The 255572-nt window shown below is 44.7% G+C and overlaps 3 protein-coding genes across 10 annotated transcripts; 2 read left to right on the top strand and 1 right to left on the bottom strand.

Moving 5' to 3' along the window:
• The first annotated feature begins 13277 nt into the window (after positions 1–13277).
• DDO (D-aspartate oxidase) lies at positions 13278–34416 on the top strand. Of its 3 annotated transcripts, XM_090037866.1 has the most exons (5): positions 13278–13339; positions 21241–21415; positions 24339–24447; positions 26367–26543; positions 32523–34416. In XM_090037866.1, exons 2-5 carry the CDS (start codon positions 21244–21246, stop codon positions 33088–33090), a joined length of 1026 nt encoding a protein of 341 aa, XP_089893992.1. In that variant the 5' UTR covers positions 13278–13339; positions 21241–21243; the 3' UTR covers positions 33091–34416. The 3 variants fall into 3 exon arrangements, with proteins under 3 accessions (XP_089893992.1, XP_089894003.1, XP_089894012.1); XM_090037877.1 differs by lacking the exon at positions 21241–21415 and having other exon boundaries at positions 13290–13339; XM_090037886.1 differs by lacking the exons at positions 21241–21415; positions 24339–24447 and having other exon boundaries at positions 13290–13339.
• Positions 13280–235419, top strand: METTL24 (methyltransferase like 24). Of its 6 annotated transcripts, XM_090037822.1 has the most exons (7): positions 57840–58399; positions 98399–98497; positions 103494–103633; positions 113400–113628; positions 150432–150560; positions 157797–157848; positions 221527–222190. In XM_090037822.1, the coding sequence occupies exons 1-7, from the start codon at positions 58145–58147 to the stop codon at positions 221541–221543; spliced, it is 921 nt and encodes a 306-aa protein (XP_089893948.1). In that variant the 5' UTR covers positions 57840–58144; the 3' UTR covers positions 221544–222190. The 6 variants fall into 6 exon arrangements, with proteins under 6 accessions (XP_089893978.1, XP_089893948.1, XP_089893959.1 ...); XM_090037833.1 differs by lacking the exons at positions 157797–157848; positions 221527–222190 and adding an exon at positions 235267–235419 and having other exon boundaries at positions 57841–58399; XM_090037844.1 differs by lacking the exon at positions 157797–157848 and having other exon boundaries at positions 57841–58399.
• On the bottom strand, positions 158795–238020 carry CDC40 (cell division cycle 40). Its single transcript, XM_090037790.1, has 16 exons — positions 237642–238020; positions 236738–237309; positions 212915–213001; positions 203420–203549; positions 187483–187566; positions 185552–185691; positions 184071–184167; positions 181451–181590; positions 178041–178115; positions 177139–177184; positions 173283–173384; positions 170441–170556; positions 170031–170164; positions 163385–163461; positions 161146–161290; positions 158795–159827 (listed from the first exon to the last, which is right to left on the bottom strand). Exons 2-16 carry the CDS (start codon positions 236912–236914, stop codon positions 159650–159652), a joined length of 1728 nt encoding a protein of 575 aa, XP_089893916.1. The 5' UTR covers positions 236915–237309; positions 237642–238020; the 3' UTR covers positions 158795–159649.
• Between the last annotated feature and the right edge of the window lie 17552 nt (positions 238021–255572).

Here is a 255572-nt window from a genome sequence, read left to right as displayed (position 1 = left end):
CCCTCTTCACTCACATGCCACACCTTGGTGTTACCATCTTTTAGAAAAAGGGAGGTTTCTCCAAAGTTTCCCAAGTCAAATCTCCTCTCGTGAACACAGGTATTTGTGTTCATTGCCTTAAGAGCCAATTACATGGCTCCATCTGTCCTTACACTATGCCCATGCCTTGCAGGTGTCACTGTACCAGCATTTCCTTGTTGGGGTTCAGCCTTCTCAGCCCCCACCCATTTCCTCTACCTGGGCCTTTTAGCCCAGGCCCACTGTATTGGACCTGGTGTTTAGGCACCAACCCTTATTTTGATCACCTTGGTCTGAGCCCCTAGCCCTGTCTCCACCAGGCTCTGGTGATGCATAAAGCGGTTCGTTTCTCTGGAGGCCACCAAAATCACAGACACACACTCATTAGATAGCACAAAAGGTGTATTTGCAAATAGGGTCAGAGCAGAGTAAAAAACTCAGATTACTCCGAACCAACAAAGGACTTTTGCAGGCAGTATTTATCTTCTCCCTCCTGGGCACGTGTGCAGAAACAGGAACTCTTACAGCTCACTTCCGTTTCATACAAGCATACATGTGGTTACATCACTACATACATCGCATGTATATTATAATTAACTACTTAAGTATGCAGGGTGGAGAGGTAAATATGCATCAGCTAATTAAGCATGCTCAGAAACTACAGCAAGTCCCCAAGAGTTCAAACCCCGCCCCCTTTCAAGGACACAGTCAGTTGAATTCCAGCTTCTGTAATCTGTATGAGAAAGGCTAGGGAGAAGCTGGGGGAGAGTCTGCAATTTAGCATAAGAAAAGCTGTGGCAAGGCTGGGAAAGGAAAAAAAGTCCTTGGCAGTGTTTCTTTCTTATCGGGTGCAAGATGCAAGCTGTGCATTTCTAACAATATTCCATTTCTAACAATATTCCCCCCTCAAGATGCTTTCTGCTCCCCATTTTCATTTAGGCAGATCAAGATAATTACGAGGAATTTTTCTGAGTACCATGACTTTTGCTACAGTCTGCGCTTTGAGGGGGACTGCTGCATCTTGCATCCTTCAACTGTGGTGGTTATCAATCTAGTGACAGTACTCTCCTAATGCCACTTGGGAAAGATCCCAGCTGCGGTTCTCATCCCATTCTTGACGAGTACTCTTAACATCCGCCTTATCACTTACCTACCATTTTGGGGCCAAAGGAAAAGCCCTCCAAGGCCACTGTTCTCCGGCCTCTCAGAGTCCCCCACAGGCCCAGCAGTTGGTGAGATTGAAGGTACCTGCAATTCTTTCCATCATGTCAACATACAAATTTGTCCCTGGGGGAGCAATTGGGGGAAGCGGAAATATAGGCTGGTGGCTAGGGCTGCTCAATCCTGCTTCTCTTACTACATAGATAACAACAAAGCATTTTAAGATTCCCACCATATTCTCCCTTTCTTGAGATCAAATACAGCCTAAACTTTTTCTTTTTACTTTCTTGTCTAATTTTCTGAACTTTGATTAAGCCGTCTCAGGCGCACTTGGAGATCACCAGTAGGTTCACAGCTCCACTTGCTGGCTTCTTGTTCTGAGGACGACTCAGCTTCCGGAGTGAGTTCGTCCTGGGAGTTGGTGTCCTCTGACGCTCGTGGATGTCATTTCACATGGGTATGGTGTATCCAACGGTCATGGCCAGCAATCTTTACAGCGGTGTGGGTTGTTAGAAGTACCTGGAAAGGGCCACTCCACCTCTCAGTCAAAGGTTCCTTTTTCCACCGCTGCACCAAGACCCAGTCTCCCGGGCAGAAGTCATGTACCGGTATGTCTAAAGGCAGACGCTGAAAGGAGGCTGCATACCTGTGAAGAGAAGACAAGACAGACTGCAAAGCAATAACGTACATATGAAGCTCGCTATTACCCAATTCAAAAGTTACATTTTCTTGCATCCCAGGGGGTAAGACTCGAGGGGGCTTGCCAAACATAATTTCATATGGGGTTAATTTAATGCCCCGTCAGGGAGTGTTTCGAATGCAAGTAAGAGCTAGCGGCAATGCCTGAGGCCACTTAAGGTGTGCTTCAATACAGATTTTGGTGAGTAGAGTCTTTAAGGTCCTATTCATGCGTTCCACTTGTCCTGAACTCTGTGGTCTCCATGGTGTGTGTAGTTTCCAAGTGATCTTGAGAGCTTGTGCGACTTCTTGAACTACCTTTCCCACAAAGTGTTGTCCTTGATCCAACTCGATGGATTCAGGCAGAGAATACCGGGGAATGATCTCCTGCAACAAATACTTCACTACTGTAGCCGCAGTGGCAGTCCTGGTGGGCCAGGCCTCGACCCAACCAGAGAGATGGTCTACCATGACAAGTAAGAACCCATGATGTCCGGACCGTGGGAGCTCGGCAAAACCAATCTGCCATGCTTGTCCAGGGTATGCTGCCCAGGGTCTACCTCCCATTGGCACAGGGGGTTTCCTTCGAGGGTTTACTTTCTGGCATGTGATGCACCTGGTAGCAATACGCTGAGCTTCTACATATAGCCCTGGGGCTACTGCTTGGCGGATCACTAGATCACCCATAGCCAAGCCTCCCATATGGGTTCTTGCATGGAGCTGTTGCAGCACTTCCCGAAGCAATGGCCTGGGTATCATGACCTTTCCTCCCGGTACTATCCACCACCCCTGGGAGTTCTTTTCTGCACAAGCCTTCTGTGCAAATTTATCTTCTTCAGGGGAATACTGCGGGACTAAATCCCGGACGTATGGCCATATGGCATGGGACAAGGCCTGCCTGGATACTTCCTCCGCTTCTCCACCAATAAATGCGGCTTCCTTTGCTGCCACATCAGCCTTTGCATTTCCAAGCTTATGCTTTTCCTCAGCAGCCTTCCCATGGGCCCGCACGTGAATGACTGCTACCTCTTTAGGCTGGTGGAGTGCCTCTAGTAGCTTGATAATCTGAGGGCCGTTAGCAATTTTATTCCCAGAAGCCATAATGAAACCCCTTTCTTTCCACAATAGTCCGTGCGCATGGACCGTAGAAAAAGCATAGTGAGAATCAGTATATACATTAACCAGCTGGCCTGTCCCCAGCTGTAATGCTCGGGTGAGTGCATTGAGTTCCACGGCCTGTGCCGACCATGAGCTCGGCAATGACTCCCTCCATACTACCTTATCCAAGGTTACCACTGCACATCCTGTTCGTCTTTTTCCATTGATGACAGAGCTGGAGCCGTCTACGAAGTATTCAGCATCTGGGTCTTCAATTGGGTCCTCAGCAAGATCAGGCCACACCTGTGTGGTTTGATTCAGGACCTCAAGGCAGTCATGCGTCGGTTTCCCTGGCTCCGGCAGCAAGGTTGCAGGGTTCAAGGCTGTAGTATGTTTGAAAGTAAATCCTGGATTAGAGAGCAAAAATATTTCATACCGTGATTGTCTGGAGGGGTTGAGAAACTTTCCTCCCTCAGTCCCTAGAATCTCGGGAACTCCATGTGGGGTGTGTATTTCCATATCCGCACCCATGACTATCTTCTGGGCTTCTTCGACAACCACTGCTGTGGCTGCCACAGCCCGAAGACAGGCTGGCCACCCGAGTGCAACTGGATCTAGAACCTTTGAGTAATATCCCACGGGTCTCCAGGTTGGGCCTGATGGCTGTGTCAGCACCCCTGATGCGACCCCTCAATTCTCATGAACATACAGTCGATATGGCTTTTTACTATTTGGGATGGCCAGGGCAGGGGGCTGGGTTAATGCTGCCTTAAGCAGATCAAAGGCATGCTGCATTTCTTTATTCCATTTCCATTCAGTGAGACTCTCCTTAGTCAGTGAGTCATACAGTGGTCTAGCCTTTCCACCATAATCTGGTATCCATAGTCGACAGAACCCAGTTAGCCCTAGGAATGCCCGCAGCTCCTTGGGTGACTTAGGTGAGGTTAGACCTTGGATTGCCTGTATGCGATCTGCACTCAGGGCTCTGACTCCTTTTGAGAGCTTATATCCCAAAAATGTGACTTCAGGCTGACATATTTGGGCTTTCTCTCTAGAGACTTTATATCCTTTTTCCCCTAGGGTGTTTAGCAGTGACCTGGTGACTTCCTCGCAGAGTTGCAAATTTGGGCTTGCAACTAGCAGGTCATCCACATACTGGAAGAGAGTCACTGCGGGGTGTGATCCCTTCCACTCCTCCAAGTCCTTCTGAAGGGCAAGTCCGAAAATATGGGGGGCTGCTATGAATCCTTGTGGAAGAACTGTCCACATGAGTTGGGCTTTATGGAAAGTATCTGGATCCTCCCATTCAAAAGCAAACAAATTTTTTACTCTCTCGGTGAAGGGGAATGGAGAAGAAAGCATCTTTCAAATCTAGCACTGAAAATATTTCAGCTTCCCCCAGTACTTGTGTCAAAATCGTGTGTGGGTTCGGGACTACAGGATGGTCTGAAAGGACCTTCTTATTTACTGCTCGCAGGTCTTGGACCAGTCTGTATGAGACCCCATCTGCCTTCGGCACTCCAAGAATGGGGGTATTATATGGTGAGGACCCTTCCACTAGCCATCCGCACTTCCTGTATTTCTCTATTAATGGATTGAGTCCAGCTCTGGCCGCTCGGCTGAGTGGATACTGCTTTACCCGAACGGGCCCCTCCCCATCCTTGAGTATGATCCTTACCGGGGAGACCGACTTAGCTCGTGCAGGGTTTCCATCAGCCCATACCGAAGGGTCTACTCCAGTCATGTGATCTTCAGAACTTACTACAGGGCGTCGGTCCTCCAGGAGAGCCATCTGATAGTTCGAGCTCTGCTTGACAGGTAACTGAACCACCATCTGGTCGTCTCTGAAAAATATCTCAGCTTGCAGTTTTGTAAGTAGGTCCCGCCCAAGTAGTGCAACCGGGCAACTTGGAGAATATACAAAGGAGTGCTCAAGCAAATGATCCCCCACTTTGGTGAGGAGTGGCTTACAAACGGGGAGTCAGGATTGCGTTCCCTCAATCCCTTCTACAAGAACATGCTGTTCACTAGCTCTTGCATAGGTGGGGTTTTCTGGAATCATTGAAAATGTAGCCCCAGTATCCACCAAGGCTTCAAAGTTTTTGCCACCAACCCTAATGGTTACTATGGGATCTTCTTGGGCTCCAACCCGAAGGGTAGTGGTCTTAGATCCCCGTCCCCTTCATTCTGTGTCCTCACCCTTTTCCTCTGCCCACATGAGGTGACCTCTTGGTTCACCCTCTTTCTTCTCCTTTAACTTTGGGCATTCCCTCTTCCAGTGTCCTTTCTCCCTGCAGTAAGCACAAATGTCTGCTCCCACTCTTTCTCCTTTCCCTTTCTGTATCCCAGCCTTTCCAGGGTTACCTCCAGTTATAGCAGCTGCCAGCGCTTCCATCTGTCGCTGAGCCTTTTTATCCTCCTTGCGCTCCTGCATTTGCTCACAATTCCCATATACCTTATATGCAATTTCCACCAGCTCTGAAATCGGTTTCCCAGCACCTCCCTCAGTTTTCTATAACTTCTTACGAATATCAGCAGCAGATTGACCAATAAACATAAGATTTACCATGCGTTGATTATCTGGGGCTTCTGGATCTAGGTCCGAAAAACCTGCGGAACGCCTCATACAGCCTCCCGAGGAAAGCTGAGGGATCCTCTTCTCTTCCCTGTCTCACTTCATACAATTTAGACAGATTAGTAACCCGAGGCACTGCCTTCCCCATTGCTTCCACTATAATCCCCAGATACCGTGCACTCAGCTCTCTTCCTTCTGCAGTATGATTATCCCATCTCGGTTCCTCAACAGGGCAGGTATCACGCAAGGTACGACCAGCAGCTCCCTCCGCTTCTACCCTGGCTGCTGCAATGTGCTCTGCCATCCCCAACACTAATCTCCTTTCCTCCGGGGTCAGGAGGGTTTGGACCATCATCTGGACATCAGCCCAAGTGGGTCGATGGGTTTGCCCAATAGATCGAAACAGGTCCCTCATCTTTTCAGGGTCTTCACAAAAAGAGGGGCTCTGATTCTTTCAGTTAAATAAATCTGAAGTACTAAATGGGGTGTAGGCAAAAGTTGCATTGTCCCCCTCTCCGATAACCTCTTGCATCGGGCAATTCAGCACCGGCTGTGATTCTACAGTCTTGCGCAAATAATAGCCCTGATTCCCCGATTCAGATGGGGCACTTGGCTGAGGCTCACGCTCTGAATCATTAGGTATGCTTTGATATGCCGGTGATGGTTTCCCTGAGGGAGGGAGCGGTGGTGCAGAGGGACTGGATCCCGAGGAGGTGTCTGATTCATCCTCGCTACCTGACAGGGTGACCGGAGAGCGGGTCCGATACTCAGCCAATTCAGAATTCCCCCCCTCATTAGACTCAGGGAGTACGGGTGGTCCTCCTCAAGTCTTTCCTTTAACAACCATCACATGAGACTTTACTAAGCATTTCTTAATCCAAGGTGGCTGATTTTGAACCACCCACAACCAACAATCGATATAAGGAAATTGATTCCAATATCCGTTCTGCATAACTATTTCATGGATAGCTATCACTTCTTTTACTACAAAGGATCTTTTCGGGGTCCAGTGGACCCCAAATGTTGGCCACTCGAGTTGACAAAACTGAATTAAATCACCCTTTTTCATCTTCACTCCATAATCTGCCTGCTTTGCAAATTTACTGAAGTTTTGTAATATATAACTTAAAGGCGTATCCGAGTTTTCTACACGGGAGCGACCCGCACCCATATTAATGCCCACAAAAGTGCGCCCAACGCACACCAAATACCAAGAGATCCTAGTTACAGACGGTTAGCAACAAAAACCAGGCCGAAAATCCCCTGGTAAATTGAACACGTTTTTGTTCCCGGATCCAGACCAAATTGGGCAAGGGAATTCATATACTCACTCAGATACCCCAGAGATCTTGATCAGAATGCCGGAATGTGTGTCTGGCGTCCTCAGAAACCAAAAATTTTGCACAGGAGCCTTTAATCTCTCGGGTACCCCGACTCACGTCTCAAACCCCCTGGGCGAGTCCAAAAAGGCGGCTTGGTGCGCACTCCCCGTGGTGGCAGAGACGATCTTGTCACTGGGCCCCGAGGTGATCCAGAGACGTCCCATCTGGGGTGCCAGATTGATTCATAAAGCGGTTCGTTTCTCTGGAGGCCACAAAAATCACAGACACACTCATTAGATGGCACAAAAGGTATATTTGCAAATAGGGTCAGAGCAGAGTCAAAAACTCAGATTACTCCGAACCAACAAAGGAATTTTGCAGGCAGTATTTATCTTCTCCCTCCTGGGCATGTGTGCAGAAACAGGAACTCTTACAGCTCTCTTCCGTTTCATACAAGCATACATGTGGTTACATCACTACATACATCGCATGTATAGTATAATTAACTACTTAAGTATGCAGGGTGGAGAGGTAAATATGCATCAGCTAATTAAGCATGCTCAGAAACTACAGCAGGTCACCAAGAGTTCAAACCCCCCCCTTTTCAAGGACACAGTCAGTTGAATTCCAGCTTCTGTAATCTGTATGAGAAAGGCTAGGGAAAAGCTGGGGGAGAGTCTGCAATTTAGCATAAGAAAAGCTGTGGCAAGGCTGGGAAAGGAAAAAAAGTCCTTGGCAGTGTTTCTTATCGGGTGCAAGATGCAAGCTGTGCATTTCTAACAATATTCCATTTCTAACACTGGGATCTATGGCCTATACCCTGCCCTGCTCTGGGTCCTGGGCTTGCTGCTCGCTCACTCTACCTTAAGCCTGCCCCCAGCCAGGCTCAGGGTGACAGATCACATGCCCTTAGGGCACTAATGGGAGCTACAAAAACCTCCCCTCACAGTCACACCCAAACCACCTGGTGTAAACTGTAACAAAACAGAATCTGCTCTAGGTATAGCCAACAGCAACAGCAGCTAGCCATCTTACAGCCAGACTTCTCCATACTCAGGTTTGTGTTCCTCTATAAGGCACGAGTATTGCACTCACAAATGATTTGCTAGGTATCACCTACGATTCACATTGCTAGTTTTGCATTCACAAATGATTTGCTAGGCATCACCTACCATAGTCTTAAATCAAGCACAATGGCAACATTGTGGTAACCCACAATAAACCCACAGGCTGTCAGGTTTACGAGCAGCTCTAAACTAGTCAGCCTGGCATTCCCCCAGCAGTTTCTCTGGTCTCAAACTCTTGATCTAGCAGACTGCAGTGCTAGCTCAGGCTCTATGCCTCAGGCCCAGCCCCCTTCTGGTCAGGTGACTCCTGAACCAGCTGCAGGGGTTCCTCCTCATGACCTAATGCCTGGTTGCCAGACGCTGCCCTGTGGGCTTATTGTGCACTGCCAGGCCTGCAGTAAGTAGCCATGACCTTAGGTCTCCAATGGCCTATTCCTTTCAGTGAGCAAGCTGTAGGCAGAAAGCACTTGACTAACCACAGGTGCAACCCTTTACCCTGATGGGCCTCTTGCCTGACTTGGGCAGCAGGGTTTTTGCCACTGCCTGGCCTCTCTCACTTCAGTTTCTCTTCTAAAAGTAATAAAAGCCACCAGCTCTCTAACGCAAAAATTATCCAGAAGTGTTCCCACAAGCTAGGTCCGTTGCCTCTGTTTCCCATTTCCACCTGTGTATCCTGGCTGTACACCCCAGGAGGAGACAAGAATAAGGTGCATTTGGTCACTGAAGTAATAGCCACTACTACTGACCTTGAGAGGGAGATTCTCTAAGTATAGGTCAACTGAACATAGCCATTGTGCTTGATTTAAGGTTATCAGAGATGATACCTAGCAAATCATCTGTGAATGTAAGACTATATTGGCATGCACAGTACTAAATATAAAAACAACAAACATAATGCTCTCTGAAATCTCAAGTGTTTGAGTTATTATTTTGAACAGGAGTGTGGATGATTGCTTTTTTCTAGTTCCATGTTTCCAGCATTTCTGAAAATAATTAGTATTTACGGTACATGCGTTCCACCTCTTTTGAAAGCCTTAGTGCTGAAATGACAATCCTCTGTTCATCAGGTTCTTGTACTACAGGGGATAGACCAAAGAGGTACTGCACTGTGCTCTTCATTTCAGAAAATGACAGAGATAAGAAAAATAATGGCAGTATTACTAGTTGAAGACGTACTCTGACAATTTGTCAGAAATGAATGGGCAAAAGCTCATACTGGACAGTCATAAATGCTGTTTGCATCTAAACAGATCCTTTCTCCATCACATTAATATATAATCCCCATAATTATTAAGCATCTCAGCAAGATATAATATTTTTAATACTATCCAATAAACTATGTTAAAAGCCAATCAAGGCTGCTAAATAAAGTACTCAGAAGTCGGGAAATGCAACAATTAAGGTCATTCATGTCAGCTAAACTTGGCCCTGTTCTATGTATGCATTATGATTTGGTCTTTAATGGCATGGTAAGTGATTGCTTGTTCAATATTTCACAATAAATGTGTGGCAACAATTGTTATCATTAATAACATTATTAATTTTCCTACAGTGGATTCCATCATCATTTATCTGAGCACTTGACAACTGTTAATTAATCTTTACAACACCACTCTGAGGTGAGGCAGTATTACTATACTCATTCTACAGCTGAAATCCTTAGGGGGAGAGAGATAAAGGCCTAACTAGTCAAGTGTCCACTATTTTTGGATGCCTAGCTTCAAATACCTGGAAATAGTTGTCCAACGTACTTTGCTTTTTTATAATACCTTATACGTTCAAAGCACAATTCCAACTTTTTACCTTTTCAGGTGCTCGACACTTTCTACAAATCAAGCCACTGCCATCTTAGTTTGATTGAAAATGAAATGAAGGACAAACAATAAGGATGGGTTTCCATTTCCTTTTCTATGTCTATAAGGTAGTTTTCTGGCTGTCTCCCTGACTCCGTCTGAATGCACACATTTGCAGATCTGCAGCACAACAGAAGGTGAATTGCTACCTGCACATAAGTGCCCAAAATGCCACTTAGATGGCTAGAAAGTTGTCATTTATAAGCACAAGGGGAAATAGATTTCAACCCTAAGTGATGGACATTGAAAATGTTGTCTTAAGTGACTTCACTAGTATCACTAAGAAAATCTGTGGAAAAAGTAAGGATAAAGTCCAGTTCCTCAGGGCGACTGTCAACTGCCTCAATACTGAGCACTTTGTTTCTGTAACAGCCCAGGAATTTAAGATACTTGCATAGGATGTGAGAAAGTGACAGATGTAGACCTTGAATTGAGAGATTCCTCATTGTAGGCATCATAATTACTGTGCTATTGAGTCAGCATCTTGACTACTCCTGTCTGGCCCAATTAATTTCTGAGACAAAGTGGAAGGCAAGCTTATTTGGGTAGATGTGTGATATCTTTTATTAGACCAACTGAGTAGCTGGAAAAAAGTTCTTTGCAAGGTTTTGCACACAAGCACCCTTCTTCAGGCACAGGGAGTCGCTGCTGTTCTGAGATCTCCAAGGAATGAAAGAAGCTAAAAGTGTGACAGGATGTCAGTGAGAATAAAAAATCCCCATGAATTACACACCATTAGTTATGACATACCCTTCCCTGGAACCTTCACAGAAAATCCTCAAACAATTGTAATCTATACGAAGAAGACCTAATTCTTAAAGAGATCTTTCCAGAACCTAGCCTTTAAACAAGCACCAAACCTTGCTAACCTCATCACCAGAAGCAAACTTCCTATGGCCCAAGCCACAGCAAATGGATTCAGACCATGCCAAGACAAGAAATGCAAACCTCCACCACATCTGCACCACTCCCACAATAACCACTCCAAATGCCCTGATGGAAAATACGTAGGACAAACCAAACAACAACTGCACAACAGAATGAATGCACACCGAAAATCTATCAAAGACAAGAATATCCAATTAACTCTGGGTGCACACTTCTCACAGGACAATCACTCCCTCTGTCTCTCAGTTCTAGTCCTCAAAGGGAACTTACAAAACACCTTTTGTAGACAAGCCTATGAACTTCATAAATCTACCAGATACAAAAAATCATGGACTCAATATAGACATGGGTATATGACACGTTCCAACCTGCCTGACATCTGATTCACCAGGTACCTGCCTGACCTACCCATTTACACTCCCTTACCCTGCTTTTCTGCCCTTTGTCTGTCTAATTTCTAACAATTTACTTTTCCACAGACTGCCTCTTTTCTACCTTGGAGAACTCAACTACAGTACTCTCCCTTACTTACCTTTGGCACTATTTCCCCTTTATTTCTCCCCTTCCCTTCTCTGCCCTTTGTTTTCCTAATTGCCACCTATTTACAGTCTCACTGACACCCTGTCACACTTTTAGCTTCTATCATTCCTTGTAGATCTCAGAACAGCAGAGACTCCCTATGCCTGAAGAAGGGTGCTTGCAAAACCTTGCAAAAAACTACTCAGTTGTCTAATGAAAGATATTAGACCAACTACTCAGTTTGTCTAAAAAAGGATATCACATCAACCCGAAGAAGCTTGCCTGCCTATGTCCTTACACTAACAAGGCTACAACCAAAAATCCTGAGAGAAAGTAGAACATCTTCCACAAAAGATAATGAGAGCTCTACCGCAGAATACCAAATGAATGCTCTGACTACTGACCTGGGATGTGCTATGACCCAGGTTCAAGTCCCTGGTCTGAATCAGGAAAAACAGGAACTACAAGCTTTGCGTCTTACATTACAGGGGAGTGCTTGAATCCAGTGGTTCTCAACTTTTTACACTTGAGGCACCCCTTGTTTGACTCAAGGTATCCCTCCCATAACTTTTGTGAATTGATCAGAACCCCATTTCAAAAGCTAACTTACGTATTACCTCAAGGGATTGGATCCAGGGGGGTGCAGTGGTGTGAATGCTCTCCCCCCTTTCACTTGACTGTGCTCTAGGAAGAACGGGTGGGGATTTTTTAAGCTCCTTAAGCAAGTACAAATCCCTTCTCCCTTCCCTTCATGCTCAGTGGCACCTCTGCTCCCCTTCTCTCCCAACATTCCCTCACCCACCACTGCCACTGTCTCCAACTGCCCTGGGGACAGAGGTAGAAGGAGGCTCCAGAGCTGCTTCTACCTTCCCTAATTGTACACAGGTTCCTCCTTCCTGTCTAGACCCCTTGGCTGTTCCCTGTCTGCCCAGGAGCAGGCACAAGGGAAAGGAGCCCGCCTGCTGACACTGCTGTCTCCTGCTGAGCCTGGCTTCATGCACACTCCGGATGGAACAGGGAAGGAGCAGCTCTGAATTCCTCCCTGCTGGACCCCAGGTCAGCTTAGGACAGTGGCAGCAGCAATGGGTGGGAGAGAGGAGGAGGGAGCGTGTAAATTAGTCTGGAGGGGAAGTGGGGGGGAACATTTTTATCTGCTTGAGGGACTTTTAAAAGTCCCCCACTGCTGCTTCTATGGCACAGTCTACCCATCCTGGTGTGGGGGATGGGGTAGGAATGAGGGGTGCAGGCAACTCTGCAGCACAGGTTGCTGCTCCTGTACCCCCTTTCTAAAATCCTGGATCTGCTTATGCTTACCTCCTTGCAAAGGGACTGGGCAGTGGGGGACAGCCTGAATCTGCACTTGTCTTCTCCCGCTGCTTATCTCCTCGCAGCACCCCTCAAAAGATCTCAAATCATCCCCAGCACCCTAATTGAGAATCACTGCCCTAATCACTTGGATGTTCTGGACTATAGGATGGCAAAGTCTTCAACCAGAAATACCATCCAATACCTGAGAAACCTTCCTGCACTCAAGTTTCATTAGAACTGGTGTGGTCTGGTAGGATGCTTGCATTTTCTGATGAAAAGCATGTCACTAATAAATTCCTAACTAGTTCTAGTAATGAGTTAACTTCAACTTAAAGATTTCTTCAGGATCTATGTACTAGGCACTGAGTTTAAAGGTTTAAAGGGCTTGTGGCTACCTTGCCTAAGTTAATGATTAATCTAAATTAATCTAATTTAATGATTAATATTATAGCTCGGATATTATAGCAGCCATGATGGCACTCAATCAGGTTGTAATGAGTTATTTGTATCTAAGGAAAAGGACGGCAAATTTGAAGTGAGATACTGTGGAGTGTCTCATTTAAAAAAAAACGACACTGTCCCCTTGGTGCTAACAAACAGGATGGCTGGCTCCCCTTCAATGGGGGGCCAACTCTGAGGACAGCTTTTGATTGGACAGAAACAACTCCCTTATCTGTGGAGCACAGCAGCAAATCTTACTAGAGCCATGGCCAATGAGGACTGGGTTTGATGTGTGTTGTCATAACTGCTCCACCCATTTAGCTGTTTTTCTTTGGGTTCTATTGACAGTTGTTAGCAGTCACTGGGAGAGCAGCATTTGCCAGACAGAATCTGGATTCTTGTTCTAATAAGGTATTTCCCTCTCTCTCCCCTTAGTCCAACCCTTTTCTAAGTTGTAGCATAAAATCTGTTTCACCCTGTAAAAGACTTGTTAGATCACAGAGCCCATTCCCTTGTAAGCACAAGATATAATCCCCCCTTGCAGAAAATGTATAAGATTAAAAACTAACACTCTGCTAGGATTTTCTTGCAAGCTATACATTTCTCAGAGCAATTGGCTAACATGCTGGGGTTGCGGGGGGTTAGATCTTGATTAGAAGCTGACATGCTGTAAGATGAGTTGAGCTGTCTGTCATTGTTGTTTATGCTGTCTACCATTAGTCACCGTGTTTAATGTGGCATGTGAAATCCTTGTGATGTGGGAATGAGCGCGTGTGAATAAGCCTCTTCAGTGTTTATTCCACCCTGTGAAAAGAGCATGTTCTTGGCAATGTCTGAGTCTGGGCTAATGGAAAGTTCAGACCTTTGTTTTCTTGGAGAAGGAGAAAGACCTTGTTTGACTTCCTGGCATGACTGTGAGATACTTAATACTGACAGCTAGTACTGACAGCACTGCCATTAGCTGTATTGCATTGATAGGTAGTCCTGAGAGAAGAAGGGGTATCTGGGGACAGGTGTTTAAGGCAGTACACCTGGAGAGGCTGGGTCTGTCTGTCTGACATAAAAACGTGTCTAGTATATACCTTTACTGGGGCTGTTTATCAGTGTATGTGCACTCTCCTCTAAAGCCCTAGCAAAAAAAAAACAGGCAAAAGGAGAGTTAAGGAAGGTCCTAGGCAGAAGCTCTATAGGAGGGAAGATGGACAACCCAGTGACTGGAGCACTAACTTGGAAAGTGCATTCAGTTCCTTGCTCTGCCACAGGTTTCCTAGGTGACATTAGTGAAGTCACTTAGGGCAAGAGCCAGAGAGACACTTTAGGTGGCTCCAGCATAGGTGCAGAAATGCCTCATCAGATTAGTCACCTGGCCCAGAAAACAAGCAAGATTCAAACAAGCAAGACTGGGTGCCCAGCCCCCTGTACTTCCAAAGGGAAGCACTAGGCACCTCAAAAGGCAATTCAGAGATGTTGAATGTTGCTAGTGGCAGCCAGGGAGAATAGCAAGCGTGGGTGTATATCTGAACGCCCCCCCCAGCACCCTGGTTTAGGTGCCTGACTCAGGGCTGCACATGAGGCATCTCCATCTGCTCAGCTTCAGTGGATGGGTGGCAGGGATTCCCTTTTTAGCCTATGCTGTAGCCTTGTGGTTAGAGCATGCTCAAGAAAAGTAGCAGATGTAGGTGTAGTACCCCTCAGGTTGAAGGGCACCAAGAGCTCAGCTCAAAATGTGGCTCAAAATGCATTGAGCTCCTGAATGGCGGGGGTGGGGGGGGAGGCTTTCTGGGCTATGTTTTTAGACACAGGAAGTTAGAATCTGTTTTAGGTGCCCAAAGTGCCTCGCTGGATCTTGCTCTTATGGCCAGATTTTAAAAGTATTTAGGGCCCTAGTGAGATGGTTAGAAGCATTTGAGTACCTCTAAAATCTGAACCCACATCTCTCTCTATCTCACTATCTGCAAAATAAATGGGTAATAAGGTACTTTTCATGTTGTCTGCAGGTTTTCTGAGGATAAACATAAAGATTGTGAAGTGCTGAAATATTTAATGGGGGACATATAAGTACCTAAGATCACAGACCCAGTAAAGGCTGGGGGCAGGGAGGAGAAAGAGAAAAATTAGCTTTTGTAATAATACGTTCTTCTTTTAGTAAAATTTCATGTTCAGTATTAGTGGAAGGTGAATCTTTGATCATTTCTTTGTGATTTGTCAGAAATTCACCTCTTCTGAAATGGTATAAATAAGAGAAAAGGAAAATGTTCAAGTCAAACCTGCTCCAAACCCTTGTTTGATACTCCCAGGGACTGAATTGTACTTTGCCAGCTTCTGTACCTCTGCAAACCCCGGCCAGCTCCTTAGTTAGTGCAATGGGAGGGGAATTGAAAATATTTGTAAATCATTTGCCTTCACTAAGGAAGGTGGAAAGAATGAGCACAACAAATATACAAAAAAAAAAAAAAATGAGAAGGAGTTCATTTCAAAATGGAAATGGAAGGCCTAGAGGGTATCCTTGTGTTTATACCAAAAGTGGGAGAGTCCCAGGGAAGGCTGAAGCCTCAATAATATGAACAACACAAACACTGATTTTGGCACCCCGTATTGACAAAACCATGAGTCTGACCCCAAACTATCAGAGGTTTGTTTTAAATTGTGAGATTTAAAAAACAATGCATTAGGGGGCTTTTTATTTACCTTCAGGTTAGCAGTCCTTCAGGTTACATTTTTCAAACTTTCTTTTTGTGCAACTCTGAGGGCTAAACACATCCCTTTTCTAAATATGTGACAGGGAAAAGCATAGGACAGAAGAGACCAGCCTGTAGGAACACATCCAGGAAAGGTCTGTCACAGCAAAGGGTAGGGTAAGTAGGGTGAAAGATGGGGTCAGGAATAAAAAGGGAGCAGAATGGATGAGTGCTCCATGCAGCCAATTGCTCAGGGGCCACCATCCCTTCTTGTCTCCCAGGCACTGCTCCTTGAGGCAGGAAAAGCCTTTTCACATGAGCCCCATGTACAAGGGAAAGTCACCTCGAGGGTTTTGGCTTAATGAAAGATGTTTTTTTCTTGGAACTGAAAGATGTTCAGTGTCTTGGAACCACATTCATGAACAAGGTTGAACAGTTAATCTCTACCTGAGCCGTGAACGTCACATGCCTCCCAAGGCTGGAAGGTGCATGGTGACTGCCAGCAGGCACTGCTGGCAGTGTTGGCAGCAACACATCTCAGAGGATGCACCCCCTACGCATTGTCTGAGCACAAGATAGGTATCTCAAAAAATATATCTATATCAGGTTACCAAACCATTAAAAGCCAGTCCAGGTCAAATCTTGTGTGAGCATAAAGTAGAATATGTGTGTGTAGATGTGTAGTGTTTATGTACATACAGCCACATGAATCATTTCACCCACCCCCAGAACATGGCAGCAGTCCAGGCTGGAGACCCATCAATGTTTAACAGCACACAGCTGTGCTAAACAGCTGCATAAGGAAAGAATGAAAAGCAATGTAGCCATTTGAAATGATGTAATATTGGTAAGTTATCCAGTGATCTGAAATGGCAGATCCACCTATACTTGCAGAGACTGCTATGGGATCTTACATGACTCCAAGAGATAAAGACCTCCTCAATACTGCCAGCCTTTAAGGTTCAAAAATCATGTGTCATATCCCAAGATATTGTAAGGACTTTTAAAAGTTTGGTTCTTTTAGTATGCCTTGTACTTTCCAAGCCTTCAGGGTGCAGCACTCCCTTCATGTTTACAAACTTTTCTCCCTGGCTCTGAGGACCTAAACGTTCTTCAGAAATAAGAAAGCTGTGATTTTCCTTCAGTCCCTTTGGCTGCCTATACACATGCTCCAATATGTTCTAATTAGACCACTGCAGTGGTAAGCCCCTGTGAGTTTAAAAATGGCCACGGGGCACTTTAACTAAACCTCATTCAATGAGGTTTAGATAAAGCATCCTGCAGCCATTTTTAAATGTGTGGGGGATTAATATATGTGACACTGTGGCATTTTAATTAGAGTGGCTGCTCAGAAACTGCTCTAATTATAATGCGCCCTCCCACACCTCCGAGCATATGTATAGGTAACCTTTTTTCCACTAAGGTCATGGTTCCCAACCTTTTTAGACTCAAGGCACAAAATGTAGGTTCTTGGTTTCGCTGGATTTTTGACTACAGAAAAAGAATAGAGCAAGTCTTATGTTGCAAAGAACTCAAAAACACTACAACAGGTCGGAATACTTTTAACATTATGGATTCCTATTTGAAATCCCTGGGTTTGTTTTGTGAATCATTATGGTACACCTAACAGTGTAGGAACACAGCTAACATTGTGCACTGCAGCACTCCTTAAAGGATTTCAAGGCATCCTAGGGTGCCACAGCACCATGACCGAGAATCTCTTATTTGAGGCAAGACAACTACTAAATATCATGGGACTCGTGATAAAGTTTAATGACTTGGCAACACTACTACTGCCCCATGGCTTGCCTGACAGATGCATATTAATTGATCAGACTGGACTTCATATGCTCCCTCCAAATGAGGTCAGGGAACAGGAAACCAGCCTTACAACAAAGACCATGTTCCTTTTGAATGCACGAGCTTGAGGCTGATCAGCCGGGCTTTGTTCCTGTTGTTTAGGTTTTGCCCCATTCTGTCTGTCAACAGTAAAAGCAGCTAAATTGACTGTTCCACTGGCTACTTATTTCACCTCTAAATCCTGATTTCTGCAATGCCAGCAGGTCTCAACAGGTGAGAAGCATCACTCTAACTGACACAGAACAGTTACTTGCCTACCACATCAGCTAAAAATAATCTGCCCCTGCTGTGCTAAACATGTCTTTTGCTCAGTAGGTCCCTAGCCCCCTGCATGGGCAGTGTGTGCTGTAGAATACAGACTTGTCTTGCATATTCAAGTATGTATGCTTCTTTCTGGCTCTGATTGTGTGCCCTTTTTTCATCCTGCAGAGCAAGAGCCTTACTCCCTGAAGTCAATAAATTGTACCGGCTTGACCTTGTATTAGGCTTGATTTGGTGAACAGAGTCTTAATGCTTTCATACACTGCAATGGTGAGAGAGAACTGCTTGTCACATTCAAGCAGTTTGCCTTCAGAGGTTAATTCAGTGGTGCACATGGCCCCAGGGTGTGTGCGTGAGGAATGTAGACACCGCAGCAGGGCAGGTAGTGTTTGCTGCCTTCTCTGCAGGACTCCTGCAAATGGACATGACTCAGTGGGTTGCTGCAGCAGGCTTTTGCCAAGCTGGTGTCAATTTAGGTTAAACCAGCTCCTTTGCAATAAGGATTGACTGAGGATGATTTGTGATGAAACTAGAGCCTTTGCTGAGCTGTCTCTTTCATCTTTCTGCCCCTGCTACAGAGGTCAGTAAGAAAATTCATTCTCTGCCATGGCCAATTGCACCAATAAAATGTCAGACAGGACTGTAGAGGGGGAATCAAGAACAATTCCTTGGCTGGTGGATAATGGGTCTATACCAAGAATGTGTTGAGGGCTACTGAAGAAGAGGGATCCAGCAGAGCCACCCATTTTGTGAAGGTCCCAGATGCTTTTTGAGGCTGCTGACAACAAAAGGTGTCCCCTCAGGCTGGTAGAGATTTTTGCATGAAAACATTAATTAAAGAAGACTTTTACAAAAATCAAACCTGTTTGTAAAAAGGCAACTGTATTAACATCTTAATGATATTTTTGCCAACATTTTTATTGAATGTATTTTTGAAATAGTTATTTAAATGTTTCTGTTACCAAAACATGCTGAAAGCTGGGATTGTGGCCAAGGAATAATTTCAGAAAATGATTTTGACAAAAAATTCTATGAAAAACATTTTGGAACATACAACAGAAATTGGAAGCCAGGTCCATTTTGAACCCTGCAAAATGAGGCAACTGTGAAATTCTGCAAATTGTAAGGGAGAAATTGCTTTTCTGTTTTTTTTTCTTCAACCATCTCTAGTTCCTACTAATCCAGAAACCTGGCAGTTTGAGGTGAAGGTGGCACTGAGCCACTGAGTTTAGGTCTAGATCAGAATTTTCCAATTTTGAGGTTTGAAGTAATGATTTAAAAGTGGATTCTGGCTTGATCAGTAGCATAACTAGGGGTGGGTGACTGGGACTTCAGCTGTGGGGCCTACTTAGAGGGAGTGCAACAGTGGTAATCACTGTCGCTGCCAGCCTCTCCACCACCGCTACAGCAGTTGTCTTGGCCCCTACCACTACTCTGCTGCACAGATCCTGGTAGTGATGCTTCATTGCTACTCCTCTGAGTTACTTCTTTAAAAGTATTGTTCACCACCTGCCCCCCTCCCCCATCTCTGGGTACTCCTACCTGGCTGGTTCATAAAGTAGAAGAGAAAAAATATTAAAAATGAAAAAGGAGTTTAGCAACAAAGGTTGCAGCTGTGCCCAGCTGCTGTACAAGACAGCTGCAATGGAGGGAAGGAGTTTCTTGCATGCCTGCAAAGCAGCCAGGCGGATTTAGCCTAAAAAACCCAGCAGTGATCCTACATAAATAGTATATAACAAAAAAAGGGGTGGGAGGGGAACAAGAGAGCTGCCTGAGCTGTTATTAGCTGTGATGAACTAAACAAGCGGGATCACCCAAAGTTTATATTACTTGCATTGCCTCAACAAAGGAAATAAACAATGCCTAAAATCTAATTTAACATGAAGAAGTAAGAATTCTTTATATGCTCATAGCTCAATGCTGCAAATGCTGTTTTCCAAAAGGGAAGAGCAAGATCAAGGGACTACAGTTGGATTTTTGCCATTGAATATATGATCAAAACTATCATCTGGCTTTAGAGGGAACTTCTAGAAGGGGGTGGCAAATTTTAGACTGCTGGGATCATGGAAAGAGCTAAAACCTGGTAATTATCAGCCAAACACAGCTAGATACAAGGTGGCCAGGTGCAGGCATCAGATGCTTTAACAGAACAAGAAAGAAAAAAAAATCTGCTTCTCTTGTAAATATTAGCTAAAAACGATTAAATGTAGACTCTTCGAAGAAGCCAAGCATTTTAAAAATCAAGTCAGAGCAAGGGAAGTTCATGCACTCAACTTCTCAAGGGGCACTTGTTTTTCTTGGCTGTCTGAACTTCCCTTGATTCATTTGTGCAAAGTCCAGGAGGTGTGGTTTTTACTGAAGCTGATAGGAGCTGTGGGTGCTCAGAACACCCAGGTACAGAGGAGGAGCTGTTGTTCACCCTCAGCCTAGTTTAGAAAACTGTCCTGCCTACCCTGGCTATGAGCTAGAGCCATTATCATCACTCTAAACCTAGGGCCACAAATGTGTCCCTAAATATGCCAAAGCATAAAAGGATTTTGCCTCTAGAGGTGCCCCATATGAGGCGTAATTGAGACACCAAAAGCGCTCCACGAGAAATCATTTGACAAAAGGAGCTATTCTCTACCCTGCAACAGTGTTCATCACCTTTAATGGTGACATCTATATTTTCTGGGACAAAAATCAGCAGGCAGTCTCATTTTGTGATATTGAGGAGGACAAGCTTTTCACAAGGGATGAACTAAAATAAATGCTAAACAAAGCCATTTTCCATGTTACACCTGAACCCCTACTCTGTGTAACTGGTTTGTTTGTAGTGTGGTTTGCTTTCATTATTCAATCCTTTGCTTCCTTTAATTTCTATAGATGTTAGTGCTTTAAAATATTCAGATTCCATTTTTACTGTTTCATCTCGTCACAAAGAACAAAATTTTCAAGAGCCCCCGTGGAATGGCTTGGTACTAAACAGCCACTGAAAGTCCCTTTACAAACCAACTCTATCAGGTGTCTTGGCAAACCCCACCCAATATCACTAAAGATGGAGCACAGCTGCTGTACCTAAAGATCTTCTCCTCGCCACTTTCCAAGTGGAAGACAAGTTATGGTTTGCTTTTGAGTCTGAAATATTTCTCAAAATGAGTTATGTTTAACTCTGACGCTGGTGCCAATCTTGTCATTCTTGGTTCTTGGCACAAAGGCAACTTTCTAAGAAAATGGATCTCATGGTTTGTGAGATCAGTTTTTTGTGCAACTCTATTTCAGAAGCTTATCGTAGTGGTATTAATTACATGATGTCTCTTTTCTCAGAAAATATGGGTGTAATCTTATGCACACGGGGTAGCCACAGTCCTGTGGGACTATTCACCTGGAAAAGGTTCTTAAAATCCAGCCTTTTTGTATCTTGTTTACAGGATATAGCTGAAATTCATAGCAAAGCATTTAAAAACATTCATGTTGGCTGTGGAGTCTTAGGTAACCTGTGGAATCTATTTTTTCCCCTCCCTTTCCTTACAGTCAATGTCTAAGCCAAGGATTGCTGTTATTGGTGCTGGCTTGATTGGCCTCTCCACAGCAGTATGCATTTCAGAAACTATCCCCATGTGTTCTGTGACTATAATTTCGGACGAGTTTACTCCCAACACAACAAGTGATGTAGCTGCTGGGATGCTTATTCCACATACATATCCAGGTGAATTAAACTTCTGCTCGGCATGTAGTTGCAAAGTTCAGGTTTAAGCTTTGCTCTTCATAGCTATGAGATAGTTCATCTTCAATATCAATCTGCTTGCTTCTGATTAGTTTAGAATATATGTCTTCAGTCCCTACTTTCTGAAGAGTCATGGTGGGGGAAACCCAGTGTTTTAGGTTTCATAGTTTCGTAGTTTGTAAGGTCGGAAGGGACCTGAGCAGATCGTCAAGGCTGACCCCCTGCCATGGCAGGAAAGAGTACTGGAGTCAAATGACCCCGGCAAGGTGGTCATCCAGCCTCCTCTTAAAGACCCCCAGGGTAGGAGCCAGCACCACTTCCCTTGAAAGTTGGTTCCAGATCCTAGCCGCCCTGACAGTGAAATAGCGCCTCCTGATGTCTAGCCTGAATCTACCCTCTGCCAGCTTGTGACCATTATTCCTAGTCATTCCTGGTAGTGCTCGGGGGAACAGGGACTCCCCCAATGCCTGCTGGTCCCTCCTGACTAGTTTGTAAACAACCACTAGATCCCCCCTCAGCCTTCTCTTGTGGAGGCTGAACAGGTTCAGGTCCCGTAGCCTGTCCTTGTAGGGCTTGCTCTGCTGCCCCCTGAGCATGTGAGTGGCCCTCCTCTGGACCCTCTCCATGCTGTCCACATCCCTCTTGAAGTGCGGCGCCCAGAACTGGATGCAGTACTCCAGCTGTGGCCTGACCAGTGTCGCATAGAGGGGGAGGATCACCTCCTTGGACCTACCTGAGATGCATCTGTGGATGCACGACAAGGTGCGGTTGGCCTTCCTGACTGCATCCCCACACTGCTGGCCCATGTTCATCCTGGCATCAGTGATGACTCCAAGATCCTTTTTTGCCTCTGCACTGATGAGAAGGGAGTTCCCCAGGCTGTAGGTATGGTGCCGGTTGTTCTTCCCCAGGTGCATCACCTTGCACTTGTTAGTGTTGAATCCCATCCTGTTCATATCCGCCCACCCCTGTAAACTGTCCAGGTCTGATTGCAGCCTATTCCTCCCGTCTAGCATGCCCACATCCCCCCACATCTTAGTGTCATCAGCAAATTTGAACAGGGTGCTTTTTACCCCCTCATCCAAGTCACTGATGAAGATGTTGAACAGTGTGGGCCCGAGGACCGAGCCCTGGGGGACCCCACTGCCCACATCCCTCCAAGTCAAAAATGACCCATCCACCACAACTCTCTGGGTGCGGCCCTCCAGCCAGTTGGTGACCCATTTGACTGTGTAGGCACCACAGTCGACACCACAGTCCCCCAGTTTCTTAATGAGAATGGGGTGAGAGACAGTGTCAAAGGCCTTCCAAAAGTCCAGGAAGACTATGCTACCCCTGCATCTAAGGAGTTGGTGAACTGGTCATAGAAGGCCACCAAGTTGGTCTGACAGGACCTGCCTCTAGTGAACCCGTGTTGATTGTCCCTAAACTTAATTTCCCCTGTGGGCCCCTCGTGGACATGTGCCAGAATAATTTTCTCAAAAAGCTTGCCCAGGATTGAGGTAAAACTAACTGGCCTATAGTTTCCTAGGTCCTCCTTCTTCGCCTTTTTGAAGATGGGAACCATGCTGGCCCTCTTCCAGTCCTCTGGCACCACACCGGAGCACCACGAGCGCTCATAAAGCCATGCCAGGGGTCCCGCAATGACCTCTGCTAATTCCCTCAGCACTCTGGGGTGGAGATCGTCAGGACCAGCTGATTTAAATATGTCCAGTCTCTCCAGAAGTTCCCTGACTAGATCCTCACTGACCCTTGGCCTAGGTGCGCCTCCCCTGGGGCCTGAGGGGGTCCTGGTGGGGGCGCTGATCCGGTCCCTGCTTAGGAAAATAGAGGCAAAGAAGTCATTAAATAGGTTAGATTTGTTGTCTGGTGTGTCGTCTAGGTTAGTGCTAGTGAATAGGCTGTTCTGGTGTGCGCACTGTTTAAACCCTAAAGATGTTTGGGGGTAGTCTCAATTCTTGAAGGCTTTTCTTTATTTCCAATGAAAACACCTCTGTTTACATGCCTGTTTCAATAATTATTGTTGTGTAGTGTTTGCTGAGAGGATGGGCATGATTACAAATAATAGAATTATTGCACTTCCAGCAAATTAGCTAACCATCTCTGTGATCTATTGGGTTAACAGTTTACAGACAAACAGCTACTTTGTGACTTTTAGCTATAGTCTGCCCCAGTGGGAACACAAAAAGCCTTATATATCTCAACGGAAAAGAGAAAAGACCCTCAAAATTAAATGTTTCTGCAGTGGCCTCTACCTGACTGTTTGCAATTCCTTGTACATTTAATAATAATGATAATATATTATACAAGCAGAACAGCAGTACATTCATCTGTACACTTAACTAGAGAAGTAATGGTAGAGGATATGTCTTATGAAAAAGGTGCTTGAGTTCATGTTGTCCTAGGAAAGGACTTTTTGCATTTCTTTACTTTAACACTCTGGTATTAAATTACACAGGCCTGAGACTGTAAGGATTTCAGTGGGCTGGTGTCTGTGCCTGGGGATCAGGCCTTAATGTTGCATTAATATATACTTTTCATTAATACATAGCTCAACACTGTAGTCTGTGATGAGAACAACAGCAGTCTGGTGGTAAATATTAAAGGCCCAGTATTGCAGGTGCTGAGTTCTTCCTTTGAAGACCAGCACAGTCTGTAAGAGTTGAGGACACCCAGCACTGTACACAAGGCACAGAAAACTTAGGATATTATGAGTACCTAGTACCAGTTTAAATGCAGATGCATTTTATGTTTATAGTGCACACTTTTATGTGGTGGTCTGCCAAGTTTAACCATATAGAATTGTTATTCCTATTTCTTGTGACTCTTCTCTGATACTTATTTGGGAGTCTTTTCCTGATCTACATTTTCCTTCTGTGTAACTTGTGTTTTATTTCATAACTAGGTACACCAATTTATCAGCAGAAGCAGTGGTTCAAGGAGACCTTTGATTATCTCTTTGCAATCAATAATTCTTCTGAGGCTCTCAGTGCTGGCATTAGTTTGGTATCTGGGTAAGAAAAGAACTGTCAAGAAGTTTTTCACATCAGTATACCACAGACTGGGATAAGCAGGGCATCTATTCATATTGTGGTAAAGGGACTTTCCTTATTTGGAACTTTTCTTGTAACGATATTCAAAATAAGCTACACCTTTAGGAAGCATTCAGTCAGACAAAGTGTCTTTTGAAGCAGAAACCATGCAAAGGCACAAACAGACAAATCAGGGCTCTCTTCCCCTTAACATAACTTGTAGCCTGCATTTTCTGGACAATCATCCTTTAGTTGCTCAAAATATAGGTGGCCTGACTAGCAATCGGATATGTAATTTTTCATGAACCTCCAGCTCTTATAACTAAATATAAAACACAGTGCATGCTTGCTACCCAATATGTGGAGAAAGATTTGACTATTCTGGGAACTGAGGTAACATAGTGGGCACCTGAAAAAAAGTGTGGTCAGGGTTAGATGTGGGACACTGCAAGAGGTATTTATAGTCTATAGAAAGAGAGCAGGAATTAATGATTTATTATGAGAGGAGCAGTTAGTACTTCCCTAACAGCTGGAAATATGTTGAACCGAGAGAATGTGTCCATAATAGAAGTTTGGCTTTTGAAGGCCATGGGAGAAAAGATTTTAGTTTAAACTGGAAAAAGGGAAGCAAACCTTGTCTTATATATCTGGAGTTGGGTCCTGATGTTGGAGTTGTGATTTGGATCTGGATTCAGATCAACATGTTCACACTGGGACCTGAACTCGTTTCTAGATTTAACTTGAATACTTCATCCAGTGGTGCTCAACTTTTTGTCCTGGCACACAGGCTAGATTAGGCCTGTTTGGCCTTAGCTGGACCCTGCATGCTAGGATAAGGCTTCAGGTCCTGTAGCACTCCTGCCCAGTCCTGCAAGCTGGCATCAGCCCTGCAGTCCCACACCGATCCTCCACATGCTGAGATGGGGCCCTGGGGCCTGGTGCCACCCCTGTTCAGCCATGATGGAAGAATCAGGGTCCTGGAACCCCATGCAACATCCAACAGGCTTTGTATGCTGGCACAGATCACTAGGGCTCCACACTGGCCCTATTCCCACATGCTGAGATTGGGGCCCTGGAGCTTTGCATCTCCTCTGTCCAGCTCATGTACCAAGATTGGGGTCCTAGGGCCCTGCACTGCTTCTGCCCAGCCCTGCATGCCAGAATCAGGCGACCTGAGGCCCCATGCTGCATCTGCCTGGCCCTATGTGCCAGAATTGGGGCTCAGGGTCTCCATGCCCCACTCTCCAGCCCAACATGCCAGGATTGGGCTACATATGCCAGAACTAGCACATGGGGCTATCATCCATGGGGCTCCCCATAGACCTGTGTGGAGCCCCATAGGCCGGATGATGGTGCTCAGAACCAGATCTGGTCTGTGAGCTGGGGGTGAGTACTCCTAGCTTAAGCATTTGCACAGAATTTCAGCTGTCAGATGAAAGGTTCCTGGACTGCAGGAAGAAGAAAGTGTTAATGATTCATGTAGGCCCTCTCCAGTAGAGTTTCTGTTATAGGTAAAAATGGTGACAAAAAAGAGGATACGGAACACATTATCCTGCTGTTTTCCCCTGTCCCTCTACCCATCATATTAAATCCTCTGTTACCACATTATTTTCTTTTGCCCCCATTGTTTGGTGATTATAAGCTGGTTGCTCTCAGAGGCCTCACCGAGTTTTATCTGTCCTGGTCCTTCACTCTGAGTTCTACAGTAACACTGCTAAACATTTCTGCAAGTTAAGTATTATCTATGAATTCTTCCACTTCATTACTGTTGACACTTGAGGGGCCGTATTAATCAGTGGAATCTGATTCCTAGATTAATATTTTAAAGCTGAGATCAGTGTGAATTGTGACACACTAGAGCATGTGCCTTAATCTCACCATTTCTCCTCCATGTCCTTTAGCTGGCAAATCTTTAAAACTAACTCCAATGCAGAGTTACCCTTCTGGTCTGACATTGTGTTGGGATTTCGGGCAATGACAGAAATGGAACTGAAGAAATTTCCACAGTATCGATTTGGCCAGGCCTTTACTACCCTGAAATGTGACTGCCCATCCTATCTGCTCTGGCTGGAGAAGAGGTGGGTGCTTCTGGGGAAGGGAGTGAAGAGTGGTATTTTCTGACAACCACAGATTGGGAAACCATGTTCTAATAAGGAAGTTGGAAACTAGAGAAGGTTCAGGTGCAAGCAACAAAGATGATATAGAAGTTGGAAAGAAAGCTATATGAGGAAAGGCTGGAGGAATTATGGATGCTTAGTCTGGAAGAAAGAAGGTTAAGATAGGGTTGTGATAACAATTTTCATGTATTTGAAAAACTGCCATAATACTGGTGGAGAAGTATTGTTCTCCCTTGCACGCTGTTTCAAATGAAAAAGTCTCATATTTCAGAATTGGCTGGCCTAATTCCTCTCCAATCTGGACAAAACCCTCTCCTACTCCACGCACCTCACAAAGCTACCTGGAATTAGGGGTAAAATACTCTCCCATAGCAAACCTTTCAGAAATATTCACATGTGAAAAGTGTTTGACTTATCAGAAAAACGTGTGCTTTAAAATATATGTTTATGCAGAAAGAGAAAGTTGGAAGTTTTAGTAAAACTAGGGACCCCCATTCATTTCCACTCACCATTCATTTCAAATAATTTTGGGAGAGTCAAAAAGCCAATCCTATAATATTCTGAGCCCTGGTATGTATACAATTCAATTAAATAGACCAGGGGTTTTCAACCTGTTTTAGCAAGTGTACCCCTTCTGGTGGCAGCAGCTGGATGCGGGGTGTAGCAGGGATGGGTATGACGTCTTTCCAGTGGTGGCCTGGAATGACCCAGTTTGGTCCAAGGGAAGCCAGTGGTAGGCTGCAGCCACAGCAAGGTGCAGGTGAGGCCCATGCTGCCAAACCCTCCTGGCTCCAGGCTGATCCAACAGCTACATGGGCCAGATGCTGGCCATGATGCCAACCCCAGTTTATTATGGCCAGCTCTGACAGAGGCCTCTCACACCTGCCTGTTCATGTTGTTTCTGATTTACAGATACAAAACTAGCTGTTGCAAGGGGACTGGGCCTGTTGCAGTGATACCTGAGGTAGCACCACAGACCCCACAGGGGATGGTGGAGGACCAAAGCAGCCCTGCCCCTCGCATCAAAACGCAGAGTGATGTGTCGCGGGGAAGGCCGCCTATGCCGCCTCAGCTCACTTCAGCACCTGGCCCTTGCGGCTCTCAGGCCCCGCTGCTTTTTTTTTTTTTTACTCCCTGCAGCTCGCTCGCTTGCCCTGGCTGCCATTGATCCTTTCTGGCAGCTGCCAGGCCTGAGCTCAACCGAGCCTCTGCGAAGGGGCTGCCAGGAACAGCGGTGGGGACCGGGAGAGGGGGGAGGGAGCTGCTCTCTCTTGCACGGTCCTGGCCCTAGGCAGAACCACCCACAGGCCAGTGCCTGCCCCCTCTTTCCCCAAAGGGAGCCCATGGTGCTGCCCTCCACCACCCTGCGCTGCCCATCAGTAGCCTGCAGAGCCGCAAGTATGACCGGCTGTGGGAAAGTGGTGCAGCAGTGGTGGCGGCACAGGATGGTGGGTGGCAGTGGCAGCAGTGGTTGCCGTGTGCAAGCCCCCTTCCCTGACCAGCTGGTTGGGCAGTGCACGTGCAGCCCACAGAGGGGTGCTGCTGCCCTCAGGCCCCCCTGGCCCTGCTCCTGGAAGCAGGCACAGAGAGTGAGCTGAGGCACGGGGTGGGGTGGGGAGGCACTGCAGTGTGCTGCATGGGGCCCATGGCACCCAGTATGCCCCTTCCTCTCCCCCGGGTAAGAAGCAAAGTATGGGAATGCACCGGGTGTGCGCTCTGTCCCCACCTGCCTGCTCACCTGAGTGTACCCCCTACAGCCCTTCTGAGTACCCTTAGGGGTACACATACTCCTGGCTGACAATGCCTGAAATAGACTTAAAAAAAGCAAATGCATGTTGCCATTTCACAGGCATAGTAATTGGATGCAAGGCAATTTGATGTTAGGTGGTAAAATGAATATCTGCATCTTGGAGCAAATCTCCGCATAATCTGATTGCTTGATTATGATCAAGCCTATTGTATAATGTATCATAATATAGCTTGTTTTAGCAGCAAGCAAAGTGGGGGTATGTTTGTGCCACTAGTACCACCTGACTTCTGCACTCTCTCATAAGAACACATGCCTTGTCATGTTTCATTGTCCAATACTGATACTGAAAACTGTCCTGTGCACAACTGAATTGCTGACTCCATTTAGTTGCTGTCAGGCATTCTTTGCTCCAAAGACTTTTGTAGCTTCTTATTCCTTTTTATGCTCTTTTCATTTCTCAAAGGATGAAGCCTACTAATGTGATCTGCATATTTTCCCTTCTGTGAGGATCAGGAAAAAGAGCATTTTAAACATATAACTAGTTCTGCAAACCCAAGTGATTTGAGAGGTCTTCACAGAACCTTGCTTGGACTGCACAAATGATCGTGTATCAGACTGTCTTTTAGGCTGGCTCCAATATTACAGTTCAAGAACTTTCTCCCACTGCCTTGCTTGAATTCTGTAGAATGTTTAATGGTGTTTGAAATCTCACTCTATCTTTGCCAAATATAAAAGCCTCGTGTGGCATCCCACTACAGAAAAAGTCAACCTGTACCTACAACATATGTTGCGTGACATTTCCCTAGCTCTCAGGGTTCTCTCTGCTTCACCCACCTGCCAGACTCTCAGTTTAAAGTTAAGCAAGATGCACTGATATTGCCAATTGACAATATGCAAATTATTCTGCCAGATTCTCATGTCACAAACAGCTCTGCTGGAGCCTGCTGCCTTTGCATTTGGATACATAGCTGTACCTGCTGTCTGAATGGAAGGCTGAAGTGTAACAGGATAACTGAATCTACTGCATAGCAAATTGATATGGGACCTCTCCCATGAATCATATTACTGTCAGGTGCTGAAACAACGCTAATGATACAGAATAATTTTTCTGAATCACAGTGACAGAGGGCTGCTGTTAACTTTTATCCCAGGTCTGACAGGGGTGGAGCATTTCTCTGAGAACAGGGAATTAGAGGAATCCTGCAGAGATAAAGAATACTTTTAAGGCAAGTTCAAGATGAAGGATAGGTTGAGATTTAAATTAACAATGAAGGCAAACCCCGGGACAGAGGCAAGTATTGGCTGAAAAAGTGGTATATATGGCTAACCTCTAGCAGAACAGAGCTGGAGGTTATGCATTAAGTTATATCACCCCAACCTTTATTAGAGAGCCACTTTCAGAGTCACTGGGTGCATCTACACATACACTTTACTATGGAGTTGACAAATTAGCTCTGCAGCAAAGCATCACCATCTACATGTGTGTCAGTATTAGAGCACAGTAAACTAATTAATTCTGCTGTAGGATCATGTGGTCGGGGACAGCATGATCCTATGCCAGAGTAATTTACTCTGCCAAAATGTACATGTAGAAGGTGACAGGGGCTGGCTGGGGCACAAACATGCTGATGTGCAGGGGCTGCCTGCTGCTTCCATACTCTCATGCCCTAGCCAGCCCTGACTGCCACCTGGAGCCTGGGGATGACTTCCTGAGCCCACTGTCAGCCCAGAGCTGCTCCACCCTGGCTCAAAGTGCTGCAGTCCTGGACACGTGTATATATGCTGTGCCCGGGAGCAGCTGACTCCCGCACAAACTGCACTGAAGTTTATCGTGTTGCATTAATTGCATGTGTAGATGCACCCACTGTGAATTTATACTTAACCACATCTACAAATAAGGCCTGATTCTTCTCTCTCATGCAGTGTATATTGTCTTTATGCCCTTGTAAATGTTATATTTCATACCAGCCCCCAGTTTAGCCTAATTTTCAACTGAGGGTCCTAAGTTTCATAGTTTGTAGGGTCGGAAGGGACCTGAGCAGATCATCTAATCCGACCCCCTGCCATAGCAGGAAAGAATACTGGGGTCAAATGACCCCAGCAAGATGTTCATCTAACCTCCTCTTAAACACCCCCAGGGTAGGAGCCTGCACCACTTCTCTTGGAAGTTGGTTCCAGACCCTAGCTGCCCTGACCGTGAAGTAGTGCCTCCTGATATCTAACCTAAACCTACCCTCTGCCAGCTTGTGACCATTATTCCTGGTCACTCCTGGCGGTGCTCAGGGAAACAGTGACTTCCCCAATGCCTGCTGATCCCCCGACTAGTTTATAACAGGCCACAAGATCCCCCCTCAGTCTTCTCTTTTGGAGGCTGAACAGGTTCAGGTCCCGCAGCCTGTCCTCATAGGGCCTGCCCTGTTGTCCCTACATACGACATACGAGTGGCCCTTCTCTGGACCCTCTCCATGCCGTCGGCATCCCTCTTGAAGTGCGGCGCCCAGAATTGGACGCAATACTCCAGCTGTGGCCTGACCAGTGCCGCATAGAGGGGGAGGATCACCTCTTTGGACGTGCTGGAGATGCATCTGTGGATGCATGACAAGGTGCGGTTGGCTTTCCTGACTGCCTCTCCACACTGCCGGCCCATGTTCATCTTGGAGTCAATGATGACCCCCAGATCCTTTTCTGCCTCCGTGCTGATAAGAGGGGAGTTCCCCAACCTGTAGGTATGGTGTCGGTTATTCCTCCCGAGGTGCATCACCTTGCACTTGTCTGTGTTGAAACCCATCCTATTCTCATCCGCCCACCCTTGTAACCTGTCTAGGTCTGATTGTAGCCTGTTGCATCCTTCCAGTGTGCCCACGTCCCCCCACATCTTAGTGTCATCAGCAAATTTGAACAGGGTGCATTTTACCCCCTCATCCAAATTGCTGATCAAGATGTTGAACAGTGCGGGCCCGAGGACCGAGCCCTGCGGAACCCCACTGCCCATGTCCTTCCAGGTTGAGAAGGACCCATCCACTACCAGCCTCTGGGTGCGGGCCACCAGCCAGTTGGCTACCCATTTGACTGTGTGGGTGTCTACACCACAGCCCCCCAGTTTCTTAATGAGAATGGGGTGAGGGACTGTGTCAAAAGCCTTCTGGAAGTCCAGGAAGATTATATCCACTGCTACCCCTGCATCTAATGATCTGGTGATCTGATCGTAAAAGGCCACCAGGTTGGTCTGACAGGACCTGCCACTGATGAACCCATGTTGGTTGCCCCTAAGCATGCAGTCTCCTGCTGGCCCCTCCTGGATGTGTGCCAGCATAATTTTCTCAAACAGCTTGCCTAGGATCGAGGTGAGACTAACCGGCCTATAGTTTCCCGGGTCCTCCTTCCTACCTTTTTTGAAGATGGGGACCACGTTGGCCCTCTTCCAGTCCTCCGGTACCTCACAAGAGCACCATGAGTGCTCATAAAGTTGTGCCAGGGGACTTGCAATGACCTTGGCCAGTTCCTTTAGAACTCTAGGGTGGAGATCATCCGGGCCGGCTGACTTGCATACGTCCAACCCCTCCAGAAGCTCCCTAACTAAATCCTCGCTAACCCTAAGTTTGAGAGGAATGCAGTATAAGGGAGTCTCTATAGAAAAAAGAAAGATCTTTCAGAAAAAAAAAAGAAACAAGGATCTTCTGATTTTAGTGTTTTGAAAATGTACATTCTGATAGAGGAAGAGTGGAGCAACAGGCAAGATTTCTTGGTATACATGCTCAGTAACTGGTCAGACTTATTCATAGCGAGCTAAATTCCAGCTCACTTTCACACACCTAAACTGCACTTAACGCAGCAGCAACGTAACAGTAGCTTTTGGAACTATATCAGTACAAATGGACAAAAGCACCATTACCTTAAATCTGAACAAAACATGTTAAGTTAGACTAGTTTAATCCAGCTGATACTGATATTGGAGCAGACAGACAGAACAGTTGCATCAATTCAGTGTGATATAGTAAATCAGTATAATTTTAAGCTGGTTCATCTATCTTTACCTTAATTCATATGAGTCATAAATAGAACCCCAGTGTATCTATCTTCACTTTTGTTCAGCTTGCATTTTTGTTTCACTAATCAAAGGATATATTGATGGTAAATTGTCATGCTTTACCTCCAGTGTTTTTTTTTTATTATTTGTTTGTTTTTTGTAGGTTGAAAGGAAATGGGGGTGAGGTGCACGCTAAACGAATAGCGAACCTGTGGGACCTGCAGAACAACTATGACATTGTTGTCAATTGTACAGGCATTGGATCCAGAGAGCTTATTGGTGACTTAAAAATATACCCTGTCAGAGGTCAAGTTCTCAAGGTTCATGCACCTTGGCTAAATCACTTCATCCGGAATGGAGATGGATTAAGCTATATCTACCCAGGAATACACAATGTAACGTTGGGTGGGACAAGGGAGAAGGACAGCTGGAATCTGTCCCCAGATCCTAACATTAGCAAAGACATATTTGACAAATGTTGTGCTCTTGAACCCTCACTTCAAAAAGCACAGGACATAAAGGTGAGGGTCGGTCTGCGGCCATCCAGGTTAGCTGTGAGGCTCCAGAAAGAGATACTGGTCCAAGGTGAGAAAAAATTGCCTGTGGTCCACAACTATGGACATGGTTCAGGTGGTTTTTCAGTGCACTGGGGCACTGCCAAAGAGGCTGCCCGACTGGTGGGAGAATGCATTGCTACTCTGCAGGACCCTCTTCCAAAGGCCAAGCTGTAAACTAAATGGCCTCCTTTTTCAGTTAGCAGCAGGATAATAATGGCTGCATCTACATGTCACCCTATGGTGACATTGTTACTGTGCTGTGCTTTAGTACTTCCTTTTGGTTTTTATTTTAGTAATAGATTTATTGGGCAACACCATCCAAAATGAAGTACTAAAGCATGGCACAGTGTTGCACTATGTAATTCCTAAGGAAGTACTAAAGCACGGCGCAGTAACTGCCCAGACTGCGCTGTATGCGTGGCTCTTGGTTATTTTTAGCTGCTACTTTGCCATAGTAGCATGCTATAATGGGGGACTGTGCCACTACTGTGAAGCAGCTACCAGTTACACGTAGACCTACATGATGGATACATCGCCGTAATGTGTCACTACTGTGACGTAGTGTGACATGTAGGTACTCCCATTAAATCTATTACTAAAATCTTCAGAATGTTATTCTGAAGCAAATGTAAGGGTGCATGTGCCACATTTTTGCCCATGGCTGAGTTCCAGTTGGCCAGAGGAGACCAGAGGGAAGCCAGAGAATTTCTCTGGAATAATCTTATTCAAAATTAGAGCAACTTCAGGTTTGCTTTAATGTATGTTGCTTTTGAAAGGTCAGTAATGGACTATCCATCAGTGAAATGAGTTCTGCTCTACTTTGTCCCTTTCAGGCCTAACATACCTCCAGCAAACCCTTTCTCCTTCCAGACTTTCCCTCTTCGAGGAGTAGGAGGGTAGCTGGCACAAGAACCATTCTGTTGCTTGGCTCTGCAAGGATAACAAAAGACATAGACTCTTAGTAGAGAATCTGGCACTGTCTCTTTCCTTTAGCTAAGAACATAATTCCAGAGTTAATTCAGTATAAAATTAGCTATCTGAGGGACAGAATTAACATGTTAACACAGATAAAGCAAAAAAGATCCCGAACAAATTTAAAAAACAATACTATATAGATGATTTGTTATGATTGCTTGAAAGATTTCTTCTCTAAGAAGTGTGTAGACTGTAGATCTTCTCCTGAGGTTGATTAATGCAGGGTAATGCTTCACAAGCCACATGCCTGATAACAATGCACCTACATAGCACTGCAGTTGGATTCAGACATTTGGTTATGCAGTGAGTACCAAAAATCTCTGCAGAAAAAGCTTTCACCAGAAAATCCTACTCCTGCAATTACTTTAATCTAGTCCATCTAGTTTCAGTAGTTCCCAACATTTTATGTAACTCTTTGTTTATTTCCAGTAATGGTTTTCATATTGCAAGCTACAGTATGACTCAATGCATTAGCAGATTTTAACTTTTGATACTGGAAATAAAACATAACTCAGTGGGTCTGGACTGCATTTGCAAATGGCTGTTCTTTCATTTGTGTAATGAGTGTATTATGCCTACCTGAGAATGTTAACATTCATTAGAAATGCCAGGCTGAGCAGCCTCTGCCCAGACAGTGATATCCCTTTTTTACAATAGGACAGAACAACATTCAGTTCTTGAGCTACACTAAATTCCTCAGTTCTGACCTGGAGGAACTATCTTTGGAGTAAGCCTCAGGGCTGCTTATTCTTGATTACATGAATCCAAGAGCCAGTCTTTCGGCTATGGAGCCCTGGTACATGTTAGTGTCCTGGCCACTTTCTCTTTTCCTGAACAATCTTATGCAGTGTACTAAAGAGACCACTGTGATAAATATATTCTGTTAAGGAGTTCCATGACCATTATGATATTAAAGCCGTATATGCCAGCTCTATAGCTGTTTGGCTTCTCTGGAGCAGTGGAAGCAATTGGAACAGAACTGTGGATCCATTCTAGCATGTCTAAAATTTTATATAGCCAGGCTCAGTGACCAAGTCCTATGGTCCCATATTTTTCATTTGGTATTCTCATTGCTATGAAGATTTACTGTAATTTATGTCGAAGGAGGCTGTAGGTAAGTAAATATCCTTTATATAGTGCAAGCCAAAGCTATTCCAGCTGGAATTCATGTGCATGTGTGCATGCATATGCACACACACCCACTCCTTAACAGAAATTAGCTTCTTCCAGAGAGCTGATGCTACAATACAATAAAAATTAGGGTTTTTTCTAAGTTGTTTTTAGTGGTTGTGTCTACACGAGCATTTGATCTAGAAGCAGTTTACTCACGTGTAAAATACTCACAGGTAAATGCCCCCAGGCAGGTGTCTACACGTTCAGAGACTCAGGAGCAAATTTGCTGCTCATGACAGCAATCTGCTCCCACCCCTGCTGGCCCTACAACAGCCCCTGCAGCAACCTGGGTGGAGCTCTAGACCCACCCTAGGTGCTAGCCCAGGGGCTGGCATGGGGCCAGGAGACAGCTGTCTCCTGGAAAAGATAAGAATCTCCCAGTCCCCACTCCCCAGTCATGGTATGGCAGCCAGAGGCTGGGAGCTCCCTGCTGCTATGGCAGGGGGACATAGGCTCCTGATAGCATGTAGTTACCATAGGGCAGGGAGCATTCTCCTGTCCCCTGCTGCTTGGCTGACCAAGAGCACATTTGCTCATGATAAGAGCAAATTTACTCATAATAAGAGCAGTTTACTGTACAGTAAGCATGTGCAAGTGTAGATTTGCATGCTTACTGCACAGTGAACTGCACTACTGGTCAGTAAAGCATCTTGTGTAGACATACCCAATGTAGTCTAATTCCCTCCTGCAATTCCCCCAACTTTCACTATATTTACTTTATTACAGTGCAGAATTGTGCAGTGTGTTAACTTACGGTTTTATTTGCATCACTGAGATTCTGGTGGCTGCATAATCTTACACTACAATGCAGAGCATTCTAAGAAAACCATTTCTAGGGAAATTGATAATATTGTCTACAGTTCTGTGGGGCTTGTCTTTTGTCTTTGTGCAAACATCTTGATTTTACCCGAGTCCTTCAGGCTTTGCTGCCACGTGTGCCATCTTCAGGTTTTTCCTTGTTACCTGCAGCCCTGGCATGTCTGTCCCTTACAGAGTTGGGTTGTTCTTCTTGTTTTTGAACATGAACTTGTACATGGCTTACTTAGCCTTCAGCCACTTCTTGCTACTTTTTCACAGGGTTTGTCAATCTGGTTCCCTCCTCACCTTGGGCTAATGTGAACACTCCAGCAGGACCACAAGGATCTTAAATGAAACAAACATTATGATAAAATGTATAAAAATTATGGTTATTCAAGATAAAAACTATAAAGACAAACAGCTAGAACTGAACATGAGATTATTATGGAAGTGCTGCTTAACATGTAATTACTGAACTGAGTTGAATTTTGCATGGAAAACATGGATTCAGCCATTTGTTATTTATAAAGTTTACAGTGTATTATCCCCAAAACACTTGCTCTTTAATTACAGAATACATTTTCTGAGATTTTACAAGTAAGTCTGTTATTTAGTTTATGACTTAAAAATACTTTAAAAGTGACTCATCAGAAATTTAGCATCCCGTATCAATCATTTTTGTCCCACTTTATCTCCATAACAAGCCAAAACATACAATTCGCTAAGCTAGATTTGATTTTTCTTTTTGGATTAAAAGTCTTTTTTTGCTGTTATTTCTCATAACTGGAAGTATCTCATTTAGTAAGTGCTGTGAAGTAATGCTGTTCTACAGAGGATTCCACAAAAAATGCATCATTTAAAAATAGCTTCCAAATCCTATCACTCTCACTGAGACCAAAGCTATAATTAAGCTTATAAAGTATGCTTTTCTACAGTTTTCAAAAAGAGTTAAAGTCAAAGTGGTCCTTGAAAGCAAAAGGATGAGGCAATTCAAGTAAGGCAATAATGAAGGGAAAAAAAATACAAAAAACCCCCAATAAAACCAACTTGATACTTTTTAAAAAGCAGTTTAATAATCTGGAACAAGAAACACTATTTTGCATTAATCATAATAACTAGATGCTTATTGCCTGGTGTTACTACAAAGCACTGTTATAACCCTAATTGTGCAGTTCTATGCATTTGGATTTCTTTTCAATTAATCTTAATTCTGAAAGTCTTGAGTTTGTGGCTCAGTCCATACTTAATCAGAGATGTTTTGCCTCCTTTTAATGGTCAGATCATACAGAGATTTAGGAATTTCCTATGGCCTCTGCATTATCAGGCATGAGTGTTGTAGCCAAAGCAGTAGAAACTCATGCTTTTAGAATCAGTTTCAGGTTTTATTCTTACTGCCAAGGATTCACCCACATACCGTATGTCTTGTTACATATGTTTTTGAGATAGTTACAATATTTCTGTAAAGTTTTCACCATTAAATTATTGCTATGTGCTCTCAGCCTTACAAATCTCCATTTCCAATAGTTTCGTCCGATAACCTAAGGAAGGTGCAATCCCCTAACTGCATAGTAGAGAAAAAGAAATTCATATTGTTTACTTCAGTAGCCCAACCTTAACTGCTATTGTGTGGTTTTCAATCACCAGTCATGTGAAGATCTTCAAGATCCTATCCTAAGATCCTTTCCAGATAGTCTCTAAGGTAAAGGTTTTTACTTGTTCTGTTTTGTTAGCTACGTAGTTATTGTATAAGTATGAAGGATAAGTATATGCCTGCAGGTACCTGTAGCAATCTGCAGACTTTACTTTGGGCATTTATACATGTGCTTTGAGAGGCGTGTGTGGGGGGTGGGCACTTCAATTAGAGAGCCACACTGATTAAAAGTGCCCGAGCGCCATGCTGAAAAATTTTTGGCAGGGCACTTTGAAATAAAGCTTATTCAATAAACTTTAGGTCAAAACACCTTGCCACCATTTTTCAGCTCAGGGATGCTGATACACGTGATGCTGGAGGCTACTGGAGCTCATTAATTTCTATGCTCCAGCAGACTCAATTAATTGAGCATGGAGCATGGAGCTGAAGGGGGAACAAGCTCCTCAGCCTGTTGTCCATCCCCTCCCCCCCATCAGCTCTGCGCTCACAGAGCTTGGTGGGGAACCAGCTCCCCAGCCCCAACTCTGCAATTGTAATTGGGATTGTAGAACGGGGGCTGGGAGCTCCCTGCATGGGAGCAGTTCCCCACCCAGCCTGGACCTGGCTGAGATTTGCCCCTGACTGGGACAGTTCCCAGCCATACCCAGGCTGAGCAGGGAAGCATGTGAAGCCTGGAGGTAGCTGGGGACTGTCCTGTTTCAGGCAGTCCCCAGCCAGCTCTGGGCTGCACATGCAGATTTCCCTATGCAGCCTGTTGCTGGCGGGTACTGTTGTGGTAAAGAGCAGGTTCTAGCCCCTTGCCTTAGAGAGAGCTGCAGCGGTGGGGCAGGTCCCAGCTGCCTGCCCCAATATGTTGCTAGCTGCTAGCTGCCCCACTGGCAGATCAGGGCAGGGGGCTGAAACCTGTCCTTCCCCTGCAGCTCTTTCCAAGCCTGGTGCCCCTTATGTGGGAGCCAGGCCAAGAACTCCCTGCTGCCGAGGCAGGGGGACATTGTCCCCACTCCAGCAGTAGACAGCCCTCTGGGGCCAGAAGACAGCTGTCTCCTGGCCTGGTGCTCCCTGCCAGCCTCTGGCTAGCACCTGAGGGGAGCCTGGAGTTCCCCTTGGTGGCCACAGAGGCATCTTGTAGGGTTTCAGGGAACTGGAAGCAAATCTGCTCCCTAATCTCTGCAAGTGTAGACACCTACCCCCAAACACTTACTAATCTAGCCTGGAGTAAATGTACATGTAGACATGCCCGACGTGACCAAGGAGCTGGCTACTAGCCATAGAAATGCACTCTCCCAGGTGACCTGGCTACTAAGTAAGGGATCCCTAACAAAGGTTTGAAGCTGACCAAGGAAGACAACTTGCTGAGAGGAACTGAAGTTACAAAATTACAAGGTTTGGTCCGTGTGGCTTTTCAGACAAACTAGAGCAAAGAGAGAAGCCTATGCCAGAATAGTTAAATAGAGAAGAGAGGACCTGGAGTTCTGGAAAGATGCTCAATAAATCCCAAAAGAAAACTTAGGAGTGGGAAGGATACTGAGCAGGGGCACATCATCCAATAGTGTCTTATTTTACAGTGATCTGATGTTTCTTTCATTACTATGAGTTTACTATATGTCTACTTGCCTCGAATATCAGGTGCCCCTAAAGGACTAAACTATAAAATGAAAAGGACAAATTTTGGGGAGGCTAAATTTAAACTATTGTGGCATTTGGGTGGAATTCAGCACTGGCTTTAAAACCTAAAGCAGCTGAAAAATACTTCTATTCTGATGAAGCACAAATGAATGCTCACATCACCAGTAGATGTGCCTAGTTTCAGTCTGTTGCATGGGGTGCTATTTTCCTGAGATCTGTGTTCACTTCTATCCATTCTTCAGTAAGAATGGCTTCCTGCCTCCATTTACTGGAAGCGGCCTTTTTGATCATGCCTGTATCTGTTACAGAATAGGGTTCACTTGAACATCTTGTCTTCTCTCTGCCTAAAGTATCACACTTCCCCCTCATGATTTTTTCTTGCCTGTCGAAAAACCTTGTGAATGCTAATTCAGCCTCAACACAGACCTGGCATTCTGAGGCAATTTATCATTGTCGCTGTAGACAGGAGGAGTTAAATGGACCATCCTTGAACGGTTCCATCTTATTTGTAGCTTCTTACATATAAGAAATATAAATTCTTGACAGATGGTGCCCAATCTGTCATGCTCATAATGACCTTCAAAAGGAACAATTATGGAATAAAAAAGGAGCAATTACAGTTGAGACATTTTTATCAATCCTTATAATTACTGGTAGCAGATGGACTACGTTTGATTTTATACCTTGGCACAAAGTGATCATTTATTAAAATGGTGGGGGTTTTTATATTAAAACCAAAGCAATAAAGACGCATTGACTCACTGTAGTTTCCTGCCTACAATTCAAAGTAAGTTTGTCAAATTCCTGATAAGCAAGTAGAAATTAATATATGACACTCCAATATTATTTTTTTTCAGTTGAATGCTATTTAGTATGGAAAATTCTTCCATCTGAGCAATTATGTGTAGCATAAATGTACTAATCAAAGAGAACATTGTACCCCAATTTTTGTTGATGATCTAACATAAGATCATAATTTTTACAGAGAGATCTCAAAACATTTTCATCAACACTGAGAAATTTTCTTTTGCACTGACACATTTCTCGTTTTCCACCAGAGGGAGCTGTTGTACCAATTAGTTACTGAAAGCCACTGCGCTCTGAAAAGTGTACTTGGAGCTGAGGGGTGAGCATAGCTGGAAATGTGGCTACAGGGCTCCCACACATACTAAAAGCATAGGCCAAGGGCTTGGATCCTGTAGTTGAACTTAAGATACAACAATATTCAGCTATTATTGTACAACTTACAGAAACATGTTTGCAACCTGTATTGCACGTCCTGATAAACAGGAGTTGCAAAAGGAAAAATTACAAAAGTGCTCCCCAAAAGGCATTATGGGAAAAACCCTATTCATCTAATTGAACTGCCAGATTGTCGTAGTTCCTGGAGGTGTGAATCTCATACAGAATTCACAACTCAGGTAAAACACCTGAGTCCTGTAGAGTTGTAGGGTTTAAGACATAAGACTTTGATGCTTGTACATGTGATAGGGGTTTTGTCCTTCAGGGTTGCATTCTGTGCCTCCTAAATTGAAATGGTGGGTTTTATTTTTCTGTTGCTGTATGCATATCATTGTCCTGGTGGCCACAGGCACCTGCTGTAGGCAGAAGTGGTAAGGGGCTCGATCCTTTTCCCCCCCGCTTTCAGTGAAGCCCGCCCACCTCTTCCATAGCTGGGGGGCAAGCTGCCAGTGGGCCAGGTAATGCCTGAGCTGCAGGGAGTCCCAGTCCTTCTCTCCATGATAGTACACCCTCTGGGGCCACCCAGGTGGGCTGCTAGTGGGCTGGGTGCTGCCCCATCTCAGAGGCACCTGATTCAACTCTTCCCCAAGCTCTCCTGGGCTTCCAGCATCCTATGCACCATCTCCGCCACCTTCTCTTGCCACCAGCACACACAGCCACCCTCCTGCTACTTCCCCATCCTGCTCCATGGGCAAACCAGCCTGTGCCCTGGTGGCTGCAGGTGCCTGCTGAAGGCAGAAGCAGCTTGAGGCCTGATCCTTTTTTCCCCAAGAGAAGACTGCCCACCTCTCAAGCCACAGATGAGCTGAACAATTAACAGCTGCAACATTGCAAGTTGCAACATTGCAAACGAAATTACATTGGGATGTGGTTTAGCTTGTGACAAGGCAAGCTCATTTAAAACCCCAAAAACTCATATGTGTAAAGTGTGATGCCATTAAGCTACACAAAGGGAAATTTTTGTCACATGTACCTGGTGACATTGTCACATGTACAAGTGCCCTTTGAGGCATTTCCTATGGGCTAGGTTAGGCAGCTCCCTATCTAGCATACTGGCATTTTCAGATCCCTTCCTTAGGCACCTGTGGCAGGGTGACCTCTAGGGGTGCTGTGACCTCCCCTAGCGCCCCCTGGCTACCGTGTCAAGCTGGTGTCAATGCACTCTCACCAATCTTGTCTGCCACGTCTTTGATGTTTTAAATGTTTAGGGGAGACTGCCTTTTCTATCTGCTTTGACATGGTGTAACTTAGCCAATGATCTGTCCAGTTGCCCCAGTGCACTCTAGCCTTAGGGACTACCCTTAAGCCCTACCGTCGCCTGCACTGGGGCCTACTCAATGTGCTTGCCCCCTCCTGGGGTGTCTCGGTGCGTTCATGCAATCGGGGCTCAGGTGGCCTTGGCCTTACTTGGCCCCCAGACCCCCTTCTTGGGTCTTACACCCCACTGGGACCTGTGTCTTGCGCTCCCACGCTTTTGCCCCCAACCGGGGCCTGTGCCTCACATTCTTGCCCCCAGCCGGGGCCTTGCTCGTGACTCCCGTAATCAGGGCTCAGGTGGCCTCGGCCTTACCTGGCCCTAGACCCCTTTCCTGAGTCTTACAGCCCACTGGGCTTCTCCCAATTGGGCTCAGGCAGCCTCAGCCTTACCTGGCTCCAGACCCCCTTCTCTGGGTCTTGTGCCCCAGTGGGCCCTTCACCTGCACCCACACTGGGCTCCTCCCGATACTGCCCCACTGGAGCCAGGGTCAGGACACCCCAAAACACAGTGCCACTCTCCAGCACTAAACTGCTGTGCCTTCTCTAGCACCAGATTGCTGTGCCCTCCCTGGCACCAGGAACCCCCACACTACTGGGGAGCTCCCATGAGGCCTCCTCCACCCCTTATAGCTTCACCCGGTCCTCCAGTCTAACAAAAACAAAAACCCTCAGCCAATCAGCCCCAACGCAAACTCTAGCCTCCTAGCTTAAAACGTAAACCCTAAGCCTTCTGGCTTATCATTATTTTCCTTCCCTGCTAGGGCTCCTCTGCCTGGTATTCTCACCCATGAACTGCTCCGGTCATTAGGCCTCCCACCTCTGCCTACTCAAGACAGAGACAGAGGGGAACTACCCCCTTGGCCTCAGCCTAGGCTGTTTATAAAGGCCAGGCCCTGCCCCCTTCCGGTCAGCTGAACTCTGGGGTTGTCCCGGCAACCCACACCTGTGCTGCCCTGGTGAGTGGCAGCTGCCCATATTCCTGTTAGCAGTAGCAGGCACCCTAATGCCCTGCTACAGCACCTAATTACAGTATCAAGGTCCCACATTACTTTGCATTGCTCTGTAGACATAGATAACTCTGGAGCACAAAAGGTGTTGGAATCTACAAGGATTTGTGTCCCTAAATCACTTAGATGCTTCTAAAAATCCCTCCCTGAATTCTACAAGGATGTGGATAAGGCATGTTGCTATAGCTGCAGTGGTGTGAGCTTGAACCTCACTCTGGCCTTGTTGCCAAAGATCACTCCCAGCCAGCCCAGGGGACCAGGTAGGCTAGCCGCATAATTTTCTTGTGTGCCATTGGCTATAGAAATGTGCATCTTAATTAATGGACAGCTAGGCTGATCTGGATCTTTGAATTTGAACTCTAGGACAAAAGCTACTTTTTTTCTCATGTCCTGCTTCCATCTGGGCATTTTTGGAATTCCAATAATAATCACAGGGTGGATTTCCATAGGGATTTGCAGTATGGTAGTTGCCTCAAACAGAAGGATAAAGAGCTTTTTTCTGGTATTTAATTGGCTTTTCAAGTGCAAGGCAATAAATAGTCTGTGAACAGATGTTTTCACTCTTTTTTTTTATTCTCTTGCATCTCTTACATAATTATACACTAAAGTGCTCTATTCTTGTTTCTAAACCAATCTTACTGCAGTGCATATTATAAGAAGGAAAAGACACAGCACTTAAGTACAAAAAGCAAGAAAATTCCTCACTCTTTAAATGTTTTTGGCATCCGTGCATCCATTTTTCTTATCACCCATGTTACCCTTGAGAGGTGAATAAGAAGGTATATAGCGGACTCTGCTTCTTCCAGCAAACACTTTGCACTGAAAAGTTCTTCCAGAAGCTCCTCACCCATCAGCCCTCCAGCCTCTTATGTCTGCAGTGGCACCTTCCAGTCCAGCCTGAGGAAGGGGTGGTGCTGTCGGGGTTGTGAAGCAGGTGTGAAATGATGGTTCTAGGAATCCCTGCTTCCTCTTTCTCCATAGGAGGAAAGGGCGAGAGAGTGCATGTGGAGCCAAGAACCACCCACTCTCTCTTTCCCTGCCTATGCAAGAAGGATGGTAGAAGCCTGGTAATGGCTATTCTCCTTCCCTCCACAAAATGTGTTGATGTAGAATCAAAGAATCATGGAAAATTAATGTTGGAAGGGATCTCAGGAGGTCATCTGGTCTAATCCCTTGCTCAAAACAGGACCATCCCTAATTATCTCATCCCAGCCAAGGCTTTGTCTAGTCAGGTTTTCAACACCTCCAAGGATCGGTTGGAGGTAGGCTGTGCAGAAAAATAGGGGTCTTTGTATGCTTCACAGATTCACAGAAGTTTCGGGCTGGAAGGAACCTTGTGAGATCATCCTTGGACCCCTGTATGGGCATATGCCTGGATCCCATAACTCTGCCTGTAATTATGTTTGCTTCCCACAAAATAGTGGTGTCAGAATTTTTTCAGAGATTATAAAAGCAAGAGAATGTGATTTTTGGGGAGTCTATATTTGATTGGGTTGCAATATCTAATTAAATGGCCTTTTTGTCACAAGTACATGGAATTATACTTTGGTTGGTATTTCAGAAATATAGAATAAATTTTTTTTATCCAGAGCATTGTAGGGAAGACTATTATGAGATGTAGATATGTATTTTTAAATTTGTCCATGTCCTGTTACAGGCTTGAAATCAACTGTAGACACCACTTCTCCACCAAACCCTTCACTGTGATTGCCACTTGGTCAGATATCAAGAATAGCACCATTTGCTTCCACCTCTTATTTTATTCCATTCACTTTGATGAGGCATAAAGAGAAGACACATGCCAGCATATCATACCATACAGCAAGGCAGACTTTAGAAGTACGCTGAACATCAGTTACTGCCCTTTACTTGTTTTTTTTAATCTACTGCCTTGGAATGCCTTATTGCTCTTCTCATTAGCACTCTGTATTCTTCTGATTCCAGATCTCTTCTCTTGGACTGATTTTTTTCCACAAGCATGTCCTGAAGAAAGTGTCTTTTTATGAGTGAATAGTTACATCTGTTAGATTACTCCAGAGCTATTACCATCTGTTGTATAAATACACTGCCATGAGTACTGCACAATGTAAAACCCATTAAATATTTATTTTTTTAAATCTTATGTAACTTAGAAAAAGTAATTTCCACTCAGGCAGTTGATTCTGTGAAGAGCTTAGTGCTTTGACCTTTTTATAGCCTTATAAATTAATAAGCTGTTCAGTTCATTTTTAAATTTAAGATATTTGGTTTTAGTCATAGGCTAGGAAGAGAGATTTCATTTGTCCTTGGACAAGTTTGCCTGCCTTTGTTCCAGAACAGAAATATCCTGGGATCAGTATGTACACCTTTCTAATCAAGGTTTAGTAAGCGGCTGAGTCCACTACCACTTTTCTGCCATTGATTCAGCAATGCAATCCCAGGATAACTCTTCAGATGCATATTACAATCTCCCAGAATAAACTGTTAGCACTTCTTGTTCCATGAACCTTTTTAGGATTTATCCCAGGGTAATACATATGGAAGTCTGAACAGCTGCACTTTGCTCCAGGATAAAATAGTTTAACTCAGGACAAATGCAACTTCTGTTTGTAGTGTTTGTAGTTCAACACTGCTTGTGAGATTGACTCCATCTATTTTTTCCATTAACAGTGGTAGATGTAAGAAAATTGCAACTAGCCTAAGGCTAAGTATACAAAGTTAATATTTAAAATTTACCAAAAGTTGGAGTTTGTATTAGAAACTCCAGAAAACTCTTAACATAGTTGGATTGCCAACTGGTGCCACAATTAAGACATAAAGGAAATATGCTGGCAACACTGTAGTTAACTGAGAAATAGCACCATGTAATTGCAAGTATGTGCATTACATATGAAACATCATAGCTTATTTTTTATATTGTAAACTGGAATCTTATTTAGAAAAAAGAAGCAACATCCACCCACAGCTAGACTTTTTTTCCCCAGCATTATCAATATTCTTGTTAGGTGAACATAGTGCTACCTGTTTGAATAATGATATGTTTGAAAGGAAAGCATAAAACCATTTCTGTTTATTGCTGGGAGTGAAATTTGGCTGCTGGCAGCAATAGTAGTTGTTGAGACCGCAATAATCAAAGTACAATGAGTAAATATAATAGCTGAGGGACAGAGAGAAGCTGCAGAGAACCTAGTACTGAAGAACTTTATTGTTTTATTTCTTATTATAATGGCAGTTAACATTTGTGTACCTTTGTGTGTGTGTGCACACAGCTCAGAGGTAAATCTTCGTCTCTGATTCCATCTTCAGATCATTAATTATAAAAAAAAATTTCTGTTCCATGAATTTCAGAACATACAATCTATCTTGTGATACTTGAATGTGCTCTTGATGTTCTATATTTAGAGGAGAATAAGAGCTCCTCTTTATTTCTCTCATATGCAGCTACTGAGCACTGGGATCAATCTTTTGTCAAGCTACTGCAATATCCTACTAAAGCAAAAAGTGCTAATAGAGACTGCCTGAAAAAAAAATCTCTTTCAATCATTATCTTCAAACCTACAAGTAGAGAATTCAGAAGTGGTTTTAATGATCAGTTCAGTTAAGCTTTAGCCTTGTCATATTTCTCAACAGCGGTGTATGAAAAATGGACTGATGCAGCCAATTTAATTCTAGAATCTGAAAGATAATGGAAATTTATTTTCTCTTTGGGTTTTAAATGGGATGTAAATCATAGTATAGAGTAATGATTGTGCTTCATTCACTGACCCAGTGGCCCTGTTCATACCTTAATAGGGCCTGACATTTCACACATAGATAAATGCACAATTACTATACTGACAGAGGTTTTCACCTTATTTTGATTTCTAACTTTTTTGAATTGCTCTGTTCTGCTGCGGTCTAGTATACTATACACAGAGGTTGGAATCTGGATAGACCTGCTTTTTCCAGTCCAAGCTCTGCTACTGACTTTCAATATAACTTAGAGCAAGAAAATAAGACTAGTACCTTTAACCTTGTGGCTAGGGACTGACATTACACATAAATTGGTTTAAATGATCAGAAACTGGTTTAAACCTGTAACAGAACAGATGTTCAGTGCACATAAACCGGTCTGAGATAAACCTGGTTGAATGTAATATTAGACTTAACTGCTTTGCCTCAAACTGGTTTATGCAATGTCTGTCCCAGACCCCTTGCTGGTTTAAGATAAACCAGACACCCACAGCTTCCCAGCATGCTCTCTAGACTGGGCAGGGCTCTCTGCTCCACAGCAGGGCTGGCCTCTTGCTGCTGCTCCCTGGCTGCAACTCCTCCCCTCACCCGCACCACTCCATGCTAAGCAAGAATTCCCCCCTCCCCTCTGCCTTGCTGTGGAGGTGTCTGTGTATTAGCTAGCAGGCCACAAGGTGCTGAATCAACTGGCAGATTCAACAGGTAGAATCAACAAGTTGCTGGTAATGTCCTTCTGGTGTTTCTTAATTGGGTGATAAACACTGTTATCAATTACTTGCTGGGCCACTCAAAGTGTCCTGCTGTGGAAGGGAAGGGAGGGCTGATCAGTGCCGCTCCCCCCCAGCTTCTAGCCTGAGTCACTGCAGGCATGTGCCTGCATTTCTGGGATATCTGTCCGGTTACAAATCTGATTTAGCCTAGCCAGGTTAGACTAACCTGCAAAGATTGAATCAATTCAGACTCAGGTTTTTTGAATGTCTGTCTCTAGCCTATGTGCCTATAGTAAGGCACCTCATCTGCTGCAGGAGTTTCTCTAGCCCACATCACAGAAATGCATGTATACTTTAATATATGCTTTTCCTTTCTCTCAGCATATTTTAATATGTATACAGCTGCACAGTCTTGGGAATCTAGTGTCCTTTAGTTTCTTCAGTGCGGTTATTACTTGTGGCAGACCAGGAAGAATTAATTGCAGATTTCCTGTCTCCTGGGTTCAGGTATCAGCTGGTTCTGGTCCTTTGTGTTCCTGCAAAAGAAATATAGAAACATTGCAGTTTTCCGCTGCCTTTCTCCTTTACCTGAAGGGAAAAACCATGTTTATAATGAGGTACTAGGTGCCAATAGAATGACTTGAAGGACCTCACCACTCAGACTTATAACACATAGATAGATACAATCTATTACTTCAGGGACCATATTCTCATTTCACTTGCATTCATTCAACTCTTTGGATATCAATGGCAGGGGGGAGGGAGGAGAGGCTATTTAAATTATATGAGATTTTGCCACATGAATTCCAGCTGGAATCCTAAGGAATAGGAATAAGACTAGGCCCAAAGCTAAGGCAATCATCACCAAGTCACTGTAGAGCTATAAATGTTTTCTACCACCTGCCTTAGGGCTATAGCAAAATGACATTATGATTAGATAAAATGCCTGTTGACCTCAAAGTTCTTATATTTCCTCACAACTCAAGTTAAAATGACAGGTACAGCTGGCCTGCTTGGCTTGAGGCACAGTATGCTTCACTTTATCTAACCATTTCGAAACTGGAATTTTGTAACTGTAGTAGCCTTTTTAGCTCTAAATTTGGGAAAGTTTTGACACAGTACCACTCTGTTTTCATGCATATGTACTAACATTGTTCCAGTTTTCATGGCATTTCCCTAGGATGTGGGAGGAGGTAAAAAAAAAGAAAAAAGCTTCATTTGTTGTGTTATACCATCTACTTCTGCAAAATGACTCATTCTAAGGCTGGTGGGCTTGGTAAATAGAGTAGAACAGGGTATATTTATGTATCAGAGTCATGTAATCACTTGGTCAGAACAACATTTTGTTGTACAAAGTCAAACCCTACAACAGGATTCAGTCATGTTTTTGTGACTGTGCTGCTGCAGAGAAATGTGAGCAAACATTTTAACTTGCTATAGGCCAACCCATTTTTGATCTGATACAAGGCCAAGGGCTGCAATTCAGGGTGGGGACTCAGCTATGTTGACAGAGTACTAGATAGAACAACAGAAAAGGCCTTTATGTCCTTAAGAAAGTAACTGTGGTGGGAAGCTCATAGGTAAGGATTCACCTTTGCTCTGCTTTTACTTGGGCAGTCTCCCTAAAGGCACACAGCCCAAAGCTTTGCCTGTTTTTATGTTGGTCTTGTGCGTGAATTTTTATCTTCTCAGAGTCAGTGATTAGTTCAGGGGCAGGCAACCCCAGCATGAGTGCCAGATCATGGCACTCGAAGGCATTTTGCTTGGCACACACACCTCAGGGCAGACAGCAGGGAAGGAACCCAAGCTGTGCTAATACAACAAGGATCAGGCTCCTCACAGCTCCCCTGACATCTGCTCCAGCATGCCAAAATCTTACAAGTCAAGGTTATGGGTGTTTTTGGCACTCAGACCAAAAACACTGCCAATCCCTGGTCTAGTTGGTTTCACCTACCCATGGATGCTATATCTCTGAGAGAGCCCTCTGCCTTTCTCCTTGTTTGAAAGTATCCCAGTGGCAAACAAAAGATACCCACATAGGCAAACTAGGCACATACCTAGGGCCCTGAGTTGCAGGGGGCCTGGTCCTTCCCTCCGCTGCGATGGCTCAATGGCCTTGTCCACCTCCCTTCCCTTTCCTTCCCCTCCCCTCTACTGGCCTTGTTCCTATGGTGGCTGCTTCCTAGCATCCCATGGGCTGTGACTGGCCTGCAGGCCAAATCTTGGTTACCTCTTCTTTATGCAGATTAGCTCGTCCAGACTATTCTTTGAATTAGGATGAGACGTGCATTTTTTAAAACATCTTTTATTGGGCAAGCTGTATACTTGGGAGGGCTGTTGGACAAGTTTTGAGCACAAAGTGCCCTTCCTCAGGTCTAAGAAGAAGCAGACACAGGTTGACTAGACTACTGTATTTTCTTCTATACCACAAGCCCCCAAATAAGACACACATGCCATTTTTTGGAAGGCAAGATGAAGAAAAAAAGACTTTTCCAGAGTTATGGCTATATAGATCAGGGACAGAGCTCATTCACCTTGCATTTCCTGTTTAATGACAAGCTGAAACCCTAGCTGGTGCTGAAGACTGATCTTCAGGGGTGGATCCATGATTTTAAAAAGAGCTAAAATGTCTGCAAAACTGTGAAATAGGAGAAAAGAGACCAGGAGCAGCTAACAGACAGTAAAATTGCCAAAAGAAAGTTTAGCTTGATTAGTGAAACTTTAGCACCACTAAAAAAGAGAAACAATTCTTAACACCCATGGAACAAAGAACAATGAACCATTATGTTAATTGATTCCCTCAGCTGCCTAAATAGAAATGCCATGGCTGCTGCTGGACAGTGGGTTTTATAGCAGGAAGCAAAGTGGGGTGATTCTATTCTGGGTAGAAAAATTCAAGACATGCACCACTATTTTGGGGGGCTGATTTTTGGAAAATGTGTATGTGGTATGCCAGAAAATATGGTATCAGAGAAAAGACACCATGACATGCAAACAGCTTGCTTGGAGGAATGGAGGAGGGCTGTGAACTAATTGTGAAGAGGTGTTATCAGGAACTGGTTGTAGTTGTTAAAGCTTGGCATGTTCATAATAGAAAAGCTAACTAGCTGGATGAGAGATTCCGTTATCCAGCACAGTACTGTATTCATTTTATAAGTAACATGGAAACACTGGAAGTGTTAACTCCTCTTAATACTAATTTTTTTCACAATTAGAGGATGAGTGGATTTAGAACTTTGCTTGTTATAACCAGGGGTAGTTCACATGCAGTTTTTATTGAAGGAAGATTTGCAGGGTTTTAAATTATTTAAAAGAATCTTCTAGGAAACTTAAATATGAGGACCAAACTCTAGCATTTATTTACATGAGCACAGGACTTATTATTGTCAATGGAAGCTTCATACACATATTCAAAAGCAACATTCAGCTTACAGTTAGTGATATGGTCCCAGATTCTCAGTTACATCTATCTTGTTCTGGGTGCAACAGAGAAGGAAGGCCTTATTCTCCCTAGCCTGAGCAGGGGTTAGAAAAGTCCTAACTCTTTTTTCCTTACCTTCTGGCAATGGTCTCCATTACCAGAATAATGAGGGTACATCACGCTTCAGTCCTTCTTCCACTTTTGGCAAATTGCCTTGGAATGTTTTAGGCTCTCGTTTCTTTTTAATCATTGCTGTTCACATTCAGGTTTTCTTACAATTGACTCCTTGAGGAGGCAATTAATACAACAATTTCCTTGTTAAAGTGAAGAGGAGACACAGAGGAGGAGTGTGCTTTAGGGCTGTTTATGAATTCTCACTGGATTCCACATTAGTCTGGGTGGGAATTCTCCTTGCTCCTGCTTGGTATTTCTGTCCTTATTCTGTAACTCTCTTTCAATCTCTCTATACTTCCAGGGTTTTATCTTTAAAGATGCAGAGATGTCTATATCCAATAGAAGTAGGAACAAATATTTTTTAATGTGTGAGAAATGTAATAATTTTATTTAGATATTAGAAAAAAATATTAAATATAGCAAGGTAGCTTCTGACATTTATCTTTCTTGCCTCAGACTTAATATAATTTAAGACTGACGTTAACTAAAACTCAAAGGAAGGAAATGACCTGATATGTATCATTATTGTAGTACAAGGTCAGTGTTTAATATTTATTGCCAAATAATGACAAAAATAATTGCTGGATTCAAGTACTTTAGCTTCCTATTTAACTTGTACACTGATAATAAGCTAACAAATAAATGTGCACTGATAAGGTCAGAACTGACATTGCTATAAATATTATTCACTCAGTCAAGCCTCCCTACTTTTTCTGGAGTCTGTTTTTTTAAAGTCCTAGGAAAACTTCCAGTTCCTGAGGTTTAGACATCACAAGATTACCCCGCAACCTCCCCTCCCCCATAGATTTGGGAGGTTTGCATGCCTTCTGATTCTTGAAACTTAGCACTCATGTTTTTAGTATTTTTCCCCACAACCATGAGGGCTACAAACTTTTTATTTAAATGAAACTATAGATTCTCACATTTGAGTACCTGATTGTTGCCATAGGAATGGGATTTTAAAATATATTAAATATTGCAAAGCTCATGATAAGACAATGAGTCCACAACATCATAAGCCTTGTCACTTATACTTTGTACTCTCAGTCTAATGCATATTTTTAACCTAAGTCTTCCATGCAGGTGCTTTATTTATATTTCCAAAACAAGTCAAAGGAGCACAGCTGTCTGCAAGTATCTCTGTCTTTGTGAATGTGATCATTATTTTCAAGAGTTTCATCAGATACAGGTAGCTAGTGATTTACTATATGGATCTCTTAAAAAAAGAGGAAAAGGTTGGCCATTGTAAACTGGCAGAGCAAACCAGCAAATGCTCTTCCTGAAAGTTTTATTCTTGACACTTTAGAAGCCATAGTTCTACCCATTTAAAATTTTTCCCTGCAATAAACCAGACTGCCCTTCCTTTTCTTCCCCCTGATTTTCATTCATCCAACTATTTTAACCCTCTCCTGCTTATAACAAGAAATGATCTTTCTGCCTCCTGCAGGCTCCCCTTCCCACAGCAGTGCTCTTCAAACAGCCTTTTGGAAGCAACCAGCTCTAGCTCTGCCTTTTGCTGCGAAGAGATGAGAGACGACCAACGAGGCCAAAGCTGGAAGCAGTTGTTGCTGCTGCTGCTTCTGAAGAAAAGGCAGTAGGGAGTGCAAAATAGCAGGGAGCAAAGCAGTTCTGTTTCAAAAAAACTACCTCCCACTGCTGCATAGGCCAGAACTGTTGGCAGCTCTGGAACAGTCATATGAGCAAGAAGAAAACAAAATAGTTTATCATAACCTAAGCTAGGAAGTTTCTACTTTACAATGCAGAATTCCAGTGTTCAAAAGCATCCCCAATGCTCACCAAAGAGCTATAATTACCATATTCTATATTCCCTTTAAGTTCCTGGGGGGGCTTCAGTTCCCAGCCCTGCCTCATTTCCCTTGTTCACCTGTACACAGTGTTCATTGTGCAAGCAGTGAACTCCTTGCTTGCTTGAAAACAGAAAAGGCCTCTCCTATGAGTATTCTCTTTCAGCAGCATTAGATTGAGAAGCCAGAACAATGCTCAGTCCCTCCTTTCCCCTTTGTACCAGTTAAAATATTGATGTCTTTGTTTCATGAGTAGGGAAGACTAAGGCTCTCTGAACTGAAAGCATATATGTTTTCTCCACAGTGGTTTTCAACTTTTATCACACCAGGAAGACCCCAGGATGTTCTTTACATCTAGCTAGGACCATTTTCCATGAAGCAACATAGGAAAGTCAGCAGCCTGGCCTTTTCAACAATGATCTGGTGTTCCCGGGTTGAAAATCCCCTTTTATAAGGAATCCATAGCCCAGGCACAGGTGTATACAAAAACCTAGTGTGGACGATGTGTGAGCTCCATCTGGCGTGAGGCGCAACAGATGATTGCATATAACTGTTATTCATTATGTTGAGTACAGTAGTGCATAAAGACCAATAAAAAATGCATCCTCTTCACTCTGCCCCTGATGCTTGGCCCTGCACAAATGCAGGTTTGTTAATGGAAAGAAAAGTGAAGCAATGTCAGTGAATGGGTAAGAAGGTAGGAACTGAGGTGAAGGAATAGTGGAGGAGGATTGGAGCAAACAGCCATTCAGCACGGGGCAAATAGAGTCCAGCCTACAATAGTTTCTGGATGTCAGGGGGTCCAGGTCTTGATAGCTTCTGCAGCTGCTCCTGTTGGCTGGAGGATCTGGCTGGCTCCCCTCTGCAATTTCTCTCAAGGCCACTTAAAGGCATCACATGCTTCTAGTGCCCCAGAGCATGGGGTATCTCTTATACATAATGCTGGGAAAAAGAAGCAGATGGAAGCAGAGTGATTTAACTGACACATCTAGACATTTTTTTCCACTGAATTTACTCTCTGACACAGACTTGATAAAAATGTACATATTTTTCATGTTTTCTTTGCCCTTCTTTGACATGATTCTATTCTTTTTCTTCTAGATTGGTTTTGCCTTTGCTTCAAAAGGGGTTTTGTTATTTGACCAGTAAGTGTATTGTTCAGATAAGTCTGGTTATAATGAGCATACTTCAGCATCCCTGGGTAGCGTTCTTTCATTTCAATAGTTAACACCTATGGCTGGTTGCCAGACACAGCTGAAGTGACTGATACAAGATCACCCCCCTTTGATTTCCATTCCTCTGTCTTAAAAATCAATTATGACACAATATTTATTAAAACTTTCCTTCTACCTCAAGACAATCCTGATTTTGTACAAGACTCCAACAAAATAATCATAGTCTTCTTTCTGGGATTTTGCTTTTATTTCAAATGTGACATTAAAGGGAAAAAACTAAGTACAACTGTTGGCTGTTGATGAAAAGACTTAATGATGACATACACGGAGGGAAGGAGAAACTTTCAAGCTGTTCATACACATTGTGATACATACAGTCCGGAGCGTAGGGGCATTCAGCACTCTGATACATACCACACAAGGAACACAAAATTATTGCATCTTGAGCAAAGCACATTTTGGGTGCTGTGCCCCTGGTAGGAGCATAGGAGGCAGAACAGAGCCAGGCATTGCAAACTGCTAACTCTGCTTCTTCAGGGAGACCCTCCAGGGTGTTGGGGTGCTGGTCCCCTTCAGAAAAAGATCACAAAAACATACTGCAGCAGTCCAGATGGTGGGTGTGTGAACAACAGGGAATTTTGCTCAGATCCTGGTAGTGCTGGAGTAACGTTGTAGCTGTGATGGTCCAGGAATTATATAAGAGGCAAGGCTTGCTGTGGGTGATATCTCTTATTGGACTAATAGCATGGCTGGGATAGATAAATGGGCAGAGGCAGATTCAGGGGAGGTACACTGGTACACTTGCATCCATCCCCCTTTAATTCCTGGTCCGGTCCATCCAATGGTTAAAGTCAGTTGCCTAGCAGTGGCAGCAACATTTCTGTTCCAGCGGCAGTGGGAGGGTCCATTGACTTCATAGATCATTATAATTTGAGGCCAGTTAATCTCACCTCTATCCTCAGGAAAACTTTTGAAAAAATTAAGGACCACATTTGTGGGAGCCCAGCAGGAAAAATAATGCTGAAGTGCAACCAGCACAGATTCATAGCAGGTAGGCCCTGCCTGCCTAACTTTGTTTCTTTTTATGATCAGATCACCAAATGCTTAGACGAAGGAATCCAGGTAGATGTAATTTACTTGGATTTCAAAAGGGCCTTCGATACAGTGTCTCATTCCATTCCTATAAATAAACTAAGTGGCTGTGTCATACATGATTACACAGTCAGGTGGGTGGCAAATTGGCTTCCCGCACCCAGAGAGTGGTGTTGGATGGGTCAGTATCGACCTGGAGAGATGTGGGCAGTGGAGTCCCTCAAGGTTTGGTCCTTGAACGAGGGCTGTTCAATATCTTCATCAGTGACTTGAATGAGGGGGTGTGGAGAGTACTTTGTCCAAATTTGCAGACAACACCAAATTATGGGGCAAAGTAAACACACTAGGGAATGGATTCAGGCAGATTTCGGCAAGTTGGAAAAGTGGGCAGAAAATAATAGGATGCAGTTTAACAAAGAGAAGTGTAAAGTGCTGCACTTAGGGAGAAAGAATAAACAACACATTGCAGGCTGGGGGATGACTTTCTAAGCAGCACAGCAGCAGAAAGGGATCTCAGAGTCATAGCTGACTCCAAGATGAACACGAGTCATTAAAGTGACAAAGTGATAGGTAAAGTTAACTGCTCTCTGTCATGCATTAGCAGCTGCATCACAAGCAGATCAAAAGACATAATACTTCCCCTCTATGCTGCATTGGTGAGGGTGCAGCTGGAGTACTGCATCCAGTTTTGGGTGCTGCATGTCACGAGGGCTGTGGATAACCTTGAGAGGATCCAGAGGAGGGTCACTCATATGGCTAAGGGCCTGAGAGAGATTGAGGGACCTGGCCGTCCTCAGCCTCCACAAGAGAAGCCTGAGAGGTGATCTTGTGGCCGTCTATAAATTCATCCCGGGGGAAAGGGGGAGGCAGCAAGGAATAGGAGATGCTCTGTTTATCAGAGTGTCCCTTGGGTAACTAGAAACAATGGCCACAAACTGACAGAGAGCAGATTTAGATTAGACATTAGGAAGAACTTTTTTAACGGTAAGGGGGACCAGAATCTGGAATGGGCATCCAAAGGAAGTGGTTCACTCCCCTACCTTGGAGGTCTTTAAGAAAAGACTGGACAAGCACCTGGCTGGGGTCATCTGATCCCAGCACTCTTTCCTGCCCAGGGTAGGGGGTTAGACTCTATGGTCTACTGAGGTCCCTTCCAACCCTAAAAATCTATGAAATCTATTAAATTTGCTTGGTTCCTTCTAAACTCTTCATTCCACAGGTGTCAACCATCCTCTTTCCTTTAATGGGTCTTGAATAGTTCCACTACTCCAGCTGTACCTACTTCTGCAATGCTGGTGTCTGTTCACTGCTCCTAGTCACTTAGCTCCCATTTCACAGACCTGCAGATTATTTTTTAACTCGAGCTGAAAACAGCAACATAGATGTAGAAATATTAACTCAGGTGAACTTTAGCTTAAGTATGGAAATAACTTTCAATGACGCATTGGAGGCACTATTAAGATGTGCAAGAAGGCTTGATTTTATCTTCTGACTCAGAAAATGAGACATGAAGGGAGCATCTACATATGAAATTAATGCAGTGCAATAAACTGGCACATATCATGCTGAAGTTTATTACTTCTGGGTGCTACATTTACATGCGCGTCCAGGACTGCAGCGCGTTGAGCTAGGTTGGAGCAGCCCTGACTGGCAGGAGGCCTGGAGGGTCAGCCTGCCAGCCCAGGGCTGCTCTGTCCTGGCTTAATGTGTTGCAGAAGGGGCTGGCTAAGGTACAAGGGTGCTCTGGTGTGGGGCTAACCAGCAGGCAGCACCCCCACTGAAGTACCTTTTTGCCCCAGCCAGCCCTGTCAGTGTCTCCATGAGCACTAAATAATGCTGGCACAGGATACAACTTGTGTTTACAAGTACTAACCTACTGCTGAAATAATTAGTTTCCTGCAGCCTAATGGGGCTACAGTGCACATGTAGATGCTGAGACTTTACTGTGGAGCTAATTAGGCAGCTTTGTAGTAAACATTTCCTGTAGATGCCCCCACGTTTAACTAGAATAACTCCAGGACTCGTGAAACAACATCTTTGGATTATTTTTGCCTAGTTTGTTGTGTTTTTATATATAATACATGATAGAGCAAATTAATGAGCATTCCAATAAACAGTTTTTTTGCTTCAATCTTCAATTGAATACTATAGCTCTAGGCCCCTACTTATTAGTGAAGCTTCTAGTTTCTTATTAACTGGAGAAAAATGTGTTGTGTTATATGTCATGATACACCACATCACCTGCACCCCCTTTTCAAAATCCTAGATCCTATGTGGATAGGCCAACAGTTTTCAGCCATTTTAGACTGGAGGCACCCCTCATTAGACTTGAGGCACCCCTGGGAAAATGCCAGCTCTTAGTTTTCACTTGTTTTTTGACCGTGGAAAAATAGTAAAATATTTTTTCTGTTGTAAAGAACCGAGAAAGCCCAAAACAAGTCAGTATCTAACACTATCGTTTTCCTACTTGAACTCTCTATTGATCTTGTGAATCACGGTTGTGCACCGAACAGCACTAACACTGCGTAGCACCCTGGTGGGGAGCACTCGAAGGGACCTCGAGCCATCCAGGTTAAGAACCGCTGGGACAGACATGCTTTGGAAGGCCTCGCGATTCCAAAGCCATGTGATGCACTGGGAAGCTTGCCTATGCCTACCCCAACCCTGCGGTTGGTTCAGTAGAGAGATATCAGACAGGTGTATTTGGTGTGCATTAGGAATGTAGGCCAATGCCCACCATAACATGCACACTGGGGACAACTGAAGAAGAAAACAGAGACAGGAGTGAAGGTCAAAAGTTTAAAATGAGTGCACGGAGGCACTGAGCTGAGCAAACCAGACAGTGCCCACTGGCCCATGAATGAGTCTGAGGAGCTGTAGACACTGCCCAGAGATGTGAACAAACCCAGGACTGGAAAATGGCCCCACAGTCCCCGGGGGTCCTCCCAGCCAGAGCCCCCTTCCTGGGCAGAGACACTGCGAGCACTGCAAGGGCCAGGGGGCTTAGCAGGCGGTCCCAGGACCGCGAGAGGCGCGTCTAAACAGAAAGGTGCGGGGAGGGTGCAAGCAAAGCCGCAGCAGGTGGCGAAGGACAGGGCTGCAGCCCCGCACACACGCGCACCTCCCGGCGGTATCTGCACTGCAACGGCCTGGACATGCCACTCCGGAGGGTGGCCCGAAGGCGCCGGGGACAGCTGGAAGCCCCTTGGCGCCTTGCAGGGCAGATCCCGGATCCGCGGGGTGGAGTTGGGGCCAGTCCTGCTGAAGCCGGGGTGGGGGGGCAGTCGGCTCCTGCCTCCCGGGGTGCTCGGGGGAGCCCCCCGCCTTCCCGCTCCTCCTTGTGCCCGGAGAGGCTGCGGCCTGGGCGCGGCGTGCGGGGGCGGAGCCGCCGGCTCCCTCCGGCCGCCCGACATGGCCACGGAGAAGCCGCTGCGGAAAGGCGCCGCCGTCACCCGCCTCTGCCTGCTCTCGGCCGCGCTGTGTCTCGGCCTGCAGCTCGCCCTGCGGCCCTCGGGGCGCCCTGAGGCGCAGCCGCCGGCCCCCGGCCCAGCCCCGCCGGCCCTGGGCGCCGCTCGCGGCAGCGGCAGCAGGAGGCAGGTGACCTACGTGCGCAGCGGGCGGCGCCGCTGCTGCTCCCGGACGCCCGCTGCTGGCGGCCGCGCCAAGGTAGGAGCCGGGGCCCCGGGCAGCGCCTGGGCAGCCCCGCTCTGCCCGCCCCTGCCCCCTGCACGGGGTGCAGGCGGGGTGCCCTGGCCACACACCCAAGGGTCATACACCTCTCTCCGCTGCCCGACACAGGTAGGGTGGCCATCATAGAGGACAGCCCGGGTGTTCTCTTCATACGAAACCAGACGCTATTATGAACTCTATTTAAAAAAAAAAATAGAGGGGGGTTCATCGCTAGAGGACATAGTAGCAGAAAACCCGACTGTCCTCTATGATGGCCACTCTAGCCACAGGGCCCTTCTAGTGGATCTGGCTCCCTGGTCCCACCTGGCTCTGGGGTTGCGGTGACTGGTGGCACTGCCTGGTGCCGCCTGGGTGGGCCCAGCGGGCTCTGGGGACCCTGGCTGGCTCTAGGGCTCGGCCTGGACCCGCAGCACTTGCTTTTGGCTCCTTGGAGCCAGCTGGTTCTGGATCTCTGGTCCTGGCTGGCTCTGGGGTCACATGATGCTGGGCTGCGTGGACCCGGCTAATGGCAGCCTGTATGAGAGATACCTACTGCAACCCCACCCTGCCGTGGTGGTGTAGGGGGCGCTCTGCGTGTGGAGGCAAAGTCATGGCCCCAAAGGTGGTCACTGCCAAGGCTCAGCTGCTTTTCTGTGTTGTAGCAACAACCAACTTCTTCTCCTGCCCTTTAGGGGGAGCTTGGAAGTGGGGGGTGGTTAGAAATGGGCTTGTGGGGGGGAGGTTGCACTGAATGGCTAATCCGCAGGGGGTCAGGTGGGAAGGTCCTGAACACCCCTAGGTCCTACAAGCCTGTCTGCCTCCCTGCCTCCCTTTTTCTGCTATGTGTCAGGGTGTTTTTAAGCCTCTGTTGGGAGTTTGCTACAGTCAGAGCTGGGGACTTAGACTGCAGGGTGCCAATGCTCCTGCTGGGACCAAAGCTCGGAGGTTGCTGACTAGGGGTTCTTGCCCTTCCGCTCAGGATCAGACCAAGTGCCTTATTTTGGGGTCAGGAAGGAATTTGACCCCATGGTCAGATTGGTAAGGATGGGGGGGTGGAGGGGTGAAGGGTTGTCTTCCTCTGTAGCTGGGGGTGTTCTTCTACCCAGGACCTCTTGAGCGTATATTGACAACATTTTGTAGAAGCAGGATGCAAGCTGCCATGGTTCTCCTGCTTTACCTGTGGCAGGTTACGGTGTTAGGTCTATGTTATGTTAGGGTTGACATTAGTTTTAGGTAGAGTTTTGATTACAGTTTGTATGGGAATGTTTGGATAGGGCTGATCCTGCCTGAGATGGGGGCCAGGGGGGTTGGACTAGATGACCTCTGGAGGTCCCTTCTGGCCCTACTTCTCTGTGGCTATGACCCTTCCCCCTCATTCTGCCAGACACCAGCGTTTTCACCTGTTAAAAAAAAAAGTTGGATAAACAAAGCAGAGCACTAGCCCTTGAAGTTTCAAGGGGAAGAATAAAGTCACATAAAGGGTTATCTTTGCCTGAGAATGGCTTTTCCTTCTTCAGAAAACCCATCTCTTTATTTTTGTCTGGCTAGAAAAAAAATGCTTCTTCGGAAGTGCTCTGGTTGCATCTAAGTTGTGTCATTTTTTGCAGTCTCTTGTCTGATCCAGTCTTTCTTTTACTTTGCCTGGTTTCGTAGGCAGCTCTGAGGGTAGAGTGGAAACCACAGGATTTTTCCTTGAAGGATTAGGGAAGAGGCTGGAGAAGCTGGCTAATTTCCTTTTACCTTATTCCCACAATAGACGGGACAGAGGACATTAACAATAGCACATTTTACCACAGTTTAGTGGCTGTGTTGGGAGGTTGGCAGTGTCGCTTTGCAGTATCACTATCTAGTGTTATTTTAGTGTTGGTTCTTGTGATTTTTCTAGTTAGCATTGTGATGATACTTGATGTTCATCTTTAAAGCCCCCATGCCTGGAATCATATAGATTTCAATAGACATTTTGGCTGGAAGGGACCCTGGAGGATAGAGTCCAGCCCCATGCCCCAGGGGCAGGAAGTGAGCAGGGATCATAGGATCATAGCAAGATAAGCATCCAAATGCGTCTTGAAGGCGTTCAAAGTGGGTGCTTGAACCTCCTCCAGCAACAGTCTATTCCAAACCTTGGGGGCTCAGACAGTTAAGTTCTTTCTTATGTCCAGCCTGAATCAGTCGCGGCGGATTTTGTGACTGTTCAATCTTGTCATCCCTTGGGGCACTCTGGTGAACAGACATTCCCCCAGATCCTGATGAACACCCCAGTAAACTTATAGGTGGCCATCAGCTCACTCTGAACCTGCGTTTTTCCAGGCTAAAGAGTCCCATGGCTCTCAGCCTCTCATCATAAGGCCTATTTTCCTGACCTCTGATCATGTGCGTGGCCCTCCTCTGCACCCTCTCAAGCTTCTCCACATCCTTTTTGAATTGTGGAGCCCAAAACTGGACACACTACTCCAGCTGCGGCCTCACCAAGCTCGAGTACAGCAGGAGAATGACATCCTGGGATTTGCTTGAGTAGCATCTATGGATGCAAGCCAGCGTTTTGCTCGCTTTACTAGCTGCAGCATCACATTGGCTCATGTTCATCTTGTGGTCAATCATGACCCCCAAGTCTCTTTCATCTGTGGTCCTAACTAGGTAGCACTGCCGAGCCTATAAGGATGCTGCAGGTTTTTCCTCCCAAGGTGGAGAACCTTGCATTTGTCAGTGTTGAACACCATCAGGTTCTCATCCGCCCATTTCATGAGTCTGTCAAGATCTGCATGGATCACACTCTTGTCCTCAGGTGTGGATGCTATACCCCAGAGTTTGGTGTGATTGGCAAACTTGGCCAGTCTGCTTCTGACAGCAATGTCAACATCACTGATGAAGATGTTAAATAGTATAAGCCCAAGGACAGAGCCGTGAGGGACGCCACTGGTCACAGTGCCCCAAGACGATTGGCTCCCATCAACCACCACCCTCTGGGTCCTACCTCAGAGCCAGTTCTCTGGCCAGCAGATCGTGGTGTGGTTGAGGCTGCAATTAGCCAGTTTAGTCAAGTGGTGATCATGGGATACCAGATTGAAGGCTTTTTTAAAATCAGGATATACAACGTCGATCTCTTCCCCCTTGTCCAGGTGATACATCACCTGGTCATAAAAGGAAATGAGAATGGTCAAGCAAGACTTACCTGTAACAAACCCATGCTGGGTATCCCTCAGGATATCGCCTTCAACTCCTGATATGATTAGGAGATACTGGATGCATCTACTCATTCATTAGTGTACCATAGTTACTGCACATTAAGTTTAGTACTTGGATAACCAAGTACTAAATCAATGTGCAGTAACTCATGTAGCCTAATACTACTGCACAGTAGTGTATTAGCATGGGTTTTGCATTGCACAGTATTGCACAGTGTTAATAGGCTACTGCGCAGTTACCATCTCATGTAGAATGCACCCACTCTCAATGTTCATTTAAAAACAAAACACTCCCTCATAGACTCCTGCCCCAACCCCAAAACTACTTTCATGGTTGCAGATTACAAAAATGGACCTCAGAGCACCTCAAAATGCAAAAATCAGTAGGCAAGCTTAAAAGAACCCCAGGTTTATTGTTTTTCGGTCACTCTTATGATTCTTAAGTCAATCTTCTGCTTTTTAAATACCTGTTCTTAGGACCAGCACCATTAATTGGGCAGTGGTGCTGAGGTGCAAGGATGCAGCCTCCCTCAATGTGAACTGTTGCATGATATTTTGGGATATCTTGCTGGTGGCTTTAGTCTTTTGAAAGTGAAATGTCTCCAACTCAAGGGCTGTCTCTGAACTTTTCCAGCTGAGCTGGTGCAGCAGAACTGGTTAAAGCAGAAATGGTTCAGTGTGTCCAATCCACATGCATATTGTAAAATGTCTATGTGCATCAACACACATGATCTTCTAAACCAGGGCTGTCCAGTCTCTGGGTGGCCAGGGGCTGCATGCTCTGTGGGCTCCCCAGGACCTCCACCATGCAGCCAGTGCAAGCCTCCCCTGGCTGCCACCACACAAGACCAGGGTTTGATTTTACACTTTAACTGTGTTGGTGGGGGAGTGGGGGCTGCAAAAAAAATCGGGCTGCCCATCACAATGCTCTAACAAAATTGGAACCCCGCGGTTATGATTTTCAAATCTTACAGGAGGAATCTCATCTCTTGTGTAGGGGGGAGGGGAGGGCTCAGCCTCTCCACCTCACCTATAATTCGAACTCTGTATGAGATACTCTTCCCACCCCCTTGCCCCTGCTATATGAGTTTCTGCTGCTGCCACTGAGCTGCCAAAGCAACCCTCTGCTGTATGAGCAGTGGGCTCACCCTGTCCTTTCCCACTGCTGCCCTGCCCCAGAGACCTCAGCCCTGTACCACCAGGAGTAATGGGAGGGGGACGATAACCCCTAGTGGGCTGGATGCATCCCATGGGCAACCAGTTGAACAGCCCTGTTCTAAACCATTCATGTACCCTGCTGTCTGGGTGCCTAACTGATATTTTCTGGCATGTGTCCCAGAGGCAGTGGTTCTGGGAAACTGAAAAGGTAACCTGGTGCACTGCGGTACAACAGTGAAAGGACAGTTTGGTGCCATTATGTTAGTGGTATTTGGCCATACTGCTTCTGAGCCACTGAAATGATCCCATATGGTAGAATGCTGAACAACCACACTCCAGTCGACTGCACGTTGTTTTTGCAGGGCAATTTCTTTCCTTCATTTCTGCTTTCTATTAAGCAGTGGTCACCAAACTTTGCTGATCGTGCACCCTTATCAGTAAAAAAAATTTTTGAGCACGCACCCCCAGTATATGTATATTTATTTATTTATAAATTATATACATGTACTACTTAGTGTTACACTGTACAAAGTTTGGAGACCACTGTACTACTGTACCGCCGCGTTGTGGAACTCCCACTCTTCCCTTGGGATACCTCGCGTACCGTACGTGACATGTGACCGTCTGACATATGGACTGAGTGAGGGCACCAGTGTCAATCCGTATATTAAATATTAGTAAAGCTTAATTTCTTTCTTATTTTTTTAGAAGTTCTAATATTTTTTTCCTGCATCTCAATGGATCGTCTTGCGTGCACCCCACTTTGGAGACCACTGCAGAGTTCTTATGCCTTTCTGGTATTTGTGAGACTTTGAAAAAATACCTTTTAAAATTCCTTTATATGTTAACATATTTTTAAACTGAAATCTGTATTGACAGACACAACTTTTATCTACTTTAAAAGGCAACAGTGAGTTGCTGCTTTGGTGAGTTGCTTCTGTTTTGCTGTGACTGTTAACTCTGCCTGCTCATTTAATCCTGGATGAAACTGGGTTAAAGTTGCAATGCTTTTGGCACACTTTATTGCCACTCAGCCATACAACTGAGTGCACAGATGCAACAGTTACATTATACCTGTATCAATCAAGCACAGGGGTCTATTACAATTGGTATGTTTTTCTGACATACTACTATACTTTTGATCCCACTAGCTGAAAAATATACTGTACATGGGTCACAATACTATAGTAACATTTATACAACGTGTATTTTTAAGTATGGTCATAAGCAGCAGCCTTTCCTTGGTTTTTTTTGCTTGATAATGGTACAATCCTGCTGTGAACAAAAAGGGAATTTATCTGGCATTTTACTTAGAAACAAAACATCATCAGCAGCAACAAAAATAGCAACCCTACCCTCTTCCAGGGGAAACAGGAGGGGCCAAAATCCATCCATAAATAGCCCCTGTCTTGCAATTGCAGATAATCGATTGTATGATTGAACACTTTTTTGATGAGTTGCACAGCAAGAAACCTGGGGAGAGTGACTGCAAGGTAGCTTGAAGGTTTATACCACACAAGATTATAAATATCTGTACGTTCTTCAGTGTGTAGGATGAAGATGTGGAAAATACCAACCAAAAGAAAAAGGTTGCCCTTTAATAAGTTGACTTCCACATGCTAGATCTAGGAAAGTTCAGAGCTACCAAAGCAACTGTTCCTGGAATTTGCCAAAGAGCCAGATGTTGCTGCTCTTATGGGAAAATTGTATTCCGCAACTTCATATTCATCATAGTCCGTGGTGGTCATGCAAGGAACAGGAGGAATGGCATGATGTTCTGTATGATAAACGGAAATCCGCAAGCTTTTCACTGCATTTTTCCACGTCGAGACTATTGTAGTGTTTAAAATGAAGTGCCAAAATTCAGTATTTGTAAACACTTTTGAATGCCAGTCATGTGGTGCAGATAAGAAACCTAAACAAACACAGGGTTTTTTTTTTTACACATCTGCCCTCACTTTATAATGGGCATTGGAAAAAACATACACCCACACATTACTCATGCTTGTTGCTAGAGCTTTGAGCTATATACTAGTAAATTAAAAATTGTCCTTGCAATTCAAATGAGATTTTTGTTGCACTTGGGAGGGAAGCAGCAGTTGCTTTTTATCACAGAATAATGGGTTTATGTTAGGCTTTCTTGTTTCTGATGTGAGGAAATATGTTTTACAAGAATCTGGCTAGTAGGACTCAACATTTTGGAGTCCTTTGGCATCTATTCATATTTTTTTCCACTTGCTTTATATGATGTGATGTAGTTTTGGTAAAAACACATCTTTTTGCTGGAATGCTAGAACCATTTAAGACTGTGATATGTATTCATCTTATTTTTCTACCAGCAATCTGAATTGTTTCAGAAACGTGATTGACCAAAACCTGAAGGCAAGACTGCTGAAAAGCAACCAGAGTTAAAACAGATAATTTTTTGGACCAGGATAAATGGGCTTAATTCAGTGTGCTGGTAGAAGGGTGGGGAACTCCTAAGTTGTTATACAAATTGCAGCTATGATTTTTGTCTCTATGAGTACATGTTAAGCAGTGTAATCTCAAGCCTTTGTTGGTTTCTGTTGGGATTAAGCTGTGTTTTACATATCATGTCTCCTGACATACTAGCTTGATATGATGATAGAGGACATCAGACTATATAGCTTTGTATCTAGAAGTGAAAGTATGTGCCATTGGACTAGAACAGGGGTAGACAAAATACAGCCTGTGGGCTGTATCCAGCCCACGGCTGCCCCTGCCCCTATGGTGCTCTTAATGGGCTGAGCTGCACCTGCTTCCACCAGGATGGTCCAGCCTTTGCCACATTCCCACCTGCCAGCCCGGGCCCCAACCAGTGCACACAGCTTCTAGTGTTGCTTTGCTCCCCTTGCCTGCAGTGGGAGCCACTTGGCTGAAGTCCCCTCTACCCGCACCCCTCTGAAGTGACACAGCAGTGGCAGAAGCAGAAGAAGAGCCACCCTGGAGGCAAGGGGAGCAGAACAGTCCTGATGGCTCATGCCCCAGCCAGTGCATGTAGCTTCCAGTGGGGCTGTTCCCAGTGCAGCCAGCTGGGTGCTGTTCTGCCTCCCTCTCCTCCAGTGGCAGCTCCTCTCCTGCTCCTGCATCTGCAGTGTTGCTCTGGATTGAGAGGAAGCTTCAGCCAGTGGTTCCCACTGGAGGTGAGGGGAACAGAGCAGCATCCAGCCAACTGCAGCCACACCAGGAACAACCCTGCTGGAAGCTGTGTAGTGGCTGGGGCTGGGGCCAGGCCAGTGGGTGTGGGAGGAGCGCAGCACAGAGTGGGTTGCCTCTAGTGGGACTCGGCTCTATGCCGAGCACCGTGGGGGGCAGTGATGGACTGTACTGCCTGGATGAGCTCTTCCTCATGTGCCTCCCACTTCCCTCTCTCTCTCTCCCTCCCCTCACCCCTGGCAGGCTCCTGGGACCTAGCGCCCAGGCAGCCTCTGCCCCCACATACACATCTCCACACTCCTATACACACATTCTCCAATCCCCACACAAGGCAGGGCATGCAAGGAGCAGATTGGATTTGTCCACCTGTCCTGCTCCCAAGCACTGCTCACTGCCTGCCCAAAGCCCCATAGGGAGTTTTAGTGAGTTGGAGGGGAGGGGAGGGGAGGTTGGTGGGGGTGCTCAGCTGGCCTGCGACAGGTCCTCAAAACTCCCTATGTGGCTCTTGGTCCCAAGTAATTGCCCACCCCTGGACTACAAGCAAATAGTAACATTAGTTTCAACATGAGGTGTAAATAACTTTCTGTTTATAATTGGGTTTATTCTAAGGAAGCAGTTATCCCTTACTGCTAAAGATAACCTTTGCACTTTCTGTACTACTCCTTGCATGAAGTATTTTTATATGGTAAAAAATATTGAGTTTGGGGAAAGGAAATGGAACAACAGTAGAAAACCTGGATTAGATGCTATATTTTGGGGAAAGGAAATGGAACAACAGTAGAAAACCTGGATTAGATGCTATATTTTGGCTAGGATTAAAAGCCTGTAGATGAAGTTCTGAAATATACAGCATGCTTACTACAATTAATACAAAGGCACACATTTTGTGAAATAATTTTTTTAAATGTGTTTCCATTAAGTCGTGCCTTTTTAAGAAGTCAAAGCTGTTTTTTTCCTTCTGTCTACTGGATTATTTAATTTTACAGATGGAGCTGTAAAACATTAATTTCTATGCAGGAATAGAGGGGACAGAAACCTGTCTAGATTAAAAAAAGAAAAAAGAAAAGATTCTCTGCTTGTTTGTTTAAAACGATGGAATAATTTCTTTAAATTATGTAGGAGAAACTTATTCATAGGCTAACAGTTCAGCAATTAAAAGTGAAAATATGACAGGCTAAATTTAAAATGACATTCGTTATTCTTTACAGTAGTGCAAGAATGGTATTGTTTGTACTTGTTTTGCTCTATTAGAAAATTATGTTTAAATAATTTTCTCAGCCTTTGGACTTTATTTTTAGAATTGTAATAAATGTATTTAGAATCTATACGAAAGGTGGCTGGAGTTAGGAACCTTTTCTGCTAAAGGCATACATTTTGTGTTACATCAACCATGAAAAACTGTATGAGTAAATGGTTTCTAAATTGCTTTTAGTTTTTAAATGTCTGTTATTAGTTTTACATGTTATTAGGTTGTTCCATCTCCTGCTGAAGCAAGTTAAAAAATTGTCATAGAAATCTGAATCCTCTCGAAGCTAAAGGATCCTCTTGTAACTTTTGATGTCTAAAAGGTAGTTGGAAGAAACTCTGCATACCACTCATGTATCTAGTTATAAACTATTGTGTCCATCACATGCAATTCCCAAATCTCAAAAGCTTTAGCATTGCTATGTATGACCTGGAAGAAAATCAGTCTTATGTCAATATAAAAAGATATGGCCTTATCCTAAATTGATCTGATACCACAATACTGAATGTGGTATAAAAGGCTAAATAACACATGCATTATACACAACTGCCTAAGACAGGATTTGAAGAATTTCCATTATGGATGCAAGTCAGGATAGGATGCTGTTGCAAACCAGCATCAAGGATGTTATTCAGGGATGTATTAGCAGGGCTGTTGCATGTAAGATGAGAGTTAATTATTCTGCTCCACTTGGCAAAGGTCTGGTCTTAGCTGGAGCACCACATCCAGTTTTTGGGCACCATGCTTTAAAAAAAGATTCAAACAAACCAAAGAGAATCCAGAAGAGAGCAACAAGAATGAAAAGATGTTTGAAAAATATGACCAATGAGGAAAGGTTGAAATAACTGAGTTTTAGCTTAGAAAAAAGAAGTCAAAGAGAGGGCACGATAACAGACTTCAACTATATAAAGGTTGTTTATAAGGAATATAATGATCGGTTGTCTTTGCGGGGGGGAGGGGAGGGGGCGTGCTATAGCTTGTACTTGGTGGACTCTGACCTATAACCCAGAATGGCATATCAAAAGGCCTGTTTCTACTACCCATACTTAAAACCAAGCACAGGAAGAAGACAAGTAATCCATAGATTGATTCATAGGAAGGCTTTGCTTGAGCAACTGGAAGTATAACGTGAACAGCTTTGGTACACTAAAATATAAGCAGGGAGGTACAGACCAGACTGGCTTAGGGCAACCCTCAGGATGGAGCCTAAATGCAGTATTAGTGCAGGTATGCCCAGGTGTTCATGACTTCAGTCTAACAACTCACTTAAGAGAGACTATTCCAACCTAGTTGTGTGAAATTGGTTTAGTATTGCTTCACAGAGAAGAGCATCACTTGGTTTCCTTCAGCACCCAAGAACTAATTTGCCCCAAACTTGTTCAGCTTGTGAGATCTACACAAGGATTACAGCACAACATAGTATGGCCTCAGGCCATTGGCATCTGGAGTAACTACAAGAGCCTGGGTCAAATATTGTCAGACTAAAAGAGCAGACTGAGAGTGATTATTATGTTTGGAAGAAATGAAGGAACTTTTATTGACAGTTGTTTTCAACAGCAAACAATCAAAGCAGAGTAGTGCCAGCCAAATCTTGTTACCGAACTGAGGCAGCTGTGGCAGTAAAAGATAAAGCAGCTCAGGAATTCTTTTCAGAGTAGCTATGCAGGAAAAGTACTGGCTTCTCATTATATTTTAACTGCAAATGAAATTTGTTTAGTAGACTATAAAGTAGTGAATGTAACATTGTTTCTGACAAAAATATCACTTGCTAGTTTGCAAAGTAAATGATCACACAGAGTACCCTTGATTCTTGTATAATTTTTATTAGCTAAAAAAGATTCTTCCTTCATAAATTTTTGAGAAGCACCTAGGGAATCTTATCTTTCAGAAAGTCATTACAGCTTTATGTGATTTGATTATTTCCAACAATGTAGTATATAGGTTCCTTCCAAAATGTACTCAGAGCTTCTCTTCATTATATACAGGTCCAGGAATAAACTCTACTAGGTAGCCACTGGAAAAAAAAAAGCTATATGGGAGGTTAACTGTCATGCTTCAGGGCCTAAACTTACCATTGAGTAACAGAGTAGGTAGCAACTTCCTCAATGGATCCCATAATTGTTCATTATGGCGATTGAAGCATCTGATCTTGAATATTGTTGAAGGCAGGATTCTGGACTAGATGGACCACTGGTACAATCCAAAAACTAATTCCTATGGATCTGTGGGATAGTAAAATACAACCCCGCCCCCCGACAAACAAAACTCCCCTTGTGGCCCAATCCTCAATGCTTTGCCAGTGCCTATGCATAGTCCTTCAGGCACCTACAGACCCTACTCTATGCGGCCTCCAGCTTTCTGTCACACACCGGGTTGAACTTGGGCTCTAGCCCCTCACTGGGGCTGCTGCTCTGCCCCCTCACTGGGCTCCTGGGCCTTATGCCCTTGGGCCTCAGGTCCCTGTAGGTGGACCTTGGTCACATCTCAGGCTCTGCTCAATGGGCCTGGACCCTGCCTTAGGCCCCACTCAGTGGACTTGGCTCAGTGCTTTTGTCAGGGTGTGCTCCCTTAGCCTTTCCCCTCCATGGGGTACCCACAAAGCAGTGAGGGCTGAGGCTTCCTGGCATCCCATTCTCACCTTTTACTGGGGAGGGACAGGTGTAGCATTTCCCAGAGACTGTCCTGTAATAAGCAACCCCACCACACCATCCTCCCCAGCAGGGTGTAGTTTCAGGTCATGCCCCAGGACCAGGAACCTTCTCTATCCCCATAGTTTCTACCTTGACCTTCAGGTATTCTGGGAGCTGCAGGCTGAGAGATGTTGCTTTTTTGGCTTCCCAATTGTAACTGCCAGCGTAGCTCCTAGGTCCTGGTCTTATAGTGAGGCTGCCCAGCCCTCCTTCAATCTAGTGGTCCCCTTCTGGTCAGGTGATTGCCTAACTGGGCCTAACTGCATTTGCCACCTGTTCAAGCCCCTTAAAGTGGCAGGCAGTAAAGGTAGCAGACTTCAATTTTTATTTTTTAATAATATCGATGGCTAAAATTGACATTTATGTTTAAGCATTTATTTAGGTTTGTATCAATGTAAGCTGTCAGGATTATGCAATATTAGGGGTGTGAGGGAGGTGCCTGCACAGGTGACTGGTAGGGGGGGCACGTGCCCACCCTTAGATTGGCCCCTGACTGGGCACCGCTCAAGATGGGGCAGCTTTTGTGCCACGCAGGCTGGTGGCATGTTGGAGGGAGGGGGCACTAAGCGGTGGCACAGAAGTATAGAAGTGGATATGGGGCTTTTGGCTTGTCCCCGGGCCTGCCCACAAATTGTGCCCTCCCAGACTCAGGAGGCACCTGTCACCCCTGGGTACATGCGTGAAGCACACACACATGCATGTTTCTTCCAGCCCAGCGCACAGCAGGCACAAGGGAAGTTGCTGTGCTGATGGGCTGTTATCCCACTGCCTGGTGCCTGTCCACAGCACCGCTGTGCTGAGCGCCTACTTCCCTTTGTCCCGCAGTGATTACTGGTTCCTTGGCAAAGAAACCTCTGGCTGCTGCAGCGGCCTCTTCTGCCTGAAGCCAGTGGCTGTCTCTGCCTGCCGGCTCCCACCCGAGTTTGCAGGAGAGGGCCCAACCCGCTGGCATCGTGCAGGCACCGATCTGCGGAGATGGGGGCGGGGGTGGGGACACACACACCGACACAGATGCACAGTGCCCAGTCTGCCCTCCTGCCTCCGGCTTCTGTTCAGCAGGACTCCGCCTGGGCACTGTGGCAGCAGCCTGCCCTTAAGTACCCTTTGTATTCATTTTGATTATTTTAACAATTGTTAAAATATTTTTTCATTTGTGTGCGAGTGTGAGGTGAAATTGACATTTATTAATATTTACCGATAAAAATTGAATGCTGCTAAGCCCACATATAGATAGGACAGTCTCTGTGACTCGTTAGCAGAGATCCAGGGGAAAAATGCAGATTTTTTCTAAAGGAGAGAACAACTCCATGCTTCTGCCCCCACTGCTGTGAGGTGGGCAGGGGGCACCTCACCATGGCAGCATGGCTGCTGTGGGGCTCCCAGTGGAGGCAGCACCGAGTTTCTCTGCCTCCCACACCAGGTCCCACCTGGTGAGTTGTGGAAGGGCACCAGGGCAGGGAGTCCCGAGCCCCGCAGTGGGCAGCCCACATCCTCCCTCCCCCATGGGCTCTGCTTCAGTTGTGCCACCTGTGGAGGGGGGTGTGCAAAACTGGGCTCTGTGCTCTGCTCTGGCTGCAGCAGCCACCACCTCCTGCATGTGGCAGCTGAGGCTCAGATGCTGCTTGAGGGGGGCAGTAGGCTGTGTGCCCTGACCCTGATCCCATAGCCCTGGCAGCTGGGGGCCCCCTCTGGCAGGCCTGCGTGGGGGTAGGGAGCTGCAGGTCAGGAGTGAGGGGCACCAGGAGGACTGGAGAGATGGGGACTGTGTGTTGGGACTGGGGCATTGGCAGGGCTGGGAGTGAGGGGCGCTGGCAGGGTCAGGGGGCTGCAGGTTGGGAATGAATGGCACTATCAGGGCTGGGGGGCTGTGGCTTGGAAGTGAGGGGCAACAGCATGAGCAGGGGCAGGGCACCAGTACCATCAGGGCTGCTGAACACCACAAAGCAGTGGAGAGGACGGCCACAGCTGGACCTGCATCCTGGTGAGAGAAGGGGGCAAGGGAGCTCTGATTTTCTATTATAAAAAACTCAAATGCCAAAATATACACGCATTTATAATTTATTTCAACATAATGGTTGAAGCACTGCTAGGCTTCCAAAGTTGTAAATATATCAAGAAAACAGTGTGTTCAACAGATACATAGTGTTTCATTTTAATCACAGAAAAATGTGGACTTTGAGGTTTTAATCAGAGAATTTGGGAGAATTTGGGATTCTTAAACAGAAAATCAGGAACCTGGCTCACTACTATTTTTTCAATCCACCTACTGTAGTCTCTTCCATATATTTTATTTTACATGCTAATTTGGGAATTCCATTCATATTGGATAGCCATTCAGTTTTTCACACTAGCAGTCAGTGAGAACAAATCATTTCATCATAGCTGTGTGCATATGACATTTCTGTACATTACAAAACTTCTTCCAGAATCTCTTCAACAGGTTGCAATTTAAACATGGGGAGAAGTTTAATGAAAAAATTTAAAAGCGCCAAAAATATTTGATTTATAACTGTTCCAGAGTGTTATGGCATGTCCTAAAGTCATGGTTCGACATTATTTATGTTAGCCTTTCTGCACGGAATAGCGACAGGATGATATACAGGCTTTTTTTTTGAGTAAGAGAATTTATTAGAATAATAGTATCCCTGTGTGCAAATGATCTGAAAGCCCTGGTAAGAGATGAATAAAAGCTGTAATTTTGAATTCCCTCTTATGGAAATAACTCAGTCCTACTTGCTGTACAATGGGTAAGTGAGGGTGGGCTCTAGGGGCGTGGCTCCAATGCCAGAAGATGGAGAGAGGAGCAGGGATTCTTATACCCAGTAGAGTAGGCAAGTCCCATGCATCAGCGTGTGGATTCTTTAAATAGTTTATTTCTGCACTTAGTTCCCATAAAGGAGCACCTGTACTATGTTCTGCTTACTCCCTGCTAGATTTTACAAATACCATTATAAAAATAGACCACTCCTATAGTATCTCACTCATTTGATAATTAGCATACAAAATAACTCAGCAGTTGTTAATATGCATATGGATTTACAGTCTCTGACCAAGAGAACACATGCCCTTGCAGGCTGCTTTGAAGGCTGATAGAATAAGATTGTTCTGCATCAAAGGCCAGTGGGTTCCAGATCCCAGAATAAGGAGCTCTCTGTTGCCCTGTCTCACTCATGTGAATGGGGGTGACCTCCCCTGTGGCAGGAAGGCCTGGGAAGACAGATGGTACTTTATGTAATTAGGACTTTAGTCCATGTGCCTTTTAGGTCAAAACCATTCTACCTTATTCTTCAAACCTGTACCAGTTTCTGTTTGCTGATATATTTAATATGTAGCTACCCTTAGTGAGTCTGGAAGTGACAAAGACTTGGTTGGTCCTTAAGGTTGGGTTCTGTATGGAGGACCTGTAGATTCAATGGAGTGAAACCCATGGCTTCTGTAGGGAGGTGGAAGGAAAAACTTTAGCTGCCTCTTAGGAGAGTGCAGGAGAATCTCTGCAAGGAGTCGGCCGTGACACGGAGTATTGCTGTGGAAGCACCTGTTTTATTCTCTTGTTGGTTTTGGAAACATCATTGATTACCTTTTGACGGGGAGTTCAGTAGAGTTCAACAGAGGATAATTACAGTGACTTACCTTAGAAAGAAATAAATGGGTTGGATTAAGTTGAAAAACTACTACAAAATAATAGAAAAGGATAAAACTGTTATGGAGATACCTACTGTTTAGAAAAGTCTCTGACACTAGAATCAATAGAAATAAAACTAACACTAACAAGTATATACAACAGTGACTTCACCTGATAACCTGGCAGAGTGAACTGCTTAACTAGGAATTTTGACTCAGTGTTTTTCAGGGTATGAAATATCAGGGGAAAGGGGGCAGTTGCTTCCCACTTAAAAGCCTAAAAATAGAGTATCACTTTGACATCTCTTCTGCCCCCAGTTGAAATTGATAGATCTATGGGATACATTACTGTGATCCACAATATGGTGTAACAGATTGTGAATAAAGTGACAGCAAAAAATAAATGTTGCTAATTTGAGTGTGCTGTATCATTTAGCCTTGTTCTCATTTTCCCTCTCTTTCTCTCTCACTTTCTAAGAAGGTAACTTAGTTTCATCTTTAATAGGGCTGAGTAATGTTATCCTCCTCCTTTTCCCTCAGTCTTTAAAAAAATTACCCTAAGTAAGAAAACAATTCAGCTTTAATTGAATGCTGCCAGTGTTTATGTTTTTCTTTTTAATTAGATATGATTAATGCCTTGATCATTCATTACAAAGTGCATGAGAATTTGGGAACCACAAAGAATGCAGTATAAAATTCATGTACATTTAAAATGCTATATACTTTATCACATTTCTAATGAATAATAAAGCTACTTTAAACAAAGAGGATGGTGTACTGGCAAATTCGGCACCAGCTTCAGGCAGATTTTGATATTTATCCCAAATAGTCTTGAAAAATGTCTTGTTTAAAAATTGCAGTAAACTGAGTTTGAGTTTCTTCTTTACTAACGGAGGATAAGTATGAAGAAATCTCATATTTATAGGGGTTTTCTCCAACTTATACCTACAGGTACTTTTGAGCTTACTGTTGTGTTTACTCCCCAACACAATTCATTTTTACTTTGAGAAATCAAGCTTTTTTGCTTCAGGCAAGGAGCAGTAATTCTATGGCTTTATTAAAAAAAAGGAAAGAAAAAAGAAAAAAAACAAAGAAGGTAGAGGTGTATCAATACATTGGTCCAATATCAGATATGCACCAATATAAAGAAAATTGACTGTATTGGAAATCAGCCTGATGTGGCCGATAATTTGGAAGATAAATGCCCATGTATGTGCACAGCCACAGTAGCTCTGGGAGTGGGACTATGAGGGGACTACAGCAAATTTTGGGGTGGCTGAGCCCCCCCATAGCCCCTCTCCCAGAGCTGCCACTACTGCATGCCCTGAGCACAGCCTGGCCCAGGGCCTGGCATAGCCCTGGCCCCAGCCTGCATGAGCTGAATTAGGGGTCTGAGAGACAGAATCTCATGGGTTCTGATTTTGAGTTTCTCTCTGATTTATCACAGTTTTTTTATACTGTGTTTATTACTGTGGTATCTTATTGCCTGCATAAATCATTCAACCTACTGTGTTCCCCATCTGGAAAAGGTATTTACTTACCCATGTCATGCTGGCAATATGGAGATTAATTAATGAGGGACAAATCCTGATTCTTTCTCTATGGCTAGGGATTCTTTCAGACATTCAAAAATCCCGAGCCTGATTTGATTCAATCTTTGCAGTTTAGCCTAACCTGAAGAGATTGAACTGATTTGCAAGTGGATAGTCATTCACTTTTGAATCAGGAAATGCAGGTACATGCCTGCAGTGGCTCAGGCTAGAAGTCGGTGGGGGGTGTGTGCTAGAACAAGCCCTCCCTTCCCTTCCAGAATGCTGACTTGAGGGGGGGGCTGGTGTACCTGGAGGGGGAGGGGAAAGCAGCCCTCTCCAGGCTCCCCCTGCCTTCCTCCCCCCTTCTCCTGCTTGCTACTCAATGGGAGGAGAGTGTTGCCAGCCCCCAGCTAGTACTCTGAGGCAAGGGTGGTTTGGATTGGTTGTGTGGACTGTGTGCATCTGTTGATGATACTGAGCTTTTCAATCTCCCCCTCCCTGCTTCTTCATACTGTCTGCAGCAAACTAACAGCACTCACAGGTCTCACAGGTCTCATTCATTGCAAGCCAGGTCATTTCTCACACCTCTCTCTGCTCCCTGTTGAACACTGACAGGTTGTGGGCTTTGAAGCAAACCAGCAGAGAACTTGTCAGAGCACAAAGCTTATCAGCACATCAAGCCCTACCAAAGAAAACAGACACATCTCTCTCATTAGTTTCAAGCTCTTCTTATCTGCAGGGTACATTTGCATTTGCAGGCCACTGGCTTCTAGCCCTAAGCACTATTTTGTCTGCCGTTGTTCCAGTAAAATCGGAGACATGTAGACACCTCTCAGCATTACCTAGCATGGGGGGAGGGGGTATGGCCAGATGCTGGCTGGGGTCTGTGCTGCTAGGGTCCCTGCTGCGGGCGGGGGGCAGGCGGGGTCCCTGCTTGAGCAGCAAGGGGGGGTGGGGCAGGGGGAAGCCTGTCAGATGCTGCAGTCTCTCATCTCCTTCTCAGCCAGCTGGAGCTATGGTTAGGGAGAAGCGGGGCAGGGCCAGCCCTGCTCTCTGGAACAGACAGCCCAGCCCAGGGCTGAAAAGCATGTTGGGATGCTGGGGGACTTTGATTTAATTTAAACCAGGAAAGGGTCTGGGAAGTTCCATAAACTGGTTTGACCCAAATCAGTTAGGCCTGATACTACATTCAACCAGGTTTATCTTAAACCAGTTGTAGCCATTTTGAAACTGGTTTAAACCTGTAACAGAACACAAGTTCTTGGCACATAAACCAGTTTCTGGTCACTTAACTGGTGTATGTGCAACTTCTGTCCCTAGCCTATATGTTTAGAAGACCCTTAATAGAGCAGTGCCAATGTCACCATTGCCTACTCTTGAGATTTTATTAGGAGTGTTGCTATATTTGCTGTTTTTATTTAAAGTCAAATATACTAAATTTATTTGATTACATAAAAATCTCAGTTTTAATTTTTTAAAATAAGTTCTGGAGATACACTTGAAATACACCCAGAAACATAATTACAAGCTTAACAAACAGAAGGCAAATTGGAAGTCTCCCGAATTTATTAAAGATAGCAAAACAAAGCACATGAACAAAACACACCCAGTGCTTATGATTTCTTCTCAGTTGGCTAGATACTCAGAGACAGCATGACCAAGTAAACTAAAATAACTGCCTGAAAGGCAGATTTCATGGGTTATAATTGCAAGGGGAATATGAAATACATGGCTTTTGAATGCTTGCAGTTGGCAACACTGCAGTGCAGTTTCATTTTGTATGTGTGGGGGAGAGGAGTGGGCTGCATAGAGGGCCTCCATTTTCTGCAAGCCATGAGCATGACTAAATGAGAGCTCCTTCCATATTTCTGGTAGACTAATGGGTCCATTGTTCACATGTCCCTCCCACCACCTTGATCGGGTATGCATGCAGTAGCGGCGTTGGTTACTGCACCTTTTTTGAGTTGATGGGGAAGGAAGGAGTTCTCTCTGGACTCAGGGTTTTCCATGGCACCTCATTCATTTAGTCAGGGTGTTTTGTGAGGGGAAAGTGCTTGCCACATATGATTTGCACTTTGCTTTTACGACAGTACCAGACATGTAAAATGATTACTTTAAGATTTATTTCCAAGTATCTTTAACCTCTTGCAAATTGAAAGCCTGATCCAATGCCTGTTGAAGTCAGTATTCCACTGACTTATTGAGCTTTGAATTAGGTTCTGTATTTCTAATTCACTAGTAGAGTCCTTGTTTTTATGCAAAATAAATTCAGTTAATGATATGAATAGCACAAAGACATCATCTCCTTGCAGAAAATTTCCATTGTTCTTCCATCCAGTGTTGGAAAGATAGATTGGTATGATATGTGTTTCCTATGTATGCTCAACCAAATAACTTTATTAACAAAAAAAATGTTCACTAATTGATGACAGTGGTCTTGTCTCCACTGGGGACAGCCAGACTTCACCAATAGTAGCAGCTGGTAACTATTTCATTGTCGACCTTAAATTATAGAAGACAACAAGCAGGAGTTTGAATTGGTTGAGCTGATTGAATTTTACTCCTGTTCTGAGCACTTTCAAAGATCTTAGCCATGACATTTTATTTCTTCAATTTCTAACTCTTCTGAAATATTAATTATAGTTTGTTTTTTCAATTTCTTTTGGCAAAGACTTCTCCCTACATTTTTAACACCCTTTTAGCATCCTGGAGAATCTCAGCATTCATAACTGCAATAGTTTTATTTTTGAGCTTTTTAGATTTTGCAAAGTACATAAGTGGAATTGTATAAATAATGCATTAGCTGCACTGCTTTTCAAATATCAAAAACAACAAAATAAAAAATGGCAAACTGTACACAGAGCACATGCTTTCAGGGTCAGAGGCATGAATCCAAATCCTAGGTTTTTTGGTTAATAATGTTTATTTGTTTAAGGCCTTCTTGGAACCTCTTAAGGCTCCCTTGCATTACATTTGTTGTTTGAAATAAAGATTTGATCTAGTTTTGAAATATTTTATTGGAAGTACCTTTAACATATTCTTTGTGTAAGATGCTTGTCTAGAAGGGGAAAAAAACAAATACTGAGAGAAGTCTTTAGAGCAATGATTTTCAACTAGGGTCCTGTGGCTCCCTGGGGTGGCTTGACATCCTTTCAAAGGTGACACTGGGTGCTACACAGTCTTAGTACTGGTAGGTGTACAAACCTGATTTACAAGATAAAACCAGAGATTTCACTTAGGAATCCATAGTGTTAAAACATTTTGACCTTTTGTGACCTTTCTGAGTTCTTTGCAACAAAAGAACAGTGCTCTATTATTTTTGCATGGTCAGGAAATGAGTGAAAACTAAGACTTGGCATTTTCTGAGGGTGCTTCAAGTCTCATGAGGGTGCCTTGAGTCTAAAAACGTTGAGATCCAGTGGTTTAGAGGAACTGGACTTCAACATGATTGTTATAACAGCTTAGTGTATTTGATACCTGTAGTGGCTAGCTTCAGTGATTATGGATGAAAATCTGATCCTGTTAAGTTAATGGGAGTTTTGCCATTAACTTCAGCAGGACCAGAATTTAATAGGAAATCAGGGTTGGAAGGGACCTCAGGAGGTTTCCTGCTCAAAGCAGGACCATCTCCAAAGAGATCATCTCAGCCAAAGCTTTGTCTAGCTGGGTCTTAAAAACCTCCAAGGATGGAGCTTCCACCATCTCTCTGGTTAACCTGTTCCAGTGTTTTACTACCCTCCTAGTGAGAAAATTCTTCCTAATATCTAACCTAAACTTCCCTTGCTCTAACTTGAGACCATTGCTCCTTGTTCTGTCATCTGCCACCACTGAGAATGGTCTAGCTCCATCCTCTTTGGAACTACCCTGCAGGTAGTTGAAGGCTTGTCGCAGAGCACTCAGGTGCCCTGCACCTGAGAGCAGAAAACAGCTCGGGAGAAACCCCTAGTGGCAAGAAGAGGGAGGCCCAGCTGCCAGTTAGCAGGGTAGCTGGAGTAACGGGTTCTGGTTGCCAGGACAACCGCTGGGGAGCCAGCTGACAGGAAGGGACAGGGCCTCCCCAGGCAGGAGGCCCGGAGGGCAGTTCCCCTCTGGCGGCCAACGGAGGAGGAGCTCGGCCAGTGCAGACAGAGGGGAGAACCCTGACTGCGTGAGCAGCCCCTGGTTGCTGCTGGGGGTTGAAGCGTTTTCCCAGTAGGGATTGAATGTTGTTTGGCCAGACGGTCTAGCTTTTTATGTTATAGCCCAGGGGCTTTGTGTTTTTGTGTTCATTTGGGGTGTATTGATCCCAGCCCCAGAGCAAGGGGACAGTGAGAGGCCCTAGAGCAAGGGGGGCAGTGAGGAGCCCAGGGAGAGAGAAGTGAAGTAGGGGGTACTCACCAGTCCCCCTCCTGTAGGGCAGGGCCCCCCCAAATCCCGGGCAGGGCCCCCCTGGCCTGAGAAGCCAGCGTTCCCCGACGGCAGGCCCACTGCGCATGCGCATAGTTTAAAAGGGCCCGCCAAACAGGGGAGAAAAAAAAAAAAACATAGGTAGGCTCTGGAGTGGTGAGAGACGCGCGGGTGAAGCTCGCTGCGCCCCCACTCCCCCGAAGCCCCCTAGACACCCCCTCAGAAGCCGCCTAGCCCCCTGCCGACCCACAGCACAGCCGGAGGTGAGCGGGCTCGTGGTGGGAAGGGGTTAACTCCTCACTTGCTGGGAGGAGGCCGCTGTCTGGTGCTGGGCCGGGTCAAGCCCCCGCCCAGGCCCCTACTTGGCCCAGCTCCCCAGGGAGCCCCGCAACCGGAGCCGCGCGAACAGGCTGCGTAAACAGGCGCTCGAGTTAGCGCAGAGTTCGCGCAGGGGAGTGCGTGGGAAGGCACGAGACCCTGCCTGCGACCCCCCCAGCCATAGCCAGCCCCAGCCGTAGCCAGCCCACCAGAGGCATGACACGGATGGGCACGCGCCGCACCCCTCGGGTCCCCTCGGGCTCTACGGCCCCTCCACTGGGCACCTCAGAGACGGCCACCCAGACGGAGCCCATGGTTCCGGGCTCCACGCAGACGGAGCCCCTGGCTCTTGGCTGCGGGGGCTGCCTGTCCCTTTTTCAGGCTCTGGGGCCCGGGAGCATGGCCACCTCCCCTTGCGGGGTCTGCTCCCTACTGGGGTCTCTGGCGCGCCAGCTGGAGGAGCTCCAGGCCACAGTCCAGAGACTGCGTGCCATCAGGGACTGTGAGCAGGAGATAGACTCCTACTGCCAGGCCCTTCTCCCCCGGGAGCCACAGGGGAGAGCTCCATCTCCCTCCGCGACTAAGGAGGACTCTGGGACCTCCCGCTCTGCCCAGTCACGGGCATGGACCAAGGTGGTCAAGGGCCTCAAGGCCCACTGCACCAAGGCCCCTGCCCCGCCGGAGCTTAGCAACAGGTTCGCACCTCTTGCAGCCCCAGCAGAGCCCATGCAGTTGCCAGCTCCCGCAGGCAACCCAGGCTTGACCGCAGCTACTGGCCCCGCTCTCCCCAAGACAAAGCGTAAGGTGTTTGTTGTGGGAGACTCCATCCTGCGGGGCACTGAGGGGGCAATTTGCTGCCCCAACCCCTTAGCCTGGGAAGTCTGCTGCTTCCCGGGGGCCCGCATCCGAGACATTGCGGAGAGGATCCCGCAGCTCCTCCGGCCCACAGACCACTACCCCATGCTCCTTATTCATGTGGGCACCAATGACACGGCTTGGAGCACCCCCAGCCAGGTCATGAGGCGCTACAGGGAGTTGGGAGTGGGGCTTAGGGGTCTGGGAGCTCAGGTGGTGTTTTCGTCGATCCTCCCAGTCTCAGCCCATAGCCTGAGGAGGGAGAGGAGGATTCACGAGGTGAACCAAAGACTGTGGCGCTGGTGTTATCGGGAAGGCTTTGGCTTCCATGACCACAGCCCGCTCTTTGGAGAGAGAGGCAGCGAGCTGCTGGGAAGAGATGGCCTCCACCTCTCTCCCCTGGGGAGGAGGCTCTTCTCAGCCAGGCTGGCTGACCTGCTCCACCGGGCTTTAAACTAAGCCCGCTGGGGGATGGAGGGACTACTGCCCCTGCTGGCCCGCTGAACGGCCCTTGCAAAGCCAGCGGACCAAGGCACTTAAAGGGGCACTTAAGGGAGCCCACCCCTGCCCCAGCCCTGGCACAATCTGTGGGCAAGGCAAGAGCCCCCAAGGGCACACTTGCCTGCCTGTACACTAATGCCAGGAGCCTGGGCAACAAGCAGGACGAGCTCGTCCTCCTGCTCAGTGCAAAGAAATATGATGTCATTGGGTAACGGAGACCTGGTGGACTCCACCCATGACTGGACCACGGGTATAGAGGGCTATACCCTCCTTATACTGGAGGGATCGTGTTGACAAAAGGGGAGGGGGTGTAGCTCTCTATGTGAAGGAAAGCTACATGTCCCTGCAAGCTGATGTTGGCGACCGGCATGAACAGCTAGAGACCCTCTGGGTAAAAATTCGTGGGGAATTCGGCACAGGGGACACAACGGTGGGAATCTACTACAGACCTCCCACTCAAAGTCCCGAGCTTGACCAGGAGTTCGCCCGGGAACTGACTGAGGCCGCTTGCTCCAGGACCTTGGTTGTCATGGGTGACTTCAATTACCCGGACATCTCGTGGGAAGATCGCTCAGCTAAATCTGAGCGGGCGCAAAGCTTTCTCTCGTGCGTGGATGACCTCTACCTGACTCAAGAAGTCTATGGGCCAACGAGAGGCAAAGTGCTGCTTGACCTGGTACTGGCTACGGGGGACAACCTAATCGGCGACCTAGTGATTGATGGGAAGTTGGGTGACAGCGACCATGAGCTGATCACCTTCACCATCCGCTGTAAAGCTGGCAAGTCAGTCAGCAACACAGAAGTCCTTGACTTCAGAAAAGCCGACTTTGATAAGTTCAAGAGGCTAGTCGGTCAGGCCCTCAGGGACCATGACCCCAGGGAGATGGGAGTTCAAGAAGAGTGGTTGCTTCTCAAGGAAGCGATCCTCAGTGCACAAGCTAAATCTATTCCAACACGGAGGAAAGGCAGCAAGAAGGCACAGCAGCCCCCCTGGCTCTCCAGAGACCTAGCGGACCTACTGTGGCTAAAAAGGAAAGCCTACAAAGGATGGAGGACGGAATTCACCTCCAAGGAGGATTACTCTGCGCCGGTCCGGTCCTGCAGGGACCAAACCAGGAAAGCCAAGGCTGCAACTGAACTCCAACTAGCTTCAGGCATCAAGGACAACAAAAAGTCCTTTTTCAGATATGTGGGGAGCCGGAGGAAAAGCAAGGGCAATGTTGGACCCCTGCTAAACCAGATGGGGCAGCTGACAACTGACGCCCAGGAAAAAGCCAACCTATTAAATAGGTACTTTGCGTCAGTCTTTCATCAGTCACACGGGATGCCCATGCCTGCTATGGGACAGGGAGATCCGGGTGATGGGGATCCCCTACCCTCCATCAGTGCTGACCTCATGAAGGAACACCTTGAGAAGCTGGATACCTTCAAGTCAGCCGGCCCTGACAATCTGCACCCCAGGGTAGTCAAGGAGCTGGTGAGCGTCATAGCCCAGCCCCTGGCACGGATCTTTGAAAACTCCTGGCACTCTGGTGTAGTGCCCGAAGACTGGAAGAAGGCCAATGTGGTGCCGATCTTCAAGAAAGGGAGGAGAGTGTATCCGGCTAACTACAGGGCCATTAGCCTGACTTCTATCCTGGGGAAGATCTTAGAAAAGTTTATTAAGGAGGCCATCCTTGAGGGACTGGCCCAGGCTAACATTGTAAGGGACAGCCAGCACGGGTTTGTTGCGGGTAGGTCTTGTTTGACCAATCTCATTTCCTTCTATGACCAGGTGACCTATCACCTGGACAAGGGAGAAGAGATTGATGTCATATATCTTGACTTCAAAAAAGCTTTTGATCCCATGATCACCTCTTGGCCAAACTGCCCAGTTGTGGCCTTGGCTCCACCACGATCCACTGGCTGGGAAATTGGCTTTGTGTTCGGACCCCGAGGGTTGTGATTGATGGCAGTCACTCATCATGGTGCCCTGTGACCAGTGGGGTCCCTCAAGGCTCTGTCCTGGGACCCATACTGTTCAACATCTTCATTAACGATGTGGACATTGGAGTCAGGAGTGGACTGGCCAAGTTCGCCGATGACACCAAACTTTGGGGCAAAGCATCCACGCCAGAAGATAGGCGGGTGATCCAGGCTGACCTGGACAAGCTCAGCAAATAGGCGGACGAGAACCTCATGGTGTTTAACACCGATAAATGCAAGGTTCTCCACCTTGGGAGGAAAAACCTGCAGCACCCTTATAGGCTCGGCAGTGCTACGTTGGTTAGCACTACAGAAGAAAGAGACTTGGGGGTCATCATTGACCACAAGATGAACATGAGCCTGCAATGCGATGCTGTGGCTAGTAAAGCAACCAAAATGCTGGCATGCATCCATAGATGCTTCTCGAGCAAATCCCGGGACGTCATTCTCCCCTTGTACTCGGCCTTGGTGAGGCCGCAGCTGGAGTACTGCGTCCAGTTTTGGGCTCCAGAATTCAAAAAGGATGTGGAGAAGCTTGAGAGAGTCCAGAGGAGAGCCACGCGCATGATCAGAGGTCAGGAAAACAGAGCTTATGATGACAGGCTGAGAGCCATGGGACTCTTTAGCTTGGAAAAGCGCAGGCTCAGGGGTGATCTGATGGCCACCTATAAGTTTATCAGGGGTGAACACCAGGATCTGGGGGAACGTCTGTTCACCAGAGCGCCCCAAGGGATGACGAGGTCAAACGGTCACAAACTCCAGCAAGACCATTTCAGGCTGGACATAAGGAAGAATTTCTTTACTGTCCGAGCCCCCAAGGTCTGGAACAGTCTGCCAGCGGAGGTGGTTCAAGCACCTACATTGAACACCTTCAGGAGTAAATTGGATGCTTATCTTGCTGGGATCCTATGACCCCAGCTGACTTCCTGCCCTTTGGGCAGGGGGCTGGACTCGATGATCTCCCGAGGTCCCTTCCAGCCCTAATGTCTATGAAATCTATGAAATCTATGAGAGGGCCGTGAGAAGCGAGACACCCTGGAGCAAGTGGGGGGCAGCGGGATGCCCCAGATCAAGTGGGGGGCAGTGAGATGCCCCGGAGCAAGGGGGGGGCAGTGGGAAGCCCCTGAGAGAAGGCAAGGACAGGGCCAAATCATAGCAGGGCCCAGGTCAAAAACCACGTCAGTACCATCTGTGACGCCTGGGCTGCGGTGTATGGGAGGAAAAAGGAGCCACAGATAGTGCCCCTGGCATTGGGGTGCATAAAGTGGGCAGCCTCCCGCTAATTACATGAATCAATTAAGATCAAGGCATGGCAGGTGAGTAAGCAGGCAGTTGGCCCATAACAGGAGGGTGGAGTCACCAACAGAAAGGCTCCAGTAGCGATACTCCTGTCACAAGGCTGCTATTAAATTTCCCCTCAGTCTTTTCTTCTGTAGACTAAGCCCAGTTTCCTCAGCCTGTCCCCCAGCTACCTCATCATTTTTGTTGCCCTCTGCTGGACTCTGTCCAATTTGTCCACATCCTTTCTGTAGTGGGGGGGTTCAAAACTGAACACAGTATTCCAGATGTGGCCTCACCAGTGCTGAATTGCAGGGGAATAATCACTTCCCTTGACCTACTGGCAGCATATCTACCAATGCAACCCAGTATGCCATTAGCCTTCTTGGCAACAAGGGCATGCTGTTGGCTTGTATTCAGCTCATTGTCCACTGAACCCCCAGGTCCTTTTCTGCAGAGCTGCTGCCCAGCCAGTCAGCCCCCAGCCTACATGGGATTCTACTGTCTTAAGTGCAGGACTTTGCACTTGTTCTTGTTGAGCCTCATGACATTCCTTTTGGCCCAACCCTCCAATTTGTCTAAAACATTGAATCTTAGCCCTACCCTTCAGTGTATCTACTACTCCCCCCAGCTTGGTGTCATCCGCACTCTATGCCATCTTCCAGGCCATTGATGAAGGCATTGAACAAAACTGGCTCCAGGATGGACCCCTGAAGCACTCCACTTGACATCGAGCCATTGATTACTATTCTCTGAGCCCAATGCTCCAGCCAGTTTTCTATCCACCTTACAATCCATTCATCCTGCCCATACTTCCTTAGTTTGCCTGTGAGAATGTTGTGGAAGACCATATCAAAAGCCTTGCTAAAATCAAGATACACCACATCCACCAGTCTCCCTGCATCCACAGAGCCAGTCATCTCATCATAGAATGCAATCAGTTTGGTCAGGCATGATGTTGGTGAATCTATGCTGACTGTTCTTAATCATCTTTTTCTCCTCCAAGTGCTTAGAAATGAATTTCTTGAGGATCTGTTCCGTGATTTTTCCAGGGTCTGAGGTGAGGCTGACTGCTGTGTAGTTTCCTGGATCCTCCATTTTCCCTTTTTTAAACATGGGCACTATGCTTTCCCCTTTCCTATCATCCAGGACCTGTCTTGATCTCCGTGAGTTTTCAAAGATGATGGCCAGTGGCTTTGCAATCACATCAGCCAACTCCCTCAGCATCCTCAGATGTATCCCATCTGGCCCCATGGACTTGTGCACATGCAGCTTTTCTAATTCTAACTAACCTGTTCTTTCACCACTGAGGGCTGCTTACCTCCTCCCCAAACTGTGCTGTGTATTGCAGTAGTCTGGGAGCTGACCTTGCCTGTGAAGACTGAGGCAAAAAAGGAATTGAGTACTCGAGCCTTTTCTGCATCCTGTGTCACACGGTTACCCTCCCCATTCAGTAAGGGACCCACACTTTCCCCAATCCTTCTGTTGCTAATGACATTCATGTAGAAACCCTTCTTGTTACTTATGTTGTTAGCTGCAACTTCAGTCCTGACTTCATCCCTGCATGCCTGCCTGAGCAATGTTGTTATTCTCCTCCCTAATTATTTGTCCAAGTTTCCACTTCTTATAAGCTTCCTTTTTGTGATTTAGGTTTACTGAAGAGTTTCCTGCTAAGTCAAGCTGGTCTTCTGCCATACTTGCTAGTCTTCTTGTACATCAGGATGATTTGTTCCTGCACTCCCAGTAAGGCTTCTTTAAAGTGCATCCAGGTCTTCTGGGGTCCTCTCCCCCTCAGACTGGCTTTCCAGGGGATCAGGCCCATGAGATCCGTGAGCAAGTCAGAGCCTGCTTTTCTGAAATCCAGGGTCCTTATGCTGCTCTCCATTCTTCCTTTCCTGAGGATCCTGAACTCTTATCATCTCATGGACACTGCAAGAGGACCAAGTGCTGTTTAACTTCTGTCAAGGAAGCCCCTATGGGTGATTCTCAGAAGTATATTAATAGGCTCTGAAAGCCATCACATCTTGTCTTCTCCAGGCAGAAAGGCTTTCTGCAAGGCAGAATGTTGCAAATTTTGCATGGGGAATGAGGGGTAATAGGAGGAAGCTAGAAGAATCCTAAAAATCCTCTCAGATAAGTCAACACATGCTTTAAGTTGCATGTTCTTATAAACCACCTCTATCTATTCAAATTCTCTGTATGTAACTCGTAAAAAAAAAAAAAAAGCTCTTATTTAAATTACTCATAATGTAAGGAGAACTTTCATGACTGCACCTCTTTTTGCTTGCTGGATTTAATAAGACGAATAGACATGTCACATAAGAGAACTGGCCGGTGAATACATTACACCATTAGTTCAGCTTGGCACAAGGCTTTTGTTCTTCAGTCTAATGTTTTATGATAATACACTAAGTTTTTCTAGCACTTTAGTCCTTCTGTGGGAGGGATTCCATATGTGGTCTGTTGACTGTATTGCGTGAAACTGATACCTATAGAGAATGAAGCATTTATTCAGGATTTTGATACAAAGGAGGCAGTGTGTGCATGCATAATACTGTTAAAGAAGGCTTTTAAAATGCTGTCTTTCATAACAATACTTTAAAAGCTAAATATGAGAAAGAAGGAATGTGTTATATTAGATAAAATGTGTGTTCAATTATGGGCTTTCTCCAGATCCAAGAGTAGCAGGGTTGGCCCCAGATATGTTATCCTGGGTCAGATAATGTACAGTGCCTGGTGTGTGTCTTTCCCCCACCCCAGTGTACCTGACAAGTACATTGACCCAGTTGTGTAATGGTGCATACTGGTAAAAAAAAAAATCGTTTGCAAAAAAAAGCTAGAAAGCAAACCATGCAGCCACAAAGATATATGATACTTGTAAAACCAGTCACATCAGAAAAGACTACTTTTTAAATGATGAATTCAAAGCATATAAAATCACCTGCAAAATCAGTGATGTTCACATTTGAAACCTTTGCTTAAATTAAAGCTCATAGAAACTATAGATGTTTTGGCTCTTCCAAATTAGTCAAGTACGATACTAAGTGTTTTTTTGTTTGGTTTTTTTGGTTTGTTTTTTTTTAATGAAACCCTCTCCAGTGGATGTGATATGTATTACTGATTTCAGTTGATGTAGGTTCATGAATCAACATATCTTACACTAGGAATAGTCTGTCAAGGCTGAAATAGGTTTCCCTTGTAGGGACATTGCCATTTGTGGATAGCAGATTTGTATTGCTGAGTCTATGAGTTACCATCCTGTATATTGGATATTAAGAATTATTAGTCCCTACTGAAGAATATCCTTCATCTTTTGTGTCACTTTCCTTCTATACAATTAAGTTAAATGTTAGCTGAGGCTCCCAGTCAGGATGAATGAGTTCATAAGGACAATTTGTATGTGTATGTATACAATATACATAGTATTATTAGGTTTCCACTGATCAAACCAGTAGAACTTCATCCAAATGTTGAGTATGATTAGTGATGATAAGCAAGGCAGGAAGGGCAAAACTAGAAATATTCTGAACAAATCAAAAGATGAGGTTGGTGAAATAATTTGTTTCCATGGCTTACAAATATTTATAGATATTGAGGGAATTTAACATATGTACACACTGCATTTGTCTTGGCTCCTAGCTCAAATGTGAAAAATTCTTATTACATAGCTTAATTAGAAGATATATTTTTCCTCAATTTATAAGTGCATGCATAAATTGACAAGTATTTCGTCTTCTTCTTAGACATTTTGACAGTGCAATAAGTTTTTGTTTATAAGCACTGTAGATATATGAAGCATTACTTCAAGAAGCTGCCAAAAAATAAAAAGTTTTAAAGTGGGGGTGGGGGAGAAGGAAGCACTTACTATGTTAAGAAACATGGGATAACAGAAAAATTTCTGAATAACTGCCTTTTAAAAATTCAGATTTCAAAATATAACTGAAGTATTTCTAATAATATGTGGCCAGGAAATGGATCACAGTTATGACTCTTCACACTAAAATCATATTTAAAGTCAAACCTTTATTCTGTTAGGTTCAACTGAGGAAATTGCTAAAAAGAAAACGAGGCTGAAGGTACATACATGCAGTTATACTTGATGGGATACTGCTTGTGTGATTCGTAGTCTGCTTTCTTTTTCCAGCACAGGAAAAGCTAATTCTGTGGTGAGTTTGACTGCCAGGATTTGAATGAACTCATCATAATCTGGATAGTTGGTCTATAAATAATCATTGTTGTAGACTTTACATTTGTGTTTTTAAGCATGTGCTCAAAAAACCACAAACCTCTTGAGTCTGTGATATTGCACCTGTCCTTTAGCCTGACCTTTGTATCTGATGATTTAATCTTTATATTATGATCTCAAAATATTAGAAGGATGAATGATACCGTATGTAGGCTGCAGCTTATTAAAGGATTACCAGAGAATTATCACAGATAGTCACTGAGGGAGAAAATCTAGAAGTAAGTGATCTCAGGGGGAAAATCACCATAGCTTACTGTTTAGTACCAAGGCAAAGTCAGCTTAGGTGTGAAAGGTCTGCAAAAAAAGTTAGATCTTCAGCTGAGTCTTCATTTTGTTCCAGGCAGCTAAGAACAGTGCTTTAAAGTTGTTCTGCCTTCTGAAATGATACAGTGCTCCTTGATTCATATTGTAGTGAATCTTGCTTTGAAAACATCCTCAGGACAACATTTCTCTTTCTACACATTACAATTTTTGGGCTGCAGGGGTCAGTGTTAAGAGACCATAGTCAAATATACTCAAAGAATGATTTTTATAATGGTTATTCAGGTAGTTGTCTTGAGTGTATAAGACTACCGTAGAAGTAAGGCAGTTTAACTTTCCACATGCTAGGATGGCACTCTGTGCATGTGGCTGCTTGTTGGGAAAGGAAGTAGTAGATAATATCGATACTGTAGAAATATGGTGCCTCAGTGTATGCTTTTCCTTGGAAGGGAGCATGGTCTTGTGGTTAAAAAGATGGACTGGGCTTAAGGAGATTTGGATTCTGTCCTGGGCTCTACACACTTCCTAGGTCACTTTGGGCAAATCTCTGCATTTCATTTCTGTTGGGGGTAATGTGGTGTCTTTTAAAAGCTACCAAACTGTAGCACACCATACCGTATTAGGTACAGATGATAATAATAACAACAGCAAGTCTTGTCTTCAGTGGACATGCCCAGTAATTCCAGTGCGTGTTGGGGGTATCGTTGGAACCAGAGGGAAGGAATCTTCTCCCCCAGCTCCTGGAACTGCTCTAGACCTGCTATGCCAGCTGTAGGGGTGGGGTTTTTTTTGTCACCAGTACCCCTCCAGCCAATGTTGTTGGAGGAACCACTTAAGGGGTCCATAAAGTGGAGAGTGTTCTGGCCCCACCTCCCTGCTGCACAGTGATGTTCAGCCTTTGTGGAGTACAGCTTGAAAAGGCATCTCCTTCTCAAAACTAAGCAAATACTCTTCAGCTGCAGTGATATAAAATAAAAATGTCTGAACAATCAGCAAGAAGATAAGAAATAAGTATGTATAAAAGAGTGGAAAGGGTTATAGAGATATCTGTCAATATCCATGTTTACATATCACCTAATGTGGAAGGGATGTATTCTAGGCAATGTGGGAATTAGGAGAAAACTGATATTGTAACCCTAATAATCATAGTTAAAAATACATAGCTGACCATCTGAGAAGGTGCTGAACAAAAGTGGGGAGAAAATATAGTATAAGGCCACAGGCAGAAGTGATAGTTTTTGCCTGAGCTGGCCTCTGAAAGTACCCTGCATCTGTGACCAACCAGAAGTGCACAGCTGCAAAACATTTTAAAAGGACCCAATCCCACAACAATCTCAACTCTGATTGCATAATGGGTTAGATCAGGGGTAGGCAAAATGTGGCTCATGGGCCAGATTTGGCCCATGAAGGGGCTTTGCCTGGTCTGTGGCAGATCCCACCTGACCCAGGTGCTGCCCAGCCGTGGCTCATCCTGACACCCCCTGGTCAAGCAGTGGGGGTGACAATACAGTGGGGCTGGGGTGGCTCTGTGGCCACAGCTCCGTGGCTGGACTGCCTTTCTAGGCAGCCCAGGTGGCTCCTCCCGGCTGCTGCTGCTGGTGGCAATACCAGTTGGGGACCCATGCGCGCAGCCCTGACCCAGCATGTCCCATGCCTGCTCCAGACTGACTTGCCCAGACTGAGCAGCAGCAGGAACAGTGGCTGCTGGGTAGAAACTGATACTGCTGCTGGGGTCTATGGTCTCTCCCTCCTTCCTCCAACTTCAACTTCCTGCCCTGACTCTGGGGGTGGGGTTACAGCCTATAGGGTAGAGAGAGCTTTTGGCTGGAGGATTGAGGGGTGACCTGGGGATCCCTGTGGTATGGCGACACCAGTGCAGTAGGGGGAGGGTTATGCAGTGCAGCTCAGGGGTGGTGGTGTGGGACAGCATGCAGCTGGTGGTCTCTAACCATGCAGAAATTGTATAGTCCTGGTTTAGTGGTTAAAGCACTTGCCCAGGAAGTGGGAGCCCTGAATGCATTGTCCTCCTCAGCCTGTGGGGGTTCAAACCCACATCTCTCACTTCACCCAGAAGAATGTCGTAACTACCAGCTATGGACTAGTCTGGGTGGGAGCATCCTTTGCCTCTTCTGTTGAAACTGGGCCACTGGGAAGCCAAGAACATGAGCGTTATGGGACTGGAAGGAAAGCAAGCACAAGGGAGCCTGCTTCCATAACTCACTGATGAGTCTGTCCTCTGGAAGGGGCAATCCTAGTAGATTCTAGTTCATGGTGCAAGAGAAGGGGTGGCAGTTCAGACACCCTCATGCTCAGTGTTTCCTTTTGGCTAACACTGGGCACCTTCCTTCCCAGCAGCTGGCACTATGAATCATTCTTGTGAGGTGCCTAACGGTCCCCATTAACACTAGGAATCCTAACTGCCTAATACCTGTCTGTTTGGATTAATTACCCTCTTAGAGCAAGGCACCTGTTTTCTTAGGGATACTGATGCCTAAAATGGAGGAACTTACAAGGTCAGTCTGGATCTGATTGTTAGATTCTAACCTCTTTAGGACACAGACTGGATGTATTGTTTGTACAGTAGTTAACACAGTGAAATGCTAATTTTGCCAGGATCCTCTGGAAGCTACTGTAACATAGCTATTAAAAATGTCCAGCATGGTTCATTAGGGATTGTTGTTCATTCTGGACCTCTCACACACATTTACAAGTGAATTGGAAGACAGACTTTGGCTCACTATGAAGTTAACAGCCAGTAGTAAAATTGAAACCTAGAACTGAAGCTTTTAACCTGAATTAGTATTTATTGTGTATTACTCAAGAGCTCAGATCTGATCCCTTATTTGACAGCAATGTTTGGGCAGTACTCTGAAATAAAAAGGGCTATGGGAAAGCAAAATATCTTCTTTGCTTATTACAAGTGATATGAAATATTTGAATTTTGAAAGATTGCGTACTTTTACCTACCAAGGTGTTCATATAGCTTCCTGATGTTAGCAGTTTGAACACTATGGGCGCTTGTATACATGATGGGGTTTAATCCTCATTAAATTAAATAGGTTTATTAAAATTAAAATGATTGGCTTTAAATTGATGCATCAGTGTTTACAGGTGACAGCCTTTAAATCAAATTAAGCTCAGTGCATCTTTCACAGTAAGTTATAGCAGGGGGAGCCACATAATTCACCCCACTGATCTCTTTGGTACTCAGTTACATCAGGGGGCAATGGTGAACCAATAATCCCCTTGCTTCCAAAATGCACCTCCCTCCAAAGCTGTAGCTGGCCACAGGGATTCCCACACCAAGCTGTGTTTGTCTCCTCCCCCACCCCCAACCTGCGTGGACTCCCATGCCAATTCGCCCATGAAAGAAAACAGGTCACATCTGGAAGGAACTGTATGCATTTTTTTCCCACAACATGATGATAAAAAGATAAAAAGCCAGTATAAAACAGTTAAAAAAATAAAAAGCTTTTAAAAAAATAAAAAGCTTTTACCTTAAAAAGAAAAAACCCCCCAGTATGAAACGTAGTAAAAAATGCAGTATAAAAATATAAAATTTTCTTTTTCTTCTGTATAAATATTTTAAATAACGACAAATATTTTTCTAGTCTTTATACTCTCTGTTCTATATACTATTCTATCTATATTTATTCTGTCCATATTCTAGCTATATTCTATCTTTATACTCTAGTCTATATCCTATTCTATCTCTATTCTAATCTATTTTTATTTTATTACATTTATGTTTCTAGTCTATAATCTATTTTATAATCTATCTTCTAATGTCTTTATTCTTCATTATATCCTTCTATCTCTACTCTTCTAAGAGTCCTGCAAGGGAAGAAAGAAGATGTCTTTTGGCCCATACTCCCAAAACGCCGTTCTTGGCTTCCACTCTACAGGCTACAAAAGCTTCCATGGGAGATTTCTGTCATTACCTAAATAGACATGGGAAGTTGCGTAGCCCGGGGACTGGGTCTGACAGGCAGCATCCTCTGTGTGAGGGGTTTCTGGAAGGCAAAAATAAGAAAGGCAAAAGTTACCCCAAAATATTAAAATATTAAAGTATCAGCAGGTGCTAAGGCACGCCCCCCAATTACTAACTTACCATTAGCTGCTGCTGCAGCACCTCTGCTGATGCGGCATCTGCTGGTCCAGGGTGAGGGGCGTGCGGGGGTGGACCATGAAAATAATTGGTGGCGTTGTGTGAACCACCAGCAACATGGGGTGGCCCATTTCACTGGAACTACAGTGGGGAAAGTTCAGGCTTTGTCCCTCTGTTTTTCATTTTGTAAATGGACTACATTTCCCAGCAGCCCCTGCCTGCGTGGCTTGGACCAGTTTCCATGGAGATCCCAGGAGATCCCAGCAGCAGCTGTGCTGTGATAGCACAGCTCTGGGGTTCCCATGGATACTGGTCCAGATGCGCATGGTTATGTGCGCAGCTATATGCAATTTTGGTATTGCTATAGCCCCCCCCGCTTTAGCGCTGGCCGGACTGGCATCCTGTGGTGAGGACAATGTGGTCTGTCATTGGGGCAGAGCCATGATCTGCACCCTGCCATGCCACCACTGCAGGATGCCAGGCCATCTGCAGCTGGCTGTAGTCCCTGCCGCTGGCAGCTCCAGCACAGTCACCCACCCACCCCTGCATGGTACCTGGCAGCTGTCCCGTAAGGTAATCTGCCTGTGGGAGGTGTGGGGGAAGGGGGTGGTGGCATCTTTTCTGACGTGAAGGGAAATTTTGGCTCCCATTAACCAGACTTGCTATGGCATGCACTTATTATGTATAGTGTTCTGCATTTTTGGTTTTTACCAAGTTTTTACCCATAAATTACCTTCTTCTTTTTTTAAGTTATTCAGTTTTAACTGATTTACACCTCTTTTTCACATGTCCCCCATGCCTCCTGGGATCTGTTCAGTGGCAGAAGCTCCCTACCCTTCCCTGTGTCCCCTGGATGAGGTGCGGCTCTGTCCTGCACCCCACCTAGTCCTGCCCCTGGCTGGGTCACAGGGGCTCCATTCCCTCCAGCCCGGTGGTGCAGCAGAGGCTGGCCCCACCTCGGCCCCCCTGCTCTGGGCCTTCTGGGTGGTGTGGGGCCGGGGCCAGGGCCGATGCGGAGAGGCAGCTGGGGCCAGTGCCAGGCCAGTTCTCCCCCCACCCTTCTCCCCAACAGACTTTCCTGCCTGGGGGAGGGGTGTGCCTGGGGGGGAGGACGTGTTCACGCATGTGCATGCGTGCTCAGCGCCCCCCAATCTATTATTTTCCTTGATTTAAACAGATTTTTTTTCTCGTCTTCCCTTTATCCCAATTTCACCTTGGTTTTTATGTTTAGAAGGTAAACCCTGAAAAATTCCAGAAATTGACTTTTGAAAATAAAAACTGAAAATGCAGAACACTAATTCCGTACTAGCTCTGAGTACAATCATAGCTATGGGTGCTTCTGCTGGAGTTTTAGCAGGTAGCCCCTCCACCAACCTGCAGAGTCCTGCAAGGTCATACCAAACCCCCTACCCACAATGGGGCCATGGAGCAGTTTAACCTTTCACAGGACATGGTCCAACCTGCTAGGCTAGAGATGTCAACTCATGCTGGGTGTCAGGCAGTGAGTTGTGTGTGGTTCCCCACTCCCTCCGACTGGGCTTTGGCTTCAGCCCCATGGCTGGCAGCCTGAAAACAACAATCCCCTTCCCCCACCCGGGCAGCTTCTCATCCCCACATCCCTCATGCCCTGCCGCAGTTCCCAGCAGCCAGCTATTCATAATTCATGTAACTGCAGGAAGCTGCAGGTGCCCACAGGGAGACCCATCCCCTCCCCCTCCATCACCCGCTGTCACCACTTATGGGGAAAAAAAACACACAACATCCGGAAGGAACTTTGTAAATAAAAGGTTGTAATTTATAAATGCAATAAATGTAGCCCGGGTACATCCAGGGGGTGTGCTCTGTCCTCTGATGACAGCGGTGGTGGTCAGGCAGGGTGCTGAGGAAGGGGTCAGCTACTAGAGCAGCTTCCTCCCCTCTCTATAGAGCTAGGCTGAAACCAAGTACTTAACTATGTACAATTTATTACAAGAATATATACAGACACTTCATATAAAACAGAATATTTACAAGGCTTAACATATAATACTATATAATATTCCACAATTCATATATAATACCAAATATGAACCAAATAACTTACAACCTATACAACATAATTAACACATAGGGATATTAACCTATATAACCCAAGTAAATTACAATAACATTTCTTTAAACCTTCACAAATAACAATACCAATATACACATTGAGGCATTAACACACATAAACCATATAACCCCCACTTAAAGAATACCCCTAGCTATATAACTCTTAACACAACGACAACCTCAAAATAGAGAGTCCACTTAGCACTTCCCCAAGGGGCTTACCTGAAGCCCCTCCCCTTTAGGGCCCTGAGATGTTGACACGCCCCTCCTGCAATAGAGGGTGGGGGCGGCAGACCTTCTTCCCCTGTGTCAGCCTCCCCTGTGGGGCCTGCTTCCCCAGTAACTCATGCTTCCTCTCTGGAGAAGTCAAGGCTTGTCCCCAGTGGCCAATCCTGCAAGAGCCTCTTCCCAGCAGTGCCTTTGGATCTCCTTAACGGCCCAGCACCCTGCACTGGGCACCCAGGGCTCTCTCTGTCTTGTGTGAGCTGAGCCCTTGCAGGGTCCAACTTCCTGGTCTCATACCAGAGCTCTTTTAGTTAAAGGTGGAGCTGCACTGCAGGGCTCTAGTCACCCGCCCTAGGGCCGGGGCTAACCTGAACAGCTGCCAGCTGCTTCCAAGGTGGTTCTCAATATGCCGATCCGCATTCCAGGTGAGGCCCAAGCAGCTGCAAGCTCCTCCCAAGGCTAGCTGTCTGCGTGCTGATCTGTACATCGTGCAGGGCCCGAGCAGCCTCAAGCTGCTCCCAGGGCCAGCTCTCTATGTGCTGATAGGCACACCAACTGCCCAGCCGCTTGCTGGGTTTGCAGGCTCAAGCTGCCTCAAGCAGCTCCTACAGCCTGATCCCCATGCACTGCTGAAACTCGAGCAGGATCCCAAGGATGGCCGTCTCCAGAGCTCCTCTCTCCTCGCTGTCCCTCGTCGTCTCCCTTCAGTGTGCTGAGCATGCTCCCCTTTTATACTCTTCAGGGACTCCACCCCTAAAGTTTTCCAGACCTGGCTGGTGCAGTTCCGATTTAGGTCCAGCTGCTCCTTGCCTCCTCCCTTTGGAAAAGGGCAGGGCATTGCATCCCTTGTGCTGGCTCCGAATTGGTGGGCAGGCTCCACAAATCCAACAGCAGACCCTCGAGCCTGGGAATCAAACCAAGCCCTGAAAAGGTAAGCCTACCAAAAAAAAAATACAGAAAATACAGCCATATTAAAAAAACAACAACCCAGAAAACCCCAACAAATATAAATTAACAGAACGAAAAACCCAAGAACTGCAGTGCATCTTCGGTGTTTTAGTGTTCTGCAGGGGAAGAAAGAAGACAGGTTTTGCCCATGCTCCCAAAACCATCTTCTTGGCCTTCCCGTACAGGCTACAAAATCCCCAGTGGGAGATTTCAGTACCTATTTAAACACTGTACAAGCATCGTAGCTTGGGGGGACAAGGCTGGGATTTGTCCTTCCATCTGTCCTGGATACATCAGGATGTGTTTTACTTCAAATCACAAAGGAGACATTTAAATTGCCAAAAAACCCCATATGTGAAAAGTGTAATACAGTTAAATCACAAAAAGGGCAATTTTTGTTATGTGTACAAGCATCCCATACTTCTAAATCATAGTATCAATGGTATATGCCAATGGTATATGCCACAACTTGATGTTTTGCCCTGTGTGTTGTGTAGGGCAGGACAGATGACTTTAGGTCTAATAGCAGAAACTGAAAGGAAGCCAAAAAACAGGTTTTTTTGGGGGTGGGGGGGGTGGGAAGTAAAGCTACTTTTCGGATATTACTGAGAATTAAAGTGTTCAAAAATGTTCTTTTAGCGTCATGTTACAGTAAAAAAAAAACGGCAACAGAACAGTGACCCTTATACAGATCCCTTGGCTCAAATTCACCCACAGAGTATGTTTAGTTAGGCAGTAAAAATCTGAGCTCATAATATGAATTCAAGGCAAACTCCATTTGTTCTTAGGATCCTCTTTAATTGTTTTTGTTTCTCTTCTCTCTGTCACCCATATCACTGTAATACTTTTCTGCCTAAGGAAAACTAGCTGTAACTTTCTCCACATCATTGTTGCTGTGCTAGTCAGATTGGTAGGTGGCCCTTTGACTGAGATAAGCATACTACCTCCACATTTTAAGCTCAGTCTGTATTCTGTGTAGTCCATTTAGTGTTTTTTCCTTTATTGTTTCAAGAGCTACTTACTGAAATTAGGCTCTGCAGGAATCCAAGACAATTATTTTTTGTTTGGTTGGCATCAAAACAGTATCACAAAAAGGCTCTGATCATCTTCCTGGAATTTATTTATTCACAAATGATTAAGGGAAGCTAAACTCCACCTCCCTTAGTGTAGGAGAAATTGACAGTCACAATTGAGAAATCTTTTCACTGGGGCTCAATCTTGAGGAATTCATCTTAATTTTAATTTAACATGTACACAGATCTATTCAGGACTTGTCTGATGAAAAGAGCTGCGGGTGTAACATTTCTAAAATGACAAAAGCTGGCTGTGTTGGGGAAGGTATTGTGGATAGGAGTTCAGAAACCTCTTGCTATGCAAGCACATATCTGAGAGAGGTTTCTGTCCTACTTTGTGGGAAGTGTTGTTTGAAAAGCTGACAGGATCGCTGAGGTTTTGAGCTGATGGGCCTCACACAGAGAATGAAAAGCATCCACTGAATCTAATTTCCTGTGGAGATGAAAATGAGGAGTTACAATGTGGTGGCCACAACGCTGCCGTTTTTCAGGAAAACAAAGAATTCTGACGAATCTTGTTAGGCTAAAAGATTAAAAGGACTTTTCTCTGAAAAGGCAAATGTCTTATTGAATTAGCCAGACTTAAAAAAAGATACTGGTTACAGAGGTTTACTTTTGACATTTTTTATTTGCTGCATAAATTCCCAGCATTAGCAGATGTTCAAGCAGAGCTGTGATGTATATATTAAATCATATTTAATTCTCTAATGAGATGCAAGATTCTAGACATTCATAACCTGGTTTCCTTCATGCAGGTAACAAACTTGTAAGCATCTAGGTTATTCAGGAATAGCTTTTCCAGAATATTAGCTATTGCGCACACTGTTACTCTGGAATAAAAATACTTTTTTGCCTAAATGAGTTTTATCCATTTTGAATTGATTAAGTTAGATTTGAAAAGATGCTTTGTATTAAAAAAATATATAAATCACTGCAACAGGAGTTATTCTTGGAGTAGTAGTTCCATATTAAATGTATACTCAACTGTAGGCTGAAATAACTTTCCTGTGTAGACAAGCCTTTTGAAAAATGTTTCCTAAAATCAGCTCTTTGTAACTAATTACGCTTACTCATTTTCTACTTGAACTGAGAGGTGAAGGCCATTTTTCATTTAAGTGATTTTTCTACATTGCAGAGCACACGATGGCGCATAGACCTTCAGCCTTGGGCAAGTCCTACTCCTTCCCTGACATATGAAGCCTTAAGGTTCCTGAAGTATATTAGCACTTCTCAGGTTGGTTCTCCCTTCTCTAGCCAGTTTGAAAATCATTTCAATTTCCATTCCAATTCCCCTCCAAAGAAGTTAAAAGGTTCCTTAACAAGAGTCATGATGACTGAACTTCCTCCAAGCTACCTTTGCTGGGTTTTTTTGTGTGGTTTACATGTTTTGTTGAAGTGGTTCAACTTAAAAATGATGATTTACTTAAAAATATGACCCATACAGAGCCTAAGACAGACAATTCTCTCCTTTAAACATTAGTTTGCAGAGTCCATCATTTTTTTCATCTCTGCTACTCCTCAGAAGTGTAGCACATCTGAAATCCCAAAAATGGTTTTGTCCCTGTATCTAGCACTCTCTCCTTCAGATCGACACAATGACAGTTCCTAAAATTGTGTTACACTGAGGAACCTCTGCCTGGTAGTTTGGTAGCCAGGCACATTTAATGCATTCTAGGTTCCCAGTGAGTTTAGGACAGGTGGCAAAACTCTATGTGTAAAAAAAAAAAAAAAAAAAAAAAATGTCCCCAGTAGTGTCAATTGAGATCTGAAGCAAGAACTATTATAATCACTCATAAAAGTGCGTGTGTGTGTGTGTGTGTGTGGTGGGGGGGCCACAGGAGGAAGGTGCACATACATGTGTAATTTGTAGGATATGAAAACCTCCAGATCCATTTGAAATCAGTAAGTGCTGCAAGATGTCTCTTCCAGGACATCTTGATAAAAAAGTAACTTCTGTAGGGTCATGTATAAATCTATACTTCACCTAAAAAAGAATGGGAAATACCAGTGGATGCTCACAGTTTAGAGTGGGGTGGGTATTTTATTGTCCATGTCTTCCAGCAAGCAGTCTTTGCTCATAGTATCTTGCAATTTCCCCATTTCATTTTGCATCTGACAATAACATAAAGCACCAGCAGATGGATGCTTGGGTCACTGAAACATCATTTCTATAGCAAAGAAATCTTTTTGTGTAGATATGTACCATTTGTGGTTTGGTAACTGGTATGGTAACATAAATGCTCATCTCTCTGCAAAAGGTAAAGATTTCTTAGGGTGAATTTTAATTGGACCAACTGCAGAGGTGGGATAGAGTTAGACAAGCTTTTGAATGCAAGGCATTCTTCATCTGCAGACACTTAGGTTCTCTAGCTGTTTATTTAGAAATACTGAATTATTCATACGGTAACATCTCTGCCACAAACACTTTCTAGAAATGAACTGCACTGAGGGAATAGGAGTGAAGAAGATTCATGTGAAGACAATAAGCAATGAACCCAAATTACTTACACTTTTGTCAAGGTAAAAAGCTTAGGCAGAAGCAGGCTTACAGCACAGAAAATGGGCCTTATTTCACTGATTTAATAGACTGTGTCAGAGTCTGCTAAACTCCACTAGTTGGGTCAAAACCTACAAGGACATCAATTAGTAGAGCGTTTATAGTTTTTGACACACCAATCAAGAGGTTTAGATCCTAGAGTGATTGACTCTTGGGCCAGGCATAAGTGAAATCAAGAAATGAGAGACATCCTCATTGCTGACCTAAGAGATGCTACTGAATTAATAACTGACAGTGATACCACCATGAAGGGTGTGAATGTTACAAGAAGAGTAATCACATTTACAGACTGGGGAATCAGATAGGGCTCATTTTTCCTTTGTGCTGAGTAAGTTTCAACTAAACAATCTGATTGTGCAGAACTCCCTGTTCTGTTACAGTAAGGACCTGTGTTCCTTTTATAGGGAGAAGATACTGTGTTTCCTGTACTCAGCCAGGTTTGGATCTGGGAAATCATTTTCAATATTCAGAGTAGATAACCATGAGAAACATCACATGCTTTATATATATTGTTATATGTAAGCCTAATATGGTGATACTGAGAACTCTAATCAAAACTGAAGCCCCTTGCTTTCAGAGAATCTGTAGTCAATGAACTTCTAACCTTATTAGACAAGACAGGGAGTCCTCCCCATGCTGTCTAGCAGGCATGATGAGGTGAAGTGATTTGCCCAGGTTCATTCTACAGTTTGTTGGCTGAACTGGAAAAAGAACCCAAATCTCCTGCCTAACAGTCTGGCATCTGCTCCTCTGGTCCAGGCTGCCAAGAGCTGTTAAAAACTTCCCAAATTCTGGGCATTGGTACTGGCTTAAGAATTTTGTGAATCAATCCATTGATGCCATTTCAAAGTCTATTTACTTTGCAGAAAATGAATTTCCCATCTACAACAGATTATTTTTACCTATGTTTTAAATGAGCATCCATATGTTATGTTTTTTTTATTGCAGTGCCATCTTGTTCATGACTGTATGTAGCTGAATGGAGGGAGGGAAAGGAGGAACCCACAGTTCTTGGTTAAAGCTTAGCAGATCCTGGGAACAGCAAAAAGAGAAGCTATTTAAGCTTTTGTGAACTTGCCATGGGAATTATGAGCTAAACAATAAAAAAAGCCCAAAACAAAACCCTAACTCCACCCCCCACCCTGGAGCTCCCCAAATGGTAATTCTCCACATAATGATTTTTTAAAGCTTAAGCCCCTTTAAAAATGCATGTAATAATATAAATAGTTTCATAGTTTCATAGTAGCTAGAGTCGGAAGGGACCTAGGTAGATCATCAAGTCCGACCCCCTGCCTTGGCAGGAAAGAGCACTGGGGTCAGATGACCCCGGCAAGGTGCTCATCTAACTTCCTTTTAAAAATCCCCAGGCTAGGAGCCTGCACCACTTCCCCTGGAAGCTGGTTCCAGGCCCTAGCCGCCCTGACTGTGAAGTAGCGCCTCCTAATATCTAATCTAATGATATAGGTAGTGCCAGTGATAGCTAAGGCTGAATTCTAATTTCCATTCTACGCCTTCATTCAGTTGTTTTATTTAATTGGTTCTAGGTGTTTCATCTGTACTTTCCTACCTTTAGTCGAGTGATGAGAAAGTAATGATAATGATTTGGGGAAGATGCATAGGATGTTGTTCTTGCTCTTGTTTGTTTCTAGGGCAGTTTTGAAGTTTCACAGTCAAAATATTTTTCTGTATACACAGATTCTCTTGGAATCATGGTTGGTGCTTGGCGTAGTGAGGGGCTTTTCTCCAGTCTTTAAGTGGACGTTTGCAACCTTTTCTCTCAGATCTGGATCACTCAGTAATGATCCATACCATTATGGTGCTCAAATTTGATTGCTGTGCTGTACTCTGTCTGATGTTGTCTTGATGATCACTTTTTAGTTGCTGCTGATACAGATGGGGCAGCCTATTAAGCCGGGGTGGGCAATTATTTGGGCTCAAGGGCCACTTAAGGAGCTTTGATCAGCTGTTGCAGCTTCATTAGCACCCCCCAGCCCCTGCAACAACTCACCAAAACTCCATATGTGGGTTGTGGGTGTGTGGGAAGCAGTGCTCAGGAGTGGGAGGGGTGGGTGAGGCTGGGATCACATGTTCCTGCCCATGTGTGCATGTGTGCGTGTGTGTGTGCTCCTGCCCCACCACACAGGAGGCTCCAGCTCCTGAGAAGGTGATGGAGAGCTGAAGCCGGAGCCCCAGGTGCTAGGATAAGAGCTGCCCAGCTGAAATTGCTCACCTGGTGCAGTGCAGTGAGGCAGGGGCAAGATCAGAAACAGAAGTCACCACTGGAGGTGTGGGGCACAGAGCAACATGCAGCTGCAGCTGTACTGGGAACACCCCTGCCAGAAGCTGTGCGTTGGCCAGGACCTAGGCTGGCAGGAGCCCAGCACAGTCTGCCCTGGCATGAGTGGGCAGGGCACTTCCCCAATGGAGCACTGTGGGGGCTGCTGCAAGCTGGACCTAGTCCCCTGGCAGGCTGTGTTTGGCCCACATGCTGTTTTTTGCCTACCCCTGTATTGGGCAGTAATGGCTACTGGAAACTTTATAGTAGCAGTTATTAACAGTTACCCTGCCTTCATATTGGTTTTTAGAAGCAATTCAAGATGTTGCTTTTAAAGGAAGGGTGAGATCCTTAACCATGCTCTGGCTCCTTTATTCTGATTAGGGGCCAGAGCATGATAAGTGACCCCTAAAAGCCACATACCTGGACACAAAGTCTGGCCTTCATGGGACTGTGGTCCTGGCTGAGGGCATGGTTCTTCCCATATGATAACTTCAGAGTTCCCACCATTCAAAGTTAACAGTCCCTTTATTGTCTATATGGTGGTGGTGGTGGGGCGTGCTGAGTGGAATATCACTTAGAAGGTCCTTTTGCTTGGCTAGTCAAGATTCATTAATGCACTCTTGTCTTCTTCTTTGATGCAGAATGGTCACAAGTCCAGCTTTGCTTTTTGTATCTACTCTGTGCAAAAAAACCCAAAAAAACCAAAAAATCAATTCAGATTTCTGAGGAATTGATCATTACCTCTCACTTTCAAGTTTAGATTTCAGGGCCCCTGTTCAACAGAGCATTTAAGGAGCACATGCTTAATTTAAAGCCTGTGCTTACATCCATCACTATCCACTTAAGCCCTTGATTAAGCACCTGCTTTGCTGTATGGGGATGTTTATATGCACACTCATTTTTTTAACTGAGATTCAAGACTCTATATATAGACTTTACCATTATTTTTGCCTAAAATTTCCTTGCACACTTATGGTTCTGTATAAATAGAATAGTGAATCATAGATGATAATAGTGTTATGAGATTTTCTTATATCTCAAATAACTTTGCAAATACAATCCACTATTTGAAAGGAAAAATAAATAGATTTTTAAGTGAATTATTTTCTGGAAAATAGACTCAAGATATAATGCCTATTCTAGCTCAGTTATTTGCCTTTCATATCTGTATTGTTCTTATAAGGGATTTTTCTGATCCACTTCATCCTTCACCAGGTAGAACAAGGATGGAAAAAACAACAAATTTTCTAGTCATGGATCAGTTTGCTTGTCAAATTTATAATTATGTCATTTTAATAATTTACTCATCTCTACCTTTGCCCCAGAATATAAACCATGAGAAAATTACGGAGTATTATACTGAAACAACAGATTTCCTTCTTTTGATTTCAACAGACTTCCTGTGAAAATATGAACATGAACAGCCTGACAGGTAATTCTGAAACCGCTAAGAAGCCTTGGACAATCTGTCTTGATGAGAGGTTCAATTTAATTAATCAAATCAAGAGCAAGCAATGCCGTCTCTATTCATTGGGGTGAGTGCAGCCTCTGGAGACAGAGAAAACCATTTCTACCTGAATATACTTTAGCATTAAAAGCGTTGAGCAAATTGAAACAATTTCATCTTTAAAAACATGTGGGTTTTATATAGTTCCTTTTAATATATGTTGGCCTCTTATTGTAGTAGGGCCATAGCGTTGTAGTTGTGGTAGTCCAGGGAATATCCAAGAAAAATGTCTGTTTGGTAAAATCTTTTATTGGACCAATTCTGTAGTTGGGAGAGAGGTTAGATAAGCTTTGGGACACAAAAGTCCTTCCTCAGGTCTTATGTTATTGTTGTGAAATGTCTTTTTAGTAAAAGCCTTTCCTTCTATGAATAAGTCTCTATGAATATGAACTTTTGTAGTCCTTCTCTTTCTTACTATCAACATGACAGTGAGTTGCCTGCTGAAAAATAACGCACTAAAATGTTGTCCAAGGCTTCTATTAGGGGAAGATAGAGGTTAAGGGAATGAATTGAGAAGTACAGAATCATAGAAAATTAGGGTTGGAAGGGATGCCATCTAATCCAATCCCCAACTATATTAATCTAACCAGGGCTTTGTCAAGCCAGGCCATAAAAACCTCTAAGGATGGAGGTTTTACCACCTCTCTGGGTAATCTGTGTTAGTGCTTCACCACCCTCCTAGTGAGAAAATTTTTCCTAATATCCAAACTAAACCCCTGCTTTCTGCAACTTGAGATCTTTGCTCCTTGTTCTATCATGTGTCACCACTGAGAACAGTCTAGCTCAGAGGTGGGCAATTATTTCAGCAGGACAGCTGCTCAGTAACTTTGGTGCAGTGTCTAGGGCTGCAAAGGTAGCCTCACCCTTGGCGGGTGCCCTGCCCCAATTGCCGTATTGGGACCAGAAGTCTTACCCCGACTAGTCCCTGACCTTTAACACTGGAAGTCTCTCCCCTTGCCCCTGGAAGTACTGCTTTTGGGGGTGGGGGGGCTGCCATCTTGCAACCAGAAAACCCCCACAAATATACTAAAAAACAAAACAAAACATCTACTATATATTTTAATGTTATTTTTAAAAAAATGTCCTGATTGTGTGTGTTTGCTTAGTGTATGGTGATTGCACAATAGCTCAACATAGTCTTATCCCCTACACACAATATGCACATGTATGTGGATGTGGGGTTTGTGAGGGGGGTGGCTTCGTGTGTGAGAGAGTATGTGGGGTGTAAGGTTTGTGGGAGGGGGTTCTGAAGGGCATGGTGTGTGTGTGTGGGGGGGGGAGCCCTGCCATGCTCCATCTCCCTCATGGCGCACAGCCCGTACCACTGGCTTTGGCTGAGTCCCAGGGTCTGCATGTGGCGCTGGCCCAGCCCACTGGTTTTCATAGATTTCATAGATATTTGGGCTGGAAGGGACCCTGGACGATCAGAGTCCAGACCCCTGCCCCAGGGTCAGGAAGTCAGCAGGGATCATAGGATCCCAGGAAGATAAGCATCCAAATGTGTCTTGAAGGTGTTCAAAGTGGGTGCTTGAACAGCCTCCGGCAGGCAATGTATTCCAAACCTTGGGGGCTTGGACAGTGAAGAAGTTCTTTCTTATGTCCAGCCTGAATCAGTCACAGTGGAGTTTGTGACCATTCAATCTTGTCATCCCTTGGGGCACTCTGGTGAACAGACGTTCCCCCAGATCCTGACCCCACTGGTAACCCCGCACCAAGACGATTGGCTCCTATCAACCACCAGCCTCTGGGTCCTACTGCAGAGCCAATTCCCCAGCCAGCAGATTGTGGTGAGGTTGAGGCTGCAGTTAGCCAGTTTAGCTAAGAGGTGATCCTGGGATACCAGATCGAAGGCTTTTTTAAAGTCAAGATATACAACATCAATCTCTTCCCCCTTGTCCAGGTGATACATCACCTGGTCATAAAAGGAAATGAGAATGGTCAAGCAAGACCTGCCCGCAGCAAACCCATGCTGGGTATCCCTCAGGATATTGCCTTCAGCTAGTCTGTTAAGGATGGCCTCTTTGATAATCTTTTTCAAGACCTTCCCCAGGATAGAGGTGAGGCTGCTGGGCCTGTAGTTTGCTGGATCTACTTTCCTCCCTTTCTTCAAGATAGGCACCACATTGGCCCTCTTCCAATCTTCAGGCACTTCACCAGAGCACCACGAGTTCTCAGAGATCTGTGCCAGGGGCTGAGCTATGATGCTTGCCAGCTCCTTGAGTACCCTTGGGTGTAACCCATCAGGGCCAGCTGACTTGAAGTTATCTAGCCTGTCAAGGTGTTCTTTCACAAGGTCAGCTTCAATGGAGGGCAAGGAATTTCCCTCACCCGGGCCTCCCTGACCCACAGGGGGTAGGGGCGTCCTGTGGGTCTGGTGAAAACCTGACGCAAAGTACCCATTTAGCAAGTTCGCTTTTTCCTGGGCATCAGTTGTCAGTTACCCATTTGGTTTAGCAGGGGTCCAATATTGCCCTTGCTTTTCCTCTGGCTCCCCACATATCTAAAAAAAGACTTTTTATTGTCCTTGATATTTGTAGCTAGCTGGAGTTCCATTGCAGCCTTGGCTTTCCTGGTTTGCTCTCTGCAGGTCCGGACCAGAGCAGAGTATTCCTCCTTGGTGGTGGTTCCAGTCCACCATCCTTTGTAGGTCTTCCTTTTAAGATGCAGGAGGTCTGCCAGTTCCATGGAGAGCCAAGGGGGCTGCTGTGCCATTTTGCTGCCTTTTCTCCGAGACGGGATGGGCTTTGCTTGCGCATCCAGGATTGGGAGCAACCACTCATCCTGAACTCCCCTCTCCTTTCAGTTGTGGCCCTTTAGGGCCTCTCTGACAAGCCTCCTTAACTTGTCAAAGTCAGCTTTCCTAAAGTTGAGGACAAGACCAGGCTGGCTCTGTGTCAGCACATGGGGCTTGCAGCACTGCAGGCAAGAGGCATGTGCCATCAGGCCAGATGGCAGGTGACTCCTGGTTCATGTGCCATCAGGCTGGGCAGGCTCCATGCCACTATGTGGGGACCCCAGCACAGCAGCCAGAAATGGATTCTTTGATGACCTGCTCCAGGAATTTTCCAGGGACTGATGTGAGGCTAGTTGGTCTGGAGTCCCCTGAATCCTCCTTCTTCCCTTTCTCAAAGATGGGCACTATATTTGCCCTTTTCCAATCCCCTGATCACCACGAATTGTCAAAGATAATGGTCAGTAGCTCTGCATTCACATCAGCCAAGTCCCTCAGCATCCTCAGATGCATTGCATCCAGCCCCTTTGACTTGTACACATCCAGCTTTTCTAAATAATTCATAACTTGTTCTTTCACCACGGAGGGCTACTCACCTCCTCCCCAAACCGTGCTGCCTGGTGTAGTAGTCTGGGAGCTGACCTTGCCTGTGAAGACCAAGGTAAAAAAGGCATTGAGTGCTTCAGCCTTTTCCTCATAGTCTGTCACTCAGTTGCCTCTCTGATTCAGTAAGCAACCCACACCTTCCCTGAACTTCCTCTTGTTGCTAACATATTTGTAGAAACCCTTCTTGTTACCGTTCACCTCCCTTGCCATCTACAACTCCAACTGTACTTTGGCCTTCCTGACTTCATACCTGCATGTCCAAGCAATATTTTTATACTCCTCCCTAGTTGTTTGTCCAATCTTCCACTTCTTGTAATCTTCCTTTTTGTGTTTAAGCTCACCGAAGCGTTCTCTACTAAGCCAAGCTGGTCACCTGCCACATTTGTTATTCTTTCTACACATTGGGATGGTTTGTTCTTGTACCCTCAGTAAGGTTTCTTTAAAATACAGCTTGTACAAAGGAAGTACAAAGCTTCCTGCCCTAAGCATGAACTTCTTGCACAATTACCAATTACTTCAAACAAATTATTTATACAGCTCCAGTTATTTATACAACCTCTAGCTCAGGAATCGAGCCTTTTAATACAAGAAGATATTTGCCAATGAATTCCCTTGAGAGTCTCAGAGCACTTGCAGAGGTGATGATGAATAATAAACACAATTGTGGCCTTCTTTTAAAATGTTTTAGCATGTTTAGTGTTCTCCCAAGGATACCACATTAACAACAACTGAAATTGAAGTCTTCTCTCAACAGAGCAAGAACTTCAGAAGCAGCAAACTGCAAACTCAACATGCTAGCCTATCAATATAGTCTTCCTGCAGGGAAGACCAGACAGTTTAGTCTACTGAATCCATTCAGTCATTGCCCTTTAAATTTCTGGTGCTGCCAGTGTGAGGATGCTCACTGGGAACTAGACTAACCATTAGCTCATTTTGCATAAATCATCAAACATATGTCAGTTAATAAAACTTGCCCCTGCTGTCCTGGGCCAGTTTCTGAGTGGTGGTATAGTGAGAGAATCTCTCTCTCTCATTGCTGTTTCTCTGAACTGTCGCACTTTGTCTATGATCTCGGTACTACAGACTTAACAGTGAGTAAAACCTTTGGAGGTGAAAAGAAGTGAGAAATGCATTTGTGTGGCATTCTTCAGTAATGAAGATAGAACAGATAGTGTAAGGGCTGATCTAAAGCCTGCCAGTATGAGGGGGAATTTTTCCTTGGATTTGAGTGAGCTTTGGCTTAGGTGGAGGTTGAGCCCAGGGTTCAAATTACAGGGTAGCTCAGGGGGGTTGAGCCCCCACATAATAGACGAGAGCTCCCCAGAAGAGATGAAAGTCCCACCCCTCGCCTGCCCCACACCTCAGATGATGGTGGCAGGGGTGATGGCTCCTGCCAGTGCTGCAGGTCCCCTCCCTGCCAAGAGTCAGAATGTAAATTTGAACCCTGGTTGAGCCCAGACTCCTGAGAAAGTGAGTCTGTGACCAAGTTAGTTTTCCTCTACAAGGAAAATGTTTTGAGTTCTGAGCTCTTGCCCAGAGAGAAAGCATTTCTCCTACACTTTTTGCTGCTTATTTTCCTCAAGAATTTACGACACATTTCAAGTGAACATGATATAATTTTAATACCAGAACAAAATGTAAATATGCGTGAATTTTTCACAAGTGTATTTTTTTTCCCTTCCCTATAAAAAACTGCCCCATGCAAGTTATTTGCTGGTGTAGCCTCATGAGATGCATGTAAGTAGTATAACTAACCAAGATGCAGAGTTAATGAAGCAATTAAAAAAAAGCAAAACCCACACACTTAAGGTTAAAGAGAAGCAGTCTTAATTCCCTCAGATTCCCTATACAATCTTTGCAGCTAATTATTATTTAATTCTTCTGTCAGATGTCCTTTAGTTTGACAGGGAGAAAAGCAATTTTGTTCCGAGCAAGACAAAAATCTCCTTTAAACGTTCTCTTCTGTCATGCATGTTCTCTTCTGTCATGCATTTTCTAAAGTGCAAATGAGGAACAGCTGTTTCATGTGAAGAAGATCCTCCACTGAGAGGAGGAATGTAGCACAAAGGCAAAAGTTCAGTCTGAGTGTAAAAGGGACAACCCTGCATTAAACCTATGCTTCATTAAAAATTTAAGAAAACATATTGGTATGTTCTGCTTTTGAGATGGCCGTGCTGAGAGGTGGGAAATGGTACATATTAGATGTGAAATATGCAAGTGAGTAGTGTCCAAACTCTCCAGAGGCCCTTTGAAATTAATTTAATCTGCTCTAGCTATCAAGATGTAGGTTGCCATTTTTGCTCTGGGGACAAGATTTCGTGCTATGATATGCAATTGCAGTAAGCACTAGTGACTTAAGATGCTAGCTTAAAGATGCTAGATTCTGTTCCCAGTGTTCTGCATGTGTAGTTTTGCAGCCCCATCCTAGCCTCATTTTAAGTTAATGCCTGACTGACCATACTGCCTCATTTGAAACACCATTAATCCTAGGTGCTTTGGACATGCATTGTCTAGCTGGGGAACACGGGAGCAGGAAAGTACAGTAAAATCCCTGCTAACTAGCATGAGTGGGGAATGGGGGGGGGGGGCGGGGGGCGGTGCTGATAAGCTAAGACTGCCAGTTTTCGGGTGGGGGGCTGTGGTGGCAGCTACACAGGGCTCCCAGCTCTGACCCCAGGCAGGGTGGGAAGGGCTGCTCCTGGGGTGGGCAGGTCTCAGCTGCACTCTGGCAGCTCCGGCTAAGGCAGCTGAGACCCGCCCACCCTGCACCCTAGCAGCTCCCTGGGTACTGCGAGCCACACCAGGCTGGGCAGGCTGGAGAGCCCAACCCCACTCCCTGTGGCGGACGCTGCACCCAGTCACTCACAGGCCTGAGGGGCTGGAGCTGCTGTGCATGGGCGCAGGGCTCCCGGCTCTGACCCTGGGCAGGGTAGGAGGTGCTGGTGCTGGGGTAGGGTTCCCCCCACCCCCCCATTCTGGCCACACACCACTCCTCCCCCCACCCCAACACCAAGGCTGCCCAGCCACAGGCTGCTGCGGGGGAGTGGGGGTGGGGGAAGAGGGGCATATTGTGCATGGAGCTAGGTAACAAAGCAGCGCAGCAGGCAGGAAAGTGGCAGGGCGCAGAGCCATGTGCATCCCACCACTGAAATTCCAGTTGATTAAGTATTCCTGGATAACAGTGATTTTACAGTATATGCGATATGTTAAGCTACATTAGAACATGTCAGCCAAGATCGGAGGGTGCAAAATATGGAAGTACTTTGTTGTGGGTGGCAAGACCTAGGTTAATCTGAGCTATCCCCTGGTCTTGCTTTGTGCTGATGACATACAAGAGGGCTGTGGATATGGCACTAATCCTACTGGGAATTTAATACCAGTGTGGTGCTACTCATGCCCTCAAATCACCACAATGCATCTAAGCTAGGACAGAGAAAGTAGGAATTTTCTGTGTGATGGGGATACATCCTTCTTGTTAAGTGTCTGTGTAGTGCTAGCAATAATCCGGTTCTAAATGTGTGTGCGTATTGCCTTCTAGTGAGTGACCCACAGAAAGAAAGATCTGAAGCTCCAGCACTATGGGGGTGGCTTAGTTTTTTGGAGGTGAAGATCCTTGAGTTCTATCCTTGCTAATGGGCATAGAGGTTAGTGTCCCTAGCACTATAAAAGATTAATTAAACAAATAGACACTCAAGGCAGTAGGAAGTATGCCTGGCTTTTAAAAGGCTGTTATGTATGCATTTTAAATAGGCTTGGCAAGATCCAATTTTATTGCTAAATGGCAATAAAAACTTAGATTTCACCTCACACTTACAGAAAAATATTTTCATCGGTGACAACTTGAATGTATAGAAAATATTTGCAAGAAAAGAAAAAGTAGTGGGATGTTGTTGTGGGGTCCCACCCCACAACAGGGGCAGGGCTGTTGGCAGCTGGGACCCTAGTGTCATCAGCCACTCACTCTGCCCAGGTTCTAGCCAGGGACTGAGTACCAGTACCAGATTCCTGCCCAGATCCATGCAGCCCCTTCCTGCTCAGGGCAGGGTGTGCGGGGGTGCCCCTGGGGCCCAGCCACTGACTCTTCATTGCCCAGGTTGGTGCCTACCAGGTGGGTCTCACCCCTTAAGGGGCTGCAGGGAGCAGGCAATTGCTTGCTGCCCTGGGCTGGGTAGCCACTGCCTCCCAGTGTGCGATAGCGGGCGTGCTCAGAGCCCAGTCTCATACTGGCCCCGCCCACTTGAGACAGGGTGGACTGCCCCATAGAGACATCTGCCACAACTTTGCTGTTTCCATAAAGGGATGGTAAATGCAGGAAACTGCCCATTACATGCCCCAATGCTAGGGGGTGCTATCATAGCCCATGCCTCACAGATGGCATCCACATGTTGTAATCATACCCCACACCATGACTGGTGCTCTCAGGTCTCACCAAGACTGCTGAAGCAGCAGGTCATTGTGCTCAAATACCGGTCTTACTTTCATCCCACACCTCAGCCTCCTTGCAGCAGAGGACTTACCAGGGTCAGGACTCACCCTTCACTCTGGCTGAGCCCCCTTCTCAGCCTCTGGCCCAAACTACAGCCCTAGGCATGCACAGCTATGCCTTGGCCTCTGCCCTACATGTGGGTTTCCTACTACGCCCCCTCTATACCACACCCCACCCTGGGGTCTTCTCACCTTCATGATCAGCTATTCATGGGGCTGGCTCTTGTGCTGCCCTTCAGGCTTACTCCTAGTTCAGCCCTACTCAACATAACCCCCAGACTGCCTTCAGGTCTACTCCTTGTTTAGCCCTACTCAGCCCCCCTCACGCACAGCCATTCAGGCCTCCTCCCATTCAGCCTACTCTGTACGGGGCCACACACTACCCCCTCTAGGGTCTATGGGATCTCACATCCCTGTTGGGCTCCGGTAGCACTCTGCTTGCCATGCCTGGCCCCACTACTCCCACAAATGCCTCCAAAGTCTGCCCAAAAATGGGACCTGGGGTTAAGGCACCTCTCCTCACCTCTCACTGGGGAAGGTAACTGGCCTGGCACTTTCTGGGGACTCCCGCACAACCAGGAGCCCCCCACCAGGCCCAGTTGTAGGTCATGCCCAGGACCAAGAGCCTCCAGTTCCTACCTGCTAGATGTTCTACGTAGCTCAAACTCCTGTGTTTATATAGGCAGCCAGTGTTCTAAAATGGCTGCCGCAATCAGGCACCTGCTTGCTGCTTGACTCAGCCCTTAAAGTGGCAGGCAGCAGCAGTGCCCTGCCACAGCGCAGCATGGAACTTGGGGAATTCAGCTGCATTTGACAGCTAGGAGTTCCCTGATGAGTCTCCTCCCACAGCAACTGCCTCTGCAGCCCCTGCCTGCAGACCCTATCCCAGCCCTTTCCTCTGCCCTCAGTTCCATGAAGGCAAAGGCTCCAGCCTGGTATGGACGTACTATCAAATGAACAGAATAATTTTAAACTGGCATGCTTTATTAATTTATAGATATTTACTTTTTATATTTTGACATGTGCTTTTATAAAGCTTTTAACAGTATACTGTCATTACTAAATTGGCTGCCCCCCATTGCCCCTAATTTTGCACAGTCCTGAAAATTTAAATTGATAAAAATCAAAATAAATAGTTAAAAATAAACATCAATTTTAGCCATCAAAATTAAAAAGAATCAAAATCTGCCAAACCTAATTTTAAATGTATTTGTCATTCTGGTAACACTGTGATTATCAGAGTGGGTTATAGGAATATGTGCATTGGTAGCTAAAATAATCTATTATAATTTTGTTGTGGGAGGAGGCAGAGTGCAAAAGTGAGGACTACATCTGTACTCCCAGGTATATTTGTTGATGGCAGGACTGTGGTCTTGAATTACTCCTGAAATGAAGTAACATATTCTTCATTGAAAAAATGAGGTGGGTTTTAGGAAGCCAGCTCTCTGGGAATATTGTTAAATTTCGGGGCATATGGTTACAGATTGCTTGCTTCTAGCCTCACATGCACCTTGTTAACCTGTTACTCATACATTACAGTGAACTTAATCCCTGCCCCCCCACATTGAAATATTTATTTTCTATAAATAAACTCTATGGAATTCTATAAAAAAAAATTTCTAAAAATACTCTGAAAGTCACTTATGCCTGTCCCATTGGGAATAATAAATACATCTGTACATTTCTTCCTTTCTTAAATCACAGTTATTGATTGCTAGTCTCCAACCAGAGTGATAGTGGGTGGTAGTTTTATTTATTTTTTTACGTCCAATGATCTAGTCAGACTCCTGCCCCTATTTGCTAAGTACTGTGCATACATACAAAGAGTTTACAGTTTGAAAAAGTATTTTCTCTGCTCTACTTTAAAAGCCAATAGGTGGAAGTATTCCCACTCCTCAAGGGAACAACTGGAATTTTACAGCTGTGTGACATTTTTTTACAGTTATACTAATAACTTCTTGTTTTTTTGCAGACTGGGAAATGATGATAGCCAGTTTGAGATCAGGATGGCCAGCAGTGGATGTGAGGTGCATCGATTTGATCCTAGTATCAAATCAGCGCACATTCAGGAGGGACAACATCTCTGGTACCATCGCCTGTCCATTGACTGGAGAGATCCTAACCCTGTGATTGCTGCTCATAGACTGCGCAGCAATACAAAAAAGCTTGGCACAATCTTAAATGAATTTGGACACCAGAAGGTGAGAATTCTAGGTGCATTTGTAACTCAAGGGTTAAGTGGTAGAAAAACTTCAAAAGCTTCCTGCCTGCTTCCTGAAAGGCCTTGAGCTTTGTCTGTCATTCCCACAATCCTCTCTCAGCTGAGCCTCTCTCTTCACAAAAAATGATAATGTAATCTACTGTAAGGTATGCTTTTCTATAGTGCTTTTTAATTTTATTGGCAGTAGCTTTCTTGATTTTTAACTCATCAGGTGTACATTTTTAATGCTCTTTCCCTCTCGTTCTCTTTAGGGCTTTTTTTAATAATAGTTGATGACTATGGTTACTTGTGTCTTCTACCCTGAAGCAGTCCTCTAAGTTTGAGCAGTGTACCCTTAATACAATGCATTTTATAGTCCCAAGAAAACATTTACAACTGCCATAAGAGCAGAAGAGATGGTGAAAGTGTTGTTTATGTTTACAGGGTCACACATCTTTATTAGACATCAGTAGCAAAAGCATCCTGGTTTGAAATGGGCAGGTCTGCTTTTTTGGATTTGCCTAATCTCTCTATGTAGAGCTGTAAAAGACATCCCAGTTTTTCAGGTCTTTAATTACTTGTGCCAAAGCATACTTCAGAGAACTCCTGACAGGCATATTGCATGCTTTCAGATGAATTTTGCCTTCAGAGAATGGACCAGCCTGAATTAAAATGCTAATATGCATTGGTGCCTGCAGCTAGTTCTGCTCATTTTTGGTTTTTTTTTTAAAGAAATAGACAGACCCAACTGAGGAGGTCATCTCATGCAGGATTAGGAAACCAAACAGCAAACAGAGGTTGTCACTGTAAATTATGACAAAGTACGAGGTGCCTTTTTCTGTTCCTTTTTTTCCATTGGTTTTTTTTTTTTACTTCAACTCTCTTGACTCAACTATTCTGAAGATAAATGTAGAGCAAATCTTTTTTTCTGCCACTTAGTCATCTGCTGCTTAGTCATATTGTTCCTGTCTTAGTAAAATGGCATCTGAACAAAGAAGATTTTCTTTTCATATAGACATCAAAATGTTTGTTTGGATTTTAGAACATTTTTTTCCTGTGCAAGTGATTAGCAGTTCTATCCAGAAAAAGCACATGGAACTTGAAAGACTCACTAATTTGCTACTGCAGCTATTTAGAATGGTTAGAAGATACTGAATGAAAAGGAAGATTGTACCCTGTAATTTCTGTGTAAATTGGGAGGAAGTCACCAATGCATAGGAGGACTATAAAAACCACCCTGCACAGCAGAACCCTCTAGCTCTACTGTGCAGATGGAAGGCAGCTATGGTGCGTGGCTCGACGTGTAGGGAAGGTAGAGTGGTGTGGCTAATGAGTTTTTAGCTATGTTGTTCCAGTGGCTGCACATACATTACATAGAACTTGATTGGGGTCTCTGCATGCATTATGAGCAGGATGGATCTATACTATTTCCCATTCACTGTAACTCCCCTTACAAAGTTAGCCTATTAATTGAAGGTGCGAGTTGAATTTCAGCCAGTGGAACTAAATCCTTTGTTTGCTTTGCAGTGTTCAGTGTTCTATCATTTCCTATTTATGAAGTATCAGAATAAGCCAACTCAGTTTACATAATTCAATTTATTTTTCCCTGTATTTGAAATGGAAGTGAAGAAGCTGTATGTTGCATAAAGACTCCAACAAGCTGCTGTTTATTAAGAGTACATCAAAGTAAATACTCTGACATTCAGGTTTTCATTTTTTTTGCTGAATGCAAGGGGAATGTTTTCCATGACTGCATAAATAAGCTAATGCAAAACATTTTCATGAAATACCTTACAAAGCCCCATTCTAATTAACAGTTGAAAACATACCCCCCCCGCGCTTTCCATTCTTTTAACTTTAAAAATTTCCCTGCCTTCCTTCAATGTTCTTCCTATCCTGTTTCACATGGGGAATTTCTGGGAATTTTGTACAAGCAAAATTTTTGTCTGTGCAATAATTAGACTGGTGCCTGTTTAAAAACAACAAACAAACAAACAAGCATTTACAGTTAAATCATGTGAGAGGAGGCACTCACATTGGCTAAGTACAGAGATTCAAAAAGCCCAAGGGAAAATTGACTCAATTGTTGCAGGTTTTTCTAAGCTGTGTAGATTGAACTGGTAACAAACTGAAGTGATGTTCAGTGTTCAGGTTGCAAGACAAGCAGAAGCCTGCACTGCCCCATGCCAGGAGCCGTGGGGTGCTCTTAAGGCTACTGAGAGCACCCCGAGCTCTCACTATCAGTGATAGTGTAGGTCTGATTGTCTGCTGGCGCTACCCTCTACTGCTGATGAGGTGGGGGGGGTGTTAAGCAGCCAGTCTCTTTCCAGCCCTGACTTTGGGGGTGGGGGAAGTGCGCCACCAGGTCAGTATTGTCCCCCCCTGCCCAGCTGGGGTCTGTGCAGCACAGGGAAAGCCCCCACTGGAGGGCTTTTTGCTTTCCCCCAGGCCAGATCTGGGTTGGGACCCTCCCCTTTCCCAACCTCCGAGAGGCTGGGAGATAGGGGGTGGGAATGCACCTCTCTGACCTGGCACTAGCCCCCGCTAGCTGGGGTCTGTCTAACACAGGGGGGAAAGCATTTATTGGGGGGCTTTTTGTGCCCCTTTAGCTTCGATCTGGGCTCAGATCACCCCAGCCCCATCTCTGTTTCCCAGCCGTCCATCTCTGAGGGGTGGGGTAGGTTTGGAGGATAGGGTGGGGGGGAGTGAAAATGCACCCCCTGGCTCAGCACCAGATCCCCAGCTCAGGCCTGCCTGCTGCTGGTGGGTGGAGAGAGTACTCGCCAGTGGCTTTTGGACCCCCCACCCCCAGCTCAGAGCCAGGCTGAGATTCTCCCAGCCTCACCCCCTCCTCAGCCATCAACTAAGAGGTGGAGGCTGGGGAAGGTGCTTTCCCCCCCAGCCTGGAAGACCCTAACTGTGGGTCCATTGTGGAGGTGGGGAGTGCCTTTCCACTGCCCCTTCCCCCCTCCCTCTTGGAAGTGGACAGCTGAGGAGGGGGCAGGGTTGGGGCAATCCCAGCCGGGCTCTCTAGACTGCAGGGGGGAAGCAAAAAACCCCCTCTGCCAGGGCTTTTCCTCCCCTTGCTTTACTGACCAGGGCTAGGATGGACTGTTCCTCTCCCCATACTCCGCTAGGCTGACAGGCAGGAAGCAGGCTAGGGAGCTGAGGATTTACTGCCTCGGCTCTGACAGCTCTGGGGGCAGGGCCAGCCCTGCTTCACTGGAGCAGACAGCATAGCCCAGGGCTGCTAAGCCACTTGGGATGCTGGGGGACTGTGAGTTAACTTGAATCAGGAGGGGATCTGGGACAGAAGTTCCATAAACCAGTTTAACCTGAATCAGTTACGTTTGATACTTCATCCAGCCAGGTTTAGCTTAAACTGTTTTGGGCCATTTTGAAAGCAGTTTACATGTACTGAACTTCTGTTTTGTTACCGGTTTCCAATCACTTAAACCAGTTTATGTGTAATTTCTGTCCCTAGCTATTTATGTTTGGATCTCTTTGGATATTCAGGGCTTATCTATAGGCACTGGGGAGCAGGTGCCATGGTCACTGTCTAGGCTAATGTTTGGATAAGAACCGCACAAGTTGGGAAATAAAAGAGCAAATACATTCTTGGATTGTCCAACATTTCTTTCTCCACTCTTGGGAGCCCTATGTGCTAGTGCTGTCTTGAATTTCTGTCACTTTTTATGATTTTTCTTTAAACCAGAACAATGTCCATGTGCTTACACTGCAGTTTCTTATCAAATTTCCAGGTAATTACTTGTGTGTCTGTAAGGGAAGCCAACAGCAAACCAGGAGTAGTGAGTCGTGAAAAGCAATTTGTGGATAACTAAAGCCAGTGAATCCTGGGAATGGTATGAAGTCACAAAATAAATGGATGCTTTTAACTGAAACTCAATAAAAAATATTTAGTGCATTGTTAGGAAAGAATTCTTATGCTTCAGGCTCAGCCCTAATGGTGTGTAGTGTTTTAAAGTTCCCGCAATGGCAGTAGTCTTATCTCATGTAAACATTTACTCTGCCCATTGTCACAGGTCTGATTGTTTAATTTAAAGTATATTGCTTTGTTTCTGCTACTGTGTCAGCAGCATTGTGACTACTTGGACACTTCACCCTAAAGAAGTCATTAGAAAATCGGAAACAAACACAACCTTAACCAAAAGTTTGTTCTGGCATTTCCTATTAAAATGTCTCAAGGAACCTGGGGTATTTAGGGAATGTAAAGACAGTTTTCCTCCTTGATTTTCTTCTTTAAAACAGAAAATCAAGATTTAGGGCCTAATCCAAGGCTCATTCAAATCAATGGAAGCCTGACTTTGGTGGATATTGGATCCAACCCATTTAGAGGGAAAAGGCAAACATCCCTGTAGTTCTTTCCAGAGTTACAGTAGGAAAAATCAATGCAATTTTGGGCTCCGTGTGAAGAGACACCAAAGAGCCAGAAAGAACTATTTTCCCTCTATTAGACTCTGGCGAGAGCACATTTATCATTCAACATATACTGCTGGTACCCTTTCCCCAGGAAAATGGGCAGATTTAAAATTTCAGATACAAATTCCAAAAAATAAAATAAAATCCTAGTGTTAAGAGGATGATTGTGAGGAAGAAATTGAAAGAAGTATGTGCCATTTGGCTAAGTGACAAAACACTCTGCAATTATCTAAAGAATATACATAGCTTGGAGAGAGAATTATCAAGGGCTGTAGCTGGATGAAAGAGAAGTAGGCGACTATGTTAGTCTGAATTCAGGCAGAAAGCTGGGTAGAGGAATATTTTATAGACTAACCAAATCAGAGATGCATAAGCTTTCATGAGCAACAGCTCATTTCATCAGGTGGCTGTTATTACAAAAGCTTATGCCTCTTTGCTTTATTCAGTGTGTAAAGGATGTATCCTACCTTCTTAATTAGCAGGTGAAGAGAAATTTCCTGTAAGTGAAGTCTGCTAGATGTTGAAATAATCTCCAAAGACAAGGTGACAATCTTATCGCTTGGTACACAAATCTAAAGCAGAACTTTCACTAGCACCTATGCTGAGTGAAACACTTCAAAGATATGAAAGGTATGAGGGGAAAGATAGGATGTCCAAATAGGCCCTTTTCCATCTTCTCTAATTCTGTGCTATGCACTTAATGAGTAAGGACTGTTTCCCTATTAGTTGTAGAGGTTATAAATATAGGAAATCTCTCTGCTCAACTGGATGGAAACTCCTAAAGACTTAAGACCTTTTCTCTTATGGTAGGCCATTTCAGATTTTTGAAAATCCACTCATACACCCGTACTGTGCTCCTTTTGCATATGGCACTATCTATGTGGATGGTACAGGGGTGTCTGTGCATGTTAGTGGTACATGAACACAGAAGTTCTGTTCCTGTCTCTGAATCTGCTAGATAAGTAGATTCTAATGTGTTTTTAGATTGGTCATAAAAAGCAGCTGGCCACATAGAGTTACTCAGGGGACTAGTTACCCAACCTAAACTCAGCTTTGATTTCTGTAGGGAGCTATGTAACTGATACAGATTTCTAACTAAACCATTCACCTGGTCATGTTGTAATAGTCATTATTATTAGCTTTTTATATAGCTTTTGCATCTTCTTTAGAAAGAGGAGTATGCATGCATTCTTTATAGTGCAGGCTTTAGTTTGCATTGCAAAGAATGGGGGAAGTCAGAAATGAAATGCAATTCCCTCCCCCCCCCCACCTCCAAATGGGGGTGGGGGGAGGATATAAAATCTAACCCTGTCCCCCAAATATAATCCAAAACAGTACACTATTCAAGAGTGGGCTAAAAAGCAAATTTAAAAATCATTGATAGAAAGGTCCTGAGCAGCTGAAGCAACTTAATTCACGAATAAATCATGTGCATTCACACATGCTAACTGTTAGTTCAGTGGTAGTTTTTCTTCATCTGGAACTCCTTGGTTCAGACCTGTCGTGGTGTCTTATGTGCCCAGTTCAGTACATACTGGGGAGAAACAGATGAGTGGCCCAGATCTGTATACATTGCAGTTGAACTGGGTAGTACAGTGCCCTGCACAGTGGTAGCATACACTGCAGCAGTGGCTGGTGGTTTGCTGCTGCTCTGGGCAGATATCACCATCCCTTTTTTTTTCCTTGCCACTGATATGCATGTTGAGTGACCATGAAGAAGGAGCTGATAGGTCTCTCACTAGCAGCAAACATTCAGCTGCTTCCATTGCCTTGTGCATTGATGCTGGTTTGCTGCCCTGTCTGCTTGCTGGAGCTAGTAAGAGCTGCTGCAGGGAAAGTGCAGGATGTGTGGGGGACAGAGGATGAGACGGTGAGGCAGCCCCCTAGCTCCATTCTGGTATACCCCTCCACCAAGACAGCACCTAGTGTTCAACCCTGCTTGCCCACACATTGTTACACTACTGGTGTAAATGGATGAAAATGTTTGGAAAAAAATCAAACATAAACCATGAAGCGAACTGAAATTTGCACTTAGCATGAAATCACCAATGAGTGCAACTTTCAAGCTTCAACAAGGAGTTGTATTTAACTCTATTAAGGTAGCAATTTTTAAAGGAATTATGCAAAAGGTAAAATTGTATCAAGCCCACAGTTGATTATAAAAAGAAATTGTGCAAAACAGCTTTTGAGTACCAAGTTTTATTTTAGGGATTTAATTTATATTGGTTTCTGCATGAATTGTTTGTGTGACAGGCTGGCTAACATGTCAGTTCTGCTTTATAGAACTTGCAAAGATTTAAGGCTTAGGCAGCAAAAATCTACTCCTTTAACCTATTATTTAATATCTGACACAACTTAGGAATATTGCGCCCTGCAGCAGTGTTGATTAATAACTTCATATCCTCCTGAGCAAGTAATTTATCACCTGTCTTCATCTCCCAAAGCAGTTAATATACAGTCTATTTCATAGTGCACCTTTACTTTTGAGGAGGCTGGTGTGAAAGATAAAAGGTGACAGAAAATTGACTTCCCATTTTGTTTTCACACCACCTACCTAGGCAGCAGCACAACTGAATGCAAAGTAATAAATATGCAGAACAAAAATTGAACAATGAGTTAGTTGCATATGATGATTTGTTTAAAAAGAATCACCTTACTGCATGAGAGTAGGAAGAGACTGCTTTCAGTCTTAAGAGCAATGAAATGCATGCAGACATTTGTTTAGCAGGGCCTGAGAGTGCTGAGAGACTATGTGAACTTGGGGACTCTTGGCTTTCCTTCTGATCTGGGCAAATTATTAAACCCCGGTAACTTATCCTCCATTAATATTAACTTACCATTCCAACATTTAGGTGTTTGTGGCATTCCCAACCTTCCCACCCCTTGAGCTGCTGACTAACCTGATGGTCACATGAAGTCCCTTGTGCCTAAGTGTTAGCTGTTGAAGCATGGGTGACTGGTGCCACCTTAGTCAGGGGAGGCATGTGGCCCCCAGCAACCAGTCAGCGAGGTCCCCCCACGGCTAATCTCATCGACTGGGGGTGGGGGTCCCCTGCGGCTGATTGCACCAACTGGGAAGCAGCTGCAGCACTCCCGGAAGTGGCCGTAGTGCTTCATCCAGTGCTCCCACTCCCCAGCCAGCAGCACTCCCGCCTGTCCCCCCTCCCATCACCTAAGCAGGGAGCATGGCCTGTCAGGGGGTGCACCAGCTCTCTCAGGCCCCCGTGCACCCCCTACGCTTTGCCACTGTGTTGAAGTCCTCTAGACACCTATATATCTGTTGGTGGGCATGAGGAAAACTAACAAAGTCTTGATGTTGCTGAGCTTCTTGGTGCCTTAGCTCACTCTTAAGCTCTGGCAGATGTTTCCTGCTTACCTCTCCGGTGAGGCCTGAGCTCTAGCCAATTTCCTAGTAGTTAAAGCACTTAACAGGGATGTGGGAGACCCATATTCACATCCTCCTTTTGCCTGATTTGGGTAACCACAGAGAGCATAGGACTGAAACATAGGACGCTTGAGTCACTGAGTTCAGTGCCCTGCTGCCTCAGGCACCCTCCCTTAGAAAGGTAACATGCTCCATCCTAAAAGTAGTTTGGTTGCTTGTTCTCCTTCTGGCCCCATGACTTAGATTCCTTTCTGCACAGTGGCTCAGTTTTAACAGGTGGGGTGAAGGTTCCCTAAGCCAGGGGTGGGCAATTATTTCAGGTGCAGGACCACTTACTGAGTTTTGCCAAGCTGTCAAGGGCTGCATAGGTAGCCCTGCCCCTTGACAGGTGTCCTGCCCCCTAGTCGCCATCTTGGCACTGGAAGTCCCTCCCCCTAACCTCAGGCTATAGGACCTGAACCTATTCAGCCTCCACAAGAGAAGGCTGAGGGGAAATCTAGTGGTCATTTACAAACTAGTCAGAGGGGACCAGCAGGCATTGGGGGAGTCCCTGTTCCCCTGAGCACTACCAGGAGTGACCAGGAATAACGGTCACAAGCTGGCAGAGGGTAGATTTAGGCTAGACATCAGGAGGCGCTACTTCACTGTCAGGGCGGCTAGGATCTGGAACCAACTTCCAAGAGAAGTGGTGCTGGCCCCTACCCTGGGGGTCTTTAAGAGGAAGCTAGATGTACACCTTGCTGGGGTCGTTTGACCCCAGTACGCTTTCCTGCTATGGCAGGGGGTCCCTTCCGACCCTAGAAACTATGAAACTATGACTTTTGCCACCCTTTGCCCCTGGTAGTACTCCTTTGGGGAAAAGCGTTTGCTATCTTAAAACGGGGAAAAAAAAACCAAATTATATACTAAAAATCAAACACCCATGATAATATATTTTAATTTAATTAAAAAATACATTTTTGTCCTGATTTTTGTGTATTTGTGCTGTATATATACAAGTGATTGCATAATAGTTCAAAATGCAGTTTTACTCTTGTATAGTGTGTGGAGTGTCAGGTGGTATGGGTGGGTGTGGGGAGCTGTGGGTAGTATGGAGGGTTTGTGTGGATATGTGTGCGTATGGTATTTGTGGGGTGTGTGATTGTGGGATTTATGGGAAGGGTTTGGGGGTATGTGGGATGTGCATGGGAGCCCCCCCGCATGCGACCCCCTGAGCTGGTCAATACATGTCTCCGCCCTGCAACTGCCCAGAGCCTGAGCACCCTGTGGTGCCTCCTTGCCACCGCCAACAGTGCGGAGCAGATACATGCCCCACATCTGCTCTGCATCTCCCAGCCACATGTAGCAGTAGCAATGGGGACCAGCGTGCCCTGTGCTGGCTCTGGGTTCACCCATTGGAGCTGAGCAGTGGCACCAGCAGCTGGGCAGAAACTGCTGCTTGGTGCAGGGGAAAGCATCGAGGTGGCAAGGGGGAGAGGCTGCTTTCTTCTGCGCTGAGCAGCAGTTTCTGCCTATCTGCTGTCGCTCAGCCTTGATGGGTGATGCTGGAACCGGCACAGGAGCCCAGAATAAGCAGTGGCAGTGAGGGACAAACTGCTGCTCAGTGTGAGGAGGAAAAGCAGCCCCTCCCTCTCCTACCTCTGCCGCTTCTTGGTGCAGCCACTCAGAGTCTGCAGGGCTCCCCTGTGTGTGTTCTGCACTCTGCGGCAGCCCAGAGGCCGTGGTGATGTGGTGGAGATGGATGACAGCCCTGTGTGGGCTCTGAGTGGCTGCACCAGCAAGCACCAGCAGCAGGAGGGGGAGGGGCCACTTTCCTCACCCACTGAACAGCAGTTTGTCCTGAGCTGCCGCTGCTCAGCCCAGATGAGTGAGCACAGGGCTGGGGCGGTGTGCGCTAGTTCCTGCCTGTAACACAAGGCTGAGGTGCAGTGGGACTGGGAGCAAGCAGGCACATGGGAGCACAGTGACAGCTGGGCAGGAGCATGGGCCCATGCTGGTGCCCCAGGGCCAGTGCTAGCAGGGCCCAGGGCGGGATGACAGCAGGGGCTCTATGGAGTTGGGCCAGCTCCCCTCTCTCCCTGCTGGCACAGTACAGCCCAGCCCAGCTCCATAGACCCCTGCCAGGCTGCTCCCCGTGCTGTTGCTGCCCTGCTCTGGGTCCCGCTGGTGCTAGCCCCATGCTCCTGCACACCTACTCACTTCTACTTCCACTCCCCTTGCCCCTGCCACTGCTTTCCCCAGTTTTCTGCCTGCCCGCTGGCCACTTCTGGACCACGAATAGCTCCTGGCAGCATGGCCATGATGGCAGGACTCAGCAGGAGCCAGCCCAGACCTGAAGACTGGGGCGCAATCACCTGTGGTCCTCCCTTGCCTTCTCTTCCCCCCCACCCCTTTCTTACCTGAATTTCCCACTCCGGTGCAGGGAGGCACGAACAGCCTCACAGTTCCAGGCCAGAAGCCTCTGCTAGTCGGAGGCTTCCAGATGGGGCGGGGCAGGGCTGGGCAGGCCTTGCTGTTGCAGGGTCCTGCCATGGCTTCCCTTGGGTCCTACTGCCACTGTCTCCTGTCATCTTTGACAGGCAGCCAGGGGCAGATAAATATTAATTTTCTAAATTTTTAAGGTCCCCGCAGGCCAGATAGAATGGCCTGGCAGGCCGGATCTGCCCTAATCTCAGGGTAGCTTGGTGGGTAGGGCAGTATCCTGGGAGGTGGGATATAGAGTGGTTGAATCCTTTCAGATGGGTAACATGCAGGAGGAACTTACCCTCCTGCTAGCCGACACCATCCCAGACATAGTGGGGCTCACTGAAATGTGGTGGGACCCAACACATGACTGGGTGGTGAATAGCATGGGCTATAGGCTGTACAGGAGGGACAGGAAAGGCGGGGGTGTGGTGCTCTACATTAAGGAGGAATACACATCCTCATCAAGTAGCATAGAGTCAGAGGAGGGGCACACTGAAGTGCTCTGGGTTAGAATACAAGGAAGTTGAGGGGAAAGAGACGTAATGGTGGGGGTCTACTACAGACCACCCAACCAAGGGGAAGAGCTAGACCAGGAATTCTTAAGTCAGCTCACGGAGGTAGTTAGGTCAAAGGACATGGTCATCATGGGTGACCTGAACTTTCCAGACATCTGCTGGGAAGAGCAGTCAGCCAGGTCTGACCACTCACGTAAGTTCCTAGCCCAAATGCAGGACCTCCATTTAACCCAGGAGGTGCACAGCCCCACCAGGGGAGATGCCTTGTTGGACCTGGTGCTGGCTACGGGCGATGACCTGGTGAGGGGGCTGCAGGTGCTCGACCACCTGGGCGACAGTGATCACTGCCTGCTGGAATTCACCATCCAGCGCAAGGTGGCAAAGGCCTGCAGCAAGGCAGCAGCCCTAGATTTCAGCAGGAGGGCGGAATTCAATGAGCGAAGGGGAACAGTCCGGGAGGCACTGAGGTCCCGGAGGGGAAGGGAGCCAGGTGTCCAAGAAGAGTGGTCGCTCCTTAAGGAGACGATCCTCTAAGCCCAAAGGGAGGCAATCCCAACATGGATCAAAGGGAGCAGGAGGGCGCAAAAGCCCCCATGGCTCACCAGAAGCATCCGAGAATGTCTTCTAGCAAAAAGGGAGGCGTACACCCAATGGAAGGGAGGGGTCATCACCAGGGAGGACTATACTGCGGTTGCTCATGGATGCAGGGGGGCAGTCAGGAAGGCCAAGGTGGAGATGGAACTGGGACTAGCTTCCTGGATCAAGGACAACAAGAAGTCCCTTTTTAAATACATAGGGGGCAAAAAGAAGGTACCCCTGCAAGACATGCTAGGAAATTTGGTCGTCACACCAGAAGACAAAGCTAACCTATTTAATGACTTCTTTGCTTCTGTTTTCCTGAGCAGGAACCGGATCAGCCCCTGCACTGGGCCCCCCTCAGGCCCCAGGGGAGGCGCACCTAGGCCAAAGGTCAGTGAGGATCTAGTCAGGGAACTTCTGGAGAGACTGGACGTATTCAAATCGGCTGGTCCAGATGATCTCCACCCCAGAGTACTGAGGGAATTAGCTGAGGTCATTGCAGGACCCCTGGCACTGCTTTACGAGCACTTGTGGTGCTCTGGTGTGGTGCCAGAAGATTGTAAGAGTGCCAATGTGGTTCCCATCTTCAAAAAAGGGAGGAAGGAGGACCTGGGAAACTATAGGCCAGTTATTCTTACCTCGATCTTGGGTAAGCTTTTTGAGAGAATTATTCTGGCATATGTTCATGAAGGGCCAGCAGGGGAGATTATGCTTAGAGGCAACCAACATGGGTTCATTAGAGGCAGGTCCTGTCAGACCAACCTGGTGGCCTTCTATGACCAGGTCACCAAATCCTTAGATGCAGGGGTAGCAGTGGACATAGTCTTTCTGGACTTTCAGAAGGCCTTTGAGACTGTCTCTCACCCCGTTCTCATTAAAAAACTGGGGGACTGTGGTGTCAACACCTACACAGTCAAATGGGTCACTAACTGGCTGGAGGGCCACACCCAGAGAGTGGTAGTGGACGGGTCATTTTTGACCTGGAGGGATGTGGGCAGTGGGGTCCCGCAGGGCTCGGTCCTCGGACCTGCACTGTTCAACATCTTCATCAGTGACTTGGATGAGGGGGTAAAAAGCACGCTGTTCAAATTTGCTGATGACACTAAGATGTGGGGGGATGTGGGCACGCTAGAAGGAAGAAATAGGTTACAATCAGACCTAGACAGGTTACAGGGGTGGGTGGATGAGAATAGGATGGGATTCAACACTGACAAGTGCAAGGTGATGCACCTGGGGAGGAGGAACCAGCACCATACCTACAGGCTGGGGAACTCCCTTCTCGTCAGTATGGAGGCAGAAAAGGATCTTGGAGTCATCATTGATGCCAAGATGAACATGGGCCGGCAGTGTGGGGATGCAGTCAGGAAGGCCAACCGCATCTTGTCATGCATCCACAGATGCATCTCGAGCGGGTCTAGGGAGGTGATCCTCCCCCTCTGTGCGGTGCTGGTCAGGCTGCAGCTGGAGTATTGCGTCCAGTTCTGGGCGCCGCACTTCAAGAGAGATGTGGACAATATGGAGAGGGTCCAGAGGAGGGCCACTCGCATGATGGGGGGCAGCAGGGCAGGCCCTATGAGGAGAGGATATGGGACCTGAACCTGTTCAGCCTCCACGAGAGAAGGCTGAGGGGGGATCTAGTGGCCTGTTACAAACTAGTTAGAGGGGACCAGCAGGCACTGCGGGAGTCCCTGTTCCCCCGAGCACTACCAGGAGTGACTAGAAGTAACGGTCACAAGCTGGCACAGGGTAAATCAGATTAGACATCAGGAGACGCTACTTCACTGTCAGGGCGGCTAGGATCTGGAACCAACTTCCAAGCAAAGTGGTGCTGGCTCCTACCCTGGGGTCTTTAAGACAAGGCCAGACAATCACCTTGCTGGGGTCGTTTGACCTCAGTACTCTTTCCTGCCATGGCAGGGGGTCGGACTTGATCGGCTCAGGTCCCTTCCAACCCTACTAACTATGAAACTATAAGATAAAGACAACCTAGAATCCAGAGCTTCAGCTGCCTGGGTAAATACTCTTGCTGAAGGAACAGTGTAATGTAGTTGATACCACAATGTTTTTTGAAGGAAAATAAGTGCAGATGCTGTGCTTTGTACTGAACTCCAATTCTGTTTTGGGTTAAGTATGCTCAGATTGTGCCTACCAGAGTCGACCCCTCAAGTGACAGTACCTACTTTGTGAGTCCCAGTGGTCTTAGGTGTCTTATCATTCAGCTGAGCCATGGTGGAAAGAATGCTAGGTATCTGCAGTAGTAGGACTTTAGGTGGCTAAGTACGTTTTTGCCAGAAAACGTAGGGCACTAAAGCAGACATTGTGTAGATTACTTGCATGCATGGACTCTAACACCTAAATAAACTCTGCTGTAGATCTACATCCTTTTTTTGGATCTAGCCCTAGGTGACTTGGCCAGTGGCACAGAAGGAGCCTATAACTGAGCTAGGATTTGACCTGAGCTTTCCTAAATCTGTCTTGTGTCTCCATGGCTAGTGCAAGGATTTTTGTCTCCCTAGGCAAACAAAATTTTTGCCTCCCCAGAGCACTGGTGGGCTGCTCACCTGGAGCACCATTTTGACACCTCTACAATTTGCTACTCTAGGTAGGGTGTCTTAGACACAAGCCCATCTTTTCTATCCCATTCTCTTGGTACTTTTTGGCTTTCTCGAACCTATGTCAGCTGCCAAATGGTCCTGACTAGACTGCATACCTTGTCTGACTAGTCGTAGTATGCTCCAGACTTCTCCCATGGCCAAGAGAGGGCTCAGTCTTGTTCCAACTGAGAGCTATATGCTAAGGGAATTCTTTGCCAGAAAGTATTGTTCTCAGCAGCCTTGTGCCTCTCATGTGGCACAAAAGAACCAGAGTGTACAAGAACACTTGGCCCACGCCTTAGAACATCCTTGTTTTTGTCAGATAAGTATCACTACAACTTTAACATATTTTTAAATAAATAAAGACTGAAGAAAGTGAGTCAGAACGTAACAAAAGAATGCCAGTTATCCTTTACCATTGTGATGTAATGCTTAAGTGCTATTTTTTAAAGATGGTTTTCAAATGAGATTGTGCGTATCATTTGTAACATGGAAAACAAGGCATTTTCTTAAATATTCAAGATTTCTAAGCTTTATCCAGCTAAAGTGTTGTCAAATTCTAAGAAAATTTAATTATCCAAGACAAAAATAAGAAAAAAATTCTTTAAATACCTAAGAAGCACCTCCTCCAACAGTAGTGCACACTTATTGTTTAGTTCTCACTTTTCTGTAATAGTTTCTTGACATATAATTAATTTCATTTGTCTCTGGCCATTTATTTTAAATGATTTTTTTTTGATTAAGAAAGCACTTAACAGTTTTAGGTAGGTTACAGGATGGTGATTTTTTGAGAGTCCAATCCTCTCATTGGTCTTAAAGGCATATGCTTGTTGTAATGATGTAAAGCATGTGATTTTTAAATTTAGTAGGGGAAGCAGTGTGAACAGGTGGGAGCTGTACCCTCAGTGATAAAGCCTGTGTGCATGTCATTATAAAAGATGTATGAATGGCTGAGGGGGAAACATGAGGAAAGGAGTGGAGACTTACTATGTGTATTCTGTTACTCCAGAAGTGTGCAAGAACTGTTTAATTTTGCATGAGTGGTTACCAGTTTGTGGCTGTGTAATTTGCTGTGGGCAGATGTAGGATGCAGTCAGAGGGCGGGAGTTAATACAGAGAGAGAACAGGAAAGGAGACCTGCGGCTGGTACATGTTTTTAAATTCTCCCTCCCAGTTGTTTCCATAGAGTGCCCCAGCTGATGCTTCCTCCGTTTGCTTGCAAAATCTTTCCTTTTGGCATTTGACAGCTGTTCTGTTCACTTAAACGGTAACATCAAGGTGGTGTGCTGAGTGCCTGCTAGAGCATTAGTGGCTGCTACAGGGAGAGAAGGGGAATGGGAGATCAGCTGCTGGAGGTGCAGAGGCAAAGTAGTAGCTCAGAGGCGCTAAAACTTGAGTCCAGTGGAGTTTCTGCATCTGCTTTGGGCTATCTCTGTTTCCTTCACAAGCCATAATCTAACAGGAGACGTATAGATAAATAGCACCTGAAGCAATTATGGTTCAGTTGGCTGGCTAAGTTGTTGAATCCTAGGTCTTTTTTCTTTTTCACTGTGTAGCTGATCCAATTTGGGGGTACTCATGGGGCTTGTGACACCATTCAGTCAGTCCTGTCGTAGACAAACCGGTTTTGCTGTCAGTTTTCCACTCCTGGGAAACTAGCTGTGCTCCCACTAATTTCTGCATCGTGGACTGCTCTAGTTCATATAAACCTACTGCTCACACATCTGATTTTCATACTGCTTGTCACTGAAATTGAGATCACCAGTAATAATTGCTTCGTAGCAGGCTAGGTAGAAAATGTAAAGGCAATATATTTTTAAAGTCACCATATTAAAGCAAAAATCCCAAAGTACTGGGGAGCATGCGGTCTAACAATAAACATCTGTCTCCAGCGCTATAATTTGATTTAGAGATTATGGAAGACTTTTTGCCCATGACACATTCACTTCCTTTGAGGTTATGCAGGCTGGGCCAAATTCATCTCTTGTGTAACACCACTAGCTTCTTTGAAGTTGCACCATGGTTGCATCTTACGCGCTAACTGTTACCATGTGTGAGCTTCCCCATATGGTGTGGGATCAACTGCTTGGCAAATATTAGTCCAGTAATGATGAATTCACTGGAAATCCGATTGTTGCAGGTGTTTCCAGTTGCAGCTTAACATGATCAGTTCTCTAGCCTTCTACATTTGTCATCATTAAACTATAAGCTGCATAAGGCTTATTTAAGTGGTCAGGAATTGAGACAGTGATGGCTCATGAATGCCTCTGTTAAAGAAGCTGCTGGTTTTGAGTGTTTTTTGTGCTTTGGGATCTAATGTGATGCTTTCTGACCTATTTTTACTTGTGATCTCATGTCCCTTGAAGTGAAAGCCTTGCAGACTACTGCTTGATCTTCTCTCCCTCTGCCCCCCCAAATGGGTTTCTTTAAAGGGAGTTTCTCTCAGACCCTTTCATCTGTTTCAGCTCTTTGAAGCTCCTTTCTGTTTGTTTACCTGCGTGAATCTTTATGAGGCCATTAAGAATAGTGTACCCACTAGGAACAAAACAGAGGGGGCTTTTAGCTAGGACAGAGGTCTTGAATGTAATCAGCAGTGTAACTGGTTGGGGAGGGGAACCAGGGTAGTAGCCCCAAGGGTCACCTTTGTGAGGGGGTGCAAAAGCAGCAGTGGTGGCTCATTGCACTGCTACAGGTGCCAGCACTGCCTGCCCTGGGCACAGACATGAGCTGCTATGCCTCTGCATGTAGTGAGGGTAATAGTATAAATTAGGGTGGGCGAGTGGGGCACCAGTCCTGAGTGTTGACTTGGGGGGGGGGCGTGTTACAGGATTGATGCAAGGGCAACTGCTGCAGCTGCTGAAGGCAAAAGACCCCACTTGTTACACCTCTGAGCAAGGTATTTTTTAATGGCTGTAGTAATATAGGTCAAGGGTATCATAGCCAACACCTCTTCTTCCTGCGAAGAGAAGAAAATGCAAAATATCCTTTATTGTATAGAAAATATTTTAGTGCTGGAACAGAATTAATTTGAGTATTGGTTTTTAAAGGTGACTTGCAAGGGATTTCTTCTTAAGAATTGGGTTTATAGCTTTTCTTTGCTTCTTTTGAAGTGTAAAGTGGGACTGAAAAAATGTGTTGGTTTGCTTGTTTTACTGCATTGTTTTTTACCCTGAGGAGCTGGGAATACAAAGTCCAGTCTTCCTTTTCCTCCTCCTTTCTTTTATTAAAATTAAATTAAACTGGGTTTATTAAAAAGTACACAAAAACAGAGCAAAATGCTCGTCTTATCTCCCCCTATGCTTACTCCCAACCTGTCCTCCTGTCCTGTCAGTTACTAAATGACATAAACAAATTCTTTATTAAAATAAATGACACTAATCCGATGGCTATCCCTCTTTCTTTGTTTTGTCATCACACTTGCATAGTAGTTGGCAAGAAGCCCCCAGCTGGCCCCCTTTCCTCTAACCTCTCACTTGCCAAATCCTGACATCTTACTCTGAATACTGAAACCACAGCTGTGGAATTCTTTCTGCTGTTACCATTTGATAATAACAAATATTTACACCCGTTTCCCTCATAAATCTGTACTTAAAACATATAGCTCAAGCCTAGAAATGGGTTTCCCCCCTTCCAAGATGCAATATCACCTCCTTTGTATGACAGCAAGAAAATAGGGAACGACTTTTCAAGAGCTTCTTTGTTGTGCATCTCAGATCTGCTTGCTACATGCTGCTATCCTGCAGCTCTTTGTGAATAAACAGCTGGAGCATGTGCCTAAAGCTGCGGGCAATGGGAGGAACAACATAGGAGCAAGTCAGTAACTCAAGCAGGAAGTGAAATGAGATTAACGTTGCTTCACTAAGGGAGATTTTATTTTTTTAAGAATTGCATTGGCTTGGCTACCATGTATGAGTTATATCAGATCAAGATCATTCAGCTACACAGATACCCCAGACCTCCCAGCTACATTAGAGGCCTTTAAGGGTAGGGGGTTATATATCTGGAACAAGAAAATCCTATCTGTAGGAGCAGAGATGGTGCAGTTGGGAGAGTGTTATTCTGAATATCTAAAGGTCCCTGGTTCAACCCTGGGTTTGAAGGCAGAGTAGACATGCACCTTTCTAGACTAATTAAATAAGATATATATATAGAGCACAAGCTTTTGCGAGCTAAAGCTCCCTTCATCAGATGCTTTGCCAGGGGGCTTCTGCCTGGAGCAGGGGGCTGAACTGGATGACTTTGTGAGGTCCCTTTCAATCCTACTTTCCTATGAGCTTATCTCTACAGTGCCTGAGAATTTTCAAGCCATCCAATATGCAGCATACTAGTAGTGGAAACTGATATCTTGATGGGTGCAGTTTTTATGTATGATATATAACATTTTTAATATGAATATCCTCCCCCCCACCCCAAGCATACTTGCACTCAGGATTAGTTTCCTGTTTTTACTTTCAGTGAATCACTTTGGTTGAGAGAACATTTGAGGGGCAGGCTAGCAGAAAGATGAAGTCTCTTAGGCTGCTGAGGGTGTAGGGCTCAGGACCTTTTCAGCACCCACATGGTGTCATTCTGAAGAGAAAGGTTTGGGTTGAGTCAGGGATCTGGTATCAGTATGACAGGTGTGTTGAGAAGCTATGTCTGCAAGGTGAGTGTGGTTGTCCTCAGTACAATTTGCAGTACCAAGCTTAATATTGGTTTAGCAAACAGGCAAAGAAAGCACTTTAAATACTTTCTGCTTAAATGTTTGCTTTGTGCTGAAAATCTCCCATCCTTAATGCTCCTCTTTGGGCTATTTTGTCATTTTATAATGCACAGTGGGACATTAACTTCTACCTTTAACAAGAATATTAATTCTGTTAGCACACTGGCCAGTTCTGTTGCCCTCACTTAATTCTAGAGCAGCATAAACAAGCTATAAATATTTGTTCTGCTTTAATGAAGAAGCTTGAGGGTCCAATGTACAGTGTTTATTCTTTTGAGTAAACATCCGCTCCCAAAGGCATCCAGCGGTGCCTGGCTGCTAACATCAAAAATGCAAAACTGATGGCATTTTTTCTCTGTACAGAAGTCAAACAATAGAACATTCTCTTGCTAGGCTATATGAGTGAGTAAACCCTTTGAGAATGTCAGCTTGCGTTTGTGCAGTACTTCGCATAGAGTAGCCTCTACAGGCTGGCCAAAAATCCCAGTGAGCAAGGATGGAACTAGCCAACAGAAAAGACTAACAACATTTCCTGAAATCTCCCCCCTTCTCCAGAGCATGGTTGCCTGAATCAGGAATCCTCTCCAGGTGTCTACATCTGTTCTTTCAAAGAACGAAGTAGGGCTCAAACTTTTCTTTGAAAACATGGCTAGCACTGCTGGTTGTGGTGCCTATACTTTTGGTATAGTTGCCTAGGAGCTAGGATGCATACTCAGGACTGGATTTAATACCTTCCTCAATCTGATGGAGTTCAAACCTGTGTATCCTGCTTCTCCCCTTCCTAGGAGACTGCCAGGCCATAGTTTAGTAAGAGAGATGTTAAATCTCCCCTATTGATGTAGAAATAAATCAGCTTTCAATTGGACATCTTGGTGGACTAGTTAGCCTAGCTGGAGCTAAGCAAACTATCTGTTAAAACCAGCTTGCCTGATTGACTCTTGCCCCACATTCAAGGATTGGTGAAATACCTGTACTCTGGGTACATAATATACTTCATTTTAGAAGCATCTTCCTAAGCTGGCACAGAGCCAGTCCTGATCCCCAGTTCCTGCCTCTGCTCCAGTTTCTGTCCTTTTGTATTTCCTACTGCCAAGGTAATTTCCTACTGTCAGGCTACAGTAGTATTTCCTGCTGTTATGGCCAAAGCAGATGATCTAGTGAGTGATCTGAAGATTGAAGGGAAGCTTGGTGACAGTGATCATGAATTGATCATCTTCCTTATTCATCGCAAAGCTGGCAAATTAGTCAACAGCGCAGAAATCCTTGACTTTAGGAAAGCTGACTTTTTCACAAGCTCAGGAGGTTGGTTGTCAAGGCCCTGATAGATCAGTGATCACAATCTGACAGGGAAGGGTGTCCAAGAAAGTGGTCACTCCTTAGGAACCCGATCCTAAAAGCACATGGGAAGTCTATTTTGGCTTGCAGGAAAGGTAGTAAAAGGGCTGGGAAACCCCCTTCACTAAATAGGGAACTCATGGACCTCCTCAATCTTAAAAGTAAAGCCTATAAGGGATGGAAGATGGGAAATACCTTTAAGGAGGGAGGATTATGCATCACTGGCCCACACCTATAGGGAGCAAACCAGAAAACCCAAGACCAATACTGAGCTCAGGCTGGCTACAGAAATCAAGGACAGTAAAAAAGTCCTTCAGATACATAGGAAGTCAAAAGAAAAATAAGGGCAACATTGGATCCCTGCTGAATCAAATGGGGCAGCTGACAACCGACACCCAGGAAAAAGCTAATCTTCTTGATGAGTGTGGGGGGGGATAGAGCGCCGCCCCACAGCAGCAGGGGCAGGGTGGGGGCAGTGGCACCCCTCTGCAGGCGGGGAAGCTCGCACACACCGGCCGCTGATGCGACATAGGAGCCTGGTGAGCTTCCCTGCCCCACAGAGGGGTGCCACTACCCTCACCCCCACCCAGTAAGCTTCCCTGCCCCACCCCTGCTCCTGGGAGGTGGCAGTGCTTCAAACTAAAAATGGTTGAAAACCTTTGCTATAATATCTCCATTAACGATCTGGATTCAGGTGTCAGAAACTAACTGGTTAAGTTAGTGGATGACACCAAACTGTGGGGAAACATGGTTACATTGGAGGATAGGTTGGGGATCCAGGCTGACCTGGATAGGCTCACAAGGTGGGCAGATACAAACCTGATGATCTTCAACAAAGAGAAATGCAAGGTGCTCCACCTTGGGAGGAAAATTATAGGCTTGGCAGTGCTACACTCACTAACACTACGTCTGAAAGAGACTCAGGAGTCATGACTGACCACAAGATGAATATGAACCACCAGTGAGATGCTGCAGGCGGCAAAGTGAATAAAACTGGCTTGCATCTACTCATGCATCTCAAACAAGACCCAAGATATCATTCTCCCACTTTATTTAGCCTTGGTGAGGCTGCAGCTGGAGTACATCAGGTTGGTAAGGCAAGACCTGCCTGTGATAAAGTCATGCTGGCTGTCATTCAGAATCTTACCGTCTGCAACTTGTATTGCAGATAAACTCCTTGATGAACTTTTCTAGGATTTTTCCTAGGATGGCAGTTAGGCTGATTGGCCTGTAGTTACCCTGGTCTTCCCTCCTGCCCTTCTTGTGGATGGGCACAACATTGGTCCTCTTCCAGTCCTCAGGGACTTCTCCAGAGTGCCATGAGTTGTGGAAGAATTTCACCAGGGGTTCCACAATGACTGGCCAGCTCCTTCAGCACTCTACCATAAAACGCTGCTACCATAAAACCTGTCCATGAACCAATAGAGTCCAGGGTGCAGTTATTTTCTGCTCACAGCAAACTGCCATCTCCCATGTTCCTGTAGCTTATGATTTGATTCAAGGCAGTGTTCATATGGAAACATTGCAGTGGTCCAAGTGATAAAGGCTTATCTGATGGGACAGAGGACTGCATATGAGAGAAGGTCACAACCTCCTGACGACAGCATCTGAGAGTCCATGAAAATGATGTTATCTTCAGCTAATTCAAAACGGTGTTAAAAACTTTTTGCCAGCTTCTTTTCTTGTCCAGGGAGTAATGTGGATGACCAAGTAACTTTGTTAATTTTTTCACCAATTAAAGCTTCCAGATTAAGACTAAGTGGGAGACATATCAGTTTAAGATAATCCACTGAAGAAAGGATTTAAAATGAAAGTGCTCTCAAAGCCTTTAGCATCTCCATTGAAGCTGTCTCAGATGGCCCTTTTTCTTATACTAGTATAAGTCCTCTTTCTTATTGCTATCTAAGTGAAGTAAATAGAGAAATTGTTCATGGGGCATTTGACCACTTACCTATAATTGACACTATTAATGGACGCTTCCCCAGTCTGACATGCTTCTTTCAGCTAGGCTAGTCCTTCAGGGGACCATTAATGGCACTGGGCAAGCTGTTGCTGTATCGATAGTTCACCATCAGAGATGGTTAAATTTTCTTGATCTTACTATAAGGCATTATCAATATTTGGATTTTAATTTATGTTGTAAAATGTGTTGAGGCTGTAAATATAGAGTAGTGTTCTTTTTTGTCCAAGATTCTCATGGCAAGATTATAATTTCCTTTTTAAAGACATCTCTTAATGTTTCACCCACCTGAAGCTTGAGAGCCCAGCGTGTCTACAGCTGCCAAGCAGATTCTTTTCCTTCTGTGCATTGATCAGAGGAAAAAGAAATGGTCTGAAGGGATGTCAAGAGAAGAGCATGCACTCCTTGAGGTTTGCTAACAGGGTAACTAATATTCCATCACTCATTGATTACAGCCCCAGTGAAGGGAAAGAACATGGCACTTAGCAAGGAGATAAAAGAGAGTCTCAGCGCACAAATTGTTGGTGTAGGTGGAGAGAGCAGAAAGCAGGCTGAAAGAATGGCATGGAAAAGGAAGAGGGAACGCATAATGAAAGACTGCATAACAAGGAAGGAAAAGGGAGTCCACTTTCTTGCCTTGAAAGTTGTTGGCAAAATGTAAGAGCATCCAGAGCACCTGTCTACGGAGGTCATCTTAAAATTAGACTCTGCATACAGATAGTAGAAGGCACTCAGTAAAGAACAGAACTTGTCTCGTCAGGCAGAAAACATAACTGTACATTTGCTGTTACGAGTAGAGGGAATCAGCCAGGGTCTGTCTGTCTCTCTTCTGAAAGGTTCCTTAGCCCAGCACCATGTTGCAGCAGGGCCATTTGGGACTGATGCTTCCATGAAGATTCACAACTTAATAACAACCCAATAACCTTGTTATGTCCTCGTCGTATGCTGAAGAACTGATCCTGTTGAAAGGCAGGGATGCTATCTGTCTGATATGCAACAAATTTGCCATCTCTCTCTCTGCTACTCTTTCCATATGCTGACGAAGTGCTGCAAGCTAAGTTGCTTCCTCCACCTATTTACTCTCAAGTGACTCTTTTCTACAGGGAATTTTAACCGGTATCCAGAGGGCACCAGCTATCTTAAAATCCCCATTAACCCTCATAGTCTTGAAATTATGAAGGAAACTGATGTCTCATCTCTGCAATTTGAAGTGACACATAGTTGTAAGCAACTCATTATCTGTTGCAAGGGTACTGAATCAGAGTACTGTATGTGCTAAGCCTTAGATGCTTAAACTTCTTTCCCCAGTCTTTCCTTATTCATACGCTGTATTTGAAGAAGGGTTGTTTTTGGTTTGTTTTTTTTGTGTGGGGGATGTAAGACTGGTGAATACTGCAGTATTACTTCAAGAGGCTTAAATATTTAGTAAACTTAAAGACTTCGTATTTCTAACCACAGTGGGTGTGGTGTGATGGTCATAGTTTATCTCAAATCTTTCAAGTCTAGTGGTCCTTGGGTTTTTTTTGAAACTGCAGCATGTAAAAATCATCCCGTTGGCCATAAACATTTTAGGTTAATGGCATTCCTCTTGTCTGTTGCATTGCATTTGGGAACATAGATAAAGTAGTCTTTGTCCTCAGGAGTTTATAAGCTAGCCATGAGACTGGTTGTTACTGGTTAAAGAGTATTTAGTTTTTTCTAAGTATTAAATCTTTTAGTGCTACTTTTTGGGACTTTAAATCCATAGAAAAAGGCTTTCATAGAAAAAGGCTTTTAACATTTTCAGAGGACACGAGCATCTTGCTAGACATCACTTCTTCACATAGCTACTGCATTCTTTCAAAAGGAACATTTATGTGGGGGAAGCTTTTAAGGCCAGAGAGATAAACATGTAGGCTGCTGACAGACGTGAAAAAACAAACTGTACTTTGCTGGAAGAGACAGCGCACTAGTTAGATCTGGCTCAGTGGCATCTGTATAGATTGTGCGCTTTAGTGGGGATTCTTACTGCTTTTATCTAATCTCTGATTCAATCAGCGATTAGATAAAAGTGCCAAAAAAGCCTTTCTGAAGTACCCGATCTATACAGATGTTGGGTGAGCGGAGTCCAACTAACACGATGCCTCTTCTGGGCATGTGCTGAGCTCAGCGATGGGGTGTATAGAATTAAAGTGCCATTTAAACATTTATTTATTTTTTACGTCTGTAAGCAGTTGTGAAAATGTGATCGTGCTACTAGCAGTAAATAGAGGTTTCTGAGCTGAAAACACTGCTCAGTGTAGAACAATAGGAGATTTTTGTTGCTGTTTAGACTTTTGAGATGGATAAACAAATACCATCTGCAGCTGCACATACTTATTTTTAAGGGGCTTTTTAAATATCAGAATGGGATGTAGGGATAGGCAAAGTCTGGCTCGTGGGCTGAATTTGGCCAGTGATGGATGCCACTTCCCAACAGCCTCTGCGGTGGTGGCTTCTTTGGCTGTCGCTGCCAGACCCAGCCCCTCTGCCCAGGCACCCTGGCCCATCTGCCCTGCACCCACCACTGGGGGTGGGACCTGCATGGGCAGGGCATGTGGCTGGGATGGGGCCACAGCTGGGACGAGACAGGCAGGTGGGGTCAAGGAGACCCCAGGATCTTGGGGCAGTGACAGCGTGGGGCCAGGGCAGAACTGCGATGCAGTGCCCACACGCCCCTACAACCAGCACAGGTTCCATGGGCAGGGGTGTGTAGGGGATGGATTGCGGCTCTGCCGTGGCCCTGCACTGGCCCCAGCTCTGGAGCAGCTCCCCACCTAGCCACACACCCTGCCTGCACTACAGGATGGTCTCCATGGAGGCCCCGACAGTGTGGGCTGTGACAGCATGGGGCCAGGGCAGAGCCCTGGTTCTGTGGCACGGTGCTCTCACGGCCCCATGCTCCTGGGGTCTGCCTGGAAGCCAGCTGGGAACTATGTGGGCAGGGGTTGCTGGGAAATGGAGACCAGCCACTAGCCAGATCTGCCATTTTGCTCACCCCTGGTAAAGTGACTGGTTTTTGTTTTAATTTTCTTTAGTATCAAATATGTCTCTCTACTTTTCAGCACCCACATGTTGAATCTTGGCTTTGTCTGTGCAAATTAGGGCTTACAGGAAAGAACTTGAAATAGACATTGACCCAGTAAGCCATCTATCTGACTTGAGAGTCGTAGAACCTACCAGCCACATATATTGATGTTTTCTTCCATAGTCTGCATGACCAGATGTTAGGCTTAAGGGCTGAGACATACCAGCAAATGTCTAAAAGGCACTTTCTGAGCTTGTCTTGTGGAGTTATCCCTTTGAAGGACTCAAATCTCAAATGCAAAAATCCTTTGTTGGGCTGCATGATGCTGGATGCAGCATATCTTGACTTCAGCTTGTTGGAGAGGAAAACATTCAGAACTCATTTTTCTCTACCACAGTTGTCAGAATGTGGCCTGATATATGCTATATCACAGGGGAGGGCAATTATTTTGGGCGGAGGGCCGCTTACTGACTTTTGGCAAGCCATCGGGGGCCACATGACAGGCAGCCCAGGGCAGATAAATATTAATTTTCTAAATTTTTTAGGGGCCCCACGGGCCAGATAGAATGGCTTGGCGGTCTGCATCTGGCTCCTAGGCAGCATTTTGCCCACCCCTGCTATATCTGATAGAGAGATAGATAGATATAGGGGAAATCCATTTCTATTAGTAACCTGAGTTATTTCATTCAAATTTGTATCTTTTGCTCAAAAACGAGAACCTGTGGAAAGAGTGGTGATATCAAAAGTTTAACAGTGAGCAAAATGCTTTGTATTTTTTAAAAAAGAAATCTAGCCATCATAAAAAGTGCTATAATTTCCCTGAAGACCACATGAATTGTGCACATCTTAAGGTAATCTATTTTCCCTGATTTCTTTTTGGTTGTACACACCCGTTAGTATGCAAAGATGGATCCAAACTCTGTAAATATGGGTTTTCCTCTGAATTCTTTCACCAGCACTTTGCAGCAAAATATCTGGCTGGTGTCAGTTCATTTCTTATGGCTGTGGCCAACTTTCCAGACATGACATTAAGTTTAATCTTTACAAAACATATAACCAACTTTGGTATAGAGTTCCTGCTTTTCACTGTTGCAGATCTGCACTTTCACTTACCTCTGTCCCATCAAGGTGCCTAAACTTGAGGGGGCAGGGGGCAGTGTTTGGTCACTTAGAACATGGAGCAATCAAGGTGACACATGAAGAGGTGGTAGATGATCAAAAATTGTATGCTCTTCCTTAGTCTATCTGAGCAATGTAAAGCACTAAAAAAATGGAATGATAGAAGAAAAGTTTCTGGTCTATTTGTTCCTTACATTCCCTGCTAGCTTCACATTTTCTTTCCTAATCTTTCCAGTATGGGTTTAATTGAAGCAGTTACTGTGCTTGGCAATTCATTTTATACTGCAGAAAAAATTGGTTAACTGCCATATTTCATGTCAGTCTTGTGAAGGCAGCACAGAGTGTGCAGACTGCCTGCTGTTCAGCCAACACAGCTACAGCGTTTTTTACTCTTTTTGACAATAACTGTAAATCTTAACCTGATAAAGGACATCAGACTTTGTTGTTGTGTGTGTGTGGAGGGGGGAAGATGAGGGAATGAAACCATTTTGTTCTGAGAAGTTTTAAAAATAATGTGTTTCTCCCTCTGTGAAAGTTATAGCAGTCTACTCAAGATAAAGCTTGTGTGGTTTCTAAGGCGCTGTTGGGAAATCATGCAGTGGTCACACTTTGCTGGAAACATAAGGCTCCATGTTCATAATGGCTTCATGTTGCTCTTGCAACAGCAGCTGAAAAAAAAAGCCTTGCTTACCTGTTTTCACTACAGATGCCCTAAAACCCCATGTGCTGTAGCTCTCAATCTCATACTACAAGCAACATCTCATTGTATTTCCTGGTTTAGGGTAAATAAGCAGGATTTGAGGCTGCTGCTGAAATAATAAGAGGGATGTGGAGCCTGTATTGTTACATCCAAGCTTACCTATAATTATATTAAAGCATGAATTTGTAATGTGATAGTGATCTTGCCTGATACATCACTTGAAAATTAGTTAAGGGATGTATTCTCCTGGTCTTCATAATTTAGTTATTTTTCAAATTATTATATGCTTTTTTACTTTTAAGTGCTCTTGAACCCAAGGTTACAGGTTGTCTGCATGCCACTTTTGCCCTAATGCATACATACCATTTTAATTAATTAAATGATCACACAATATCTTTGACATGGGATCTTTGATATTCAGTATATTCGAGAGATAGTGCTTGCTTAATAAACCCAATATTTTGTAGTATTTTACTTTGTTTAGTTTGTGTTCCCATGCCTTACTAATTGTGCAGCATTGAAACCCTACTATGAAAATTGAATTATCAACTTTTCCACGGAGTTTCTGATGATGATCATCCCATGTATTTCAGTGCATTACAAAAGTTACTGCATTTATTTTCACCTCAACCCTGTTTAAAATGAGGTGCTGATTTCCTCAGGCTTGGAGGTTATAGCAAAAATATCCATTAATTTTGGGCTCCCAGTATCAGACATTTGGGGAACTTTTAGACAAACTCCAGGGGCGTTAGAGGTCCCCTGAGAGTCACTCTACTGAATGCACTGCTGCGCCTTGTGTATCAGTGTCCCTTCACTTAAAAATGGCAGTGAGGGCACTTGCTCTAAAGCTCATTGAATGAGCTTCAGTTTAAGTGCCCCTGCCACCATTTTTAGGCACAGGGACACTGATACACAAGATGCAGGAGGCTGCTGGAGCGTGGCAATTGGCACGCTCCAGCAGACTCTGTTAATCTGGTGCATCAAATTCTAGCATGTCGAATCAGTCTCTGCACTCGTGTATAGGTGCCCTTGGTTTTCAGGATACTGGTCATGTTGGTCTATATCTATAAAGCACAGTTGTCCAGCATCACTTAGGAACTCTTGTTGAGCCAGGGTTATCTGCTTCTCCAGAACAGCATTTAAGTACCTTCATTTTCTTGGGCCAGCCATTTCAAATTCCTTTATTTTTTTTCTGTGAATGTGGCTCCCATTTGGTCTACTTCCCGCATATTCGCTGCTCTACTGTAGGGCTGTGCAGAGCAGGTAATATTCGATTCGACAGCCATGTTGAATATTAAACCGGGTCCCGCTTCAATTTGCCGTCCGCTTTGAGTTGAAGCAGGTCCGCTTCAACTTAAGGTCGAAGCTCAGTCGAATATTCGAGCTGCTTCGACTTCCCCATAGGCTATAATGGGGAAGCTCGAAGCAGGCTATAACTGTGGCATTTCTTGTCTGATCTTGATGAAACTTGCAGGAATGGTAGCTCCTGAGGAGCCCACAGAGTGTGCCAACTTTCAACAAGATAGGTTTAGGGGGTTTGGAGAAACAGCACCCCAAATTTGTGAGAGAAAACCTCCTGTGACTTCTGTGTGGAAAGCCCCAGGAAGCTCAAAACTGCAGGCTTGCTAGCCCCTGAGGAGCCCACAAAGCCTGCCAGCTTTCACGGTGATAGGTGCAGGGGTTTGGTGGAAACTGCACCTTAGGCTGCTGACAGACAAAACTCGTGATCCAGACGGAGCGAGGAAGGCGGCGTTTGCTCCGTCTGCACCTGGCGCTTGGGGAAGCCCAGCAGCAGGAGGTTCACCTTCAGGAACACCAGCTGCTCCCCCAAACCAGGATCCAAGCAGGTGCGGTGGGGTGTCACAACATCCGCAGCCATGCTGAACACCCTCTCGCTTGGCACACTGGTCAGTGGACAGGACAGGTATTCCCGGGCAACTGTGGCCAGATCCGGCCACATCAGGCTGCGGGTTGCTCAGTAGGCCAAGGGGTCGCAGTCCAGGGGCTCCACAGGCTTGGCAAAATAGGCAGACACCACGGTGTGAGGGCTGTCTGCCTGATCCTGGGGTCTGGTGGGTCTGGACCCCATAATGTTTGCCATGGCCTGAGCCCATATTGGCAGCGCCTGTGGTGGAGGGGAAGACTGGCTCGTGGATGGCAGGCTGGGTTCAGGCAGTGGATCCCCCTGTCCCACTTCCCCTCACCTCCGCCGTTCTGCCTCCATCACTTTCTTAATAAGTACCTCCCTCCAGTGACTCAGTGTCTCGCTGCCACATATGGTGCCTTTCACCCTTGGGTCACAGATGGCGGCCAGCATATGCACTGTGTTGGACCCCAAGGGCTCAAGCCTTTTCCTAAGGCACTCCTTCAGCCACCTCACCAGTGCCTGCACATCTGGTGAAAGTGGCTTGCCCCAGCCAGGAACACTGACTCCCAGGAAGCTCTCCATTTGGCTGCAGAGCTCCTTCACTATGGGGACCACCTGGCTGAGGAAGGCATCAGCAGCACTGAGGGTCTCAGTGGCCTCAAGGAAGGGCTTGAGGACCAGCAAGATCTGGGAGATGGCATCCCACTCAGCTTTGGTCAGGGGGCCACCGATCCCAATCTCCCCAAGCAAGGCCAGCTCATGGATGCCCTTCTGTTGCTCCACCAGCCTCTCGAGCATCAGGTATGCGGAGCTCCACCGAGTCTCCACATCCTGGATGATTCTGCGTTGCGGGGCATTTAGCTCTGCTTGTTTGTCCTGCAGCTCCCCTTGATGCTCCGGTGGAAGTAGCCTGCCACCTTCCTGCATCTGGAAACGAGCCTGCTGGTGTTGCTGGTGCCATCACTGGCAGCCTTGTCCCCCTCCAAGGCATCCCTCACAATCAGATGTAAATTGTGTGCCACACAGCGAATACCAGCAAAGTTGGCATCAGGGACTGCCTTGACCATATTGGCCCCATTGTCGGTGACCATGAAGCCATGGGTGAGCTCAGCCTGCCCAAGGCCCAGCCACCCCTGCACCATGTGGTTCATGGCCCCCCCGTATCTCTGCTGCTGTGTGGGACTCATTGATCACCTTGGCGTGAAGGAGAGCCCACCAATGGCCTGATTGGCCACACCAGTGCCCTGTGAGCGAGAGGTACGCGTGATCTCCACCCTGGCTGCTCCAGATGTCCGAGGTGAAGTGTACGGTCACCTGAGGACCAACCTTGTGCAGCTCCTCCCTCAAGTGCACCCTGCATGCTTCATATAGGGAGGGCACCACCGTCCTGCTGAAGGTGGTGCGTGCGGGCACCTGGTAGGATGGAGCCAGCAGTGCCAGGAGCCCCATGAACCCTGCTGCTCAACAAAGGTGAATGGCTGGCTATCCAGAGCAAGCATCTCCCCAATGGTCTGGGTGACCTTGCTCGCATTTGCAACTGGTCCCTTTTGCTCCCGATGTTCCAGGGTGCCCTGCCTCTGCTGTGGGGGGACGGGGGCTGTGGAGCGAGCGGGGGCCGCTCCTGTGGCAAAGAGGTACCTGCTGAGATGATTCAGCATCCCCGAGGTGGTCACGCACTTTGTTCCCTTGCCCCGGCTGATTTTGGCTCGGCAGTGCATGCAGATAACAAACCTGGGATCATCTGCCAGCTCATTATGATCCCAGACCATGCTAGTACTAGGCCTTTCCCTCTGGCATGCGGGTGCACCTGTGGATGCTGCTGAACTCTCCCCTCTTCAGCAGTCAGAGGCACAGCAAGAGAAAGAGCGGACTCAGCTGAGCCGCTTGCCTTCACCTGTACAGAGGCACCTTCTGAAGTGCCTTCTGGGAAAGACCTCGTGGCTTGAAAGGAAAAAACCTGAAGGTGTCAAGCACAAGCTTGACTGATTCTCCCTCCTTCCCCAGATCTTCCTTTGCCAGGGCACTGAGATCCAGATCCAGCGCCAGCTCTTCTTCTGGCGCTGAGAGGCTCCATAGGCAGTGACACAGGGGTGGAGTGCGCTGCTGTGCTGGTTGCAGTTATGGTGGGAGAGGTTGTGGCTGCTGTGTCTGGATATGAGAGTCTCAGGCACAGGCAGTGGCTCTGGTGGCACTGCTGCTCCCCTCTCTTTACTGCTTGTAGCAGCTTCATCCCTTGTAGTGGGAGGAAAGAGGCTGTGTCTGAGTTTGGTGGGGGGGAGAAACTGCAGCTCTCCCGCTTGCAACCCCCCTTGCTCCCCTTTGTGCAGGCTGGCCAGCGTGGCCACCTGCCTTTCCATCCCGCTTCATAATGTGTTCCTTCAGATATAAACTGGAACCTCTAAGTGTGCTGTGCGCCGCGGGTTAGATTTCTGGATGTTATGTAAATGTGTTTGTGTGTGTGTGTAGATAATATATTGAGAAGCGTTGGTGTGGTGGAAAGAATGAATGATGTATAAACTAAATTCCTATACAGGCATACCTCGGAGATATTGCGGGTTTGGTTCCAGACCACCGCAATAAAGCAAATATCGCAATAAAGCGAGTCACACGAATTTTTTGGTTTCCCAGTGCATATAAAAGTTATGTTTACACTATACTGTAGTCTGTTAAGTGTGCAATAGCATTATGTCTAAAAAAAACAATGTACATACCTTAATTAAAAAATACTTTATTGCTAAAAAATGCTAACCATCATCTGAGCCTTCAGCGAGTCGTAATCTTTTTGCTGGTGGAGGGTCACTTGAACACTTAGAGGCCATTGTAGGGTTATTAATTGGCCTAATTTCAATATTGTTGTGTCTCAGGGAATAGGGAGGCCCGAGGAGAGGGAGAGAGATGGGGGAACGGCCGGTCGGTGGAGCAGTCAGAACACACACAACATTTATCGATTAAGTTCGCCGTCTTATATGGGCGTGGTTTGTGGCGCCCCAAAACAATTACAATAGTAACATCAAAGATCACAGATCACCATAACAAATATAATAATAATGAAAAAGTTTGAAATATTGCGAGAATTACCAAAATGTGACGCAGAGACACGAAGTGAGCAAATGCTGTTGGAAAAATGGCGCCAATGGAAAAATGGCACCGATAGACTTGCTCGATGCAGGGTTGCCACAAGCCTTCAATTTGTGAAAAACGCAATATCTGCGAAGCGCAATAAAGCGAAACGCAATAAAACGAGGTATGCCTGTATATAGAATAGATCCCAGGCTACTACTAACCCTATCCAATATAAGCGTAAACTAATATGAAAAGTAGTTATAAAATAACAGCACCAACTTCTCAGAAATCCCTGTTGCTAGCGTTGCAAGCAGGGAATCTGTTGCAGATCAGGGCTTCCAGCCATCGCGGTCATGGAGAACACCAGCAGCTCAGAAATGGACCCCAAGGCAGAAAGCAGGGAAGCTGAAAAACTGCTGCCTTTTTATGCATTTTCTCTGGCCCTCCCCCAGAGTGCTGGGATTGGACGGGACCTCAGAGAATGCTGACAGGTCACCGGCCAGCCACACATGTCAGTCATGAAAGCACTCCCCCCCCCGGGAATCCAGTATAGGCAAGTTGAATATTTGATCCTTGTCGAATATTCGACCCATGCTGTTAATATTTGACTTCCGGTATTTGATTCGACAGCTATTCGACCAGCTGCTATTCAACTTGACTTTCACTTTTCAAGGTCGAATATGTTGAATATTTGTTGAATCAAATATTAAGTTGAAGCTTTGCACAGCCCTACTCTACTGGCTCCCAGTCTACTTTAGGTTCATCATCCAACCTCACTCTCTACAGTCTGACAGGCCCCTACTCCAGGCCTCACTCCATGCCCCGACTTATCGTTGGATGCCCCACTGGCTCTTTCCCACACCTCCTTACCCAGCCTTTTTCAGTGTCCTTTATTCTGTCTTCTCTCCTTCCCTGGATCCAATTTTACTCTGTGGCTGCCAGTCCTAAGCCAGCTCCTAGCCTTAACCTCATTCCCAGCCAGTCCAAATTTGGTCTCCATTGCCTGAATCCTGCTGGTGTCAGTATACCTCTCCTAGCAGCCTTCTTTTCCAGTCTTTATCAGTCTGCTTCCTCTCTTCCTTCCCATTCTTCCCTTCCCTCCCACCAATCTAGTGCTTGTTGTTTCGGAAGGAAATCAGACCCCCGGGTATCAAGTGAGTTGCCCAGTCTGAGCCTCCTAGGACCAGCCTGGGTATCAGCTGAGGATCCAGGAGAGCAGCAGTGCTTGGCCTGGCCTGATGTGGTGTAGTCTACAGCACTCTAGAGCTGCACTTGCAAGGAACATCCCAATTAGAAAAAAAGATAGAGAGAGACAGAATGAGGGAAGAAATAAAAAGGAACAGTTCATGTTTGTATGCCTGGGTGCTGTTTCTTTTTAAGTCTTTGCAGGTGGCATTCAGATCTTAGAGTCTTGCCGTTAGCAGCAATAGGACTTGGGTTAGCATCTCATTAGGTTGCCTTACTGTGGTTTCAATTGCATAAAGCATGTGTGGGGCTTTATGAAAGCCCTTAATAAAACGATGGTATGTGACCTGGAAATGAGCTCACAGAAGCTCCTTTCTGGGTCTTGGCTGTTAGATGCAGCCACCTCATCTGCCTACTAGAAACTGCAGCTGCACTTCATTTTTGGAGTTTAATAGTTGCAGTAGCTTAATTCTGGGAACACAAATATTCTTAAGAGTTAATGGAATAAAAAATTGTACCAATATGACAGCAACTGAACTGCCAAAAAAGAAAAAAGATTACCATATGGACACTTGAGAGGAGCACACATGTCTCTTCCTTGTCCAAGAAATCCTTTTTTTTTTTTTTTTAAAGACCTAAATCCACAGCTGTGGATTTACTTGTGAAGACACTGAATTTCTCACATAAATGATGACAAGCTCCACTCAAGTCCTTTTTTTATATAAAGTGAAAAGATTGCTTTAAAGTTACTCCTGAAAAGCATCTAAAGGCTTTCATGCTGGAGGATAGTCCTTTCGGGTTTTTTTTAAAAGCACTTACTAAAACATTCTAGCAGAATGTAGATAGTATATTTCTTCATATCTTTTCAATGGGCAGAGTAAATATCTTTTTCTTTTTGGGCTGATCAGTATCAGATATTTTCCCAGAAATGTTCAAACTGTTGTTTGTAAGCATATAGCGCATGCAGGGACCTTGGAAGTGTCTTTCGGTGAGACTGCAGTAATGGAATATGTAACCATAGCAACCCTAAAGACTAGAGGATTGCTGTAGTCATGAACTGGGTATAGCTTAATTTTCATTCCCAACTGCCTATCCCTTATGCTGATGGCTTTGTAAACTGACGTTACAAATGTGCTGGTTAATTCCATTGTCCTCTTTGACATGTGGAATATATAGAAAAAGGCAGTTGAGAAGATGGATGAACTAGAAGTAGATTAAAAAGTGCATGACAGTAGGTGCGTCTACATGTTCATTAGTTCGCCGTAGTTACTGTGCATTAAGTTTAGTAGTTGCATAACCAAGTAGTAAATCAATGTGGAGTAACTGGTGCTACCCGCACACTAGCGATGGTGCATGACTTCTTAGTGATGCTCACTGCATAGTAGCCTAATACTCCTGCACAGTAGTGTATTAGCATGGATTTTGCCCTGCATGCTACTGCGCAGTAGAATTAGGCTATTGTACCATTAGCATCTTGTGTATAATACCCAGTATGTATTATACTTGAAATGATTTGGACACTACTTATAACTACCTCTTCATGTGATTTGTCCAAGCCTTACATTTTGGTCCCGTTCATCAGAGACCACTGTCTGACAGTCTGTAGTAAGAGAAAAGGTGAAGGGAAGCAGGAATAAAAAGTCTTCAGGGGAAAGCAGTATTCCATATATGCATATTCCGTTGTAAATACTGATGTCAAATGCTTTACAATCCTATAACTGCTCTCAAGCCTTTGTAAGCTGTCAGGTATTTATTTACATTTTTGAATGAATTTAGTGCCTGGGAAAGTGAAGGGCAAATTGTACTTCCTATAGCCAAACCACAGTAAAAACAACAGTTGTGCAAGATCCCTCAGTTTTGCCTGTGCATCTGATTCCTAAACTGCAGTCCTCCTGCTGCTCTTGTTAGAGGCCTGTCCTCAGTGAAGTGCCAGTTATGCTGCAGAAAAAAACTGAATGCACAAGTTCTTGAATGCAAAATATGTGACTGGCCCTAACGTCTAGGGCAGAGTGTACGTAGGAGTCACAGGGCTAGTCTGTACCACCAAAGCACTGGCAGTGGTACTATACTAGGAAAGCCCACTGGTAGAGATGCAGCTTATACCAGCAAAAGAAGTGGCTCTAGCAGAAGAGAGAAACCATTTTCTTACATACCGTGAGATACATGGACTCCTTGTTAATAGGAGTTAACTAAACTGTGGAAGTAGTTTTGTGAGAATCTCTCGTCTGCCCATCTCCCAACTGACACTGCTTGACTGTAAAAATTTGGAGTGCTGACTTGGCAACAGGGCAAAGTGGGGCTCAGAACTGGTCTGGGCAATTGAGTAAGGTCAAGGTCAAGTGTTTGACTCACTCCTTTTTGGTGATCTAAAGATATACAAGTCAATTGCAACTTCTTTGAAGCATTCTGGTTATACTTGCATCAGTCCATGCCTGTTACTGGAACCTACTCATTTGCTATAACTTCATCTCTTCACAACATGAACTCTATTTGCTATGGCTCATCTAATATACTACAAGCATTAGATTCTGGTGAAGCTGTATAAAAAGAGTAAAATAAAGTCAAGGGCTCTGAATATGTAGATGCACTATTAATCTGCTCTTTTGGTGTTTCTAGCTGAAGTCTGAAGTAGCTATTTCTATTTTTTACTGGGTAGCAAACAAACAAAACATAAACAAAAGGGCAGAAAGCAGCAATGTGGGTGAAATAGTCCTAGAAAAGACCTAGTGAAAACATCCCGTTTTCTCCTACTGAGTGAAGTTTGGCCCTTTAGCTTGTGGATGTGAGTGTACCCTTCCATCTTGCAACATGGAAGATTGTATTGTGTATGGGCAGGAGGAGAGGCCAGAACCTTGATTAAATCCTTACTTTTGTTATATATTAACCCCTCCCCCCAAAAAGGTAGCTGTATTTTTGCCAGTCACAGTGGGCACATTAATTCCACCTTCCCTGAAACACCCCTACACACTCTTGCCATCTTATTTGGGAGAAGAAGTTTCCCATTACATTCTGCAGTCACTACATTATCCTCCTTTTAAATCTTCCCTTGTAACTGCTATCTATGTGATGCCTACAAAACCCTTGACAATAGCTAAGAAGCTGTGGTCACAAGCCACCAGCTGAGTATGGTAGTCAGCTCACTGAAAGCTTATGCTTTACTTGTCTGTATGCAGGGGTCTGTTTTTATAGGCTCACAGTGGAAGCTCTTTGGGGCAGAAATAATTTTGGTGTATATGAACAAAATCGTAACAGGGCAGCAATGGCATGACAAAATCACCAGCAGGAGCAGCTATTTTTGTGCCTTTCCCCAGCTGCAATGCTAGCACCCAGGGCTGCTGCCCCTGTTGTCTCCCATTAGGTACACTACTGCACATTGTATCTAGTACAGTGCTACCCGGGTTCCTAGCTGGGGTCACAGGTACTGGTGCTTTTTCAGCTGGTAATTGGTTGAGGCTGCATGATTTCTTAAAATGAAATATTAGAAGAAAAGCAGGATTTTAGAACTCTTTTCCTAGCAGCATGTATTTCTTATCTCAGGCTTTAGGCACTCATAGTATTTGTAAAGGGCTAACAAACCCCAGCGATATGGAGGACTGCGTTAGTAATCTCATCAGAATCTCAGCACAGCCCATTTCACATGGGGATTTGGGGGTGGTTGGTTGCTGTGAACAGACAATTATGAGACTTCAAGCTTTGTTTTCCCCCTAGGAGGTTCTGGGATTTTAAACAAAAGCAACTCTACAGAAGAGCAATTAAGTGTATTGTAAAACCGAATGAGCCACTTTCCGACATTGTTTTCACCAGTAATTGCCAAGTCATTTTTCATGTAGTAACTAATTTTGTTACAGATTGATATCCTTAAGGCAGATATGGAGAGTGCTGAGTGGAAAATTTTGGAAAACCTGATACTGGAAGATATTGTTGAACAGATAGGACAGCTGGTCTTTGAAGTCCACATTCATTGGCCTGGATTTGAGGTTAGTGGCAACGACAGCACTGTGGTTCGATACTGGTACAGCCTCCTCAAAGAATTAGAACTGAAGGACTTCAGGCTCTTCCACACTTACAAAGACTTGTCTAAGCCACAGATGTTTCTGAAAAAGGAAGCCTTCAATGCAAGTAGCTCTTATATACTAAGCTGGGTAAACACAAGATGGAAATAGCAGACGGGAAGTTATGACGTGCAACTGTGATTCATTCTGCTTAGTAGTATTATTGAAGATATTAGAGCAACTGGTTAGTTATTAACTTGCATACACTGGCTCTACTAACAAAATGAACTTGTTCTGTTCCTCATCAAAAAATGGAACAAAAGTTAGATGCTGTACTAAAGGATGAAAAATCTCTTGTACGGCATCTCACCATAGGTTGCACTGTTAGATATGAAGGAGAGGTATTTTAAAATGGTTTGTTTGAAGTGGTTAACAGAATTAATTTATGAGTCTGCACACACAGCTGAGAGTTAATTCCTGCCTTCCCAAAGCACATTGCGGGGAGAGAATCCCTGCTGGGTAGTGAAAATTCCTCTTCAAGCATTGTCTCAGCAATTAATACAACAAATGGCAACACATGCTGCTTAAAAACTTTTCATGGATGAACAGAAGTTACTTGTGGTGGCTTTCCCTTAAGTGATTGTATTTTTTTACAGTACAAAGTCAGTCAAAAGTACAGCAATGGTTGTGAAGGCTGTTTTTTCTTGTGGGAAACTTAAAAAAAAGGGACTGCAACTGGAAACTAAGTCAGTATGGGCATGGAAATATAGGTTTAAAAAAATGCTACACCTGCCTGTGGATGTAACTGTATTCCCCCTTCACCTCTGTTTATACTCTTTGGCCCAAGTCCATCTTGTGCACTACTACAACCAAGTCTAAATGAGCCAGCCAGCCTTTCTGGTCTCTCAGGAGTGCAACTGCTGGATGCTACGGACTTGGGCAGCACACATTAAAATGCCCAGGAAAGTCACTCTGCTCCCTTTCTCCTCCTTCACTCTCCACCTCAGATTACCAGAAGCACAACACAGGAATGTACATATGTTTATAGGTCTGGCCCAGGATCTCCAATACATTTTTGGAACGTCAAGGATAGGAGATGGTTAAAGCATTTGTGTAAGGATTTTTTTTACATTAAACATTGTATTACTTCTTAATACAAGCGGCTTCCATTGATTTGTTACTTCTTTAACCTTCTTAGTTTCCCCCATCTGTTCCCTCCTACTTCTTTCCTCAGTTCCTTACATTATTTTTAATCTTTCCTTTTCCCCATATTTTACTCTGTCCATTTAGCTCTCCTCTCTTCCCTCTCATAATCCAATTTTATACTACCTCCTACTGTCCCCACACCCTCCACAAAATTCCCGTTCTTCTGGTGTACTTCATACTGCATGTGTGGTACTAAATCTGCCCACATATGCTTTGGCTGCTTGCTGAGCTAATGCACAGCTCTCCTAACAATTCTGTATACTGCTTGAATTGGATACTCAACTCCACAGTAACCCCAGGACCATTAGCTACTGTCCTCAATGTACATTGTTTATTCTTCTACACCCTTCTGCTTCTCCCACCTCCCTTGGCCTTTGGAAGCTCCTTGTCTTCATGCCAGCAATAACAGTCTCCTTTCCTTTGCTTGGCTCTTCCTCCTAGAACCAGTCAGTAGCCTGATGAGTCCCAGTGTGGTGGATCACCTTCTCTTCCTTTCTTTTCCATGTTGCACAGTGCTATCTCCCTTGTTTCCAATCTCACTGGGAACATAGGAACCATAATGAAAGAAGAAAACACCCTGAATATGTCCATTACAGAATAATATGTCTATCACAGAGAAGCCTCTCAATGAAAGATTGCCTTAGGCTCTGATGCATTTGTGTTTACACCCCACCTAAAATTTAAAATAAAGCTTTATTTGCTGTGCAGTCAGAGTGCAATCCTGTTTTATCCTTTTTGTTTTTCTTTAAATTTTACTAAACCCTTTGTCACGATGTTATTCAAACACATTATGCAGCTTTATGGTTTATTTTCTACAAATGCACTGAAAAAAACCTCTTCATTTGTGGGAGTAGTATTTGAGCTACCTGATCTTGCAAAAAAGGAAAAATAAGATTAGAATACTGCATCTTCCTCCTATGCCTTTTACTAGTTTGTCTGAAGGAGTCTCTAATACACACCCAGAAATGTAACTCTTTTTATCTCTTATGTAAATGAGTCTGGACAGCAAGAAGGCCCAAGTTTCTAGATTGCAGCCTCAGTACTTGGTTTTACTTATTATAGGCACTATTCAATTTCCCTGAATCTAGCCTACATCCAAACAGCAGAGAAATCATTCAGAACAAGCCTTGGAACAAGTGCCTTTAAGTGCATGCTGTGGTTAGACTGGTCTCCCAGGAACTGCACTAGTGGGAAAAACACTATAATCAAGAACTGCTCAGGCTGATTTTCCAATATCAAGGAGCTCCTTTTTATTGGAGACAATCAACCTTGACTGAGGGACTGCTGATATATATATTGTCCAATAAGATGCTTTAGGTTGGTGCAGTGATTCTGAAGTAGGGTGCCATGCAATATTAATGCTGGTAAGTGTACAAACATCTACTTGCAATTCACATGATAAATCCAGAGACTTCCAACAAAAATCCATAGCATCTGAGCTGCTGTGATCTTTCTGAGTTCTTTGCAATGAAAAAATGTCTGTATTATTTTTCCATAGATCAAAATTGAGAGGATGTCAGCTTTTGTTTCAAAGGAGGATTTGAACCCCCCCAAAAAACACACAAAATCAGCATTCCCAAAGACATCAGACTTCCCAAACTATTTCTTAGTACAATGGTTACATTTAATATACTCTGAGAATATTTGAGCCTCCATTTTTTCAGACTGGGATGGGATAGTAATAACACCTGGATTTAGCCTAAGTCAGTGTTTAAAGAGGGAAATATTTAGACACTTGTACTGCCCAGTCTCTTCTACTGGAATAGCTTTAGGGTAAATAGTGTCAGGGTAGTAGTTTGAGAGCAGGAGCTAGAAATTATAAGTGAACCATGTAACTTTGTTCAAGCATCACAGTAAAGGGATGCACAAGTTTAAGGACTCTCATTTACTGCTCTGAAAAAACCAGCAGCCTAGTTACAGAAGTGGACTGAACTTATAGAAATGGATTGAGTGTACACCAGACTTTTTTTAGACTACATGGAGATAATCTTTTGGTTGAGATTTCCTAATAAAATGAAAAGTGGCTTGGACAGCAACAGAAACACTGGGTTTCGTGCTAGAAGACTGGCAGCTAGTGAGTATTAATGAGATCCTACCCAAGATGCCAGACTCTTAGCACAGTGGAAGTGGTAATACACTTTTGGAAAGAATGTGGGCAAATGTAGTTTTCTACAAATCTTCAGGCCTTCATCTTCAGTGTCCGTGGTCTGCTTATAGCAGCAATACACTTAATGTACAGCAAGCAGACTCTGCCGAAGCTGTATAAAAAGAATAAAATAAAGTCAAGGCCCTGAATATGTAGATGCAATATTAATCTGCTCTTTTGGTGTTTCTAGCTGAAGGCTGAAGTAGCTATTTCAATTTTTACTGGGTAACGAACAAACAAAACATAAACAAAAGGGCAGAAAGCAGCAATGTGGGTGAAATAGTCCTAGAAAAGACCAGGTGAGAATATCCTGTTTTCTCCTACTGAGTGAAGTTTGGTACTGTAGCTCGTTGGTGCGAGTGAACCCAAGAAGAGCTTAGGGCTGGTATTTAGGTCCACCCATCCCCATTTCATTAGTCTATTTCACTTGGAGGTAAATCTTAGGAGAATGAAAGCCCCCCCAAAAACGTTTCTGTTTGCTGAGTATTAAAATGACAAATACTTTTATTTGAAAGCATTTTTTAGATTACTGTTCCACTGATCACATGGAGCAGAAATCTAGGAGAAGCCACTCCAGGCAAAGTGCATTACTTTGCCTGACTCTGCTCCTAAAGGGTAAATCTATAATAGAGTCAGCAAGGTACCAAGTGATGACTATAGAGCACAACAGGTTGTCATTGTTCTAGCCTTGTGGGTTTCATGTTTCAGTGGAGGTAAGTGTATTTGAGTACCTGATTTAAGGAGAACTACCTATTATCTTACAGTAGCAAAGGGGCTTATTAAGAAAACAGTTCATGGCTTGTTTTTTTGGAAGTGTGTAATTACAACTTCAGAGCCTTATAATGCTGTTCCTTTTCCTTCACAGTTTTGTTTTGCATTAGTAGTGCCCTGACATAATTTGCTGGAATGACTAGTTATGCTGAACGCTGGTTTACAACTTAAAAACATTCAGTTCAACATAGGGATGGCTTGTGTACTGAGCTGGACAGTGCAATATTTGCTGCAGTCATGCCAAGTAATAACTACCCCTCAATAGGACACCAGCTGAGGATAGACAGTTGCGACAGCAAATAGTTAAATCTATGTACAACCTTGTCATAGGTGTATAGTGGAGGCCTAGCATGTGTTTTTGGATTTTGTAGCTTACTGCTGTTCTTATTATGACTTGGTAGAAGTAGTGTTAGTATGTTCACAGAAGACTGTGGTAGAGACCTCAGGATAAAGCTAGTCAGTGGGAACTGCCCCACTTCAAACTGTGCGTCTTATTTGCAGGGTTTAAAATCTGTCCAGGGAAACCAGAAACAATTCTGCTGTTCTGTTTCTCTTCAAACTTGCAATTGATGCTCATACAAAGTGACAGACTCTTGAACAAGTCTGTCTTGTGTTGCCTGGGTCCATACAAGCAGAACAGACCCCTCTCAGGACTTGAAGAATCAAAGTACAAGGGAAATGTATACAAAGGTACAGGCTGAATTAGCAGCAGCTATTAATGCTGTACCTGTTCTGTTACTTTGCCAGATGCTGTTTCAGAGCTAACAGAAAGGGCCAAAAACCTTTATAAAGCAAGAAGTGACCACCATCAACAAGAGGGGGTGGGGAGAGGAAAGAAATACAAATACAATAGTTGCATCTCTTAACAACTTCTAGGGATCCAAGTAGCTTGGAAAAGTCCAATTTAGACACCTGCTTCTGACTAGTCTTTCTGTATTATTCCAGTTGTTAATCAAACTTGTATACAAGTCAATCTCAGTTTTAGGTTCAATTTTAGGACAAACAGCTGAATCCCTGAATAGGTTTACAACAGATGAAGACTATGAACTATTTATTCTCCTTAAAAGATCCCAAAGGAGACTCAAATAACCAGAGAAAGAACTTAAAGAGTTAAATGCATTAAAATGACTATTTGTATTGTATATACGAAAATACCACAAATATGAGAGTCAAGATGGCAGGGGGCTAACTCATAGGTTAACACAGTGTAAAGTAGAGCACGTTTTTGAATGGTTCTTTGAACGGAGGAAAAAAGGGGGTCCTATAACCAGAAAACCTAGTATTTAACTTTTTAAAAGTAGATTTAGTATAACTTGCTCTCAGTGGATCTAAACCCAAGTTCACTATATAGCTTTGGAAGTCTTACCATTTTTCTGGGAGAGGAACTCCTGAATTAACAGAACTATGATCGAGAGAAAATTTCATCCACAATCAAAACTGAAGCCACATCTGAATTTTTTGTTAAATTTATATGAAAAGCATGACTTAAATGTAATTGACTCCTGTCCCATTTTCTTGGAGAAGAGGAGCTTGCTGTGGAGAAATTGAACAGACATAAGTTCATCTCCATTTTGGCCTTGTTTGAGAACTTCAACAAAAAGTACTTGCCTTCTATTTTGCCTGACAGCTTTTTTGGATTTCGATTGCAACTCCTCCACAGGAAGTAAACATTGAAATGTTTCTGTGCTGACAGGTGGAGCCTAGAGAGCTGAGGGTCAAGTGCTGCATGAAGATCTTGAGGCAAAGATCCTCAAATTAACCAAACTAGTTTGCTGTGAGTCAGGGCTTGTTTACAGGAAAAAGTTATACTGACAGCAAGGAGTTAAACTGCTATAGTTATTCTGGAATAACTCTTGGATACTTATGCCAACACTTATATTCTGTCAAAGAATATCTAAGTTTGCTTTGGAAATGATCTAATGTAACCAGGTGACTGTTTTATTCTAGAACAAGTATTTAAATTATGCTGATATAACTACAATGCTGCAGTCATGCCAATGCAAGTAAGAGGTTTTCCCAAGTAGAAGTACTAACCCAGCACTCCAGCTGAAGGTTGCCAAATTACAGACAGACCCCTATTTAGCAACTCTGTGTTGTTGAAACTAGTCCCCTTATAGCTCATGCTGTACACCCCAGCTCTCCAGAGCCTTGAAGAAAATCAAGCTCAATTTGTTGCGTCATTTTTTATGACACACTACACTAGGTACACATCTAACAATCTTTCAATTCTTATTTTGAACAGCAAATCAAGTATATGTTAGATTTTTAACTTGTACTGCAAGAGACCATGAAGATTAATATTGAACTGTAAAGTAGCCTCAATATACTTAAGCCCCAAATGTTACCTGGAAGAGTGACATACCTTTTCAAAGGTAGATATTTAGAGTAGCTTTCCAAAATTTGACTTGGCCCTTAGCCAAGTTCAAGGGTTTAACAAAACTTAAAAAAGGCTCTTGGTATGATTAATTGGTACAAGGGAAACAAGGATCAGAAGAAAGTGTCAGTAGATTTCAAAACAAGTCTGAAAAGCTGACTTAAAAACACAGTATGAGACAGATACTCAATTCTAAACAAAAAAGTTATGTTCAGCACTTTGTACTAAACTAAATCCAGTGAGAGTAAGAAGCAAGCAGCTCCATTCTTACAGTCTAGTAATGGTTTTCAGTACATGATGGATATCAAGGCAATCTTCTTCAAGGGAGGCAGCCCTTTTACCAGCAAGTTGCATGGGAAGATGTGGAGGCTGGGAGTGGGGTAGAAATCCTATATGAAGAGAGAAAACCAAGGGACTTGGCACAAGACCAAATCCTGATGGAAGAGCTCAGAGGACATGATCTATGTAATGTGGTGGGACGTGGGATCTATGGGACATGTTCAGGTCTATGGAAAATTCTCACTGGTATCCTATCAGTATCTTGGGTTAGTAGCAATATATTGATCATCATATTCCTTTAATTACAAGTCATGGTAACTGCATAGGTCAGGTTGTAAGTTCATTAGGAACACATGCTTCAACAAGTGCTCTGTCAAACCCACTATGTTCTTCAGATTTTTTCCTAAGCTACTTTCCCTTGAACTTTATTTATTTATCACCCAAGGTCCAGCTGAAAGGCTTCAGCGTTGTCTCCAACCTATTGCAAAGTACAAAAGGTAAGATAACTTGGGAGGCAGGGAGTATCAATAAATATTTACACAGTTGATGGGGAGAAGAAATGTAATCAAAAAGCCTCTGGCAGGCTTCCATGACAGCTTTAGAAGGTCCTCCAAGGATTAGGGCAGTAGAGGGTAAAAGGCAAGTTTTACTACAGATGTTTGAAACTAATTCATCATCCTCTGGGGAATGTATAAGGTCTGTGTACACAATTACCAAGGTACTTTCTTCTTATTGATTGGGATGTTGTTATAAAACTTATACAGTAACATATTATAAATTACATGAATACTGTATTTACCTGAATCCAGGATGATTTTGAATTTAAGACAACTTCCTAATAGTTAGATACTATAAATGGAAAATTATAATTAGAAGGTTATTCTAAATTCATTTCTTCTACTGCTGCAACTTGGAAATCTGGGGGGGTGGGGAGGAGCAGGAAGCCAGAGCCTCATTTGTGTCCCCCCAACCCCAGCCCCCTGCTGCTTATCTTCTGCAGCACCTCTGGCTCCAGGGCAGTCAGTAACAGTAGCTCCGAGCCAGGTTGCATTCAAGTAGGTACACAACATGGGGAGGGGAGTAGAAGGGTAGACTGAATGGTTTCCCGTTTGCTCCCCCACTGCATGATCTTCCCTGCTGCATGAGACATCCCAGCCTGGACATAGGTAGTGGCTCAGCTCTCCTTCCCCTTCCCCTTCCCCAAATGGTGACTGAGGAAAAAAAGCTAGTCTTGGATTCCAATAAATACGGTATCACTGCCATGCTTCCATCTACAATGCACTTTCCCTAAACCATCATCTTGGTATCACCATTTATCACTCCATGTTCTAAAAATTAGCTTGTCTTTACTAAAACATCACAGTTAAGAACAGCTGACCTTCAGCCTGAAATGGATGTCTGATACAGATAAAGTTAACAAAGAAGGACTACATTCACATGAGACTATATACAAAAGATTTATTAAAAATAAGTTCTTTAAAAAGACAAAAAATTGTGATGCATATATACAGCTTTGCAGAAACTCCATAACAAAAAACAGTGTGTATTGAAATGCCCCATGTACAAGATCATGAGCAGGGACACTGAATTGGTAGTTTCTTTTTAAATAAGGCCCAGAAAAGCATGACAATTTTTTTCGTTTTTTTTCTGGTTCACTATTACAAAGGAAACACCAAAAGAGAGTGTTACATAGATGAACCTCAATTATCAGCATGATGTAAGCATTTAATTCAAGATACAAATGTAAGAATGTGGAGGCTGGATTTAAGTTAACAGCATATGCAGTGAATAGTTTGTAAATAGGACAGGTATTCTAAAACTTTTTTTTAAATCACCTCTTCATTTCTATGATGCATCTTAGCAAGTGGTTGTAAACTCTTAAATCAGAAAAATCTTAGGAACCACCAAATACTGCCAAACTGTGTAACAGGTACATTTTCAAGATGCGCTGTGGCATAGATCAAAGACTATTCTGAGATCACAAATATATAACAAAGCTGCTGGTTTTCTGTTTCCACTCCACACAGCTGTATGGCACCCAAATCAAACTACATTTCAAAAAGCTATCAAATAAAAAGCAAATGATCAAATTATTTGCTTTTGGCCACTTCATGTGACTGGTCACTCCTTCCCACACCTTGAAGTTGCGCTTGAAGATGCAGTTGACCATTCAGCCACTTTCCAGAGTGTATACATGTAGTTTAAGAGTGAAGAGGTTGAAGACAGCTGGAAGTTCAATTCTCAAACCATCCTTGTCACAAAGCCCAAGTAGCAAATTCAGATTCTCACAGTGCCTCTTCAATCCCACAATTTAATAAGACCATCCCAGCCACATGTGATCACCTTGGATGTTTCATGCGGGTGCCAGACTGCACCTATACAAACTTTATCATGTGCTTTTAACCTGCTGTAGAGTTTTGTTGTCTTCCAGTCCCATATGTTAAGTTTTCCATCTGCATCGCCTGAGATTACATAGCTGTTTTAAGAGATTAAAAATGGCATTAAAAAAACTGGCATAACAAGTAGTTATTTTTCCATTATTTTGAGGATTACTATGAAATGCATTGAAATAATGTTTACGTTAACACAAAAACAAAACAAATGTTGTACTAAGGAATAGGGGAAGAGAAAAGTCTAGTGAGCTATCCATTCCAGAATCTTCTGCTGGATGTGTACTTTCTGGTGCAAAGAATTAGCATGCATGCTGCGCTCTACGGGCATAAACTCTTGCAGGCTGACAGTGATTCATCAACATCTTCTCTGAGGTAAGCATGCTAGGCGATGTGATTATACTGAGCACTCTGTCGCTTGAATAATAGAGCATACTGGCAGGATAAGAAAATATCAGAAGCTGCCTTAAGGATCTGCAGGTCTCTCCCAGCTCCCCCCTCCCAATTTTGCTGAGATTTTTTTCCCTCCAGTTCTCAAACACTTACAGCACATTACGTTACACATGCATCCACTTCTACCACTGTTGGAGACCAGATACTGGGCTAGATGGACAATTGTGAGATGCTTGAGGGCATGAATGCCGTGTGCCCCCTGAGGCTGGTGAGGGGCACAGTGAGCTCCTGTCAGTGGCAGGAGCATGGTGGCAGTAAGCAGGGAGCTAGTAAGTAGTGAGTTTAAAACTAACAAAAGGAAGTTTTTCGCACCGTGTATAATGAAAGCATAGGACTCAATGCCACAAAATGTTGTGGAAGCTGACAATCTAGCCAGATTCAAAAGGGGATTGGACACATTCTTGGAAGAAAAGTGAACCAGTACTTATTGAGCATAGGCAGGGCCATCTCTAGGGGGGAGAATTGGGGTGACTGCACCAGGCCCCACAGAGCTGGGCAGAGCGCCACCGGCTCTGCGTCTGGCCGCTTGCTATCCCACCACTGCCACTACCACTGCCAATGGCAGCAGCTTCTTCAGGTCCGTTGGATCATAGCAGGGGCAGGGCCCTGCATGGGCCGATTTGCCCCAGGCAAACTGGTCGAATATAACAACAGTACAAGATGTCCCCTGTGGTTAGAGTCTGGGCCAATGAGTTCACTGATAGTACCGCAATCCACTGTTTGTTTCTGGACCAGATGTTAGGATTGCATTTATGGACCAAATTAAATTAACTGGCAAAGGGCAAATTCACCTCTTTCATTTCTGCTGCCTGGCACAAGACCATTTTCTTTAATGCTGGGTTATCAGGGCAGCAGTTCACCATACACAGTCCATGCTGTGAAGGGTTTCTAAAATACAAGGCCTTATAGTTCTGTTTTCTTAGGATTTAAGATATTTTTCACAGAACTTACCTCATATCAGGTGAAAAATCCACTTGACAAGCATAGCCAGCCACCATGTGACCCTTGAAGATTTTCTTTTTGTTTAGTCGGAATCTATTCTGAGCTCCAAAAATCAAAATTTGATTGTCCATTGATTGACAAGCCAGCCATTTCCCTGTACATGCAAAAGTCAGATGTCAATGCCATTGAATCAGATTGCTGCTTGTGAAGAAACAGATTTGAGTAAATTAGATTTTGAGAAGTTCCACTTTTTGATGTATGCAGAATTATGATAAATATTCAGGCATATTTCACCAGATTCAGTATTAATACAAGTTTCTGTTGTCTACTGCAGAGATGATGGCTAGACTTTAGATAGTCTCATTAACCCTCTTTGCCAAAAAACACTGGGGAAACACTACAGACATCACTCAAGGTATGTCTGTACCACAATTTCATTTTACAAAAAACTTTAATAATATCATAACCAGTTCCTTCTCAGCCAGGTGTGCCCATACTTGAACCATACCATTCTCCTCTTCTGTTTCTTTTAAAGGCTTTTAGTGCCATTTTTATAGCTTTGCTCCCTCTGCCAATCACAGGAGGTAAGTTTTAACTGACAATGATATTTTAACTTAAAGTAAGTAAGGAACAAAACCCAATGAATTCCACTTTTGAACTCCCACTAAAATAAGAGTTTCAATTTAGTTTCCAAATGCATTAAAATTCAAAGCAATTAGTGCTACAGAATGTGCCAAAGATGCAATTATGTTGAAAATACTTCTGTTCATATGACTTGGGATTGCTATAAGGCCAAGGTAATTTTGGTTTAATAAGATAGCTGACATTCTAGAATTGAACAAATGCTTCCCCTAAATGTCCCAGTATATTTTAGTGCCTCATCTTTGAGACAATTGAACACTAAACAGATCTGTGATATTTGATAGATAACTTGACCAAAATGTTGAAGCGATGTGGAAGAAATGAGAATTGACTGGAAAGCTGGATAACAGTACAGCAAACTGCATAATGTCAGAAGCAGGGGTTGAATTAGGTCAGCTTGTCAAAAGCTTATTTTTCCATGGTGGCTGCCATCAGATGCAGCAGGATCTTATTTAAAAAACAAAATCAAGCCACAGGGACAGACTGCAAAAAATTTTGAATCTGCAATGCCTAGCGGAAACAATGTTGAAGGGATCAGTGACTCCTATTCCTCTTACCTGGGATATTAACTAGAAAGTCTAATAATCGTTTAAATAAATTGACAGTAAGGTTATTTTATTGCTGGTCCAAGCAACAGGAATGGTTACAGTACAAAAAGCTGCACTTAGTCCTGATGGTGTGTAGAGCTGGAGAAAATACAATTTCCTTCATTATTGTTTCTATTAAAATGTGTTCTTACATTAGTAACATGAAGGTGAATAACCCCTTGGTAAAAACCAGAACTTTTATTTTTTATAAAAGGCCCAAAGTCAGGAACACTGGAAGAGGGTAGGATGACTCTTGCATACGTTTATGTTGCGTATAAAATGTAAACTTACAGTAGGAAAAGGGCAAGAATATGGGCTCAACAGCTATTTCCCGAGACACTATGCATCAGCTGCTGAACTAGCAACAGTTCAGCACATTGCAACCAGCAGCAACTGCTACCATTCATGTGTATGAATTTTAAACACAGAGTATTCTATAGTCACTACATACAAAAACAGTAAGTCCCGCTACACTATGCCAACGGGAAAAAAACCTTAGCTATATGGCTCTGTCTATATGGGAGTGAACATTTTCAGGCATAAACCTAAAGGCATAATTATGAACCAATTATTGTTATACAGGTATAACCTCTGCTTGGGCACACTTATTTTGGTATAACCTAGATCATGAGTCAGCACCTACACCCATGGAGCCATTTTATCTGACCTGCAGTCAGAGGGCTTCTGCAGCACTGGGCTTTGCCCATATGGTGGATGGGCAGTGAGGAGAAGTGGTGGCAGCGATGCAGGAAGGGAGAAGTGACTGTAACTCTGGCAGTGCAGGTTGGGTTGGAAATGGCTTGCACTTGAAGCTATGGTCTGTTAAAGTGGCCTCCCACTACAAAATATTGCCAAAAAGGTAATCTCACGTTACTTGGAAAAGGGTTTACAATAAACTTAAAATGCCACTCTTATCCTGAAATAAACACTCATACTTGAGGTGGGTTATGTTGATATAACTAGGGAAAAAACTTCCTGGTGTACACAAGGGCCAAGAGAGCAGGGAAGAGTTAGCTCACCATTTGGAGACAAAGTCACTGCAGGCATCGAGTGCATACTTGGCTCTGCTATATACTTGAAGTCTACAGGAATGTCCCTGCAAAAGGAAGAAATATGTATGGATGAAGCATGGAGCGCTGCCTGAGGTTGGCTTGCTTATTCACCCACTGTGAAATACAGACATGGAGGAGGCCAGCTGTTTAAATGAAAAATGTCTAAAGAGAATTAAAATGATTAAAACGCACTGACCAAGTAAATGCTTCTTCTGATCCTGTCTATAAAAGAATGTGAGCCTTGTTTAACTCTCCTGTTGCATTAAAATATTTCAGGGATGGATGTAGATAATGCAGACAGTAAAGATCCATCACACTTTTCCCAGCAGGACTGTTTATACTAACACCCAAACTGCTTTCAGTCACATTTGCAAAAGGCCAGAGTCAGATGCTTCTCGACTCCTAGTACTGGCAGCACCTGAAACATTCTCCCTGACTCCTCCAGAACAGAAGCTTACACTCCGGTTAGACAACCCCTTACAGACCATAATATCACTGGCAGAAAACCATAAAGCTATTACTCCTCCTTCCCCCCCCCGAAACCCCAAAAAACAAAACACCAAACAAAAAACAAAAAACCAAACCAACAAAACAAAACAAACCAACACATAAAACCACCCTCATTGTTATGAAGAATCTCCTATCTATATTTAATTCTAAGGAGAGAAGAAATTTAAATGCACTGTGAGTTCTGCTGTCTTCTCTCTGTACAAATTAATGCAGGCTCATCTACCAGAATGCATTCTAGACAACTCTGCTTTATGTTAAAATGTACCAGACATAGCCAGAACTGCTGCAGGAGCTGCTGCCTTAAACTGTGAGGCAGAAGAGAGACATTTACGTTTTATATTTGTTTCAAATCTAATTGTGAAACAGGCAATAATTAAAAAAATAAACTTATTAAAGATCACTAAACTGGATGCTGCTGCCTTTGTTGGCTGACCTAAAAACTATTTTAACCGTGGTGGTTCTTCTTGCTTCCTTTATATTTCACAAAATTCAAGTCCTTGTAAGTTTTCTCAAAAAGAACCCAAACCAAAAATAATATTTCATAAGCTGAAAAGATTTAAGTGTTGCGATTTTTAATTTTCACTGACAAACTATGGATTTTTTTTTCTCTCTTCCCACCAAACTGCAACCAAGTTGTCTTTATTATATGCCAGCTGGAAACAAACATTAGGGTCCTTTTAAGTGAGAGAGATATCTGGGCACTCCCTGAGAAGAACTGTTAAGACATCAGTCTTACTGGAGATTGAGGAGCTGTGGAAAGACAAAACATTTATGGAGAGATCACCTAAAACCTAAGGAGTGGATGAGTTTCCCAAGTCTGGCACTGGGCAAAACCAGCATTAAGTACTGTGATGGGGTATTTTGTTTACTATTGTCTTGACTACAGAATGAAGTAAAAGATGCAATTAGCTGTGTTAGTGTGAAGTCAACTAGAAGGCAGGGAAGATTTGCACCTTCCTTTGGTTAGTCCGTAAGGGTCCATAAGGTGCCAGAAAGAAATAAAACTGAAGTGTTGAGCATCTCCAGCACACACATGGCACAGCAGCCCAAGCCACGTCATTATTTATCCAAGCAACAATGTGAACACCCTAAGGAAGAGAAGTGAAAATTAAAGCCAATAAAACGGTGACTCTCAGGCTGCTTGCAGACATTAAAAAAATGTGGTGCTTTAAATTAAACTCTCTGCGCTTCTGCATCAAGCCCAGTGCATACCCAGAAGAGGTATCACGTTAGTTGGACCCAGCTTGCCCAATGTCTGTATAGATCAGATGCTTTAGTGGGGCTTTATGGCACTTTTATCTAATGGCTGATTGAATCAGCCATTAGATAAAAGTGCCAAAAAAGTCCCACTGATGCATATGATTTATACAGATGCTGTGCAGCTGGGTCAAACTAATATGCTGCTTCTCCAGTAAAGCACGGGATTTTTAGTTTAATTTTATTATTGTTGTTTTTTATGTCTGTTTTGTTTTTTAAACATCTGTAAGTAGCCTCAACGTTTTTAGACTCAAGGCACCACTTGTTAATCTCAAGACACCCCTCAGAAAATGCTGGTGCTTAGCTTTCATCCATTTTTGACTACAAAAAAAGTAGGGAATTTTTTCAGTTCAAAGAACTCAGAAAAACCACAAGTCAGAATGCTTTTGACACACTGGATTCCTTTTTGAAATCCCTGGGTTTATCCTGTGAATCTCTTCTAGGTATCTGTGAATCTGCACACCCACAAGTATTAGTACTGCATGGCATCCCTGAAAGGAACTTGTGGCACCCAAGGTGCTCCACCACCCTGGGTGAGAATCATGGTTCTAAAACAAGGGGACAGAGAATAAAAATGGCCATGTCAGCTTTAATATCATCGACAGAAGGGTGCAGAACATAGGAAGCAGGCAGGTAAACTTTAGAATATACCACTTAAAAAGGCTCCTTCAAACAAATGCAGTTTAGCAGACATAAAATATTAGATGTATTACTATTGCACAGACGAAGAACACCCCTGTTGTTAGGTAAACACCAAAACAAAGTCTGTATGAAGCATGTCTGGGAAATGGGGCTAGATTCTCAGGGGAGAATTTGTTCTCAGCGTTTATGTTTGACATGTCAACCTACTCCCAGCCTTGGCCAAATTATAATGTCTTGTAAACAACATCAGGCAGTCAGCATTTGACAGAATGTCTCTAGATTGTTACCTCCAAACAATTAAACTGTACTTTTAATTACTAGCTCTTAAAAGCACAGGTCATATTTACTTTGAAAGCTTTTGTGTTTCTTTTTAAGAAAGTCTTCAGGCCTCTGATGTAAATACAGTATTTGTAATTAGTTAACCATGTTGCATATAATACCCATTATAAACAACAGAAAGATTCTAATACTATAAAAGCCTAAATCAGTCTGTCCGTAACACTTTATTTATACTCTGACTGGCTGAGAGAAACAGCCAATCAGCATGCTCCAAGCATGGGAATGCACCGCCATGATTCTGAAGCCATGCTGAGGACTGGACAGAGGGTGGGGGAGCTGAGTTCAGCCCTGGTCCTTGCAAGAGGCAGAACAGCGGCAGGATGGGGCGTTAGGTGGTGGCACTGCATCGCAGGCCCCCCCCCGTCATTCTTGATGGACAACTGGCTACTTTATTAATAATAGCATGGTCATGGATAATCTGACGTATGGAATTTCTTCAATTCTTTGGAAGTTCTTCCAAAAGGTACTGTGCTGAACATAAATTTCACAGATTTCAGGCTTCAAATTAATAATGTTTACAGTAAAGTTAAATTAGTTTACCTACAGATTAGCACATTTCCTGGAACATTCTGGTGCATACCACCACCCTGCAGCCATGAACATCAGGCTGGGAAGAGAGCTCTACATTGCTTTATAAATCAGACCTAAGTAAAACTTGAACTACAGAACATAATTATCTGAATGAGAGGGCACTCTTTTATACCTAGCAAGATTGTCTACTCAGTCTTTAAAAAACAGGGTATTAGATATTTATTGCTCAGGAAGAGAAAAGGGGACGGAGGAGGGAGGGAGGGGAAATGATGAGCTCTGCTAATTTATTATCAACCACTAACTGGAATCTCAAGAAACAAAAGGATCCAAAATTTAAGACTATTCACATTTGCACAAATTTGAGGCTTCCACTGATCCCCAGAAGTACCTTGTGATTTCCTTGTATATGCCTAAATAGATTCAGTGAGAAAACTGACATGAATGGCAAAACAAAATAGATTTTAAAATAGGAGCAAGTAGGCCATCTCAAATCATCTTTGGTTATCAAAACATTCTGAAAAACTAGAAATAAAATAGATGTCTTAATACAGTTGAACTGTTGGTAAGGCTTTTTTATATTTTTGTTTCCTTTTTATGTAAAAATAATAAAAGCACATGTGCCAAGATAGCGCATAAGAACAATTCTTTATACATTTATATTAAGTGCTGATACAGATCCTATGAAATAAGAAGTGACAGAGACCATAAATGCTGTAATTTGGTAAAGGGAAACATAGTTTCCATTGCTTTTGCATAAAAACATATGCAGACCATAATGCCACTTCTACTTTATGGATGAAGCTAACATAGGTTCATTGGAAAGTAGGATTGGAAGGGAACTCACAACACCATCTAGCCAAGCCCCGGCTTAAGGAAGGATCATCCTTGAATAAACTAAACTATCCCAGCCAAATGTCCATCTAACCTTCTCTTAAAAACTTTAGATGATTGAGAACCCAGTTTCTCTAGGTAGTTGTACCAATGCTCAACTATCCTCAGAATCAGAAAGTTCCACCTAATCTCCAACTTCAATTGCCCTTACTTAAGCTTGAGGTCATTGCTCCAAGTCCTGTCTCCTACTACAGAGAACAGTCCATTCTCCCTATATTAATTACCCTTCAGGTATCTGAACACTTATCAGATCCTTCCTGCCTTCTCTTCCCAAGACTAAGCGAGCCTAGCTCTTTTAACCTTTCCTTGAAAGTCTTGCCTCCCAGGCTATTAATAATTTTGTTGCTCTGTGCTGGACTCTTTCCAAACTGTCCACATCCTTCTTGAAGTAAGGCCCAAAACTGGACATGCTCCAAGTGAGATCTCAGCCAGTGCTGTATAGAGCAGCAGTCACTTCCCTTTTGACACTCTTGGTAATAGTATGCTTCTGGCCTTTTTTTGCAACAAGATCAAACTTGTTGGCTCACATTCAGCTTATAGCCTGTGGAGCCATGCAATCTGGCCTATAGCTCTCAGACCGACTCTGAATGTGGAGGTGGTCTCACTGGTGCATGGACTGGATCCAGCACTGCAGGCACTGCTCACTGCAAGTATAGGGCACGAGCTATATGCAATGCCTATGCCAAACCAACCCTGCGCACTGGTTTTGGGGCAGGTCCAGATCAGATTGTGCTGCAGCCAGCATGCAAAGTTGTCCAGTGAGGCACTGCAAGCAGTGCATGCCCTATGCCAGCCCCTTGTGCTGTGAACAGCACCTGTGGCACTGGAACTAGCTTGTGCACAATGTGCCAGTCCTGCTATAGGGCTTGTGCTGCCTGCGATGTGTGGACTAGATCTGGCACCACAGGTGCTGCCCATAGCACAAGGGATATGCACATATGGGATGTGCACTGCCAGTCTGGCACATAGGGTTTGTGTAGTGGGGTGCCACATGCAGTGCATGCTTGGAATAGATGTAGACAAGCTTTAGAATTCACTACATAATTCTTGGCTATTATAAATTCTACAGGTTTCCCTTGCTTTATGCAGGTTCTGTATGTGCAAATTTGCTCTTATGTGATGACCCTTATTATACCAAAAATCCATTATATGCGAGGTAAATTCACTCTTATGCGATCGGTGTGGTGCAAGCCCACAGTCAGCTGCTTTGTGAGGTGCATTGTGGGAGTGACACACATCAAAATACAGTCTTCTGTGTGGATCTGTGTTCTTCACTTGTTGTCTGCAACACATGTTTCTGTAGTTGCCATCCTCATTATGGCTTTTAAGCGCCCCGCTAGCTTATCTCCTACCCCTCTCCCTGGTCCATCAATGAAGCCTTCATTGCCTTCTCTTCACATCAACTAAAACATTCACCACCACCCTGAGCTTGTGTGTACTGTCTGCTCTTGGTGAGTACCAAAATTGTCTTGTAAAAGTGTAGAAATGGGTCTGGGGGTCAGTACAGTTGAGGTCTTGGAATGTATCTCTATTTGTTACATTGTAAAGTGGGTTCTCTTTATGCCAGGGGTGGGCAAAATATAGCCCACCAGGCCATTCTATCTGGCCAGTGGCACCCTGGAAACTTTAGAAAATTAATATTTATCTGGCTGCCTGTCATGTGGCCCTCGATGGCTTGCCAAAACTCAGTAAGCGGCCCTCCACCTGAAATAATTGCCTGCCCCTGCTTTATATGAATTCAAATTATGCATTGTTTTCCAGGAACTCATGCACAGCTTAAGCAAGTGAAACCTGTATATTAACATGGGTTGTGTTGTTGGTTATTTTTTTAACAAAGTGCTTTACTTAAATTTGAGGCAGTATGTTGAATAAATGCAACATGATGCTCATGAACAAAATCCTGGGTATGCTAAGAATTCTGATCTGCTCTCAGAGTCAATGAGATGTTGCAAGGCTTTAGAAAAGTCTTCAAGTACTGCAACACATAAGGGTTGTAAATCAGTGAAGAAAAGTGAAGTAACGTTTTAAAAAGATCCAACATTTACAAAGGATTTTTATAATAAAGATACTGTATTACATCTTGGTTTTGGGATGTAATGTTCCATTTAACTGAAGAAAACATTTAAGATCTCACTAATATACCAGCCTCTTGACTGCAGAATATGTAGAATCAGCATGGAGAATATGATTACTAAATGACTGTAAAATGGATTGGAAAACCATCAGCCAAAAAATCAGCAAGACATTTCTGGCATGGCTTTCTAGTAAGTATTTCAATTATCATACCTAACAGTATAAATGGATTTGTGGAATGCTAAATTTTAAGTTTTCCTTTGGTTATCCAGAAGTCACTACACCATTTGATTAAGAAAGTTTTGCTAAACGTTTTTCCAGTTTGGTCAGAATTAATCTTAAATTAAACTTTGTAAGATTTATAACTTACCATTCCCATACCCTTAAGCTCTTGTCATCAGAAGTACTCACAAACCGTCTATTCTCATCCACAAACACAATGGTATTGACAGCTCCGAGATGCCGATCATACTCCTGTACAATCTCCCCACTACGAATATCCCACTGTAAAAATTAAACAGCTGGAGTAAGAGACACTTAAGTTTTACTGCATTTCTAAGCATAAACTCTATGAAATTTCTAGCATTTGGTAGTTTCAAGAACACTTATTTCAGCAACAGAATATGAAGAAACACTCACGTAAAGCAGAACTAAAGTTTCTATATTCTAGTTATGCAAAAAATTTTTTAAGCTTCAAAGAAAAAAGATCTGCTTTAATACATTTCAGGTAAAGTGTAAGGACTGGAGTCCAGAGAACATTTTTATAATGTTGAGGTTTACCTGGACAATTTTCTTATCAGACATTCCTGCCACAAAAAGATTCTGTTTATCTTCATCAGGATTGAATTTTATGCAGTAAGGGACTTTCCTGTTTGTGAACCTGGAAATACACTGCCCTGTGAATAAACAAGTCATTCAAAATGTGGTTAGTTTATAAGTTCTGTAAGCTCTTTTTTATGGTTGTTTCTTATTACAAGCACTGATGAAACAGTCACCTTTGACACTTTAGGGAAGTTTTTGTTAGTTTAGATCAAGAGAAAAACAGAAAACACATGCTCTTTAATCTGTTCAGGGAACAGAGAACTGGGCATTACCCTACTTACTCAAATCGGAGACAACCCTGAACTTCGGATGACCACAAATAATTAGATTCTATACATCAAAAAATTATAAATTTGTTATAATTCTCCATATGTAGAATCTAATTAGTCATCTTAAATGCGTCTCCCCCACTACTGCAGAAGGGAAAGCAGTGGCAGGCAGGCAGGCAGTGGGGAAGGCAGCAAGGGGGAAGGGAGGGATGGTCAAGCAGCTTGACACTTGTTGCCTATCCACCCCGCACATACCTACCACCTCACCACTTCTGCTCCAGGGCCATGGCTGGGGCCACTGCCTCTTATCACCACCTCTTACTCAAATCTAAAACGAGGGGCTTTTTTCTCCCCTCTTAAATGTGGAACCCCCCACTCATCTTGGATTCAAGGAAAAACAGTATTTTACAGACTACCTCCCCCCCCGCCACTGATAAAATTACCCTCCATTTCTACCACTGTCACAGGCTCTCTGTCCAACTGGCCATACCCTGGACTTGATTCTAGTTCACATGTCAATTTTAGGACATCAAAACCCAGCCATCATCTCCGGCAGCAGCCAGAGCTCCTTAACTTTGAAGGAGATTTTCTCTTGCAACAAGACAGACTACAGGTCTGGGAAGAAGACTGTGGTTGACATATTTGTTACTCTCACACAACAGAATTTTCTATTTGAAGGGTAAGGGACCAGGCTGGCTCCTGAGAAAGCCCCAAATCATGGAATTAACTCCTTGCTTCCCACTTTAGGAATAGACATTTCTTTTTTTTACCTTGCCTTTTCTAACAGGTATATAGCAATCTGTACATGTACATCTACTTTAACAAGAAAACTTTAAGTGCTCCCTTGCAGTCTTCTCCCGTGGGAGTGGATAGTATCACACATAAACAGGTGTTGGTCATGCTGCTTAATGCACTATTAGGTGTTCAGAGACTGCCATAACCAGCATGGTATAAAAACCTATATAGAACAGCAAGGTGAAGGCATATCTAGGGAAAGTAACTGAAGCACTAGTAGAAACAAGAGTAATTTTGACTTGCACTGAGTAGTTAGGTGACCAAATGGATAGAATGGTAGTAAACCATGTGCATCTTATCTGCATTAAATGGTATTTCACCACTACAGCCATCAGAAGATAAAGGGAACTTCTCTTCCTCCTCCCAGATCTAAGTCATAGCTTTGTGAGCCAAGAAGCAGGAGATGGTGAAGCCTTCTAAGTTATTTCAAGGGTGGCTGGCTTTGGTCTTGTATGCATTTTAGGCAGGAGGCCATAATTTGGCCTTCTGCATTTACTACCAGTGATGGTACAGCAGCAGAAGAAATTACAGTACGTCTCTCAAAGACCACATTTAATTTATAGGATTCAAACTTCTCTCTCTTGTAAACAACAAGTTTGACACATACTGACAATTACAAACAAACCTGGAACCCTCACAATGCTACTGTAACAAGTCTAGTTTTAAAGGGGAGAGCCACATTTCAAAAATACTGAAACCACATTTAACAAGGAGCACCAACAGCCACGGTCCACTACCTGTGAGGTTCAGCTATTTCAAATAGTTCTAAAAACCTAAAACACTACGATGGCACTGACAGTTTTACACAGCTTCCTCTTCTCTGGGACTCTTCCTCTTCTCTGGGACAGCTTCCTCTTCTCCCCCTACTCTTATTATTTTGAACCTACTGATAAGCTGCTTTTATTCTAGGTGAAAAAGACCTTAGATACATCTACTGATAAAATGGTACCTACAGTCCGTGCGAAATGACAGAAGAGTAGCTACTTACACAATTCAACTCAGGTTCATCACATAAGAAAAAATATGCTTCTTATTTGCAAAACCACATGAAAGTAAGGCAGTCTTCAGCTTAAGTATTTAATATTTACTAAGTACCACTGGTATCCTTGGAACATCAGAAAAGCATTAAGAACAATGCTTCTCAGTATCTAATAAGATTTTAAAGAGCCCATTATTTTTTTTTAGCTGCATGATACTCAGCATTAGGTGAATACTTATTTCCAGAAATCCTCTGAAATGAAAAAAAGATACTAATCTTGCAAAATAAATTCAGTTGATAGTTACTGTTCTTCCAGATCATTGACTTTTTTTTTTAAATCTGCAAGAATCATTTTGGAAGGAACCAAAATACACCTTCCAAAAATATAATTTATATAATTTGTTAATTTCTATGAGCGAAATTTAGCCAAATCTAATTGGGGAAAAAATGGTCCCAGTATTACACCTGCCAGGCCAATTTCTAGCACAGTGTTAGTTTTCATAGTCTGCCAAACCTTGCTATCACAGGTTTTTAATTTCACAAAAATGCCAAAATAAAATTAAGTGCATTACAAGCAAGAAAAAATTCAGAAAGAGAGAGAAAATTGCTCTCCCTGTACTCAACAGCAGCAGCTTTCAAATTGTAAGAGCACATTACAAATAAAAGAAAGTCACTTGGCTATTTAAAACAGCAGTACTTTGTATTCATGGCTGCTACAAAGATTACCAAACTAAAATGCTTATGAATTGAAGCGTACCTGTTTCAGTGTCCCAGAGTTTAATATAACGGTCATATGCTGCACTAAGAAACTGAGTCCCAGCGTTGTTAAAGCAGATGTCTCGAACAGCTTTACTGTGTCCTATGAGATAAAAAGGGCTGGGTAAGAAAAAAAGCTAGGAATTATGGTTTTGACAAATGTTACCACAGCTAGAATGTAGATAGGTGACAAACTGAACAAGTGACCTGTCAAAAGGTGGCCTACTAGACCTTTTCTAAGAAAAAACACCCTGCCAGTGGTGGACTAAGAGGGGCCAATGTGTGCCAGAAAGTCTGACTGCTGTACTACCACAGCTTACCCTGTAGCCGTAATGCAAGTGTGGAGAAAGCTTATACAGCAGTAATCATTGTTTTTTTTTATTACTGTGTCACGTAAACCTGAACTGAATAAGTATAGACAACACAGTGATAAACCATCAGCTCCCACTAGCGGAGATCATGCAACAGTGGGGGATTTACCAAAGTCTACTGCAAACACAGCTAAGCTGGAAGTTACTTTGTACTGACATTAGGTGTTATACTGAATGCTCAAAACGAATTAATCCAACAACTCAGATAGCATGAGTATGTGACAAGAGCCTGCAACATAATAGAAAATAAAGAGATAATTGTTAATATTCAATTTAGAATATGACCTCCAAAACACTGCACTTAAAATTCAGCTTAAAACATAATGTTGATCTCTCAAATATACTAAAATAATAGGCATGGCATATTCATTTACAAATTGGCAAGAAGCACTTTAAAATCTACCTATGGCTTGTTGCAGCCACAATGCTGTATAAGTTACCAACATCAGTTTCTAAAAGATAAAAAAGTAAGGAAGAGCCAACCATTAAACACCATGGTAGTGTTGGCTAAAAAAATGGTATTTAGAGATTTGCTTTAGGGAACTGGCTCGTAGGTAAATGAGACTAGAATAATGGTCCAGGGCAATGGCAAAGGTCAATTGATTTCTAAAAGCCTGTCTGTGACAGTCTCCTTCAAGGCCCACTGTGTCTGATACAGGCAGGCATCAAGCAGACACACAGGCTAGAAAATTGAAGACATGTACCACAGTGTTTCATAACATGAAATAAAGGACAGGTCACAGGTTTGCCCAGATCACAGTGACCAGCTGTCGAGCCCTTGGGATTTTGGTTTTGGGGAACAGACGAAATTAGGAGAAGACCAGGAAAGCCCAAATTAGGATGAGTGCACATGATGAGTTTGCAAAACAAAAGAATATGCTAACAGGACAGAACATGGACTGTATGAAGACCACAAGTAGACCAATCAATGATCCCCAAAGATGAAGAGTCATCAGAAAAAGAGAAAGAATACAAAAGGAGGAATTTTGGAGCAGCAAAGGGTTCCTAAGAAGGGAACCTGAGGACACCACGGATAGAGGACATACCACCAGCCCGTCACCCCCACCCCCTCACTGGGTGGAGGATGGGGCTTCAGCCTTTGATCTCCAGGCTGCAGACATCTGATGTTGAAGAGAGAACCTCAAAATAAAGCTCACATACTGGCCAGATGTACCTTGACTCTGTGAGCCCTGGGACTGGTAGATATTAAACTGTTTGCATTATTCTTGTCTGCTGTCACTGTGTATCAATAAAATTCACCCATTAATTGAATGGAGTGGTTGTAGTCTGCCTGGAACAAGGTATCTGCATCATAAATTCAGTTCCACCTGGTAGTGGTTCTGAACCTTTTTGTACTCGAGGCAGACCTCTCAAGACTACAAGCACCCCTTGGAAAAAGCCAACTCTTAGTTTTAACTCATTTTTCGACTATATAATATAATAGAAGAACTCTTTTGTTGAGAAGACCTCAGAAAGACCACAGCAGGTCAGAATGTTTTTAAGACTAAGAACTTCTATTTGAAATTTCTGGTTTTATCTTGCGAATCATGTTTACACACCCGACAATGCTAACACTGATCACCCCTTGAAAGGATATCAAGGCACCTTGGTTGAGAATCACTGCCATAGGGGAATTCAAAACACAAGATGCAACTTTGGAATATGCTGGAATTCAGTGGTAGCTACAATATATATTAGGTACCTATCTTTGTACATACAGGAAATACTTAGATGAGACGATTCTTCACAAGTCTGCCAGAAAAATGTCAGGATGTTCTACTCAAAGGCAACACCCTCAAGACCCCTTTGAATAATCCCGTTTCGTCACTGTACCAGACTCATAGAGACTCTTCATTTGGCGTTACTAACTTGATTTAAAAATAAATAAATATAGCCAGATTTCCATAGCAGGAATGTTCTGAAATTACAGTTCAGAGATCATTTTGGGAGGCATGTGCTTTGTGACTCTATTGGCGCTTCATGTAACAAAGGTGTTAGGTAAAAGGCACTTAATGCTGCTCTCTGATGTACATTTATTTGAACAATGCTTTACAAGTGTTTCCACTTCAAAAAGTAAAACCAGTGCTTGTATACTGTAGCCAACACCACTAAGCTGTTCATAACTGTACTCACTAAAAGGGCTCTGTTAAAAAGAAAAATATTGGACTTTTTTATTTTTCATATTTAAAAGTGGGTTTTAAAGGATTCATGGAAATTTTTCTGCTGCTTTTGCATTAGAAATCCAGTTCTTGTCTAGCCCAGAAGAACTTTATTTAAAATTATGACACAGAGAATGTTATCATATAAAAGTGTGCCGGGTGCATCACAGAAAAAGTGAGACTCTTCACCAATACAGGTAACACCTACTTTAAAATGGGATGATGAGGCCCCCCCTTTACATGGTACAGGTGCAAATAACCAGTTAATTCTACAATTACCTTGAGACCATCTACATGGGCAAACTACTTATTACACAATAAAAAGCTCCAACGAGCCATAAAGTTAGAACTTGAAAATGTGTACTAACTTTATAGCTGGTTGCTATCAAGCTTTAATTTGCATGTGGTTTAATTTGCATTAGCAGCATCTCCCCTGTGGCTGTGGGCCCTGTTAGCAGGGGTGCACATTGCCCAGCTGGGGCTGCGAGTCCCACAGCTGCTAGGCACTCTCAGCACCAGCTGCTGTGGATTCTGGGTCCTGGCAGTGCTCCACAGCTGCCAGGACCCAGAGCCCCACACCTGCAGACACTAGATCTCCACGATATTCTTCCTAATGCTGGGACCCAGCTGGGTTCCAGGAGGCACAGGGCACAGCTACAATCTCCCAGCCCCATGGATGTGTATAACTCCTGGGATGGGGATGAGGGTGGGGAATGGAGAAGTGGAAAACCCCAGTGGCAATCCTCCTGCCTTGGGGGTTTCACAAACTTCTGGTATAGGGGGAATTGTCTCAGTGATGATCTCCCAGCCATGGGGATGCATGGGATGCCTTTGTGGCTGGAAGTCCCTCAGTTAAGGGGAGGGGCTTGTTTTTTGCTGGTGCATGGGAAGCCCAGGATTGGGCTCCCCCTTCACAAGCAATAAGGCACAATAGGATCTAATGTGCAATCCCACGATCGTGTTTCCAGCCATGCCACATGTGCATTTACCTGCACATGCAGAGGGGGCCTGAAGGGAGCAATAGGTAACAAAGTAGAAAAAAGCAAGAGCTGCATTTGATTCTGTTCTGGTTAATAACCCATACGTGACTGACGAATACGTTTCTTTAATAGTCTAAAAACACTAAATCACACCGATTAAAAACAGTGAGACTCATGCACAAATGCAGCCTCTGCAACTGTCATTGCCAACATTATATTGAAAAGTTGATGTTTCTCTCAGATGCTTACATATACTTTATGACTCTGACCCATGCACCAAAGTGATAAGGAAGCTATTTTAATATACAAAGACTTCAGCAAAAAAAGAAAAGAAATGAAAAAGTTACCAATGAATGTTCGTAGGCATCTTCGTTCACCATATACTTCCCATAGCTTGGGATGGGAAAAAACAAAATGAAGAGGATGTTAAAATGGTAAAACATTTAAGAAGAACGTGGTACAAAACCAGCTATGAGCATGTGAAACACCTTAAACTAATCTGACTAATGACAATCAACCTTTGGTAAAATTATCGTAATTCTGAATTTCAAGACAGAAGTTTTCCAAACAGTTCAACAGAAAGCAGAATATGGTCATTGAACTTTAAACAGCCAGCTCTAAAATTCTCATTTGGCCATTAAAAAAAACACAATGAAGTATTCTTGTACGAGTATATACAAAACAAAAGACAACAGCAAAATGAAAATTCATACATTTTTCCAGTGTCATAGACTCAAAGCAGGAAATTTACACCAAAACCCCTCATTCCTGCCAACATTTCAGTCAGTTGTAAAACTTAGCTTTGCAAAAGAATGTCTTCTAGTAAAAGCTGTCCGTAAGGGTTAATTTGACTTGTTGAACAAAGTCAATCCAACCATTTTTGGGGAGGGATTATTCAAGAGTAGGGGTGTCAAAGTGATATCTGGCCAGTGGACCCCTATCATCCAGCCAGTGGGTCTCACATGCAGAGCATCTCACTCTGGGGTGCATGCTGCACATGGTGAGTGAGGCCAGGTACAGGGCATCTTCTATGCAGGGCGGACTGCAAGCCCAATCTGGCCTGTGGATCAGCCCTGCACCACTCAAGACAGCTGGTGGAATTTGATAATCCTGTTTCAGAGAGACTATATCTTAGCCTGATGCAAACTTAAAAACAGAAGATGTGTGAACCATTTCTAACAGAAGTTCAGCTCAATTAAAACACTGTGAATTCAACGTATGTACGGAGAGATATTTAGAACCAACTCACCTTAATTTTACAGTCCATGGAGCAAGACAGCAACATATGGCCAGAGAGTGGAAATAACCTGACTGCACTAACACCCTGTAAAGAAAGTTACAATTAAAAAATTAAGTTAAACTTGAATGTTTTTGAATTCCTAATTCTACTCCCTCTTTTCTAAAGTGTTTAGGGCAACCCCTTACACACCACTAAAATATGAACTATACAGAACTTTTCTATCACACTTGCCTTTCAGCAAAGCAATGCAGTTTGAACAACTGCTATTGATGAATCAGCCAGGGGCAACCCTGATTCATTGCAACAGCTGTGTGCATACTCCTCTTTCAAAGCCCAAAACCCATGTTACTATGGCAATTATTGGGAAAGAAATACTACTTGTGGTTTTTTAATGATAGCTTTGACAAAAGATTATCACAGTAGAAGCTCTGGCTTCTGTCGATCATACCTCTTTGTAATATACCCAATCCTTCACAATTGTGATTGCAATGGCTTTTATACAACAGCAGTGTGACCAATATTGAGGCCTCTCTAAGATTTAGTACTTCCATCTCTGACCTCATGAGAGATGAGGATGGCAAAGACCCTGGCCCTGAAAACATTAATGGAAATGTGAAACTTTACTTGGGTGAGCAGTCACAATGAGCATCAAAGTGAAGCTCGCTGCTACACTGTAGTAACAAAACACAGATGTGTAGATTGAAGGCCCATGTTTTAAGCAAGCATATTTGATTTCTCTCTCTAATTTAGGATTCCCAATTTTACAATTTTGTTGTTTCACAATTTCTTGGTGATTGCCTTAACAGGCTATTGGCTACTTTGGGGTAAAACTCCTTCCTTCCAACTCACTTGAGAAACCTTCCAGGTTACTATTTCAATGACATAGACTGATACGTTTCTGCAAAGTGTCAGGTTCAATGAACAAGCATTTTTGATAAAATTGCCCCCTCCCTCAACATAATAAAAATCCCAGAGAGTTTTATTAAATGTATATACAAGGGACTCTTTGCACCCCACTTTCCACCACAAGCTCCCTGTGTGCCTCCCCCACTACTTCTATTTCAAGGCACAAGACCAGAAGAAACTGACAGGACCTACCTTGGGAAACGCAGGAGACGATTACTGCTTTTACCTCCCAGAAGCCCAGGCCAGGCAACTTTTACTTATTACCCAAGATACACAAACCTGGCAACCCAGACCATTCCATTGTCTCTGGCATTGGCTCCATCATGGAGGGAGTTTCTGGCTATGTGGACTATCCTGGGCCCATATGCCACTGGAGCTGTCAGGTATTTGAGGACACCACAGTTTTTTTAGGGAAACTGATCTCCACTGACAAGCCTCCAGATACCACCCTATTCGCTACCAGAGATGTTATATCTCTGTATACCAAAATCCTTCATAAGGACGATTACAAGCCATAAAGAACATTATCCCCAGTGAGAAAATTGCTTCTGTTTCTATTACATTCTCCTGCTTTGTCCTCGTATGCAACTAAACTTACAAATGAATAGCATGACCATGGGCACGCACCTGGCTTCAAACATGCCAACATATTTATAACGGACTGTAAAGTCAACTTTCCCTGCAGCTGCCCTCTCCTTCCCCTGATCTACTCAAGGTACACTGATGACATCTTCATTGTATGGACACAGGAGAAAGATTCTCAAGAGAAATTTCACCAGGACATTAACAACTTCTACTCCTCCATCAAACTAACCCCGGAAGATGTCACCCAACACTCCAGCGAAGGGATGCAATGGCCACATTGCCACCACACTGCATCAGAAACCAACAGACTGCCATAGCTACTTTAACGCCACCAGCTTCCATTCTAATCACATCACTAAATCCAATGTCTGCAGCCAAGCTCTGCATTACAAATGAATCTGCTCTAACCTGACCAACTGGGATGCACATCTAGGATGTAGAGCAGGAATTCCTACAACTACACTATAACCCCAAAACTGCAGCTACTCAAATCAACAATGCTAGACTCAGACCCCACTCTGACCTGCTACAATACTAGCCCTGGGACAAGGACAAGGGTTCCTCTAGTTACCACCTACAGCCCCTGGCTTGAACATCTTAGACATATGACCTCCAAACTCTTCTGGAAACAGATAACTGTCTGAAAGAAGTCATGGGGGACAAACCAGTTCTGGCTTAGAGGCAGCAGCCCCCCAGCCTCCAATGGCACCTCTCAAGCAACAGGCTACCTAACTTATAGTTTCACGGAGGCACCAGGTCTTGCAATGGACCCAAATGCCTTGTGTGCAGTTTCACTGTTGGAGCACAGATCATTGCTGGAACAAATAACACTGATTATACTATCCAAGGTTCATTCACCTGCAACTCCACCAATGTCATATACATCGTCTTCTGCTTACATTGCCCCTCCCCAGTCTACACTGTACAGACTGAACAACACCTATGTGACAGAATGAATGAACACTGTTCTGACAGACCAGCTGCAGGCAGATGCAAAGCCTTGGACACGGCACTTTAACCTCACTGGACACTTCATAATGCACCTGGGATAGCTGTTCTCAGACAGCAAACTTTTAAAAGCTAATTTTAATCAGAGATTGCAGAACAAGAAAAAAATCCACAAACTTGACTGTGTTAAGTATGGTTTAAACAGGGACTTCGGATTCTTATCCCATTATCTGGATTAACTTGCGACTCCTTGCTTCTATAGGCTTATATTTCTTGTTTTCTTGTTTCTCCCAGCACTGTCCCTCCCGCTACCTTTCCCCTCACTTTCCCTTCTCTTGTCTTTTGTATTTTAATTTCTCTCTCCTTCTAATACTGTTTTCTGCATGTCCTTTCACTGCATCTGATGAAGTGAGCTTCAGCTAATGAAATCTTGTGCTATATTTATCTACTTTGGTTAGTTTATAAAGGTGCAAATCTACCCTGTCTTCTTTCTGTAATACCCACAGACAAGGGTCTTCTTAATACACTCCAGCAAGTCTCCCATGTCAGTGGCTCTCTATGCATCTCTCATTTCTCTCCAAAATAGCACCTCTGTGCCCCTTTCCTCCTCAGCAGTCTTTTTCCCATCTCAACCCTGCCAGAGCCTGTCAACGTTCTCCATTTTCCTGCTTTTACTCCTTCTCCTGCCCCTTACCGTTCTTTGTCCTCTGTCTGGAAGGTAAATTATTCAGGGTACCAACATTTTAAACTCTACTGGGATAGTGGGCAGAGATAAGATAAGAGGGTATTACACTATATGAGGTACTATATTTCACTAAATTTCAGATGCCCTGGAATTCATGGTGCACCCAATTTTTCAGATTCAGTTTCAGAAAAGAGGAAAGTATCCAACAGGGATATTGATAAGAATAACCTCCACAATGAATGTAAAAGCTTTATATAGAAAATCATCTTATTTGCAACCAACCAGTATTCCCTACCTTTGTATGTCCAGACCATACATGGATTTGTTTCTTTGGAAGATAGCATTTCTCAGGTGGTACTGTAGAACGCAGGTTAACTCCAACATCTTGAGGAACATGAAGATATGATCTTCCCTGGTAGTCATACATTTCTTTGACTAAAAGCAAAAGCAAAGTACTCAAACATTCAGCCAGCTTACATGTTCAAAGATTTCACACAAACAACTATCACAAGCATTAAGAGTATTCTTTGAAATGACCTAAAGAAGTATTCCTTGGAGTATTGTCCTCATCATTTGATACCAAGTATGTTTAGTATACAGCTAAAGTTTTTCCAAATACATGTCCTGCAAACTTTTAAAATCTGATCATCAACCTTTTTTTCCTGAATTATTCCCTATCAAGAATAATAAAGGTTCTGCAGGATAAATGAGGTTCCTGGATCTCAATCCGCGTCTCTGGAGTTGAGGCAATAGCAGCATTTCCAGTGATGTCAACAGGAGTTGAAATCTGGGTCTTGCCACTTACGCAACTCTAGTGTCTTCAATGAGAGATGAAATGCATGGTAATTTATAATTTCTGACCAGCCCTATGACAGGAAGACTGTATTAAAACACTGCTTAACAAGCCAGAAAGAGACCAAATTCTGCCAAGGAAATGTCATGTTCCAAATGTCCTTAGACATTTCAAAGTAGAACAGAGCTCCAACAGTAGGTAATAATGTATTAACCAAAGCAATGGCTGGGTAAGTGAATCTCTCCATTTCTGGAAATTCCCATGGCAGAAGGAAGGCTATCCAAGTGACCTTAATTATGGACATGCAGGCTATTGAATGTTTTAGGTAATCTCCTAAAATTGAATGTTAACTTGGAATTTGCAGCTGGTTTGTGTTTGAGAGAAGTAAAAGTAAACCCTTAAGGCCTTTTTGGTTGAAGGTTTAGATCTATTCAGCCTTAAAACTTCAAGTGAATTTTCTGCCCAAGAAGAATTTCTCATGTTTGAAATAAATGATGCACATCTCTACAAAAGGGATTATGACGACTTGCTAGTCACACACTTGTTTTCTCCAATATAATTCCACATAAAAGTATATAACAAGCAGTTCAACACCATTTTCTGCTGAACCAGGTACCTAATACAGCACAAGCCATTAATAAAACCGATATCTCTTTTATAGGAAGAGAAGAAAAAGATTCCAACTACATTTTTGCCTGCATGAGGGAATTAATGCCAATGAAGGGAGACCCACAGTTGATAGGCTTCTGCACTGAATACAGTATTTCAGTTAAGCATGATTATGATTATGACTGCTCCCTCCAAAACCTCATTAGCCTCTGCTCCTTATTTCTCTACCTTAGGGACAGTCTAACTCCAATTCCTTTTACATTTCTAAATTGGACACTCAGCAAGGCAAGGCAACAGCATGGCTGACAATATATCACACATCCTTATGAGCAGGCCTAATCTAATGAGGTCTTGGAAGGAGCAGTCATAATCATAATCAGACATCGTGAGCATGCTTAACTGAAAGGTATTAAGGTAACAGTAAAAGAAATCTCCAGAGGGGAAAAAGTTGGATTAATGCCTGCAAGAAGTAAGGTAGAAATGCCACCTGTTCATACACCAGCTTCAAAAGCTTTAATAGTTGGCCTCAAACTGATATTCACTACTATACAAAAGGACGTTTTTAGGGTTTTGGTTTCTGCCCAGACTCTAGTCTAGTCTGGAGAAGAGAAGACTGAGGGGGGAATTTAATAGCAACCTTCAACTGCCTGAAGGGTGGTTGCAAAGAGGATAGAGCTAGACTGTTCTAAGTGCATGTGTCCGGATGAGTGGTGATGTGCGTTTCCCTGGGGACAAGTAGTAGTGGCCCACCTTGTCCCACTGCTACTAGTCCCCAGGGAATGCCTATGCCATGTGCACTCTGGTATGTGGCAGGTTACCCTGAGTGGGGTAGGGGAGGCTGCGGCCAGCAACTGTGCTGGCCCCAGCAGCCTTACCTGGGCTCCTGGGGGCCTTTGGGAGCTGCAGCCACAGCAATCCTGCAGCAGGAATCATGGCCAGCAGCTGGAGCGTGGCTTCAGCTGGCCGGGCTCCTGTTTTGGGTGATGTGCACTGCTGCCATGTGCTGTCCCACTTTTTTTTGTCATGGGTTTTTCTGACCCCAGGAGATCCCAGGGTCATCCCACCCCTGTGCTGCCAAGTAGCAATGTGGGGAACGCCTGCATATGAGGTGTGTGGTGCTGCAGATGGATCCAAGGTGACACATACAGCATATCTGCACTCATCTGGATGTGTCCAGATAACAGAACAAGATGCAGAGGCCTCAAGTTGCAGCAAGGGAAGTTTAAGTTAGGTATTAGGAAAAACTCTCTTATGGGGAGGGTAGTAAAGCATGGGAACAGGTTACCTAGGGAGGCTGTGGAATCTCTATCCTTGGAGGTTTCTAAGACCTGGCTAGACAAAACTTTGGCTACGATGATCTAGTTGGGGAGGTCCTGCTTTGAGCAGGGGGTTGGACTAGATGACCTCCCATGGTCCCTTACAATCTTAATCTTCTATTATTCTATGAATAAGCATAGCAAATGTTTGAGAGCAGAATAAGGAAAATGAAAGAAGATTATAAAAATGGCATTACCATGTAATATAGTCTTTTCTTCTCCAGGCTTATCATCTTCCTGTTTACCTTTCTTCTGTCTCTTTGCTGTTATTTCATCCAACTCCTTCTGTTCTTCCTAGAAAAACAAGGTATTGTCTTGACTTTTTTACCCAGCAATTACCCCCCAGCGAATCTCATGACAAAATCCTGAACTGCATCACTATTTAAATTAAGAGAATTCATATGCTTGTTCAAAAGGTGGTTAGAAATACAGTAAAACCTCATTAGTTTGATATTGGAGAGTTTTTCCAAGTCATGGTGAACCACTACATCAACTACATTTCAACTTCCACTTCAGTCCCACAGCTGAAAAGTGCCGTTTTTGTCATTTCTGATGAGTCCTTTTTGTTTATAAGCCTAAATGTCCAGTAACCCTCACCAAACATCTGTGGAGATGAAAGGCTCTGTTGCCCCCCTGCCCCTTGAGCTGTCACATGCGATTAGGGTGGCCTTGCTATCCATAAGATGGAGCTGGACAAGGGGGCCCCACACCTCATCTCCACATACATTCTTGGAGGGTCCCAGGACTTGGGACAAGAACACCTGGTCCAGTGATGAACAGGGAGCTAATTAGCAGGTGGATCCTTGGGGGGTAGGGGGAGGAGAGGAAAGAGGGCAAGTAACTGGAGTATGCTTACTTACTGACCAGTGCTGGGCTGTGGGGTCATCATGGCTTGATGTGACATTGACTCTACTGGGGTCAAGTCCCATGAACCACATTATAATAAATTACAAGCCTTTTGGCTTTCAAATAACATCTTACGTAGCTTTCACTTTGTATAAACATAAGTTCTCAAAGTACTTCCATGTATGCTAAAACGTAATGCACTTTACGAAAAAACTAAAATAATGATTATGCAATAGGGTTTTTCTGTTTAATGTTCTGTTTAATATCTGTGTGGCTTCTTGTACAAGTGAATCTGTACATACTGTGGCAATTTGCATATATGCAAATTACCCTGCATGGTCATTTCAAACTTGTTTATTTTGAAGTTGCTTTTTTTTGGTCCTTTGTATTTTGAATTAACTAGGTTTTCCTGTATATGTTCATATTAACCTACATCAAAACAACTTAGTAACATATACCCTGGAAAGAATTTTTAAAGAGCTATTTACATGCATTCTATGATATTCAAGAGTCAGTGACTTGTCATTTTTTCCCTTTTGCAAGTTAATGTATTTATCCATCCTTCCCTCCTGCTTGCTTTTTTACAGCAGCTGTTGTAAAGCCAACAAAATAAATTAGAAATATCACCTAAAGCCTTCTTCCAAATACTCCAATCTAGAGCACTTTGTTCAAGCCTCTCATTGCCACAATGTTTCTTCTTGCTAGAAACATTGGCTTGTGTGGATACACATGACTGCTTCTGTAAGTGACTGCTGCCATTGCTGCCCAGGGTATCAATAGATTGCTAACAATTCCCATCCTGCACTGATATAAGAAAAAAAAAAGTGCGCACTTCTGAAGGTTTGGCCACTTCTTTTTCATCCACGTATTTTGCCCATGGACCCAAGAAGCCATCAATATTAGATGCATCATTCTCTTTGAATTTCTTCCTTTTTTCTGTTTTCTTTTGCCCCGTTTCAAACACTGTTAAACCTGTAAGGAGAAATGTAGTGCTTTACATGCTGACATTTGTGTCTTCTTTAATTTCAAGAACTTAGACTGCTGTTTTGGGTTTAGAAATGTAAATAAATATCCACAGGCAAAAGATGCTCTAGATTACAATGCTGCTCTACTTATGAAAGCCAAAAAGCCAGCATACCAAAACTAAATACACACACACACAAATTATAGATATGATAGATGGTTTGTTGCTAATTATTTAACATTCATGCATGAGTCATGATTTTTTTTATAGGAGTCACATTTATTACTATTACTTTCTGCAGAAAGTACAGCACAAACAGGCATTTTTAACTGCTTAATGCTTTACATGCTTTGAAGTTTGGGAAAGTGCGAAAACCTTATTTTTTCTTAAAATAAAGTTCTCTATTCTGCTAGCAGATTTTTTGTAAAGATTAATCACCACAGAAAGAATGAGAGTCCTCATTCATTTTTTCTCTTCTCACAATGAAGGCATAAAAAATCTTGTCCATTTTAGACAAATTGCACACATATACTAATCTATCATGAATTGTTATGCTTTTACTACTACTTTTTTTTTTTTACATTTAGAACTTAGCTTGCAGTTTAGAACTTCATTGTTTCAATAAAATGTTAAGAAAAATACCATGGGCAATCAGAGTGACTGACTTCTGGATGTTAAAGCATATATAGTGCATACAAAACCTGTTGATACAATTATTTAATCTGCTATTTTTAAAACTTCAACAACCTTTTACTGCTAGCAATCTAATGCATTTGAACTGGAGAGCAAGACTGAATAGAAAACAGAAGAGTTATGGATAATGTAGCAGTGAAACCAAACAACATACTTGAGAAATGTGGCTAGGTCTTTTTTTTTTGTATATAATAATTAGAGATGTTGCAGGTAATGGAACACGTATTTTTAAATATGAATTATCTTGACACTGCCTTTCCACAGCAAGATTGCAATTCCAAAGGAATTCTGATCTCCTTAACTTTACTTTTAAAGGAGAAAGTGAACTGCAAACCTTGTGAAACGTAAGCACGTACATGTAGGGAACAAAGTACATGATTGTGGATTAATTACACAGATGAACAAATCTTGAAGAGCTATAAAGAGAAGATGTTACTACCCATGATGTCTACTTAGGCACAATTTTACATGCAAATAAACTACTTCACAAAGACCAAAACATTGTACTTATTTTAGAAAAATATTAATTACAGGCCCTTCTCTGCCTCTGGCAGTCACTCTCGTACATATTCAGCATGCCTGTACCACTTGGCAACTTGCCAGTGGCTTTTCCTTAAAAAAACCAAACAAACCCCCAAACAACTCTGTTTTACTAAGTAGTGATAAGGTTGCAAACAGAAGTATTAAATGTTCTCTTCACCAGGATTGATCTGTTTGCCTTGTATCACTGAGCAGGATAGATGATTAAGTAGCTACTGCAATGCAGAAAAAAGTATAATTTTAACTCAGATCATGGCAAAATGATAGATGCAATGCCAAATTCAATTCAAAACTTGGCCTTTAATATTGATTTGTATATGAACAAATATGCCATGTTCTAACGTTGAATTATAATTTAATCTCTTAGTAGAAAAAAACCTGGAGGACTAAGATTCACATTTACATTCTAGGAAGCATCTTTCCCAGTGTCATTACCAGACATTTAATGATATTGTCCTTGCACCTAATGACAGCTATTCGCTTATTTCCTACAAAAATCAAACTCAACATAACAGGTTGCAATTAAGACTACATTTAGTTTCATATCGGATTTAAAAATGGTTTACCTTGATTCTTTTCCGCTTCTTCTACAGAACCAATATACTTAGTGGCAACTTCAGGATTATCTATAGAGGGATCTAATGCATAACCTAGAGTAAAGGAAAATGAATAAACCATTATCTGAAGCATTTGTTTGTCACACCATTTTCAGCTCTCTTTTCTTGAAGAAAAAAAATCTTTTGCTGGTCCTAGAGAGGACTTTGTCTCAACCCTCATTCCATTTTCTTCAAAGCTATATATTTAAAGAGATCTTCCTGGCATGAAGAATGACTTGCTGAAATATCCCTTAACTTTCAGCCTGGCCAGGCTACTGGAGGGTTACTACAGAACACTGCCTAGTGCTGAATACTCTATTTCCATAGTGCTACAAACTGTAACTACTTGAAGCTGAAGTGAACTCACTGGTCAAATTATGAACAAGTGTATTGTGTTAGAAAGTAATGAACTAACCACAGAAGCAACCACTTAATCTTGACTGATTCCTGAAGAGCTTTATTTAATCCTGTGCCATTCTGCAAAGATTCAAAATCTTGCTTGAAATAAAAGCTGCAAAAGTAATTCAACAACTGGTGCTGCTCTAAATAACTCCAAAGAAGTGGAAGAAAATATGCCACCATTTAAAGAGTATTGTTCACATTTCTTTCTGCTTCCCATCAGGTACGCTTTGCTTCCCAGAGCAGGCTGATGACTGTGAATGATCTTATGCTACGAATAATTACTATGCTTTAGAATGCGGTGTGGAATGAATCTCTCCAGAAAGTCTGTGAAGTGCTTTGAGATCTTATGTATAAGAGGGGATATCAAAGCTCTCCTCATATTTAGATTCTTTGTTTTAACAGGAGTTTCTCCCAGGTTGTCTTCACTTCCCTGAAGTAAATGGCACAATCTTAATATTATAGTAAACATGAATAATTAAATACAGTTTCTATGGAACACAGGTATGGGATATTTAGTGATCACCAACCCCATTTTTTGGGGAAAGAGTGCACCCTTGTGGACAGCTCATACATTTTTAAACAAATATTATGTGAATGGGGCAGCATTGTGTTAGGGCCCTAAACAGAACTTCTCTGAATTCTGATAGCTACTTCAAGAAGTTAACAAGATAATGGTGAAGATAATCCATAAAATCAGAGTGATCCTAGAGCCCACAATCTTGCCTAACCAGACATTATTGTATTCTTTTGATCTGTGGAGAGAATACCATTAATGGTGGAATACTCTTTCCATAGGTGTCCCTACACTATGATGTCACCATGGCTATTCTAATCTGTGCTGGCAGTTCGTTTCCTCTCTCTTTCCTTGGAAAGTACAGTCTAAGCAGCCCTTTCAGTTAGCTTCTGTCATCTCGTAGACAAAAAAAATAAAATTTACTGTTGGAACTATTAGAATCATTAGAAGAGCAAAGTAAGATGGTTTTATCCACATATGGACTGAGCATTCCATCTCTAGAGCAAACTTGACTCTGGAACCAAGCTTTCCTGGTTATTTGGTTTGGCTCTCAGGCTGAATCTTTTAGGGGGAAGGGAACAAACCTATTATACCTCTAACAAGCTACCTGCATAATGTAGGAAACCCCCCCCCCCCCCAAAAAAAAGATCTCCTTTACTATAAAATCCGAGAACTCGCTACATCTGAACTGTGTAATAGTAAAAATGTGTTATTAGCTAAATTTTATACTATTTTAGATTCTATACAATGAAGCTGAATGGACACTGCAAGATTTCCACCAGCCTTTCATGAGATACTATTCTAATAGGCTCCTTTACACTATAAGGTTTCTGTTAATAATGCTGAGATACTATTTTGGATACATGTCAAAAATCTATACAGTGGTTTATTTGTCCTCCAGTCTTACTGATAGCCTACATTTGCTTATTAGTCGTAAAGAGAAACAGTGTCCTTATGAATGGAACTAGGTCAAATCCAGCTCTCAATGGCAACTGTGCAGACTTGTAATATGGTTGAATTTAGTCCAGGATCTTTCTTATAGAAAGGCTCTGAACAACTTATAAGGTATACTGGGAATGTGAAAGATTCCCATTTTTCCTTTAAGACATGCAAATGCAGCTGTGAGGGACAGCTTGCTTTTCTCTTGCTGTATTAATGCACTAGACAATTTGCCCTGACTCGTACCTTCTCTTCTATTTCAGTTCAAATGAAAGGGGTTTTATGTAACAAACAAAACCCTTGGGTCAGAGGCGATATCTTTTATTAGACCAACTAAATAGTAGCAAAAAAACAAAACAAAACGGTCTTCCTTTGCATTTGGACACAACATTGGATTTGTATTATGCTGAAATGCACAACTGTGATCACAGACACTGCAGTGTACCTAAAAAGAACTGGATTAAACAGACAGAGGCAAACATGGTGCACATAAACAAAGCAACAGGTAAATAATAATGGTATACCTACAATACACAACGCAGCCTGCTATAAGCATACTAGATCTAACTCCTTTGGCATGGCTCAGTATTTTCTGAAAAATCAGACCCCTTTACAGCATGAATTTGGGTTCTACTAAGTTGAACAAGTCCAAATAAGTAGATATAATGTTTAAGAAACATAAATGATTTGGACCTGCAGTTTAAGTTCACCAGTTACCAAGAGATTTGATTCTCTTGAACCAACCAAGTGTCCAACAAAAAAAACAGATAGAAATTTCTAAAAAAAACATTATTTTGACAGTACACTAGAGGAGAACAGATTTGTCAAGATAGAAACATAAGTGGGGGGAAGAATGTTGACAGGATGATTAATTAAGGTGCAACTCAGATGCTGCTTTTGTAAGCAACTTGAAGTGAATCTGAATCATTACCACATCTTAAAGAATTTTGATTTAGGTACAGATTCTATAGAACCCAAGGCATATGCTCATCAATTATTTGGCTTTGGGTATTAAAAGCAAACTAGCAAAGTTTGCTGACAACACCAAGCTATGGGGGAGTGTGGTCATGCTTGAAGACAGCCTGGCAATACGGCTGACCTGGATGGGCTAGCGAGGTGGGTGGACCTCAACCTGATGTTGTTTAATACAAAGAAATGTAAAGTGCTCCATCTGGGAAGAAATAATTCACAACACACTTACAGGCTCGGCAGTGCTATGGCTTGCTAGCACCACATCTGACTGAGACCTGGGTGTCGAGATAGACAACAAAATCAACAGGAGCCACCAATGTGATGCCATAGCTTGCAGACCAAATCAAACACTGGCATGCATCTACTAAGGCATCTTAAGCAAGGCTGAGGATGTCATCTTCCCTTTCTACTCAGCCTTGGTGAGAATACAGCTGGAGTTCTGTGTCCAGTTCTGGGTGCCGCACTTCAGGAAGGATGTGGAAAAGCTCAAGAGAGTACAAAGGAGGGCCATGAACACGATTAGAGGCTTAGAGACCAGTCATATGAGGAGAGGCTGAAAGACTTGGGACTGCTCAGCCTGGAGAAGAGAAGACTCAGAGCGGACTTGGTGGCAGTTTATATCAAGGGTGTACCATCAGGGCCTGGGAGAGCATCTGTTCACCAAGACCCCTCAGGGGAAGACAAGAAATATTAAGCACAAGCTAACTGAGGATCGCTTCAGGCTAGACATAACTTCTCTACAAGTTGAGTACCAAGGGTTTGGAACAGGTTTCCCCCAGAGGTGGTACAGTCATCCAGCCTGGTGATCTTCAAAAAGCATCTTGATGCCCATCTTGCTTGGGTCATCTGATCCCAGCAGTCTTTCCTGCCGAAGTGCAGGGGGCCTAGACCCGATGATCTGTAAGGTCCCTTCCAGCCCCTAACAACTATGAAATTATTATGTTTCCACACTTGGATGGAAATACAGTATTCTTGTAGGTGAGATACAAAACTGACTGAAGAAATGTGGGTTTGCTCCTGGTTCTGCCACAGGACTTCTTGCATGGCCGTGAAAGTCATTTAAAAAAGGGGATATTAACTTGACATTTGGCTACTTTTCTTGAACCCCATGCATCTGAAATGTTTACGGTTTCACGTTTTCTGCTTTAAAAAGTAAACAAATAATATATATATCTATATCTCTATATCTATATCTCTATATATCTATCTCACTCCTCTTTCTCCTATTGCTGCATGAAAGGCTAGACAGCTGAAACCACTAACAGAAAATGCAACTAATGCAGTTGAGATTCAGAAAACAATTGGCAAAAAAGTTTCTCACCACAGTCTTATAATGAATATGGGTGTTACTGGTAACACTAAGAAGCAAACAAGTTGATAGAAATGCAATTTTCAAATCAACAATATCCTTTTAAACTATGCAATTTGTCTTCATCTTGGAGATGAGGAAGTTCTGTTCCACAGGCTATTATGGCCAAGTTTATGAATATTCATAAAGTGCTTTGAGAAAAATGGATAGAAGGCAAAGTATTTATTATTAAATAAGACCACAGTAAAAGCCTCTGATGGAGAAGTTTAAATGACACAGTTTCAATATGTTACATCCTGTATGAACCTGACAGACTTCGGGAGAATAGTCTGATCTAATATGACCACAAAAGGTTGACAGAGCTACAAAATCTCATTGCTCCAGAGCAGTGGTCTCCAAAGTGGGGTGCACACACCTCAGGGGGTGTGCAAGACAATCCATTGGGGTACGGGAAGAAAATATTAGAACTTCTATTTACATTTATATAAATATACATATATTGCGGGTATGTGCTCAAAAATTTATTTACCGATAGGGGGTGCACGATCAAAAAAGTTTGGAGACCACTGCTCTAGAGACAGGGGTTTTAAAAACTTGTTGTGTCCTGGAGATTCTCAAAGCTGGATGACCCATGGAGTGGCAGTGGTGGCATCAATTCCCATAGCTGCTGGAGCCACTGTATCAGAAGTTTGAGAAGTTAATGCCACTACCTCTTCTCCCCACAACAGTCCTCTGAGGTAGGTAAGGAGGGGAGGCAACTGATGTTAACTCCCTGAGTTCTGGAGCTGCATCAAAAAACTGGGTATTACCACTACCTACTGTAGGGGTCGTGGCAATGAACCCTGAAGGTCAAATCCAGGCAAGCAGTTGGAAATTCTGGTTCTGTGCTTCCACGTGGGTCTCCTGGCTAGAGCATCAGGAACCCCATGTGGAGGCATGGAACCATCCCAGCCTGATGGTGTAGGACTCCTCATGGCTCCTGGCGCTAGGGTGCCAATCGGGCTGGAATGCGATGGGCTGGGTTGGCTCCATGCAGGTTGTGGTGTTGCAGCCAGGTACCACATGCTGCAGGGCTGGCTTGGATGCGATGAGACAGGCCATCTCAACGCTGTGCTGCCAGGAACTGTGTGGTGCCAGAAGGTGCCCAGCTGGGCTGGGCAGCTCCATGCTGTGCTGCATGGAGCCGGCCTAGAGGTACGCAGTTCCTGGCTGCAACACCAGGATCCACATGGCGTGGCACAGACCCAGTCCAGCCCGGCCCAGTGGTGCTCGGTTCCCTTGGTTCCCAAGCCATCGGGTTGGGATGGGAGGGACCAGGTTGGCTCTGTGCTGGTCCCATGCTGTATCCAGGAACCACATGCCACAGGGCTAGGCTAGCTCTGTGTTGGGACCAGTGTAGTGCAGCATGAAGCTGGCCGGCCTGGCCTGTCCCCTCCAGACACCACATGTTTTCCAGCTGCAATGTCATGGCCCAGGTAGTGCAGCATGAAGCTGGCCGAGCCAGTCCTGCAGCACATGGTTCCTGGCTGCCATGCCAGGAACTGCACAGAGACAGCCCATCCCGACAGCACGCTAGTGCCAGGAGCTGTGGGAAGTCTTGCACCATCAGGCTGGGCAGGCTCCTTGCCTTCTTGGTGGGGTTTCTGGCACTCCAGCCAGGAGCTGCACATGGAGGCACAGAGTGGCAAGTCCCATGTTGCAGCCGGGGAACACGTGGTACCCCTACACCTCACATCCACACACAAGGACACAGACCCTATAAACCCCATGTCCACACACCCACCCATACCCCACATACACACACACTGACACCAACCCAGAAAAACCCCATATCCACCCACCCATACTCCCACAGCCCTCCACATGCCATTATATCCCCTCCCCCTACCATAACGTACAAGAGTAAGCCTTCATTTTAAGTTTTTATGCAGTCACCTCTAGATACACAATGCAAACATACACATATCAGAACAAAAATATTTTTTTGAAATAAAAATAAAATATTAGTGTACCTGTGTGATTTTAGTATATTCTCCCCCCCCCCCCCAGTTCCAAGATGGCAAATCCCTTTCCAAAAAGGAGTACTTCCAGGGCAAAGCGAGGGACTTCCAACCCCAAGACAGTGACCACGGGGCAGGGAGGCTGTCAAGGGGGGAGGCTACCCTTGCAGCCCCCCACAGCTCACCAAAACTCATTAAACGGCCCTCCAGCTGAAATAATCATCCACCCCTGCGTAAAAGTCATCTGCCTCTTCACATTAAAAAAATTCACCTATCTACATATCCAGCAGGGGAGCACCAATACAGATTTTTGGGGCCGATACTGATAGCCAATTTTTAGTGTTCCGCATTCTCAATTTTTACAGATTTTCACTGATAAATTCCCTGATTTTAAGTAATTCAGTTTTTACTGATTTACATCCATTTTTCAGTTCAAATCCCTGTTAACCAGAATAAGTGGGGAATGACCCATTCCCTACTCATGCCAGTTAACAAAGATTTGAACTGAAAAATGGGTGGTGCTGGCAAGCTAAAAGCGCCACTGTGCCGGTTACCTGACGTACAGGTTCCTGGCTGGACATGGGAGGAGGCAGGGGGCAGTGGCGATGGCCGCATATGGAGTGAGGGGCGGGGAGGTGCTGGTGGCCGTGTGGGAGGTGCTGGTTGCTGGAGATGCTGCCTGGGGATGCAGGGCTCCTGGCTCTAACTCCAGGTGGGGCAGGACAGGCTGCAGGAATCACTCCTGGGTCAGGCTGGTCCGAGATGCACCCCGGCAGCTCTGGCCTTGGCCCTGCCCTGGGCACTGTAAGCCCCACTGTGGGGGGCAGGTAGGAGAGCTTAGCTCCACTCCCTGCGGTGGGCCCGTGCTGCTCTGCACAGGCCCACAGGGCTGGAGCCACTGCCTGGGGGGCACAGGGCTCCTGGCTCTGACCCCAAGCAGGGCAGGAGGTGCAGGGGTCAGCCACCCCCACATCCAGCTGTGTGCCGTTCCCCCTCCCCAAATATTAGTGTAGCTCGGCAGCAGGCTGCTGCACCAGGGGGAGGGGCATCCACGCAGCCAGGGAAGAAAGGTAGGGTGCAGTGCCATGTGCTTCCTGCCACAGACATGGCAGCATGTGCCCTCTGGGAAGAGCCCAGCACAGGCCCCCCCCAGCTTGCAGCCCTCCCGGGGGGGCACATAAGCCATGCCCCCTCTGCTCCACACCAACTGACAGCTCCCCCCTGCTTTGCTGCCTGCTGCAACACTGGGATTGGCCAACAGGCTACACCATGCTCCTCCCCCTGCCCCTTCCCTAGTCCCAGCCTTACTCCCTCCCTCACCCCCTGATTTAAAACAGATTTTTTTCCCCCTTTTCTTCCTTTTATCCTGATTTCATCCTGGCTTTTATGTTTTAAAGATAAATCCCCACCAAAATTCCCAGATTTATTTGTTTATAATATAAAAACAGAATGCGGAACACTACCGATTTTTAAGGAGGCATATCAGCTGATACTGATCCGATTTCCAATATGCAGCTCTTCAGTGGAGAAGGGTGCAGGCCAGAGCCACTAATGGCTCATCTGGAGGGTGGGGGTGTGTGACCCCCAAGATCTTTGCTCATCCAGTGCTCGTCTGGCAGCTCCTGCTGCTGGTCCCGCTGCTTGTCCGGGAGGGCTCAGGGGTGGTGGTGGTTGTGGGGGGGGGGGGTGCATCCAGATCTGCCTGGACAGGAAAAGCCTGGCTCTAGCCCATCCTGTGCAGATTTGGGGGCATACCCCCACTCCTGTGCCCTCCCAGATGAGCAGCGGAAGCTACCAGATGAGCACTGGATGACCCGCACGCAATGGTGGGAGATCCCTCCATGCACCACCCCCAATGAGCCAGACCTCAGTCCCACACCTGTCCCAGTCGGACAGCCTCTGCCCCAGCCCCACACCTTTCCTTACCACAGGGGCCTTGATCTGCATCCAAGCCCCTTCCCTTCCACCACACAAGATTTACCAGCTGCATGGAGCACTCCATCCTGCTGGCTGTCACTGCCTATGTGCTGCACTGCGGCTGCACACACGCATGGGCATTTATCAGATAAATTATTTGCCGCATCGGGCCAATTTCCAATTGGTGCTGATCTGATATTGGACCAATGTATCAGTACACCTCTAATATTCAGCCATTTTCAGAGACTGAATCTGTTCCCTTTTGGGTAGGCACATAGTGCTGATTTTTTTCCTACAAAATACAACTCATAGGAAAGCAGCAAATGAGGATGACAAGTAACGTTTGGCTTAGAGACTTCTATGTATCTAAGTCATGGCCAAGGTTGAAATATAGCAAGGCAGATTAGTCAAGCCTTTAGGTATTTGCACCCTCCATCCTAAGGCATGCCAAAAGGAATAACTAATGGCCTTGCCAGAAAGATACTCTACCAGCCATCTTTGATTAAAACTGACATGGTGGTGGCTCCCCCATGCTTGGAGCACTCTGATTGACTGTTTCCGTCAGCTAACTGCCTGTCAAGAATAATGTTGGGGGGGGATATAGCCAACAGCAGTAGGCAGCAGCAATTGGCGATAGCAATAGTGCCATTTCCACTGTACATATAGCCAATAGCAGTAGGGATAGGCGACAGCAGCAGGCAGTAGGGAATGGCTAGAGCCATAGAAATAGGCAGTAGGGCAATGCTTTGCACCCATCTGTCCTTTGTGGACCCCTAAAATATTCCAACTAGAGGTGCAGCCCCCTCTGAATTGTAAGTGCAAGTGGACATGCTTTTCCCTTGATCAGTCATCTTGCATGGACCCCCTGGACATAGCTGGAGAAGCTGGGCTGCCATGGTGGGGAGGCAGGGGGTGGGGAGCAGCAGGCCTAGGCTTACCTGGCAGTAATGGGGAGACGGGAGGAGCAGGCTTGGAGCCATCATGGGGGAGTGGGGAAGGATTGGGCCTGGGCCCAATGTGGGGAGGAGGTTTGCTCCTCCCCACCTACAGCAACTGCCGTGTTGGCCTGGGCTAGGCCTGCTGTCCTCCCCATTGCCGTGGCAGGCTGGCTTTTCCCCTGGCTTGGGCTCACTCCCCCCTGGCTCCACCGTCACTGCCAGTCCTCCCCTAGCCCCACCGCCACCACGCGCCTGCTCCTCCCCCCAGCCCCTGCGTTGGGCCTGCTTGGGGACAGGAGAAGCAGGCTCGGGGCTGACATGGGGGAGGGGGATGGAGGAGGAGTAAGCTCAGGCCCAAAGAGGGTGGGGGGTGGGAAGGAGGCTTGCTCCTTCTCTCCCCCAGCCACTGCCACGTTGGGCTGGGCCCTCTGTTTCCACGACCCCTCCACTACAGCAGGCCAGCTTTTCCCCCTTGCTCTGGCGTGCTCCCTTCCCCCCCTGCGTTACCTGCAGGGAGCAGGGTGGGGGGTGGGGTAAGGCCAACCCTGGTGGCCTCACCTCCCCCTTCCATCCTCTCTGTTGCCGCTGCCTCCAGGGAGCAGGGCGGGTGGGCGGGGACAGGGTGAGGCCAGCTGTGCTGGCTTGGCCCCCCCCGCCCCCCACCATCAAAGTGGTGGGCTACCTCTGTCAGAATGCTTCTTTGTGTTCTTACTGGCTGTTTGTCAGCCAATCAGAGCACAAATAAAGCGTGACAGACAGACAGCTTAGGCTTTTAATATTAAAATCATATGTAAAACTTGCATTCTTGTACAATGAGACTAATTTAAAAAAATAGCAAAACACGTTAATTAGAAGGTAGAAACCTTTCAATCTGCTACATCCTTATCCCTTGCCTTTCTTTAAAAGAGTGAACAGCAGAACCTTCACTTGCAAGGCTAGCTTATCCTACAACATATTTAAATCTACATTTCTAAAGACCTCTCTCTAGAAAACAAATGCCAATTAAACTTAATGGGGCCAAGCAGCCGAATGAGGAAGACAGGTGGCTTTTGAAATCTGTAGTTTCCAATAAGATGGTTTACTTGGCAGACTTTTTGCAATATGCTTAAGCTGAGTCAGTCAGCAGTACTGCTTACTACCTTGATTTATACCAAGGAGGTGCTTTTGTGCTCCATTACTAATCCACATTTTCCATTAAAAAAAAAAAAAAAATCTCCTTTCTGAGGACAATATTCAAGATAGAATTGCCTATATACAACTACACAGACATAAGTGCTTAGCAGCATATTTAAGTAGCTTATGTGTTTTACAGCAAGTCAGAACAAACTTGCTAATGTGCTGAGACATCATAATGCTTATTTACTGCACCTCCTAAATGCTAGTGCTGGTTCCTCTCTGGTTTACATGGCCTACCATAGCCTTTTCACTAATCCACTTGTATCAATTCCAGAAGGCTTTTATATATCGAACCAACTCAGAACAAATTAAAAAAATCCTAAACACACTCTTTCTACTGTTTTCAGTTTCTCTTGAAAGTTATTTTCATACTTTTAAGGTAGCTACAGAGCAAATGTTGCATGTAGAAGCAGTACATACAGAACCAGTAAGAGTAGAAAGAAGTTTGAACAGGATTTTTCTCATCAGCTTTCTTTTTCCAAACCCCAAAAATCCAATTTTTATTATCTCCCACCTTCCCAGAATGTATCCAAGATCTACAGAAAACAAATACAGTGCACTGGCATATGAAATATAATATAAATCTGTCCACTCATATGTTGAAATATCTAATTACTGTCCACCTTTTCCCAAATTTTACTCACTGCTACATGTTACTTCATAACTTTGGTTGTGGTCAAACAAAATTCTGCTAATACTACTGCACAATCATATAATCAATGAATGAAAATACCCATCTCCCAAAATTATGTACTCAAGATTCACATGCTTCAGAGAAAAAGAATAGCTAAAGCAGCAAAAAACCCACTGAAGAAACTGAAAGAGAAAAATGAAAAGACATTCATTAAATGCTATTTTATGACTGGTTAAAGGAACTATTTTAGGCCATTCTTTCTTTTGTCTAAGTAAAATGGCTCACCAATGCTAGCTCCCATAATTTACATCATAAAGCCCCAATTCTGCAATTGATAGCACATGGACAAACTATACCATTTGTACAAGACACCCAATGAAGTTTACAGAATTAATTAGATGGACAAACTGCTGTGCCAAATTATCACCTGCAGGACTGTGGTTTTAAATTCTAAATAGAACTTTAAAGGAAATCAACATAGGCTGTTTTAAAACAATAGCACAGAATTAAGTATTACAGGAAGTACAGATAATTCAGGATCTTCCAAAATTCAAAAATCCTTATAGTTTGAAAGAAGGAAAATAAATTAATTTAGGGGCACTCTGAAATGCTTTGGGTTAGAGTACAAGGCAGTTGAGGGGAAAGAGAATTAACGGTGGGAGTCTACTACAGACCTCCCAACCAGGGAGAAGAGCTAAACCAGGAATTCTTGGGTCAGCTCACAAAGGTAGTGAAGGCTAAGGATGTGGTTGTCATGGGGGACCTGAATTTCCCGGACATCTGCTGGGAAGAGCAGTCAGCCAGGTCTGAATGCTCCCGCAGGTTCTTGGCCAGAGTGCAGGACCTTCATCTAACCCAGGAGGTGCACAGCCCCACCAGGGGAGACGCCTTGTTGGACCTAGTGCTGGCCACGGGTGATGACCTGGTGAGGGGGCTGCGGGTGCTCAACCATCTGGGCGACTGCGATCATCACCTGCTGGAATTCACCATCCAGCACAAGGTGGCAAAGGCATGCAGTAAGGCAGCAGCCCTAGATTTTAGGAGGGCAGACTTCAATAAGCTAAGGAGGATAACTGGAGAAGCGCTGAGGTCCCAGAGGGGAGGGGAGCCAAGTGTCCAAGGAGAGTGGTCGCTTCTTAAGGAGACGATCCTCCAAGCCCAAAGGAAGGTAATCCCAACCAGGATCAAAGGGAGCAGGAGAGCACACAAGCCTCCGTGGCTCACCAAAAGCATCCGGGAATGTCTCCTTGCTAAAAAGGAGGCTTACACCCAATGGAAAGAAGGGGTCATCACCAGGGAGGACTATTCTGTAGTTGCTTGGGAATGTAGGGGGGTAGTTAGGAAGGCTAAGGCAGAGATGGAACTGGGGCTAGCTTCCCAGATTAAGGATAATAAGAAGTCCTTTTTTAAATACATAGGGGGTAAAAAGAAGGTCCCAGGTAATGTGGGGCCCTTGCAGGATGCCATGGGAAACTTGGTCGTCACACCAGACAGCAAAGCTAACATGTTTAACGATTTCTTTGCCTCCGTCTTCCTAAGTAGGGACCAGAACAGCCACTTCCCTGCTGGGCCCCCCTTGGGCCCCGGGGGAGGCACACCTGGACCACGGGTTAGCGAGGATTTAGTTAGGGAGCTTCTGGAGGGGTTGGACATATTCAAGTCAGCCGGCCCGGATGATCTCCACCCTAGAGTTCTAAAGGAACTGGCCAAGGTCATTGCAAGTCCCCTGGCACAACTTTATGAGCACTCGTGTTGCTCTGGTGAGGTACCGGAGGACTGGAAGAGGGCCAACGTGGTCCCCATCTTCAAAAAAGGGAGGAAGGAGGACCCGGGAAACTACAGGCCGGTTGGTCTTACCTCGATCCGAGGCAAGCTGTTCGAGAAAATTATGCTGGCACACATCCAGGAGGGGCCAGCAGGGGACTGCATGCTTAGGGGCAACCAACAGGGGTTCATCAGTGGCAGATCCTGTCAGACCAACCTGGTGGCCTTTTACGATCAGATCACCAGATCATTAGATGCAGGGGTAGCAGTGGATATAGTCTTCCTGGACTTCCGGAAGGCTTTTAACACTGTCTCTCACCCCGTTCTCATTAAGAAACTGGGGGGCTGTGGTGTAGACACCCACACAGTCAAATGGGTCACCAACTGGCTGGTGGGCCGCACCCAGAGGGTGGTAGTGGATGGGTCCTTCTCAACCTGGAAGGACGTGGGCAGTGGGGTTCCGCAGGGCTCGGTCCTCGGGCCCGCACCGTTCAACATCTTCATCAGTGATTTGGATGAGGGGGTAAAAAGCACCCTGTTCAAATCTGCTGATGACACTAAGATGTGGGGGGACGTGGGCACACTGGAAGGATGCAACAGGCTACAATCAGACCTAGACAGGTTACAAGGGTGGGCGGATGAGAATAGGATGGGTTTCAACACAGACAAGTGCAAGGTGATGCATCTCGGGAGGAACAACTGGCACCATACCTACAGGTTAGGGAACACCCCTCTTGTCAGCACAGAGGCGGAAAGGGATCTGGGGGTCATCATTCACTCCAAGATGAACATGGGCCAGTAGTGTGGGGAGGCCGTTAGTAAGGCCAACTGCACCTTGGCATGCATCCACAGATGCATCACGAGAAGGTCCAAAGAGGTGATCCTCCCCCTCTATGTGGCACTGGTCAGGCCGCAGCTGGAGTATTGCATCCAGTTCTGGGGACGTATGATCTTGGGATGACAGGGCAGGCCCTATGAGGAGAGGCTACGGGACCTGAACCTGTTCAGCCTCCAAAAGAGAAGGCTGAGGGGGGATCTTGTGGCCTGTTATAAACTAGTCAGGGGGGATCAGCAGGCATTGGGGGAGTCACTGTTTCCCCGAGCACCGCCAGGAGTGACCAGGAATAACGGTCACAAGCTGGCAGAGGGTAGGTTTAAGTTAGATATCAGGAGGCGCTACTTCACGGTCAGGGCGGCTAGGGTCTGGAACCAGCTTCCAAGAGAAGTAGTGCAGGCTCCTACCCCGGGGGTGTTTAAGAGGAGGTTAGATGAACATCTTGCTGGGGTCATTTGACTCCAGGTATTCTTTCCTGCCATGGCAGGGGGTCGGACTACATGATCTGCTCAGGTCCCTTCTAACCCTAGAAACTATGAAACTATATATATTTTAAAAATCAGCATAGCGCTTGTAGGCAATTTTTAAATGCAAAAATAAAATTCTACACTGAAATATCCAAGCACTTCCATTCTTTAAATATATCTGCAGAGTGCAAACACTATGAATATACCTGATTTTAAATACCCTAAACAGTCTACAGCACTTTTTCCAACCTAAAGAACAAATTCAAAATAAGGGGGTTTCTTATACTTTTTAAAACGTTAACTATTTTAAAGCGTAAGAAGTTATTTGCGCTGAAACAATGCAACATAACTTCCCACATGACAAGAAGAGTACCGTTAGCACAATAGCGCAAAGCTTCTAGCAAAGCCAGTGAGGACATGGACAAACCTATACTTCCAGAAGCTTCAAAAAGGAGAGGGGAAGTTACTTGCTAAAGACTGTTCAGCAGCTGTTAGACAGCTGTAACAGTCATTTATGCATGAACTTGAAGCAATACAAGTGGAACAAAACTGCTCCAAATTTGACTCGGTTTCATCCAGGGTCAAAGTAGAGCAAATTAGCTCATGTGCATCTCTGTAGGATCGTGCCCAGATAACAGTTACAAAGTAACAGTTTGTGTGCTTCCAAGCAGCAGCCCCTCTCCTCTTTTGAAGCAGCTACTAGGGCTGTGAGAAGCTTCAGCGGCTGATATGATTCAGAGGAGATTCAGCGGCCGAACGTCTGTATCCAAATCGAATCGAATAGAGAGACCAATAAAAAGGTCCAAATTGATTTGAAGCTCTCCGAATTGATTTGTAGATCTTCGGAGATTCAGGCACTCCCCGCTTGCCGCCACAGGGGGTCTGGAACCAGACTCCGTGCCAGTAAGTAGGGGGCGGGGGAGGGCTGGAGAAGGAGGGAGGGGACCATGGGGAGGACCCCCACCAGGTCCCACCCCCTGCCTGCCCCTCCAGCCCCCCTGAGCACCCCTGACCCCCGCCTACTCTCCCAGCTCCATCAATAGCTGCCCCTCCCACCCCAGCCCCAGCATCCCAGCTCTTTAAAAAAAAGCCCTGCACTCACCGGGTGCTGCAGCAGCCATTGGGACTTCTGAGGGCTCCCCCATGCAGCACGGGGCAGTGGGGGGCAGCAGACACAGAACAATGGGGGGTAGCAGGGATCGCTCCTCTGCCTGGCAGAAGCCAGTGAGTGCGAGGCTCTTTTTTTTTTTTAAAGAGAGCTAGGATGCTGGGGCTGGGCGGGGGATGGGGCCTGTTTGATTCAGAGATTCGGCCGGTTTGGTGGTGGTCAAATCTCTGAATCAGATTCGGCCGGTTTGGTGGTGGTCAAATCTCTGAATCAGATTTGACCAAATCAATTCGAGACAGTGATTCGAATCACTAAATGAAATCACTGTTCCCTGAACTGACTGAATCCGGAGTGAATACTTGCTGCCTCGCACAGGCCTAGCAGCTACATATGTACATTTGTCCATACCCTGAGGTGTCATTCATTCATGTTACTAGACACATGACTGTAAAAGAGGGAGTTGCTCAAAACAGTAGATTTCTTTCTATTAATTTAGAAATCACTAAGAGAAGGCTGAAATAGTGTGGATCCAGAAGGATAACGACCCTGAAGAACCTGTATTACAGTAAAGCTATTCACTTTCAAATAGTTAAATTTTGTTAGAATGCGGCATAATGGCTTTACAATTGTTTGCCACTATCAAAATGTGAAATGATTATTTTTATTTTCTACATATCAACAACTCATGGTGGGTTCTGATCAAAGTTTCAGAAAGAATTAAGAAAAAATTCCAAGATAAATTTTATGACCCAACATGTTGTAAATTCCCATGAAATGGTATTTAAGTGTTATTGCTGCAGCCAGATTTTGCAGTCCTATTCACTGTTCTGTAAAGAACAACATGTTTGTACAGACGCTGCCAAACACAACCACATCAAAGCAGTGACTTGCAAAAATCCAAGGCTTCAAATATGAGGAGGCATGCATCTTACCATAGGTTACAAATGTTCTTCTCTGCTGCTCAAACATGAAATCATTGATGTGTGCTGGTTCTGCATATCCAGAAAGCATATTCCTAGGTGCAGCCATCTGTTGAGTCCTAAATGGGTTTTCTGGCCCAAACTGCATCAAAATTAAAAAAAAAAAAAGCGTATAAAGAACATCCACTATGCTATCAGACAGTTCTATCCTAGTAAGTCATTTATAATAATTTCTCACAATTTCTATAGCCAAGAAATGTTTGACATTCAAGAAGTGCAATACATAGTGACTTCAGATTTCTTTCTCTTTATCGCTACCAAATACAGGTCAGACTAATAAAAGAACCTGTTGTGTATGAAATAATTGTTTATGAGTCTCTTCATATACAAAGTCATTTTTCAAGAGAACTTCTTCCTTCACTACTGGTGCCAAGGACAAGCCATACAAACATTTAGGAGAGGAAGAAATGCACAGAGAAGGAATTACAATCATAATGCCTTGGCCTTTTAAAAAGTGATGCTATCTTAAGCTGTACTAAAGTACCATACTTTTACATTCAACTGCAGTTATATGAAGTATCAGATATTTTACATAACTGGTAAGCAAGAGCATTTATAACATTTGTGTACTATCTAGTTCCAGAAAAGTAATGTATTTTGAATAGGAAGAGAATGGTCAGATTTGTACTGTGATTATTCTGACTATATGCATGGACTTCCACGCAGGTCAAACTGACTCTACAATACCAGAAGAAATCCATTGTGTCGAACAGAAAGAATTTTGCTCCCAAGAGTAAAGAAACGAAACTGCTACCACCAATAGGCTGCAAAACACACATTAGTGCAGGGATGGGCAAAATGTGGCCCGCGGGCCAGATGCAGCCTGCCAAGCCATTCTATCCAGCCCGCAGGGCCCCTAAAAAAATTTAGAAAATTAATATTCATCTGCCCTGGGCTTCCTGTCATGCAGCCCTTGATAGCATGCCAAAACTCAGTAAGCGGAACTCCGCCCAAAATAATTGCCTGCTCCTGTGTTAGTGCATATATGTTTTAATGGCTGCATCCAAAGACAGAGCTATGATGATACACTTGGGTTAGGTTTGATATTTCCTTCAGTAGATATACCTTTGCCTTATCATGAAGTTTAAGAGCCAAAGTTATTTAGCCCTTTTAAAAGAAAAAACAACTAACCTAAGCATGGCATATTTTGATCAGCTTCAGACACACTTCAGTTGTAGAGCAACAAAAGAACAAAGGAATTTACCACATGTTGAATGCAACCAGAATTATCCCTTAGGTGTTCTGTGGTAGCACATTCCATAAATCGGTAAAAATGTGATGTAAAGACCTTAGGCAGACAAGGATCTTTGGGTAGATGTGATATCTTTTATTAGAGTCTAGACCAACTAAATAGTTGGAAAAATTGTTGTTTCTAAGCTTTCAGGCACAAACACCCTTTTTCAGGCATGATGAGAGTCCATTTGTGCTTGCGTGCTCTCCCGAGTAGAATAGAAGCCAATCTGCAAAATGCAGATCTGTGAAATATACACTTCATCCTCTAACACAACCACTTCAGTTTCAATAACCAACATATCCTCTGGACCATGGGCACAGCTATGGGCACCAAAATGGTCCCACAACATGCCAACCTTTTTATAGCCCACCTGAAAGAAGAATTCCTCAAAAATGCACCATCAGACCCATGCTGTACCCAAGATACATAGATTACATCATCATTTGGACTGAAAACCTGCAGTCTGACTGATTTCCATCACAAATTCAATAACCATCACCCCCTCATTGGACTATCTCTTTAATACTCCAACACAAAATCAGCAATCACCCAAAACACACCAAGAAAGCTGTAATATACAGCTAGACTCTCCAATACCACCCAATTTGCACTGAGGAGAATACCTGAGATTGTCACCTCACAAATCTCAAAACGGCTCTCACCCAACAAGGACACTTCCTCAGAGAGACAGACCACACTTTGAAAGAATCACCTGGATACCACATGAAGAAATGCTTCGGTACAAAAAATCCCCATGAATTGCACACCATTTGTTATAACATACCATTCTTCCCTGGAACCTATATGGAAAATCCTCAAACAACTGCAACCCATACCAGAAGAAGACACAACTCTTAAAGAGATCTTTCCAGAATGACTCATCCTAGCGTTTATACAAGCACCAAACCTCACAAAACTCAGCACCAAAAGCAAACTTCCTACGGCGCAAAGAGTGTCAAATGGATCCAGACCATGTCGGGACAAAAAATGTAAAACTTGCCAACACATCTCTACCAGTTCTGCATTAACTACACCCCACAACAGAACCATCGCTATTCCTAGATCTTATACTTGCACATTCAGAAATGTTCTCTCATCCAGTGCACCAAATTCAATGAGGGAAAATATGCAGGAGAAACAAACAACAACTGCATATCAGAATAAAACACACACCGAATATCCATCAAAAATACCCAATTACTTGTGGGTACATACTTCTAACAAGACAATTACTCTCTTTCTGATTTCTCAGTTCTAATCTACAAGAGGAATTTACAAAACACCTTTTGTAGATATGCCTACGAACTTCATTTCATAAATCTACTGGATACAAAAAAATCATGGACTATAAACATTGGATTTATGATGCATTATAACTGGCCTGATATCTGATAACCCTAGGTAAATGATCTGCGTTTTATCATCTACATTCTCTCCCTGCCTACATCTGTGTCTCAACTAGTCTCCCATTCCCTCAGATACTCACTGCCACTCATCTGCATTTTCACAGACCTGCAATTTGCATATTGGCTTCTATTCTACCCAGGAGAGCACAAACACCAACAGAATCTCCTTGTGCCTGAAGAAGGGTGTTTGTGCCCGAAAGCTCGCAAAGAACAATTTTTCCAACTATTTAGTTGGTCTAATAAAAGATATCACATCTACCCAAAAAACCTTGCCTGCTTATATCCTTAGACCAGGGGTGGGCAAAATACAGCTTGTGAGCCAGATCTGGCCCTCCAGGCCATTTTATTGGGCCTGCAGAGCCCCTAAAAAAAATTAGAAAAGAAATGTATCTGCTCTGGGCTGCCTATCAAAGAGGACAGGAGACAGGAGCAGCAGGACCCAAGGGAAGTGAATAAGGAGAATACCATGGGGAGGAGGCTCTTCTCAGCCAGAGTGGCTGACCAGCTCCACTGAGCTTTAAACTAAGCCCGCTGGGGGATGGGGAAGGGAGCCCACCCTTGCCCCAGCCCTGGTACAATATGTGGGCAAGGCAAAAGCCCCCAGGGGGACACTTGCCTGCCTGTACACACATGCCAGGAGCTCAGGGAATAAGCAGGAAGAGCTCGTCCTCCTGCTCAATGCAAATAATTATGATGACATAGGGATAATGGAGACCTGGTGGGACTCCGCCCATGACTGGACCTTGGGTATAGATGGCTATACCCTGTACAGGAGGGATTGCGTAGATAAAAGGGGCAGGGGTGTAGCTCTCTAATCTTAAGGAAAGCTACGTGTCCCTGCAAACTGATGCTGACGACCAGGGTGGACAACTAGAGACTCCCTAGGTTAAAATCCATGGGAAATATGCCACAGGGGACACAATGGTGCGAGTCTACTACAGACCTCCCACCCAAAGTCCTGAGCCTGACCAGGAGTTTGCCCAGGAACTGGCTGAGGCCGCATGCTCCAGGACCATGGTTGTCATGGGTGACTTCAATTACCCGGATATCTTGTGGGAGGATCACTCAGCAAAATCTGAGCAGTCACAAAGCTTTCTCTCGTGCATGGATGACCTCTACCTGACTCAAGAAGTCTATGGGCCAACAAGAGGCAAAACGCTGCTCGACCTAGTACTGGCTACTGAGGATGACCTAAAATCGGCAACCTAGTGATCGATGGGAAGCTGGGTGACAGCGACCACGAACTGATCACCTTCACCATCTGCTGTAAAGCTGGCAAGTCAGTCAGCAACACGGAAGTCTGTGACTTCAGGAAAGCCAACTTTGACAAGCTCAGGAGGCTTGTTAGTTAGGCCCTAAGGGACCATGACCCCAGGGAGATGGGAGTTCAAGAAGAGTGGTTGCTTCTCAAGGGAGCCATCCTCAATGCACAAGCTAAGTCTATTCCATCTCGGAGGAAAGGCAGCAAGAGGGCACAGCAGCCCTCCTGGCTGTCCAGGGACCTAGCAGACCTCCTAAGGCTAAAAAGAAAAGCCTACAAAGGATGGAGGATGGGATTCATCACCAAGGAGGATTATTCTGCACTGGTCTGGTCCTACACGGAGCAAACCAGCAAAGCCAAAGCTGCAACTAAACTCTAACTAGCTTCGAGCATCAAGGACAATAAAAAGTCCTTTTTCAGATATGTGGGGAGCCAGAGGAAAAGCAAGTGCAACATTGGACCCCTGCTGAACCAGATGGGGCAACTGACAACTGATGCCCAGGAAAAAACCAACCTATTAAATGGGTATTTGCGTCGGTCTGTCATCAGTCCCATGGGACGCCCATGCCAACCACGGGACAGGGAGGACCTGGTGAGAGAGATCCCCTGCCTTCCATTAATGCTGATCTCATGAAGGAACATCTTGAGAAGCTGGATACCTTCAAGTCAGCTGGCCCTGACAATCTACATCCCAGGGTACTCAAGGAGCCGGCGAGCATCATAGCCCAGCCTCTGGCACGGATCTTTGAAAACTCCTGGCGCTCTGGTGTAGTGTCCGAAGACTGGAAGAAGGCCAATGTGATTCCTATCTTCAAGAAAGGGAGGAAAGTGGATCCGGCTAACTATAGGCCCATCAGCCTGACTTCTATTCCAGGGAAGATCTTAGAAAAGTTTATTAAAGAGGCCATCCTTATTGGACTGGTCAACACCAACATCCTAAGGGATAGCCAGCACGGGTTTGTTGTGGGTAGGTCTCGCTTGACCAATCTCATTTCCCCCTATGACCAGCTGACCTATCACCTGGATGAGGGAGAAGAGATTGATGTCATATATCTTGACTTCAAAAAAGCCCTCGATCTGGTATCCCATGATCACCCCTTGGCAAAACTGGCCAACTGTGGCCTTGGGTCCATTGCAATCCGCTGGCTGGGATATTGGCTCTGTGGTCGGACCCACAGGGTAGTAATTGATGGAAGTCACTCATCATTGTGTCCTGTGACCAGTGGGGTCCCCCAAGGCTCTGTCCTTGGACCCATATTGTTCAATACCTTCATTAATGATGTGGACATTGGAATCAGGAGCAGACTGGCCAAGTTTGCCGATGACACCAAACTTTGGGGCAAAGCATCCACACCAGAAGACAGGTGGGTGATCCAGGCTGACCTGGACAGGCTGAGCAAACGGGTGGATGAGAACTTGATGGTGTTTAACATCGAAACATGCAAGATTCTCGACCTTGGGGGAAAAAAAACTGGCAGCATCATTATAGGCTTGGCATTGCTACGCTGGCTAGCACTACGAAAGAAAGAGACTTGTGGGTGATCAATGACCACAAGATGAACATGAGCCTCCAATGCGATGCTGCAGGTAGTAAAGCAACGAAAACACTGGCTTGCATCCATAGATGCTTCTCAAGGAAATCCCAAGATGTCCTTCTCCCCCTGTACTCAGCCTTGGTGAGGCCGCAGCTGGAGTACTGATTCCAGTTTTGGGCTCCACAGTTAAAAAGGATGTGAAGAAGCTTGAGAGAGTCCAGAGAAGATCCACGCACATGATCAGAGGTCAGGAAAGCAGACGTTACGATGACAGGCTGAGAGCCAGGGGGCTTTTTAACCTGGAAAAGCGCAGGCTCAGGGGTGATCTGATGGCCACCTATAAGTTTATCAGGGGTGAACACCAGGATCTGGGGGAACGTTTGTTCACCAGAACGCCCCAAGGGATGACGAGGTCAAACGGTCAAAAACTACTACAAGACCGTTTCAGGCTGGACATAAGGAAGAATTTCTTTCCTGTCTGAGCCCCCAAGGTCTGGAACAGCCTGCCATTGGAGGTGGTTCAAGCACCTACATTAAACATCTTCAAGAGCAAATTGGATGCTTATCTTGCTGGGATCCTCTGACCCCAGCTGACTTCCTGCCCTTTGGGCAGGGGGCGGACTCAATGATCTTCTGAGGTCTCTTCCAGCCCTAATGTCTAAGAAATCTCTGAAGCCACAGCAGGACACAGCAACAGTAAGGTCTGCCTAGCCCTGCCCCACCAGCTAGAAGCCCCTGCCTAGCAGAGAATTCTGGCTTGGAACCATGGGGCTGTTCGTGCCTGCCTGCGCTGGAGCAGGAAATTCAGGTATGGGGGGAAAAAGCAGGAAGGCAGGGGAGATCTGTGGGCGATTGCCCTAGTCCATGGGGCCGGGTCGGCTTCTGCTGAGTCCCATGGTCTGCATCGCCTGGTGTAAGAGCAGCCCACAGGCAGGCAGGAAAGTGGAGAAAGCAGCGGCGGAAAGTGGGGGGAGGGGAAGCAAGCAGGCATGTGGGGCCTGCACCAGTGTCCCGGGGCCAGCAACAGGAGGGCCCAGGATGGGGTGGCAGGAATGCACGGAGTGGGCTGGCAGGGTTCTATGGAGCTGGGCTGCACCAGCAAGGAGACTGGGAAACTGACCTAGCAGCCCCTGCCCTTACAGCCCCTGCCAACCAAAACCCTGTGCTCCTGCTGCCACACCCTGGGCCCTCCTGGTGCTGGCCCTGGGGCACTGGTGCAGGCCCCACAGCTGAGGTGCGGCTCCTTCACTGCCATCTGACAGTTGCCCTGCAGCTGTTCCACACTGTCACTGCTGCAGCGCTGGACAGCCCAGAGGCAGTGGTAAAGGAGCCGCAGGGCAGACTGGTATGGTGCAGGCTCCAGGCAGCCATAGTAAAAACTGCCTAGCAGTGGTGAGAAGGGATTGCTTTCCCCCATGCCGAGCAGCAGTTTCTGCCCAGGTGCTGCTGCCTCTACTCAACCCGGGGCAAGCCCGGAGCCGGCATGTGGTGGGCAGAGTCACGGCTGCATACGTTGTTCTCTGCCACTACCACTGCATGCCCATTGTGGCAGGACACACAACAGTGGGGCGGTGCAGAGCGGGTGTGGGCATGCTGGGGCTACGCGCTGTTGGCTGTGGTGACGTGGTGCCACAGGCGTTGTGGCAGGGTGGGGGGTGGGTGGTGACTGGCTCGGGGGGTAGACGCAGGGGGCTCCCATGCGCACTGCACCATGCCCTCAAACCCTTCTTAAAAACCACACAGCCACACCCACCCTCCACACACAATCACACACCCCACAAATACCATACCCCCCACACACTTCCACACTCTCACAAACATTCCATTCCCACCTACAGCTCCCCACAAACCCTACACACCCACTCACCCATACCTCCACAACACCCCTGCAGACCTCACACAATATACAAGAATAAGACTGCATTTTGAGCTGTTATGCAATCACTTCTACATGTACAGCACAAACACACAAAAAAAAGTTATCCTGATTTGTGTAATTAAAACAAAACACACTATTATGGGTGTTTGGTTTTTAGTATACAATTTTTTTCCCATTCTAAGATAGTAATCCCTCTTCTGCAAAGAGTACTTCCAGGGGCAAGGGGAGAGACTTCGGGTGGCAAAGGTCAGAGGTTAGGGGTGGGACTTCTGGTCCCAAGATGGCAAGCAGGGGGCAGGGCACCTGTCAAAAGGGTGGAGCTACGCATGCAGCCCTTGACAGCTTGCCAGAACTCAGTAAGTGGCCCTCTGCCCAAAATAATTGTCCGCCCCTGCCTTAGACCAACACGGCTACAATCAATAACCCATGAAAAGACCTTAGTATTTCTCAGTTTACTGCCCTTTAATTTATAGTGTCTTTAAGAACAGGGAAAAAGAAACATGATTTTCACTATGACATTCCATCTTCCATTATTTTACCTGTAAAATTCCTAGTATAAAGCTAGGAGGTATTTATAACATGTACAATTATTAAGTAAATATGATATAACTGCCCTGAAAAGCAAGTTTTTCAGTCTGTGGAAACTTGCTTGTCTTTCTTTTTGCAAAGGGATAAATTAGTAATTTTTACTAATTACTAGAGAGAGAAAACATGGTTGAGTGGGTGAAAATGAAGGATAATACATTAAAATATTTCTCAGACTAAGTCTAACCATAATGCTGTGTTTGTTGGCTGCCACCACAGGGACCTGGAACTGTCCTGAATTAGATTTTCTAAGTAAAATATACGTATGTAAAACAATGACCTGAGCAGTAGTGTTGTATTTGTGGACTAAACTGGGTTTGGTGAAAGCAGCAAAATGCAAGGTCTTTTTAAAAGAAACAAAACAAAACGAAGAGTCTAGCCCCTATCGTTGGATAGTAAATTTCCCAAGCTCAAGCCAAGCATAATTAATGCAAGATTGATGCAGATTGGTCTCTTCAGTCTCCAGCTCTTTAGGGAACTAAAATACCCTTTTTACCTTTGTCTAAAATGCAACATTAACTCTTAATCATAACATTAACGTTTATTTTAGATTTATAATATGTGTAAATGCATGGCTTAAGATGATTATTTTTATTCTTTCTGGTAACTCTTTTTCAGCAGCTGACAACCTAAGATAGAAAATATAGTCAAATTGCTCTTAGGAAGACCAATTTCAGACTAAAAGAATTTGGCATACTTGCTTCGTGTTTATTTAGTATTTAATATTAAAGTTAAATAATTAAAGTTAAATGTCGCATGAATAAATGTCATACTGATATCACTGGGGTTTAGTTTTAGACTAAATATACCACATTTCCTGGTAGCTATAGAACTACCAGTATTACTTTCCAACATTCTGAGCGACTTTCAAGAAAGCCAAAAAGACTCCAAACATTTAGATTTTCAGTCAATCTGCTCTGACTGATCTAGATATCAATAGCCAGTACTTCTCACTTTTTTTAAACCCAAGGCACCCATAGGAAAACCAACACTTAGCTGTTACTCGGTTTTTGACTACTGGTAGCTAATAGACCATGTTTTCTGCTGCAATGTACTTCTGAAAGACCACACCAAATGTATTTAACACTACTGATACATATTTGAAGCTTCAGGGTTTACACTTAATAGTGCTAACATTGAGCGGCATCCCATAGCACTCTCAAAAGATCCATCTCACGGTACCCCTGGGTGTCACTGCACTCTGGCTGAGAACGATGGATTTAGATTAATAGAATGATCCAAATTATTTTGTGTTTAGCATTCCTAGTCTGTAGTTTGGTACAAGAGTTCTTTTATTATAAAAGGTTTCAAAGAAAACAAAATACAGCTTCCCTGGGTACCTGTTTGTATTGTGTAGTGTCTTTTAGTTTTCCCAGTTCGTACCATTATAGCTCAGGACCAATCTTTAGTGAGAACTTCACAAATATAGAAGAATTTTGCATCGGGATCATTAGCAGGACATACTCCTTTTACGCTGAATGCATTTCATAGTGGTATGCCAATGTGGAAGAATAAACATTTCTGGTTTAAAAATGTTGGTTACCTACCTCTGGTGCAAACATGGTGTCATAGGTGGGATTATACTGAACTTCCTTGACAGCAGGGTCGAGGTGGACTCCTGTCTCCACATCTTCCTAAAATACAACAGAAGTGTTAATGAAACTCTAAGAAAACATCTCAAATACAGAGGAAATCCCAAATACTTAAAAATCAATTTATCAGGTAGATAAAGAACAAAAATTTGACCAGTTGTCAACAAAGGCGCCCCCTTACCTGCATTCTTGCAAATGCAATCCTACACATGCACTTTTCTGTCAAAATTTTACATGCAGCAAGCACCAAAATTTGTCAGAGTTTAACAACCTCTTCTCTCTCAAGTTGTTTAGAAAAGACAAGTGGCAGCAGCCAAGGACTTTTTAAAGGCTCCAAAGGAGGCAAGAATTCCACCCCCCTCTTCCCCCCCAGCTCAGAAGCATATCCCCTCCCCTCCCATTCCCTCCTCCCCCCACATCTGCTACTGTCACTGTCCCAAGGGCAGGGGGAGTTCCAGAGCTGCTCCAGCCCAGCTGTGTGAGGGCTGGGTTCAGTCCAGGAAAGCAGCAGCAAAAGCAATAACAGGTGGACAGGTTTCAGCCCTCCTGAAGCCTAGCTGGAGTGGCTCTGGAGCTTCCTTCACTACCAGAATGACAGGGACAGTGGCAGTGACAGGCAGATGAAGATAGGAGGATGGGGACAGCTAAGAGGACATGCCTCCGAGCACAGGGAAGAGAATTCTTACCTTCTTTGGGGACTTAAGGTTCCTGGCTGCTGCTTACATGGCGTGATATGCCCATCCTGATGCAGGGTGGAGGGAGGAGGAGGGGGAGGAGGCTAGGAGCTGGAGGTGCAATTAATTCTGCAGCACCAGCCAGTGCTCCCACATCCCCCTTTGTAAAATCCTGGATATGCTTCTGCATTTTTACATCTTCAGGCTAAACAAATCGTCTGTGGACGATTTCTTGTTCAACAATTTTACATTCAAATTAATTCTGAGGTCTGAAGGAATGTCCAGGGATGGTAAAGTTTTCTGCCACACACTTGCATGTCTGGAACTGATCTCAAAATTGGAGGTTGTTCATTCATATATGTAGGGATTGCCTTGTCTGTCCAATGTGGACAGCAGAGGGGCACTGTACACAGGTGATACAGGATTTCTGCCACAGAAATAGAAGATGTTGTCGGTAGTCCATACACACAGGGACAAACTTGGGTATTGACATCAGGTATCCCTTTACGGCAATACACAATGTTACCAGTGGTATGCTGATCGCGAATGCCCTATTGATGGGTCTTGTCAAGGTCATAAGCCACAGACAGATTAAGAAGATTTAGAAAATTAAACCTCCCAAATGTTTTTGATTACTCTGGAGTAGATTCAGGAGTCTGGGGGGAATGGGAAGACACAAGGCAGACAAAATGAAACATGCATATCAGTTATGTGCGCAGCTGTTATTGATACAAATTCTCTCTTCTACCTGCCTGCTATAATAGAGCTGCTCACTGAAGGGAAGGAGTGCTATATAAGGATAGGGAAACAAAACAAAACAAAACCTTGTTTATATATACATACTCACCTCTCCCTGCCTCTGGTTGACCTGAAAACTAATGCACTCGTCTGCATCTTTGCCTCAAACCATATCAAGATGGTATTGATATGATTTATAGGCTGCCCTTCCCAACAAAGGCTTAGAGTGCCTTACAACAATACAAACAGAACAGCTTAAAAGGGGTATTAGAATAAATAAAACAAAATAACAAAATAAAGTTACATGTGGCCAGGTAGTATCAGCCTCCATCTCAATTACAGCACCTCCAATTTAAATCGTGTTCCTTTTACCTCATTCTTCCTCCATTTACTGAACCTGAGAACCAGGCTCTGAAAGCATGTAATTTTACCCCATATTATTCTGAAGATGAGGCTTCTATACTTATTTTTTGTGTGTGCACAAATTCACCAACTGTTAGGAGTTATTGTTCAAATGAAGCTTTTATCCAATACTGCCATACTTGGTAATCACTTTCTACAAGAAAAAAAACAATCTCTGCAGGTGAAAAACATTTGGAACTTTCCTTTTATTACAGTTCGAGGCATCTGACCGTGTATAGCTCATAAATTTTATTAATATTGGTAAGACTACTTCTGTGTAAGAATGCAACCTCCATTCCCAACATAGGGCTTGGTTGCTCTGTTTGGCATTTTACTCGCATTCAAACTCCACAGGATTTCATAGATTTCATAGACATTAGGGCTGGAAGGGACCTCAGGAGATCATCGAGTCCAGCCCCCTGCCCAAAGGATGATGGAAGAAGGCTAATAAAAAGGGGTTGTTGAACCTCAATAGCCTTTTATACACATGGAGGGCCTTTGGACAAATTGCTGGCTGCTGCTCAGGATACTGCCTAGGGCAAATGATTTTTTATTATTATAAAAAATGATGGGTAACTAAGCAGCAGATTACCTGGTTGGTGGAACATCAACCAGGTGACCAAGGGGACTGGAGATTTATTATAAAAGATAGTGTCTCTCGGTAGCCATCATTGAGGTGAACTGAGAAAAAGACAGAAGAAAAAACTGGATCCAGGAACAAAAAAGAAACTTTCTTTTTCTGGACAATGTGTGATGAGAAGGAAGTCGGGAAGGATCCTGGATTCCTAGAGGACACTGACTTAAGCTCATGTTTAAGAGTTGGGAGGAAACTGAAAGTGGAAAACTGCAGGAATTTATAAAGTTGTCTACATGTGCATATTTTCTACACTAAAAAGGTGACTGAGTTTAGAATTCGCTTCTTCAGGGACAAATGATACTTCCAGACTTTCAGGGGTCTAAAAACCAGAATTCCCACAAGGCTGGCTCTGGTAAAAATGTATTTAAGCTATTAGATTATCTTGGGTGTCAAGCACTGGAGGCCCCAGGTCCCTGAAGAGGTAGCAGACAGGCAGCCTGCACCAAGGAAGCGAGCCAGAGAGGCTGGAGCCTAGTGACACACTGCCAAGTTTAAAATACAGAGGTTGAGTGTACTGGGAGCTAGACAGCAAGTATCCAACCAGGGAACTTTACCAACCTCCCTGCCAACGCTTCTTACTGCCAACTTTGTCTTCATCTGTCAAAATTAGGTAAACTGCACAAGAAAGAGGATCAATCTAAATTATGCACTTCTCTGGCATTATAAGACAAAACTGAATCCTGGCATAGAGAGAAAGGCAGGCACAACTGCTGTTTTCAGTGAGGATTGCTTCTGCTTATACTAAAGCTGAACTTCCATTCAATAAGCTTACCCTGCTTTCTGATTCCTGGACTAGAGGATAAGAAAGTCTGAGTGACATCATGACTTGTAATATATTTTAATGCTTTTATTACACTTCTTTTAAGCAAGTCAAGAACAGTTATTTATTTAGTTGGCCCTCTGGACCTATGAAAGAATTCTCCAAGTTCTCCACATATTACCAACAGCTTTACAGTATATGTTCTATGTTTTGATTAGCCATGGGCTGCACATCCCAGGGCACATGTCACATGGACCTTGCACTCCCTGGGTCAAAAAGGCACATGGGCTGCATGCCCCCTGCTGCGCTATGCCCACACATCTGCATCACAGTCTACCCCCATCATTCACTCTGCTGTGGCCCTCCCCACAAGCCTGTGTAGTGGGCAAGCCCCAGTATACCTTACCAGTGTCCTCTCAAAGCACCCCAGCTGCAGACTTCCCTGACCCCATGGGCTACCCTGCTCCATCCCATGTGGCGGGGGGAGAAAGCAGAAGCTAGAAGGAGTGGGGCTAGAGAGCCTGACAGCAGCAGCAAGAGAGGGATGGGGGGAGGACTTAGAAAACCAGAGAATTCTCTCACAGGTCCAGTGGTGCCTGAACCAGGAGCCCAGGGGCCACAGATGGCCCACAGACCACCAATCGGACAGTCCTAACCTAAAGTACTGTCCACTAATAGCCCTTTGACAGAAATAGGGATGGGTCTGAAGTCAGAGCATTCTTAATGCACAAACTCCATTGTGGAAAGCTGAAATCTGATTCTCTGGTTCTGTTTTGGCCTATTCCTTCTTTCTAAACTTATCCTGAGGGTTAGCCAGCACGCGTACTAAGAAAGTGTGCTTTAAGGAGACTTGTGAGGGCTCCTTAAGTAGGCATTGATCTTAAATTTTTAATGCATTTTTAAATTAAGGGCTCATTTACAAAGAAGTTTCCTAGTATAGCTATGCCAGGAATAATTATTTCACTGTAAGTGATTACATTTGGGATATAACTCATACTTGGTTCTCATGTACCATTCTTGTGTTATGGAATAATACTGTGTACCAAATGTAAAGATCTTCCTTTCAAAATGATCTACTACTATCATGTTTGCTTGTGAGAGAACCCAGTTTTGACCGCCACAGATTATACATGTCCTGATTATGGTTTTATAGTACTTGAAGCTGTTTCTTTGGGATAAGGTTCAATGACAGGAACCTGTACAAAACTAATTTCTGTTTCCATTCTTCTTTTAATGTCTGTATATTAATCACCCTGTTCTGTGATGGCTGGTGTCATATCAGAACCACTGGCATGGCTGTTTGAGAGCTCAGGGTGCTCGGGTCAGGTCCTGGAGGACTAGAAAAGGGCCAATGTGGTCCCTGTTTTCAAGAAGGGGAGGAAGGAGGATCCAAGTAATTATAGGCCAGTCAGTCTCACCTCCATCCTTGAAAAGGTCTTTGAAAAGATTATGAAGGATCATATTTGTGGGAGTCCAGCAGGAAAGATAATGCAGCAGGGAAATGAGCATGGATTTGTAGCAGGTAGATCATGCCTGACTAATCTGGTTTAGTTTTGACAGGGTCACAAAATGCTTAGACACAGGAGTAGAGGTGGATGTCATTTTCTTGGATTTTAGCAAGGCCTTTGATACAGTATCACATCCTAGTCTCATAAATAAATTAAGAGGCTGCGACATAGATGAGTTATATCCCAAATGTAATCATTTACAGTGAAATAATTATTCCCGGCATAGCTGTACTAGGAAACTTCTCTGTGAAAATGAGATCCCTTTCCAGCAGCACAGAAGCAGAAAGGGATCTCAGAGTCATAGGGATCAGAGATACTCTGTTCACCAGGGGGGCCTCTCGGGGTAACAAGGAACAATAGTCAAACCTGACAGAGGGAAGATTTAGGCTAGATATCAGGAAAAACTTCTTCATGGTAAGGGTGGCCAAAATTTGGCATGGGCTTCCAAGGGAGATGGTTCTCTCCCCTACCTTGGGGGTCTTTAAGAGAAGGCTGGATAGGCATCTGGCTGGGGTCATCTAACCCCAGCACTCTTTCCTGCTTAGGTAGAGGGTCAGACTCAACCATCTGTTGAGGTCCCTTCTGACCCTAACATCTATGAATTTATGAACCTATGATAGAACCCAAATACTTGAAGTTGGTCACTTGCTTAAAATTTGTATGGTTTATTGTTGCAAGAGGTCCTCAATTTACAGCTGTCCTATTCATCAGCAAATGCTGTGTTTTAGCCATGTTCACTTGAAATCCAAGCTTCTTTGCTTCATTTGTTAGTTGGGTATGCAGAACTTCTGTAGCATTCATCTTTTTTCACTTATCAGGAGCATATGTGAGTACTTTATGCTCTCCATTCAATTTCACTCTTCTCCCTTACGGTATTTATGCTCCCGAATACTTCTAGCAGTGCCAGGTTGGACAGGATCAGACACAAACCATCATGCTATGTCAATTTGATTCTAGTTGAGGGGGGGTGGGGGGGTCTGATTTTCTTCCACAGGAGCCAATTCTGTTTCTTGATTCATGTATACAAACTTTAATGAGTACAAATAGTTTGTTGGGAATTCCAAATTCAACTAGTATAGCCCACAGAGTTTCCTTATGTATGCTACTACTGGCTTTATGAAAGGCCATGAACGGAATGTGTATGCTTTTGATTATATTCCCATTTTTCCCCAAAATTATTTGTCTTAGAGAGAAGATTTGGTCTGCTGTCAATCTGTTCTTGTGGAATTCACACTGGTATTCTCCCAGAATTTTTTCTGCATATGAATGGTGCATAAGAACCAATAATAACTTGCATCTAACCATGACACAGGAAAATCAAAGCACAATGACTCTAGTGGTTGGGCCGAAAGAATGGAAGCAATCTGGACATCAAAGCAAGTGCTCTCCAGGGTGCTGAAGGGGAGAAGGCTACCTGGACCACCACAACAAAGATGGCTAGATGATGTAGTGTCAGACATATAGGATGACTAGAGGATGAAGGACCACAATAAATGAGAATGGATGAAGATAGTGGAGGCAGACAAGGGCCCTTACTTACACTGGGACAATACCTCATATGGTCACTATTTCATAATAAAAGTATTTTTTAAAATGTTAAATAACTTCAATACTGGGACTTGTATGGGTATGGTTATACAGTAAGAATAATTATTACTGAATATCTGTGGTAGACCATTTCCCTGTGTAGGTAAATCCTAAAAATACAGGTGCCTTCATAGAAAGGACGGGTGAAGTAAGAGAAAAAGGGTACACTGTAAGTTTTAGTGGCCAGGTCCAGTACCAAAAAAAATCCATGAAAAACTGACCTTATACACTACACAGAATGCTTATTCTTCTGAAGCTTGAAGGAGCAAGATGGTAGATTACGTATTTACTTTAAAATGTTATTAACTATTATTCTCCAGCATTCAATGCCCACAGGCACTTCTCTTGCTAATTCAATAGTAGGTCAATAGTTTATTCCCTAATCAAGATTTAAAGGGCTTTATAAATGCCTCAATTCTCCAAAACAGAGAGGAGAAAAATCAGTACTAGCTGCAGCATAAATAGGGCAATGAAATGTCAAATATTTTCACAATTAATGACATTTGGTTAAGACTGGTTAGGAAAAGGTTTACAAGAATGACAGAAAAGGGTCTCAACTCTTCAGCTACTGGTAATGTACAGCCCAATCTCAGAACTGTAAGCCCAAACACAGAAGTTCTGTCACTAGGGCCTGCCTTTTACACAATCATTTTCTGGCTCCTGCTTGAGCAGGCAGTGTTGCAGATTCAATGACTGACCTCATTCCTTTCATCACATGACCCTTCCAATTCACTGGCTACAGATGACAACAGCTACCAGTACATTCACAAGCCCGATTTTCGCAACCCATGTTCTTTACTGGAAACAGCACAATGGGTACCAATCGATTCATTCAGCCACAAAGATTTCAAACAGCTTACAACATAGCTGCACCAAAAATATTCCTAAACTGTAACTCTTTATATTTTCCCTGCCTTTACAGCTCTATGACTAAAATTTCCTATAGGCAATTTTTTTAAGTCATACCAAATAGCTCAGTCTGACAGAACAGAAATTATACTACAAGCAAACTATCAGATTCTCTCTTAAAGAAAAAAAAACAGATTATAGTATACTAATAATTTTAAGATAATAAAGGGCTTAAGTCTGTCTGTCTGTGCGTGACACTCTTGGAGCGCTACGATTGGTTACTGAAACAATCAATCAGGGTGCTGCAATAGCATTATGGACAGAAAGCAGTGGCGGCAGTGTACCACCATGATGGTGGAGACAGAGGGAACAGAGCAGGGGATGAGGCCAGCACTGCTGGCTTCTCCTCCCCCCACCCACCTGGCCTTGCTCCATGGAGGTGGCAGAGCGCCACTGTGGTGGCAGGGACTGAGTGGGGGGGGGAGGGGGGGGGCAAGGCCAGTGGTGCTGGCCTCACTCCCTGCCCAGCTCTGCACTTTGGAGGTGGCGGTGGTGTGGCGTGCTGGCGGAGTGGGACAGTGGGGCGAACTTCCTCCTCCTCTCCAGGAGGCAGCAGTGGCACAGGAGGGGGGTTAGGGTTAGCAACCCCCCCCATCATTCTTGAAAGGCAATTTGCTAGTGTCTATATAACTGATCAGATCATGAGACTTCAGTTTTCAGTGACACTCGCAGACTTTAAATTATATTTCTCACAGAGCCCACCCAAATCACAGCTTTGAAGAAATTATGAAATCTTGCAAGTGGCATACAAATGCAGTTAATTCAGTGGATTCTTTATTTCATATTCTGCTTCTCCACTGATGGGCACATCTGGAGAGTAAGTAACACTAGATCATGGAAAATAAAATGTCAGCATCCATGGCTGAACTACAGGAAGAAGTGAGGGCATTAGCCCAAATTACTACTCCTATAGGGTGGGACACTTTTAGCAAGTGGATTTTCCTTCTGAATTACTCTTTGCTGTTGGGCTGGAGCAGTAAAAACTGTGTGTGCTGGTAAATTTTCAATGAATAACATTATTTTGAATCTCTTCTCGGAATTCTACTAAAATACTGTGCACATAAAGTTAGTTGATATAACGGTGCAAATTGTAGAATTTATAGAATAGGAAGCAAGTCAAAGATGACCAATTTTTTAAAATGCCTGCAATGCTTCAGTCATATTTTTATTCTTTCTTCTCCCTGTTAAGTTCTATTGGGTGCCATTCTGCAGTAAATAAAAAAGACAAAATTGTGGTATGAAAGCTGGTAAGCCAGTAGGATATTTGTAGCAATTCTGGTTCTACTTTAGTTAGTGGAAAAGTGCCCAGTCATTTGGAAGTCATGTAATACTTTCACTTCTCTACACCACAGGCACACTCTTTGTATGAGAAAACTGCTAATCCTTGAAGCTGAGGTATGTACTGCATTCATCTGAGTTCCACAATCCAAGACTTCCAGCTTTATTCATCATTCCATCGAACAAACGATATTTGATGATATTTCTGTGCACCAAATGACACCATGCCAGTATACTGCTGAAGAAAGTCTTGGTTCTCCTTCCATTATCCCACTTCACTTTTAGATGTCCGGAAAGGAATTTTGAAAAACACGTCCAGACCTCCCCTTTTTGTTCTTTTTCTTTGTCATTACAAGATACACATCCCATTAACACATTCTGTATCCAGCATGTTCTGAAATATATAATGAATGCAGCCTAAGCTTTACAACAGACAAAGCAAACAACTCTTTTGGCACTTCACCGATATATTATTTCTAGGGCTGTCAATTAAATTGCTGTTAATGTGTGCAATTAATACAAAACCAAGTAACACATTAATTTTTTTAAACACATTAATTGCACATGTAGTTTTGGAGCCTGCGCCTGGGCTTTGATCTGCTGCTGTCACTGCCACCTTTGGGCCACCCCATGGGGCAGCACAGAGGACCACAGGGCAGCCCAGGAACAAGCTCCAGTCTGCTGCAGCACAGGGGTGGGAGCACATGCAGATGCAGACAAAAGACTCAGCCTGCACACAGCCAGGAACACAGCCCAGTGGGTATAAAGCAGCATCCAACAGGTAAAACTGTGGAAGGGCAGAGGGAGAGGGAAGGGGTTGGGGGGACAGATTGAGGCCCCCACGGTGAGGGAGGGAGTGGGGCAGGTTGTGGGATAGAGTCATGGACAGCTTGTTCAGGCTCTCCTGCACTGCATGCAATAGGAGGGAAGGGGAGGCATGCGAGCATGTAGTGGGGGGAGGAGGGGGAAGAGGCAGGCATGTGGGCTGCTCATCCAGACTGCCCAGCACTTCATACACCCCCAGGAAAGGCATGGGGGGCACGTGCCCCCTGGATTTGTGTGTGGGATGGAGGTGGGCTATTCACTGTGGGCTGCAGCTATGTGCTGCCTTTGCCCTGGGAACTGTGTACTGGCTGCACCACGTGTCCCCTGTCTGCCTGGCAGCAGGAGGCACATGGTGTCGCACAGAGTCACAAACCCACAGCAAGCAGCCCGTCTCCACCCCACACACAAATTCAGGGGGGCATATGCCCCCCGTGCCTCCCCTGGGGGTGGACACAGCATCAGAGAGCTGCCCCCTCCCCCCATGCCCCTGGATGAGCTGCCCATGGCTCTACCCCTGCTCCATTCCCTCCCTCACCATGGAGGCCTCAATCTGCTCCCCTTTCCTCTCCCTCTGCCCTTTCCCTCCACAGACTTACCCACTGGGCGCTGCTCTACATCTGCCAAGTTGTGTTCTTGTATGGTAACCATAGTTCCAGTTTCAAAAAAGCAGACACCTGGGGGGAAGTGATATGTTTGTACCCTGTCTCTGCCCCTCACTCCCAAGCCACAGGCCCCCCCCCCACTTCTGCCCCTCATTCCTGACCCATAGCACCATGCATCCTGCCAGAGCATTAGGGGACACCCCCCCTCCCCAGGCACCAAACCCCCCACACCTTCACAAATTCCCACTTCCCCACACACATACACCCCCCCAACCATAGAAAGTACCTGCCTAATTTTTACATTTTTAGCTGTGCAATTAAAATTGTGATTAATTGTGACTTTTTTTTTTAAATTGCACTACTAATTGCAATAAAAAATTTTAATAGTTTGATAGCCATAATTATTTCAGAAACTCTGATCTTTACAGAACCACTGGAAGACTAGCAAGTGATAATGCAGTAAGAGTTAGCTTAAATAAGGCCAACCAACAATGCCCATGTCTCCTGTTCCATAAACTATATGCCATCTACAGCAATTTCTATATAGAGTGCGACCTTCTATCCTGTGAAGGAAGTTGATTTGTGCCTACAGGTGCTGTTTGGCAAAACTGCCTCAGAAAAGAATCATGACTTCCAAATGACATGGTGTGCCTTTCCAGAGCATAATTTCAGTAAAACTCAAATTTCTACATCTGGGCTTGGAAAGATAAGGTACACTCCCATGTCTCTTTAACCCTGCACCCACCAGCTGGCAACATATTAGAATTCTGCACATGAACTACAGCTATATGCAACTACCATTCAATATAGAGGGATTACAATAAGAGTAGCTTGGCAGAGATAGGATGGATACAAGGGGATTTGGGAGAGCGAGTCACCCTGCCTGAACCCTGTGTGCGTGAGATCAAAGCGAAGAACTGAATGTATGCCTTGGTAACTCCAGTATGCCTCATGTCAGTGCCATGTTGTATAGGTTCTGTTCTTACCTGACACAGGACACTTCATGCCATAGGAACTGTAAAGTAGTTAAATAAGAAAGGAGTGTGGTCTGCAAGTTTAGCGATGGGCAAGTAAATATACAGCATTAGATGATGTCTTCTGTACAAGGATACAGGGAACTAACATTGTTCCACAGAAACATCACATCTCTGAAAAGCCACGTTTAATTGCAAGGCAAGCACAGGGGACTCCTGTTAAGCAGAGGTCAGGAGATAGATGAGTATGTTATGAATATACTGGAGCACTGTTCAAGATAGCACAGTAAAGGTACACACCCATACAACCTGGGCTACAACCTGACCTCATGTAGTCCCTTCTAGCCTTACTTTCCTATGATCCCATGAACCTTAAATATTTTTCTCCTCAAGTTTTCAGGATCTTGAATTTTGCTGAAACCAGTCTTCTAGAAAGGGATAACACCATGCCATAGCCTTAATACTGAATTCAGAAAATCTTGTCTCAGAATTTCCTAGGATTTTTTTTTCATAAAACTTAGGGATTATTTACACAAATGTAGTTTGTAGCTAGATTTACAGCTGAGATACTATTGTGAGCAGGTAGAGGATGTAATTCCTAACTGCCCCTGCTCATGTTAAAATGTTATAATGGAATGGAAGTAGAAGTATGCTCTATCTGGAGTAGTAAGTTGAAAACAGGATCAGAAAGAGAAGTCATGGATGTGGTCTAGGTCTCAATCTTGACAGTTCTGCTACAAGTTAACTGTAGTAAATTTTAAGCATGTGAAAACTGGTGTCTTTCCTCCACTTCCTCCAACTCTGTGCTCCATGACCCAATTTTAGTACAGCCATACACTTGGCCTGTACATTCCTAATCAGGTCAGACCCCAGATCTCTGTACATACAGAAGGGGAAAATGCGCCAGAGGCACTTTGGGGCAGTCCAAAGTACATGCTAGTCTCTTTCTTTTTCTCTGGCAATACCATTCCTACACACCAAGAAACAATTCAGTATTACAAACTATGAAAGCAATCTATATATTTTTTAAAATGCACAATAGTACTGTCATAGAGTATGCCAGAACTATTTTAAATAGTCACCAAGACAAAAAGAAACCAGAAGGTATGGCACCTTAGAGACTGATTCAGGGACACAAGCTTTCATAGGCAACAATGTACTTAACCAGATGCTAAGGTGCCATCCTACTTTCTGCCCGATTTTAGATTAAAACATATTGCAGGTTAGCCAAAAAGAAAGTCAGGTGGGCAAAGGGAAGGGAGCCTGGGTGTGTTGGATCATCCGTTCTCTAATGGGTAGGCTATTTAGTGAGACGAGAAAAAACATCAAACGACTCATTTATGCAGGCATATTCAGGACAGCTTTTTGTTTTGAATTTTGCCTCACCAGCAACTGCATAATTGGGTTTATAATCCAAGGAACAGCATTAGAGGATAACCTGAGAAGTTAATAAGATACTACACTTGTATTAAAGTTAAAAACAGGCCAAACTGTTGTTTTTAAAATGTGCAGAAGAATAATTTGGACCAAATTCTTAATTAGAAATAGGTATTAAAGTATGACGTACATACAAAACCCCCCCCCCAAATCTGACATCTGTTGCACATTTGAAGGCAGAATCTGGCCCTTTAAAACAAACTATAATTTTTTAAGTAAGTTTTTAGTTGTCCATGGGAAATGGGCAGGAAGCAGGAAGTCTTTGCACAGTCATGGAACTATGACGTGATTGGAATAGCAGACTCGGTGGTATAGCTTGCATGACTAGAGCACTGTCATGGATGGGTATAAATAAACTGTTCAGGAGAGACAGGGAGGGGAGAAGAGGAAGAGTTGCTCTTTATGGAAAAGAGCCATATCATCACTCAGAGTTCTGGTATGAAACTGGAGATAAGGCCTATTGAAAGTCCTTGGGTTAGCATCAGAGAGGAGATGAACAAAGGTGATGTCATGGTGGGGGTCTGTTATATACCACCAGACCAGGAGGAAGTGGTGGATGAAGCTTTTTTCAAACAGCTCATGGAAGCTTCCCAATCACAGACATTAGGGCTGGAAGGGAACTTAGAAGATCATCCAGAGCCTTGCTCTCATGGCAGCCTTCAATCATCCTGACATCTGCTGGGAGAGCAATACAGCAGTACACAGGCTCTCCAGGAAGGTTTTGGAGAGTGTTGGGGACAACTTCCTAGCGCAAGTGCTGGATAGGCCAACTAAGGGCTGTGCTCTTCTTGACCTGCTGCTTACAGACAGGGAAGAATTGGTGGGAAATGTAGTAGCGGATGGTAACTTGGGCAGCAGTAACCAGAAGACAAATGAGTTCAAGATCCTGAGGAAAGGAAGGAGAGCAGCAGAGTATGGACCCTGGATTTCATAAAAACAGACTCCCTCGCAGAAATAATGGGCAGGATCCCCCGAAAGATCAGTCTGATGGGGAGAGAAGTCCAGGAGAGTTGGCTGTACTTTAAAGAAACCTTACTGAGGGTGCAGGAAAACTAGTGAGTATGGCAGAAGACCAGCCTGGCTTAGCAGGGAACTCTTCAGTAAACTGAAACAGAAAAAGGAAGCATATAAGAAGTGGAAACTTAGACAAACAACTAGGGAGGGGTATTCCTTGGAGATGCAGAAATGAGATCAGGAAGGCTGGAGTTGCAGCTAGTAAGGGAAGGGTAAGAAGAAGGGTTTCTACAAGTATGTCAGCAACGAGATGGATTAGAGAACATGTGGGTCTGTTACTAAATGGGAAAGGCAGCCTAGTGACAAACAATACAGCAAAGGCTGAAGTGCTCAATGCCTTTTTCACCTCAGTCTTTACAGGCAAGGTCAGTTCCCAGACTACTGCACTGGGCTGCACAGTTTGGGGAGGAGGTGAGCAGCCAACAGTGGCAAAAGAATAGGTTAGGGACTGTTTAGAAAATCTGGCTACGTACAAGTCCATGGGGCTGGATGTAATGCACCTGAGGATGCTGAGGGAGCTGGCCAATGTGATTGCAAAGCTGCTGGACATCATCTTTGAAAACGCATAGTGATAGGGAGAGGTCCCAGATGATTGGAAAAGGATAAATAAAATACAGTGCTCAATTTTAAGAAAGGGAATAAGGAGGATCTAGGGAACTACAGGCCGGTCAGCCTCACTTCAGTTCCTGGAAAAATCATGGATCAGATCCTCAAGGAATCCATTTCTAAGCAACTTGGAGAAAGTGATTAAGAGCAGTTACCATGGATTCACCAAGGGCAAGTCATGCCTCATCAACCTGATTGCCTTCTGTGGTGAGATTACTGGCTTTGTGGCTGTGGGGACACCAGTGGATACATGATATACCTTGACTTGAGCATGGCTTTTGATACAGTCTCCCACAACATTCTCACAAGCAAGCTAAGGAAGTACAGGCTGAATGAATGGATCTTAAAGTGGACAGAAAACTGGCTGGACTATCAGGTTCAGAGGGTAGTAGTCAATGGCTCAATGTCTACTTGGCAGCTGGTATCAGGTGGTGTGCCCCAGGGGTCGGTCTAGGGGCCAGTTTTGTTCAGTATTTTCATCAGTGACCTGGAAGATGGGATACTTCCAGGTATCATAGAGTGCAGAGGAGTGCACTCTCAGCAAGTTTGCAAATGACACTGGGGGGGGTGAGACTAGTAGATACTCTGGAGGGTAGAGCTAGGATTCAGGGATACCTTGGGAAACTGGAGAATTGGAACAAAAGAAATATCATGTGCAAAGTCCTGGACTTAGGATGAAACAATCCCATGTGCCAGTATAGGCTGGGGACAGACTGGCTAAGCAGCAGCTCTGCAGAGAAGGGCCTAGGCATTACAGTGGACAATAAGATGAATATGAGCCAACAGTGCGCCCTTGTTGCCAAGAAGGCTAATGGCATACTGGGTTGCATTAGTAGAAGCATTGCCACCAGACTGAAGGAAGTGATTATTCCCCTCTAGTCGGTACTGGTGAGGCCATAGCAAGAGTCCCAGTTTTGGGCTCACCACTAAAAGAAGGGCTCCTGACAAATTGGAGAGTCAGCAGAGGGCAATTAAAATGGTTATGGGGCTGGGGCAGACGACTTCTGAGGAGAGTCTGAGGGAACTGAGCTTATTTAGTTGCAGAACAGAAGACCGGGGGGGGGGGGGGGGGAGGGAATTTGATAGCAGTGTTCAACTACCTGGAAGGTGGTTCCAAAGAGGATGGAGTTAGATTGTTCTCACTGGTGGCAAATGAGAAAACAAGGGGCAATGGTCTCAAGTTGCAGCAACGGAAGTTTAGGTTAGATATTAGGAAAAACTCTCTCACTAGGAGGGTAATAAAGCACTAGAAAACAGGTTACCCAGACAGTTGCAGAGTCTACAACCTTGAAGGTTTTTAAATCCAGCTAGACAAAGCTTTGCTTGGGATGATCTACCTGAGGATGGTCCTGGTTTGGGCAGGGAATTGAACTAGATGACCTCCTGATATCCCTTCCAACCCTAATTTTCTATGATTGAATTTGCCAGAGGAACTAAGGTAAATAGGTGGTCTTTCAAACTGTGATTCCCTTGCCACCTCCCACAAATAGGGAACTCTACATTTTTTTTGGACAGTAAAGTTAAAATGTTTTCAGACTTCCTCCCCTCCCGTCTGAAATTAATTTAGTCAAGAAACTAACAAGGGCAGTTACTTTCCACAAGATTTACCCGATTTTAATTATCTATTAAAATGAAGTAAATGGAGACCCCATTCCATGGGTCACAGAAAAGATTTATCACTTCAGAGTCTTAAGTGATTTATTCAAGAATTGTTAAGTACATGACATTTTCTTGTTCAAGAAATTTAAAGATTTCCTGCCATGAGATGCATGGTATTTACAGAGGAGTGTCCTGCATTCAGATTTGATCTTGCAAAGCTCCTAAGCACTCTAGTCCACCCAGGAAAATGCTTAAACACAACATAATTTAAATAGGTGGGATTTATAATAATTTCTCCCGCTATTAATTAGATAAAATTGTAATTTAAAGAAGGGTTAAAAATGCTTACATTTTGCAACTTATTTTTGGCAAAAATTACAAATATATTGCAAGTCGATTCAGTTTCCATAGTATTATTTAATGCCTACATGCAACTAAGGATATTGATCTTATATTGGAACTGTGCTTGTTCTGAGCACCCAATCAAAACCAAAATATTGACTGCTTCTTTTCCTCGTGGAGCCACACATCTCATGTTTCTAGTTCTTCCCAATATTGATGTTGCAATAACAAAAAGCTTTGATTTATGATGTGTGTATCTGTACTGGATCAGACACAATACTTGTCTAATACCCAGTACGGTGCTCCAGAGATGTGGGATAATGTTATTAATGTATTAAATGAAAGTCTTCCTTCTCAGTTTTGTGTTCAGCAACACAAGGCTGAATACTTTGGAGGCATCACTGTTTAAAAACATGTGAAAAATATAGTATATAACTCTTGAATAGATTTGGGAGAATCAGATATATGGTACAGTTACTGTTTTGCTCACTGAAAAGAAATTAGTGAATAAAGTTGCTGATTTATGAAACTAAAATAAATAAACAAACTGTTTAATACTGTATGATCAAAATACTTCAGTAAATGGACTAGAGATTTTGAAGATGTATTAGCCTTATCTCTCATATAAAGGGTAATCACCATTACCAGGCTAGCAAAGGTTGTCCAACTATTTGTGAGCCCGAGGACCTAGACCATTAGCCCTATCAAGATCAGAAGCAACTTTGCCCCCCTTCTCTCAAAGCCACAAGCTCGAAATTTCCACATTTTCATTATCCAATAAATCGACTTCCTCCCATGTATAAAGTCAAGGATGACAGGCCTTTATCTCCAATGTGCTCCCCCTCTCCCAGTCAATTTCTAGGCAGCCACCACCAAATGAATCCTAGATTTTAATCTGTCCTGCTCTTAAGAATTCTGAACATCTCCCTATCTCATTTACAAATTCTGGGCACCTGTCCCAGACTTTAAAAAGTAACTGAAAAGGGGGCCTTCATCTTTTAGTCTACATTTGCTGCAAGTGAACTGTATGATTCATTTACACATTTGTATGCAAATTCGCATGCTTTAAGAAATCTTGTTAGCACAACAAATCACTTGTCTTTTCCACATTGAAATTCTTTAGATAATCTGAAATTTTCAACAGTTTTTTTTAGATGTCTGTGCAAATTCTTACAAAAATTTTCCATGCAACTAAAATAGGAATATAGCAGTGAAATTATTCTTCAATATGGCACACAACTTGGATGGAGATGCTTTATATATTAGTATTTAATTTCAATTCTGTCTGCTAAGAATAATTTATAGAGGTGCACCAGCACTGATAAAAAGAAAATTAACATTATCAGCAATTGGCTGTTTTTGGCCAGTGTAGCTGATAATGTCACTAATAAATGTTGCGTGTATGTGCACAGCTGCAGCATGCACGTGGCCAGGAATGCAGCTCGACAGCTCAGAAAGCACTGTCAAGCTGGAAAATCCAGCAGATTAAGGATCCCATAGTGAGTGAGGGAGTGGGAAAAGGGTAGGGCTATGGGCTGCCCAGCCAAGCTGGTGAATGCAACCCTGCCAGAAGTGGGACAGAGCCATAGGCAGCTCATCCGTGGGATGTGGGGCGGTGGGTTGGGGCTGTGCTCAGGTCAGGTGGTGGTGGCACTGGGAGGGGTGGCTATGGGGTGGACTATATCCATCCCAAAATTCACCACAGACACCCTCCCAGTGGTGCTGCTGCCCACCCCAAGCGCAACTCCAAGCCAGCCTCCCCCACCAGAAAGAGGCTGGCACAACCCCAGCCCCAAGCCTAGAACCTGTCCTTGCCTCGTGCACATCTCAGGGGGGCACATGCCCCCCATGGCTCCCTCAGGGTGCGTGCAGCAGCAGGGAGCCACCCCTCACCCCCCTGGACAAGTTGCCCACAGCTGTTTCACTCCCAGCAGGGTTGCATTCACCACCCTGGCTGGGCAGTCTCTGCCCCACTCAGTCCCTCATGATTGCAAGGGGGGGGGGGGGCCCTTGATCTGCACCCTCGACATCCCTTTCCTTCTCCACAGACTTACTGGCCAGATGCTGCTCTCCAAGCTGCTGGGCTGCATTCCTGTAAATTGGCTTTCGGATTGTTATCAGCCAATATGGCTTGTTAATAATCGGCCATCGGTATCGGCCAAAAAAAATAGTCATCGGTGCACCCTTAATAATTTATCATTGATATCAGCAGTGGGCCACTATTAATATTAAACAGACAAAGAGAATTTCAAGAATCTTTTTAAAAGCTGCAGTTTATTAGTACAATTCCCAACTTTTAAAATGTCATTTTAACATTAATAAAGGATGTATATAATAGACTGAGGTAAAGCATAGGCTTTGCTGATTTTGGAGGGCAAGACTTTACCTGGGATCTTTATTACAAGTCTTGCCAATGCTGTAGGCATCTGACAAGAGACACAAAATACACATGTACTTTTGAAGTCAGTAAAAACAGAAAAAAAAGAGCTCAAGAAATAGCAAGCTTAAGGCAGACATCAAAATACTTAACCCATGTAGTCTTTAGCCTCCAAATACACAAGAGGTGCATGGCCCAGGTCCTGGGGGCAGGAGGGCAGTTGTGTCTCATGAAATCACTCTTTCCTTTCACAAAGTCCCACATCTCCATCTTTCTTATTCAACTTCCCCTCTACCACAGCCCATGGTCAGCATGCAGCTGAAGCTGGTACCAGCCCCAGTCAATTTCTTATCGGCTTTCTTCTTCTCTAACAGAACAGGAGACCATATATCCTAAACTCAAACCTCAGCTCCCTTTATTTTGCGCAGATTCAGTTAGAGCTGCTGTGAATCTGCACAAAATAATCTGGACAAGCTCAGCAAATGGGCAGACGAGAACCTCATGGTGTTTAACACCGATAAATGCAAGGTTCTCCACCTTGGGAGGAAAAACCTGCAGCTTCCTTATAGGCTCGGCAGTGCTACGTTGGATAGCACTACAGAAGAAAGAGACCTGGGGGGTCATCATTGACCACAAGACGAACATGAGCCTGCAATGCGATGCTGCGGCTAGTAAAGCGACCAAAATGCTGGCTTGCATCCATAGATGCTTCTCGAGCAAATCCCGGGACGTCATTCTCCCCTTGTACTCAGCCCTGGTGAGGCCGCAGCTGGAGTACTGCGTCCAGTTTTGGGCTCCACAATTCAAAAAGGATGTGGAGAAGCTTGAGAGAGTCCAGAGGAGAGCCACGCGCGCGATCAGAGGTCAGGAAAACAGATCTTACGATGACAGGCTGAGAGCCATGGGACTCTTTAGCCTGGAAAAGCGTAGGCTCAGGGGTGATCCAATGGCCACCTATAAGTTTATCAGGGGTGACCACCAGGATCTGGGGGAACGTTTGTTCACCAGAGCGCCCCAAGGGATGACGAGGTCGAACGGTCACAAACTCCTGCAAGACCGTTTCAGGCTGGACATAAGGAAGAATTTCTTTACTGTCTGAGCCCCCAAGGTCTGGAACAGTCTGCCAGCAGAGGTGGTTCAAGCACCTACATTGAACACCTTCAAGAGTAAATTGGATACTTATCTTGCTGGGATCCTATGACCCCAGCTGACTTCCTGCCCCTTGGGCAGGGGGCTGGACTCGATCTCCCGAGGTCCCTTCCAGCCCTAATGTCTATGAAATCTATGAAACTGACTATGTGCTAAAGGGACAACTGCCAAATCTTTGCTGCTTGAGATTCAGACAGTGTCACTTCGATGTAGTGGAGGTGTACAGAGAACTTTGGCTATAAACCTATGCTTGAGACCGATAATATTTCCTGGTGGTAAAGGCCTGTAGTGAAGAAATGGATCCAGTGCTAACAGGAATAATTTATTGCCTTGAAGGAGGGCAGGGTGCCTGGTTCACTGAGATGCACATGAATAGTTTGTACCAAGTCTCTTCTTGACACCAGTGACACACCTTCTGTACCAAGTCTTCCCTTCTTATTTAAGCTTATGGAAAAGGGCATAGCAAGACTACTCAGTTTAACAGCCTGAGATCATTTACTCTGGTTACCAACTTGCCCATAGCAAAAACAGCTCTGCTGGTAGTGGTAGATATTCTCTTCCTAATACAAAGCAAGTATCGAGTAGTCATCAGAGCCATCAGCTGTATTGAATATAGAGGACCACAGCATGTTGACTTACTTGCATACTTAAATGGAGGATCAGGCTACTCTAAGGTGGCACCTTACTGAGGGTCTCAGAAAACAGAACTAAACATTCACTGCATTACAGTAGCACTTAGACCCCATCATAGACTATACTAAGTAAATGCTGTATAAAACTGTACCCGCAAGGGAAGCACCCACTTGTGCACTGTGCGCAGTCTGGAGGGGCCAGGGGCCCCGCTGGTATAGGCTTTGGCTCCAGTCCTGGCTTAACTCATTGTCCTTAACAGAATAAGATATACCTGTAAAAGTCTCTTTTTGGTATAAAATCTTTGCTACAGTTTTGCTAGCATAGCCAGTTCAATTAGCGGTGCCATTTTTCCACACTAACTAAAATAACTCCATCAGCAAAAACAAAGGTAGGCCAGGCCTCAGCTTTATATCTTTATTTTCACTAACCTGACTGGAACCATTAATGTTCTGGGGAGGAGACAAGGAGGCATGAAGTCTCTGAATCCTGGTTTGACAAGGTAAAGGCAGGGTGGTGCATTTGCGCACATACACCTTTTATAGGCTGGCTTATAACTTTGGGATCTGGCAGGGATCACAAGGGGAAATTAAACTAAAATAACACAAAGATAACAAATTATTTAACTTGATATTGGAGTAAACAATAGATATGGTAAAAGAGCACTCCATGCCTGAATGCTTGTCCAACATATTTCCTAATTATACAACACCACAAAAAAACCCCTTCCTTGTCTCTTGTATCTTTCCTGGACCACCATATCTACAACACTTCAGTCCTACTAAAAGTCTGAACACTTTAAGCAACTGTCAGTGGTAGCAATGATACTGAAAGCATACTTTGATAGTAACATAGTTCAATAGAAACAACAGTCTGTGCCCACTGATTAGCAGCCCCACCTTTACTTTTATTTGGCTCTTCAAGATTGCTCATTCACCAAATGTAAGACTTTGTGCTGCTAGCCCAAAATATACCTTGTTAGTTTGCTTATCCCCTCTACCTCGCCTAAAGGAGTAAGTTTGAAAAACAGTTTTGCAGGACTGATTTAAGATGACATGCATACTTTCAGAACACATGACATCTAGACTATAAGGCAGGATCACAGTTTTTACAGTAATCTGAAGTTAGTGTTTTCCACCTGACTCTCTAAAGAATGGCCCTTGCAAAAGTATATTTCAAGCAGGATTAGACTTAAAACACCCATTAAACATGATGTAGTAGCTTCTAATCACTGATCAGAGTAAAGTAGTTTGGGCCTTCCAAATTAATCTTGCTGTTGGACCTTACTCTACATACAGTCAATACCTCTTGCCACTTATCTCTGTTCTTGTTCAGAGGACTCTGCAGATGCTAAGCTATGTTTCTTTCACACCTGGGACACTGCGACCTCCCAAAGTGATTGGAAACTGCAAAACCGGAATCTAGAAATGTCTGAGCACCAAGCGACAAACATGAACAAATAATAATACAGTTACAGTAGTACATGTATTAACTCAAGACATTAAGGTGACAAAGCTCCATCCACCCAGATGCCACCAGGCCATAGCAAACATTTTGTGGAAATGGGCAAGTTGTTATTCTGGCATCCCATTCTGTTAAGCTTTTAGCTTTCTATACCTTACAGTTCCAACAAAAAAAAAAAAAAAAGTGAGCCACTTGCATCCTAGCCTTCTGAGCTTGTGTCCCATCCTTCTAGAGTTCACAGCTTTGCAAGCAGTCAGAGTGAAACTAAAGTTACTAGTCAGTTTTCATTGCTGCTGTTGACAGTACCTCAGGCAGCTGGTCAACCAAACTAAATTTGGTTATCTGGCACCCATGGGAAATGGGGGGTGCCGGATAACCAAATATGCCAGTTACCTGGGAGGCATCTTTGCCTGGTCGAGCTGCTGTCCCGCCCGCCGCATCCAGTGTGTTAGTGTGCCGGGGAACAGGCACTGTGCCACCCCTCCCCTAGCATCAGTGTGCTGGGGAACAGGCAGGGGGCCCCCCACACAGGCTGTTTTGCCCCGGGCTGTGGCCCGAAGTGGGACTTCCGGCGTGCTGGTAGACGTGGCAAAAGCAAAACCGGTTCATTAAGTGCTGGATAACATAGCTTTTACTGCATTTGGAAAGCCAGGTATAGAGAAACACTAGAGAGTACAAGATACACCAGTGAGTCTCAAACCTGTTAAACTGGAGGCAACGTCAGAAAATACCAGCCCTTAGTTTTTATTCAGGTTTTGACTACAGAAAAATAACAGAGAAATTCTTCTGTTGCAGGGAAACCAGAAAAGCCACAGCAGGGCTGAAATAATTCCTGATGGACATCTCTGAGTTTATCTTGTGAATCTTGTTTGCACAACTAACAGCATCCCTGAAAAGACCTCAAGGCCATAAAGCAAGAATATAAAAAGTGCCACACTGGGTAAGACCAATGAGCTATCTAGCCGAGTAGCTGGTCTCTGACGTTGCAGGAGAGCATCAGAATGTATTTCTCTAGAACAGCAGTGCCCAACCCTTTGTGCCCCGCAGGCCAGATGATTAGTGCCAGGTCTGTCTACAGGCCAGATCTGGCTGGTGGGCTTGATTCAGCATGTGGGGCCAGGGAAGGGGAGAAGAGCCAGGGGGGCTGATCCCTCTTCAGGTGTAGAGGTGGAGATGGCGGAGGGGGAAGGGAAGGTACAGAGGTCTGGCCTGATCTGGACATGTAGGGGTCAGGTCCAGCCCTGATCATACTGTGCAGCAATGGCTCAGGCAAAGCTGGATCTGGGAAATGCGGAGCTTTCACCGCTCCCCCACTGCCAAGTTTTCCCTCATGGGTTGGATGCCATGGCTCTGTGGGCTTGATATGGCCCATGGGCCAGAGGTTGAGCACTCCTGCTCCAGAGTAATTTATCTCCTATTTCAATATCTTCCCTGGCATCCACAAAGTGAGAGATACCTGAGGACACATCCAACCATTCTGTTTTGCTGCCATCAGCAGATCCATCCTACTATGAATGTCTCCGACCCCTTCCTGAACCTGGCTGCATTATCTGCTTCCATCACCTACACATGGTGCCAAATCTATCTTTCTCTTAGTGCTTTGCCATGACCAAGTTACAGGTTTACAGTTTCCAAGAGCTCAGAGAAATCAGAGCACTCCAGCTTGGAAAGAAACGTCACTTCATCTCTGTAGACTCCTTTGACCAAGAGCACTCAGGGGACAAACAGCACTGGCTGGATATGCAGTAGGGTCCCACAGAGAGATTCAGGCATACATTCTCTTGCTTGTTTTAAACCTGTTGCCTACTCTGGGCAGCAGCAGGCCTCCTAGTCCTAGTGTGGAACAACATTTCCTGGTTCACTAGGGCCAAACCCCCAGAGGGCTTGTACAGGCCGAACTGAGGATACTGGGGCCCTGCTAAGAACAAGAAAAGCAGCATAGTGAAGTAGATGCCCCCCCAGGACTGGGCAAAAAGTTTTGATGGCCTCCCACAGCAGTATTCAGTCCTCCTCCGCCAGAGATTATGATGATAATAATTGGACAAAGGGGAACAAAATGACCATTTTCTGGCCCCTTTCTGTCCAGGCCTGTGTCAGGCCCTGGCAGCAGCCACCTGTAGAGCCTCGAGCAAAACAAAGCAAAGCAAACTCCCCCCCGCCCCGCCACCACCCTTCACCCCGCACGTGGGAAGCGCCCCGGTTCAGCCCGGGTTCCGAGCCGGGGACCAAGCGCCGCAGCGGCGGGGCAGCCCTGGCCAGGACCCACCTTTACGGCCACGTCCGGGGCGGCGTCGACGGGCAGCGGCTGCGGGGCAGCGGGCGGCGCGCGCAGGTGCAGCACGGCGTCCCGGCTGGCCACCAGCGGCCGCGCGTCGCCCTCGGCCTCCGCGTCCGACTCGGAATCGCTGCCGTAAGAAGCCAGGGCGGCGATGGCGGCCGACATGTTGGCGCGGGGCACGGCGGGAGCGGCCGGGTCCCGGCAGCTGCCTCAGGCGCACCGGAAGCCCCCGGCAGCGGGCGGGGCCACGCCGTGCGAGTGCGAGGGCGAGGGGCTCATCCTAGCCACCTGGCAGACAGGCCGGGGGCGGCGGTTGGGGGCGCGGCAACGGCTTCACGCGGCCGTTAACGGCTGGTTGAAGCTTCCAGGACCTGCGGCAGTGGCACCGAACTCCAAGTCCCAGCGTGCACCGCGTCGCCATGACGTCACTGGTGGGGTTCCCATACCCGCCTTGCTCCAGGGCTCCGCAACTGGAAAACGCTCATGCTGGAGGCGCTAACCCGTTCGGGCGTGCTGAGGCGGCGGTTGAGCTGGTTCCCGAGGCGACACCCGCCACACACCTGCGGCGGGTATTTTAGAACTGTTGGGAGGAATCCTGACTGCATGACTTGTGCGCATGCGCAAGGCTCGCCCCAGAGACTCACGGCTGGGGCGTTCGCTTTCAGGCCAGGCTTACACCTGAGCGCCAACCTGTAGGTCGCGCTCCGCCCACACCGCTGGACCAGCCAGTCGCTCCGCCTCCTTCCCTTCATAGCCCCGCCTCGGCTGCTCTGATTGGCTGCCGGGAGCCGGCTTACTAGACGTCACAATACACCCGTTCTGCCCCAGCCCCCACTCCACCCAACCAACCCCTCCCTCCCACCCGGCGCTAGGCGAGCGAGCTGGACTGTACCACCTGCCCTCCCGCGGGAGGGGAGGGTGAAGAGGAGGCGAAATCGGGACGAAGTCCCTCTGTGTAGGAGTGGGGAGGGGCCGGAGTCACGCAGCCTGCGGCAGGGGCGGGGAAACAGCGCCTCGCGCTGCGGAGCGGCCGGGGGCGAGGCCACGCCCCCTCCCCCCCACGCGCGCACACACGCGCGCCTATTGTGAAGCCTTCGGGTAGTTCCACCGCCCCCTCCCCCTTTCGGGCGCGTGCGTGGGGGGCGGTTGCCAGGAGCCGTTGCAAGTTGGGCTCCGAACCGCGGCGGAGCCCCGCGGGGGAGGGGCGGCGGCTGCATGAAGGTGTGAGGGGACCGGCGGCGCCCGCCGGAGCAGCGCGAGCGAGCTAGGCAGCCGGTAAGTGCCTTGCGCGCCCCGGTGGCTATGGCAACGCGGGGGGAGGGGCTGGGCCGCCCCGGCGGGTGTGGGGTGGTACCCCGGGGGCGGGGTGGGGGGTTGCGGTACTGGAGATACCCCCCGCTCTTTATGCCAACCCACGCCGCGCTGCCGTCCGGTCGCCTCTGCCGCGTGTGGCCCGGAGCTGCCCCCGGGAACGTGGCTCGAGCCCCTTTCATCTCGCTCTGCGCCGGGAAGGACAGGACCGGCCCTGCCCTGGCACTGGTCCCCTTGCCCGCTTCTTTTCCTGCAGCAGCTGCCCCCCTTTGGTCACAGAAATCCTAGGAAGTGAGGGCTGGAAGGGACCGTCCGTAGGAGGTCGCTAGTCCGGTGCTTCTCAACCTTTTATGTAGCAAGACACATTTGTAAATGCCAAGGGCCGGTGCGACTCAGTGCCCCTCACTCCTGGCCTGCTGCCCCCAGTGTGTGGGACTGGGGGGCCCCATGTAGCCCCTCGCAGGCTGGGAGTCTGCCAGCCTGCAAGGGAAAACCCATGGTTTCCCACGTTTTTCTCCTTTAAAGGAGGAATCCGTTTTTCAAGTTTGTTCATGGCTCTTCCATATATTCTTGCAACCCACTTTTGGGTTATGACCCATGGGCTGGGAAATGTGGATCTAGCCCAACCCTCTGCTCAGAGCAGGACCATCCCCAACTAAGATGCAGGTGGCCTTTGAAGCCCTTCTGCAGAATTAAGTGGGAGGGTGCCAGGGAGATGCCCGTGGTAGAGGCTTTGACAGGCAGCAAACAGACAGACAGCCCAGCTTCAGGTGGATTCTCACCTTCCCCCTCCACCCCTAGGCACCGTGTGCCAGACCCTGGGCAGGAAAGCTGGTGCTGAAGGGGAAATCATGGCTCAGTCAGAGCTCCAGGGGAAGAGTTGAGTATTTCCAGTCCCGGGGCCTCTCCTTAGTCTGCAGCTTCCACAGCCCAAGCAGGCTGATATGATCCACCAATACATCAAACACGCCAAGCGTGGGATTTCTCGTTCACTTCTACCTTAGTTCTGCACAAGTGGTTCTTAACTGCTTTTGGACTCGAGGCCCCCTCCATGCCTTGAGCGGCACCCAGTTTCAAAATCTGATTTGTGTATTATGGTGTTGACCTCCTTGCAGAGGGGCTTGGCAGCTGGGGTGGGAGACTGGCCAGGCAGGGACAAGCCTGAGCCTGTGTCTATCTGCTTATCTCCTGGCACACCCTTCAAAGGATCTCATGCTACCCCAAGGTGCCATAGTGTACTGATTGAAAATCACAGTAAGGTGAAAAAGCTCAGCCTTGTGTGCTTTTCATGCCTTGTGTGAATTATCCCTAGTACAACTTGCTTATTAGAAAAGAAAAACTCTCATTGTATTTAATTCTCCTACTGCCAGCAGTTGTTAGTGGATTCCATAGAAGTGCCTTCCTTTTTTTCCTGGCATATGGTTTCAGGGTGTTGTTTGAAGAGTTACGGTATAGATGCTTAAAGGTGCATGTTTTGGTTTTACAGTAGGGCTAGTTATGTATTTTATGTGGGGTATTATGCTACCAATGTTTTGATTTATGTAACAGCAGTGCTTTGCTGTTGCCCTGTCTCAAGAGTTTGGTTTCTTTCACACTGTATGTAACACTGTCTTGTTTGTTATACTGCATTATGCTCAGATATTACAGGGGTTACTCACCAGTAAAATGTAACTATTTAAGGGGGTTGAATGGATTTATGACAGTGTGGTTGAAATAATCTTCTGATGTAGGTTACATGTAGTCTTTGCTATCAGCCAGGTGTGTCCTTCAGCACGCTCTTTTTTAAGAATTCAGGCAGTGTTTTCATTTATTATATTTCTATTGGCCTAAAGTGTATTAATGTTGAACCCACAGTGAGGTTTTTCCTGACTGTACAGGACACAGAAACTGCAGTTCTGGTTTAAAAAAAAAAAAGTGGATGAAATTTCTATATGGAAAAATACATGCATCTTCTAAACATTTAGGTGTAACTGAATAAAGAAGAGCAAAGCATTTGTAACAAAGGTTACAAATGAAAACCCTGCTTTTCCTGGAGTGGTTGCTGTGTCTTAAGTTAGTAAATGAGTATCTGTGAATTCAACAAAAAGGTTGTGTTTGAATATAGCATTTTAAAATGTTTTTCAGGTCATAGGGACTGCAAATATTTTGCTGATTTTAATCTAACCAGAGCTTCACAAGGGTACTAAGTTCTTCTTCATTTGAGAGATGAGTGTACTCTAAGGGGATGCAGGGCAGGTTTGGGACTTGGGAGACCTGGCTTTTGTTTCCACTATTGCCATTGATTTTTCTCTGTGTTCTTGATCAAGTCACTTTTCCTTCATCTACCTTGGGGGTAAGGATGAGGATCCCAAAGTGTGTTCCTGAGGCAAGTGTGTGCATCAAAACAGACGTGGTAAACTATTATTTATGGTGTTTACAAATATAGTTGTTTGACAATATTATTAAATACCCCAGATATGACTTAAAGAAATAAAAATAGTTGCAAGGGGTAGGTGCTTGTAACATCATGTTATATTATGTTATGTTTGTAACAGTGAGTTATAAATACCTTTCAGTAAAATGTTTCCTGTATATATACAGACATTCTCTGTCTCTCTCTTTTCCTTTGTTTTTCAGTATATATTTCGTTGGGTTTTTTTCCTTCCATCTACCCTTTTCTGCCCTCCCCCCCATCAAATTCATTCCCTGTATTTTTGCTTTTTGCTCTGATTCTGTAAATAAACAGAAATCATGTACCAGCTTTTTTCCCCCTGACTTTTTATTAATCTCTTGCCGACTTACCTACTTGCATATACTTTCAGCCTTCATCTGCCAAGGGTCTTGTAACCACAACTTGAAAAAATTACCAGATACTCAGCAGCCAGAGCTCTGAACTAAATTGTTGGGCTCCATTGTCCATGGGCATTACTGAGGCGAGAAAATAAAGGGTTGTTTTTTTCCTCGTCATCTCCATGCACTTTGCCTGTTAGGAAAGGAGAGAGTGGTGGAAACCTTACCAGTATGCTGTCCCTCAGTCGTGCTTGAAGCTTCATGTTTTTTAACCTCCAGCTGTCTGAGAAATTTGAACCTACCCTACTTGTTCTTACCCCTGGAAAGGAGAAGTATTATCTTTCACCTTGCCCCTTGCTTTTTTCCGCCACCCTAGAGCCTCATGACTGCTGCATAGGTAGTGATAGATTTTCCTCAGCCTTAGGCTTTCAACTGAGGCCCAGATCCTCAAAAATACTGAGGTGCTTAACATCAGTTGAGTTCAGCAGAAGTTAAATGGCTAAATCCTTTTGTGGACCTGGCTGTAAGATGTTTGAAGAAGTGATCTAATTTGCATTTCCAGTACTCATTAAAAACATAAGTGGGTCACTGCTACAGAATAGAATATACTGAAAAGTTGTATTCCTTGTTAAACCCTCGTGAGAGTGGGGTGAAGGCCCTCTGCATAGAGCAGGGGCGGGCAATTATTTTAAGCGGAGGGCCGCTTACCTAGTTTTGGCAGGCTATCGAGGGCTGCATGGGTAGCACCCCTTGGCAGGTGCCCCACCTCCTGGTCATCATCTTGGGACCAATGTCCCAGGGCCAGCACTGGTGGGGCCCAAAGCGGAGTGCAGGCTGGCAGGGGTCCATGGAGCTGGGCTGGGCTGCACCAGCAGGGCAGGGGGAGCTGGTCTGGTTCCATAGAGTCCCTGCCAGCTGGGACCCCGTGCTCCTGCCACCCTGCTCTGGACCCTGCCGGCATTGGCCCTGGGACACCTGTGTGGGCCCTGTGCTCCCACTGGCTCTCTGCCTGCTCACACCCAGTGCCCCCCAGTCCCGTGGTACAGGTCGGGGGCAGCGCACAGTCCCGACCCCCTGCTCGCCAGCAGGGAAGAAGCTGATGCTGAGCGTGGGGAAAAATGGCACCTCACCTCCCCACGGCCGGTGCCCTGCATTGCAGGTGCTTGAATAGGCAGCCCCAGGCAGGCGGTGAATGGCTGCAGTGTGGGGCACCAGCCATAGGGTGGGCGAGGGGCCACTTTTTCCCACGCTCAGCACCAGCTTGTAACCCGCCCCATTGTCAGCCTTGCAGTGGGGTTGGGTTACAGGGTGGTGCTGAGTGTGGGTGGGGGGGATGGAGAAAGCGGCCTCTCCCCGCCTCATGGCTGATGCCCCATGCTGCAGCTGCTTGCAGCCTGCTTGGGGCTGCCTGTGCCTGCTCCAGACAGCCCCATGGGCTGTGAGCACCTGCAGCATGGGGTGCTGGCCATGGGGCAGGCTAGGGGCTGCTTTTCTCCATGCAGGGAAGGAGCCCAGGGAAAAGCTGAGCGTGGGGGGGGGGAAGCAGCCCCTCCCTCACCCTGTGCCCAGTGCCCCACGCTGCAGGTGCTCGTAGCCCGCATGGGGGTGTCCGGAGTGGGCACAGGCAGCCCCATGCAGGCTGCAAGTAGCTGCAGCACAGGACCTTGGGCATGGGTAGGGAGGGGCCATTTCCCCCTCGCACTCCTTCCCTGCCCAGGGCCCCCTATCCCGACTTACCTGAGCTTCCTGTGCCAGGGCAGCCATGTGCTCCCAGCCCAGAAACCCGACCAGGGCTTCTGGCTGTGGGACTGGGCCAAGCAGGCCCCACTGTTGTTGTAGGCTGCTGGGCTTCCCCTGGGTCCTACTGCCCTTTGTTCCTATAAAAAATGACAGGAACCAAGGGCAGAGAAATAGTAATTCTCAAATATTTTTTAGGGTCTTCGCGGGCTGGATAGAATGGCCTTGCAGGCTATATTTTGCCCACCCCTGGCACAGAGCCTCACCACAAGCCTTCCATGCATCCCACTGGGGCTAACACAAGGGCTTGCATGAGGATGTGAGTTGCACCTGGCAGGATCATCATGCAAATTTTTATAAAGTCTGGAACTTCTTGTAGAGGCAGCAAACGGAAGCCTGGATAGAACAGGTAACAGGGAAAGCAGTATGGTCTCAAGCAGTCAGTTAATTTTTCCCTGGAATTGTTGGAGAAGTGTCACTTCAACGTCTCTATCTTCTAGTGTGTGTCCTAGATTTTCTTTTTTGAGCGTCTGCTTTATTAGCTGTTTGTTTTTAACTCTCCAGGGGATAATGTTAGACTGAAAAATCGTATTTCTAGAAAATTAATGTCTTGATTAGTTTATTGATGACAGAGATGAATGTAACTGAAATATTTCCATGAATTAGTTTTATTTTTTCAGTACTAAATAAAATGGTTGCTCTGCTGTCAAAAGTAACCTTTTGTATTAAATATAGAGCCTTTGGAAGATAATAAATGTAACTTTATTTTGTAAAGACTGTTGGGGCAGTCCATAGAATTACAGACCTTGATTTGCAGCTGGAAAATTGGTGTGGTAATGATTAATATAGAATAATAACATACCTGAAAGATCAGAATATAAGAGGATCTATCTAGCCACTGTGGTTTCTGCAAGGGAAAGTTGTGCTTACTGATCTGCAGATTCTTTGAGTGGGTCCATAAATAAAATGATAAAGTAGAACCAGTTGCCCTGCCTTTAGATGTTGTAAAGGCCTGTGACATGTTATAGGTAAAAAAAGTGGCTAAGAGAGAAAACAAAAGTAGGAATAAATGGTCAGTTTCTGTTCATGACAAAAAAATACTGTGGAACCTTAAGTCATGTATTGGGAATATTAGCATTTAATATATTTATTAATGATCTGATTGGTGAAGTGACAAAATATGCAAATGCCCTGTAATTATTTAGAATAGTGAAGTCCAGAGAAGACTATGAGGAGCATCAGAGGAGTTTAAATAGCCTAATACATGGGTACTACAGTATCAAATGAAATTGAATGTTTATAAATTTACAGTACTGCACGATGGTAACAAACATTTGAACTAGTCAGGGTGCTGTATTTTAGAGGATGAAGACAAAGATTTGGGCATCACTGTGGATAGCTTGTGGAAGGCCTCTGTTTTATGTACAGCTTCAGTTAAAAACAAATTTGTTATATACCTAAAGAATGGGGTAGGGAGTAACACAGGAAACATTATAATGTCCTCATTTAAATCCATGATAATCAGATTGTGAACTGTAAGCCACATCTGAAGCTCTTCACATGAAACATTATCAAAGTAATTTTGGTTGGTTGGTTGGTTGCTTATTGACAGCATGGAATAAGGGTTTCCTGACTTCAGGAAAAATCTAAGAGGCTTACCATTTTTAAAGTATTTTTCTCTGCTGAACTATACAGGTGTTAACTACTGTACTATAGGTTTCTTTTTTTTCCTGAACTGAAAAAAAATGTGACACACAATATATTTAAGGATATATTTAGTGCTAGGGGCCTTTGGTTAGCACTGACTGCGTGTTGCTCCTGAGCCAGTTGGAGCTCAGTGTTACCGATAAACCATTGCTTCACTCAGATTTGAAATGTTGTGTAAACTGAAGATCACAAATCTCAAAAAATGTTGCAATATTGTAGGGAGTTTTGAGAGGGCAGCAAGAATGTTTAGGGGCATAGAAAGGCTGTGAAAGACTGGGATTGTTTAGCATAGAAAGGAGAAGAATATCAGGGAATGTGGGAAGAATGTATAAAATAACAAATGCTATAGGAAAGAGAGATTGGGAATTTATGTTCTCCATTTATGGCATCAAGCAAGAAAAAAAAGGAACACTGTGAAATTGAAAGTAGTTGATTGGCATCTTTCTGGCAAAATCATTTCTCATTGGAAACTGTCAAGCTGCTCAAACTGAAAACTTAAGGGAAAGAGAAAGAGTCCTTCACATCAAAATAGCCACTTGCCCAGTGGTTGTGAGACTTAGGTTCAAGTCCTTGTCTGATGCAAACCCCATTTTCTCATATCAAAGATGAGTGCCTAGCTAGTAGGATGCACAGTCTCCCATTGAAACTGTTCTATTTGTATAAATATTCATCAGAACAGGAACTTGAACCTTTGTCTCTTGAATCCCAGATGATTGTCATAACCATGGGGGAGACGATTTCGATTTCTCTGTCTCTTTGGCCCAATGAATGTTTCATTATTTATACCAAGTGGAACAGTGCCAAAGGGGAGGGGAAGAAGGGGGATGTGAGGAGAAAGCGAGAGACAAGCCCTCAGTAGCCTGGTGGCTAGGGTATTTGTGTAAGGCACTGACAAGAACACTGCCCGAGGCCCTTCCTGCAAACTCCCCAGGGTAGATAGTCCCAGCCATAGCCAGCCTACCAGAGGCATGACACGGATGGGCACACACAGCACCCTGAGAGACCCCTTGGGCTCTGCGGTGCCCCCTTGGGCACCTCAGAGACTGCCACCCAGACGAAGCCCATGGTTCTGGGCTCCACGCAGACTGAGCTCCTGGCTCATGGCTGCGGGGGCTGCCTGTCCCTTTTTCAGGCTCTGGGGCCTGGAAGCATGGCCACCTCTTTGTGTGGGGTCTGCTCCCTTTTGGGGTCTCTGGTGCGCCAGCTGGAGGAGCTCCAGGCCACAGTCCAGAGACTGCGTGCCATCAGGGACTGTGAGCAGAAGATAGACTTCTACTGCCAGGCCCTTCTCCCCCGGGAGCCAGAGGGTAGACCACTGTCACCCTTGAGGATAAAGGAGGACTCCGGGACCTCCCACTCTGTCCAGTCTGTCCAGTCAGGGGCATGGACCAAGGTGGTCAAGGGCCCTAAGGCCTGCCACACCAAGGCTCCTGCCTCGCTGGAACTTAGCAACAGGTACACACCTCTTGCTGCTCCGGCAGAGTCTGCTGAATTGCCAGCTCCCGCAGGCAACACAGGCTCACCTGCAGCTACCGCCCCTACTCTCCCCAAGACAAAACATAAAGTGTTTGTTGTGGGAGACTCCATCCTGAGGGGACAATCTGCTGCCCAGACCCCTTAGCTCGGGCAGTCTGCTGCTTCCCAGGGGCCCGCATGTGGGACATTGTGGAGAAGATCCCAAAGCTTCTCCAGCCCACTATCCTATGCTCCTTTTTCATGTGGTCACTGATGACACAGCTTGGAGCACTCCCAGCTGGGTCATGAGGCACTACAGGGCTTTGAGTGTGGGGCTAAAGGGTCTGGGGGCACAGGTGGTGTTCTCGTTGATCCTCCCAATCTTGGGCTATGGGCTGAGGAGGGAGAGGAGGATCCAGGTAGTGAACCAAAGACTGTGGCGCTGCTGTCATCGGGAAAGCTTTGGCTTCCATGACCACAGCCCACTTTTTGGCGAGAGAGGCAGCGAGCTGCTGGGAAAAGATGGCCCCCACCTCTCTCCCCTGGGGAGGAGGCTCTTCTCAGCCAGACTGGCTGACCTGCTCCACCGGGCTTTAAACTAAGCCCTCTGGGGGATGGGGGGACTACCGCCACTGCCGGCCAGCTAAGCAACCCTTGCAAAGCCAGCAGGCCAAGGCACTTAAGGGAGCCCACCCTTGCCCTAGCCCTGGTACAATCTGTGGGCAAGGCAAGAACCCCCAAGGGGACACTTTCCTGCCTGTACACAAATGCCAGGAGCTCGAGGAATAAGCAGGAGGAGCTTGTCCTCCTGCTCAATGCAAATAATTATGATGTCATTGGGATAACGGATACCTGGTGAAACTCCACCCATGACTGGATCTCGAGTATAGCTGGCTATACCCCATATAGGAGGGATTGTGTAGATAAAAGGGGCAGGGGTGTAGCTCTCTATGTTAAGGAAAGCTACATGTCCCTGCAAGCTGATATTGGCGACCAGGGTGGATGACTGGAGACCCTCTGGGTTAAAATCTGTGGGAAACACAGCACACGGGATACAACAGTGGGAGTCTACTACAGACTTCCCACCCGAAGTCCTGAGCTTGACCAGGGGTTCGCCCGGGAACTGGCTGAGGCTGCATGCTCCAGGACCATGGTTATCATTGGTGACTTCAGTTACCTGGACATCTCACGGGAGGATCAGTCAGCAAAATCCGAGCGGTTGCAAAGCTTCTTCTCATGCGTGGATGACCTCTACCTGACTCAAGAAGTCTATGGGCCAGTAAGAGGCAAAGCGCTGCTCAATCTGGTACTGGCTACCGGGGATGACCTAATCGGCAACCTAGTGATCGATGGGAAGCTGGGTGACAGTGACCACGCGCTGATCACCTTCACCATCTACCGTAAAGCTGGCAAGTTGGTCAACAACACGGAAGTCCTTGACTTCAGGAAAGCTGACTTTGACAAGCTCAGAAGGCTTGTCAGTCAGGCCTTAAGGGACCATGACCCCAGGGAGATGGGAGTTCAAGAAAAGTGGTTGCTCCTCAAGGGAGCAATCCTCAATGCACAAACTAAGTCTATTCCATCTTGGAGGAAAGGCAGCAAGAGGGCACAGCAGCCCCCCCTGGCTCTCCAGGGACCTAGCAGACCTCCTAAGGCTAAAAAGAAAAGCCTACAAAGGATGGAGGATGGGATTCATCTCCAAGGAGGATTATTCTGCACTGGTCTGGTCCTGCAGGGAGCAAACCGGGAAAGCCAAGGCTGCAACTGAACTCCAACTAGCTTCGAGCATCAAGGACAATAAAAAGTCCTTTTTCAGATATGTGGGGAGCCGGAGGAAAAACAAGGGCAACATTGGACCCCTGCTGAACCAGATGGGGCAACTGACACCCAGGAAAAAGCCAACCTATTAAATGGGTACTTTGTGTTGGTCTTTCATCAGTCCCATGGGACGCCCATGCCCGCTACAGGACGGGGAGGTCTGGGTGAGGGAGATCCCCTGCCCTCCATAAATACTGACCTTGTGAAGGAACATCTTGAGAAGCTGGATACCTTCAAGTCAGCCTGCCCTGACAATCTACACCCCAGGGTACTCAAGGAGCTGGTGAGCATCATAGCCCAGCCCCTGGCATGGATCTTTGAAAACTCTTGGCATTCTTGTGTAGTGCCTGAAGACTGGAAGGAGGCCAGTGTGGGTGCCTATCTTCAAGAAAGGGAGGAAAGCGGATCCGGCTAACTATAGGCCCATCAGCCTGACTTCTATCCTGGGGAAGATCTTACAAAAGAGGCCATCCTTAATGGACTGGCCAATGCCAGCATCCTAAGGGATAGCCAGCGCAGGTTTGTTGCACGTAAGTCTTGCTTGACCAATCTCATTTCCTTCTGTGACAAGGTGACCTGTCACCTGGACAAGGGAGAAGAGATTGATGTCATATATCTTGACTTCAAAAAAGCCTTCGATCTGATATCCCATGATTGCCTCTTGGCGAAACTGGCCTATTGTGGCCTTTGGTCCACCGCAATCTGCTGGCTGGGAAATTGGCTTCGTGGTCGGACCCAGAGGGTTGTAATTGATGGCAGTCACTCTGTCCTTGGACCCATATTGTTCCACATCTTCATTAATGATGTGGACATTGGAGTCAGGAGTGGACTGGCCAAGTTTGCCGATGACACCAAACTTTGGGGCAAAGCATCCATGCCAGAAGACAGGCTGGTAATTGAGGCTGACCTGGACCGGCTCAGCAAATGGGCGGACGAGAACCTGATGGAAACCTGGAGGATCCTTATACGCTCAGCAGTCCTACGCTGGCTAGCACTATGGAAGAAAGACTTGGGGGTCATAATTGACCCCAAGATGAATATAAGCCTGCAATGCAATGCTGCGGCTACTAAAGCAACCAAAACGCTGACTTGCATCCATAGATGCTTCTCAAGCAAATCCTGGGATGTCATTCTCCCCTTGTACTCGGCCCTGGTGAGGCTGCAGCTGGAGTACTGCATCCAGTTTTGGGCTCCACAATTCAAAAAGGATGTGGAGAAGCTTGAGAGAGTCCAGAGAAGAGCCACGAGCGTGATCAGAGGTCAGGAAAACAGACCTTACGACGACAGGCTGAGAGCCATGGGGCTGTTTAGCCTGGAAAAGCGCAGGTTCAGGGGTGATCCAATGGCCACCTATAAGTTTATCGGGGTGACCAGCAGTATCTGGGGGAACGTTTGTTCACCAGAGCGCCCCAAGTGATGACGAAGTTGAACGGTCATAAACTACTGCGAGACCATTTCAGGCTGGACATAAGGAAGAATTTCTTTCCTGTCTGAGTCCCCGAGGTCTGGAACAGCCTGCCATTGGAGGTGGTTCAAGCACCTACATTGAACACCTTCAAGAGCAAATTGGATGCTTATTTTGCTAGGATCTTATGACCCCAGCTGACTTCCTGCCCTTTGGGCAGGGGGCTGGACTTGATGATCTTCTGAGGTCCCTTTCAGCCCTAATGTCTATGAAATCTATGAAACTGTGAACACAGGGGCAGAGATTCCAGATAGAGCTCAGTGTTGTCACATGAAGCTTCTGGAGATTAGTTCAGTAAGTGCTGCAGAGCACTGAGGGCAGGTGGTAAGAAGTAATGCACAAAACAAAACAGTCCTCCTTAGTGCTGCTATCTGAATTATTATGAAGAAGCACAGTTACTGTAGTTACTGAATTGTTTCATTATTTTTGATTATATGATTTGGACAAAGTATTTTATATCAATACCTAGTAATGTAACATCTTAGTAATATTGAGATATTGGCCAAGCAGCTTATCAAGAAAGAACATTTATACTTATAAATATTTACAGAGAACCATACTGGCTCACTATGAATGGCTGGACAAATCTGAAGGTGCAGAAAATAGTAGTGGCAGAGAACCAGGAGGGAGTGAAAATCAGAAATGAGTATTAAAAGTTTTTCCCCCTTAGTTATTCATAGAAGATAAATAGTCATCTTTAATTTTTTTTAAAGAGAATTGAAAACTGTACACCAGACTTAGGTTGTAGTGAATGTGTTAATTTGCCAAATAATGCAAACTTCACAGATTTGAAGGTGGGCCTCTGTAAATCTAATTATGTGGAAACCAATTTTAAAAGTGTAAAATGATGTTCTAGTAGCTAATAGTTCAGCTTGGGAAAGAACAACTACTTGCTGATATGTTTATAATGCAGGGAATCCTATTTTATGTCCCTGTAACCAAAAGTATTTTACATTTTTAAAGTCTTAACCGTGATTAATGAAAGTTTGTTTGCTTAAATAGGTAAATTACACAGTTATGTAGTTGGAAATTAAATATAGTTTTCGTATTTATATTAATTTAGAAATGTACTTTTAAGACAGGATTGCTTTCCTTGCATAATGTTTATCCTGAACACTGATGTTTGTCTCTTAGACACAGTATTAATGTGTCTGTCTTAAATTTGTTTTTGTAAGGATTGGACGGCTCAGGGGATGGAAATTGTCTTGTTTGAATCCAGTCCAGGTAGATAGTGTCTGAAAGTTAAAATATGAGGGCTATTTCATTGTCTCCATGGACAAATCTGTATATTTTAAAAACCGTCATTATAACTGGCACTAATTGACACCATTTATCTTTGCAGAGAGACCAAAGAATGAATAGATATAGTGACTGAATTAGCCTCTTAACCTGCATCAATATTTTTTGTGAACTAAAAGTTTGGATCCCAGACTATCTTTCTGATACTGCTAAGCACAAGTTCATTCAAGAAAATTCTTATGATGCTTGAGAGTTAAATGTCAGTTTTTCTTGAACTGTGAAAGGCTCAGAGAAAACTTCTTAACACATTAAGACCCTTCTTGTGGCAGTACCTTTTGAATAGTATCAAAGTTAAGAATAGTGCTCACTAAAGCATATGGCTTATGTTCTTTTTACAGTTATCATTGCTTTCTTTTTCTCACAAGTTAAGCTTTGCCACCTTACTGTCTGTCAGGGACATATAAGATGTTTTTTGTGAGATGATGAAGTCAGAATTAGATCGTGACCTGGTACTTTGAAACTCCATTTGCCTCTCTTTCTTAGTAATTCTAGTAGCATTCTTCTGCCTGGAAGAAATACACTAATGGGCTTCCCAGAACCTACTAAAGCAAGTGTGCAAAAATCCAGGGGTTAGTATGTTAATGTCAGTTTCCATCTTCATTTGATGAAGCTGTCTTTGATCTGCATGAGGGGTGGGCAAAATACAGCCTGTTGGCTGCATCTGGCCTGCCAAGGGGTCTTGTTCAGCCTGTGGCAGGTCCCTTAGCTCACCTGGCCCAGACACAGAAAGCAGCCTAGGCCATGGTGCATGCAGCCAGTCCCACCACCCTCACGTATGCAATGGGGTGGTGCGGCAACTAGACTCAGCTTCCCAGTAGTCCCCACAGTGGTGACTCATTCTGCCCAGCTGCTGCTGCCAGTCCACCTTGTATTTGCTGCCAGGGATGCTGGACAGGGTGGGCCTGTGGGTGGGTGGGCAGGAAGGGTCTCCATGGAGACTGGCCCAGGACCCCTGTGGGGCAGGACGTGCTTGGGTGGGAGGATGGGATGGAGCCATAAGCAGGTGGGGAGCAGTGTCTGGGAGTGGGACAGCCAGCTGGGACCGGGGGTTGTGGGGCTAGGGCATGCCATGATCTGCTACCTACAAGTCCCTGTTGGTGGAACCGGCACCCGCTACAGGGACATGCAGGGATTGGATTGGGGCTCTGCCCCCAGGCCTCAACCCCATTCTGTCACCACCCTGCAGTCCTGTTCCCACCCACTCGTCCCACTCCTGGACACCACTCCCCACCTGCCTGTGGCCCTGCCCCATCCCATCCACCCAGCTGAACTCACCCTACCTGTGGTGGTCCCAGGCCAGTCTCCATGGAGACTCCACCCACACGCTCCATCTGGTGCCTCTGGTGGTGGGTGTGGGGCAGACAGCCCAAGGCTGGATAGGACCAATTGACCCTCCCCTTCCGCCTGCCCGTGGTGGGCTGGCTCAGTACCGCCACCTTTAGTTCACAGCAGCTCATGGAAACTCCTTAAATGGAGTTTAAGCTCCAGCCCAAATAATTGCCCACAGTGGTCTACATGATAGATCCATAATATGGAATCATCTTGCACTGCTAATACATTCCATCAACAATATTCCCATTTTGGAGGTGATTATTCCTTTGGCTCCAAACCATATTTGTAATACACAGTCAGAGCAGTCTAGCTATGCAATTAGATGTTGTTTTTAGTTATTAGAACCTACCCTTACATCTTTGTTTTATGGTATATATGCATCTGGTATATAGTGGGGAATGTACATGTACTTGATCCAGGCTCCTTCTGATCCTGCACCACCAAAATGGCACTAGTTTTCTTATGGTTGGTGTCTTCTATATCAGCAGTAAATAGGATAATGTTTGCCTTCAGTTGAATGGATTACTAATGTTGGTAACTCGATAGAGCCCTTTATTTAAATATTTTGTTCGTTCAGCAGGATTTGCATAAGCCACTTTCTAATGATGAGTTAAGGTGTTTATTTACTTAATTGAAGACTTAAACCTCAGCTTTTGTCGAGTGTAAACTTTCAGAAAAAATGTGTGTTGTGTTCTCGAGCTTGTAAAGATAACACATCAGATGTGAACTGAATGGAAATAGATTTCACTGTTGATGTACTGAATATGTTGCTTGGCAAAAATGGAACATTAGCTTTTGTCAGTTCCTCTGCAGTCGTGGGCACCTGAAAGACTAAGGAATTATGTTAACTTAAAATTGTTGCTGTGTGGGAAATATATATGTAGCAGCTGAGATAGGCAATTCAGTTTTACAGAGGAGTGAGGCTCAAAAAATGGGGACTGGTGAAGGAATGCATTACTGGAGATTTTTTTTTCTTCTCATTCAAATAACAGCCAGAAAGATGACGTGGTGGTGTTTTTTTAATTCCTTTTCAGTGGCTTACTGACCTGTGGTATTTCAAAAATATGAGACCTCACAGCCTGAGGTGATATAAAACATGGAATTCTTAAATAAGATCGAACAATCGAAGAATAGTTGGATCTTCTTTTCAGCACTTGAAAGGTGGCTGGGCTTCCAGTGAGGGTATTATAACTAAATCTTGCTATTGTTAGCTTCTGCCATTGTCCTTTTTACTGCTTCTGGCTCATGCTTAGAGTTCTCCGTAGATGCTAGATAGCAAACTTTCAATTTGGTGTGTTTGTTCTCTAACATAATTCAACTGGAAGGAGGGAAAACTAAAATACCAATGGAATAACTTTTTGAAAACATAAATTAAGTACTTGGTAAACATAAAATATGTGTCCTTTGTATCAGAATTTTTAAGATATTGAGCTCATAAGCAGCTTTTAGCATAATTTTTGTAACAACAAAACGCTTTAAAACAGATAACATTCCCCCCTCCCCAAAGACTTCTGTACTTGCTAAGCTATAAAGTCAGGCTTATTCTTGTATCTCTCTGGCTCTTGTGAATCTTGAAATTTTCTGCATGGTTTCAACATGAGGGGTGAAGAATGTTCCCACCAATAGACTGAGGGTTAGCACACTTTTAGGAAAGACAAAGATGCAGGTTTCAGCACCCTCAGGCTAAAGAATGAATTAAATCCAAATATCCCATTTCCTGGGTCAGTGTGCTTAACTACTGACTCTCATAAAAAGTGGAAACAACCACTGGCCTGGCATTCCATTTTAAAGGAAATGGATTCTTCTCCATTCTTTTCAGAATGGATACAGGCTACTCATAGAGGAGAATTTTGAGTTGTGGATCCTAACTAGATGGATGTGCCTATCTGCAAACCAAAATCAGTCGTCTAAACTCTGGAGGTGGCTAGGATTTCTAGAGCCCTATTTTCAGTTTTGCTGGCTTTTCATCCTGTTCATTGGGCAGGATTTTTTATCATGATTTTGGGGGATCTTGTTTATCCTATACGATGTATAGTGAGTGTAGGTGCCTAATTTTGTAGGGAATATAGATGTCAGTTCAAAATTCTGCCACAGTGGCCTGGCACCTAAAAGTTGAACACTGCAGCATTTGACTTTTAGATGCCTGAGTCTTTTACATCATGGACTGAGTAATTGCCTTGACCAGTTGTTCAATCCATACTGTAAATTAAGTCATATTTTTTTTTCTTGTTAGAAGAAAGTTGTTATAGGCTGAAAGGAAAAATGACTTGAGGAAGGGCAGTTTGTGCCCAAAAGTTTTGTCTGACTTCTCTCCCAGATATGCAGTTGGTCCAATAGAAAATATCACGAAAAAATCTTTGTCTCTTTAAAAATGAAGGAAGACAGTTATATTTATGCATAAGGAACCTTGAAATTGTCTCTTACAGGGATTTATTTGGCAAAAGTAAATCCATTTGCAAATTGGAAATGAAATAGTAGTTTAGATTTCTTCTTTTCCTATGCTTTTTTTGTTGTTGCTGTACTGTGTATATAGCAACGTTGTTACATGCTTTGACAAGATTCTGTATCTTTGTCCGCAGTAGGAAAAACAAAAAAAGTCTGACTTTTTCCAGCTTGTTGATATTTGATGTCGCCTGTAATACAAGAAGACTCTTCCAGGTAATTTAATCTTGCTCTGGTTTGGTATGCTAAAGTGTTGTGAACTTCTCTGCTGCAATGAATTATGCTTAAAGTAATCTTTTATATCTTAGAATTTACCAAGCTATGTTTAAGACATTTAAGATGCTGACAACTTCAACAGCCTTCTTATGTTTTAAGTGCCCATCTGCCATATTTTTTCCATGCAGTAGGAATAAATAGAAACTCTTATTCTGTTTGTGTGAACTTGCTGCTACAGAAAGTAAAGATTCAGTTGAACAAAATATCTTCAAAAACAGTGGCTATTTTAGTAGGTTGTGTATTTTTTGATGCTCTCTTCAAATAGCCTGTCCATGAAATGCTACTGAGTATCAGAGTTCAGTGAAAGGGTGTTATAAAATCCATTGACTGACCAAATGCTATTTAAGGTACATATTGTTATTATCTTAATAAAACAGCTTTCTGGATAATTTATGCTCACTTTTCCAGCATGATATTAATAACCTTGAATGGTAATTAAGGCCGTGAAGTTCCTGTGATCATGCTGTGTGAATGAACAGGAGCAATGACTATCATAACAAAGGGTGGCAGGGGGTCACTGGAACCTAGAATTGTTGCACTTTAGCTTTTTTTGAAGACTTTTCCTCCTCAAATCATACCTTGATCCTAATGGATCATGTTTTTTTCTTTCTCTCTTACATCCTCTCTCTGTGGAGTGATCATAGAACCCAGGTCCCCCACACCCAATAGAGAAGACTAGAGGGTTGTACTTGGGTGATAGTAATAAAGGTTGGACAGCTGCATGTGTACGTTACCGCCCCCCCCCCCCAGCCTACCCTTGCCCTGAGCAAAAATCAGGGGGCCATGTGCTGCCCCCCCTCCCCCTCCAGTGCTGTGCCTCTGGAGGAGCCACCGGGCTATACTGGGCTCTTCCTGGCGATGACTCAGAATCCCAGCCCCACTTCCCCCCCCCCCCCAGCCCCCGCAGACTTTCCTGCTCAGCCCCCACTCCCCCCAAATTTTTTCCCCCTCTGCCTATGCATGTTGGTGACCACCCCCACAGACTCTTTTGCTGACCCCAGGAGCATTGGAGGAGTGGAGGGGATGAGCTGGGTTGCCAGAATTTGGCTCCATCTGCATGTTCACGTACCAAATGCACTGCTGAGAGTGTAGCATGGGCTGACACTCTGAGGCTGTCTGGGGCATTGAAGGCAGGGCGGAGGAGGCAGCAATGGCAGCAGTCTGCAGAGCTATGGGCACCACTTAGTTTTATAGTTTCATAGTTAGTAGGGT

Source organism: Crocodylus siamensis, chromosome 1, assembly GCF_052110815.1.
Source record: "Crocodylus siamensis isolate JL-2025a chromosome 1, ASM5211081v1, whole genome shotgun sequence".
Lineage (NCBI taxonomy): Eukaryota > Metazoa > Chordata > Crocodylia > Crocodylidae > Crocodylus > Crocodylus siamensis.
Note: the sequence above shows the minus strand (reverse complement) of the source record. Positions and strands in the feature narration are given on the sequence as shown.

What these genes read in the sequence shown, in the direction of transcription:
- DDO (XM_090037866.1), top strand. Translation starts at nt 21,244, where the DNA reads ATGTCTAAGCCAAGGATTGCTGTTATTGGTGCTGGCTTGATTGGCCTC. An exon ending in TATTCCACATACATATCCAG is followed by an intron (nt 21,416 to 24,338) that starts GTGAATTAAACT and finishes TTTCATAACTAG; the next exon opens with GTACACCAATTTATCAGCAG. An exon ending in CTGCTCTGGCTGGAGAAGAG is followed by an intron (nt 26,544 to 32,522) that starts GTGGGTGCTTCT and finishes TGTTTTTTGTAG; the next exon opens with GTTGAAAGGAAATGGGGGTG.
- CDC40 (XM_090037790.1), bottom strand. Translation starts at nt 236,914, where the DNA reads ATGTCGGCCGCCATCGCCGCCCTGGCTTCTTACGGCAGCGATTCCGAG. An exon ending in AAGTGGCCAAACCTTCAGAA is followed by an intron (nt 184,168 to 185,551) that starts GTGCGCACTTTT and finishes TTGTTTTTCTAG; the next exon opens with GAAGAACAGAAGGAGTTGGA. An exon ending in ATGCCTACGAACATTCATTG is followed by an intron (nt 173,385 to 177,138) that starts GTAACTTTTTCA and finishes TTTATCTCATAG; the next exon opens with GACACAGTAAAGCTGTTCGA.
- METTL24 (XM_090037803.1), top strand. Translation starts at nt 58,145, where the DNA reads ATGGCCACGGAGAAGCCGCTGCGGAAAGGCGCCGCCGTCACCCGCCTC. An exon ending in TGCCGTCTCTATTCATTGGG is followed by an intron (nt 103,634 to 113,399) that starts GTGAGTGCAGCC and finishes GTTTTTTTGCAG; the next exon opens with ACTGGGAAATGATGATAGCC. An exon ending in ATGAATTTGGACACCAGAAG is followed by an intron (nt 113,629 to 150,431) that starts GTGAGAATTCTA and finishes ATTTTGTTACAG; the next exon opens with ATTGATATCCTTAAGGCAGA.